Source organism: Hemitrygon akajei, chromosome 27 (assembly GCF_048418815.1).
Source record: "Hemitrygon akajei chromosome 27, sHemAka1.3, whole genome shotgun sequence".
In the NCBI taxonomy this organism is placed as follows: domain Eukaryota; kingdom Metazoa; phylum Chordata; class Chondrichthyes; order Myliobatiformes; family Dasyatidae; genus Hemitrygon; species Hemitrygon akajei.
Window position 1 is genome coordinate 15,266,046 of NC_133150.1, and position 259,541 is coordinate 15,525,586.

The window sequence follows — 259,541 nt, forward strand, 5'->3', positions numbered from 1 at the left end:
GATGCCCCAGAAAGCGACATTCATCATTAAGGACCCCCAACACCAGGACGTGCCCTCTTCTCATTGTTACAGAAGCCTGAAAGCACACATTCAGTGATACAGGAACAGCTTCTTCCCTTCTGCCATCCAATTCCTCATGGTCATTGAATCCATAAACATTACCTCACTTCTTTTTATTTATATATTATTTCTGTTTGCTCTATTTCTAATCTAACTACTTAATATACATATACCTACTTACTGTAATTGATTTACTTATTTATATTTTTCTTCCTTTATGATCATATGTTGTACTGCTGCTGCTAAGTTAACGTATTTCACGACACATGGTGGTGATAATAAACCTAATTCTGATACCTATATGTATGTTGATAAGAAAACTCACTTTTAAACTTTGAACTTTAGAACCCATGGAAGTGGACTAGAGGTTATCCTCAATCCCAAGGAACTGCCTAAAACAAAGAAAGCGTGTGCAGTGGTGCAGCTGGTAGACCTGTGCTCATGCAGCTCCAGTGAATTGGATTCAATCATTGTCTTTGGGCTATCTATGTGGAGTTTGCATGCTCTCTGTGCGACCACGTGACTTTCTTCAGGATGCTCTGGTTCCCCTCAGACTTTCCAATAATATGTGTAGATGTATAGTAGAATCTGTAGAAAATTGAAGGATAATTAAATGGTTATTGTAGGTTTTTATAAATGTATGGTTGACTTGATGGTTGACGATATTTTTCTTCAGTGGTGTAGACAGTTGTGGTAAACTATGTGTATACCTGTCTGGACACACCCCTCTGCTGACTGCTCCTGTGGCTCCTCCCACAGACCCCTGTATAAAGGCGATTGGAGGCACTGCTCCTCCCTCAGTCTCCAAGATGTTGTGGTCACGTTTGCAGCTAATAAAAGCCTATCTTTTGCCTCCCGTCTCCGAGAGTTATTGATGGTGCATCAACAGTTAAAGGTGCCACAGCAGACTGAGGCTTTAGCCTGAGACAACTATTGTGCGTAGACTTCATTTATTTATAACATATGAAATCTAATTCTTTGCAAAAACAAAATGGTTGCTAATGCAGTAGAACAGATCTGAAATGGAGGAACATACAGGAGCTAAATATCTTTGAAACTAATGGAGAAACTACCCTGTTCATTTTGTATCGTGGGAATAGGAGATTATTTCATTATTCTGACTGCTTCTGCTGTGTCTTGTTGGAGAGTATAGTTTTCACAGGATATTATGTGCATAAAACAATAAAGTGCTGGGTGGTGAGGCAGCCACAATGAGCAAGTCTTAGCAGATCTATTTCATACTAACTGATCTATGGAAACAGTGGAAGAATAGAAGAATGAAGGTAACTTCCCTGCCAAGCATTCTGACATCAGCCTCTGGCACATGTCCATCAATTACTGGAACACAATTTCATCCGGTACACACACTGGACAAACAATGGGATGGGCAACTTCTATTCCTGCCTGATCATGTTCTTAAAGGAAATCTTCACTCTTAAGATAATTGTGGAACTCCTGTTGGTGTTGGCTAACAGACTACATGTCTCCAGTAGCAGAAAGACGGTCAGGGCATACCAATTTTCAGTCATCTCCATATTAAAGTTGGGAAGAAAGATGGGAATATATATTTTGAAAGGAAACAGCAATTAACTTTGTGTCAATGTCAAATTGAAAACATAGTGACATTGCTTACGACAATGTGACATTTTAGCTGCAGAGAAGGTAAACTAGAGGATAGAGTGCGAGGGAGAGAACAAAGGAAATGTATGTAGAAGCTCAGGAAGATGAAATAAAACAAATGTTTGTACCACTGTGCATAGAATGTAAACTTATCAAACTTTTGCTGCCAATTTCATCTTTGTTCTTAGCTCCATGCTACTAATTCCTGACATTCTTCTTCCTTTTCTCAAATTCTCTATTTCAGAAGAACCTTGGGAGTCAATATATTGACTAGACAAGATTACCCACAATGCATCTTTTACTGGCCCTCCAAAGCAATCTATTGACAAACTTCAACACATTCAAAACACCGCTGCTAGACTTTTAACTAAAACCAGGATGAGGGAACATATCACGTCCATCCTAACTACTCTGCATTGGCTTCCTGTATCTTTCAGAATTGATTTTAAAGTTCTGTAACATGTTTTTAAAACTCTCAATGGCCTGGGCCAGGAATGCATCACAGAATCCCTTTTATTTTATAATCCTGCTCAAACTCTCATGTCTTCTCCACTGCTCTCTTAAATCTAAATAATCTCCCTCAAAAGAAAACTGACAGGGCAGGTCAACCTTTTTTTTAAACTATGCCCCTAAACTGTGGAAATAATTCCGAAAAATATAAGGGATGCAGAATCAGTTAACACTTTTAAATGCCTATTTATTTAATCTTGCTTTTAACTAATATCACTTTGACTTTCATTTTTATGTTTGCACTTTATCCCATTGTAAAGTACTTTGGACTACATTGTTTGTATGAAAAGTACTCTATAAATAAGTTATTAATAATAATAATAATAATAATAATAAGATCTATTACAAGCCTGCAATCTCTCACAGATGTCTTGACAACACCCCCATTCCCCTTGGTGCTGTCAGACCAGTTTTGATGGTGACGCTGTGGTGAACTACATATACTTGTCTGGACACGCCCCCTGCTGACTGCTCCTGTGACTCCTTCCACAGACCCCGGTATAAAGGCGATTGAGGCCTGAGCCCGGCCCTCAGTCTCCAGGATGTAGTATGGTGGTCAACTACTGCTTGTTCCTTCTTCCAGTCAATAAAAGCCGATATCTCACCTCACGTCTCAGAGAGTTATTGATGGTGCATCAGACGCCTTCCACACCAATGTTTCTAAGATGCTTTCCTTTGCCATTAGCTGCGGTTTTCCAACTGTTGATGCTCACAGGGCTCTCATCTATGGTTGCTGCACTTCCCACATTTCTCTCACTCCCACTCATAGTAAGGATAAGATCTGACTAATTATTGTCTGGTCAGGGAGAGTGAGGAGGTGATAGAGAGGAGCTATAGGCAGGTAGTCACCGCGGGACTACAGGAGACAGAGAAGTGGGTTACAGTCAGCAGAGGGAAAGACAAGAAGCAGATTCTAGAGAGGACCCCAGTGGCTGTCCCCCTTAACAATCAGTATTCCTGTTTGAGTACTGTTGGGGGCGACGGCCTACTTGGGGGGAAGCAACAGTGGTCACGTCTCCGGCACAGATTCTAGCCCTGTGGCTCAGAAGGGTAGGGGAAGGAAGAAGGCAGGAGTGATAGGGGACACTATAGTCAGGGGGTCAGACAGGCGATTCTGTGAATGCAGGAAAGAAATGCGGATGGTAGTTTGCCTCACAGGTGCCAGGGTCCGATATATTTCTGATCGTGTCCATGATATCTTGAAGTGGGAAGGAGAACAATCAGGGGTCGTTGTACATATTGGTACCAATGACATAGGTAGGAAAAGGGAGGAGGTCCTGAAAAAAGACTATAGGGAGTTAGGAAAGAAGTTGAGACAACAACACACACAAAATGCTGGTGGAACACAGCAGGCCAGTCAGCATCTATAGGGAGAAACGCTGTTGACGTTTCGGACTGAGACCCTTTGTCAGGACTAACTGAAAGGAAAGAGATTTTCTGAAAGGAAAGGAAAGAAAGGAAAGTAAGAGATTTGAAAGTAGTGGGGGGAGGGGGAAATGCGAAATGATAGGAGAAGACTGGAAGGGGGTGGGATGAAGCTAAGAGCTAGAAAGGTGATTGGCGAAAGTGATACAGAGCTGGAGAAAGGAAAGGATCATGGGACGGGAGGCCTTGGGAGAAAGAAAGGAGGGGGGGAACACCAGAGGGAGATGGAGAACTGGCAAACAACTAAATATGTCAGGGATGGGGTAAGAAGGGGAGGAGGGGCATTAACGGAAGTTAGAGAAGTCAATGTTCATGCCATCAGGTTGGAGGCTACTCAGCCGGTATATAAGGTGTTGTTCCTCCAACCTGAGTTTGGATTCATTTTGACAGTAGAGGAGGCCATGGATAGACATATCAGAATGGGAATGGGACGTGGAATTAAAATGTGTGGCCACTGGGAGATCCTGCTTTTTCTGGCAGACTGAGCGTAGGTGTTCAGCGAAATGGTCTCCCAGTCTGCGTTGGGTCTCACCAATATATAAAAGGCCACACCAGGAGCACCGGACGCAGTATACCACACCAGCCAACTCACAGATGAAGTGTCGCCTCACCTGGAAGGATTGTCTGGGGCCCTGAATGGTGGTGAGAGAGGAAGTGTAAGGGCAGGTGTAGCACTTGTTCCGTTTACAAGGATAAGTGCCGGGGGGAGATCGGTGGGAAGGGATGGGGGGGACAAGTGGACAAGGGAGTCACGTAGGGAGTGATCCCTGTGAAAAGCAGAAAGAGGTTGGGAGGGAAAAATGTGCTTGGTAGTGGGATCCCGTTGGAGGTGGTGGAAGTTATGGAGAATTATACGTTGGACCTGGAGGCTGGTGGGGTGGTAGGTGAGGACAAGGGGAACCCTATCCTGAGTGGGGTGGCGGGCGGATGGGGTGAGGGCAGATGTGTGGGAAATGGGAGAGATGCGTTTGACAGCAGAGTTGATGGTGGATGAAGGGAAGCCCCTTTGTTTAAAAAAGGAAGACATCTCCTTTGTCCTGGAATGAAAAGCATCATCCTGAGAGCAGATGCGGCAGAGACAGAGGAATTGTGAGAAGAGGATAGCCTTTTTGCAAGAGACAGGGTGGGAAGAGGAATAGTTCAGGTAGCTGTGAGAGTCTGTAGGCTTATAGTAGATATCAGTAGATAGGCCGTCTCAGAGATCAAGAAAGGGGAAGGAGGTGTCGGAAATGGACCAGGTAAATTTGAGGGCAGGATGAAAGTTGGAGGCAAAGTTAATGAAGTCGATGAGCTCAGCATGCGTGCAGGAGGCAGCGCCAATGCAGTCATCGATGTAGCGAAGGAAAAGAGGGGGATGGATACCCGTATAGACTTGGAACATGGACTGTTCCACAAAGCCAACAAAAAGGCAGGCATAGCTGGGACACATACGGGTGCCCATGGCCACACCCTTGGTTTGGAGGAAGGCATAACTGGGACCCATACCGGTGCCCATGGCCACACCCTTGGTTTGGAGGAAGAGCATAACTGGGACCCATACGGGTATGAGAAGTTGAGAAGCAGGACCTGAAAGGTAGTAATCTTGGGATTACTGCCTGTGCCACATGATAGTGAGTATAGGGGAAGAATGAGGTGGAGGATAAATGCGTGGCTGAGGGATTGGAGCAGGGGGAAGGGATTCAGATTTCTGGCTTGCCGGGTCCTCTTCTAGGGAGGGAGTGACCTGTACATAAAGCATGGGTTGCACTTGAATCCGAGGGGGACAAATACCTTGGTGGGGAGGTTTGCTAAGGCTATTGGGGAGAGCTTAAACTAGAATTTCTGTGGGGGGGGGAACCGAACTGAAGTGACAGAGGAAAGGGAGGTTGACTGACAAATAGAGAAAGCTTAGAGACAGTGTGAGAGGGAGGATAGGCAGGTGATAGAGAAAGGATGCACTCAGTACGATGGTTTGAGATGTGTCTATTTTAAGGCGAGGAGTATCATGAATAAAGCGGATGAGCTTAGAGCGTGGTTCAGCACTTGGAGCTATGATGTTGTGGCCATTACAGAGACTTGGATGGTGCAAGGACAGGAATGGCTACAAGTGCCAGGTTTTAGATGTTTCAGAAAGGACAGGAAAGGAGGCAAAAGAGGTGGGGGCGTGGCACTGTTGATCAGAGATAGTGTCATGGCTGCAGAAAAGGAGGAAGTCATGGATGGGTTGTCCCTGCGGGTGGAAGGTAGGAATAGGAAGGGATCAATAATTCTACTGGGTATTTTTTATAGACCACCCAATAGTAACAGGGACATCGAGGAGCAGGTAGGGAGACAGATTCTGAAAAGGAGTAATAATAATGGAGTTGTTGTGGTGGGAGATTATAATTTTCCAAATATTGGTTGGTATCTCCTTGGTGTGAGGGGATTAGATGGGGCAGAGTTTGTTAGGTGTGTTCAGGAAGGTTTCTTGACACAATATGTAGATAAGCCTACAAGAGGGGAGGCTGTATTTGATCTGGTATAGGGAAATGAACCTGGTCAGGTGTCAGGTCTCTCAATGGGAGAGCATTTTGGAGATAGTGATCACAATCCTATCTCCTTTATCACAGCAATGGAGAGGGTTAGAAACAGACAAGTTATGGAAACATTTAATTGGAGTAAGGGGAAATATGAGGCTATCAGGCAGGAACTTAGAAGCATAAATTGGAAACAGATGTTCGCAGGGAAACGTATGGAAGAAATCTGGCAAATGTTCAGGGGATATTTGCGTGAGGTTCTGAGTAGGTACGTTCCAATGAGACACGGAAAGGATGGTAGGGTACAAGATCCGTGGTGTACAAAGACTGTTGTCTAGTCAAGAAGAAAAGAAGAGCTTACAAAAGGTTCAAAAAACTAGATAACGATAGAAATCTAGAAGATTATAAGGCTAGCAGGAAGGAGCTTAAGAATGAAATTAGGAGAGCCAGAAGGGGCCATCAGAAGGCATTGGTGAACAGGATTAAGGAAAACCCCAAGGCATTCTACAAGTACGTGAAGAGCAAGAGGATACGACATGAGAGACTAGGACCAATCAAGTGTGACAGTGGAAAAGTGTGTATGAAATCGGAGGAAATAGCAGAGGTACTTAATGAATACTTTATTTCAGTATTCACTACAGAAAAGGATCTCAGCGATTGTAGGGATGACTTGCAGTGGATTGAAAAGCTTGAGAATGTAGCTATTAAGAAAGAGGATGGGCTGAAGCTTTTGGAAAGCATCAAGTTGGATAAATCACTGGGACCGAACGGGATGTACCCCAGGCTACTGTGGGAAGCAAGGGAGGAGATTGCTGAGCCTCTGGCGATGATGTTTGCATCATCAAAGGACGGGAGAGGTTCCAGAGGATTGGATGGTTGTGGATGTTGTTCCCTTATTCAAGAATGGCAGTAGGGATAGCCCAGGAAATTATAGGCCAGTGAGTCTTACTTCATTGGTTGATAAGTTGATGGAGAAGATCCTGAGAGGCAGGATTTATGAACATTTGGAGAGGCATAATATGAATAGGAATAATCAACATGGCTTTGTTAAAGGTAGGTTGTGCCTTATGATCCTGACTGAATTTTTTGAGGATGTGACTAAACACATTGATGAAGGTAGAGCAGTAGATGTAGTGTATATGGATTTTAGCAAGGCATTTGATAAGTTACTCCATGCAAGACTTATTGAGAAAGTAAGGAGGCATGGGATCCAAGGGTACATTGCTTTGTGGATCCAGAATTGGCTTGCCCACGGAAGGCAAATAGTGGTTGTAAATGGGTCATATTCCACATGGAGGCTGGTGACCAGTGGTGTGCTTCAGGGATCTGTTCTGGGACCCCTACTCTTTGTGGTTTTTATCAATGACCTGGATGAGGAAGTGGAGGGATGGGTTAGTAAGTTTGTTGATGACACAAAGGTTGAGGGTGTTGTGGATAGTGCGGAGGGCTGCCAAAGGTTACAACGGGACATTGACAGGATGCAAAACTGGGCTGAGAAGTGGCAGATGGAGTTCAACCCAGATAAGTGTGAGGTGGTTCATTTTGGTAGGTCAAATATGATGGCAGAATATAGCATTAATGGTAAGACTCTTGGCTGTGTGGAGGATCAGAGGTATCTTGGGGTCCAAGTCCATAGGACACTCAAAGCTGCTACGCAGGTTGACTCTGTGGTTAAGAAGGCATACGGAGCATTGGCCTTCATCAATCATGGGATTGGGTTTAAGAGCCGAGAGGTAATGTTGCAACTATATAGGACCCTGGTCAGATCTCCAAGTGCTCAGTTCTGGTCACCTCACTACAGGAAGGATGTGGAAACCATAAAAAGTGCACAGAGGAGATTTACAAGGATGTTGCCTGGATTGGGGAGCATGTCTTATGAGAATAGGTTGAGTGAACTCAGCCTTTTCTCTTTGGAGTGACGGAGGATAAGAGGTGACCTGACAGAGGTGTACAAGATAATGAGAGGCATTGATCCTTAGAGGCTTTTCCCAGGGCTGAAATGGCTAGCATGAGAGGGCATAGTTTTAAGGTGCTTGGAAGAAGGTACAGAGGAGATGTCAGGGATAAGATTTTTACCCAGAGAGTGGTGAGTGCGTGGAATGGGCTGTCAGCGTCGGTGGTGGAGGCGGAAACAATAGTGTCTTTTAAGAGACTCCTGGATGGCTACATGGAGCTTAGAAAAATAGAGGGCTATGGGTAAAGCCTTGGTAGTTCCAAGGTAGGGACATGTTCGGCACAGCTTTGTGGGCTGAAGGGCCTGTATTGTGCTGTATGTTTTCTATGTTTCTATCACTTTTCATCCCAGTAGCCTTCACACTCAACAGATTGTCTTACCATAATTCCTGGCAGTTAAAACATGTTTCATTTTTTACCTTTCCTCATTCTGATGAAAGGCTATCGATCTGAATATTATTTTTCTCCACAATTTTTTTTTTGTTTTCTGAGAAAATTGAACTATTCTCTACAAAGTGACAAATTTCTCAAGTATTTCTGTGACTAAAACTTTATGATTTTGAAGAACTTCTGCAGGGTATTTTTTGCCAAATCCGATAAGATAACTCAGATGGTGTCTGCTTGTGTGTAGTGGACATTGTGACTGATGCACGCAACTGATTTCTAGTGAACAGCGATGGACACCAGAATCAGAATGAAGATGGACTTAGTCCACAATCAGTTGGTTGACTCACCTGCACGAAGTGGGATTGTACCTTTATTCGAGTACATGGACTGTGCACCAGCCAAAGTTTAATGGCTTGCAAGACAAGACCTCATCCAAACTTTTCCTGTGTGTGAAGGTAACTGCTTCACTACAAAGACAAGCAGTTATTTTGAAGAAGTTATATTGAGGACATCAAATATTTTTCACTTGAAGCAAGTTGCCATAAGTTTTAACTGATGGCCATACAGATGATAAGACCATAAAACATGGAGAAGAATTAGGCTTTTTGGCCCATCAAGTTTGCTCTGCCATTCCATCCTTACTGATTCATTAGCCCTCTCAAACTCATTCTCTTGCCTTCGTCCTGTAACCTTTGATGCCCTTATTTATCGACAATCTATCAAGCTCCTCTTTAAATACACTCAATGACTTGGCTGTCCATGGCAATGATTCCACCAACCTCCAGCTAAAGGAATTCCTCCTCATCTCTGTTCTAAAGAGACTTACTTCTTTTCAGAGGCTGTGCCCTCTACTCCTAGACTCCCCCACTATAGGAAGCATCTTCTCCACATCCATCTAGGCCTTTCAATATTCAATAGGTTTCGGTGAGATCCCCCTCATTCTTCTAAACTCCAGTGAGTACAGGCCCACAGCCATCAAACGCAGCTCATACATTAACCCTTTCAACCTCCCCTGGACCCTCTCCAGTTCTGCACATTCTTTCTGAGATAAGTGGTCTAAAAGTGCGCACAATTCCTTAAATGCATTCTGATCAATGCCTTCGCATTACATCCTTGCTTTCATTTTCTGTTTCTCTCGAAATGAATGATAACATTCATGTTCATGTTCAACTTCAAGTTTATTGCCATCTGACTGTACATATATACAACCAAACGAAACAACTTTCCTCTGGATGACAGGGCACCCACAAAACATATATGACAACATAGCAGCATAAGTTAATAAAATATAATTTCAAAAATGCATGTAGTGCTCAGCACAGATAAACAGTAAGCAGCTTGCTGTCCTAGAGATGAGGGATCGGTGGTGGCAGGGTATTCATTAGTCTCACAGCCTGAGAGTAGAAGCTGTTACCCCATCTGGCAGTCCTAGTCCTTATGCTCCTGTACCTCCTTCCCGATAGTAGTAGGTCAAAGAGATTGTGAAATGAGTGCTGGGCATTCTCAACAATGTTTCAAGTCCTTTGTTAAATGCTCCGAGTTAAACAGCAAGTTAACTCTTAAGGAATCCTACATGAAGACTCCCAATTCCCTTTGCACCTCTGATTTCTGAAATCTCTCACCATTTAGAAAATAGTCTACACTGTTAGTCCTTCAATCATTGTGTATGACCATACACTTCCTAACACTGTATTCCATCTGCCACTTCTTTGCCAATTCTCCTAATCTAAGTTCTTCTGCAGACTCCCTGCTTCCTCAACATGACCTGCCACAACAACTAGCTTTGTATTGTCCACAAACTTGGCCACAAAGCCATCAATCCCATCATCCAAATAATTGACATAATGTGAAAAGGAGCAGGTCCAACACCAAACCCCATGGAACATCATTAGTCATCGGCAGCCAACCTGAAAAGGGGACCTCTATTCCCACTCTTTGCCTCCTGCCAATCAGCCAATCTTCAATTCATGCTAGTATAATTTCTGTAATACCAATGACCCTTATTTTGTTTAGCAGCTTCATGTGCAGCATCTTGTCAAAGGCCTTCTGAAAATCATCCACTGGCTCTTCTTTGTCTATCCTGCCTGTTATTTCCACAAAGAATTCCAACAGATTTGTCAGGCAAACTTTTTTCTTAAGGAAAACCCTGCCGACTTTGACCAATTTTATCCTGTGCCCCCAAGTTCCCTGTAAACTCATCCTTAGTAACAGACTCCAACAACTTCCCAACTGTTGATGTCAGGTGAAATGGCCTATTATTTCCTTTTTTACTGCCTCCTTCCTTTCTTAAGGAGTAAGTTACATTTAAATGTCCCAGTCTTCTGAAGCCATTCCAGAATCTAGTGATTCTTGAATGATCCCTACTAATACATCCATAATCTCTTCAGCTGTCTCTTTCAGAACCCTGGGTTGTAGTACATCTTGTCCAGGTGACTTATCTAACTACAGACCTTTCAGCTTCCCAAGCACCTTCTACTTAGTAATGGCAACTACACTCACATCTGCCCCCCGACCCTCTCAAATTTCTGGCATACTGCTAGCATCTTCCACGGTGAAGACTGACGTAAAATTCTGATTAAGGTTTTCCACCATTTCTACTTCTCCAGCATCATTTTACAGTGTTTTATTCTTTATATGTATGAAAAAAAATTTTGGTATACTTTTTACTATTGGCTAGCCTACATTCGTATTTCAACTTCTCTCTCCTTTTGGCTTTTTTACTTGATTTCTGGTGGTTTCTAACAAGCTATCTCATAGCAATTCTACAAATTCCCTCTCTCAGGATCCAGCACTAGCCTTATTTTCCCAATCTACTTGCATATTGAAATCCCCCAAGATTATGGTAGCATTGCCATTTTTACATACCTTTCCTATCTCGTAATTTGTACCATATATCTTGTATATAGTTTCCATCAGAATTATTTGACCCTTGCCGTTTTTTAACTCTATCCACAAGGATTCTACATCTTCTATCATATGCCACCTCTTTTTTCGGATTTGATTTAATTTTTACCAACAGAGCCAGCCAACCTCCTCTGCCGACTACCCTATGTGGTACAGGATAGCTTCCTGCTGAGTTACTGATGAGCAAGTACATCAGAATACACATGGATTTGATGAAGCCTGAGGTTGGCATTGGTGCGTATTGTAACCAAACAAAACATAGGGAATATAACGACAATGGATCTGTAGTTGAAAGTGAGTGACACCTTGTTCGTAGAAGATGTATATGTTTAGCACAGCATTGTGGGCTGAAGGGCCTGTGTGGTGCTGTAGGTTTTCTATGTTTCTATGCTAAGAGGACCCATGAGGAAGCTCTTACTCTGATAGCACTTAGATTTCTTTGTACTTACATGAAGATGTTTCATCAACACCTCATAAGGTACTGTACATTACAATCATCATGGACTGGATGAGGTTTTGTCGAACCGAAACTACTAATTATTTTGATGCACCAAAGGGTCAGCTACCTCAGTGGGTCCACTGGTGATGTTTCAGTGCAATATTCATAACGAGTGAGCAAGTAATGATACAGGTTGAGTTTGCAAGTACACAAACTCTGGTTATATAGTTTGGTTGAGTTCTTGAAATTTTTTGGATATATTTTATACATGTATATTTTCATGGGGATAGGGTAATCTGTGTTGGGAATAGTTTCCCTGTGAGATATTGTGATTCCATTGTTATCACTCCCTTTTACTGTCGGATGACAACACAAAATAGAAGAACTTCCACGGCGAGAGGCACGGGGTAAACTGCTGAACTGCGGGTGTTTGTTAACGCACTAATGCTGAGGGGCGCTGTAATAATTGACCTTGCTAAGTTTTCCAAGCTACGGCCATAATATACTCTTTTCTTACTCTAAATATATAATTATAGCTCTACACTTTTTTTACCCTTGCTACTGCACAATGGAATACTGCAGCAACTGTGGAAGTTGCAGCACGATAAGGGTTAAGATGAAGTCCAGGCAAGGGCAGTTTACAAATGGTGTGCAGTTAGGCATTTGAAGGGTATAGCTTCCCTTTGCAGAACAGGAGACTGGAGTCACTTGGCAAACCAGAGGATGAAAACAAAGGATTCTAGGGTGACACTCAATAATGGCCAGTTTGTTTACTGATTCCGAAGCATTATGACGATTCTATTGGACATTAATACCTATGTTATCACAGTATGATTGGCGATTGACTATGCAAATAAGAAATTTGAACATCCACAAGGTTATTAATGAATCAATTTTTGTATCTAGTAGTCTATTTCTGTACACTGTAAATATGACATTTCTTTGTTCAACCTTCAGAACAGTGTGGTGACGGGGCCACGATATTCTCGTTGTGCACATGTAAATAAACTGAGATTGAGGAACAAATATGAGTTTTCAGGGTCCATTTAATCGGCGACAACACAACAAACAATCTCCTGGTGGATCTCATCGGACTGAGCAGCACCTGTGGGAGGAGAAAGGATTATTAATGTTTCCAGTTGATACCCTACACCAGGACAATGGAAATTTTTTCTCTGTTCGCAAGTATACTGAACATTCACGGCATTCAGTCTTTTACTAGATAATCTTATTTTCCAGCTTATCCTCATGCTCCCCCTAGTTTTACTGCGTTAGAAATCAAATGGGGTACCACGGAACAAAGTGGTTAACATGATACTATTACAGCTTGGGGAAATGGGGCTTGAAGCCCAATCATCTCTTAATTTGTGGATGATACAACTACTGTTGGCAGAAATCAGATGGTGACAAGGAGGCATACAGGAGTCAGAGAGATCTGCTGGTTGAGTGGTATTACAACACCAACCTTTTACTCAATGTCAGTAAGACCGACAAATTGATTAAGGACTTCAGAAAGGGAAAGGCAAGGGAACGCACATCAGTCCTTCTTGAGTTTTTTCAAGTTTCTGGGGGTCGACATCTCTAAAGTCTATCCTGGGCCCAACATATTGATGTAATTACAGAAAAGGGGCAACAGTGGCTATAATTCATTAGAAGTTTGAGGAGACTTAGTACCTAAGACTCTCACAAATTTCTACAGATATACTGTGGAGAGAATTCTAACTGGTTGCATCACAGTCTGGTTCGGAGGAGCCACTGCGCAGGATCGGAAATAGCTGCAGGAAGTTGTGAACTCTAACAGCTCCATCTTGTCACGCCAGCATCCAGGACAGCTTCCGAACGTGATAGCTCAAAAAAAGTGGCAATATTAGACGCTAATATTAAGTTTAATCAATCTGTTTGTTAAGAGGCCACAGACAGGTAGATTAAACCTAATATTAGCTTCTGTGGCCTCCCTCGGTGCTCCAATGAAGCTCAACATAACCTTGAGGAATTGCACCTTATCTTTCTGGGTACATTGTAGCCTTGGGAACTCAGTATGCAATTCAATAATTTCAGGTTACTCACTTTTCCTATCTGCATCAGAACAGGACAGCAGCAGCTCTAAGGCTATCCATCTGCAATATTCATTCCGTTTTTCTCTTTCCACAGACACTGTCTGACCCAATGGACATTTCTATCGCTGTTGTTTGAAACTGAGGTTTCAGCAAAAGCTCTGATCTGCACTTCAATTTTAATACATCCCTTTCTTTGCTCTCTGATCCGCACTTTCATCCATCTATCAACCAGACAGCTTCATGAATGATTTCATTATCTTTGCATTCTAAATGATTCTAGAAAAGTAAAAAGTTTTGACAACAAAAGCAGGGCTTGGTCATACTACCAGCTTTGACAACGAGGGGCAAGACCAAGTGTCCTGCAAACACTTACAGGTCTGCATTCCTTAGACTTAAGGGAACAGAGTAAAAGGTATATCAGGTGGTAATTGGAGGATGGTGGGTGAGTAAAGTGTAGGGTGTTGCTGGCCATGGTAAGGGCGAGCAATTATTTTAATATGGTGGGGCCATTACACAGGATCAGAAAAAGCTGTATAAAGTTGTAAATGTACCTATCTCCATCATGGGCACTAGTCTCCCCCGCATTGAGGACACCTTCAAAAGGCAATGCCTCAGAAACTCATCATTCATCACAAAGGACATGCCCTCTTCTCAACGCTACAATCAAGAAGGAGGTACAGGAGCCAGAAGACACACACATAACGCTTCAGGAGCAGCTTCTTCCCCTCCACCATCAGATTTCTGAATATACATATACTTTTTATTGTAATTTATAGTTTTTATTGTTATGTACTGCAAGGTAGACCTGCCACAAAACAACAAATTTCATGGCATGTTCCAGTGGTATTTAACTTGATTCTGATCTTGGCATCCTCTGTAAGGAGTTTGTATGTCCTTTCCATGGAATGTGTGGGTTTCCTCTGGGTGCTCTGGTTTCCTCCCACAATCCAGAGATGTACCAGATAGTACGATAATTGGTCATTGTAAATTGTCCCATGATTAGCCTAGGGTTAAATTGGGGATATCTGGTGGCATGGCTTGAATAGTTCGGAATGGTTTATTCTCTAAATAAATAAATACAATTAACGTACCCCCTGCTCTTTCTCTCATAGGCATCATAATGTCTACAGCAGGCACTGCTATGTTGCAGGACATTTTCAGAAGCAGATATTATCTGACTAGGTTAAGATTCAAGATGAAAATTGCATTATAATTAGAATATTTATTTGATGGTGCACATTCGTAATACACAATTTACAAGTTTTGCCATTTATATGATATTGGCATATTCCCTAAAGTGGGGAATAATAATGGCTTTTGACAACAAAGGCAACAGGTTTACTTCAAATTTGGAATAATAACATAGCTGAACTGAAATTGGTATGACATTTACACTGGCAATATTCAAGTAATTAATAAGACGTTATACTCACAAGGAGATGGACGATTGAGAGATTAGCATTTACACAATGCTATGCAGCATGGAATGGAGTTATTGGGCTCCTGTTTAATGTTATACTCCATGTGCAATAGCAAGAAAGGTCACTTCTGAGAATGGACACTGGCATCAAAGCAAGATTAACCAGTCCTCAGTGAGTTAAATGAAGGCAATTGTTACAAGCCTGATGTTAGCATCCAGATGGTGCTTGTGTGCTGTTACCTTTACAAGTACCTCGGCAAATAGAGTTACTCTGTGAGTGACCATCGCCTTTGATTTAAGGTCAGACGGCAGAGCTTTGGGTTAACCTGCAACGTTAAAGGTGAGTGGTGCATTTCTGGCAGGAGTGACAGTGACGGAAAGCAGGGCTTGGTCAGTTAGGACATAACATGAGCTTTATGTTTTTCCAATGTTATGTCAGAGGCCTTTACGAAGGAGGCAAAGGGAGGAAAAATAGCATTGATTCACCAAGAAGAGCCTCAGGAAGCTCTCCAAACAAACTAGACGAGCAGGATGAAGATAGCTGCTGATTTGAGCTATTATGCACAATCCCTTCAAATAACCTCACAACTCAGCGCACCTCATTGCTCAATTACCAAAAGTCTCAATCAACTGGAGTTCATGGAGAACACTCTAATGAAATGCCATTACCTCAAATACCTGGTACAGAAAGGACTTTACTTTTTCTGCCAACCATTGTGCGTTAATCAGAACCATATAACAATTACAGCATGGAAACAGGCCATCTCAGCCCTTCTAGTCCATGCCGAACACTTACTCTCACCTAGTCCCACCGACCTGCGCTCAGCCCATAACCTTCCATTCCTTTCCTGTCCATATACCTACCCAATTTTTTTATAAAATGACAATATCGAACCCCCCTCTACCACTTCTACTGGAAGCTCGGTCAGACTCTTCTTCCAGCTCCATCTTTAGGTAGGCCTCAGCTAACTCCACTTTGCTGAAGTGTTTCCCTCCAGAAAGGTTTGCAAAGATATCCTCCATCCTGGGCCATGGGTATTGATCTACTTTCAGTACTGGGTTGATGGTGACCTTAAAGTCACCACAGATCCTGACAGACCCACTCTTCATGGCCATTGTGTGTACTGGCATCGGCCATGGGCTCCACTCAATCTTGGGAAGAATTCCTTCAGCCTCCATGCGATCTAGCTCACTGACTACTTTTACACAGATGGTATAAGGTTGTTAAGCTGAGGAGTGGTAGTGGGGACAAGCTCCCACTACCTAAAAGTGCTCCTCATGTTATCTTTTCTCCAATATAATTTCTGCAGATACCCAACTAAGTTTTCTGTTTAGTATCTCTGAAATGCCATTCACTTCTTCCACAAAATGAGTTTGAAACAGCCAAGCCAGTGTCCAATTCCATTTTAATTACTTTGCCATTCACCTTTGGTGCAAGACATAGTACTTGCCTATTGTCCCACGCAGCTACCACTCTCTGAGTAAAGAAGCTCCCCCTCATGTTACCCCTAAACTTTTGCCCCCTAACTCTCAACTCGTGCCCTCTTGTTTGAATCTCCCCTACTCTCAATGGAAAAAACCTATCCACGCATAGTACTTGCCTATTGTTAGTTTTCACATTGTAAACCTCAATCCGTCCTGTGTCACTTTCATCATCAGATTTTTAAAAAAATCAGTAACATGCAGTTTAATGCTCTTTTTGAAACTGCAATTTGACTTTTTAGCTTTATCCATTTACTTTGTCTGCCTGACATGCATGTGTCATATATGTGTCCTACCTAACAGTACCCTCTTACTCACACACACAAAACTCATGGCAACGTGCTGAAGTAGTTTCACTTGTTTCATTATGTGGAGAAGACAGTGCTTTCTCTAACTGAAGTGACCACTATTGACTGAAGCAATAGTGTTGATGTACATATTTTTCATGGCATCCTCAATTAACAAAGTAAATGTACTGTCAGGATCTTTCACCTTTGGTTTGTGAGATACTTTACCCAGCGCATCCAATTTTATCTCTTCAACTAGCAACATATGTCAGTGGTATCTCAGTGGGACTGCTCCTCAACTTTGCTCCATTGCGCCTGAAGCAGTTGGGGACCGATGTCCTTGTCAGCAGTTACTTTCTTTTGGGATATGTGACCCTGATCAATGTGCCCTATTTTTTTTGACAAACATGGCACCAACTTCAATAGAAGTTCAAAGGCTTGAGTGGCTGCAAAATATTTGTTGTAACAGCTCCAAACATTTACTCCCACAGGACCTACAACCTTCCCATCTCTGACATTCATGTGACCTACTGCTGTCCTGTTGAGTCAAAGTGTCAATGTGATTGGCTGTGAAGGAGTACACACTATCCCTACTACATCAATGGGTTGTTTTTCTACCTGCACCACATAATCATATCAAGTTTTATATGTTTCCCTGATGTTTCCAAATTGCTGGTTATCCTGCATACTCTTTCAAATGCTCTGTCCGCCACATTAATAGTTTTTCTTGTATTCTTTGATTTTGTTTAGCCTCCATAGCCCCCGGACCATAGTACCTGAATTAAAAAGATCTGAAAATTACATCATTTAGCCAGTGCTTTTAGGCTGACCACATATTTGCCATTCAGTTCTCAGTTTGCACATGCTGCTATTACAACTTTCTCTGTACTGCTCGGTTAAAATACTCCTCACAACTTGTACAACTTTTTTTGGTCCTTAGTGCTAGTAATCTCGTGAATGTTGCACAAACCATAGGTCTATTACCAGAAAGAATATCATCTTAATTTTTCCACATATTGCTGTAATTCTACACTCTTTATCCTCCCTTGGACCTCAAAAATCTTTAACATTCCCAGGAATATTTCTATTTTTCAATGCCTCCAGAAAATAGCAAAGCTTCTGTTATCCTTCAAGTGAATCCAATAGCATATGCCTTACTTGTCACAACTATGGCTTTACCTAGAGAAACTTGTTCTATTTTACTTCACATACTTGGTTACTATTCTGCAAAACTCTCAAGCAACGATGTGCCAAACTCATCAACAATATGGCATTAGATTACTTTGTGATGCTATTCACCAAGACCAGAACTACCAACAGAGTATTTTTTATTAGAGTCAGCAATCGTAAGTGATGGTATCACACATAGAAACGTCTTTTTTAAGATAAACTCACCTTCATGTGTTTTTGATGTTTGTCGGATAACATCCAGTGGTCAAACCCCAATCAGACTATTCCAATAAACCCCTTTCTAATGTTGGCTAGAGCATTCCACCCTCACTGATTGCTAAAGGCCATTTACACAGGATCAAAGCTCCCTACAGGTAACCCCCTAAACAAGCATGAAAACTTATTTCAAGCCACTTACTTCCATTGCTCAGTCAAAATCAAGCTAGACATAATTCCAAATAATTCAAATTTATGAGGAAATGGTCTTGCTTTTAACATTTTGATCTGACGGTAATGAGTGTTGGCAGTTATTACATTTCATCTTTAGATGTTTTGTTGAATTAGTCACTACTTTAAATTAATCCATACAGCAGGTGAAAGACGACAGTTGATAACTACATCCTCTAAGAATAATTGTTAAACAGGAACCTACTGTAAATATAATGCCCTTTGTATTTAACACCGGAATATCCAGTGACTGTAATAAAGAAGAGCAGAAATAGGCAATTCCACCCATTGAGACTGCACTGTCATTCAATTATGGCTGATATTTTCTCCACCTTATTCTCCTGCCATCTTTCTGCAACCCTCTAACAATCAAGAACCAATCAATCTCTGCCTTCAATACACTTAACAAATTGGTCTCCACAACCTTCTGTTGCAACAAATTCCACAGATTCATCACTCTCAGAAGTATTTCCTCCTCATCTCAGTTTTAAAGGGATAATTCCTTTATTCTAAGGCCATTTCCTTTAATCCTAGACTTCCCTACTAATGGAAAACATCCCTCTCCATGTCCCCGCTATCCATGACATTTGGTATCTAGATTTTCTCCTCACCGTTATGAACTCCACTGAGTACAGGGTCAATGGATTGAGAAGTACCTTTCAGTAGAAATCGGGTGGGCAAGTTGAAGTTGAATTAATATTAATAAGTGTTTGTGATGTTAGATCCATTCTAGTTTAATTGAGAATCAATCTTTTACAATGAATAAACATTGCTGGATGTCTGGATTTGCCTTGATGGTATGCAATGTGTAAATTGAACTGTGAAGCTGCCAAAGTAGCTCAATTCATGAAAATGTCAAAGTAACTGCCAACCTACTTTGTTGTCTTCACTAGGCTGGCTGTTGAATTTATGAGCATCTAATTCTATGCCCAGCAGAAGGATCCACTGCCATAGAATTGAGGGTAGTGGCTATTGCTATTGGTGGAATACCTCCACCAGTCCCTGCTCTAGAAGTCTGAAACTACATGCAGTGAAAGCTTCCTCATCTACACCTCCTAAAGTTGCACATCTTCCTTCTGTCTGTCCTTAATTGATCCAGAACTAAGATAAGAATCGACCACATTAGTCTAGAGAATAACAGAAGGACATTGATGAAGCAAGTATTTTTTTATATATTGCATTACAGAGACCATTAAAAGTAAGGGTTAGGTCCTTGGAAATAATGTCTGCCCCTCTGAACGTGTTTTTTGACACTCAGTCAGACAATGGAGCAAAACAACTGAAGTCACATGACATTCATCAAGCAAGCCATGTGCTTGCTGGAGATGCCCTTCAATGTAGAGATACCCTGCAGTACAGCGCACTCTGTCTCCAGACTGACAGTACTTGACTGCAACCTCCATCAAGAAGGACTGGAATTACAGGCCAGAGATCTCTGATTTATCCATTACAGGCAAGTTAAAGAGTGTCAGAAATCTTTCAGACTAGAAAAGAGGCATAAAAATATCTGTATATGAGTCAAAGAATTAAAATTTACCATTCTAATGAATCCCTGTGTTACAGTAACTAATATGGACCTCCCCTCTTCCTCATCGCAGAGCTCCACGAGGCAACCCCTGTGACCACACATGAGGTAGAACTAGACGTCCTATCCACAGTTTGATGGAAGATGATCTTGAGAGGCTGGGATGGAGCTTTCTACCTCCACGTGTGTAAAGGTAGGCTGGGTCATTGGGTTACCAGGCAGGTAACCTTATATGTGTATTGACTGAAGTGGGAGAGGCCACTAGCTGTGAAGAGAAATGGAATCAGTGTTCCTTCATCCATCTCCCTCTTCAGCTTCATACCCCACTCTCCATTTCCTGCTTGCAGGATGCTAGTCACTTTGCTGTAGATTACTGGGTAGTCAGTGGATAACTCCAGGGATTCATACTGCCAAAAGCTTTTGTGAGGGACTTCATTCACCAGTACAAAAAGTGCTCCGTGATTCCTCATGCAGATGGTGACTTTTTCAAGGACAAAGGCATCATCAGAAAAGCCCACAATATCACCATGCCATTCATGAAAGTGTACAGTACATCTGTAAAGCCTGGCTTACTTTGTTACTGCTTCAGGGGTTTCCTGTTTGTCTCTGGCTTCCCAGGGGCTGAATTTGCATTCACGGAATAGGTCAGTGTGGTCAATAACACAGGTGTTTCACTGCTGCCGCTGTAAGAGGTTGCATGACGGTTAGGGTCATGGGGTGGGACTTGGGAGTAGGACAAAAGAAGGCCTCATTACCATACATTATTATGCAAAGAAAACATGAGATAATGAATGTTTATATGCACACTTTCCTCTTAACAACTTTCTGAGCAAACCTCTGTGAAACTGCCTCCTTCATCCATTCTTGCTGGCTTTGAATGAAATAAGTAAGTCACCAAGTGAAAAATCAATTTCTGAACTTTAGTCGGCAGGGATTCCCAGAAATAATAGGCTATTCCCTTGCCCCAACCATTGATGTTCCATTGCATTTAAATGATTCTCTCCAAGTTCTTGTTCACTCTAGACAATACTTCCTGTAAGAACTCAGAAACTTTGCCAAACCAGTGGCTATTTTTAGAGAAAGATTAGCTCTTACCCAGAAAAGCAACGAATTTCAAGGAAACACACAAATATAAACATGCATACAGTGTGCAGCCCGTATGTTGTCACTTTACCAACAGAATGCAAATTATCCTTAATGTGGAACAATAGTTGTCAAATCACATCTATCAACAGATAGTTCACCATTGATTTGCAAAACATTTTATTGTTTGCAGAAGGCATTCATCAGAATTGTGCAGCAGGTATTTTTTCCTTATGCTGATACAGGATTCCGGCTATAGAGACTGTTCCAATGGCTGGGATAATCACCCTGTTCAAAAGTTTGAAGTATTGCAATTACTTTCAATCATTTCTGGATTTATATTTGGTAAATTCCATCACAATAATTGACACCAAAATTAAACAATACTCCTTAATTCATTACAGGAACTGCCACCCTTTCTGGTTGAGTAGCACTATAACACCCCTTCTTTTGCAAAATGGATCAGCCCCTGTTGAGCCTGGCGTGTGTGGTGTTGGTGAGCCAACTCATTTCTGGCATTCACCATTGTACTCTTGGATATACAGATGCTCATTGGTAGCTGAAGAAATAGAACAGATTAACCAGGGAGATGAGGAAAACATTCAAACTAAAGTATGTAGTGATTTGGAATATAATTTCATCAAACTATGTTTACTTTTGAGTTGTATTACACGACAAGATATGTGATCCTTCCAGGTTAAAGAGTGACTGCAATGGAACTATGGAGGGAAATACTTTGCTAGCACATCACATAACAGGGGATATTATTGTATCCCCTCAAGGTAATTGCTGAAATATTGCAGTGAACAACTTTTTCCTAGTTAGTTTTTACCAATGTGGTAATATCTACATCTAGGATGTAAAGTTCAACACATCAAGGTATGTTACTGAACTTATTTCCTGTTATACAAACCGATGCTCATTCAACAAGAGGAAGAAACATTCTAGTGCTTTCAAAGATGTAGAAATAAGTCTTTAACTTGCAAACTTGTATCCTAATGTATGAAATGTAATTGAAATGGCTTACGATATTTGGAATCAGGCACTGTTACCAAAGTTGATAAAATATTGAAACTTCTAAATCTAACTTAAAGGTTACATATTTGATAAAACTGTTTACAACATTAGGTCATTAACATTTGCAAAAATGTCAACCATGGATTAAACATTTGGAGCTTTGAATAGAAGTTTTTCACTGTATACTGGTACATGTGACATTGTATTCATAACAGGAACTGATGAATTCCAATTTACAGTGCATATATTGAGAAAATAATGCAAGATTTATATGGGGTAAAGTGGTATCTCCCAATCCTTCACTTAACATGTTCCCTTTTTAAACAATAGAATTTTGTGCCCTTGGCAACACAGATAACATTTAGATAAAAGCAACCATTAAATCAGTTGTCCTATCAAGTGAAAATATTACCTCATTCACAAACATCTTCACAAGCATCTTCACAAACCTATTTGTAATCTTGATGATCCTGTATTGGTAAATGTATTATTAGACATAGGAGTAAACACTTCCCTTTTGAAAATTTTGCATAAAGTTGGTGTAAATACAGAATGTGTGATTTCTTTTCTCAAAATGTCTCTGGCAGGAGAAACTCCACAAGGATAAAGATTTTTCTATGGTTTCTTTTTTTCACCAGCTATATTTGAACCAGTGGTATAAAAGACTTTTATTTGAAGAAGACAATTGATGAGATCTATGATAACCTTTAGCTAAATATAAGCAGTGACTCACTAGGTACAAGACTGAAAACGGTCAGCAAGATAAATGTCAAGGAAATTGAACTGGAGTTTTGTTACTCTATTCTTGCTGGTTACCCAGAATGCTTTTGAGGGAAGTATAACACATGCTGTCATGGATGAGGCCTAAGGTATCAAGACTACTTAAGTTTCACATTTGAGGTGTTGAGATTCTGAATTCCAGTTTATAAATTGTATTAGCTTTCACAGGAGTGCCATTGCATGCATCTTCAGGCCCAGAATATGTCTTTTACTCTAATTCCATATGGCAGTTCATATTCTGATCCTGAATGGACATCTGTGCCTACTTGGAATATTGTCACAGTTTGCATCAATTGTTTAGATCAGAGGCTCCCAAACTTCTTCTATGCCACGGACCTCTACCACTAACCAAGGGGTCCCTGGACCACAGGCTGGGAACAGCTGGTTTAGATGCTCAACATATACATAAATAGCTTGTGAGGAACCTTGCAAAGTATATCTTTGCTTCTTTGGATACATATATGTTGGGTTCCAATGCAATAGTTCCAAAATTATACATTGACATTAAAGATGATGGTTTTCCTTGGGGTTTGTGGACTTTTGGTTGGCAAGATTTCAATGAGTTTATTGCAACTATTCAACTTAATAGATGCTTTCATGATGAATCTCAAGGAATATCTCAAAGTATAATTTAGGCCAGCCTTTGTGTGCACTGATAACCATATTGTGGTAGGGGGTGTTGACTTACCATCAGATTATTTTTAGAAATTGCAAAATTACTGTGATCCATAACAGTTAGAATGGCTGGACTCTATAAATATGAGATGAGAGCTAGTAGGTAATTAGTCAGCTTTTTTTTGGTAAAGAACTTTGAATTTCTATTCTTGGTGTCTTATTTGTGTCTTGACTGTTCCATAAGTAAATTCATCCAATGATTTTAAACATAGGAAACATAATGCTTTGGACTTGTACAAACAGGTTGTATGTTAGCCTTCAACGTCAATGGAAGTAAGAACTGAAGAACGTTAGTAAATTTAATTTGACATAAGCATCTGGTGTAGCTGCAGTCCACAGTCAGAGAATTGTAGCAAAGTCTAAGACGCTAATGTTTACTAAAGAGACTAATTCAACTGGTGGGAAGGTCACACTCAAAGCATCTTTCTCAGTTTGGAGCAACCAAATATTCCAGGTACCAAAGATTCTTTCATAAGAATGGTACTCCAAGTAACAACAGAAAAAGTTAGTGGATATTCTAAATTACTAAAGAAAGAAGGAATTAATAGCCTGGAACTTCACACAATGAGGTTCTGAAGTTGTATAATGTTTATCTCATAAGCAGTAACAATGACTAGTGGACAGATTTTTGAGCGAAGGTGTTAATTACCATCTCGTGCATTTTTGTATGTATTGTTATTGCCATGGGCTATTTAATTATCAGTTGGAACACTTAGTTTAGCAAGGACATCTGAATATTGTCAATGGAAGACACCATCAGACTGAAACTTGCTCTGTCAACATCTTCAAAGATCCGAGGGAAAAGGGAGCGATAAGTGTTACAAAATGGGCAGGGACTACATCTAGCCATTGTTATGGGGAGCTATAAAAATGAGCAGTTTTAATGGATAAGTGCTGGTTGAGATAACTCAGGTTAGAATGGAAGAAAATTTCTGCAACTGCTGCTTCGAAGTCGACACAGTGTAAAGAAGGTCATAGAGATGGACAACAATGGAAACAAGCCCTTTGATCATATGTCTGCCCCAATCATCGAACATCCATGCACAATAATCCTAATGTTCTTGCATCCTCATCAACTTTCCATCCTCCATTCTCCTACCACTCCACTATACAGTCAGTGGCCACTTTATTAGGTGCACCTGTACACCTGCTTGTTAACGCAGATATATAATCGGCTAATCATATGGCAGAAATGCATGAAAGCATGCAGACGTGGTCAGGAGGTTCAGTCGTTGTTTAGACCAAACATCAGAATGGGAAGAAATGTGATCTCAAAGTGACTTTGACAGTAGAATGATGATGCCAGAGAGAGTGGTTTGAGTATCTCCGAAACTACTGATCTTCTGGGATTTTCATAGTCTCTAGAGCTTATAGAAAACGGTACAAAAACAATCAAGAAGTGAGTGGCAGTTCTGTGGGTGAGAAAGGTCAGAGGAGAATAGTCAAATTGGTTCAAGCTGACTAGAAGGCAACAGTACCTCAAGTAACAACATTGCAACAGTGGTGTGAGCACTGAAGGCACAGCATGTCAAACCTTGAAGTGGATGGACTACAGCAGCAGAAGACTACAAATGTGCATGCAGTGGCCACTTTATTAGGTATAGTAGCTAAGAAAGCAGCTACTGAGTGTATAAGGTTGTAATTTACAGGAGATAATTAACCAGCAGCTAGCATGTCTCTGGAATGTGTGGAGAAACCCGAGCATCTAGGGAAACCCACACAGTCACTAAAAAAGTGCAGAAATTTCACAGGAACGGTGCCTAAGTTCAGAATGGAACATGGCTCTCTGAAGCCTTGAAGAAACAGGGATCCCCACCATTAACTGAGGCACTATTCTGCTGCCAGATATATTGAGGACACCTTGATAGTGCCTATTCACAAATGCCCAGTGAAAACTGTGGGATCAGTAAGTGTCGAAAGAATATCTATTTTCCAGAGACAAGGAGGTTGAGTAACGATCACAGTGAAAGCAGCACAGAGTAAAATGTGAATTTTCAAAGCTGCATTGGAAGCACAAAAATATGAATCTCTAGTGGTGAGTAAACTTTCACTCATCATTTAGATACACTTCCTCAAACACTTTGTTCCGTTTAAAGATATTGTTCTTCCGTATGTGCAGCCTGTTTTGTGTGAAGCTATTTAATGGAATTGATTCTAGATTCCGTTCCTGTATTTCATCTCGTAGTTTATTACTCCTTATTTAACCCAGGTGAGTCATGTGAAAGAATTGGAGTATCAGACAGCTATCATATCAGAGCACAAGATGAATAACAACATAACTGTATGGAACTAATTTTGAGAAGATAAAACCTCTTACTTGTGTGATGCTTGTTATTTCCGTGGATAACCACATTATCAATTAAATTCTGACTACTTAAAGGCAATCCAGAGTTTAGCCATTCATAGCGTTAATATAAGTTTACAATAATTGATTGTATTATATTGACTAAAGTTTTTATTTGAGATAATGTAGCTGCTAAATTACTCTGCAATTGTGTGTGGGAGTGTTTTCATGGTGGTTCTGCTTACTATATAGGCAGAGCTTCCTATAAAATAGCGTTGTCATACAGATTGACACCATGACCAACTTGGACAGAGGCGGAAGGTGGTAAACTGAGATTGTCATGGTGTGTTGCTGGCAATGACTAAACCCAGGTGCAGAGGAACAACAGACTTCCGTGTAGAAATGGAAACGAGTTTATACATTGAAATTCCAACAGAATATCAGTGACTCAACCAAGTGATGCTCTAAGGCGAATCATTCTCAGAACAAGGACCTCACAATAAATGCTAATTGGGAGTCCACTTTAAATAATCATATTATGCTGAAAACCCATGCCAGTCAAAATAAACTTGACGAGGTTAAGCAGAAAACACAAGGGCTTAACAACTCTAGTTAAGACAATAATTAACAAATACAGGTGTTCCAGAAGCCTCATAACCTAATGCTCTATGTTCCCCCACACAGGTCCACAGGGTTCATGACAGAGATGAAGAATCACAGAAATTTAGAGGTTAATATTCCAGAATTCCATGTTGTCTGTGATTTCACAAACTTAAAACTAAACTTGGCCATCTTATATTGGATGTCAGTATACTCCTCTAACTGGCCAAAGTGTTTGTTGGGTGTGAGCAGAACAAGAGCTAAAGTAGAGTAGGATCTTGTTTTCCTAACTGTTATTGTCTCTATTATTACATATATTTAAGCAAGATGACCATGACCACAAGCCCGAACCATTGATTCTTCCTGCTCAGTTTGTTGACTAGACCTGTATCACCCCTAGTTTCACTTCACTTCACTTCAGGTCAGACCCATCTGAAATGGTAGGACTTGTCCAGTGTTGGACTCAAATGGAAGCTTTGGAGAGATGGAGTCAGGAGGGAAAGAGAGGATGGGGATATGGAGGACAATGAAATGACGGAGTTGGGAGAAGTGGGAACTGTTAGGGGGAGGGTTAATATATGGAAGGCTGGCAGAGAATGTAGCACAGGAAAGTTAGTGAAAAAACTGGAACTCAGGAGAGCTGGGTAGACATGAGCACAAGGACCCAGATCGAAGACTGGCTCTGGGGATGGCTGGGAGTGACTGGAAATTGAGAGATCAGGGAGAGACTGTAGCTCAGAAGAGAAGGAGAGAGATTGGTTTGTGAGAATGTTGGAGAAAGGTGAAAGATATTGATTTGTAGGACAAGACTGGAGACCAGTGTGACTGAAATTTGAATTATTGCAGGAGACCGGAGCCTGGGAGAGCAGGAGAGATATTAGCTAGTGGGAGACATGGGGGTCAGGTTAGAGATCAGTATTGGTAAATATCCACTGCAGGTCAATGTGGCAATGGAGAAACTGGATATTTGGAAGGCTGCAGTGCGACAGGACATTGAGAATGATGGGGAGTGACTAGAATTCAGGAGTGGTAGGGAAAGGCTTAAAGATGGAAGGGCTAGTGAGAGACTGGAGATCAGGGAGATGATGGTAATACCTGAAATAAGCAGAAGAGGTGAAAATGAATTATTGTTAGGAACACGTGTTGCAAGAGCAGACGATTGTTTAAACACATTGAAATCAATATTGAGTCCAGTAGACTCCAGTCCAAGTCAGAAGATGAGATATTGTTGCTTGTTCATTGGAACAATTTGCTTGAGCTTACGTTGAACCTTGTTGGCTTCTTATGCTAAAGTACTGTAATGTTAGGCTGAGACCCAACAATTCAGGAACTCAATGATTCTTCCTCAATGATCCAGGAACAAATTCTTCCTCTGTTATCATATTTTTGAATGTTGCATAAACACACCCTTATTATCTACAACCCGAGGGCACAGCCTCAGAATAGAAGGATGTCCCTTTAAATGAGAGATGAAGAGGAATTTATTTAGGCAGAGGGTAGTGAATCTGTGCAACATTGCCACAGCTGGCTGTGGAGGCCAAGACATTGGGTATATTTAATATGGGGGCTGGTAGGTTCTTAATTTGTAAGGGTGTCAAAGGTTACGAAGGCATGAGAATGGGTTTGATAGGGTTAATAAATCTGCTGTGTTGGAATGCTGGTGCAAATGTCCTTATTCTACTCCTATGTCTTATAGTTTTATTCCTTTATTTTGTATTACTCATTTATTTTGTGTTATAGTATTCTTATGGCTTTGCCCAGTACTGCTGCTACAAAACTTTGAATTTCACATAATAATAAATCTGATTCTGAGAACTGAAATAATAGTTTCATCCTGCTACCTATTGGCGAGAAAGACAAACAACTTCCTGGAAATCATTTATGGTTATTGAGTAGCTGCAGTAATTGATGGCATTACATTGACTGATTACTGCTCATGTGATTCTGTTGAGGCTTAAATTACCATACCAGTGTGTGAGCCATTTTATTGCGAGTCTACAGCAGGAGCTGGGTGTAATGGAGCTTATCAAAGTCATTTCAGAATCAAGCGCTGCTTCACCACATGTTCAGAAAAGTGTACTTAGAGTAATCATGGTACAGAGGTCCTGAATTCGAGGAACTGGACTGAGTATCTCTTCACATCTATTCTACCTTCCCCCATTTTTTCTGAGCATTCTGATGCTGTTCTTCACTCTGGTGCTCCATGACCTTACCCTGACTCCATTTCAGCATTCAATGGCTGAACTCACCTGATGAACAAATTACAATGTGCAGAGCAGTTTGAGAGACCCTGGATGCACAGTGCCACCAGAGTGGTGCCGACATTGACACTACATGTTCGCCATCCTGATGTGGCTGCCACTAGCTCCACACAGTAGGATGGCTGCTGTGAAAGCATCGCTCAGTTGGGTAAGTTCAGAGCTCTGATCTGAATGAACAGGGTGTGGGCCTTGTTCCCTGTGGCCTCTGAAATATGAGGCAGCTGGGGATGGCCTTGGAGGAATGGATTGTGGAGGCTGCTAGCTCTAACCAAAGTGAAATTACATTTATTACCAAAGGACATGTATATCACTATATACGACTTTGAGATTTTTTCCTTGCAAGTATTTCCAGGAAAATGAAGAAATACAATAGAATTTATGAAAAGCTATATTTACTGCCCTCTCAGTGGGTATGTACAATGAGTTAAACACCTTCTCAAAAATCACCCAAGGTGAAAGCTTCCTTCATTGTTTTTAATCAGATCTTACTTGTGAAAGATACCGTAATTTCTGGTGCTAATAAAGAGAGGATGGAGGTGGATGTTTTTACACCATGCACTTCAGATTGAATCCAAACTAACCTACACAGGAAATGATATAACAAAAAAAAAACAGCTTTCGTTCAGGAAGTATTGTCCATACAAAACAAACTGCGCCTCCAGAGGCCAGAATACTCTCCGCCCGGCCTACTGAAACTAAAAGTCAAATGATTGTTTCATTAAGTCTTTGGCAAATAATGGTAGTCTTTGAGACTAGTCTTGAAAACAGTCTTACTACACGATCTTTAACCATTCGGGCTTTGAAAACGCTAGTCTTGTCACGGTCCCTGCCGTTTATTCCTCATATTCTCCTAATTCCCTTTTCCCGGTGTTCTCCCGGGCCTCCTGGTTGCAGCACACCTGACTCTCATCTACCTGCTGCATAAATACCCTGGCTTTGCTTCCACTCATCGCCAGATCGTTGTTTCAGCCAGTGTGGTAGTTCATGTTCCCGGCCGCTTAGAATTGTGTATTCTATGTTTTGATTCACCGTTGTTGTTTGCCTGTGTTAACTCTGTCTCTCCGTGTCAAGAGAAGCATTGCCTGCCACCTGCCTTTCCATTCATCCTCCTGTTTGCCGTTCAGCTCCACGCCCTTGTCTGCATCCCAGCTCTACCTCCATGTCAGTGTTCTGCGTTTGGGTTCACCAGTTCTCCCTAACAGAACGATCTGGCGAACGTGGACCCAAGCGGACACAAGCACCAACCAACAAACCCTCGCCAGCCAGGGTTCCCTGCTGGGACGGCACGACCAACTCCTCCGGGAGGTCACGGAGAACCTCCGTTCCCTGTCTGTGCACGTCACACAGATCGGTAACTGGGTGGACCGAGTCTCCACTCCTATCACTCTACCCACACCTGGAACCCCGCCCAGACAGCCCGTAGCGGTAACCCTCCACCCCCCAAGCTTCATCAACACTCATTCCTCCAAGGGAGCCTCACGTACCGGAGCTGGAGCACTACGCCGGAGACCTGTGGAAGTGCCGGGGTTTCCTCCTTCAGTGCTCCCTGGTGTTTGAGCAGCAGCCGTTGACCTACTCCACAGATAAGGCTAAAGTTGCTTATGTCATGGGGTTGCTAAGCGTGGGCCATACCGATTTGGGACAACCAACTGGATATCTGCTCCTCTTTCGCCAGTTTCATTGCAGAGATGTGAAAAGTCTTCGATCACCCTGTCCGAGGTAAAGACGCCGCCAAGCGTCCACTCATTCTCTGCCAGGGCTTCCCCCAGTGTTGCTGAATATTTAGTGGAGTTCCGGACGTTAGTGGCCGACTCGGGGTGGAACGATGAGTCGCTCCAGGGGGTTTTTCGGAATGGACTCAGCGTCCTGGTGAAGGATGAGCTGGCGGTGAGAGACGAGTCCGACAGCCTGGATTCCCTGATCTCCCTGGTCACCAGGTTGGACAATCGCCTCCAAGAATGCCATGGAGAGACAACTGGTCGTCCACCACCTTTGGACACTTCTCGGCTCTCTTTACCACCTCCCACCAGAACAAGCCTCTCTCCTCTTTCAGCACCCCGAGTAGCTCCCAGCCCTGCCGTTTCTACCACCCCAGGAGAGGAACTCATGCCCTGGGGTGGAACCACTTTTCTCCCACCGAACGTCTCTGGAGAATGAGAGCGGGCAAGTGTTTATATTGCAGTCAGTCCGGCCACTTCCATGCCATCTGTCCCCTTTGGCCAAAAGCGGGGGGAGGCTCACCAGTTGCAGTGGGACCCTGGAGAGCCAGACAGCCTTCCCTTTCGTCCCCCGACACCGAATGCCCCTTCAAGCCACTCTATGTCATAATCATCAGTCTTTGCCTCTGCTAGTGCTAGTGGACTCTGGCACAGAGAGAAACTTCCTGGACAAAAACCTAGCCCTCCAAGCCAGTATTTCTTGTGAGCCTCTGAGGTGCCCCACAGGATGCCACTGTGCTAGACGATAGACTCCCGGCCCGTGTCACGCACTGCACGGAATCCCTGCTTCTCCTTCTCTCCAGAAACCATTGGGAACAGATACGGTTCAATCTAATCTGCTCTCCTCGGGCCTCTTTATTCCTAGGCCACCTGTGGCTAAGCTGTCATAACCCCCTCATCGACTGGCCCACTGGGACAATAGTCAGCTGAAGCTCGTTCTGCCATTCCTCTTGCCTGCAATCAGCCTTTCCCCCAGTGGAGGTCACCACTACCTCATCCGCCTCTGAACCCCCTGACTGGTCCACCGTTCCCGTAGAATATCACGATCTGGGAGAGATGTTTAGCAAGCAACGGGCCCTTTCTCTGCCTCCACATCGCCCTTACGATTGAGCGATTGACCTTCTCCCCGCAGTCTCACTACCCGCCAGTCGGCTATATAACCTGTCCCGTCCAGAAAGTGAAGCTATGGAGGTGTATATAAATGACTCCCTCCTGGCTGGCATCACCTGACCCTCATCTTCCACCGAAGCACCGGAATCTTCTTTGTGGCGAAAAAAGATGGCTCGCTATGCCCATGCATTGACCACTGTGTCCTGAACAATATTACCATAAAAAATAAGTATACCCTGCCCCTGACCAACTCAGCATTCGAACCCCTTCACGGAGCCACTGCATTCACCAAATTGGACTTGTGGTACACCTATCACCTGGGCAGGATACGGGAGGGAGATGAATGGAAGATAGTCTCCAACACCTCCCTTGGTCATTTTGAATACTTGGTGATGCCCTTTGGCCTGACCAATGCTCCCGCGGAGTTCCAGGCTCTGGTCAACGATGTCCTTAGGGACTTTATCAACCAATTTGTCTTCTTTCCTCTGGACGATATCTTAATCTTCTACCGTAACCTCCAGGAGCACACCCTCCAGGTCCGCCAGTTTCTTCAGAGGCTCTTAGAGAACAAGCTATTTGTTAAGGCCAAGAAGTGCGATTTCCATGCCTGTTCCTGGGGTACATCATTGAGAGTGGGCAGGTGAGGGCGGATCCCGAAAGGGTCCGGGCGGTGGCAGAGTGGCCCAAACCTACGTCACTTAAGCAACTCCAGTGATTTCTGGAATTCACTAATTTCTATCGTCGCTTCATTAGGGACTACAGCCGGGTGGCAGCGCCCCTTACTCAACTCACCCCTCCTGTGAACCCCCTTCCACTGGACTCCTGAAGTGGACTCAGCCTTCTCAGAGCTGAAGAGGTGTTTCACCTCCGCTCCCATCCTGGTCCAACCTGACCCATCTCACCAGTTCATAGCGGAGGTGGACGCCTCCGACACTGGGGTGGAGGCATCCTCTCTCAACGCTCCGTCCCATACCAAAAGCTCCATCTCTGTGCCTTCTTCTCTCGCCGTCTATCCCCTGCCAAACGTAATTACGACGTTGGGAACCGTGAGTTGCTGGCCGTCAAACTCACCTTGGAGGAGTGGAGGCACTGGCTGGAGGGAGCAGAACACCCATTCATTGTTAACTTGTGTTTGGACGAATTCTTTAGTAAAATACATTGGCTGTTGTGACTGATTCTGCTTATAGACTCACTACTGTCTAAGTCAGCTGCTGCTTTCCACATCTTTGTCCTTGCTCCAGCAGTCTTAGCTTCATGCCCTTCCTTGAGTCCACTTAATGTAGCCTCTACACATCTTCTCTCCATGTATATACAAGCTTTCTCCATTTACATCTTAGCTTCGGGTTTAGCAAAAGCTGCTCTCATTCTTGCAGCTTCACCTCTGGTGCTGATCTTGTGCTGCAGCTACGCTAATCATGGATTTGTTTGAGCATCATGAAGATACGATAGATGTGCCACACCCTGACCTTGCTTCCAGGTCTTGGCATTCAACACTGCTTGGGTCGGCAGCTGACATTGTCATCTACAGCATTCAGACACATCTCCAGTCTGCAGGTGATGCCTTTGAAGACAAGTTATCTTTCCTCTCTGCTGTCCTCTCAAAGCTATGCAGTGAGTTAAGCACCTTCTCAAATGTCACCCAAGACGGAATCGTTCTTTGAGGTGTTTAATGAGATCTTACTTGTGAAAGGATATTGCTGTTTCAAGGGCAAATAAAGAGAGGATAGAGGTGGATGTTTTCCCACTGTGTGCTTCAGATCAAATTCAAATTAACGTGCTGGAAACAATATAAAAAAAACAACTTACCTACTGGAAGTGATGTCCATTCAAGAAGAACTATGTTTCTAGAGACCAGAATGCTGTACATGGACATACACTGACAAACAACCAATGTGCAAAAGAAGACAAATAGTGCATATAGTAATTTTTTTAAAAATACACTGAGAACATGAGTTCTGGAGGCTTTTGAGGCAGTTCAGCTTTGAGGTGAGTGAACTTATCCATGCTGGTTCAGGAGCCTGATGGCTGTTGGGTGATTACTGTTGCTGAACCTGACGATGTGGAACATAAGACATATGTACTGCCTGATCAGTGAGGTCCTCTAATAGTCCACAGCTAACTGGAGGTTGAGAAAATGAACCCCCTTTTTATTACTAAGTGATTGTGGATTGAGAATGACTGCATGTACACAATGGGAGGGTGCCTGCACTTTGGAGAAGCTTGCAATGGCAGCGACCGTCCATACCCAACCTAGCAGCTACAGAGCACTGAAGGGAAATCAGATGGAGTCCACTTCTGCAGAGGAGCAAGACAATGAACTCCCTCTTGCAGTGGTGAGCACCAAACTGTGATGTGGGCTTTATCAGCAAATGCAGATTGGAATGATCCTGAGACTAAGTTGAATGTGGGGGTCTCCTTGGTCTCCTTGGCTGTGACAGATGTCCACTTACTTATAAGAGCTAGCACTTGCGGGTTTGCTCTGACCATCAATTAGAAGTATGCTACAAGTAGAGCTTCTTTGCCAAGCTTGACTCTCTGTAAATGAAAATCTCTCTGCAGATTCTGTTATTTATTTCTGGCTTTCTATGAAGTTTCACAGAAAAGATCTTTAATACTGAGCCCATCTATGCTCCTGCAGATCACCTAGATGATTGCAGTACCTGGGAAGTGACTTTTTCAGCCGTGTCAACAATGAAGTGGAGTGGCGGTTCTAGACATGTACCCTTGTAAGATAGTTGAGTTAGTTGCCCGTTGCTTCCTCTGCAGGGGGAGTTTTATAGTGAAAAAGCCATTGCAGTGGGGCAGTTCCACTCTCTCAGCCTCACGTCTTGGTCCAAAGGTACAAAAATCATCACAACTGGAGACTTTCTTGGCTGTTGTGGAGGGCCATGGCCTTCTGTGCCTCGTCAGGCCCTTCGTTCTGCACGAAGTGTCGCAGCACCGACCTCTTGGCTGTTGGATCTTGTATTTGACCTCACCCACCCATTCCACTGGAACTGGCTTCGCAAGCTGGGGTGGGCATATCCCTATCTCACCAGGGCTGGAGGTTCCCGGCTGCCCTCACCTGGTTTAGTCCGCCTGTTGAAGCGATGTACTGAGGTGTGGTCACTGTCGCAGGCAAACAGTTACTTGGAGCCACAGGTGTGTGCTGGGTGGCAGGTGGGGACCACAAGTGGACGAGCTGCCCCTGGGCGGAATATGACAAGCACCATCAGAGGTGCTACCCCTCCCTGGACACCCCATACACCCCACAAGTTAGTTGTACTTGCATCAAAATTGCAAGGATACATTCTGTGTGAGCAACATACTCAAGGATCAACTTTATTCTCTACAGTCACCTGCATGCATTAGAAATTTGCTGTGGTGTATTGGTCAGAGCATGACATGCAACAAAATACAACAACATTTAACAATTATAAAGAATAGAAAGTTACATAAAATTAAAGTTAAAGGTTATAGTGCAGAAAGGAGTAAATGTATTTACAATTTAAGCAGCATTATTAAATGGGGCTTAAAGTGTTTACAATGCAATGCAGACCCCAGACATTTCAGATTGGCAACAGCATCTCCTCCACAATCTCCATCAGCACAGGTGCACCACAAGTCTGTGTGCTTAGCCCCCTGCTCTACTTGCATTACACTTATGACTGTGAGGCTAAGCGCAGCTCTAAAGCCGTATTTACATTTGTTGACAGCATCACCTTTTCTGGCTGAATCAAAGGGGGGAGATTGAAAATCTGGCCGAGTGGTGCAAGAAACAACAATTCCTAAATCAATATCAGCAAGTCAAGGAGCTGATCATTGACTCCAGGAGGAGGAAACCAGAGATCCATGACCCATTTCTCACATGGGGGCGATCGGAGATGGAGTGGATCAGCAACTTTAAATTCCTCTTCGGTGTTTTCATTTCAGAGCATCTTTCCTGGATCCCGCACGTATGTGCCACAATGAAGAAAGTACAGCAGTGCCTCGACTTCCTTAGAAGTTTGTCAAGATTTGGCATGTCATCTAAAACTTTGACAAACTTCTATTCATGTGTGGTGGGGAGTATATTGACCAGTTGGATAATGGCTTAGTATGAAAACACCAATGCATTTGAATAGAAAAGCCTACAAAAATACTGGATACGGCCCAGTCTATCACGGGTAAAGCCCTCCACATCATTGAGCACATCTATATAAAGTGCTGTCGTAGGAAAGTATCATCCATCATTAGAGATCTCCACCATCCAAGCCATGCTCTCTTCTTGCTGCAACCGTCAGGAATAAGGTACAGGAGCATCAGGACCCACACCACCAGGTTTAGGAACAGTTATCACCCCTCAACCATCAGGCTCTTAAACCAGAGAGGACAACTTCAGTCAAATTCACTTGCCCCATCACCGATCAGTTCCCACAACTTAAGGACTCACTTCGAAGGCCTTTTCATCTCATGTTCTTGATTGAAAATGGACGTGGGAGCACGGAGGAACATCTGGAAATCTCCAGGAAGACCTTCTTCATTGCTGCTGCTGCTGTGAGGTCTGGGACTCTGCTGGGAAGAACATTGCCGATGACCGTTGGCGGAGCCGTCTTAATACGCTCGGCAGAGGATGGTGCTCTGAGAAGCTGTGCCGGAGGGGATGTTCGTCGGCTTGGAGGTACGACAGACTCGGAGTCCGCTGCGGTCAGGTCGCTGTTGGTTTGTGCTGCATCTGCGAGGCTGGTTTCGATGGAGCTCTCATTGTCTGCTGCATCTGCGAGGCTGAGTCGGGCGGCGCCATAGAAGTCCATAGCGGTGGTATTCCCTTCTGCCGCCGGTGTGGCATGGCGAGTCTGTCGGGACCCTGGGGACTTGTGGAACTGTGTGGTGATTTCCTTTGAACTTACAGTCCTTTAACATCTTTGGACTATTTTTACTGTACCCATGGTCTGTTTTTTTTATCAATTATGCTATTGTTTGCACTGTTGTAAATATATGTTGTAACTATGTGGTTTTGTGCAGGTTTTGTAGCTTTAGTTTAGCGGTAGTGCGATATTAATATGCAGCAGCCTCTCCGGATTCTGGATTGGGGATTGCCAAACGTTACGTAGATTTTCTGGTGTAGTCTGTTTTGTCATATGCTTTTGTGATATCATTCTGGAGGAACGTTGTCTCAGAATCTGAATCTGAATATGAATCTGTTGCTTATTTATTTATATGATGATTATTATTATTCTTTTTGTATTTGCACGGTTTGTTGTCTTTTTCACATTGATTGTTTGTCTGTCCTAGGATGGTCGATCAGATTAACTGCCTGGAGGAATAAACTTTTAAGATGCTGTGAAACTTTTCTGATTTTTTTCCCCCTGTCCACTTTCTTTTGTCTTGGATACATACAAGTCCTAAAAATAAGCTATCAGCAATTGGAGTTGTGTATAATGATTTAGTGATGGACACAGGTATAATGTTTTGGCTCCCTGTTTCAGAATTCTCGGTGTTACTCAAAGCTGGTTGTTCTTAAGTGAATTGCAACTGATCCCTATCAGGCAGATTTGGTCAAAAATTCTGCTGGAGATAAACTTCAAGAACTGAAAAACAGAGTAGGCAAGCATGAATTCTTTGCCCAAAACTGAACACAACATGTTACTGACAGTCACTAGAGGTGTCCATAAAATTGCTCTGCATCATGTGATATTCAACTTTCAACAACTGTTTTGATCAGTGTTGCAAAGAAGAATTTTAAAGCAGCTGTGTTTTGAAGCATTTATGAAAAATTACATTTAGTAAACTGGAATACAATTGAACATTTTTTTCCCCAGAGTTAAGAAAGTTGTTTCTGAATGTTGCTTTCCAATCAAGGCAAAACTATGTTCCAGCAAAACAACATGACAGCACTATTGAAACTTGCTGACTGAATTTTTAAAAATGTGTGATTCCTCAAGTGGAAAAGTTAAAACCCATTAAAGTAATAAAATGTGAGTTCTTATGAATGGACATGAGTACACCATTTGACCCTTTGCATTTGCTCTGCCATTCAACACATTGTGTACCTCAGTCCCACTTTACTGCGGTGGCCTATTTCCCTTGATCCTGTTAATACCTAAAAACCTTGATTCATTTATAAAATTCTATCTGGCTATTCCCTTGAAAATTCTCAAGGCCACAATACCTCTTCATCCTGAACTTTATTTCTTTCCAAACATTCTCCTTAGAGAGAAATGCTACTCACAAATCAATTATAAGTACACTTTAATAATCAAAGCAGAGAAGCCATTGACTCTGCATTCACTGCAATAACCTGCTGTCCTGACCAGCTTAACAAACCACTCTCCAGAATAAAAAACAAACCTTCAATATCCCTGAAGACCCATCTCCAGAACAGAGAAAGAGAGAAAGTCTGCGGAAGCATCTCCAGGCTTATCTACATAAAGAATGCTTTTCTGAACTTGTGCACCCTCATTTAGCTTTCTGTTTGAACATTTCACTCATCCATTTTTTATTTCACTTTGCTTGTTTAATTACTTCTTTCGTTTTCATTTATTTGCCAAGGTGATCTCTGAAATAAAAAAAGTATACACTAAACTGAAATAGGATATGCAGGGTATTTCCAAGCAACCGGTATTCCTGTAGTTACCCGCCTCTGAACTTCTTCTTTTGAAGAAGCCGGAGAAGTGATACTGTGACTGATGTACAATCATTCTGATCACAAACTTACAGCAGATTTTTTAATGGCATGTTTTTATTTTGGGAGTATACTGTATAAAGCATGTTTTATTTTAAATTTAACCAAAACTTTATTCTGTTTGTGTACTTGGTAACATAGATGGATTCTTAGATTTTTGCTAAGAAATTAATTTTAAAAACTACATATCATGAAATACTGAAATAAAAACACAAAATGCTGGTAACAGTCGGTAGCATCTGTTAAAAGGGTAAGTGCATTGACCTGAAAGGATAACTTAGTTTCATTTTTACACCACTTCACTGTCATTGGATGGGAGATGAGATAGTGGTATAACCATTTTCTTTAACCTCCCGGTTTTATTAGCTATATCAGAGGTGCCCTGAAAGAACGGTTGCTTTGATTGTTCCTTCAACTACTTCAGTGATATTGCTGAATGACTCATTGGCCGTGCCCTGATTGCTGATTACTTTGCTGGTGTTCGTTGGTGAATGCAAATCAGGTGACATAGCATTTAGGTTCACATATTAACTCGTCGTTCTGTTTGATTTCACTTACAAATACTAAATTTCTGAACCTCAGTCATTATAAATTCCAAATAAAAAGGATACATGCAAATTGGAAGTACAGTATGTGCAGGTTTGGCTTTTCAACACTGTCTAGTTAGCCAGGGAAAGACTATCACTGAACCTTGTCTTGAGAAAACTAACTAGTCGTGTAGAGGGAATGTCAGCAGAGAGCATTATGGAGACAGTTCCTATATATTTCAATGTGATTGTAGAGAAGGATTGGGGTAGACCGGGAATAAAGTTTAGGTTAGGGGAGAACCAGTTTCATTAAAATTTGATGGGAACTGGCAGAGGAGGACTGGAAGCATTCAAAGGACAGAGAGCAAAAGTTCAAGACTACCATGTTTCTGTTAGAGTGAAAACCAAGGGTACCAAAGATGTAGGGGAATCCTGGATGATGAAGACTTTTGAGGATTGGATAAAATGAGAAAAGAAAGCATTTAGCAGAGATGAGAGAGACCTATCAAGTGTATTAAAAGTGTAGGGAGGTGATTAAAACTGAAATAAAAAGAAAGAGGGGTCATGAAATGTAACTGTCAGGCAAGATTAAGTTACATCTGAAAGTGCTTTATAAGTTTATTAAGGATCCAAGAACACCAGAGAAAGAGTAGGCTAATAAAGCACAATAGGAATGATCTGTACTAGAGTCAAAAGATACAGGTGTGAAGTACAGAATGAATACTTCTCATCGCTATTCTCAGAGGAAGCTTACTTTGTAATTAGAGTACTCAGTGAAGGAGAAGGTGAAATCCATGTGCACATCTCCTTAAAGAAAGAGGAGGAACTCAAACGTCTTAGTGGGCTTAAAGGTGGATATACCCCCAGACAGGGATGAGTTTCAACCTTACCGCTATGGGAGGCAAGGGAAAAGATTACTGGGAGCTTAGCTGAGTTTTTAAGTCTTTACTGGACCCATATTAGATACCAGAAGGAAAAGCCTGGCTATTATAAACCTATGAGCCTAATATCAGTAGCTGGGAAGTTATTAGAGAAACAATAATGTTCTGAGGAACAGGATTAATAATTATTTGGGAAGGGATTAACTATGGATTGCCATCTTAGCTTTGTCAAGGGCAGATCTTGTCTGAGATCCCAGGCAATTTGGCAAATAGGATCTGAATTTGGCTTTGCATCGGGAGAGAGAGGCTGGTGGAAGAGGGTAGTTGTTCTGTTTGGATGCCTGTGACTAGTGATATTGGTTTTGGGACATTGACTGTGATGTGTGTGAATAATTTAGATGTTAATGTTGGTGACATGAGCAGTAGTTTCAGAATGACACCATGAATGGTGGAGTAGTTGACAGTGTAGCAATTGAGATGATATCAATGTGTTGTTAAAATAGGCACAGAAAGGGAATTTTTTTAAATAAAGGTAAGAGTGAGGTCATAAATTTTGGGAGTGCTATAACTTGATCATGTTCTTTGGAAGACTGAGAGAATTGCTATTTGAACAACTCCAAAGATCTTTGAGGTGTCAGTACAGGTCTTTTGGCTTTTATTAGTCAAGAGAAGGAAGGAAATGCTGCAACTCTGTAAAACATTGTTCAAACCTCAGTTGGAGTATTGTGTTCATCTCTGGTTACTAGGCAATAAGGAGGATGTGACATCACTGCATACGGATCGTGGACCTCCAGAAAGTGTCCACAGCAGGGGTGATTGATAAGTTCGTAGCCTAAGATAGAAGGCGATGAATTAGTTACATGCGCATGCAGTTGAACTCTTTGAGTGATAATGCAGAAAGTTTGAAGTTAATAACTCATCTCCTTCTACCTTAGGCCATGAACTCATTAATCACCCCTGGTGTGGACACTTTCTGGAGGTCCAAGATCCATGCGCTCCACGACCGCTGGACTAAGTGTGTAATTGTAGGAGGGGACTATGTTGAAAAATAAATGTGCTAGGTTTTCTAGAATTGACTCCTTCTACCTTAGGCCACAAACTTATCAATCACCCCTCGTAATTATGATATATAATATCTTGGTGATCAAATTTTACAGTGATTGTTAAGGCTAAATTATGGTATTCTACCATTCTGAATGTGGGTTAATATTGACAGGTTTATCATCATCATTTTATTTCTTTATATTAAACATCGAAATGAAAAGCAAAATCTTAAAGTTAGCTGGTTTTATGAAGAAGTGCTTTTAATGAATCACAGACTTCCAAATTTCAAAACCTATTTGTACTTCGATACTGCAGGACAAATGTCATGAAACATTTTAAAACTGTCTGTAGTGTACTTTAAATAGTGCAAAGTAAGCACATTTATGAACCCATATTTCAATAAGGATTTCCTTTTGATCGACTATCCAAGGGACCGCTCACCAGCCTAGAAATTATTGGCCAAGATTGTTTTATTAGAAAATCATTGATGCTCTTTGTTATTTATTCTCAAACTTACTGAAAACATGCTATTATCTTACCATTTTTATCTTAAAAAATGCAACAACAATTAAAATTGGAAGGCACAGATTTTCACTTTTGTAAAAACTGATTTTCAGTGTCAAAGAGATAGTAAAAAATACACTCAGTGGCCACTTTATTAGGTACAATTGTACCCCTGTTCATTGCAGCAGATATCATGTTACAGCAGCTCAATGCACAAAAGCATGCAGGCATGGTCAAGGGGTTCTGTTCTTGATCAGAATGGGGAAGAAATGTGATCAAAGTAACTTGGACTGTGGAATGATTGTTGGTGCCATATGGGGGAGCTTGAGTGTCTCAGAAACTGCTAGTCTTCTGGGATTTCCTCTCTAGAGCTTACAGAGAGTGGTGTGAAAAACAAATTTAAAAACATCCAGCGATCAACAGTTCTGTGGAGGAGAACACCTTGATGGTGAGGGAGGCCACAGGAGAATGGTCAGACTGATTTAAGTTGGCAGGAAGACGACAGTCCTCAAGTAGCCATGCATTACAATAGGTGGTGTGAAAGCATGACACATCGAGGCTTGAAATAGAGGGGCTACAGGAGTAGAAGACATGAACAAAAGGAAAGCCTATTTGATTAACTTGCATTTATTTCAAGTGAATGAAGAGGCGTAATGGGTAAGACAGATGAACTTAAGGTTTGGATGGCTGGGTAGGACTGGAATATTACAGCCACTTTATAAACATGACTATGGGAGGGACAGGACTGGCAGCTTAGTGGTCTGGGGTTCAGGTGCTATAGGTGAGAGAGAGGTGAAGGAAACTGAGGAGGGTGAGCTGCATTTTTAATTTAGGAGACTGTCACAGCAGTAGTCAGAGATGAAATTCCAGAAAGATATTCCAGTGAGGCTTTCTGGGAAGATCTGAGAAATAAGAAGGGTTAGGTTACATTGTTGGGATTGCACTTAGGCCCCCACAAGTCAATGGGAATTTGAAGAACAAATGCAGAGAGATTTTGGAAGAGTTGTAAGAATAATAGGATTTTCATAGTAAGGTTTTTTTTTAATTTTCCTAACATAGACAGGGACTGCCATAGTATTAGGGCTTAGATGGGTTTGAATTCGTTGAGAGCATTCAGGAGACTTTCCTTAGTCAACATATAGAGAGCACTACTAAGAAGAAGGAGAAATCTGATCTACTCTTGCTTAATAGAGCAGGGCATGTGACTGACGTGATAGTGGAAGAACACTTTGGGATCAGTGCTCTTTTAGTTTCAAGATAGCTAAGGAAAGGAACCAAACTGGTCCAGAGATTCAAGTTCTGAACAGGGTCAAGGCAAAGTTTGATGGAGTGAGGCTTGGACCTGCAAAGGTTGACTGAATTAGATTGTTTGAGAGCAAAGTGACTGCAGGCAAGTGAGAGGCTTTTAAGAGTGAGTTAGTGAGAGCTCAAAATCCTCATGTTCCTGTCAGACTGAAGGGCAAGCCTTGTAGGAGCTGTGAACTATGCATGATGAGAGATATTGAAGCCGAAGCCAGGAACAAGAAGGACATATGGGTCAGGTACAGGCTGGTATTATCAAGTGAATCACTGAGCAATATAGGGGATGCAGAACAGTATTCAAGAAGGACATAAAGAGGACACAAGATAACTGTTGCAGAGAAGATTAGATAGATAGATAGATAGATAGATAGATAGATACTTTATTCATCCCCATGGGGAAATTCAACTTTTTTTCCAATGTCCCATACACTTGTTGTAGCAAAACTAATTACATACAATACTTAACTCAGTAAAAAATATGATATGCATCTAAATCACTATCTCAAAAAGCATTAATAATAGCTTTTAAAAAGTTCTTAAGTCCTGGCGGTTGAATTGTAAAGCCTAATGGCATTGGGGAGTATTGACCTCTTCATCCTGTCTGAGGAGCATTGCATCGATAGTAACCTGTCGCTGAAACTGCTTCTCTGTCTCTGGATGGTGCTATGTAGAGGATGTTCAGAGTTTTCCATAATTGACCATAGCTTACTCAGCGCCCTTCGCTCAGCTACCGATGTTAAACTCTCCAGTACTTTGCCCACGACAGAGCCCGCCTTCCTTACCAGCTTATTAAGACGTGAGGCGTCCCTCTTCTTAATGCTTCCTCCCCAACACGCCACCACAAAGAAGAGGGCGCTCTCCACAACTGACCTATAGAACATCTTCAGCATCTCACTACAGACATTGAATGACGCCAACCTTCTAAGGAAGTACAGTCGACTCTGTGCCTTCCTGCACAAGGCATCTGTGTTGGCAGTCCAGTCTAGCTTCTCGTCTAACTGTACTCCCAGATACTTGTAGGTCTTAACCTGCTCCACACATTCTCCATTAATGATCACTGGCTCCATATGAGGCCTAGATCTCCTAAAGTCCACCACCATCTCCTTGGTCTTGGTGATATTGAGACGCAGGTAGTTTGAGTTGCACCATATCACAAAGTCCTGTATCAGTTTCCTATACTCCTCCTCCTGTCCATTCCTGACACACCCCACTATGGCCGTGTCATCAGCGAACTTCTGCACATGGCAGGACTCCGAGTTATATTGGAAGTCTGATGTGTACAGGGTGAACAGGACCGGAGAGAGTACGGTTCCCTGCGGCGCTCCTGTGCTGCTGACCACCGTGTCAGACCTACAGTCTCCCAACCGCACATACTGAGGTCTATCTGTCAAGTAGTCCACTATCCAATCCACCATGTGAGAGTCTACTCCCATCTCCGTTAGTTTGTGCCTTAAGATCTTGGGCTGGATGGTGTTAAAGGCACTAGAGAAGTCAAGGAATGTAATCCTCACAGCACAACTGACCCCATCTAGGTGAGAGAGTGATTTGTGCAGCAAATACGTGATAGCATCCTCCACTCCCACCTTCTCCTTATACGCAAACTGAAGAGGATCCTGGGCGTGCCTGGTTTGTAGCCTCAGATTCTGTATTATCAGCCGCTCTATGGTCTTCATCACGTGCGATGTCAAGGCAACAGGTCTGAAGTCATTCAACTCCTTTGGTTGTGGTTTCTTCGGTACCGGGACAATACAGGATGTTTTCCACTGTCTGGGTACTCTTCTCTGCTCCAGGCTCATGTTGAAGATGCGCTGTAGTGGTTCTCCCAGCTCAGTCGCACAGGCCCTCAGTAATCGTGGGGAAACTCCATCCGGTCCAGCCGCCTTGCTGGTACAGATCTTCCTCAGTTGACCTTCCACCTGTGCAGCCGTAAACCTGGGCGTGGGCAAGGTCTCCTGTGAGTGGCTATTTTCCTGTGAGGGAAGTAAGCCTGGTGTGGATTTCTGCGGTGAGGATGAGATTGTGCTGTCGAACCTGTTGAAGAAGTTGTTCAGCTGGTTCGCTTTCTCCACATCTCCACTTATGTTTGCCCCCCGCTTTGCACCGCATCCGGTGATGATCTTCATCCCATCCCACACCTCCTTCATGCTTTTTTTCTGCAGCTTTTGTTCTAGCTTCCTCCTATACTGCTCCTTTGCCCCCCTTATCTGTACTCTGAGTTCCTTCTGAACTCTTTTAAGCTCCAACCAATCACCATCTTTAAAGGCCCTCTTCTTCTGGTTTAGGAGGCCTTTGATGTGACTAGTGATCCAGGGCTTATTATTGGGATAGCAGCGAACAGTTCTAACAGGGACAACGGCATCCACACAAAAGTTAATATAGTCCGTTGTGCATTCAGTGACCTCCTCAACGCCCCCACAGAGCCCCCCTTGCAGTACATCCCAGTTAGTAGTACTGAAGCAGTCTCTCAGGGCCTGTTCAGCTTCAGGAGTCCATTTCCTAAAAGAGCGTGTGGTAGTGGGATGCCTCATCACAATTGATTTATATCTGGGCTGTAACAAAACCAGGTTGTGATCAGCTTTCCCCAATGAAGGCAGTGGGGATGCACTATATGCCTCCTCTACGTTTGCATACAGTAGGTCAATAGTCCTATTACCCCTGGTGTAGCAATCCACGTACTGGGAGAAAGCAGGTAGTGTCTTGTCCAAAGTCACATGGTTGAAGTCCCCTGTAATTATCACCAGTGCCTCAGGGTGCTGTGTCTGAAAATCTATTAAAGAAAATCTATAGAGATTTCATAAGTATATTAAGGGAAAAGAGGACCAGGAGAGAGAATAGGGGTCATCAAACACCAAAGTTTTGATGAAGGCCTGATGAAGAGTCCTAGCCAGAAACACCAGCTTTTTATTCCTCTCCATATATGGTGCCTGGCCTGCTGAGTTCCTCTAACATTTTTTTGATTGTTAGTCATAGGTAGGCAAATCAGAGAAAAAGGCTTTAGTTATGCTGGCTTTCATATCTCAATGCATTAAGTATAACAGTTGGGAGAACAGGGTGCAACTGTAAGGCCACACTTAGAAAATTGTGTTAAGGTCATTCCTGCTGTGGGAAAGGTGTTACTAAACTTGACAGTGTCCAGAAAAATTTTACCGGGATGCTGCCAGGACTTGAGGGAGCAAGGTATGGAGAGAGGTTTGTCAAGCCTTTATTTCTTAAAGTTTTTGAAACTGTTCTTGTAGAGGGTCATGAAATAATGGTCAGCATAGATAGGGAGACTGCACACGGTCTTCTTCCTGGATTTGGGGTATTAAGAACAAGAGGGCATAGATTTAAGGTGAGATTGGAAACTTTTAAGAGGAACTTGAGGGGCAACTGTTTTTCCCAACAAAGGGCGGTGTCTGTGTGGAATCAACTGTCAGAAGAAATGGTTAAGGTAAGGTACAAGGAAAGACAGTTAGATAGGTACATAGATTGGAAATGTTAAAAGGTAAGAGGGCAAGCAGTGGCAAATAAGAAGAGCTTTAATGAGGAATCATGATTGACATGGACCAATTGGAACCAAGGGCCTCTTTCCATTCTGTAGGATTCTATGATTCTAAAAGTGATCATGGAAAATTAACTGCTGAGTTAGTCCATCAATTCTGATTAAAATCTTATAAATCCATATGGTGCACTTTGAAATCACATTCTGCTTCAGATGCCCATTAGTTGCCTTCATTGCAAAACTGTTCCTGCCCACCTGCTATTTTGATAGAGAGAACCATCTTTGCTGCACCTCTTTCACATTTCATTGCTATCAAATATTGGACAGGAATATTTGATTGGTGGTTATTGGTTGCTAACTTCGAATATCCACAGTAATTTCCATTGCTGTTGTTTATGAATCCCCGAGGAAAACTCCGGAGTCAGAATCCCGAAGGCGGCACTCAGCACTGGCACGGCAACTCCTTCGATGCTGCTGCCATCAAACTGTATCGACTTTCATCGTTTCTTTGGACCTGTCATCAGCATGGAGAGGGGAGTCCCACTACATGGGAAACAGACGGATCTCCATAATCACTCTGCCCTGGCTTGCACCCGGGAGAAGCCATTCTCAGTGACCATCAGAGGCGCAGTACCCATGGTTGACCACGACCGACGGAGGCCACGGATATTTCTGAATCTACATTAAAATGTTCTCTCATTTTTCCATGTCTGATGATTGCATCCATTAGTCTCGCGAGACCATGGATCTGTGCCTGGAAAGTCTTGCTTCAGTCTGTGTTGGTAGAGCAGCGTCTGTTGTGCCTGTAGAGGCCCACACGGGAGTGACAGTCTCGGCCGCAGTGACTGCACTTGAAGGCGCTGTCCTCCGGTGTTGCCTTGGTGCTGTTTTCTCGGCGAGTGCACTTTCCTTCAACAGCGAGCCTCAGCTTGCTCTTCTCCTCTTTTTAGACCTCTGCGTAGTTCCAGCCTCCAGCAAGAGCGATCGCTCGCAATGTCCTCCCACCTCTCGATGTTCATGTTCAGTGACTTCATGTCTCTCTTGCAGACATCTTTGAAATGAAGATGGGGCTGCCCTAGTGCTCTAATGGAATACAAACCTAGTTGATGCAATCTCTCCTCATTTGACAGTCCTGCTATTCCGGAGCTCAGTCTAGTGCGCTTTTGTTGCACTCCCTCAAGAGTAAGTACAACATTAGGAATTTGTACCAAATGCATTTGCCTCTGTGCCCACTACTTCCCCTCTCTTGCTCCTGCACCTTCTGTAAGTTTGTTCTGTTTTGATCCACCTCTCACTAATCTCCCACGTGTACTTAATTCTCAGAAGAAATTCTAGAGTTCTGCTGGCTCTCTTCTCTCCCCACCCAAATGCAGGGCACAACTTCCTTCAACGTTGTATTTCTTATGGCATTTTTCGGTCAACTTAATCTGTTCCAAACGGCAACTGATGAAAAGCATTTACAGCCACCCAATCAGGTGCTTTGTCATGCCTGTAAGTGGTGCTAATGGGAACTGAGCATTCTGATCTGCAACAGGTTCAGATATACAAAGTCATGACAGAGCATTGACTGAAGGTTGATGCTGGAAATCAGAAATGGTGGTTTCAAATCCGAAGAGCAAATATTTAATAAAAGTAGGTTTTACTCAATACAGGTGTCACCCGGAGCTTTTAGACTAGGGATATTTCATCAGCCTTAACAATGGCAGGTGTAATTTAATCTATACAAGTAACTTCATTCCAGCAAACCACAGAGGGGCTCACAATCACTTTACACCTAACTATATGTTTGGTTGAACGTTAAATTCTTTAACTTACTTCAATGCAAAGTGAAATCACCTGCATTGTGAATTATGAAAAGTAGAAATATTCTGAGATATTTATTACATACACAAGAAATTTTGCAGATGCTGTAGCAACATGCACAATCGGCCGGAGGAACGCAGCATGTCAGGCAGCAGCTATGGAAAGAAATGTGCAGTTGACGTTTTGGGTCATGACTTTTCATCCGGACTGGTCTTGGCCTGAAATTTTGACCGTTCATTTCCCTCCATGGGTGTTGTCGGACCTGCCGAGTTCTTGCAGCTTTTTGCATGTGTGTTGCTTCTTCTATGCAGATGTGAATGCGTAAAGGAGACTGTACCTGGTTGGGCAATGTTTGCCACCATTTGGACTACATTAAATCGGTTTGTGCGAGGTTATGCATGGGTATGGGATTACCCAATGATGCAATACAGCTCATTTGCTGCTGATGTCCCACAGTGCTTCACGGATGCCTAATTCTGAACTGCCAGGTCTTGTCTGATGATTGAACAGTACATTACATGGTGGCCAAGGTATCCCAGGAATGTGCAACAGCCTTCATTACATGAACAGCTCACTGCCTGCACAGTAGTCCAAGATTGGGGGTGAAAGAATGCTTTCAAGAGCACTGTGGTAGGGGATTAGAGTAAATATCAAAGAATTGTCGTAGTTTGCTGCAGCTTTCCAGTCTTATCATTAGGGTGGAATATATTTATAACAACCTGACAGAGAGGATTGAGGAGGAGGAAAGAAGGTAGTACCTTGAGCAGTCCCTTTTTGGATAGATATCCCATTAGCAACTGTGATGCCAGTAGATACAACTTTTATTCAAAAAGTGTCCCACACCTTGATATCTCTCTTTTGCTGATTAACAAAACCTCTTCCAGAACTCAGTGTAAAAATAAAAGTGATCCTGGTCCAAGTTATTTTCTCTGGATCTTTTCAATGGCTTCAAGTTCTGTGGCTCCGATCATCTTGATGGATGTTCAGTCCCTATACACTTCCATCCCCAGCTCTTTTCTTTTTTCTGGATAACAGACCCCACCAGTTCCCCTCCACCACCACTGTCCTCTGTCTAGCAGAACTGGTCCTCATCCTCGATAATTTCTCCTTCTGCTCCTCTCACTTCCTTCAAACCAAAGGTGTAGCCATGGGTACTCGCATGGATCCCAGCTATGCCTGCTTTTTAGTCAGCTTGGTAGAATAGTCCATGTTTCAAGCCTACACTGGAATCTTTCCCCAACTCTTCCTATGCTACATCAACGACTGCATTGGTGCTGTTTCCTGTACCCATGCTGAGTGCATCAATTTCATCAACTTTTCCAACTACCAGTCTGCCCTCAGATTCACCTGGTCCATTTCCGACACCTCCCTCCCCTTTCTCGATCTCTAGGTCTCCATCTCTGGAGACAGATTATCTACTGATATCTTCTATAATCCCACCAATTCTCACAGATACCTAGACTATACCTCCTCCCACCCTGTCACTTGTAAAAATGCCATCTACTTCTCTCAGTTCTTCCATGTCCACTGCTTCTGCTCTCAAGATGGGGCTTGTCATTCCAGAACTACTGAGATATCTTCCTTCTTCAAAGAAAGGGGCTTCCCTTCCTCTACCATCAATGCTGCCCTCACCCGCATCTTTTCCATTTAGCACATGCCTGCCCTCACCGCCTTCCACACCAGGGATAGGATTTCCTTTGTCCTCACCTGCTACCCCACTAGTATTAACGTCCAGCACATAATTCTCCACAGCTTCCATCGTCTCCATCAATCACATCTTTCCCTCCCTCCACTTATTGCTTTCCACAGGGATTGCTCCCTATGCGACTCCTTTGTCCGCTTGTCCCTCCCACCAATCTCCTTCACGGTACTTATCTTTGCAAGTGGAATATGTACCACACCTGCCCCTATACCTCCTCCCTCACTACCATTCAGGGCCCCAAACAGTTTTTCCAGGTGAAGTGACACTTCAAGTATGAGTCTGTTGTGGGTCAGCTACTGTATCTTGTGGTCCCGCTGTGGCCTCCTGTATATTAGTGAGACCCGACGTAGATTGGGAGACAGCTTCATCTACCAGGAAAAGCAGGGTCTCCCAGCAGCTGCCCACTTCAATTATATTTCCCATTTTCATTCCAACATGTCAGTCCATGGCCTACTCTACTGCTGTGATGAGGCCACATTCAGATTGGAGAAACAACCCCCTATATTCCATCTGGATAGCCCCCAACCTGATGAACATCATCTCTCTAACTTCTGGTAGTTGCAGCCACCCCCTCCCCTTCACCATTCCCCATTCCTGTTACCCTCTCTCACCTTATCTCCTTACCTGTCCCTCACCTCCTTCTGGTGCTCTTCCTCCTTCCTTTACTTCTATAGTCTTCTATCCAGTCCTATCAGATTTCCCCTTTCTCCAGCCCTTTACCTCCTTCATCAATCAACTTCCCAGCTCTTTACTTCACCCTCTCCCCTCTCCTGATTTCACCTATCACCTACCACCTTGTACTTCTTCCTCCTCTCCACCCGACCTTCTTTCTTTGACCTCGTTTTTTCCAGACCTGATGACAGGTCTTGGCCCAAAACATTGACTGTTTACTCCTTTCCATCAATGCTGCCCGGCCTGTTGAGTTCCTCCAGCATTTTGTGTGTGTCGCTTTGGACTTCCAGCATCTGCAGAATTTCTTGTGCCAGCTGTACTGTTAGTCTGGTTGGGGGAGAAAGCTGTGCTGATGCCTTACCACATCCTTTGCGCATTGTAGCCATGGTGGTAGTAGTATATTTTGTCCTCCACCCTGCAGTGGCATTAGTATGTTCATTGGCTACCATTTCTGCTCTGGAACAAACCAACGAGTGTATATATACACACACATATACGCAGCTTATACACATGGGGCTGAGGAGAAGAGTGGCTGATGTGGTAGGGTGGGTCAATGGGGGGAGGTGTTGACCAGCCTAATGGCTGGAGGGGAAGTAACTGTTTTTGAGTATAGTGGTTGTGGCATGGATCTTCCCTTATGGGAGTGGGACACACAATTTGTAAACTGGGTAGATGAGAAGTTGCAAAACATTTCTATCCTGTAAAGAATGCTATTGAAACAATGCAAAAAGCTTTGTGTTATGCTAAAGGTCCAGTACTCCTTTACACTGGGCTGGTTGTGAGTGTGATTGAAGTCACCAGAGAGACACTGAAGCTGGTGATACGGAAAACTTGATTCACAACAGGCAGGAATCATTCTGGAGACACTGTCGGTGGAGGCTCACATACCCAAAAGTACATCACATTTCATACTCTTAAGATCAAAGGTAAAAGTAGGTGATTCATTACAATTTTACTAGTTACAATAGCACTTCAATATTTTGGGTTGACAACACTTCCTTTGAATTACATTTCTGCAGTTGGGACACGTCTGAATGTTCAAACACCTTTGTCACAAAGCAATTCCCAGAAATAGTCTAAAAGCTTCTGAATACATAGAACCAGACACCCAAAATTAATAAACGCAACAAAGTCTGCAGATGCTGGAAATCCAGAGCAACACATAAAAAATGCAGGAGGAACTCAGCAGGCCAGGCAGCATCTATGGAAATGAATTAACTGTTGACGTTTCAGACTAAGACCTTTCTTCTGGACTGGAAAAGAAGGGGGAAGATGCCAGAATGAAAAAAGGGGTGGGCGGGGAAGGAGGCGAGCTAGAAGGTGGTAGATGAAGCCAGGTGGGTCGGAAAGATAAAGGGCTGGAGAGGAAGATAGGAGAGGAGAGTGGACCATGGAAGGCAGGGAAGGAGCAGGTGATGGGCAGGTGAGTAGAGGTATGAAGCCAGAGTGCAGAATAGAAGAAGAGGGCAAGAGGAGAGAATTTTTTTTTTACCAGAAGGAGAAATCGATATTCATGCCATCAGGTTGGAGGCTACCCAGATGGAGTATAAGGTGTTGCTCCTCCACCCTGAGGGTGGCCTCATCTTGGCACAAGATGGACCGGCATCTCGGAATGGGAATTAAAATGTTTGGCCAGGGAGTGTAGGTGCTCAATAAATTGGTCCGCTAATTTATGATGCATCTCACTAATGTAGAAGAGACCACATTAGAAGCACCGGACACAATAGACGACCGTAGCAGATTTGCAGGAGTAGTGTTGCCTCACCTGAAAGGACACTTTGAGCCCAAATCAATGTTGTCAGGGCTCTCTCTGAGTACATAGAAAACATTTCCTGTATTATGATCATATTTAATATGATAAGTAGCAACATCAGTCCAGTCTACTAGCTTGAGTTCAAGTCATAATGGTCCAATAACTTGGGCAATGTTTCTTGGTTTGATGCAGACCAATTAACACCACTCCTTTTTGTCAGTGTTTTACTTGTGCGAATGCAGACACCTCAGTCACCATTCTACAAACCATATCTCTTAATCTGTGGGCTTTTAACTTTAGTTTACTGCTTGCAATTTACAATAAAAATTGAAGACTAATTCTGAACTTATTTACTCCCTGAACTTATTTACATTTACAATAAGAAATGAAGACTTGCGCTTGTTTGAATTAATATCTGCTATTTTCACATGACTCCAGAGTACTTCCTAACAGCCTTAGTAATTTTTTTCAGTGTTTTTTCCCTATGAAAATCTCACCTGCATGCTCAGTAGTAGAACTTGTATGTGACCTTGCTGTCTGGTGAATTGGAACCAGTGTTATCATTTACCCTGGTTGCAGCCCACACATAATGTGCTCCATTAACCTTTAAGTTACATGCAACACTTTTATCTAAATTGATGTCAGCAAGTCATAAAGTAATACATTGTGGAAACCAGTCCCACCTGCCATTGAGCACCTACCCATACTACTTTCCAGCACGTCATGCATGTCCTGGCATTTTTAATGTTCATGTAAATTCTCCTTAAATGTTGTGGGAGCATCTGCATCATTGACCCTTTCAGGAAGTTTTTTCCAGATTGTAGCCACTGTTTGGAATTGTGAAATTGGGTTATGGGTTGTCTTCATTGTTACCTGTTTTTCTCCTCCCTTCTAGCCAGAATACAGTACACTGTGTTGTGTTGCCTAGTGGTAGAAGGTGGGGTTAGTTGGTGGTACTTGTTCATACTCTCTATAACTGGATGTGGATTGAGGAAGTCACATTCAATAGTTTCAGGTTTGTTCCAGACCTACACTCAGCAGTGCTTGTCTTATTGATGACATGTATTCAGCACACACAACAAAGGCCACATCCGCTTCTTTTTGGATTCCAGACCTAACTAATTCCCCTCTGCCACCACTCTCCTCCGTCTAGCGGAATTAGTTCTTACTCTCAATAATTTCTCATCTGGCTCCCCCCACTTCCTCCAAACCGAAAATGTATCTATGGGCACCTGCATGGGTCCTAGTTATGCCAGCCTTTTTGTTGGCTTTGTGGAACAATCCATGTTCCACGCCTATATGGGTATCTGTCCCCCTCTTTTCCTTTGCTATATCGACGACTGCATTGGCGCTGCCTCCTGCATGCATGCTGAGCTCATTGACTTCATTAACTTTGCCTCCAACTTCCACCCTGCCTTCAAATTTACCTGGTCCATTTCGGACACCTCCCTCCCCTTTCTTGATCTTTCTGTCTCCATCTCTGGAGTTGGCTGATCTACTGATATCTACTATAAGCCTACAGACTCTCACAGCTACCTGGACTATTCCTCTTCCCACCCTGTCTCTTGTAAAAATGCCATCCCCTTCTTGCAATTCCTCTGTCTCCGCCGCATCTGCTCTCAGGATGAAGCTTTTCATTCCAGGACGAAGGAGATGTCTTCTCTTTTTAAACAACGGGGCTTCCCTTCCTCCACCATCAACTCTGCTCTCAAACGCATCTCGCCCATTTCCCACACATCTGCTCTCACCCCATCCACCCACCACCCCACTCGGGATAGGGTTCCCCTTGTCCTTACCTACCACCCCACCAACCTCCAGGTCCAACGTATAATTCTCCGTAACTTCCGCTACCTCCAATGGGATCCCACTACCAAGCACATCTTTCCCTCCCCCCCACTCCCTTTGCGACTCCCTTGTCCATTCATCCCCCCCTCCCCCATCCCTTCCCACTGATCTCCCTTCTGGCACTTACCCTTGTAAGCGGAACAAGTGCTACACCTGCCCTTACACTTCCTCCCTCACCACCATTCAGGGCCCCAGACAGCCCTTCCAGGTGAGGCGATACTTCACCTGTGAGTCGGCTGGTGTGGTATACTGCGTCCGGTGCTCCCGGTGTGGCCTTTTATATATTGGCGAGACCCGACGCAGACTGGGAGACCGTTTCACTGAACACCTACGCTCTATCCGCCAGAGAAAGCAGGATCTCCCAGTGGCCACACATTTTAATTCCACGTCCCATTCCCATTCTGATATGTCTATCCATGGCCTCCTCTACTGTCAAGGTGAAGCCACACTCAGGTTGGAGGAACAACACCTTATATACCGTTTGGGTAGCCTCCAACCTGATGACATGAACATTGACTTCTCTAACTTCCTTTAATGCACCTCCTTCCCTTCTTACCCCATCCCTGATTTATTTATTCCCCCTTCTTTTTTTTCTCTCTCTGCCCATCACTTTTGGCCTGTTCTCCATCTCCCTCTGGTGCTCCTCTCCCCCGTACTTTCTCCCTAGGCTTCCCTTCCCATGATCCTTTCCCTTCTCCAGCTCTGTATCCCTTTTGCTAATCACCTTTCCAGCTCTTGGCTTCACCCCACCCCTTCCGACCTTCTCCTATCATTTCGGATTTCCCCCTCCCCCTCCTACTTTCAAATCTCTTACTATCTCTTCTTTCAGTTAGTCCTGATGAAGGGTCTCGGCCTGAAACGTCGACAGTACTTCTCCTTATAGATGCTGCCTGCCCTGCTGTGTTCCACCAACATTTTGTCTGTGTTGCTTGAATTTCCAGCATCTGCAAAAATCCAATGGTAGCACATCCATTTTTAGATAAGATGTGCAAAACTGCTCGCAATACTCCAAGTGAGGCCTCTCCACTACTTTATAAAGTCTCAACATTAAATCCTTGCTTTTACATTCTCCACCTGTTCAGATAATTCCTAACATTGCATTTGCCTTCCTCAAAACTGACTCAACCTGCAAATCAATCCTTAGGGGATCCTGCACAAGGACTCCCAAGGGCCTTTGCACTTCAGATTTTTGATTTTTCTCTCCATTTAAAAAATAGTTTAGGTTTTTACTTCTGCCAAAGTGCATGACTACTCATTTCTCAACACCGTATTCCATTTGCCTCTTCTTTGCCCATTCTCCTAATCTGTCTAAGTCCTTTTGTAGCCTCTCTGCATCCTCAACACTACCTGCCCCTCCACCTATTTTCTTATCATCCACAAAGCCATCAATTGTCCAATTTATTGACATATAATGTAAAAAGCCATTCCAACACAACCCCTGTGGAACACCACAAGTCACCGGCAGCCAACCAGAAATGCCGCCTTTATTCCCACCCTTTGCCTCCGACCAATCAGCCAACACCCTATCTATTCTAGTGTCTTTCCTGTAATACCATGGGCTCTTAACATGTTAAGCAGCCTCATGTGAGGCACTTCGTCAAAGATCTGCTGAAAATCCAAGTACACAACATTCGCCAATTCTCCTTTGTCTATTCTGCTTGTTATTTCTTCAAAGAATTCCAACAGATTTTTCAGGCAAGATTTTCCCTTAAGGAAACTATGTCAAATATGGTCTATTTAATGATGGCCTGCCAAGTACCCTGAAACCACATCCTTAACAATCGACTCCAAAGTATTTACAACCACTGAAGTCAGATTCAATGCCCTATAATTTCCTTTCTTCTGCCTCATTCCCTTCTTGAAGTGTGCAATTTCCAGTCCTCTGGGACCATGCCAGAATCTACTGATTCTTAAAAGATCATTACTAATGTCTCAACAATCTCTACACCCACCCCTTTAAGAACTTTGGGATGTAAACCATCTGGTCCAGGAGATTCATCTAACTTCAGCTCCCTGACACCTTTGAACTCTCAGCATACTGCTGGTGTCTTCCCCAGTGAAGAATAATGCAAAATACTTAAACAATTAGTCTGCCATCTCCTTGTCCTCAAATACTACATCTCCGACATTATTTTCCAGCAGTCCAATATCTACTCTCACCTCTCTTTTACACGTCATATATCTGAAGAAGGATTTGATATCCTCTTTAACATTATTGGCAAGCTTACCTTTTGTATTCCATCTTTCCCCTCTTTATGACTTTTTAATTGCCCCCTGTTGACTTTTAAAAGCTTCCAAATTCTCCAACTTCCCGCCAGGGAATACAGCCCAAGAGCTGCCAGAAATTCTTCTTATGGTAACCCTTTCATTCCTGGAATCATTTCTGTGAATCTTCTCCGAAACCTCTCCAATGTCAGTATATCCTTTCTAAAATAATGAGCCCAAAATTACACACAATACTCCAAGCGTGATCTCATGAGTGCCTTATAGAGCCTCAACATCACATCCCTGCTCTTATATTCTATACCTCTAGAAATGAATGCCAACATTGCATTTGCCTTCTTCACCACTGACTCAACCTGGAGGTTAACCTTTAGGATATCTTGCACAAGGACTCACAACTCTCTTTGCATCTCTCCATTTTGAATTCTATCCCATTGAAATAATAGTCTGCCCATTTATTTCTTCCACCAAAGTGCATGACTATACACTTTCCAACACTATGTTTCATTTGCCACTTCTTTGCCCATTCCCCTAAACTATCTAAGTCTCTCTGCAGGCTCTCTGTTTCCTCAACACTACCCGCTCCTCCACCCATCTTTGTATCATCGGCAAATTTAGCCACAAGTTCATTAATCCCATGGTCCAAATCATTAACATACATCATAAAAAGCACCGGTCCCAACACCAACCCCTGTGGGTCTCCACTGGTAACCGACAGCCAGCCAGAAAAGGATCCCTTTATTCCCACTCAGTTTTCTGCCAATCAGCCACTGCTCCACCCATGCTAGTAAACATCCCTGTAATTCCATGGGCTCTTATCTTGCTAAGAAGCCTCATGAGCGGCACCTTATCAAAGGCCTTCTGAAAATCCAAGTACACCACATCTACTGCATCTCCTTTGTCTATCCTGCTTGTAATTTCTTCAAAATGTTGCAGTAGGTTTGTCAGGCAGGATTCTCCATGTGCCTCCAGGTACGCTGTAATCTCATTCCTAACAATTGATTCCAACAACTTCCCAACCACTGACATCAGACTAACAAGTCTATAGTTTCCTTTCTGCTGCCTCCCACCCTTCTTAAGTAGCGGAGTAACATTTGCAATTTTCCAGTCATCTGGTACAATGCCAGAATCTATCGATTCTTGAAAGGTCATTTTTAATGCCTCCACAATCTCTCCAGCTACCTCCTTCAGAATCCAAGGGTGCATTCCATCAGGTCCGGGAGCTTTATCCACCCTCAGACCATTAAGCTTCCTGAGCACCTTCTCAGTCGTAATTTTCACTGCACAAACTTCACTTCCCTGACACTCTTGAATGTCCGGTATACTGCAGATGTCTTCCACTGTGAAGTACACATTCATTTCCTCTGCTATCTCTGTGTCTCTCATTACAATATCTCCAGCATCATTTTCTATTAGTCCTATATCTACCCTCAACTCTCTTTTATCCTTTATATACTTAAAAAAGCGTTTAGTAAAGCTTTTACTTCTTCATATAACATTTGGCACCTATACTAATCAAGAACCTATCAAACTCTGTTTTAAATATACCCAAAGACGTAGCCTCCACAACCAACTGTCACGGTTATTTCCACAGGTTCTCCACCCTCTGGCTAAAGAAATTCCTCTTCATCTCTCTTCTAAGTGGATAGCCTCTGTCTCTGTGGCTGTGTCTCTGGTTCAAAACTCTCCCACTTTTGGAAACATTCTCTCAACGTCCACTCTATCTAGGCCTTTGAATGTTCGGTAACTTTCCATAAGTAACCCCCTCCCTACTCATTCTTTTAAACTCCAGCAAGTTCAGGCTCAGAGACATCAAACACTCTTCATATGTTAACTCTTTCATTTCCGGGATCATTCTCCTCTGGATCCTAGGCTAATCATAGGCTAAAAGTGTTTTCCTCACGTGCCTGTCATCTCCCCCAGGTGCCCTCCCTCCTTCCCTTTCTCCCATGATCCCCTCTACTCTCCTATCAGATTCCTTCTTCTCTAGGCCTTTGCCATTTCCATTAATCACCTCCCAGCGTTTTGCTTCATATCTCTTACCCCACCCACTTGCCTTCACCTATCACCTTCCAAGCTCATCCTCTTTCCTCACGTCCCACCTTCCCATTCTGGCATCTTCCCCTTCCTATTCAATCCTGATGAAGTGTCCTGACCCTACACGTCAACTGTTTATTCCCACAGATGCTGCATGATCTTCTGAGATCCTCCAGCATTCTGTGTGTACAGCGATGAAAATAATAAGCCAGTTTACCAATTTAATTAGATTCTAATTCTGATTGGATATTTTTGATGGCATGCAGAATGAAGTTTATCACTGTACTTCTGCACCTGGACAATAATAAAATGATTTACTAATTTATGTCGGCAGCTGTGAGAAATGGCACAGGAGTGTCCCACTGAAAAAGGCATTATCACTTTCAGTGCAGCAGGGAATGCAGGCAGTGCTCAATTGAAGATATAAGTCTATGTAACTATCACAAATGGCATGGCAGAAATCTTCACTGAAGTTTTAACACAACTTAAAAATAATAACTCAGCTTTGGGCCCCGAGATCAGAATTGAGTCTTTTCCACAATGTCTTTTTTAACCAACGATATTGGTTGTGAAAGAAGCAAGACAGCCCAGCTCTGTGTATGAATTGAAATGATTGCACACTATCATTTTACAGAATTCTGCTGTGGAATGCATTTTATGGAATAACCTGTTCCTCTTGATTATTCTGTTCAATGGTTAGACGAAACTTGCCCTTCAGAAAGCTATGCTCAGCCCCTCTGATATGTCGTGCTATCACTCTGCTCAGTCTGGTGCCCTCATTTTTGTAAATGTTCTAAACCACAGATGTCTGTATTTTCTATACCATTTTCCTTTGTGATACAACGGTATCACCTTCAATTTGGTGTAGGACTTGGATCTACAGCCAATCTAGTTTAAATGTTGGTCTGATAAACTACAACCCATGGGATGTCTTCAAGGACAATTGTACTGGGATAAATTGGTGGCTGAAATGAAGTGTCCATTGATATTTAAAAGGGAGTTCCATACACTAGGTTACAAGGCCATGAATCAGGGCTGTCATGGAAGCAAACCCTGCATGCCTTCTGAAGGCCTGCTGCTCTGTGAATGACCTTTGCAGTTTAAAGGCCACATCCACTCAGTGACCACTTTATTACATAGGTGCACTTCTACTCCTGCTAGTTGATGCAAGTACCTAATCAGCCAGTCATCTGGCAGCAACTCAGTGCATCAAAGGATGCAGACATAGTCAAGAGGTTCAATTATTGTTCAGACCAAATAGCAGAATGGGGAAGAAAAGTGGCTTTGGTCATGGAATGACTGTTGGTGCCAGATGAGTGGCTTCAGTGTCTCAGAAACTGCTGACTCCTGAGATTTTCACACACACAGACTCTCGAGTTTAGAGAATGGTGTGGAAAACAAGAAAAAGAATCCATTGAGCAGCAGTTTGGTGGGCAAAAGCACCTTATTAATGAGAGAGGTCACAGGAGAATGGCCAGACTGTTTCAAGGGGTCGGGAAGGTGTAGGTAACTCAAATAACCATGCAAACAACAGTGATGTGCAGAAAAACATCTCTGAATGAACAACATGTCAAACCTTGAAGTGGATGGGCTATAGCAGAGAAAGACCATGAGCATACACTCAGTGACCACTTTATTAGGTACAGGAGGCCACAGACAGTATGCCCAAATATGCATTGAATATCATCAGATACTAGTGTGTGTTTCTTGATACTTTCTTGCATGATTACATCATAGATTTCTTGCAAGATATTTGGATAAAATTAATTTGTGTAGCATACAAAACTTTGTGGGAATTTGTACTTTGTCGCTAAGAAGCAACAAAGGCAGAAGGCTAATTATGTCACACTTGATACAAAGCTCAAACTAAAACAGAAAATGATGAGGGTACCCAAATGGTCAGGAAACATTTGTAGGGAGTAAAGGAGAGTTATTATTTTAAACCGGTAACTCTCATCATGTTGAAAACTTATTTTATGGTCAAGTATGACACTGAGTTTGCCAACACTCTCGTTCGTCTTTAGAAAATTGACAGAGAGAATAATTGCTGAAGTAGCTCAGGAATGGAATTGCGGTGACAATCGATGACAACTGCTTTAATCCTGCCAGTATTTAGTTGAAGGTAATTTCTGCTTGTCAGTACAGTGTCAGAAGAGTGTTTGTTAATTTAAAGACAGTGGGAAGTCAAGTGGGGTGAGCATGATGTAGAGCTGGATGTTGTTAGTATTTATGTGGAAATTGATGTTGCCAATACAATTTTGAAGGGGTTCTTGGTGGGCACCGATATTAAAGCCCATCAGATATGAAGGGCCATGCAAACATATTAAATGGCAGTAGCTAGACATTATTAAAAGAAGACATTTTGATAATAAATTGAAAGAAAGAGAGCTCAATAAATCAGAATAAGGTTTAATATCATCGGCATATGTTGTGAAATTTGTTAACTTACCAGCAGAAGTACAATGATAAATTTAGAAAATAAACTGAATTACAGTAAAGTATATATTTAAAATAGTTAAATTAAATAAATAGTGCTAAAACGGAAATAAATAGAAGTAGTGCGGCAGTGTTCATGGGTTCAGTGTCCATTTAAAAATCGGATGTCAGAGGGGAAAGATCTCTTCCTGAATAGCTGAGTGTGTGCCTTTAGGTTTCTATACCTCCTTCCTCTGGTAACAGAGAAAAGAGGACACGTCCTGGGTGATGGGGGGTCCTTAATAATGGATGCCCCCTGTCTGAGGCACCACTCCTTGAAATTGTCTTGGATACCATGGAGAACAGTAGCCAGGATGGAGCTGACTAAGTTTACAACTTTCTGCAACTTACTTCAATGCTATGCTGTAGCACCCCCACCCCCATACCAGACAGTGATGCAGCCAGTCAGAATAATCTCCACAGTACATCTGCAGAAGCTCTCGGGTGTTTTAGATGACAAACCAAATCTTCGTGAACTCCTTATAAAATACAGCCACTGACTTGCCCTCTTTATAGCTACATCAATATGTAGTGGCCAGGTTGATGTATCCTCGGAGATATTGGCACTGAGGAACTTGAAATTGCTCACTCTTTCCACTTCTGAGCCCTCTATGAGGACTGGTTTGTGTTCCCTTTCTGAAATTTCTGGATATGTTGTGGCAGTAGTTTTGTCAGTTCAATGTGTAAAGAGATATTGTCTTTTGCTATTCATTCAGTGGCTGCTTTATTAGGAACGGGAGTGGAATCTGTTGTGGTTCGCTGCAGCTATCATCCATTCATTTCAAGCTCCGACTTGTGTGTTTAGTGATGACCTTCTGCACACTACTGACGTAACGAGTGGTTATTTGAGTTACTGTCAGCTTGTATGAGAGGGATCCCTCTCATTGACAAGACATTCTCACCCACAGGACTGTTGCTAGCTGGATGATTTTTTCTGACTGAAAGAAAAACACAGGTGCCCGGAGAAGGGTCTATGGAGTTTTACTTTCCTTTTCTTTTGTGAAACAGTCACATATGACGCGGTGGCGTAATCATACCTGCCGTTTATGTACTTCTCAGATATAATCCCTAATGTCTTATGTAAACAAAGAATGATTAATGAAGCAATATATTTACAATATTACTCATATATTACAGAAACATTAAATACAACACACTCCTCCCTACTTAGCTATAAATTCCAATTCAATACAGAATGCACCTCAGCTCAAAATTGTGGCTGTGAAACAATCTCAGGCTCTGGGACCTCCTCTGTGGTGGCTGTAGGAGTTGACTCTGGGACAGTAGGAAGTTGTTCTGACAACTCTGAACACCTTTCTTCCCTAACAATTGACTCTACTTTTCTGAACTACATATACCTGTCTGGACACACCCCTCTGCTGACTGCTCCTGTGGCTCTTCCCACAGACCCCTGTATAAAGGCGATTGGAGGCACTGCTCCTCCCTCAGTCTCCAGGATGTCGTATGGTGGTCTCTTGCAGCTAATAAAAGCCTATCGTTCGCCTCCCATCTCTGAGAGTTATTGATGGTGCATCACTCTCCTCAACTGATTAATATGTCATCTTCAGATTACATCAGATACAATCTGCACTGTGTAGAAGAATGGACCAGTTCTGTCCTTATTCTTTGCAAGTGCCCAGTTTTCATCCCTCGCCAGAACTGCTTGTCCAAGAGTGAAACATCGAACCTGCCTGTTTGAGGAGCCCTCAATTTGTCTCAGCTGTCTGTCCTGCCTACTCCTTCAGAGACTGGGCTTGAGGAGATCCAAAAGTGAAAACAGGGGCTAACCCACGAACACCATAGCTGGTGAGTTGTTGGTAGTGGAGTGAGTTGCACTGCAATATGCAAGGAGCAAAGTCCCGAGTTTCTGATTCAGTGTCAGTGCAGTGTGTCCTGCAGACAATTTTTGCAGTGCGTACTTCAGATTCTGAACAATCCTTTCCACCAAGCTACTTGTAGCTGGATGGTATAGTACGGATGTAATATGTCTTATTGCATTCATTTTCAGCAATGTCTGAAACTGTTCCACAACAAGCTGTAGGCCATTGTCATTGACTAAGTGTTCTGGAACACCAGTCCTGGCAAGGAGGCTTCTCAACACATCAACAGTGCATGAGGCTCTTGTGGAGGCTATTGGGAATGCTTTATAGCTGCTGCAACTACTACCAAGAAATCTGTGCTCATGAATTGTCAGGCAAAATCCACATGAATCCTTTGCCAAGGACACCACTAGTTACTGGCAGACAACCAGAAAAGTCTCCTTTTATTTCCACTCTTTGCTTCCTGCCAATCAGCCACTGCTAGTACCTTTTCTGCAATACCATGGGTTCTTACCTTGTTAAGCAGCCTCATGTGTGACACCTTGCCAAAGTAAACAACATCAACCAATTCGCCTTTGACTATCCTGTTTGCTATTTCTTGAAAAAATTCCAATAGGTTTGTTAGGCGTGATTTTCCGGTGAGGAAACCATGTCGACTGTGACCGATTTCAGCTTGAACCTCTGTGACAGAACAGGTTAGCAATGCTAGTTCTCCCTCTATCCTTGCCCCTTTGCCTGGTAAGTTACTCCTCCTCATTCTGACCCTGGTCTAGTTTCCCCAGTAGTTCACACCCTTTGCCCTCCCATTCTGTAGTTCTTGGAAGTTCACCGTTTACACACCAAAAAAAGTAAAACAAACACTAGCTTGGCTGATCAAAACAATCCCTTCAGTTAATGTGCTCTACTGGTTTATAATTCATAAAAATAAGGATTCTAGACACAGGCCTTCCAAACAGTTTCAGTTATTTTCACTCACACTCTGTAGACAGCAGAACGACCCCAAAAGACCCAATGGACAGTATGGGGTGTCCTGAAATAATGCCTGGGTTAGTGGGAGCATGTGCACTACACCATACACAGGTAACACCATGGGGGAGGGGGAGGCATTATTCTTTAATAGTCATCTGAGCATGTAGGCACTGATCTGTGAGTTTAACTAAGGCATTTGCTGTGGAATAAAGAATAAAATTGTAGGATGTTAGAATCCCTGTTTAAAGTGTTCCAATTCTGCATCTGAAATAATTATTATGGTCTGGATATGTGACCCACCTCAGTCTAATAGTAGTATTTCCTGGTCCTTCTAGGCAGATTTTAACTCACAGTCTAGCTTTGCTAGAAAGGTGTGGAGGTTGGAGTGAAGGTTGGTGAATTGTTATATTGGAAAGTTAAAGACTAAGTGTGTCATGGAGAAAGCTTCTCTATATTTGTAAAGTTTTGTACATGCATGTTTGTTTCTTGTTTGTCTATTCATAAATACTTCTTTGCTTCACAACTTTTGAGCAGCATTTGCATTTTTTTTCCTCCTGGCAATAACTAAAATCCGTGCTGTTGAGTCTTACCATCTTATTTTCTCCAAATGGTGACCCACACCAGATAGCTACGTGCTGAAAAATGACATCTTTTATCTGGCAGCTACCCCTGACAACAGATTGGTCACACCCTGGAGTTGCAGCCCCCGGGGTTGGCCGTTTGGTTCAGCAGAAAGCCTACCTGAGAATAAGCTACGGACTCTATTGGCCATCTACGTATGCTGAAGTCCAGCAATATTGTACTTCCTGATTTGAGTGCCAATTGACCAGCCATATCTGACACACTACAGCCTTTCCCCATCATAACCAGCCCATTCAAATGTATTGCAGGACCTTTAGAGAAAAGTAGCTCTGGCTTCCTTTGTATTTTGAATTGGTGACTATGTGACCCCGTTCCCTGAGGCCTTCTCCCTACGCTCCATCACCACCCCTAAAATCATTGCTGCCCTAGTACAACTCTTCTTCCATGTTGGTTTCCCTGAAGAAATTTTAACTGACCAAGGCAACAATTTCACCTCATGCCTCATGTCTCAATTACATCATCAGCTGGCTATTTCAGGTATCCACACCACACCTGATCACCCCCGAAATGATGGCCTTGCAAAAGGTTTAATCAAACTCTCAAGAACATGCTGAGGAAGTTAGTCTGACGCAGGAAGAGACTGGGATAAGTGGCTCTCTTTCCTCCTTTTTGTATATCGGGAGGTTCCCCCAGGCATTGACTGGCTTCCCCCGTTTAAGCTTCTGTATGAGTGGTATGTCCAGGGATGCCTCCATTTGCTCCACCACCAGTGGGAGGGCAAGCCCCAATGCAGCACAGGTGAGGGCTTTGTCTCTTATGTCTTACAAATGAGGGATCAGCTGGAGGCCTGGTGCAATCTGCAGAGGGTCCAGCAGAACTATAAGCGTTGGTATGATCGTAAGTCATGGCTATGTGAGTTCACTCATGGTCAGAAGGTCCTTCTGCTGCTTCCAACCTCCACCAACAGACCCTTGGCCAAGTGACAGGAGCCTTCAGTAGTCCTGAGGAAGCCAGGCCCAGTCACCTATGAAATGCTCCATCCGGGGAAAGGAACGGCTTCTCAAACATGTCATGTCAACCTGCTGACGGAGTGGAAGGAAAGAGAAGGCCTGACGATTTCCTTGATGGTCTAAAAGGTGGATGAAGTTGGGGGAGACCTGCAGTCTTGAAGTGCTTCTCCAAAGCCCAACCTGGGCCATCTGACCCCTCAACAACAGGAGGGGCTGAAACAAGTCTTCAGGCACTACCCCTCTCTCTTCCAGTCCCACCATGGACAAACAACAATAACAACTCACACCATTCACTTGAAGGACAACGCGCTCATCCAGCAGTGACCTTATCGGGTCCCAGAGAGGTTGGCGGAACAACTCAATCCACACCATGTTGGACGTAGGAGTGAATGAGCTCTGTGAGAGGGAGTGGTGCAGCCCACTGGTGAGTGTACCAAATGTTGAGTCCCTGAGGGTTTTCATTGACTTCTGAAAAATCAATGCATTCTCTAAGTTTGATGCCTACCCTATGCCATGGATGGATGAGCAGCTGGAAAGTTTGGGCCATGCCAAGGTTATATCAACCCTGACCTCTGCAAGGGTTATTGTAGATCCCGCTGGGAAAGGACTCTCGTGAGTACACAGCATTAGGCACTCCCCTTGGCCTCTTTCCTTTCAATGTCCTGCCATTCGGGTTGCATGAAGCCCTTGGGACCTTCCAACGGCTGATGACCGTGTGCTGAGAGGATGCGAGAAGCATTGTGCGGCCTACCTGGATGATGTGGTCATCCTCAGCACCAGCTGGGAGGACCACCTGAAGCATCTTGAGGATGCCCTGAAGAAGACTGCACCCGCTGGCTTGACACTGAACATCCAGAAGTGCGAGTGGGCCCGTGCTGAGATACGGTACCCAGGCTACCAGCTAGAGCGAGGACTAGTTCAGCCTATGGTCGACAAGATTGAGACCATCAGAAATAGTCCCCAGCCCTGCACAAAGAAATGGGTTTGGCCATTCCTGGGGTTAATTGGGTAGTATTGCCGTTTTATACCTCAGTTTGGCACCTTGGCAGCCCCACTAACAGAACTGATGCTGAATTCTGCAAAGAATCCAGACTAAAGAACGTGAGGACGCCCTTGTGATTCTGAAGCAGGTTTTGTGTTTTGATCAGCCCAGACTTCACCAAACCATTCACTATCCAAGTCGATGCCTCAGCAGTGGGGATTGGAGCAGTCCTGGCCCAGGGGAAAGGGGGAGAAGAATATTTTACCTTGGTTGGAAGTTGCTACCACAGAAATAAGGTATTCCACTGTTGAGAAGGAAGCTCTTGCCTTAAAATGGGCCTTGGAGGGCCTATGGTATTACCTGCTAGGCAGGGAATTCATTCTGGAGACCGACCACGAAGCAGTCACCTAGATCCTCTCCATGATAGACAACAAGACATGCATTGTGAGATGGTACCTGGCTCTACAACTGTTTCATTTCAACATCCGTCATTAGGCAGGTCAGTACAACGTCATGGCAGATAATCTCTCCCAATTATCTACCTTGTGCAATCTAGAGGAGGTGGGGGTGATGTGACAGAAGAGGTTGGCACTGCTAATCCTCCCACTAAGCTCGCCCCTTTGCCCGGTTAGTCACTCCTCCTCGTTCTGTCCCTGATCTAGTTTCCCCAGTAGCTCACACACTTTGCCCTCCTGCTCTGCTGTACTTGGGAGTTCACCATTGACACACCCCAACAGTAAAGCAATCACTAGCTCGCTAATCAAAACAATCCCTTCAATTAACAAGCTCAAACACGAGGAAATCTGCAGATGCTGGAAGTTCAAACAACAACACACACAAAATGCTGGTGGAACACAGCAGGCCAGGCAGCAACTATAGGGAGAAGCGCTGTCGACGTTTCGGGCCGAGACCCTTCGTAACAAGCTCTACTGGTTTATAGCTCATATAAATAAGGATTCTAGACAGGCGCATTTCAAACAGTTTCATTTATTTTCACTCACACTCCTACATCGGTTTGTAAACAGCAGAACGACCCGAGGAACAGTTTGGGGCGTCCTGAAATAATACCTGAGTAGTGGGAGCAGGCGCACTACACCCTAGGCAGGCAACTCCACCGGTGGGGAGGTATTACTTGTTTATATTCATCTGAGCCTGTGAACACTGATTTATGGGTTGAACCTAAGTATTTGTTGTGGAATAAAACTGTAGGATGCTAGAATCCCTGCTTAAAATGTTTCAATTCTGCATCTAAAATAATTATTATCTTCTGGTCATGTGATTGTCCACCTCCCCATCCCCCACCGCAGACCAACAGTAGAATTTCCTGGTCCTTCTAGGCCAGATGGAGGCAGATTTCAACCCTCAGTCTGGCTTTCTGAGAAAGGTGTGGAAGCTGGATTTGAAGGTGGTGAATACATATATTGGAAAGTTAAAGAATAATTGTGTCATGAAGAAAGACTCTTTATATGGAAGTTTTCATGCATACATGTTTACTTTCATTTGTCTATTTGTAAATACTTTTTCTTCACAACATTGGGCAGCTTTTGCACTTCTTTCACCTGGCAGTAAATAAAATCTCTTTGCACTAAATGTTATGATGTACCACCTGTAAGGGCATGCTTACACACAACTGATCATGGCATGTGACAACGTCCAAGTACCCTGAAAGCACATCCTTAACAATAGTCTCCAACATCTTCACCACCACTGAGGGCAGGCCTGGCCTGTAACTTCCTTTCTTCTGCCTCTCTCCTCTCCCTTCATGAACAGTGGAGTGACATTTGTAATTCTGGAACCATTCCAGAATCTAGTGATTCTGGGAGGGTCATTACTAATGCCTCCACAGTCACTTTAGCCACCTCTTTCAGAACCCTGGCATGTACATCATCTAGTCAAGGTGGCTTATCTACCTTCAGACCTTTCAGTTTTCCAAGAACCTGCTCCCTAGTAATGGTAACTTCACAAGCTTCTGACCCCTGACATTCTGGGACTTCCACCATATTGCTAGTGTCTTCCTCATTGAAGAATGATACGAAGTACCTATTCAGTTCATCTGCCATTTCCTCGTCCCCTAATACTACCTCTCCAGCATCATTTTTCTCCAGTGGACCAGCATCCACTCTTGCCTCTCTTTTACCCTTCATGTATTTGAAGAAACATTAAACTTATTGACTAGCTTAATTTAATATTCCATCTTTTCTTTAATGACTTCTTTAGTTGTCTTTTGTCAGTTTTTAAAAGCTTCCCAATCCTCTAACTTGCCACTAATTTTTGCTCTATTATGTGCCCTCTCTTTGGCTTTTATGTTGGCTTTGACTTCTCTTGTTAGCCATGGTTGCCTTTAGAATACTTCTTCTTCTTCGTAATGTATATATTCCGAGCCTTTCGGATTGCTTCCAGAAATTCCAGCCATTCCTTGCTCTGCCATCCTCCCTGCCAGTGTCCTTTTCCAATTAATTCTTGCCAACTCCTCTTTCATGCCTCTGTAATTCCCTTTACTCCACTGTAATACTGATAGATCTGACCTCAGCTTCTCCTTTTCAAATTTCAGGGTGAATTCGATCATATAATGACAACCTGCCCCTAAGGGTTCTTTTACCTCACCAATCAATTCTGGTTCAATGCACAACACCTAATCCAGAATAGCTGATGTCCTAGTGGACTCAACCATCAGCTGGCCTAAAAAGCCATCTCATAAGCATTCTAGAAATTCTCTCTCTTGGAATCCAGCACCAACCTGATTTTCCCAATCTTTCTGCATATTGAAATTCCCCGTGACTATTGTAATATTGCCCTTTTGGCATGCATTTTTTAATCTCTTGTTGTAATTTGTAGACCACAACCTTACTACTGTTTGGGGGTCTGAATATAACTCCCATCAGGGTCTTGCAGTTTTCCTAAGCTATACGCATGATGCAAAACCTTCCAACCCAATGTCACCAATTTGTAATAATTTTATTTCATTTTTTACCAACAGAGCAGTTCCACACCCTCTCCCTTTCTGCCTATCCTTTTAATATAATGTGAATCCTTGGACATTGAGCTCCCAGCTATAATCTTCTTTCGGCCATGATTCAATGATGTCTACAACATCATACATGTCAATCTGCAACTGTGTTACAAGTGCATCTACCTTATTCCGTATACTACATGCAATATAATCTAATTTTTTTAAAGTTCAATGTAAATTATTATCCAAGTATGTTTATGTCACCATATATGACCATGAGATTCATTTTGTTGCAGATATATTCATTAAATCCATAATAGAATAATAACTATAATAGAATTATAGAACTATAAAGGACTAATAGAACTATAAAAGACCATACCAACTTGGGCATTCAACCAGTGTGCAAAAGACCATACCAGGCTGTGACACAGCCAGTTGCTATACTCTTCACCTCACATTTATGGAAGTTTGTCAAAGTTTTAGATGCCATACCAAATCTTTGCAAACTTCTAAAGTAGTTGACGTGCTGCCATGCTTTCTTTATAATTGTACTTGCTTGTTGGGTCCAGGACAGGTTCTACAAAATGATAACACCAAGGAATTTAAAATTGCTGACTTTCTCCACCTCTGATCCCTCTGGTTTCCTCTTCCTGAAGTCAATAATCTGCTCTTTTGTCTTACTGACATTGAGTAAGGTTGTTGTTGTGGCACCACTCAGCCAGATTCTCAATCTCCTTCCTATATGCTAGTTTTTCACCACCTTTGATTTGGCCTGTGAAGGTAGTGTCATCAGTAAACATGAATATAGCATTAGAGCTATGGTTAGCCCCACAGTCATAGTGTAATGCAAGTAGTGCAGGGAGCTAAACACACAGTCCGATGGGTGTACCTGTGCTTATGGAGATTGTGGAAGAGATGCTGTTGACAACCCCAACTGACTGGGAAGTGAGGAAATTGAGGATCCAATTGAACAAGGGGGTATTAAAGCCAAGGTCTTTAAGCTTACTGATTAGAATTGAGGGGATGATAGTGTTGAATGCTGAGCTGTAGTTGATAAAGACCATCCTGATGTGTGCACCTTTTCTGTCCAGATGTTCCAGTATTGAATGAGAACTAATAAGTTGTCATTTGCTGTGGACCTGTTGCGCTGGTAGGCAAATTGGAGCAGATCCAATTCCAATCTCAGGCAGGAGTTGATATGCTTCATCACCAACTTCCAAAAAAAAAAATTCATCACTGAGGATGTAAGTGTTACTGGACAATAGTTATTGAGACAGATTACCACATTCTTCTTAGGCACCGGTATCAGTGAAGCCTGCTTGAAGCAGGTTGGTACTTCAGACTGCTGAAGCAAGAGGTTAAAAATCTCAGTGAACCCTCCAGCCAGTTGATTAGCACAGTTCTAGAGTACTTGGCCAGGTACCCTATCTAAGTCGGATGCTTTTGGTATGTTAACCCTCCTGAATCTGCTTGTATGTCAGTGTTAGAGACTGAATTTGGGGACTGTGGGAGTTTCTGATGGTTCCTCTATGTTTTGACGGTCAAAGCAAGCATAGAAGCTCATTTAGAAGCTAAGAATTCTTGTCGCCTAGGTCATTTGATGTTACTTTGTAAGGAGTGATCGCATCGAAGCCCTGCCACAAGTGTCGAGATGGCTTTCTGGAGGTCATATTTGTCGCTTTCTTGGTCACCAGATTTGATTGCCTCTGATTTGTCCCTCAGCAGACTGTAGATCTCAAGGCGCATCTGGGGCTTCTGGTTGGGAAAGTCTGTGAATTATTTTGTGGGGTCACAGTCGTCTACAACTGTTTCCATAAAGTCCATGACACCCGTGGTGTATTCATTCAGATCCACAGTCGAGACCTTGAACATGGCCCAGTCCACCGACTTGAAGCGATCCTGTAGCCACTCCTCTGCCTCCCACAACCACCTCTTTATTGCCCTCATCTCTGGAGATTTGCTCCTTTAGCCATTGTCTGCATGCAGGTAGAAGGACAGCCAAGTGATCAGATTTCCTGAAATGTGTCTGGTCATGGAATGGTATTGGGACCTCTGGTGCTGCAGGTTATATGCTGATGGTAATTGGGCAGGGATTTCTTCAAATAAGCCTGGGTGAAGTCCCTGACTCTGATTTGGAAGGTGTCGAGATAGACTGTTTCTTGTCTGGAGACGGCATCATTCAGATGCTCAAGCACTTGATTATAGTCGGCATTGGTGATATGTAAACTCCAGTGAATATCATGGAGGAGAACTCCCTGGGTAAATAGAACAAAGATCATTAGATCATGTGGTGCTCAAGGTCAGGGGAACATGAGTTCGACAAAACTACCACATCTGAGCACCACTGAGAGCTTATCATGAAAAACGTACTTCCACTTTTTTGCCTTCGCTGCATCCGCAGTTCAATCTGTCCTGTAAGTCGAGAAGCCTTCGGGTCTGATCGCTGTATCTAGCTTACTGAGAGTAAGCCATGTCTCAGTCAAACATAGAACACAACAATCTCTCATTTCCCTCCGAAACCGCAATCTTGCCCTCGCGTCCTCAAGTTTGTTCTCCAACGACTGCACATTTGCTAAAAAGATGCTGTCTTGAGATTTTGGAGATTTTCCTTGTCATCCTCACTGGTGATAATGAAGTCCTTCTGCCATCATGAGTGCTTGGGCAGCCCTGCAGCACCTGTTCCATAGCTTTCTGCCAAAGTGCAAGTGCAGATACTGCTCCAAAAATAAGTCTATTATGGCGATAAAGCCCTATGTGAGTGTTAATGGTGAGAAACACTTTGACCTCTTCCTCCATCTCCATCTGTAGGTAGATTTCAGCTAAAGCCATTTTGCTGAAGTGTTTCCCTCCAGAAAGGTTTGTAAAGATATCCTCCATCTTGGGCAGAAGGTATTGATCTAGCTTCAGTACTGGGATGATGGTTACCTTAAAATCACCACAGATCCTACCAGACCCATCCTTTTTGTGAATGGGATCTATTCACCCCTAGAAAGATTTCCTTCAGCCTCCACACACTCTCACTGAGTTGCTATTTCATTCTGGATGGTATTTAAGGAAGCAGATGAGCTTTGTAAAACTTGGGTGTGGCATTTTCATTTAACACTATTTTACCCTTAACATGTCAAGTTTTACAATGCTACCCTTAAACACTGCTGTAGCATTACTTTCTTTGAAGTAATTATTTTGTATGAAATAACTGTAATGAATCAGTAGCATTGCAGCTTTCTTAGTTGAGTTTCAGTTGACTCTGTTGAAGAAGATGTGGCATGTAGATGATGGATGGATCTCCCATCAAGTTGTAGTCGTCTCAGCCAATCACATATCCACAATGCTGACCCTCCTGTTTTTACCACGTACAAGTTCAATGTGGCTTGTTTGTTGTGTTTCACTGTTATGAATGTCTTTCCCACAGTAGTTATCTCTTCTCCAGTATAAATTTCTAGTTGTATATCTGCAGGCTTCAGTTTGGTACCTTTGCAATGTCCTTCAAACTTACTTTGTGGAATGACTGAAAAAGCTGAGCCAGTGTCCAAATCTATTCTAATTAATTTGCCATTCATTTCTGGTGTAAGCCATATTGCTTGTCTTGTTAGTTTTCACATTGTATATTTTAAAGCTACTTAGTCCTGGACCACTCATTATTATCAAGTTTTTCGCCAATGGCATGTAGATTAGTGCTCCTTTTGAAAATGCAATTTGACTTTTTATCCTTAACTCTTTCCTGTGCAATCCATTTCTTCCTTTCGTCCCAGCATGTTCTTTATATGTGTCCTACTTGGTTGCATTTTCTGCAAATTTCACCTTTAAATCTGTGTATATGAGCCCCTGCCACAACAGTAACACAAATTGTTGGGCCAAGCAGGTTTCTGTTTAGATGCTGCAATTCGGTTCATGCTCACTTTCATTCCTGACTGCAACTCACTTGCGTCTCTGGCTGCTGTTTCTATTGATACAGTGATTTCAACTGCTCTTGTAAATGTGAATTCCACTTCAGTTAGGAGCCTTTTTTGAATGTGATCATGTAAGATTCCACAAACTAAACAATCCCTCAGTGTATCAATAAGCCCTTCCCTGAACTAACAATGCTCAGACAACTTCTTCAATTCAGCCACATACATTGTAGTGGACTCCCCTTCCTTTTGATTCAGCTTATGAAATTATGAAATTTAAAGCATTCTGCAATCAACAAAGGTTTTTGTTCTAACTGTTCCTGCATTACCTTCAAGATATCAGCAATGCTGATTTCAGCTGGAATGGTTGGAGCAGTTAAAATGTTAAGCAAGCTGTCCATTTTTCCATCTATTTCATTCAGTAACACTGGCACTTGCTTTTCATTGGCTATTTCATATGCTTACAAGTACTGCTCAATTTGTTCACTGTGCATCATCCAGTTATCTGTTATTTATTTATCATTATTATCACCCTGTACTCACTGCTTATGAACCCGTGGTCGTACCCATTGCTTGTTAACTTCTTTTCACCTGTCTTGCTGAAAGGCCTCAGCCCAAAACATCGACTATACTCTTTTGAATAGATGCTGCCTGGCCTGCTGAGTCCGTCCAGCATTTTGTGTGTGTTGCTTGTTAACTTCATCCATTTTCTGTCATTTGTGTTAACTCAACCATCACTCTCCCCTTTGGTTGAAACGTGTGCTGCATTTCTTTTTAACTCAATTGTCTCTCTCTCCCCCGTGAAGAAAAACATGCTGCACTTCAACAGGTAGCTAGATATCTTGGGGCTGTTTTAAAACTTATTCATTGCCACTGTTATGTGGTTTAATTCTAGAAACTAATCAAAAGAAAGTCACTGGAGCCAGGAAGCAGGTCTACTTAACTTTGATTTCCTTTTCCTTAGTGAGGCACTCACCTATGACATGGTGAAGGAATGATGTATACTATTCATGTACTTCTTATATATAACCCGTAAAAATTATGTAAACAAACAAAAAATGCTTAAACAATATATTTACAATATTACTCAAATGTTGCTGAATTATTAAACAGACCACAGTGCCATTCTCTGCGAACCATAGAGACTGTTGTGTGTGAAAATACCAGGTGATCAGTAGTTTCTGATTTATTCCTCTGCGCCAACAAATATTTCACGGTCAAAGCCTCTTTGATCACATTTCCTCCCCAATCTGATTTTTCCTCTGAATCTCTTGACAAGAGAGTCACAGAAATCCACAGCACAAAAACAGGTACTTCAGCTGATCCAGTACATGCAACCAGACCTGTGTCCACCCTACCCTTCTCATCCATGTACCTATCCAAACTTCTGTAATCTCAGTGGAAAAAGCCTACTATACCCCTTAAAATGTTGTATACCTTTATCAAATCTCCCATCAATCTTTTATGTTCCAGGGAATAAAGTTCTAAGCTATTCAATCGTTCCTTATAACTCGGGTCCTTCAGTCCCACCAATATCCTCGTAAATTTTTTTCTGTACTCTTTCAATCTTATTTACATCTTTCCTGTAGGTAGGTGACCAAAACTGCACACAATATTCCAAATTAGGCCTCAACAACGTCTTGTACAACTTCAACTTAACACCCGCCTAGGTAGCCTCCTTCTTGCCGGCATGAACATCCAACTCACTGACCTCTGTTGATACCCCTGCCCCCCACCCTTACCCCCATCCCTATCTATTATTTTAGTCTGGTTCTCTTTCTCTCTCTTTTCCCCCCTCACTATAATCTCTCCCCCCAGCCCTACCTGTCTTTCTCTTTTATTTCCCATAATTCTCCACCTTCCCCCTAGCCCATTTCCCTCCAGCCTATCACTTCCCAGCTCTCTACTTTATCCCTCCCCCCACTTCTTATCCCCACTCGACTATCCCATGTTACTTCACTCCTGATGAAGGGTTTTGGCCCGAAACGTCGTTATTACCTCCTCCCATAGATGCTGTCTGGCCTGCTGAATTCTGCCAGCATTTCGTGTTTTTTTATTTTGCACTCAATTGCTTTCTTAATGACCTTATCAACCTGTGATGCCACTTTCAGTGAATTATGGACCTGTATTCCCAGATCCCATTGCTCTACTGCACTCTCCAGTGCCTGAATGCTCACTTTTTAAGAAGTACCCTGGATGGCTCTCCCAAAATGCAACAGCTCCCACTTGTCTACATTACATTCTGTCTGCCATTTTAGCCCATTTTTCCAGCTTGTCCAGATCCCACTGCAAGCTTTGATAGTCTTCCTAGCTATCAACCACACAGACTATCCTGGTTTCATCCGCATATTTGCTGATCCAGTTACTCAGCACCGATCCCTGTGGCACACCACTAGTCACAGGCCTCCAGTCAGACAGGCAACCATCCACCAGCACTTTCTGCCTTCTCCTGCAAAGACAATGTCTAATCCAGTTTACTACCACATCTTGAATGCCAAGTAAGTGAACCTTCTTGACCAACCTCCCATTCAGAACCTTACCGAAGTCCACTACTTTGCCTTCATCAACTTTCCTGAAAAAAAACCTCAAAAAACTCTATGATTAGTTAGACTTGACCTACCGTGCATTTCAGTCCCTTATGATACCTTCCATTAACTTTCCCAGTACTGATGTCAGAATCACGGGCCTAGAGTTTCCTGGGTTTATTCTTAAAGTCTTTCTTAAACAGCAGAACAATATTCGCCATCATCCAATCCTCCAGTTCCTCACCTGTCGTTAAGGAGGATTTAAATATCTCAGCTAGTGCCTCTGCAGTTTCTGCACTTGCCTCCTGCAGAACCTGGAGGAACACCTTGTCAGACCCTGGGGATTTGTCCACCCTAATTTTCCATAAGACAGCAAACACCTCCTCTGTAAGTGTATCATGGATTTGCCTCATTCTGTAGACTCTGTCTATATAGATGCAAAAAATCTGATGAAGATTTCTCCCACCTCTTTGGCTCCATGCATTGATAGCCATTCTGATATTCCAGAGAATCAATTTTGTTCCTTGAAATTCTCTTCCTCTTGATATATCTACAGAAGCCCTTAGGAATCTCCATCACCTTATCTGCTAGAGAAACCTCATGCCTTCTTTTAGCCCTCCTGATTTATTTCTTTAATGTTCTGTTGCATTTCTTATACTCCTCAAGTACCTCATTTGTTCTTACCTGCCTATACCTGCCATGCACCTCCTTTTTCTCTTAACCAGGCCCTCAATATCTCTTGAAACCCAGGGTTTCCTGAATCTGTTAGCCTTGTTTTTATTCCAGAAGGCACACACAAGCTTTGTACTCTCAAAATTTCACTTTTGAAGGTCACACACATACAAAGTACAGCCTGGCTGGGAAACAGCCTATCCCAACCTACACTTGTCAGATCCTTTCTGATGCCATCAAAAATGGTCTTTCTCAATTTAGAATCTCAACATGAGGACTAGGCCTATCATTTTCCATAAATACCTTGAAACTAATGGCATTATGATTATTAGATGTGAGGTATGCTCCTACACAAACTTCTGTCATCTGCCCTGTCTCATTCCCTGACAGGAGATAAAGTATTGCACATTCTCATTGGGACTTCTATGTATTGATTACAGAAACTTTCCTGAACACATTTGACAAACTCTATCCCATCTAGTCCTTTTACAGTGTGGGATTCCCAGTCAACATGTGGAAAGTTAAAATCACCCACTAACACAACCTTTTGTTTCTTGTAGCAGTCGGCAATCTGTCTATAAATTTGTTCCTCTAAATCCGGCGGATAATTGGGTAGTTTATAATATAGCCCCATTATTATGGTCATAACTTTCTTATTCCTCAATTACAGTCATAAAGCCCCAATGGATGAGTTCTCCAGTTTGTCCTGACTGAGCACTGCTGACTAGTAAAGCTATGCCTCCCCCTTTAATCCCCTCTGCTCTGTCATGTCTAAAACAACTGAACCCCGGAATAATAAGCAGCAGTTTCTGCCCCTCCTGCAACCAGGTCTCAGTAATGGCTAGAATTTCATAATTCCATGTGTTGATCCATGCCCTGAGCTCATCTGCCTTTGCTGTAATACTTCCTGTATTGAAATATGCACAACTCGGTCCATCAGTCCCACCACGCTCAACCTTTTGCATCCTGACTTTGTCTGAGGTCTCAACAACATCTATCTCCACAACCACTCTACCATCTGGCCTGGCACTCTGGTTCCCACCCCATGCAGCTCTAGTTTAATCCCCACCACCCCGTCCTGATGCAGTACTAGCAAACCTTCCCACTACGATATTGGTCTCCCTCCAGTTTAGGTGCAAACCATCTCTTCTGCACAGGTCCTACATTCTCTGGAAGAAAGTCCAATGATCAAAAAATCTGAAGCCCACCCTCCTACACCAACTCCTTAGCCATGTGTTAAACTGCATTATCTTCCTGTGTCTGGCCTCACTAGAACATGGCATGGGTAGCATTCTTGAAAACACAACCCTGGAGGTCCTGTCTTTTAACTTAGCACCTTACTCCCTCAACGCACTGTACAAAGCCTCGTTATTCTTCCTACCTATGTATTGGTACTGACATGAACCACGACCCCTGGCTGCTCACCCTCCCACTTGAGACCACTGAGGACTTGATCAGAGATGTCCCAGACCTGGGCAACCGGGACGTAACTTAGCATCTGTGAATCTCATTCTTGTCTACAGAACTTCCTTTCTGTTCCCCTAAGTAATGAATCCCCATTACCACAGCTTGCCTCTTCTCTGCCCCCCCACTGCCCCTCCACCATTCTGAGCAACAGAGCTGGACTCAGTGCCAGAGACCTGACTGCTGTGACTTCCCTCTCCTAGTCCATTCCCCCGACAGTCCCCAAAGTAATATCCCTGTTGTTGAAGGGGAGGTCACAGGGGTACTCTACTCTGGCTGTTTAACCCCTTTCTCCCTCCTGTCACTCAGTTTTTTCTGTGTCCTGCACTTTGGGTGTACACCTTGTCACCCCCTCATCATCCTGAATGACCCAGAGTTCATCCAGTTCCAGCTCCAGCTCCTGAACATGGTCTGCTAGAAGCTGCAGCTGGATGCACTTCTTGCAGGTGAAGTCACCAAGGACACTGGAGGCCTCTGTGCCTTCCTACATCCACAATGTGAGCAGTCAACTTTCCTGGCTGGCATCCGTACTGGTTAAACTGCTATTATAAAGAAGGACACTGGAAAAAAACAACTACCTACAGTTTTTCACTTTCTCTCGCTCAAGCCTCTCCTCGCTGAACCCTCACAGATCTAAAACCTCAAAAGTCCCACTCTAGCACTGTCCATTCCAAGAAAGCTCTACCTGCCCCTGCCTTATTTTAATTTGCACTTGCTAATGACTCCTGATCTCTGATTGGCTGCTGTTCAAACTCAAAAACTCCCGCAAACCATTGCTTTTTAATCCTGATGAAGAGTCTCGGCCCGAAACGTTGACTGTTCGTTTCCACGGATGCCGCCCGACCTGCTGGGTTCCTCCAGTGTGTTGCTTTGACCCCAGCATCTGCAGAGTATTTTGTGTTTGCTGCTTTTTATGCTCTCTCGCCGACCTGATTGAGTCACCTCTTTCAATAGGTACATTTAATGTCAGGGGAATGTATACAATATACATCCTGAAATTCTTTTACTTCGTGAACATCCACGAAAACAGAGGAGTGCCCCAAAGAATGAATGACAGTTAAATGTTAGAACCCCAAAGCCCCCCTCCCATGCACAAGCAGCAGCAAAGCAATGCCCCCCACCCCCACCAGCAAAAAAAACATCAATGCCCCCCACCCAGCACTCAAGCATGCAGCAAAGCATCAATAAAGACACAGGTTTGCCGTATCCCAAAGACTACTCGTTCACCCGGTATTTGACATACCAAATGCTCTCTCTCTCTCCCTAATAAGGGAAAAGGAGGTGACCCTGTTTCACAGCGAGAGGGGAGACGTAACAAAACAACTTGCTGAGTTATGGTATTTAAAGTCTGTTGTGTTGCTTTTACCGAGCTCTGGCCTCTGGGCTCTGCTTCCGATCTTCTTTGTTCTCCCGCGACGCACCATTTGGCGGCGCCCACCTCCAGGGCCACGAAAATGCAGCACCCTGAAGGCGCTCTAGTCTTCTAGGCAACATCCTGGGCATATCGAAAAGCAGCCGGTCGTAAGGCCCTGAGAGTGGGTCCCATTCCCGTAAAGAACTGAAGTCAGAGTGTAACTCCAGGTCAGGGTCTTCAAAGGAACCTTGAAAGGGAAAAGAAGAGATGTGAAAGATAGAAATAAAGCTGCTTCCGAAGATGCAAGAAGTGGCCGTTTAGCGCCATCATTACTAAGCTCCGCCCTTCTCTCACTCTTGATCTCTGATTCACCATTGTTCAACTGTCATGTCTGCACGTATTTATGCTTTGACTGGCTGCCACTTGATAGGCTGACAAATATTTGCATTATTGAGCAGCTGTGTAGGTGTACAGAATGAAGTGGCCACTGAGTGTTTAAAATGTAACTGATGTTTAATTTCAACATAGTTATTTGCATGCCAGTTTGAATGGCTGTGGAAGGAAAATTGTGTTTTTGTAATCAGGAGTAACCAGCCTACATACACTCTAATAGTGTTGCATCTTTAACCCATTAATTTCATTTTGTGTAAGAATAGGTGTGTTATCTAAGTGAGATAAATTTTATGAGGCTCTTGGGAGCTTCTTCATAACCTTCAGTGCAGGTGGATTTTGAAAACTAAACAAAGGTAACTTCATACCTCCTGCAGCCCATTAACACGAAAACAAAATTGTTCTCAATCATTGGTGACTTCCTTTAAAGGATCTAACATAATGGACTCAAATAAGCTCAGTGTCAGTTATTTTGGTATATTGACAATTAACCCACTATTTTAATACAAAAGAAAGGATAGAGTTTTTACAGAGTTGAGGTCTTTGCAATAAATGACATAGTTCAGTATGCTTAGTAATAAATAATAATGTTAGTGCTGCCATTTTTCTATGCCACTTCAAAATTATTTTAAATACAATAATTTAAAAAATTTAAAAACAGGACAATAACAAGTGATCTAAATAGTTTACATCATCTAATAATTCATATTATTGAGTCAGCCTTTGTGGGCATTGGGTTTAGTTTAACACATTGGCAAATTCAGATTTTATAGGGTGCAGCTAATAGGTAAATTACAGTATGCAACACAACCAATAAGAAAGCACGTGATCCACAGCAGGGGAGTACTAACTAGCGAGGGTGAAGGTGCACTTCACTAACTGGGTAAATACTATGTAGCTGCTGAGAAACAGTGAAGAAAGTTTATTTACTCATTGTTTGTACATTTCTTAAACTATATGGAACAATATAAAAGCTAGCGCTGGAGATTCTTTTTACACGAAATTAACAAAGCTCAGGGTGTAAAATGTCACTTAATAGGAAAAATTGGAGTGCTCTCTCCAGGTAGGTGTCTTTTAATATTTAACACTTTGACTGCTTCCGTATTAGTGCTTACATTTACACTTGCTCTGTATAGGACAGCTTTTATGAGAAGTAAAAAATGAAACAAAATAAGTCTAGCAGCATGTAGTTTGATACATTGTAAAGGAAATGAAACTTGAATACTTTATATTAAGTCTCACCTGCCTTTTAAAGTGTACCAATTGGTGGAATATCAGGCAGGTACGGTAAGAATGTAGAAACAATATACACGCAAGTAAACTAATGTCAAAATAAGCTTGAAGAGCTTACCTGCATGATCTCTTTAGCACCTGAACCTATGAATTACCAGCCTAATGAGTATTCTACAATAGCTATTCTGTATATGATGAGCACAAACACACCAATTCATCCACAGAATTATTTTTCATGGAATAATGGTGATCATCTCTAAAGTGTGTTTATTTAGTGGTGCTCATAATCAAGTAAATGTGAATTCAATAACATACAGATTGTAAATTCTGTATATAATTCTGCATTTCAGCTTGCAAGAATCTTTATTAGGTCAGTGAATTGGTAGATCAACTTTATAAATTTATTTTGTATATTTCCTTTGTAACAAGTCAGAAGCCGATAAAGTTACTGTGAAATTTGGTCAGTAGATGAGAGTAGACAGCACAGTTCTTCGTGGCAGATAGGATTGGCTTTGTGTATGAGTGATATGGCAAAAGGTTTCCTGTTTTCAGGAAATGGGATTTTTTCTTCCTCAGTCGAAGTTGACTCTAGCAAGATCTATATGGAATCTCATTTAAGACTAATATTCATGATCTGGTTTTGTATTATACATGTTGCTTGCTTATCTTTATACATTTAAATCCAAGTTCTGAAAGAGGGCATTGATCCAGATCTGTAGTGGTTTAGAGTCATGCAACACAAAAGCAGGCCCTTCAACCCATCATGTCTATGCTGATCATCAACCACCTATTCATAGTATTCCCCTTTACTAGTACTTTGTCTATAGACTTCTATGCCTTGGTAAGACAAACACTCATCCAGTTTATAAATGTAGTCAGAATACCTGGCTCCACCATCTTTTCAGGCAGTGAGTTCCAGATTGCAACTAGCTTCTGAGTGCAAGAAATGAGAGTGTATCTATTTAGAAATATTAAAGTATGCTGAGTATACTGGGGCTTCTACGTGGCCAATAAAAGCGAATCCAAAGGTACGTAAGAAGCCATATGAATAGGGTCATGGAATAATGGGCTGACCTACTCAATGTAGACAAATTCAGTTCAGATATATCAAGGATCAGTTTTATTTGCCATATACGTACACTTACAAGTATTATGAATTTGCTGTGTTGTGTTGGCACAGCATACAACAACAACAACATTCTACAATTATAAACAATAAAGAATTGTATAAAAGATGTTCGAGGTTAATCTAAGCTCTAAGGTCAGAGGTTATAGGTAAAGTTATGGAGATGGAATCATCTTTTTGTAATGAATCTCTCTTTTAAAATCTAATCTCACTGCAGGCATAGTGTCTATGGGCTTCTTTTGCTAACTTGCAGCCACTAATAATAAACCAAATAGCTGATTACTCAAGCTAACAAAACTAAACTTAATTGATTTAACTATGTTAAATCAGGTAGAGTCAATAATTGTTTTCATTTTTGTCCGTTCATATTGGTGTTCAACAATCCTATTAGAGTTAATGTAATTTTAACATAATAAAGGTAAATAAAGTAACAAATCCAAAACAAAGTAATAAAGAACATGGCAAATCATTCAAAATCATGTCTACATGATAGTCAATGGACATGAAAGACACTGCACATCTATATTTAAGAGTTAGCCATTTATACACCAACAGTTTGCCATGTAAGCAGTCACCTCTTCTGGAGGAGGGCCAGAGGAGAGTGCTACCCTCCCTATAGAATGCAAACAGAAAGTTTAAAAAAATAAGGCTGTTGTAGTATTGTTATCTGATGACTATATTTGCAAAATGGGTGAAGAACTTAACAGCTAAAAATCTTGCAGCCAAACTTAAGTTTTTAACTTTTGATATTAAACAAAGTACTATGTTAAGTATATTGGAAGATGTATGTGTATGTATAACTGTGATGAACATGTTACTTCAGTGAGCAAAATGTTCCTTGACAACAGCCTTCATTGATATTTTTTTAACTTCAAGAATTGACCAGGTAATTGCTGATATGATAACACAAGCCCTTTGAACAGGTACAGTCAACCCCACCCTGCACTATGACATGTTACCAGTCAAATTGAAAAGTAATGATGAGCATAAGGAGGTGGATAATTTTGTAACTTCTGAAAGGATGCTTTCGTGTTCAAATCTAAACTTTTTTCTCCACAAATCAGAATGAAGCATCCTTAAACAAAAATATTGAGTAGTTGTAGTTTCAGAAGAAACATTATGGATTCTAAAGATCCAGGTAAATATAATCTTACAGCAGTTATGTAAATAGATGTTTGAAATGTAGTTTCCAGTTTCATTAGTGACATGAAGGATTTGATATATATTTCTCAATCGAAAGGATGTTTTGAAAACATAGTTTGGTTACTGTGAAATGAATGACTTGCATAATCTAGGAAGAAACAGGTTTTAGATGTATAATTCCCAGAAATCCAAGAGAAACCAGTAATGAAAAAAAGGGACATTAAAGTTAATCTCTTAAATGCAGCAGTATTAGGCCAATTTTAAATTGGATTGAGCAGTTGAGCATATTTATTTAACAAAAAACAACTTATTCAAAGGCTAAAAGCAATTGAGTTACAACATACAGTTGTGTAACATGTGATTTGGGGCACTAGGAGTGCCAAATCAATTTCAAATACACCTATTGCGTTTGGGAGTCTTGGGTCAGATATGTTGGTGTAGTCATTAGCAAATGCACAGCTAGAACAGGTCAGAATTGTGCAGAAGAGGAATGAATGACCAATTAGCATGCAGTGCTTCTCTTAACCTTGCATGACTGAATGCATGTTTGGCCACAGAAAGGACTCCCTGTTGGTGTTGTTTGAAAAATTAATCATGTACACAGTAGATGCTGGTTGATTGCTTCTGAGTGCTATATAATTTTGTAAATAAATGCCAGAGTTCTTCAATGTCATTCAAGTCGACAGAATGATATAAGTGGTGGTGAACAGGTTTGGCCTCACCAAGGATTCTAGATCAACCTGTTAGTTCTGGATATGATATTCTAGAAAGGGTTCTCTTTGAGAATCAGATTGAGCAAAAAGTATGCAAGTAAGGGCAAGGTGCTAGAACAGAGGAAAGGAAGAGCGAATGAAGGACTCTCAACTGACGGACATAGAGCATCTTTCAAAGAGTAATCCTACTTATGCTGAACAGCATTTGCTGAGGTATCTGTACCTTAGCAAGGTTATGCATGTTGAAAACTGCCCAATGTTCCAAATATATGTACAAACTAGGAGAAAGATAAGAACTGCCTTCTCATTAGCTGGGACTTGGTATGACACACCAATATTTGCAGCACCTCGCAGTTGTATACAGGGGGTCATTTATGATCATTTGAACTAACTACATCTCATGCTCGCCTGCCAAAATGAAAACTTCTTTTTGTGAGTATTGTGGGTGAGAAATAGAGTAAAATGTCATAGACTAGTAGCATCATGTCTTGCAGTTAATTTAAGTCAAGTTTGTGATTACCCTCTCTGAAAGGGCTGGAAGGGACCTCTGTCCCTCAGTTTCCAGGTCATGAACATGGAAATCAGTTCTTGCTAAGTTGGCAGCAAGCATGGAAGCCCATTCTTTAGCAGGTCAGCTGCCATTTGTATTTGAGAAGCATGACAAACCAATGAATTATTCCTGGTTGACAAAGCCAATGGGCTGATGAAATAGCCCATGTGAACATGGGCAGTATGTTTACAATAAAAACATGCTTTTATTGTACTATTAGAACTTCTAAATCACTCTCCCACTGCCTGAGCTGCTCAGGTGGAGCCAAAATGTGAGGTGACTTGATATCTGCTGCACTATCTTGTCAACCCTTGTAATCAATCACAATGGAATAGAATGGAGAAATGTTGTGAAGAAATGGAATTAGTCCCTAAAGAGTCAGGCTGTCCATCTATTAATATAAATATATAAGAGTTCCTCATTTGTGAATGGTTCCACACTCTACCTGATCTTGTTTGCAAAACATAGGTTGGTCCAAATCAAAAATAAAAACATCATGAAACATACAATCCAAATGATATTTTAAGGAGTAGGCATGCCATATTCCATAGAAATGATCCTATGGTTGTTTCAATTGTTGGAACTTCCATTTGCTTTTGTTTCTCTTGGTGTTCCTTCACTCTCTTTTACCCCTTTGGCTTCAACAGAGTTGGTGGATGAGTTCTGTCTTTCACAGAACGTCTGCACAAGACCTAGAACATTTTGGGGCATAGCCCTGCATCATGCTGCACCATCTTAATGAGAGCATCAAAGAGTAAATCTATGATTATCAGGCATGAAATCACATTTGGCAAAAACATTGATAGGGGAACAAAGGTGTTTTTGTGTACTGAATGCCTGAAGCTAGAGGTACATTGGTGTTTGAACTAAATGGATCTTTTGCCATCTCCCCTTCGACATTTATTATTTGCTGATGCAGCTCGCCATGGGAGTCCAATGATTTTTTCTCACAGAAGTTTGGCTGGCTTTCTAAATTGTATTCTTTAAGCCATTGACTTTCAGTCAATTCCCCTATCCGAGTACATTGTTAAGAAGTAGTTAAATGATCAGTAAAAACTGATGCTATACTGTTTTGTTTTTATCTCTGGAGAATTGTTACAGTATATAGCCATGAAAAAGATATGGTTACTCAGATCTCATTCAGAATGCACAACTTTCAGTTTTGGGTGTAGTACTGATGAGAAAACATAATAGCTCAATAAGGGTATAAAATATATGGTGCTAAATTAGGAGGATAGGTTTCATAATATCTTCTCGTATTCTCCTGATTCCAGAATGGGGAGTGATGCAATGAATTGATAGAAAAGAATTGGCTGGTGGCAGTTTCAAGGGAAATGGAATGTAATTCTTCGACAGACTTGAGCCATAGCCATTAACATGTTCAGAGTAATGTCTGCAAAAACAAACAATGAGCCAAGTGGTCAGATGAATTACTTCTGATGCCATTAGTGCAGATTTGTTGGTCATGATATCCCTATATTCCTCCTTAAAATGTACTGTAGAATTACTTTTTTTTAAACACAGTGGATTCCGGTTAATCGAGGCAGCCACTTGTTTCGGACAACTCTTAAAGAAGAAAAATAAATTGAGATAATAGCCAGGATTTCCTTCATGTACTTGGGATACTGCTACCTCATTGGGGCAGGAGACTTGTTAAACAGGCTCTAACTCATGTCAGTCACTCGCACTGTGTGGCCGTTAGACGCTTTCCCATGCTTAATGAAAATAGTTTTTAAACAGTTTTAGTTGTGTGTGTTTGTGTTCAAAACCAGTGATTTTTATCACTGAATTATAGGAAGGATATTAATAAGGTTGAAAGAGTGCAGGGAAGGTTTTCAAGGATGTTGCCGGGACTTGAGAAACGGAGTTACAGAAAAAGGTTGAATAGGTTAGGACTTTATTCCCTGGAGTGTAGAAGAATGAGGTGAGACTTGATAGAGGTATATAAAATTATGATGGGTATAGATAGAGTGAATGTAAGCAAGCTTTTTCCACTGAGGCTAGGGGAGAAAAAAAAACCAGAGGACATGGGTTAAGGGTGAAGGGGGAAAAGTTTAAAGGGAAATTTGGGGGGGTGCGGCTTCACAGAGGGAGTGGTGGGAGTGTGGAATGAGCTGCCAGATGAAGTGGTAAATGTGGTTCACTTTTAACATTTAAGAAAAACTTGGGCGGGTACATGGATGAGAGGTGTATGGAGGGATATGGTCTAGGTGCAGGTCAGTGGGACTAGGCAGAAAAATGGTTCGTCACAGCCAAGAAGGGCCAAAAGGCCTGTTTCTGTGCTGTAATGTTCTATGGTTCTATAGTTGGTAAGAAATAAACAATCAGGCAATTCAGAACTTTTGCTCACTGCAGTTTCAAGCATTCAGGCTTGGAGATTGAAGGAATTGCAGGTATCTATCGACAATCATCTTGAGGGTTAAAAAGAAAATGAAGATTTGGAGGTTGCACTCATCGATACCATCAGTCCATTATCTACACTAAATGTCTGTGCTGATTTTGTTCAATGCATACATTGGATACATTCCTCCATTGATAAATATAGGGAACTAATACACAGTTTATAGTATTAGTTTCTTCTGTAATTTTTAAATATATAGTTGGTTATTCAGTTTGTTTATTTTACACCTTTTTACTTATTTTCATGAATCTGGCGAATTAGGGTAGCTGCTTAATTGGGCCTAAAATGTGCCATCCCTATGTATCCAAATTAACCTGAATCCACTGTATATGACCATAGGAACCAGCAGGTAGGACATCCATGCACCCTTTCAGCTGAAAGATGAGAAACCTGACAATTCATCCCCCCTATGGTATTACACTTGAAATACCAGGTGGGAGTATGTCAAAGTTCCATAATTTGACTTAACCTTCGGCCAGAGATATTGTTGAGCTAAACTAACACTTAGGTTGTATGGCTTTCTCTCCTTGAGATACAAGTCTTTAAAAGGATGTTGGTCCTGGATTAGTCTATAGAGCTGTTTAATCAGTTTGAAAGTTATGACCTTTAAACCATTTATTCACAGCTATATATGCATTTATCTCATGAGTAATTAAATTCCATTTTTCTTTTCTTTCTCCTCCTGACAAAATGCAACTATTCTGCAAAACTTACTTTTCAGCATGACAGCTGTTCAGACATTCATTCCCTTCATTATCAGCATGATGTGTTCCACCCACACTGCAGCAATTTGCATTGGCTACTTTGACAGCACCTCCCAAACCCATGACCCTAATATCTATGAAGTCAGCACAGCAAAGACGGGCACTGTGCAAGTTTCCTTGAAGGTCACGCACCTCCAAGAAATACCCTGGAACTAAGCCCTGAAAGCCAGGAACACTGTGCAAATACATTTCCCAGAGGAATAACACCGATTTAAGCAAGAAGTTCTCATGTTCAGTTTAGATGAGATATGAGATGCTGGTGTTGCCAACAGTGTCTTGTCCCATGCATTCAGTTCTGTTCAGTTTCAGTTTATTGTCAGTTAGAAACCACAAATGCAATGCATTTAAAAAATGAAATAATGCTCTCTAGAATGATATCACAAAAGCACACGACAAAACAGACTACACCAGAAGATCCACATAACGTTTGGTAATCCCCAGATCCAGAGTCCTGAGAGGCTGCTGCGTATTAATATCTCACTACCATCTTAGCGCGTTCCCTGGAAAGGAGCTCCAAACTCACCAGACAAAACAAGACTACCCAGACACACCAAATCAGGAGACCAACTCTGCCACCCAAAAAACCAAAAACTAAAGCTACAAGACCTACACAAAAACCACATAGTTACATATAGTTATAGTTAACATATAGTTACAGTTAACATATAGTTACAACTGTTACGTACCCCGTAACTGGGTGTCTGACCAGCAGAGAAAGAAGAATCCGTTGGAGTCTGGTGGTACCAAACTAAAGGTGTTTATTAGTAAACTACACACTACAATATCAAAAATGCAAATATACATATAAAACAAGTTAGCAGTAATAAACCTAAAAGTGTAGGAATAATAATAATCAATAATAAACAAGCTCTATCGATGTCTAGGGGTAAATGAATTGTCATAGAAATGTATAAAGTTCATTTCATAAATACTGAAGTAGTTATGGTTGTTGTGTTGAAATCGTTGGAGAGAGAGGGAGCGAGCGAGATGTAACAGCAACTGCTGCGGCAGGCAAACCTTTTGTGGCTTTCTTAATCCATCGTGTCGTTGTGGCCATTCAGTTATGACCCCTCTGGTCTTCAGCTAGACCGTTCTTCTGTGGTGGACTCGTCACTCTGGCATGAGTGGACACACACACAAGTCCCCACCGGCCCTGCTGTAACACTGTGAGCTCTACTGACCGATCTCCTGGTTCGGTCTCCGAATCTCCCCACCTTTCTGTGGGTTCACAACACTCAGTGTCCACTGGTGTGTCTGAAGGGTGTCTCTCCAGACCTGTCTTTTATCCCCACTCACGGGATCTCAGCTATCCATCACCTCTGAATGACTGTGTCCATCAAATCAGGCCACTCCTGCTATCTCCTGAGGAATGTTAACGAGCAAAGTAAAGTCCTTGTAGTAGAAGGTAAATAATCCAGGAAGAGTCATAATACAGTAAATCAGCAGTCTCTCTCTCCCCTCTTATCTGTAGCAAATGTTCTTACCTGGGCTTTATCTCTCTCTCATGAGCAGCATAACAACAGCAACAGTTCGTAGTTCTCCAGAGGGGGGGTTGGGAATGGTTAACTCTGCACCCAATTGTCCATCAGGTCTGTTCATCACTCATAACACAACAGTGCAGACAATACTATAATTAATTAAAAAACAGACCATGGGCACAGTAAAAATAGTCCAAAGATGTTAAAAGACTGTAAGTTCATTCACTAGTGAATAAATCAGCCAATAGAAACTGACAAAAATTCTAATTCAATTTCTGTCTTAGTTTTTATTTTGTTCTTCATGTCATTTTCTACTTAATGTCATGAAAAGTTGAAGATTTTTGCTGCTATTGAGTTCCAAACATTCTCCACTTTTTAGTTTACCTAGAAACTGTTGGCAGGCTATGTACACATACAGGCACAGACATGTCAATGTATGGCAATGTAGAAACAGAAATTTTCTTACATTTCTGAAGGAGCCGAGGCCTCTATTTTAACTTTGTCAAGGATCAATAGTTAAAAATTTGGTCAAGATTGTGCCAGCACACAGCGCTCCCTCAGTTGATATCTTCCAGCTAGCTCACGGACATGTCTACTTTACTTCTTTTACTTCTGTTTTTCATCTTAAGTGTCTTTCTGGTGCTGTTAGAGCCTACAATTTACAAATTGGAGATCGTCTGAGTGATCCAGTGCTTTGCTGTCTCTGAGAAAATTCCAGGAAGAGAGCAGGTTCTCAGATGGTCTCAATATAAAGAAACTTTGAGCCAGGGTGAGAGCCAAATGTTTAACTCTATTTCACTGGTTAAAGTATCCATTATTCACCGATTAAAGTGTTGAGGAAGATTGAGACATTGAAGCAAATGTGGAAGCCGAGCGAGGATTTAGCGCCCACTGCGGCTGCTGGAGAAGGAATCAATAATTGACCCAACACAGTATGGCTTGCTGTGGTCAGACAGATAGGTCTCTCTGCCTCATGTGGTGTCCCGCTCTTTTGATGAATGTCAGTGATATCGTAGGATGGTATCATGGTTCTGTGTTTATGGATTGGACTATTGTGTTTTTGGACTGTGGACTTTTTCCAGATTTATGATTTTTATATTTTGTGTTTTTTATCGCCATTCCTTTTCAGTTTTGTTGTGCAAGGAAAGATATTTAGGGTTTGAAGTTTTGTTTGTTTTCTTTGTGCAGGGAAGGGTTTGTTTTTGGGGCTGGTCGATGTTCCTGTTCCATTTTGTGTGGAAGGAGACGGGTTTTGGGGGTCGATGATCGGGATGCCGTTCTTTTTTGTGTGGGGGAGGGGTACACTTGTTGTTTCTATTTGGATGACTTTCATGTTCTTCCTTTGTTTTGTGGCTATCTGGAGAAGACAAATTTCAATGTTGTATATCCTTTGATAACAAATGAGCATTTGAATCTCTGAATTTCTGGAAGATGCATGAAACAACATTGTGCCTTTCTGAAAAAGATTTGTTGGATATTATCAGTGTTGTAAGACACCATATTTCTACTTTTCTAACTAATCTGTGGCTGATGGTAATCATTTTTACAAGTATGGTTAATGATCTACAGATCATCACTGCTTGACATGAAAACATGCCCTTCCTGCAGAAACAAAACACCTTTGTATCTTGTCAATAGTGTTTTAAATGTTGAGAACCACTCAGTGATAAGATATGAATGGTAGGAGAGGATCTGATAAAGAGATTGATTCGCTTTAAATTCAAGATACTGCTCAGTGGCATCATAGCCACCAGGCCAAAGGAACATGTGTGCAGATTCCTGATGCCTGCTCGGGGGGGGGTTAGTAATGGAACCAGAGGATACAAGCACCGACAACCTGGTTACCAGAAAGCACATGACTCAATGCCCCACACATGGATCCTGGAATGCCTGTCCCTGTGCAAGGTCAACAAGACACTCAGGACCTTCATCAAGAACTCAATGGCCCGTTGGAGGACAATGCTAGAAGTTAATTCAAAGCCAATAGCACAAGTGACCATCAGATGTGGAATAGACTAGGGTGATGCACTACTCCTTCTGCTGTTCTGCTTAGGCTTGAACCCCCTCAGCCCAGTCATCTCAAAGAGTGGATATGGGTACAGGATCACGAGTGCAGTGACCATCAGCCACCTCCTGTACATGGATAACATTAAGCTGTATGCCAGAAATGAAACAGACATTGACTCACTAGTCCACCTGACGAGGGTGTACAGCAGAGGCATTGGGAAGTCATCTGGACTGGAAAACCGCAGTCAGATGGTTGTGAAAAGAGGAAAACTGATCAATAGTGGGAGTCAAGATACCTGAAGGCCACATACCAGATGTACAGGATAGCTACAAATACCTGGGGATCCTTCTGGTTCATGGAAGCCACGATGTGGACACAAGGAAGGCTGCATCATCCGAGTACCTCCAAAGAGTGAGATAGGTGCTAAAAAGCCAGCTGAATGGGAAGAACCAGATCAGTGTCATCAACACATTTGACCTACCAGTCATCGGATACCCATCCGCGATAGTGTGTTGGCCAAGGAACAAACTGGAAGCTGCTGACGTCAAGCCCCGGAAAATGCTAACAATGCGTGAGGATTCATGTTGAGTGACTGTACAACCGCTAGAATAAAGGAGGACGGGGACTTGGAAGTGTCAAGGCCACAGAACCGGAAGAAATGTGAAACGTCCATGAGTTGTCAGGAAGATGGCCCCTAAGGATGACCCGTGAGGAGAATACCTCAGGTAGCAGGCAGGGGACATGAAAATGGAAGCGGGTGAAGCAGAGCCAGAGGACCAGAGGCCATGGCAGGACAAGCCACTGCAGGAGATGTACTATCGCCAGATATCAGAGGTGGCTGACATACGAAAGTCCTACCAATGGCTGGAAATGGCAAGGCTGGAGGACAGCAGAGAGGGGCTGCTCATGGCTGCACAAGAACAGGTGTTGAACATAAGAAGCAGGGGTCGATCACACCAGACAAGACCCAAGATGCAGATTGTGCAAGGAATCTGCTGAAACCATCCAGCACATAGAAGCAGAGTGCAAGATGGAGGCAGGGACAGCAGACACTGAACAGCACAACCAATTTGCAGGAATTGTGTACTGAAAATTTGCACAGAGTATGGATTGGACACTCCCAAGTCCAAATGGGAAACACCCGAGAAGGTTATGGAGAATGACAGAACTAAGATCCTGTAGAACTTTCTGATAATCAGAACAGACTGATAATCAGGTACTGGCCAACCCAACAGACATAATAATACTAGACAAGGAACAGAAGAAAGCAATTGTAATAGATGTGGCAATCCCAAATGACAGAAACATTGGAAAGAAAGAATATGAGAAGTGGGAGAGAGCTTGGAGAACAGATAGAAAAGATGTGGAAGGATAAAGCCAGTGTAATCCCCATGGTGTGATAGGAACACTTGGAGCTGTGACAGCTGGATTGGGAGAGTGGCTCCGACAAATAAATGTGTGTGTGTATACGTATATATATTTGCACACAATACTGTGCAAGAGACTTAAGCACACACACACACATATATATATATATATATATATATATATATATATATATATATATATATGGCTATGCTAACATACACAAAATGACGGAGGAACTCAGCAGGACAGACAGCATCTATGGAAGGGTCTCGGCCAAAAACCTCAGCTATACTCTTTTCCATAGACACTGCCTGGCCTGCTGTGTTTTTCCAGCATTTTGTTTGTGTTGCTTGGATTTCCAGCATCTGCAGATTTTCTTTTGTTTGTATATAGCTATGGTGCCTAGACTTTGACACAGTACGTGAGTGATTTTAATACACTGTCTGCTGCCAAAAAAAAAACCAGATTTTGTGATAGATGTGAGTGATTCTGATATGGGTCCCTGTTGTGGACTGAGAGTGGGGAGGGTTCAGGGAGGGGAGAATCATGGTTGGGAAAAGGCGATGGGAGCGGGAAGCAACAGAGAGACATTTTGTAATGATCAGTAAATCAATTGTTTGGAGTCAAATGACCTTGCCTTGTGTCTCAGAGCTGGGTGTGACTGCACCTGTGCCAACCCCCCCCCACCCCTGGCACTCCTTCTCTGCCACTTGTCCCACACTCCTCCTGCACAGCTCCACTCTTGCACTTCTTCCAGATTTACAAAATTGCTCTCCATTCCACATGGACAAATACAGCACTATGCAAAATTCTTAAGCACTCTAGCTATGCACATGCCCCTAAGAATTTTTGCACCATACTGTATATATAATAGCTCGTGTTATAACAGTTGAGGCTAGCCTGATTTTGGAGCTTGTGAGAACATCCATGGGAAGCTGTAGGGCAAATTAAATCAAACCTCTGGTTTCCAAAAAGAAAATTAAATACCAACTGCAGTGAGATTTTGTAACCTACACACCTTTTGTTCCCTGAAAATTCATGGAAGTTGTTCGACCTGTTTTGTTTTTAAGCTTTCCCTATTCAATTTTGATATTGTGATCATCTGATAAAAATAGATAGCTTTCTGAGGCATTTGCAGACAATATTATTTCATTTTTTCAATGATTTTTGACTGAAACAAACAAAACCTTGGAATGTGTATTGGGTAATAAAGACAACTTAAAACTTCAAGAAAAGGAAACTGAATGCAGTCAATTTTGCTGAAATAAACAAAAGTTTAGCTTCTATTACTAAGCTGCAGGATGACAGTTCTTGTCGCTGTTGAAAAATGTAAAAGTATTTCAATCATCATTCTGTTCATCTTACTGAATGCCCTGGCATGGATTTTCTGGGGTTTCTCTGCTCACCAAGTATAGCCATCTTCTGTTGAGCATTTCATCTACTGGTGTCAGGAGCTATTGTACCATATTTCCATTGTTGTTCTGGTACAAATGTATAAAATATGCTTTCTGCTATTTTTCAGTTGTTTGCTTAGTCTCGCAGAAGAGCTAAGGCATATTAAATTTCAAGGAAAAGCGAATGAAGCTCAGAGGCATTTTTATTTTTAAACTGATTGAGCTGCAGCAAATAAGGGGATTGAATCACTGGAAAAATTTAGCATAGATTTATAGAGAAAAAAATGACATCTGATTCACTTGTGCAGGGGCAACTTTCACGTGTAAAAGATTGAATTCTGTGGAACTGTTGATCCCCTCTTCATATAACCCTTTGACGCAAAAGGAAACTATTTGACCAATTTTTGACCGACCGTTGGGCAAGCCAGTCAGCCCCAATCCTACATTCAATCCCAAACTTGCTGCAGATTTATTTCCTACAGATATACATGCAATGGCCACTTTATTAGGTACAGCAGTTCTAGGCCTGCTGCTGTAGTCCATCCACTTCAAGATTCAATGAGTTGTGCATTCAGAGATGGTGTTCAGGATGCCACTGTTGTAAAGCATGGTTATTTAAATTACTGTTGTCCTCCCATCAGCTTAAATCAGTCTGGCTATTCTCCTCTGACCTCACTCATCAAAGAGGGGTTTTCACCTACAGAACTGCCGCTCTCTGGATACTTGTTTGTTTTTTTTTACATCATTCTGTGAAGATTCTAGTGATTGTTACATGTGAAAATCCCAGGTGACCAGGTGAGAGACTCAAACCAGTCTGTCTGGCAGCAACAATAATTCGACAGTATAAGTCACTTAGATCACGTTTCTTCCCCATTCTGATGTTTGGCCTGAACTACAACAGAATCTCTTGACCATGTCTGCATGCTTTTAGGCATTGAGTTGCTGTCACATGATCGGCTGATTAGATATTTGTATAAACAAGCAGGTGTACAGGGTTGCCTAAGAAAGTGGCTGCAGAGTGTATATCCAATTTCCTTTTACAAACTTCGGTTGTTTCAGCCAGCAGCTGATTCCAGTTCATCAACACTCACTCCAGAGCGGAGTTCTTCTTCATATCCTATGTATCCAATGCACCAGAGTTAAATTTGTACCTCTTTGTACCACCGGCTAATGGGAACAGCTTTCCTTTGTCTACCGTCTCCAAACCTGTCATTTTGAAGCATGTCTTCGCATGTGTAAAAACAGAGAGCCTCATGAATTTATTATGAGTCTCAGTTTCTTGTTGAGCTCTTCTCACAATCTTATTTTTTTTTCATTTTTCACTGCTTGAGATGTAAACTGATCATCTTCCATTCAAAACACCTACTCAATTTTCATTCTATAAATTTCAATAAAATAAGCAGAAAGTGAATTCAATAACAGTCAGACAATTTACCTTGCCAGAATACTGTCCAAACAGAGAAAATGAAAATGTACACTTTTTTTACTGAATGAGTTAGCAAAGGATCCACTGGGATCCTGCACATTTATACGAACCCCGGCCAAACTAATAGTCTTGAATGTGTTTCTCATTTATAAATTGTGGTGAATATATAACCATTTCAGATTTGAAAAAAGTTGTCTTTAAATTGTCAATTTTACTACCTTCACTCTTTCTCAACAAGTAGGACTTCCCAGTGGCCAAACATTTTAATTCCAATTCCCAATCCCATTCTGACATGTCTGTCCATGGCTTTCTCCACTGCCACAATCAGGCACTCTCAAATTTGAGGAGCAACACCTCATATTCCATCTAATCTGATGGTATGAACAACACTTTCTTTAACTTTCAGTAATTTCTCCCATTTCTTTTTTGATTATTCATTGTGACCCCACTCTTACCTCTTCTCTTCTCCTTACCTGCCTATCACCTCCCTCAGCTGCCTTTCCTCTTTCCTTTTCTCCCATGGTCCTTTCTCCTCTACTATCAGATTCCTCCTTCTTCTGCCCTTTACCTTTTCAACTATCACCTCACAGCTTCTCACTTCATCCCGCTTCCCCCACACACCTACCTTCCCCCTCACCTGGCTTTAGCGATCGCCTTCCAGATTGTACTCCTTCCCCTCCTCCCAGCTTCTTATTCTGGCTTTTTTCCCCTCTCCTTTCCGGTCATGATGAACGATTTCAGTCCAAAACATCAGCTCTTTATTCCTTTCCATAGTTGCTGCCTGAACTGCTGAGTTCCTCCAACATTTTGTGTGTGTATTACTTTGGATTTCCAACATCTGCTGAATTTCTTGTGTTTAATATTATTAAATTCTTTAATGGAAGTAGGGGGATGTTGTGAATTAATTGGTATTCATGGAGCTTGCTAAATCTGCATTTTGGCAGCACAGTTGATAATTGGAAATTTTAGTGGAACTACAAATAGGCCTGTTGTGACAATCATAAGAGTAGATAAACATCTCCAGTTTGTTATTGATTCACAAGCAAAGAAAAGTTGCACATTACTGAATGTGGAGATTAACAGCTTGACTTAATGACATCTGATGCTAAGAATGTAAAGCTGGTAACAAACTACTATAAATATATTTTCATTGATCTTCCTCTCTCCAGTTGTTTAGGAATTTTGGGGGGTATTTCTCAAAGGGGAGAACCCCGTCAATCATAGCATATGCTTCTTGCTTCATGCCCGACTGGAATTAGTAAAAATAATGGAAAAATTAACCTTTATTCATCTTGGCATTACCATTGGATTGTCTAAAGTTTATAATTAGTGAACCACTCTTTACTTAGGTGGCTTTTCTGAGACCCAGAACTTTTTTCAACCTTTCCCATCATGATAATCTTTTGCTACATGAATAATTCTTGTATCTAGTTCTTCACATTATAAGTTAATCATGTATGAGGTCCATGATCCCTGTATAAATGACTTTCAGAGATGTCATGGGATTAATAAGGTATGCAACTAAGGATCCATGATGCAAGCAATTTGAGCATCCACAAGGACAGTAGACTATTCTGGTGCCTAAATACAATGGCGACATGTAATAAGAATGACTTAACCTGAATGAATTCCTGTTGATTTTTAAGCAAATCTAACTTCTCCAGCTGCATGAATTCCTTCCATTGCTGACTAATTCCAACTTTGATAATTATCTATAATCTAAACCATCCTTACAGGCACCAGCTCATTACAATTCAGACCTTACACTTCAAAACATCAGGAGTGACAGAGAACAATACAGTCATTTCCTGCTGATATTACTTGATCTGCAAAGCAGCTCATGATTTACAAGCTACCGATATTCTGTAGCATTTAAAATAACTATATTCCCAATTGGTCATAAAATGTATCAATTTGCATTTTAAACAAGTGAAATCTAGCTCACTACATTAGAAATAACTTCACATATCTACCATCACCTCAGAGGATGCTGTATTTGCATAATTGCTCTGGGATCTCTCTGCTATTACAGTGAGGTTATGCCAGGCAAGACTTAACCAATAAAGGACTGCATCTACTTCAAGTTAACTCGATCCACATCAAGAGCACTTCTTATGTCATTGTCTGTATATAATGCCAAGAACATGCAGTTCCAGCATTTTTAATAGGGATGCAAAGTGAGACAAAGAGAACGAATTACATGCAAACCCTGCATTATGGGGAGGGTGCATTCCTGGAAGATGCTCCATATCACAATTTTCTGCAAGGCAAATCACCGTCACCTGAGCATGCATCAAAAAACTCAAGCTGAAAAAAGACTTTATGCTTATTTACTTTCTTCTCATAAACTCAGTAAGAATGAATTTTATCCAATACATACCTCAAATCTTTGGGTAGTTATTTGAGAATAGGGGCAAATTCCCATTCCCCAAACATCCACAAGTCAGTGCTCGTCTCTATTTTTAGTTGTTTTCTCTCTATATCACGAAATAATCTTCTTTCCTAAAAGAATTTGGTAGCAAGAGAAATAAAAGGTCACAGTAAAAAAGGACACTTAATTAATTAAAACAATACATACCAACCATTACACAACATATGGGTAAGCCTAGGTAGTTGTAGGGTAAATACATGTTTGGCACAGCTTTGTGGGCCAAAGGGCCTGTGTTGTGCTGTAGGTTTTCTATGTTCTATGTTCTATTTCCGACCACTCACAACGTGGTGAATAACTATTGTGTTTGCCATTTTACCAACATTTTTAAAACTCAATTTTTATGCTTTTCTATATTCTTCTTGATTTTATGTATGAAACCATTCTTTGTTGGGGAACTTTACTTAGAAAGATAGATAACAACTTCATTTTATCTTTCAAATTTCTGTATGCTCTGAAATTATACAGATTGGAGGGTAGGAAGAGTAACTACTTATGGTAGGAGGGAGAAAGAAATCAAATAGCCTCAAATAACTAGAATTGAAAATTTTGGAAACCATAATGAAGGGCATAATGAAACCATGATAGCAGGGCACTTAAAAATTATTGACGCTGAGCAGGTTCCACATGGATTTATAAAGCATTTCACCAACAGTTGGAATGTTTTGAGGTTGTAGTTAGGAGAATAGATGTGGGAGAAATAACAGTTAACAAGAAATATTAAAAATATCCAATTAACTGGATTCCACTGCACTTGAATGTGAACCACTTGTAACAATGCAGCAAGCACAACTTCACAAGAAAATAAAAATAATATTTTGATGGAAACATTTGCTCCACCCATAGGAAAATGCCCCCAGTTCAACTTTTCAAGCCACAATGAAATATCACAGGTCACTGCAGCAGTTAAATAGAACACATACACTAGTTCAACAACAAATATATAAAAGAAAAAAATGCTGAACAAGTACCTACTTATGTAACCCCCCTGAGCAATTTATTTCCATAGCAACATTCTCTGGTAATACTGCTTGTTACGGTTGGTTTAGTTCCTAGATTTTAAATGTGATAAGGTGAACCTCACAATCAAGATTTACTTCTCAAACCTGATTGAGCAGTAGTTACCTCAAGTCACAATGTTACACTTGTGAAGTTGTGCTTGCTGCGGATGTACAAATACATTCAGATAGAGTGGATTCCTGTTAATTGGGCCATTGGTTGATCTGGGCAGCCACTTATATGGGACAGCTATTAAAGAGCAAAAATGGGTCAAGAAAATAGCTGAGATTCACTTTGTTTACTTGGGACAATATGCCACTTAATTGGAGCAGTAGACTGTTGCCGAACATTTTCTAACTAGCATCAGTTGCATGTGTTTGTGTTCAAAGAGCGGTGATCTTGTCACTGATAGTTGGTGAGAAAGAAACAGTAAGGCAATTCAGAACTGTTTTGCTCGCTGTCAGGCTTGAGGATGCCAGAAGCAGCCGGGAATGATAATCAAATGATTGTACTACTTCAGTAAGCTAGGAGCTATGAACTGAAGGTATCTGTCGACAATCATTTTGAATGTTACAGTGACAATGAAGAGTTGGAGGATGTAATTGTTGATAACAGTCCATTATCCATGCTAGGTGTCTGCATGGATTGTGTTTATTGAGTACACTGGATTTATTCCTCTGTCGATAACTATTAGGAACTAATACACAGTTTTATAGTATTGTAGTACTATTGGTAGTGTTCTGGTTTTTTCTGTATTTTATTTAAATGCATAAATAGTTATTCAGTTTGTTTATTTTATACCTTTTTAGCTATTTTCATGAAAGTTCAGTGAGTTGGGGCAGACACTTAACTGGGCCAAGATGTACGGATCCCAATGCATCCCAAATCCACTGTAGTTAGAGTGCTACAAGGAAGAGTTGGATTTGTGTCCTTGCAAAGAGTTCAAACCACTTATCAGAATCAGATTTACTATCACCGGCATAGGCTGTGAAACTTGTTAACTTCGCAGCTGCATTAAATTGCAATACATGATAAACAGAGAAAAAAACAGAGTTACAGTAACTGTGTATATATGTACACATAATAAAAGGTTACCCGGTAAGTTAAAATAAGTAACGCAAAAACAGAAATTTAAAATAAAAGTAGTGAGGTTAATGTTCATATGTTCAACGTCCATTTAAAAATCAGATGGCAGAAGGCTGTTCCTGAATTGCTGAGTGTGTGCCGTTAGGCTTCTGTTCTTCCTTCCTGATGATAAGTTTAAGAGGCCATGTCCTGGGAGGTGGGGATCCTTAATAACAGACGCAGCCTTCCTAAGTCACTGCTCCTTGAAGACGTCTTGGATACCACGGAGGTTGGTACCCATAGCAGACAGACAAATTTTACGAGTTTTTGTAACTTATTTCGATCTGGTGCAGTCACGCCACCCCCCCAATACCAGACGGTGCTGCAGCTGCCCAGACTGCTCTCCACAGTACATCTGTAGAAGTTTTCAAGTGTTTTAGTTGACAACCAAATCTCCTCAAACTCCTAATGAAATATAGCCACTGTCTTGCCTTCTTTATAGCTGCATCACAATGTTGCAACCACATTAGGTCCTCCGAGATATTGACACCCTGGAACTTGAAATTGCTCACTCTCTCCACTTCTGATCCCTCTATGAGGGATTAGTTTGTGTTCCCTCACCTTACCCTTCCTGAAGTCCACAATCAGCTCTTTGTTTTTTTGCTGATGTTGAATGCAAGGTTATTGCTGTGACACCATTCAACTAACTGGTATATCTCATCCTGTACGCCCTTTCGTCAGCATCAGAGATTCTGCCAACAATATCGTCAGCAAATTTAACAATGGTAGTTGAATTATGCCTCGCCACACAGTCATGGCGGTAGAGAGCGTAGAGCAGTGAGCTAAGTACACATCCCTGTGGTGCACCAGTGTTGATTGTCAGTGAGGTGCAGATGTTATTTCCAATCTGCACAGATTCAGTATTCTGGTTAGGAAACCAAGGATCCAGTTGAAGAAGGAGGTACAGAGGTCCTGCAGCTTTTTGATCAGGACTGCAGGAATGATGGTGTTAAATGCTGAGCTATTGTCAATAAGCAGCATCCTAGCATAGGTATTTGCATTGCCCAGGTGATCCAAGGCTGCGTGGAGAGCCATTGAGATCACGTCTGCTGTAGACTTATTGTGGCGATAGGCAAATTGCAGTGGGCCCAGGTCCTCCCTGAGACAGGTGTTGTTTCTACCAGTGACCAGCCTCTCAACACATGCAAACCACTTCTGACACTTCTCGTTCAAATCCACCTGTGAAAGTTAAAACGGTATTCTTAAATTGATGAAAACAGACAAGATCAATCTTTTGCTATGCATATTTTGAAACAAACCTGATGCTGTAGAACAAGGGGGAACATTTATAAGGAAGATAGGGGGAAGCTTAAATGTTGTAAATTATGTTCAAGTTTGTTCAAATTGAATGCAGTTGTACATCCATGTAAGATTAGATATGATTTTGATGTTTTATCTTTTCCACTATCAAACTGCATTTTACCATTTGGTAAAGTTTCTTGTGTTAATTACATATATAGACATCCATTACTCTTGAGAGACCACGGATTTGCGCCTTGGAAAGTTTCCAGGGCGCAGGCCTGGGCAGGGTTGTATGGAAGACCAGCAGTTGCCCAAGCTGCAAGTCTCCCCTCTCCACGCCACTGATGTTGTCCAAGGGAAGGGCAAGGGCTGATACAGCTTGGCACTGGTGTCATCGCAGAGCAATGTGTGGTTAAGTGCCTTGCTCAAGGACACAACATGCTGCCTTAGTTGAAGCTCGAACTAGCGACCTTCAGATCACTGGACCAATGCCTTAACCACTTGGCCATGCACCAACACAATATTAATTTTAATATTGAGCTACAGACTCTTTTGACTGATAAACACTTGCTGGTGTTCCCTCTGTGGGTTTCTACAGTTCCATGTAAATCAACAATCTGCAAAGTAAAACAAGTGAATTTATTAATTGAATGTTAGCAATTTTTCTGACCTATAGGGAAAGGATTGTTGTACTTCTAAGATATCCCTCAATGGAATCTCTAGGCTAACATTCTGAAGTATTAATTGTAGAATGTTGATCAAAGATAGGAGCTTTAGATAATTTTTTTCTTCCTTGACCAGAAATGGAAACAACACTTGTATTGTCTTCACTAGAAAGCATGGAGGAGTGGGATTAAACCGGCTTTCAATGACTCATAACCACACCTTACACTGCATTTGCCAAATCTGGGTGTTTTGAACAGTTCTATGTTACATAGTTTAAAATGTTAGCACAATAACATGCTTACATTGCACTCCTAATGTGGTTTTAAAAAAACCCAAGTGTTTCACAGGAACCATTTTAAACAGAATTTCCAGAGCTACATAAGCACAATTGACACCGAAAAGTGGTAAGTTAGAGGAAGCATCATAAAGAAGGAAAGAGAAGCAGAGAGATTTACATGGAGATTTACTGCATGGGGTCTTGGCAGATGATGCAAGCACCATCAATAGTGAATGGATTGAAATCGAGGTAACTGAGAGAATAAAATTGGAGTGGTGATGAGAAAGCATACAGGACTGAGATAGTTCAGCTGTTTGAGTTGTGTCGCAGCAACAGCCTTGCACTCAACTTCAGTTAAACCAAAGAGTTGATTGTTGACTTTAGAAAGGGTAAAATGAGGGCAAGCACACCAGTCCTCTTCCAGAGATCAGTTGTGGAAAGGGTGAGCAATTTCAGGCTCCTGGGTGTCAACATCCCTGAGGATCTATGCTGGGGTGACAAAGAAGGCAAGGCAGTGGCTATGTTTCATTAGGAGTTTGAGGAAATCTTGCATGCCATAAAAGGCACTTGCAAATTCCTACAGATATACCGTGAAGAGCATTTGAACTGGCTGCATCATTTTCTGGTAAGGGGGAGGGCACTGCACAGGATCGAAATATGCTGCAGAAGGTTGCAAACTCAGCCATCTCCATCATGGGCACTAGCCTCCTCAGCATCTAGGACATCTTTAAGTAGAGATGCTGCAAAAATGTGGCATCTATCATTAAGGACCCCCAGCACCCAGAACATGCCTTCTTCTCATTGCTACCATTAGGAAGAAGGTACAGGAGCCTGAAGGCACACACTCAATGATTCAGGAACAGCTTCTTCCCCTCTACCATCAGTTTTCTGAATGGACATTGAACTCATGAACACTACCTCATAACTTTCTTTTTCTCTCTTTGCACTGTTTATTTAATTTTGCATAGAGAGAGATACAGAGAGAGAGAGAGTGATAGACACACACGTATATATAGATATATAGGTATGATATACTTACTATAATTTACTGTTTTTAATATTATCTATTGTGAAGTACTGCTGCTGCATAACAACAAATTTCACGATATATGCTGATGATATTAAGCCTGATTCTGACTCTGAAACCTTGAAGACTGTAGATTTGGAGAAGGTAAACAAAGTAGGGGTTTGTGAGCCTCTTCTGACAGTGTTTCCACAATGATGCATATTTGTTGTGATGAATAAAGAGCTATATACTGAGGTTACAATGGCTCTGCAGTAACCTCATTCACAGTCGCAACATCAGTCATAGAACTGGTTTGGATTTGCGGTCAGTGGAGTTATCAGGAAGATGCAGGAAATGTGAACTGAAAAGAGAAAATACTAAAACACGCAGCAGGGCAGGTAGCATCTGCGTAGCTGGATCCTGACTAACTTGCTGGGTGTTTCAGTATCTTCAGTTTTTGTTTCTGTTAATTGAAAGGAGTTGACTTCAATTTCATGAATCAAACTATTCTAAACATGCATTCTAAAAAGTACAGTGAGGAATTAAATAAAAGAAGCTGCTGGTATTGTGATTCAGCATCAGTGAGTCGTTAACAGTTTTGAAAAAAATTCAACTAATTTAAGATTTTCATAAAGTGTGTGTGAGTGATCATCTATTTTTCCGCTCCTAGTGGGACGTGGATGAACGCTTCTCAAAGATGCGTCATGCCCTGATATAGATTGATGAGTTTCTCCGCTATTCTGACTGGCTTACGACTTTCATCCATAAGGCAAAGTGCTCAACTGATTTTAAAGTGCCTCCACACTCCAAAGGCTTAATTAGATAAAATGGTTATTGCCTGTTTTCTAGTCTGGCAAGGCAAAGATCAATGGAGGATGATGAAGAATTTGAGAAAGCTCGTCGGCGCCGAACTCGAATGAACAGTTCATTAACAGATAATGAAGGTATTCCTGAAGAGCAATATACATCTGAAAACAGGTACAAATATTGTAATTATATCTGTTCTCTAAAAGAGTAGTCTCCAATAGACTGGGGAGTAGTCTACTGTCAAAAAAGGTGGTATTTAACAAATAACTATTCCAGCATTTAATAAAATAGAGACAATCAAAAGTCGCTTTCCAACACAGTTCAACAGATTTCAATAGGCACTTTTAATGCCAGAGAAATGTATACAATATGCATCCTGAAATAGTTTTCTTTGCAAGCATCCACGAAAACGGAGGAGCATCTAAAAGAATGAACGACAGTTAAATTTCAGAACCCCAAAGCCCCCGCAGCTCCCCCCCGCATAAGTAGCAGCAAAGCAATGACCCCCCCCCACCAGCAGAAAGCATCAGCATTCTCCGCCGAACACTCAAGCGTGCAGCAAAGTATCAATACAAACACAGACTTGCAGTACCCAAAGACTACTCGTTCACCTGGTAATTCGACATACCACAGGCTCTCTCTCTCCCTAATAATGGAAAAAGAGATGTCTCCATTTCACAGTGGGAGGGAAGAAGTAACAAAACAACTCTCTGACTTATGGTGTTATTCCCTCTTGAGAGACAAAGACAATTGTCTTGTTTTTGGTTCTGAATGTTCTTAGCAGTTACACATTCATAGCCCACCATCTAGAGATACCCGAGACTGCACTACATGGGGAGAAGAAATTGTTTATCATCTTAGTTCGAAATTGCCCACTAGTGCTATTCAAATTTCTTAGAAAGGAAAATAAGATATTCCCTAGCAACCACTCCCACAACCTCATGTTCCAGTATAGCTGCCTTTCATTCTGAACACTAAGAAGTTCTGGCTCATTCTACTTCACCAGATGGAAGTTAACAACAATGACCACATCCAAAGCAAACAATCAGACTTGCCGTGGGGTAGCACAGTTGGTTTAATGGAATGGTGTGGAGGACTGTGAAGGAAAAACAGGAACGGGGGAAGGGGTTTTTGAAAATAAGATGCAGTTGAAGGAAAGGTAAAGGAGAAAATAAATCAAGATATAATATTATTGGAAAAAAATAAAAAAATAAAAATTCTTGTCAGTAAATTTTTCAGTGGGAATGAAGGCATAATAAAAAAAACAACATTGAACAAGGGTGCTATTGCAGAAATGAAACAAAAGGAAAACATTGCTTGACTAGTAACTAGAAGGCAGACCGACCGGTTGGAACCATAAGTTCAAATCCTAATGTAATAAATGGAAAATTTTAATTCAGGTGATTAAGCAAGTCCGGAATAAAAAGCTGATATTGATTTTTTTCATAAAAAATCCAATTGGCTCATATTAGCTTTCAAGGAAGGAATCAGCAATCCAATACCCAGTTTGGCCTGTATGTGATTGTAGTTGCTGACTCATAATTGTTCTTTAAAATAACTTGATAGACCTGTCAGTTAAGGGACAATTAGGAAGAGCAATAAACTTTGGCCCAGCAGCAAGGCTCTCATAATGACAAATAATATACAGAACAATTCAATTGTTATTGGATTTATAGAAAGTGCACGTTCTGTCAGCGATATCTCCTCACAGTTTTTCTTTATTTGACCAGCAGGTTAAAAATAAATGCGCACACACAGCTTACATTAGGATTGATTGCAATGCCATGGAGGAGAGATTTATTCAGGATGCCAGGGGTTAAAAAGCTTTAGGACTGAAACATACTCTGCCAAGAAATCGATGCCAGTTTAAGTGAGTTAGTAAGACAGTATGTAACAAGCCAATGAAAGTTTTGACCAAAGAAATGACACACCAATATTTGGCAGTGGTTGAGGGCCAAAGTTCTGTGTTCTGTTGAAATGCTCTTGTACTTTGAAAGGCTTTTCCTTTATGTGCTTCATGATAACAAAGTCTTCAGCAGCATCAGCCTCATGCACCGTGTTGTACTACATGGGCAATCATTGTCTCAATGAATGTTCATCCCGGCAGGTAGGAGGCTACCTAGGCGGGAGATAAGGTATTGCTCCATCGACCTGCGTGTGGCCTCATCCTGACGGTAGAGGAGGCCATGGACAGACATGTCGGAGTGGGAGTTCTCTGTGGAATTTAAGTGTGTGGCCACAGGGAGATCTCGCCACTGCTGGAGGACTGAGCGCCGGTGTTCGGCAAAACGGTCTCCCAGTCTGCGGCGGGTCTGATAAGGTATTGCTCCATCGACCTGCATGTGAGGTCGATGGAGCAATACCTTATCTCCCGCCTAGGTAGCCTCCTACCTGCTGGCATGAACATTCAACTCACAAACTTCCGTTGATACCCCGGGCCCCCACCCTTACCCCCATCCCTATCTATTATTTTAGTCTGGTTCTCTTCCTCTCTCTTTTTTCCCCCCTCACTATAATCTCCCCCCAGCCCTACCTTTCTTTCTCTTTTGTTTCCCATAATTCTCCACCTTCCCCCTAGCCCATTTCCCTCCAGCCTATCACTTCCTAGCTCTCTACTTTATCCTTCCCCCCTTGACCATCCCATGTTACTTCACTCCTGATGAAGGGTTTCGACCCGAAACGTCATCACTACCTCCTCCCATAGATGCTGTCTGGCCTGCTGAGTTCTGCCAGCATTTTGTGTTTTTATTTATTTCCAGCATCTGCAGATTCACTCGTTTTCCCTCTCTTAGATGGACTGCCTTCCCAGGCTGACTAGCTCCATCTACCTGAAGCACTAAGGTGCCAAGACCCATCTTCACCCCTTCTCCTGTCAGTAGAAATGGTTCTGTCGGGCTATGAGGCTAATCCACATGAGAAGGCCAGGAGTTGGATTTGGTTGTTAGAAGCTATTTGAGGCGCATGCCATGAGGAAAACTTTTAGGTAGTGTGAGCTTGTCCCCACTACCAATCCTTGGCTTGACAACATTGGAACAAGGGCATATAATAGAGCAAAAATTAGTGGGAAGTTCGAGGATTTGGAAGCTTTTGAAAACTGACAGAAGACAACTAAAACAGTCATTAAAAAGGTAATGATGAAATACAAAAGTAAGCTAGCCAATAATATTAAAGAGGATACCAAAAATTTCTTCTGATACATAAGGTATAAGAGTTGCGAGAGGACACCGGAATGCTGGAAACCAGTGCCGGAGAGGTAGTAATGGTGGACAAGGAAATGGATGAACTGAATATGTATTTTGCATCACTCATCACTGAGGAAGACATTAACAGCATGGTGGAAGTTTCTGGTGTCAGGGGCCATGAAGTATGTGGAGCTACCATTAATAGAGAGATGTTTCTTGGGAAACTGAAAGGTCTGAAGGTAGATAAGTCACCTGGACCAGATGGTGTACACCCCAGGTTCTGAAAGAGGAGGCTGAAGAGACTGTGAAGGCATTAATAATGATCCTTCAAGTATCACTAGATTCTGGAATGGTTCTGGAAGAATGGAAAATTGAAAATGTCTTTCCACTCTTCAGAAGGGAGAGAAGGCAGAAGAAAGGAAATTATAGGCCAGTAAGTCTGATCTCAGTGGTTGGGAAGATGTTGGAGTCGATTGCTAAGGATGTGGCTTTGGGGTACTGAGAGGCACATGATAAATTAGATCATCGTCAGCGTGGTTTTCTCAAGGGAAAAGCTTGCCTGACAAATCTGTTAGAATTTTTGAAGAAATAACAAGCAGGATAGACAAAGGAGAATCTGTTGATGTTGTGTACTTGGATTTGCAGAAGGTCTTTTACAAGGTGCCACACATGAGGCTGATTAATAAGCTACAAGCCCATGATATCACAGGAAAGATTTGAACATGGATAAAGCAGTGGCCGATTAGCAGGAGGCAAAGAGTGGGTGTAAAGGGAGACTTTTCTGATTGGCTGCCGGTGACTAGTAGTGTTCCACCTGAATCTGTTTTGAGACCAATCCTGTTTTATGTTATATGTTATTTATTTGGATGATAGAATAGATGGCTTTGTTGCAAAGTTCACAGGTGATACGAAGATAGCTGGAGGGGCTGGTGGTTTTGACGAAGGACACAGAAGGACTGAGACAGATCGGGAGAATGGGCAAGGAAGTGGCAGATGGAATACAGTGTCGTGAAGTGTATGGTCATACACTTTGGTAGAAAAAATGAAAGGGTTGACTGTTTTCTAAATAGGGAGGAAATACAAAATTATGAGGCATAAAGGGATTTGGGAGTCCCTGTTCAGTATTCCCTGAGGGTTGAGTTGCAGGTTGAGTATATGATGAGAAAGGCAAATGTGATGTTAGTATTCATTTCAAGAGGATTAGAATGTAATTAGAATATAAAGCCAGGATGTAATGTTGAGACTTTACAAAGCACTGGTGAGGACTCACGTTGATTATTGTGAGCAGTTTTGGGCCTCTTATCTCAGAAAGGATGTGCTGAAACTGGAGAGGATTCAAAGGAGATTCACATAAATGATTGAATGGATTGTCATATGAAGAGCATTTGATGGCCCTGGGCCTGTGTTCACTGGAATTCAGAAGAATGAGGGAGACCTCATTGAAACCAATAGAATGGTAAAAGGGTTTCATAGAGTGGTTGTGGAGAGGATGTTTCCTATGGTGGGACTGTCTAAGACTGGAAGACACAGCCTCAGAATAGAGAGGTGTCCTTTTTACAGTGGAGATGAGGAAGAATTTCTTTAGCCAAAGGGTGGTGATTCTGTGGTTTTCGTTGCCACAGGCAGCTGTGGATGCCAAGTCTTTATATTTAAGATATAGGTTGATAGATTCTTGATTGGTCAGGGCATGAAGGGATACAGGAAGAAGGCAGGAGATTGGGGACTAAGAGGAAAATTGAATCAGCCATGATGAAATGATGGAGCAGACTCGATGCGCCAAATTGTCTAATTCCTGCTCCTGTATCTTATGGTCTTATGGCTATTGTTAGATTGTATTATCTGTCTAATGTTCTTTGTAGCTGGTATTTCTTTGCTGTCCCCTGCATTTCAGTTAACATTGTGTCTTCATGTTCTCTCCATAGAAAATGGCCAGGCCTTGTCTAGTCTTGGTATCTCTAGATGCACAAAGTACCTTTGGAGCTATACTGAAAAAGCACTCTTGAACTGTACAGTTGCAGAATACTGCCTCTCTATCCTTTTATTTCTTTTTCCCCTGTGTTTTCTCTCCTTAGCCACAAAACCTTGACTCATTAATATTTTCCTGCACTGAATAGCTCAGCCTATTTACCAACCAACCCACACCTGTAACTTTTAGCATATCAATGATGCTATAGCAAAATCTCTATAGAACCCAGCAACGACTCTTTAACTAATAATGAAGTAATATTAGAAGCATTGTGAAGGCCTGTTTCTGCATGTGTGACCATCCAGCCATGTACAATCTAAAATTCAGGATATAATGTCTGCTGGCATCAGTGTGATTATCCTGACTCCTTCATGCATTGGTAGGTTGACAAATGGAAAGCCTGAAGGAAAATGGTAGTCTCTGTAGAACTTAGTGCCCACAATATTTTATCTTGACTTTTTTTTTGAGATTGAATCACATCACTCAAAAATCACTTCTTTCTAGGCAGAGTTGCTTTCTTTGGAATAGAAAAACTAGGATGTGAGTATTGAGTTTTTGAAAGTTAGTGAGTGGTTTTACTAAGGACAAAGATAAGAGAAATGTATTCATACATTAGAAAGCAAAAATCATAAATCATTGCAGAAAGATGGTGAAATGTTTTGTTCAGAAATGTACAACCAACTGTAAGGTGTTGATTGGCAACGAAAAATGGTATGAAAGGAATCATTCTGGAGCCAAAATCATTTAAGACCAAATGGTCTGATATTAGTTCAAAAAGCAAAATCCTATGCAAGTCTGAAATAAAAATAGAAAATACTGGAAATACTCAAGAGGTTAGCTAGTATCTGCAGGGCAGGAGTTTTTTTAATGCCTATTTCCCAAGAATACTTCATCAGGCTGTCTCAGCGAAACATGGTTTAACACTGTGCTTAAGGTGGAAAATGCCAAAAGATGGTTGAATCAGAATAAGTAGTTAAGGCTCTTACTGAAACATTTTATTTTGTATCTGAGGCTTTTGAGCACCTTTCCAGATTTGGAGGTAGTTTTCAGGTGTTGGGTAAACTCAGATTTTAAGGAATATTAAAGAATCCTTTTAATTATAGTTTTTTTTTGTTGGATGTTAACTTTTTTTATGCTTCTACTCCCAAAGCCAATCTAATATACTGTAGCACAAAAAAAATGAAGTGTAAATTTAACAAAACCTCCAGAAATGACTATCTTAATCTTTGTAATAAAATTACACATGCAGGAAATGACTTGAATCTTTAATGGGTTCCGTGTTTTGCTGTACCTACAGTTTGTTAATTAGTTTCACAGTGGAGTTGTTAGAATGGCCTCCCACAGACTGAAGGCCAAAGCAGAGCCACTAAAATACACCGTTCCTCCTTCGGCTCAAGGTAAAAGTAAAAATCTGGCTCATCTCCAAATTTATACTTAGCTGCTAAAAGGATGATGTGAACTTTGGATTAGGCTGAGATTATCATACTCAATTACATAAAGCCTGGGCATTTACCCCTCCCTATTGGAAGTATGTATTTACCAAGGTTGCAGCTATTCTGTGGAACTGATATGACAGCACCTGACACAGTCAACAGTTTGCACTTCACAAGTTTGATTGATAACCATGTGCCTCAAATCCTACCCTCTGAACCTTGCATTCATAAAGCAGTAATCTGCGGTGCCAGCTGCTGAATTTTTTAAATATTCTGGGGGGGACTCACTGAGGAATTTGCTCTTTGAAATGCATTTTCAAACCCCTACTTTGAGTTATAACCTGCCAAATGTTCCCTGACTCTAGATCTGCAGGTCTCAGGCACTAATCATTGCAGAATAGTGGGAATGCAACCATTTATTTATTAATTTTATATATCACAGCTATGTTTCTCATCAATGTCAGAGATTTCAGATTTTTTTATGAAGATGCAAATTTGTCCACTAGTCTCGGGTTTAAAGATATTCCCTCTAGCTAGTGCATCGGCTCAGTAAATCTAGTATTTAATGATTACTATAGATGGCATTTTGCAGAACAAGTTAAACAATGAACAATTGTAGAACAAGGTTATTGCAAGGTACTGTGGGACAGGAAATTACTTTATTCTTGACTATATGAATTCCTCAAAGGATTACGGTCAAGTCGGGGATTGATACACATAGTATGTTACAGCACATCATAAATATCTTTAAGCCAATAGAATTGTTTTAAACCATTTGCTTCTATCCATAATTAAGCTCTGAGTTAAATGAACAAGAAGTGATGACTACACATGCAGAAGATGAACCCGTTGAATTTGCTGAAATGCTGAAGAGGAGAGAAGAGGATAAAAGGCGCTACCAGCGTGAGACGTTGCAAAGTTTGAAATTAGCCAAGTTCGGCTCTGAATCAGAAGTTGAAGGAGGAAGTACGAGTGAGCAAGAGAATGAAAACAAGAAGCCAGAAATGAAGGAGGTGCCCACCAAAACACTGGAGAAACAAACAGAAGACTATTATAGTAGGAGACCTAGTGCAAGCAGTTTGAAGGTGAGTGTCGTGCTAACAATAAAAAAACCAAAAGTTGTGCGAGGGTTGCTATTTGCTTAATATCAAACCTAGTTATTTTGCAATAAGTTGGTTAGCATGTTGTTTTGGGATTGTAGTGTTATATCATGCAATTAAGATATTGTGTTCTGCTAAGTTTGACATATGTCAGCAAGAGTGAGTGGGAACGCAGCAAAGAAGTAAAAGTCCTTAAGGACTTGAAGCTGAAAATGAACATTAAGTAAAGGCAATTAGTTCTGAAATTGGGAAACACTCTATTCACTCAAAAACCAATGGAAAATTCTGAGCACTCTTTTGTAAAAGGCTATAGCTGCTGGCTGAATTAATATTTTGAACAAATAATATTTTACAAAGTAAACATTTTTTAGGGTGAAGATTTTGCACTTTTGTAACATGCATTCTGCATTGTTACATCTTGTTCTACCTCAATGCACTGGGTATTAATCTTATTTAATACAGAGAGTGTTCAGGACAAACTTTTCACTGTACCTCCATACATATGACAATAATCCAATTCCAGTTCCAATTTTGGATGACGTGTATCAGGGGCTAGTAAGTGGAAAAGGTTTGGATTAATCACAGACTGACTGGTTGGTGTAACTGGATCAAGAAGATGATTTTTCAAAGTTCAAAAATTCAAAGTTCAAAGTACATATATTATCAAAGTATATATGCAGTATACAGCCCCGAGATTTATCTGCCCCACAGACAGCCATGAAACAAAGAAAATCATGGCACCCACTTAAAGACTGAAGATCAACTCTCCCCCATGTGCAAAAAAGAAAACAAGTTGCACAAATTGCAACAAAAAAAGAGCAATATCTCCAAATTATAAAACACAAAATTGAAAGATTCCAGGCATTTTCAGATTTGTTATCTGTAGGCTACCCTGATGCAAAATCACCCAAAATAGCAACGAAAAAGGTAGCGATCAGAAAGCAGAAACACGTCATAACGTGAACTACAAAATCCAATCGACAAACCACGTCGATTAAACCTTGCCTCAGACATAGGACTCTGCGCCATTCCCCGACAGCATCGAGGGAGAGGAAGATCATTCTTATGCAGGGACACTCCTGCAGGAGCAGCAAGTGAGAGGGAGAGAGAGAGACTGTCACACGCAGACACCTTCCCCCGGCCGTAGCGAGCGAGAAGCTGGTAGACGGCGCTGAACACTCACTTGCCTTCTGCATTCGCCTTGATGACTCCAATCGACTTCGACGCTTTAATTGGTGAGATGGCGAGGAGTGGAGTCGATCATAGGCTCGTGCTCCGTCTCCAGGCTTCGTGGCCTCGAGGCAGCTTTCTTCGTTTGAAACACCTTCAGAGACAGCAAAGCGCCACATCACTCAACCAGTCTGAAAAACACACCACCATAATGTCGATCACAGGCTCCAACAGTAGCAGAAGCACATTTGAAAGAGAAAGAAGACATAAAAGAAGTGAAAGAAGTAGTTTCGTGAAAAGTGTGGAGGATGCCGCCCTTGGTCAGGTTGTTTCCAGGCCCAATCTTTTTCCGGAGATTTTTCTACTTCTAATCACATGGAGCTAGGTTAGTTTTATTCATTGAATAAAAAATAATGGAGTGTTATCTGGAATAAAATTGTAGAATATCTATATAACGAATAAACGGGAAGTTACACAGGCTTATTGGATTCTTGCTTGCCAGACCTTGACATTATCAGGGACATCTGGGAGAGACTCACAGGTTCATGTATCTGAACTTCCAAAGGGAATAAGGGAAAGGCCCTTTCCCCTTGAAAGGGCAAATACTCAGTGGCAATGTTATTAAGTACATTAATGCAAATATCTAATCAGCCAATCATGTTGCAGCAAGTCAATGCAAAAAAGCATGCTGACATGGTCAAGAGGCTCAGTGGTTCAGACCAAACGTCAGAATGAGAAAGAAATTTGATCTGAGTGACTTTGTCCGTGGAATGATTGTTGGTGCAAGACTGGGTTGTTTGAGTATCTCAGAAACTGCCAGTCTCCTGGGATTTTCATGCACAACAATGGTAGGAAAAACTAAAAAAATTCCGGGTAGGGGCAGTTCTGTGGCCTTCTTGATGAGAATGGCAAGACTGTTTCAGGTGACAGGAAGGTAACAGTATCTCAAATAACTACACATTACCAAAGTGAAGTGCAGAAGAGAACCTCTGGATGCACAATATGCGAAACGTTGAAGTGGATAGACCACAGCAGCAGAAGTCCATGAATATATGCTGCAGCAAAATCAACCTCATTATCCAGTTCCACAATCAGTCAGTTTGTGATCAATCCAAACCTTTTCCATATACGCAGACCATGAATACCTCCTGTACCTAAGAAAGTGGCCACTGAGTACATGCAGTTCCACGCCTGAGGCTAAAAATTCAATGCAGAGCTGTTGGGAATGTATAGTATATCATGGTAGTAGCTATGAAGATGGGAAAGTTCAAAGCAAATTTATTGTCGAAGCGCATATATGTCACCATATACAACCCTGAGATTCATTTTCTTGTGAGCATACTCAGTAACTCCACAACAGAGTAAAAACTGTAACAGAATCAATGGAAGACGGCACCAACTTGGGTAAATGTGCAAAAGGAACAACTGTGCAACTAAAAAAGAAAGAAATAACAATAATAAATAAATAAGCAACAAATATCGAGAACAAGAGATGAAGAGTCCTTGAAAGTGAGTCCATAAGTTTTGGGAACATTTCAATGATGGGGCAGGTGAAGTTGCCACTTTGGTTCAAAAGGCTGATGGATGAGGGGTAGTAACTGTTCCTGAGACTGGTGATGTGAGTCCTGAGGCTACTGTACCTTCTTCCCTATGGCAGCAGCAAGAAGCGAGCATGACCTGGGTGGTGGTGTTCTGTGATGATGCTTTCCTGCAACAGTGTTTCATGTAGATGTGCTCAGTGCTGTGGAAGGCTTTACCCATGATGGGTTGGGACGTTTCCACTACTTTCTGTAGGATTTTCCATTCAAGGGCATTGGTGTTTCCATACCAGGCTGTGATGCAGCCAGTTAACATACTCTCTCCAAAACAGCATACAAACATAAAAGGTCAGACTGGGGAATGATAATGAGTGTTGTGGAAGATTTCCAGCAATCGTTACTAGAACTTCATTGCCTTTGCTTTGCATAAGCAATGTGAACTAATAAACTCAAAGTGACCAAATTTGCAGATGATCCCAAAGCAGTGATTTACTGGAAACAGCACAGAAAAAGGGAAGAACAAAAGCATCTTAGCATTTGTTTAAAAGTAACATTTCCATTGCTTGCAGGGCCTAGGTTATTAATTGCAAGTCCTGATGAAGGGTCTCAGGCTAAAGTATCAACTGTTCATTTCCCTCCTGTGGTGAACTAGATATACCTGTCTGACTGCTCCTGTGGCTCCTCCCACAGACCCCTGTATAAAGGCGACTGTGGGCTGCTGCTCTCCCTCATTTTCCCCAGGATGTAGTGTTGTTTATTCTTCCAGTCAATAAAAGCCGATATCTCGCTTCCTAAGTCTCAGCGTGAGTTATTGATGGTGCATCACCTCCATAGATTCTGCCTGACCTGCTAATTTTCTCCAGCATTTTGGGTGTGCTTTTCTATTAATTGCAAGAGAGTCATTCATAGAGTGACATGAACTTTACAGCCCATAAAAAAAGCCATTTATTCCAGTTTGTCTATGCTAGCAAGTACATTCCTAATGAGTCTCCTCCTGTCACCTTATTTGATGTAAGCCCAATGTTCTCTGTCCCTTGAACTAATGCAAACATCTAGTTTATCCATAAATGTATCATTGTTATTTATTCATCCTAAGATGTTTCACTTATTAGATGAAAGAAGTAATTGTACAAGAATTGATTAAGAGGAGATTTACAAGCATGTTGTCAGGAATAGAGAATTAAGTTTATTAGGTCATGTTGTCCAGGCAAGTAGGAGATTTAGATGAGATGTTTAAAATTAATGGAGACTTGGAGAGGGTAATGAAAAAGGAGATATTTCCCTAAACAGAGACATCATTATTAAGGCTGAGGTTTCAGGGTAATTGGAGGCACAGGATAAAATAGGCTGCAGTTGGCATGGTTTCCTGATGGGGAAATTTTGACTGACAAATCTGTTGGAATTCTTTGAGGAAGTAACGGACATGAAATTCAAAGGAAAGTCCGTGCACGTTGTTTACTTGGATTTTTAGAAGGCCTTTGTCAAGGAGCAGCACATAAGGCTGCTAAACAAGATAAAAGTCCATGGTATTAGAGGAAAGATACTAGTATGGATCGAAAATTGGCTGACTGACAAGAGGCAAAGAGTGGGAATAAAAGAGGCTGTTTCTGATTGGCTGTTTAGAAACTGGATTGGACCATTCCCAAGTATGTTCAGTAATGAACATGCAAAATGAGATTTTTTAAAAATGGACAAAATGATGTCTGGAAAATAAAATACGTTTTCCATCTAAAATTTGCAATGAAGCAAGGCTTGAATATTTCCTGTTGGCATTTGAACAGGGATCTCATCATTTAGCTGTGTGCCATTTCATAAAAGACTTATGTCCAACTTCAAGTCCTCTGCTCTACCATGAGCCCTTGTCACTTTGTATACCCTGCTTTTCAATTTAATATTTTATGGATTGAATAAACTTGGGTTGTATTCTATGCACTGGCAGAAGGTGAGCAGAGACCCGATAGAAGTTTAAAAGATTATGGGAGGCAGAGTGGAGAACCAGTATCTTTTTTCCCCACGGTCGGTATGTCTAATACTAGAGGCTGTGTATTTAAAGTGAGGAAATATAGTATGTTTAAAGGAGGCGAGCAGGGTAAGCTTTTCAAGCAGAGTTTGGTGGATGCTGGAAAGTGTTGCAAGGGAAGTAATGCGGCTAAGTAAGTTAGACATGTTTAAGAGGCTCTTAGGCATATGAATGTGCGGTGGATGGAGAAATATGGAGATTGTGAGTCATAAGGGATTAGTTTACTTAGACATATAATCACTAGTTTAGTTTGATTGGCACAATATCATGAGTTGAAGGCCCAATTCTTGTGTTGTGTTCTTTCCTGTCCTAATATTATCCCTTGCCTTCTTTGTTAACCAGGCATTGTGCTTCTTTCTAATGGAATCCCTCTTTTTGAATAGGATAAACTCTTGGTGAGCACTACAAACCAGCAACTTGAATATCTACCACTATTCATTTATCAACCTGACTCAAGGCTTGTTTATCCAGTGCACCTTAGACAATTCCTCTCTATTCCATTATAACTGAATTTCTTCTGATTAAAGATACTGATCATGGACTTAAGGTGCTCATCCTCAAATTGCCTCAATCATATTGTGTTCACCACCCCTAGGCCTAGAGGATTATTAATAAGATCCTTTATTATTTTTGTTGCATTAGACTAAATAAATTACTTGGGTTGTTAAATGGAATATATTATGGACATTGATGTCAAATGCCAATAATACAGGCTTCTAATATCCAAGATATTGCCTGTTCCTCTCTGAAATCAAAGTGAAAGAAATCATCCCTTCACTAATGCTGTGCGTAGGTGATCCAACATCAAGCAACATTTGAGAACAATTTTTCCGCAACTTGGCAAAACTTGCAGCAATCAATGGTAGCTCACATTGATTGGCCTGAAATGGTGAGCTACCATTGATAGACCTGTTACAAGGATGTCTCAGCAGTGAAACTCAGGAAAAGAACTGGGGAATTAGTTGTTAAGCACCGTGGGTTTTGTAACAGGCTGGAGGGTCCATTAGTCTGTTCCAAGTTGTTTGACCTTCCAGTGATTGCACTATATCCCTGAGAAGTCATGAGAAGCGACATCTGAGCAAGGTGTGTTCCAAGTTAAGGCAGACTATTCCACAACAGCTGTGTTCTGAGCTCCTATTGATGGACTGAAGTTTGTGATATGCAGATAGTATTGACATTGGTGCATGTCTGATGCCAGGAAATTTTAAATGTGCTTGCATGGTTTGCCACCTGAACTGCCCAGTCCAATTTGTCAGTAGGCATGATTTTCACACAGACAAGATCCCAAGGACAAGCTGGATCACACAGTACTGATCTTTTTTTTCTGCTTGATACAAGTCCGTTTCTATATGCTCTCTTGAAGTGTTATGAGTTGCACCTTAAATTGAGAATCATTGAATTATACAGTACAAAAAAAGGCATCTTTGGCCCATGTCATCCATGCTAACTGTCCTGTCTATCTGCATTAATCCAATTTGCCTTCATTAGGCCTGTGTCTCTCTCTGCCTTTGCTATCTAAGCACCTGTCCAAATGCACCTTAAATGTTGTACATTATCGGCCTCTACACCTCATGGGACTGCTCATTCCAGGCAGCTACCACACTCAGTATAGGAATAATCTTATCCTCTAAGTTTCTCCTCTCTTAACTGAAACCTGTGCCTTCTAGCTCAAGATTCCCCTGCCCTGAGGAGCAATTCTGAATACAGATCCTGTCCATTCATCTCATAATTAAATAATCCCCTTTATGATCACTCGAGTAAAAATCAGAATCAGGTTGTTTATCACCAGCATGTGACATGAGATTTTTTAACTTAGCAGCAGCAATTCAATGCAATATATAATCTAGAAGAGAAAGAGAAAAAAATAAAATGATAATAATAAAATAAACATAATAATAAATAAACAAGTAAATCAATTACATATATTGAATAGATCATTAAAAATATGCAAAAACAGGAATACTGTATATTAAAAAAAGTAAGGTACTGTCCAAAGCCTCAAAGTCTGTCACGAGCGGGGGCAGGATTGGACCTAAATGCAGGATGCAGACACTGAAGTACTAGGGGTAGGACAGGATGGGGATGCCATGGCATGTGAAGGGTAAGGCAGGTGGGGCTGGATCCCAGAGTTCAGACGAGGCAGGAGGATCCCTCGTGGCGGGCCGCATGGATCACGGGCAGGGCCGCCTCCCAGGCGGAAACACAGAGGCCTGGGCAGTCGCAGACACCTGGGCAGGTGCAGGGCACAACCCATAGGGATCAATAGGTGGAAAGGGCAGAAACCCCCAACGGCCAGCGGCAATCCGGCCAGACCAGCCCGACAGAGGTAACAGATAGGTAGGGGCAGAACCCCCGCTGGGCAGCAGCAGTCCAGCCAGACCTGCCCGACAGAGGCAACAGGTAGGAAGTGGCAGAACCCCCGCCGGGCAGCAGCAGTCCAGCCAGACCTGCCCAACGAAGGCAACGGGTAGGAAGGGGTAGAACCCCTGCCGGGCAGCGGCAGTCCAGCCGGATCTGCCCGACAGAGGCAAGGGATCAGAAGGAAGCTGGGTCCAGGGTGAACAGCAGGACTACCGTGATACACAGGTAATTTGGGAAAGGCAACCGACAGCATGGCAGCACCTTTTCAGCAAATTGTCCTCACGGTGCTTCACTGGGCTGCTTATAGGACAGATTCCGGTAGTAACTTTTGCCTTCATCATATGTTTAAACCGAAAATGACATGAATTTAAATGCTTTATCCTTGGACTAATCAGGAACTTGAGTACCTCTTTGAAGTCTGCAGTGTTAACATTTCTGGTTTATTAGCCTATTCATTTTTTATTACAGTATGTAGATGAGTCTCTTGAGGTTCTTCTGCATTTCTGGAATTTCTCATTTAATAGATTCCAGTATCAAAGCATGAAAGCCACGAGGAAGCTATGTGAAAATTGAAAACTGGAACATTTTCTGATGCACGCTGTATTCAACATGACAGAACTGTTCAGAATTAATCTGCTGGTGAATAGTGATAGAGTCATTATTGCTCCAGCTGTACAAAATACTGGTCAGGCCACACCTCCACACAGCTTTGGTCTTCTGGTGCAAAAAACGATATACTTGCATTGGATGCAGTTCAGAGGAGGTTTGCTCAGAAGTACCTTGGGGTGAAAGCTTGAGCTATGAGGAGAAAGTGAGGGTCCTGAGCTTCCCTATCGGAGTTCAGAGGAATGGGATACGATCTGATGAAAACCAATATGATTCTGGGGATATTTACAGGATAGGTGCTTAGAGGTTGCTCGTCCCTTGAGGAATACCTGGAAGTAGAGGGCAGAGTTGGAGAATATGGGGTATTTGTTCAGAATCCCCAAGGTTTAATTATTGAATATATTTGAGACTGAAGCGGCCAGTTATATAGGTATGTCGGGGAGTGAAAGACAAACCGGAATGCACAGGATAGTGGAAATGAGATTCACCATGAACTTCTTGAATAGTGTGGTAGGCTCAAATGACCTGGTAGCATAATACTCTTCCTATTCCAAGTGTTCATATGAAAGAGTAGGAAATAGGACTAATTGGATATCTTTGTCGAAGAACTGGTAGAAGCACAATGGAGTTGCATGGTCTTTATGCCATCCCCGTTATTCACTGACATAGTTAAACTCAAAATCATCAAGAATAACTATTTGTAGACACTTCTATCAATCCATTCTTATAATACAGAGATAAAACTACTGCTTTATTGACTTGTAAGGGAAATAAAATGTTTACCAGACCAATGAGATACCTATTGTATCTCAATCGCACTGCACATAATTCCACTGAGATTTTGTAACATGCGCTTGATACCATAGTCCCACAATTCTTCTTTGAACTTTAGAGCAGGGATTCCCAACCAGGGGCCCATGGGCCCCTTGGTTAGTGGTAGGGGTCCATGGGATAAAAATGGTTGAGAACCCCTGTTCTAGAGGAATATTCTTGTTAGCTATGTGTGGAACAATTCTCCTTTTATCTACCCGGAAGAAATTATTTCAATTATTTGGAAATCCAGTTGGGGTTCAGTTCCTGCCGCTGTCTGTAAGGAGTTTGTACATTCTCCCCGTGACAGCATGGGCTTCCTCTGGGTGCTCCGGTTTCCTCCCACACTCCAAAGACCTATGGGTTAGGAGGTTAATTGGTCACATGTGTGTAATTGGGGTCATTAGGCTGGAAGGGCCTGTTACCATGTTATCAATAAATAAAATTTTAAAAATTGTTGCTTCTATCACTTCTTCAGGCTGCACGTTATAAGCATCTGCCAATAAAAAAACTTCCCTTATAAATTTCCTTTAAATGTCACCCTTTCACTGAAAAGCTGTGTCCTTTAGTATTTGACATTTTTACACTGGAAAGAGACTATCTACCAGATCCATGCCTTTCATAACATTATATATTTCTGTTAGGCAAACCTTCAACCTCCGATGCTCCAAGGAAAACAATCCATGTTTGCTAACCTTTATTTTTATTTATTATTCTTTTATTGAGGCTACGTCTTGGTGAACATCTTCTACACCCTCTTCAATTCCTCCACATCCTTGCTGTAGTTCAGCAACCAGAACTGCACATGGTACTCCAAATAAGGCCAAACCAACTTACAGTTACAGCTGCAATATAACTTTCAGACTTTTATATTCTATACGCCAGTAATGAAGGCAAGTGTGCTGCAAGCATATCATAACCATGTCTAGTAATGATGACACTTTCAAGGAGCAGTTGACTTGTACTACAATGTCCCCCTCTATGGCAATGAGCCCAAAGATCCAGCATGTACCGTATATTTTCCTCTGACATTTGACCTCAAATGTACAACAACCTGCACTTGTCTGGGGTTAAGCTCCATCTTCCATTTTTCTGCAGATGCATATTAGCTTAATGTCATATACACTAGGGTGCAATGAAAATTTGCCTGTGTGAATCTAACTGTTACTGATTCAGGCAACAATAAATATATGTGAGTTAGGCAAGGATTTTTAAAACAAATAACACTTTTATTAAACACTGAAAACAAACCCCCCAAAAGTAAACAAACACTAACGTAACCGGAAATCAGCTGCTGTGCGGCAGCTTGAACAGTTCTTAAAGCGATGCAGCTCAAACAGTTCTTAAAGCGATGTTGCAAAAACAGTTCTTTAAAGTAGTATCGCCAAAAGTTCAAAATGCTCACAGTCCATTTAAGAAGGAGAGACTTTTTAAGACGATTTAAATTCTCTTTCACGTCGTTTTTCTTCAGTTTCCAAATTCGAACTCTTCCCACGAAGAATTTTATGAAACATAACGGCTTAAAGGCACTGACCTTTCCTTTATCACCATTCTCAAATACTTTCTGGTCATCCCAGGGATTAACACGAGAATAGTCAACGAAAACCTTCCGAATAATGATCAAACAAGGTCGAACCTGTTTCACCGTCGAAATTCAATTCTCCTCGATCTTTAACTCCCGAACTCCGATCTTCACTCTCCACTGATTCTTAACCAACAGTATTGTAAAGAAACTGCTGGCAATGACCTTTTAAACATTAGGCATTAGATAAAACTTCATCTTTCAACTAAACTGCGTCATCACATTAAATCACGCAGTGGCATGAAGTCAACATGGCAAATCCAGCCACGAACTGCCCCACCTCACAGGGAGGGGTCCTCCTCTTATACCCTGTAAAAAAAACCTGTCACATGATCTCTACTGGTGGGAAAATGACGTCACTCCACCATCACAAGACCATTACCTCAAGTCCAGTATAGCTTCAACCCCAGTCACGTGACAAGGGTACCACTGTCATGTGTCACGAGTGCGTAACACTAACAGAAAGAAAGTGCATATAGTAATAAAAAATACAACAATAAATATAGAAATAAGTGAAAAACAACAGAATGGTAGAAGGATTGCTAAAAGTGGCCACTCACCTTCCTATATGTCCAACTCGTCTGCATCCTGCTAAATCCTTTGATAACCTTCCTCGCTATCCTTTTTTTTGTAGTTGTTTGCAAACTTATTAATCATAAGACCATAAGACATAGGAGCAGAATAAGGCCATCTGGCCCATTGAGTCTGCTCTGTCATTCAATCATAACTGATCCTTTTTTAAATCTCCTCCTCAACCCCACTTCCTGGCCTTCTCCCCGTAACCTTTGATGCCATGTCCAATGAAGAACCTATCAACCTCTGCCTTAGATACACCCAATAACCTGGCCTCCACAGCTGCACGTTGCAACAAATTCCACAAATTCACCACCCTTTGACTAAAGAATTTCTCCGCATCTCTGTTTTGAAAGGGCGTCCCTCTATCCTGAGGCTGTGCTCTCTTGTCCTAGACTCTCCCACCCGGGAAACATCCTTTCTACATCTACTCTGTCCAGGCCTTTCAACATTTGAAAGGTTTCAATGAGATTCCTCCACATCCTTCTGAATTCCAGCGAGTACAGACCCAGAGCCATCAAACGTTCCTCGTATGATAACCCTTTCATTCCTAGAATCATACTTGTGAACCTCCTCTGGACCCTCTCCAATGCCAGCACATCTTTTCTAAGATGAGGGGCCCAAAACTGTTCACAATACTCAAGGTGAGGCCTCACTGGTGCCTTATAAAGCCTCAGCATCACATCCTTGCTCTTGTATTCTAGACCTCTTGAAATGAATGCTAACATGGCATTAGCCTTCCTCACCACCGACTCAACCTGCAAGTTTACCTTTAGAGTGTTCTACACAAGGACTCCCAAGTCCCTCTGCATCTCAGATTCCTGGATTTTCTCCCCGTTTAGAAAATAGTACGCACATTTATTTCTACTACCAAAGTGCATGACTGTGCATTTTCCAACATTGTATTTCATTTGCCACTTCCTCGCCCATTCTCCAAATCTGTCTAAGTCCTACTGCATCCTACCTATTTCCTCAACACTACCTCCCCCTCCACCAATAATCAGCCCACCTACACCTTTGTCCAGTTCATTTGCTTGTATATCGTCTCAGGTGTGTCTATCATCAGGCAGTGCTGGAATAACCTCGTTTTCTTTTTCTCTGGTATACTGCCAGCATTGGGTGCTTGCTGCTTAAATGAATGACCTACTTTCATTTTCTAGGGAGCACCCTGTGTACCTCATTCACCCCAGACCCGAGGGAATGTCTTGATCTGAAATGTCGACTATCCCTCTCCCTCCACAGAGGGTGCCTAACCTGCTGAGTTACACTGGCAACTCATTTTCTGCTCCAGGTTACAGCATAAGCAATTCTGTGATGCCATTGTACCACACTGACAACCCCCACTACCAACCAAGCATACTCCCCACCTCCAGATGTGATAATACTCCGTTTCAGGCCTCCTTTCCTCCACCATCTGATAGCAAGTTTGCCCCAGGCTCGAAACATTGCACGTTGGTCATTTGTCAGTCTTTGTCTCTGTGCAGTTTCCATTTATTCTGTTGTATTTCTCTGCTTACAGTGAATGCCTGCAAGAAAATGAATCTTAGTGTGGTGACTTATACTTACTTAGATAATAAATTTACTTTGAATTTTGAACTTTGAAGCCTGCTTATTTTCCAGGTTCCTGGAGGTAAATTCCATTCATTTGGACCCAATTGCCCCAATTACGAAGTCCGATGCCCCCACTTGCACTACAAAATCCCCATCACCATTCATATTCCTGGTGTCCAGTCAAACTGCTTCTCCAACAGCACTCAACGTGGCTTCCTCTCTTTATCATTCAAGCTGTCAATCCAAAATTCTGCTCCCTTCCCTCAAGCTCACAGCCATGATGGAGGTTCATGGAACCTACCTATCCCGATTCCACTTTCTAGAGAGGCACTTACTAAGTGGTGTACTTCTGATGCTGAAATACACAGGGCCTGGCAATTGATACAAGAGGTCTTGTGACCTGAGTTGGTCATTTGATCAGCCACTATAAATTGCCTCTACTGTGTAGGTGAATGGTAGAGTCTGGAGAGGGGGAGGGAGATGATGAGAATCTGAGGAGAATTATTTGGGATTATTGTAAATAAGTGCTTCATGATCAACAGAGAATCAATGGGTCAAAGGGCTTAGTTACAAGCTGTATGATGTATGACAGTGGTGTAACTGTAGTTTGCAGCTGTCCCCATTTGTTCACGTTTATTGCAGCTATAAATTATCTTAAGTACAGTACATCTGTATGCAATGATGAATGATCACTTCCTTTCGCAGTTAAACTGGATATTTAAATTGACCATGAAATCAAAGGCTGGGTCACCATACTACAGAGAGTGCCGTGTTCTATGGCTATGAGTCTGCATATCACAATAATATTTTAGAGGCCATGTAACTACATCTCTGTTAACTGTATTTAAGATTCCAGTCCAAAGGTGTAAGTTCAGAATACTTTACAATGTCAGTTACCTGAAGTGTAATCTCAAAGAAAGTTTTATGAATTTACGCCCTTATTCACGAGTTAGATATCCATACAACAAAATGTCTTTTCACATTCTAAAGCCACAACAGTTATTGATTTTATTGATCATTAAACTTATATTTTTATTTAGTACCTTTCCTAATTTCAGGTGTATTCCTGTTTATTTAATAATAATAATAACAACTTATTTATGGAGAATTTTTCATACAGGAGATGTGATTCTAAGTGATTTACAATAAGATAAAGTGCAAACATAAATATAAAATAAAAACTGAAGATAAACATGAAAATAAAAGAAGAAAAGATATTAGTTAAAACCAAAATTAAATAAATAGGTTTTGAGCTGGCATTTAAAAGTGTCAACTGAGTATGTATCCCTTGTAGTTTTAGGTACTGAGTTCCATAGTTTCAGAGTGTATTTCAAAAAAGCTGACCTGCCAATTATCTTTTGATTGTTTAAATTTCAGTGACCAGCGGATGAAGATCTGAGAGTTTGAGCGGGATTATAAACCAAAAATGATGCTGTGATGTATTCTAGTCTCAGACTATGAAGTAAAATTCTAAACGATATAGGAAGGAAGTGCAGAATAGTTAGGATGGGAGTGATATGTTCCCTCATCCTGATTTTTGTTAAAAGTCTAGCAGCGGTGTTCTAAATGCATTGGAATTTGTCAATTAATTGCTTTGGAAGGCCTGTAGAAAGTGCATAGCAGTATTAAGACCATAAGACAAAGGAGCAAAATTAGGGCATTCAAACCATCGAGCCTACTCCGCCATTCCATCATGGCTGATCCCAGATCCCACTCAAACCCATACAGCTGTCTTATCACCATATCCTTTGATGCCCTGACTGATCAGGAATGATCAACTTCTGCCTTAAATGTACGCATGGACTTGGCCTCCACAGCTGTCTCTGGCAGAGCCTTCCACAGATTTACTAATCTCTGACTAAAACAATTCCTTCATACCTCTGTTCTAAAGGGTTGCCCCTCAATTTTGAGGCTGTGCCCTCTAGTTCTGGATATGCCTGCCATAGGAAACATTCTCTTCACATCCACCTTATCTAGTCCTTCCAACATTCGGTAGATTTCAATGGGATTCCCCTGCATTCTTATAATCTAATCTATTTGACATAACACAGCAAAGTAGTTTTTCAGCAACATTTCATGACAGAAATGACATACCTTTCAAATATTTCTTAAGTTTAAAAATGCTGTTCTGGTCACTTTCTTTAAGTGGGATATAAGATTTGAATATGTGTCAAGGATAACACCCAAGATGTTACTTCTGATTTTCCCAAATTTATCAAGAAGCCTATCTCTTTTGTCCTTGGGACCAACCAAAAGTATTTCAATTTTATCTTCATTTAGTTTTAGGAAATTACTGTTCATCCACTTGTTCATTGCAGCCAAACCAGAAATCAGAGAAGACAGGGTGCTACCATCATAAGGCTCACCCGAGTTATACAATGGCGTGTCAACTTCAAAACTGTGGAAAGCCAGTTTGTGCTCTGTAATGGTGTCTCCTAAGGGATGCATGTTTAAGAAGAAGAGTAGGGGTTAACAGAATAGCTGATAATTCATTAAAGCAATAGCTTTCAACAACAAGTCAACACTTAAAATCTAATGTTATGGTGACACTAAGGTCAAGTACTGCAAGCAGAGGGAGGTACAGAGGCCCAGGATTTTAGGCTTGTTGATTAGTACTGAGGGTATGATGGTGTTGAATATGGAGCTGTAGTCAATAAACAGCAACCTGGCATGTTGCAGGTATTGCTGCTGTCCAGCTGATCTTAGGACAGGAAAATAGCCAGAAAGGTATTGTCTACTGTCGACCTATTGTGGTGATAGACAAATTGCAGTGTGCCCAGGTTCTTGCTTAGGCAGGAGTTGAATCTAACCAACCCCTCGCAGTACATGTGAGTGCCACTGAGTGATAGTCATTGAGACAGATCACCCTGCTCTTCTCAGGTACAAGTATGATTATTGCCCTGGGAGCCTCTGAATGTGGCAGGGAAAGCTTGAGCACGTCCTTGAACACTCCAGTCAGTTGGTTGGCATAGCTTTTCATGAAGGCCTGACATCCTCTTGAAAGATGTTCTGATGCAGCCTCTGAGACAGGGATCACAGGGTCACCAGATGCTGCAGGGATTCACACAAGTGTAGTTTTATTCTCCCTTTCAAAGCATGCATAAAAGGCATTGAGCTGATCTGGGAGTACAACATCACAAACATTCATATTGATAGGTTTTGCTTTGTAGGAAGTAACGGCCTACAAACCCTGCCAGAGCTGACGTGTATCTGATTCTAACTCTAACCTCAATCGGAGTTGTTTTCTCGCCCTTTGATGCAGCCTTCTGACTTGTATATTTCTGGATCAATGATCTTGAATGCCACAGATCTATTCCTCGGCAGATTAGGAATCTCCTGATTCATCCACCACTTTTGTTTGGGTATGTTGGGAATGAGCTGGAAGGTGCACAGAGTCATCAACATAGGTCTTGATGAAGGGTGACGATGGTGGCATATTCATTCTGATTTGAAGATGAATCCCTGAATATTGTCCAATCCACTGACTCAAAGTAGTCCTGTAAGGATTCCTTGATCATACCCTCTTGGTCCTCACTACAGATTGTGCAGTTTTTAGTCTCTGCCTCTGCCTATATGCTGCGAAAAAGGACCTGCAGCCTAATCAGGAAATTTGAAAGTGAAAACCAGCTAATTGTGGTACAACAATTTCACTTGTTTGTACAAGAAGTTCTTTTGGTCCTCTAGGGATTGATACAGCAGTTCGAACCACTGCCCGGCCGTTACTGGGACCTGGGTTCAGTGCTCCCCTCAGTTGATGTCTGTGTGAAGTTTACACTTTCTTCCTCTGACTGTATGGGTTTCAGCCAGGTGCTCTGGTTTATTCCCACATCATAAAGGCATTTTGGTACGTTAAGTGTCTACCGTAAATCATCCTGTAATGTAGGTATGTAGCAAAATAATCAAAAGTGGAGTTAATAGGCATGTGAGAGAGAATACATTCCAGATTTCTAAGGAAATAAGAGAGTATGACTGATGGGGTTGCGTTTTGTTTACTTGTAAGGAACAAATGGTCTCATCTGTGTTGTAATAAGTAAGTGGCAGAAGGAAAAATAAGTTAGGTACTTCAAACAATTACAAAGTAAACTTGAATAAAATTGTGGGACTGGGTTGTGATGTCACAGCCTGAATGAAATAAAATAAATCATCGTAACTCTGAAATAAATACTCGTAATGAGGCGAAATCTTTTCCTCTGAAAACAAATGTAATGTCCTTGCTATCTTTAATTAGTTTTAGCTCTATGATGCACAAGGGTGTTTGCTTTAATTAGCGACAAATTGGAATTTTGTACAAAACATCATTAATAGTCTGATTGGGTTTTCATAACTTAATAAATCAGGAGAAATATGTCAGCATGCATTTTAATTAAAAAATAATGAAGTATTGGGGTTCTGTGAAAGAGCACACTGCTCCATTCATTGTGAAGTGAGATACAAAAACAAGCTTGAAGGTCTAATCTTAACATAAGGAGCTGATTGCTGATAATGGAAAAACAAAGAGGAAGATATTTGTGATGCACTTTTAGCAACCTATATCAAAAAGTGGGAGGAGAGACACAAAACTAGTTTACCTGACCACTCAACCTATTGAACAAGAATCTCAGCCTCTTGCACAAACACAAAATGCTGGTAGAACACAGCAGGCTAGGCAGCATCTATAGGGAGAAGCGCTGTCAACGTTTCGGGCCGAGACCTTCCTGACCAACGGTCTCAGCCCGAAACGTCGACAGCGCTTCTCCCTATAGATGCTGCCTAGCCTGCTGTGTTCTACCAGCATTTTGTGTGTGTTGTTTGAATTTCCATCATCTGCAGATTTCTTCATGTTTGCTCTTGCACAAAACTGTGTTTGCACTGTACAAAATAAAGTACAATACCTAAAACTTGTTAAATGAGGTATAACTATTTTTAAGAGTATACCAGGTAATTGTTATTTCTGAACAACCTTTCTAGTCTTGATAAATTTATCTATTGTATTATTAATTTTACAGAGTCTCCATTCAATAATATTTATAATAATAATTTATTGTTTCTGTGACATTTCATCTTTCACTGGAAATCTGGGTGTATTTTCCAATGACGTTAATCCAAATGCCCATCATCCAATCATAGGCAATATTCAATATCAGTATCAATATTCACGGATGCCGCAGATGGTGTCAACATAAAAGTTAGGTCAAAATGGGAATTGGTGGGAAAGGAAGCAGTGGGAAATTGGCTGGTCATTGACAACAATTTATTGTGGACAATTTTCAAGCTGAGTTTATTGTCTGTGCACAAGTACATGGATACAAAGGGTGTAATAAAAATTTATTTCAGTAGCTTTATAGGCACATAGCATCATATAGGCAGCAGTCAGAGGAAAAACAAACATAACTTGTGCATAATTTTTCTGAGAACAGGAAAGCATAATAGAACAGAAAGCTAATTTTATTGCTGAGAGATCAGAGTGGTCACGGTGTTGCTAATCTGTGGTGGAGGTTAGGCTTTTACCAGTTGATTTGAGAAAGTACTGTTTGAAGAAAAGTAGCCGTTCTTGAACCTGGTGCTGCGGGACTTCAGGCTCTTGTATCTCCAGCCTGATGCTGACTATGAAAAGATGGCATCGCCTGGATTGGGAGATCACCATGCTCTTCACGGGCACAGGTGAATTTGATGACTTCTTGTAGCAGGTTTGGCTATGTTGTTGTAGATTGTTGCATTGCTGCAAGCTAAATAATCTAGACCAATATTCTCATGTATATAGTGGCTATAAAAGCAGGTAGGTAAGACTGTTAACTAGGCTTAAGCTGGCCTCAGAATTACAGAATTGGACCTGTTGAATCCATAAGCACCAGTCTCTCTCTATAGGCCTTCCAATTGCCTTCAACCACAGGTCAAACTTTGCTACAGTATCCATGGGCTTCCCAGAGGTTGTGAGGATGGGTAGTGAAAAATGATTGTAATCTGTCGGCTTTGGAAAGCAAGTAAATGTTTTTGCCATCTGCCCTTTATCTGACTCCAGGATTCCTACTATCTTTTCAAAAACATGGCACAGATTTCCCTCTCTCTCTCTCTCTCAACTCTCGTCCATGGCTTGTATTCTCCCTTTCCTCTTCTCGTGTCCTTCTTCCTTACTCTTAGAGTGGTGTTTAAAGGACGGCATCTGACACCTTTGGCAGCCAGGGAACTGAGGATATGACAGCAGTTGTTGGTGGACTTTACTGGTGGGGCTTGTTCTGCTGCATACAGAATTATTTCTATGGGAGAAACATTTGCATTCATTTTAGAAGTCAGGAGCCAGCTGCTTCCGAATGCAAAAATTTGACTAAATGTCGACGGCAGAAATACTGTCCCAGTTTCTTTTATTCCTGGTCCAGCTCAAATCATGGTCTTTCTGTTCAAGACAGGAAACTAGAGCATAAGAACATAAAAAAACAATAGGAATAGGAGTAGGCCATTTGGTCCATTGAGCCTGCTCCACCCTCCAATAAGATCATGGCTGGTCTGACTGTGGACTCATCTCTACCTACCAGCTTTTTTACCCCCATAACCCTTACTTCCATGGCTTTGCAAAAACATGGTTAAATGGCATCTCAGTGATTTGGTACAGTACAGCCAATTGTACATTTAAATATGGAGTTGATAGCATCCCTTTCACAATCCCACCCACTCCTATCCTCTCCAACTTATCACTGACATCTTCAGCTTTACTCTTCCTCCTCCCCCTCACCTTCACCTATCTTCACTGCACCTCCCTGCTGTGATGGACTCTCCTCAACCACACCCCATCTGTGACCTCCAATCTCTGGTTGATTTTTACACAGACCATTGGCAAATCATCACTTTGGCTGACCGCCATCTATGAAACTAAATTGTCTTAAGATGGAGATCCTGTGTTACCAGGTTCTTTGGTCGATTCCATTCTCTCCCGCACACTCTTTACACCCCTGTTAAAATTGAGACTGGAGATTTTAATTAATTTTACTTCTATATTGGTTTAGCTGCCCAACTTGTAGGCAGAAGACCTACAGTTTCTTTGAGCTTTCCAAAGGGTGAGAAGGTGGGGAGTGAAAAATGTTTGGAACCTTCCAGCTCCAGAAAGCAAATAGTATGAAGCTGCGTGAATCCTTTTGCGATTTGAGGCCAGTATAGTGTTCTTATCAATTTAAAAACTACATCCAATGAAATTGTTTGGAAGATAAAGAAAGCCAGACAGAGCTGTGTGCAGGAGCAGTATATTTACTGTGCCACACCATGTTAAATCATTATTATCTGTTACCAAGTTGATGGACTTTGGCACCTGAAAATTCTATATTCATGTATATTTTGCCACATGAGTTACCATCTTCCTCATACTTTAATACAATGCATTCTCCTGTGTATCCTCCTGTGGAAAGAATTTTTGCATTCTGAAGAATAATCCATTCTTCTCAATGATTTAACTTCCTCAGGAGATGTATAACTATTGTCAATCAAAGAAAACATTTATCACTCATCCATCATAAAAAAAAATTCTCTTACACCATCTGGCTGTTGCATCATTTCCCATTGAACATCAAAAGACTGAAATTTGCTGATTGATCCAATTCAACCATCAGCTTTTTGCCCCTCCATACACCTTGGACTTTGGTGTGTGAGGGGTTAATGGCTGATGTCAGCTCCAGTGCTGAATTCACTGCTGAACCTGATGGTGGAGCACTGACTTGCCGCACAGAGTCTGCAGGCACTTTGCGTCTGGCTCCCAACTTTGCATCAGGGAGGGGTGGCATTTGAATGGGATATCAAGCTGGGAAAAAAGGCATTTCAGTCTTTTATTTTAGTGTTTTGAAATGTTTTTGTTAAAGGTTGAATATGCTCTAATTATAATAAAACATTTTTCAAATTATTTAAGTCAACAAGAATACTTCTTAAAGATCTTTGCCCCCGTGTGGCAGTGTGAAGTAATTAAGAGGTACTCGACAATGTGTGAATGGTCAGATGCTCTCAGGGAATTCTAAGAGCACTCATTTCTTTGTTTTTGGAATGCCTGTAAAGTAAAGAGGGAGGATCAGTTTATTCAATCCTCACTTCTGGGACCATTAAAGGAAAGTTTGCATTAGGAAAATGCCCTTCATGGAAGAAGTCCGCCATCTTCATCCATATTGGCCTGTACATGACTCAAAAGTCAACTGCATCTTACGTGTTTGAAGTGCCGAAATGGCCTAACAGGTCATTCAGTTAAAACCAGAGTTTGTGTCATTGAGGGGATATGCTATAAGTTGGAATGGATGGGTGACAGAGTTGGGATAAACAGTTCATTTTTGGGTTGGTAATCTGAAATAGATTGAGAGCAGGTTCAAGGAGATAATGAGTCTCCTCCTAACGTTTTCTTATGTTCAGCTGTGCCATAAATAATCCATCAAAAAGAAAGAATAAAATGGGGTGAACCACCTGGCATTGTCCTCAGCAGCAATTTGCTCATGATGTGGTCACTCTCAGCCAAGTCAGTCTTTTAGTGTGACTGCTGTCCAAATTGATATGAGCGTCCCATAGATTAATAACTAAGTAGATCACACTGACAGCATTTCTCAACTCTACCATCAAGAAAAATAAGCACGGTGGGTGCATGAGACTTACAGGTGTAGCACCTTCGAGTTCCCCTCCCAGTCTTATGATAGTTCTCCTGTCTTGAAACAACATCAAAGTTCCTTCATCACCAAGTCTAAATCCAGAATACTCCTCTTCCCAACAGCACTGTGGGCGTATCTTCATCAGAAGGTGTATAGTGGTACAAGAAGGTAGCTTGGCATCTCCTTCAATTAAGGATGTGCTGGCTTTGTCAATGATACCTAGATTCTGAATAATGAATAGCTAAAAGAATTCAGGTCTTAGAAATACTTTAAAAAATAATTTAATAGGTGCCATTGTCATAGATATTCACTGTCTAGGGCCAGAGGGTCTTTTTGTCAAGATCAGTCTTCTAACACAGCAGATGACACCTCTAGACATCAAAGAGATGTTTTTGAGCATGTTAAAATTCAAACCAATATTCTTTGTTCAGCTTCTTTCAAACACAAGCCATTCTTCAGTTCTTAATGTAATTGGCAAGCAATAGGCAGTCTGAATTTAAAAGGACAGGTTTCCAAACTGATAACATTGTCAGTAGAGCACAGACTGCTGGCCCACAGCATAGGGCTGACTGCACAGGAGATGCACTGTGAGACAGTGAGGTTATGCTAACTGGCCTGCATTGAACCGGACAACAAACAGCAAAGTTATTTAGTTCAAGGAGATATGCAGATCAAATTGATAGTATCACTTTGCACATCAATTAGATCATCTATCAATGGTTGGAAGATTTGTTCAAAGTTCGAACTACAAAGTAAATTTATTATCAAAGCACATAGAATATTGCATCATGATATACAACCCTGAGATTCATTTTCTTGCAGGCAATCACAGTAAATTCATGAAATACAATAAAACCAATGAAAAACCACACCCAACAGGACAGACAACAACCAATGTGCAAAAACAAAACACAACAAACTGAGCAAATACAAAAAGAAAGAGAAAAAAATAATAAGAAGAACTAAATAAGCAATGAATATCAAGATGACAAGACCTTGAAAGTGAGTGCATGGGTTGTGGAAAGAGTTCAGTGATGGGGTGAGTGAAGTTGAGTTATCCCTTTTCATTCAAGAGCTGTATGATTGAGGGATAATGCCTGTTTCTGAACCTGGAGGTGTAGGTTCTGAGGCTCCCACAGGCAGCAGTAAGAAGAGATCATGTTCTGGATGGTGGAGTCCTTGATGATGGATGTAGATTTACTGTGGCAGTACTTAGTGGTTGGGAGGGCTATACCTGTGATGGATTAGGCCATATCCACTACATTTTTAGGCTTTCCTATACCTGGGCATTGGTGTTGCCATAACAGGCCATGATGCAACTAGTCAATATATTCTCCACCTGACATTGATAGAACTTCCCAAGATGATTGCCAAATCTTCGCAAACTTCTTGGATAGTAGGGTGCTGCTGTGCTTTCTTCGTAATGGCACTGACATGGTGGATCCAGGACAAGACCACTGAAACGATAACACTGAGGATTTTGAAGTTGCTGGTCCTCTCCAACTCTGATCCTCCATGAGCAATGATTCATGGACCTTTAGTTTCCTCTTCTTGAAGTCAATAATCATCTCCTTGATCTTGCTGACTTTCAGTGCAAAGGTGTTGTGGATCCACTGAGCCAGATTTTCAGTCTCCCTCCTATACGCTGATTCATCACCACCCTTGATTCAGCCAACAGCACAAGTGTTGTCAGGACACTTAAATATGGGATTGGAGCTACACTTAGCCCCACAGTCATAAGTATAAAGCAAGTAGGGCAGGGGGCTAAGCATACAGTCTTGTGGTCTCCTTTGCTGAAGGAGACTGTGGATCTCACATGTATGTGAAGTCACCCAAGTGGCATAAAACAGTACAAATGTAAGAGAGCAGTCGGCTTCTCAGGAACGGTCAAGGAACGATCAGAAGACTGACAGGAAGACTAGAATCCATTCCTCTGCCTTTGATTTCTGCGATGGATGCTCGTTCATCTGTAACTCCTTGGAACTGTATGTCTTTAGTTTATAGGAATTGTACCGCTGTTTTGGAAATCCTTTGTATTTTAAAAACAGTTTGTAATTTGGAAATGCTTCATAAGATAGAAAACCTCTGTGAGTTTTAAGAATCATATCTAAATTTAAATGTGCATCTCTAAAAATAACTGAACTGTGTTTGAACTACTTTGTTAACTGGACGTATCTGCTCCATGGTGGGGAGGGGAGGAGTAACCTGCCACTCAAATAGTGGGTATTAGCAGCTAAACTCACCATGGAGGATATAGCCTGTGAAGAGTTGGTGGCTAACAGTATAACCTCCCTTTAGTGGGGGTACCCATAGCTATCTGTATTGAATAGGGCTTAAGATCTTTATGTGAGTTTAGAGCTTTGCAGTCAGCAAACCCAATACCGTACACCATCTTTTGTGAAAATGCATCTTGGTCCACAATACTACAAGCTGTACTGTTTTCATTTCGACTGATTCTAATTAGCATGTCAAATTGGAGCCTATTTATGTTTATATAGCAAATAGCACAGTAACACACTCCAAATGCTGGAGGGACTCAACAAGTCAGAGAGGATCTCTGGAGAGGAATAAGGACCTGATATAGGGTATCAGCCTGAAAAGTCGACTATCTATCCATTTCCATAGATGCTGCCTGACCTGTTGGGTTCCTCCAGCATTGTGTGTGTTACTCTGGATTCCCAGCATCTGCAGAATCTCTTGTTTTTATTATTTTAGCATAGTAATGGAAATGTCTTTTTAATAATACAGGTCTACCCAATGTCACACTTTATGCATGTTGAACACTGTCAAAGTGATCAGTGAACGTGCCATTATTTTTACTGATCGCTAAATATGTATTCTCTTCCAACTGTTCACACTGATGCTGAATTGCTTATCGACAAGGAACTGTGAGTTCTCAATGCCTGTTATTAGTCAGCATCTTTAATTTGTAGATTGTAAGATGTGACAAAGGTGGGCAAAGTTCCTAAATGAAGTTGGGACCCAGTGAATTTGGGCATTTCCTGGGCCACCATGATGGAGCCCTTATCAGCACGTCAGAAATTAAGAGGAACATCATTGAAAATGTTGCCAGTGTTTATTTGTAAACTTTACTTAATGGGCATTGAGATATAAAGGATTCCTGTAGCAATAGGTTGTATAAGATGATTAAAAATATTCAGTATTTTCTTCAGTCAGTCAATAAATTTCTTACTTTTGAGCAGGAAAAGGAGACCAACAGCAGAGCAGCCAGCATGCAGAATCATTCTGACATAGGCAATACCGGCCATCAATCACCTCTCAGTCCTTTACACACTACACGGGCCTTTATCAGGTAAGAATGCCTTTTCAATATAAATTATGCAGTGCTTTATTTTTCCTTCCACACTTTATACTGCAGGCCTCCTATCATCTGCATCTGATTGGAAAAAGTAAGATCCTTTGACTTCAATGAGAAAACTCTCATCCATTCCTTTAAAGATCTAAATATTCAAAATGACTTATTTTAATGTAATTCATCATATTAAATAAGAAATTATTCATGCCTATAAATCTCCCCTGAACAGTTTACAGGTATATCATATAAAGCATGAAAATCAGTTTAATCAGTGTTGTCTGGAAATTTAATGGCTTGATGTTTTATTTTTAAAAATGAAGGGTTTTTTTAGTTCTCCAAGACTGAAGCAAAATTATAAACATTTCTGGTTTGTTTTGGGTACTTCCTGTTGTGACCCACAAGTCAATTTCTTCTGCAAAGGAGCACTGAATGATGCCATTTTTCATGCAATTCTTCTTTTAAATAGAACACGGAATGTGTTAGAGATGGGGGGGGGGGGGGGGGTGAGAGAGCAGCAGCCAGATAGGAGAAGTTGTGGTAGTGTTCATCAATGGGCTCTCCCAGGACAAAGTCACCTGACTGCTGCAGTGAAGGTTGGGATACCTGAAAGCAAGTAAAATACATACTGGAATCCTCAGAGAAGAACCCTATAAAATCACAAACCAAATTACAACACTCCAATGTCCTTCAGACAGATTCCAACATTCCCACGCAATAACAACCCACAATCCAAACTCCTCACTGCTGATACCCCAGACCTCCTCCAATTCTCTCTCTGCTCTCCTCCTCTGTACAACAATGACGGTATAGTTCCTGACATTCAGTCTTACCCACTGCATTGTGGTTGTGACTTTGTGCGTGCCTGCTGCTCCCTGCAATACCAGAGCCCTCGTGCCCTACTCCCTCTGTTGTGACAGATGGAGACCAAAGCTAGATCAAGATGGTCCTTATTCAGTACTAGCAGACATTCAGAGGGACCCTGGTGGAAGGACCTTCCTGAACTTAGCTTAGCTGTTAGTGCACCACTTTACAGTGCCCGTGATCTCTGACAGGGGATCATTTCCTGCTGCTGCCTACATGGATTTGGTACATTCTCCCCATGACCATATGGGTCTCCTCCCACTCGACAACGATGTGCGGTTAGCTTGAGTGCGTTGTCGGCATGTTATTGTTAGCGCTGGAAGCACAGCCTAGCACAACCTTTACTGATTTGATTTGATTTGACACAAGCAAAGCATTTTACTGTATGTTTTGAAATACATGTGATAAATAAAAGTTAATCTTTTATAACCAATCTTTTGAAGACAAATATAACAGCTGAAGTCTAATTTTAAATATTTTAAATCTAATTTCAAAGTTTACAGTTGCTGAGTTCACTCCAATATTGGGTCATAGACAAATGGTTTCTTTGAATCACATAATTACAATGCGGGCATATCTTAATTCTTAAGACAACTCTGAACATTTAATCACACCTTTTGGGAGAGGATAGTACATATAGTCTAAAAGTTTTGAGTACAACCATCCTCCTTTATCACAATGTTATACGGTGTTGTTTTTGGATACGCAAACACCCTAAATGCAAATATAACTATGACAATGTTTGATCGTGCGAAGTGACAAGGTAGCCAGTGTGGAACCTCCCTTGCTCTCACTTTGGGGTTTTTGATTTGAAATCACCTAACCTGCAGTCTGTATGTTTGGCCAGTGCAAATGAGAATGTTTTAGGGGTCATGTCAGTTTACAAATCAGTCCTACTACCCCTCCCTTTCCCCTACACACTATGGGCCAATAGTCTGCACCCTTCACAAAAAGCAGTGATTATTCATGCTGATGTGGTCACTTCAAAGACATTTACTGCCTATAGCTTGTCGTTGAAGGCTTCCGCTTGTTCTCGGATTATGGCTGCTATTCTCTAATGCCCCCTCTCTCCAGTGCAATCAAAGCTGCACCATCTCTAATTCATTTTCATTCCCATCCACCATAGCCTCCCTGCGCTACCCTACTTCAGCCACATAACACGACTGGACTGTCTCATCTCCTCACCACAGACCAGTGCCAGAGAATGCCAAATCTACTCCCCATCCTCCCCACCTCCAAAACCCCACCACATAACCAGAACCAGATGGTCCCCTGAATGCTTCTCCACATCCACACAACACTGGTAACACCTCCTGTCCTTGCCCTATGGTTTATTTCTCCTCCACCCACAGTACAATCTAAGGATCCCACCCTCCCTTCTCCCTTCCCATCAGCACACAAGTAATACCTGCATCACACCCATGCAGATTTATTTCTTGTCTGCAATCGCATCTGCCCCAGTGGAGGAAGGCCGTTCTTTGACACCTAAGCACGCCAAAGATGAATGGCAGAAAATCCCCAATCATTGCTTGGAATTACTAACGACAGGTTCAGTGGTGGGATTGGGTGGGACATATGTGTGTGAACAGACCGTGTATTACACACGGCCTGAAGTAGTCACTACCCCGTAGTCTTCACATCCTTCTAGGCAATCAGAATATGGGTCAGTACAGCCCAAGAACAGGCCCTTTGACCCACAATGTGAATTTCAAACACAATTATGTAACAACAATCAATAGATTAGGATTACACAGGAGTCCACATTGTTGGATTGATGTACAATGTTGAATATTTGCTCGGGTCTTCCACCTGATGGTGTTTATCTGTAAAACTGCTTTAAGGAGTTTTGTCTCAACCAGTGGAACTGTGCACAGTGGCTCGAGTCTTTACCAATGGACGGCAGTTTCTATGCACAGTGCCACTGGTATAAAACAGCTGTATACCATGTTCTTGACTTTGCCACTACTTTATCAGGAAATAGAGGACTGTGATTCCATACTTTATCTCCTTAAATTCTTACCTCAGCCTGCTGTCTACAAAATGTATGGCAGTGCTGTACAATACTAAGCTTTGGTTTAAATTAGGGAAACCAGCTAGCAGATGTTCTCACTGACATCTTCAACATCTCCCTGAGCAGCGCCACCGTTCCAACGTGCTTCAAGGCCGCCACCATCGTCCCCGTGCCGAAGAAGTCTTCAGTGTCCTGCCTAAATGACTACCGTTCCATTGCACTCACATCCATCATCATGAAGTGTTTCGAGAGGCTCGTCATGAGGCACATCAAGACCCTGCTGCCCCCCTCACTGGACCCCCTGCAGTTTGCGTACCGTCCCAACCGCTCAACAGATGATGCCATTGCCATCACCCTCCACCTGGCCCTAACCCACCTGGACAAAAAAGACACATATGTTCGAATGCAGTTCATAGACTTCAGTTCAGCATTCAACACAATCGTCCCTCAGAAACTGATTGGAAAGCTGAGCCTATTGGGCCTGAACACCTCCCTCTGCAACTGGATCCTAGACTTCCTGACTGGGAGACCTCAGTCATCCGGATCGGGAGCAGCATCTCCAACACCATCACACTGAGCACGGGGGCTCCCCAGGGTTGCATGCTCAGTCCACTGCTGTTCCCTCTGGTGACCCACGACTGTGCTGCAACACACAGCTCAAACGACATCATCAAGTTCACCGATGACACGACCGTGGTAGGTCTCATCAGCAAGAACGACGAGTCAGCTTACAGAGAGGAGGAGCAGCGGCTAACGGACAGGTGCAGAGCCAACAACCTGTCTCTTAATGTGAACAAAAAAAAGAGATGGTTGTTGACTTCAGGACGGCACGGAGCGACCACTTCCCGCTGAACATCGACAGCTCCTCGGTAGAGATCATAAAGAGCACCAAATTTCTTGGTGTTCACCTGACAGAGAATCTCACCTGGTCCCTCAACACCAGCTCCATAGCTAAGAAAGCCCAGCAGCGTCTCTACATCTTGCGAAGGCTGAGGAAAGTCCATCTCCCACCCCCCATCCTCATCACATTCTACAGGGGTTGTATTGAGAGCATCCTGAGCAGCTGCATCACTGCCTGGCATGGAAATTGCACCGTCTTGGATCACAAGACCCTGCAGCGGATAGTGAGGTCAGCTGAGAAGATCATCGGGGTCTCTCTTCCCACTATCACGGACGTTTACACTACCACACTGCTTTCGCAAAGGAAACAGCATTATGAAGGACCCCATGCACCCCTCATGCAATCTCTTCCCCCTCCTGCTATCTGGGAAAAGGCTCCGAAGCATTCGGGCTCTCACGACCAGACTATGTAACAGTTTCTTCCCCCAAGCTATCAGACTCCTCAATACCCGAAGCCTGGACTGACACCTTGCCCTATTGTCCTGTTTATTATTTATTGTAATAACTGCACTGTTTTTGTGCACTTTATGCAGTCCAGTGTTGTGTTGTGTTTTTTTTTTATTACATAGTTCAGTCTAGTTTTTTGTACTGTGTTATGTAACTCCATGGTCCTGAAAAACATTGTCTCATTTTCACTATGCACTGTAACAGGAGTTATGGTCAAAATGACAATAAAAGTTGACTTGACCTGACTTGACTTGAAATTACGTATTTACTTATTTAGAGAGCACGATAACAAGATTTTAGCAAAAAAAAACACAGAATTTGGTTTTATTGAATATCAGTTTAAAATTGTTATGGCATCACATTCCTCACTGTTGCTCTGTGGAACCATTAAACTGTAGTCTATCCAGCACACAGCAGTAAGTCAGCCATTTTTGGGGCCTAAGTTGGATGCTGTGTTTTGATTTAATACCAAACTGAGCATCAACAAAAAAAGAATTACTTAACTGGCACACCTCTTAATTGCTGTTGTGGGGTGATTAAGTGAAATTAAATCTGGTGTTCCATTGGGGAGCCTTTAAATTACATGCAGTTCCCAACTTGTGTGATTGTATCCATGTTTTCATTAACTGTGAGTGCACAACAAAAGTAATTGACTACAACCGTTTGATCTTACTTCCTTGTATGAAAATCTGCAGTTTCCCACGCAATCACATAAGATGCAACGCCTGTCCTTTTACATCTTCCCTTCCCATGATTCAGAGAACCCAAGCAAAAGTTCTGTCTACCTCCTCCACCCTCGACTCATTCTTGTTACCTGTTTTGCAGATTCCTAATTCCTTCATTGCAACACTTCTAGCTGAGTCTTACAATCGGGTGTACTCTGCTCAGTCGTCACAACATGGCCTCCTTTACACAGAAGAAGCCAAATGCAGATAGGGTGGTGGCTTTGTGGACCATCAGTGTTCAGCCCACAGGAATGGCCCTGGGCTTCTGGATGCCTGTCACTGTAACTACCATCTCACTCCCATGTTGCCTGATCCCTTTCACTGTCCCAATGAGGCACAACGGAAGCTGCAGAGGCAACAATTTCACCTCACTCTCGTGCTGAGGGTTTCACTATGGTCTCCTGTTCTGTCCCAATGAGGCACAGTGGAAACAAAGCTTTTCTGTGTGGGCACATTGCAGCCGGCAGGATTGAATAACTAATTCATGAACTGTAGAGGACTTTCTTCCTTTATGCTGCCTTGGAACCTTTGCTTGCCATCATTTTAGCTCATTATTTCTTTTTTTTTCCCTTTGTTTATTTTGTCCAGCCTCGGGGTATGTTTTAGCATTAGCTAAAACAGCCTTTCACAAACCATATAACCATATAACAATCACAGCATGGAAACAGGCCATTCCGGCCCTCCTAGTCCGTGCCGAACTCTTAATCTCACCTAGTCCCACCTACCCGCACTCAGCCCATAACCCTCCACTCCTTTCCTGTCCATATACCTATCCAATTTTACCTTAAATGACACAACTGAACTGGCCTCTACTACTTCTACAGGAAGCTCATTCCACACAGCTATCACTCTCTGAGTAAAGAAATACCCCCTCGTGTTTCCCTTAAACTTTTGCCCCCTAACTCTCAAATCATGTCCTCTCGTTTGAATCTCCCCTACTCTCAATGGAAACAGCCTATTCACGTCAACTCTATCTATCCCTCTCAACATTTTAAATACCTCGATCAAATCCCCCCTCAACCTTCTACGCTCCAATGAATAAAGACCTAACTTGTTCAACCTTTCTCTGTAACTTAAGTGCTGAAACCCAGGTAACATCCTAGTAAATCATCTCTGCACTCTCTCTAATTTATTGATATCTTTCCTATAATTCGGTGACCAGAACTGTACACAATATTCCAAATTTGGCCTTACCAATGTCTTGTACAATTTTAACATTACATCCCAACTTCTGTACTCAATGCTCTGATTTATAAAGGCCAGCGTTCCAAAAGCCTTCTTCACCACCACATGAGACTCCACCTTCAGGGAACTATGCACTGTTATTCCTAGATCTCTCTGTTCCACTGCATTCCTCAATGCCCTACCATTTACCCTGTATGTTCTATTTGGATTATTCCTGCCAAAATGTAGAACCTCACACTTCTCAGCATTAAACTCCATCTGCCAACGTTCAGCCCATTCTTCTAACCGGCATAAATCTCCCTGCAAGCTTTGAAAACCCACCTCATTATCCACAACACCTCCTACCTTAGTATCATCAGCATACTTACTAATCCAATTTACCACCCCATCATCCAGATCATTTATGTATATTACAAACAACATTGGGCCCAAAACAGATCCCTGAGGCACCCCGCTAGTCACCGGCCTCCATCCCGATAAACAATTATCCACCACTACTCTCTGGCATCTCCCATCTAGCCACTGTTGAATCCATTTTATTACTCCAGCATTAATACCTAACGACTGAACCTTCTTAACTAACCTTCCATGTGGAACTTTGTCAAAGGCCTTGCTGAAGTCCATATAGACTACATCCACTGCCTTACCCTCGTCAACATTCCTCGTAACTACTTCAAAAAATTCAATAAGGTTTGTCAAACATGACCTTCCACGCACAAATCCATGCTGGCTACTCCTAATCAGATCCTGTCTATCCAGATAATTATAAATACTATCTCTAAGAATACTTTCCATTAATTTACCCACCACTGATGTCAAACTGACAGGTCTATAATTGCCAGGCTTACTTCTAGAACCCTTTTTAAACAATGGAACCACATGAGCAATACGCCAATCCTCCGGCACAATCCCCGTTTCTAATGACATCTGAAAGATCTCCATCAGAGCTCCTGCTATCTCTACACAAACTTCCCTCAAGGTCCTGGGGAATATCCGGTCAGGATCCGGAGATTTATCCACTTTTAAATTTCTTAAAAGCACCAGTACTTGCACCTCTTTAATTGTCATAGGTTCCATAACTTCCTTACTTGTTTCCCATACCTTACACCATTCAATATCCTTCTCCTTAGTGAATACCGAAGAGAAGAAATCGTTCAAAATCTCTCCCATCTCCCTTGGCTCCACACATAGCTGACCACCCTGATTCTCTAAGGGACCAATTTTATCCCTCACTATCCTCTTGCTTTTAATATAACTGTAGAAGCCTTTCGGATTTAATTCCACCTTATTTGCCAAACCAAACTCGTAACTTCTTTTAGCTTTTCTAATCTCTTTCTTAAGTTTCCTTTTACATTCTTTATAGTCCTAATATAAAAGGATCCTGTTATAATCCTTAAAGAAGCCTGTTCTGATTTTAACTGCCTCTCATTTCCTATCAATGACATTCTTTTTGTTCTATCACTTCCCCTCTCCACCTTCCCCTCTCCACCTTTCATTTCTCTCTTTCCCCACTGTCCTTGCGAAGGCCCAAGGCAGAAGCATTTACTGTTCCACTTTTCACAAATGCTCTTATCTGCAGAGAGTATTTGCTGTCCGTGGAAATGGAGTGATTACATGCAGAAAATATAATGTAATGTATCGACAACTCTGTAAGAATGAATCATGACTGTCCTGTGGAAACCACTAGACCACTGTCTTGTCAGTGGATCAAATATTTCAAAAGAAGCACAGAGATCTTTTTTCCCAACTTGACTTATGCATTAGAAAAACATCTTAAATATTTTAATTCAATATTTAATTCAAGATGTGAACTTCCCACTTTTCAGGACATTTACAGGTGTGTAAAAAGAGCCTAAAGGATCATAGGGACCCGAGTCACCCCAACCACAAACTGTTCCAGCTGCTGACATCTGGGAAATAAAAGCCAGGACCAACAGGCTCCGGGACAGCTTCTTCTACCAGGCCATCAGACTGATTAATATGCACTGATACAATTGTGTATCTATGCTATATTGACTGTCCTGTTGTAGATACTATTTATTACAAATTATTATAAAATGCACATTGCACATTTAGACAGAGACATAACATAAATATTTTTATTCCTCATGTATGTGAAGAATGTAAGTAATAAAATCAATTCAATCCAATTTAATTTAGGCTTCCTTTCCCCATGCACTATCAGTGTGGAGCTCCATCTTGTGGTCACTTTAAGAACAGCTGAAGCTCCTCCCTATCTGTGATGGACAGGTGTCGGAGCGGATTTTCCTGGGGAAAAGCATGGTAATAGACAGTGCTATGAAGCGTTACTCTCTGCTAGTCTTTGTATCTAAAATGTTTTCTTCAATTGCCCACACACAGTTTAGGAAAGCCCAAAGAAGAAAAAAGCCCAACAAAGCTGAAAAAGCAGCCCAGCCTGGAAAGTAATGCAAGCCCTCGGGTGGAGTATAGCAGTACAAAGGCTGAAAGTGATTGCCACAGATCTCAAACAAAATCAACAGAGACCAAGGGAAAAGAAAGAGAAGGATATGCAAAACTTCAGGAAGATGCATCCAAGCAAGAAATCAAGAACAATGCAAGGCTACAGGTATGACAATGAAATCGAACCCACAACACTGCATTCTGCACAATCACAAAGAGGTTCTGCAGATGCTGCAGGGAAGCACACAGAAAATGCTGGAGGTCAGGCAGCATCTATGGAAATGAATAAACAGTCCACATTGATGACGTGATCAATACTTCCCTTGGGTTTTGGGTTTGGTCAGTGAACGCAAGTTTCCCCCTGTAGCCCAAAGACATCAGGGTTTTATAGGTCAATAGGCTGCTGTAAATTGTCTGTAATGTGCACGTGAGTTGTAGAATCTGGAGGGAGCTGAGGAAAGGTTTATCAGAGTGAAAGTAAGCGACTTTTTAGAGGTGTATAAAATCACGAGTGCCATAGATATGGTGAATGAACTCAGTCTTATACACACAGATTGGGTATCAAGAAATGGAGCCAAAAGTTTAAGGTGAGGGGAAAGATTAAAGGGGAGGTTGGGGGCAACTTTTTTTTTAATCTACAAGAAGAGTGGTATCTATATGTGGAATCAGCCACCAGAGGAAATAGTGGAGGCAGGTACAGTAACAACTTCTAGAGGACATTTGGACAGGTGCATGGCTTGGAGAGGTTTCGAAGTTTATGGGTCAAATCCTGGCAAATGGGACCATTTTGGATAGGGCATGGTCCATTTGTGCCAAAGGGCCTATTTCCATGCTCATTGACTCTAAAGGCAAGCTCTTTCTTAGAGCTTTTGACTTCTCAGTGTCCAGACATTATCTATTTCCCCATTTAGACATGTGACCAAGGCTCCACTCCCATCAGAAACAGAACTACAATGTTTGTAATTTTATTTTGTCAATTCTTAAATACGAACTCTCTTAACTGAGAAGCATACTGAATGGCTGTGGACTTTGTGTAGACTCAGGGCAGCCGGGTGCCGCATTTCAGGCCAATATGTCAGCATAATGGCTAATGGAATTGCTTTACAGCCCACCAGCGATCATTAATTGGGGTTCAGTTCTTGCTGTTATCTGTAAGGAGTTAGTTTGCTCTCCTGAAGACTTTGTATGTTTCCTTTGGGTGCTCTGCTTTCCTTTCATACAAACAAGCAACAAAAGTTCATTTATTATCAAAATGTACAACTCTGAAATCCTTCTTCTCCAGATAGCCACGAAGCCAAGAAATAAAAGAACAGAAGCACAATCTTCAAACCCCAAATCACTCCTCCTTGCATGAAAAATTAACAAAACTGGAACAGGCATATCAACCCACAAAGACCCCTTGTCTGCACACAAAAAATGAGAGAGATTGGGCAAAAAAACACGGAATATAAAAAACTATGAACATGTGAAAAATAGTCCATAGTCCAAGCCCAAATCCAAAACACAGAAAATCTGGGTAACGTTCTCCAGGCACAGCAGCAGGCCTTTTCCTCTGTGCTAGCAGAGCGATCCCCCGGTGATCAAAAGGTAATCTCCCCTCTCCTGCAGCACAGCAATCACCACTTGCAATCAAACAGCAAGCAGCCGGTGCTCACCTTCGACATTCGTCTCTTTTTTAAAAAAATCTCCCTCGTCACTTTAATCGGCAAACAATAAAAGGTTTAATTGGTGAAATGGAATCGAACATCAGCTCGTGCCCCATCCCGCAGCCTTATCACAGCTAGTTTCGCGTATGCTGTCTCTACACCTGGAACGCTCTTGGAGACTGCAGTGTGCCCAAACGATCTCCAACCTGCAATTTACAGGCTCCAATAGTTCCACAATCACATTCAAGACAAAGACAAATGTAAAAAAACTTAAAAGATGTTGACCAAAGACAGCGACTGAAGGAGTGTTGTACGTAGCCACCATCTTGACCAATATATTCCAAGGATGTGCAGTGCTGTGCAAAAGTCATAGGTACATATATTTAAAAATCTGTAAAGCAAAGATGCTTTCAAAAATAAAGAAATAAAAAGTTTTTAAATATCAAACTAGTTGCTATAAAGAGCATTAAACATAAAAATCTAAATCAAATCAACTTGCTGTGACTACCCTTTGCCTTTAAAGCTGCTTCAATTATCTTAAGTACATTGTCGGTGTATTGTAAATACATTGAAGGATTTATAAGAAAACCTTCTGGTGGGTTTTACCAAGCATCTTGGAGAACTTGCCACAGTTCCTCTGCAGTCTTTGGCTGTTTTGCATGCCTTTGACCCTCCAGGTGATCCCAGAAAGCCTCAATGGCGTTACACGGTAACGCCACAGTTAGCACAACGGGTTACAGTACAGATGCCTGGGGTTCAATTTCCTCCGCTACCTGTTCTTCCTGTGACTGCACGGTTTTCCTTCAGTTGCTACTGTTTCCTTCCACAGTCCAAAGACTTACTGCTTGGTAGGGTAATTGGTCATTATAGTTTGTCAGTGATTCGGCTAGGACTGAACCGGGAATTGCTGGGCAACATGGCTCAAAGGTCTGGAAAGGTCTTTTCTGCAGTGCAGCTCAATAAATAAAAAAAAACAAATGACATTGAGATCAGGGCTCTGTGGATGTCATACCATTTGGAACCATATAACAAATGCAGGGTGCCTAAGACTTCTGCACAGTGCTGTATGGTTAGGGCTGGTGAGTTGTGGGCCAGCTATACTGGTGGCTGAGGAGTAGTGACACCTACAGGCTGTCCCCAGCACAATCCTTGGACTTTCGGTCATTGATGCAAAAAAAAACAATACAGTTCACAGACGCAAGAAATTCTGCAGATGCTGGGTAAGCAAAGCAACACACATAAAATGCTGGAGGAACTCAGCAGGTCAGGCAGCATCTGTGGAAAAGAGAAAGCAGTCAGTGATTCTGGTTGACTGTTTAGTCTTTTCCATAGATGCTGCCGGACCTGCTGAGTTCCTCTATCATTTGTGTGTGTGTTGAGATGCATTTCACTCTACATGTGACAAATTTCAACATCTTTCCACTCTCTTTCTCTTCTATCCAAGTAAACAATTTTTTGGAAAGAGACTGTTGACACTGATCATTGCTGGTTCGGCTGAACTGAATTACATTACCTTCACTTGGGATGTGCCTAGCTGCAATAGGCTGATTATTGGATAAACAAGAAAGAATATGATAATTTAAATAGTTGTTAAATATTATTTCAGGACGAGAAATCAGGAGTGCAACAGGAGAAAAAGGAAAATATCCCTGATTGTTCCAGCACAAACAGCAGCCCCTTCCGTCGTTTCTCTCCAAGAGCTGCATCATTCAGAGTGAGTGTGACTTACACTGATGCTTTTATAGTGATATGATCATCTAGGATTTCATGCCTACTGATACCAGCTTTGTTAAAGTCCTGCTTCCCTGATTCCATAAACTCAAAAATTCTCTTACATGAATGGAGTAAGGCTATCATATCATACTTATCTACTCTGCCATAAATAAGCATAAGAAGATCAAGGACCTATTGTAAAAGATTTATATTTTTGAAGTATATCAACAAAGCAAAGCAATTCACATTTAAGGGATTATACACCTTTGATCAATTAATCTAATATTAGGAAATAAGGTGCAATAAAGACAATAGTCACTGTAATGCTAAGCTTTGGAAAATATGTATTAAATGTTTGTTCTTTTTATGATTTAACAATAAAAGATAATTTAGTATAGTTTGGAGTTCAAAGTAAAATTTACTATCAGAGTACACACATGTCTCCACAAACAACCCTGAGACCCTTTTACTGTGGGTGTACTTGGCAAATCTATAGAACAATAACAGTAAAGAATCAATGAAAAACAAACTGTGCCAACATAAATATAAATAATTAGCAACAAATAACGAGAGCATGAAATAATAAGATAAAGAGTCCTTAAAGTGAGATCATTGGTTGTGGGAACACCAGAAATAGAATGAGAGTCCTTTTTTGTTGGTTGAGGGGTAGTAATTGTTCTTGAACCTGAGGCACCTGTACCTTCCACCTGATGGCAGCAACGAGGAAAGACTATGGCCTGGGTAGTGAGGATTTTTGATGATGGATGCTGCTTTTCTACAACACCATTTCGTGCAGATGTGCTCAATAGTTGGGTGGGCTTTACCCATGATATACTGGGCTGAATCCACTAAGTTTCGGAGGATTTTCTTCTCAAAGGTATTGGTGTTCCCATACCAGGCCAGAATGCAGCCAGTCAATACAGTTCCCACCACACATGTAGAGAAATTTTTGATGATGCTTTGGTACATGGAGCTTAGAAAAATAGAGGGCGATGGGTAACCCTAGGTAATTTCTAAAGTAAGTACATGTTCAGCACAGCATTGTGGGCCGAAGGGCCTGTATTGTGCTGTAGGTTTTCTATGTTTCGAAATCTCTTCATCAACTAAGCAAGTTGAGGCACTGCTGTGCTTTCTTTGCAATTACATTTATATGATGAGCCCAAGATAGGTCTTCTGATATAGTACCACCCAGGAATTTAAAATGACTGACCCTCTCCACCTCTGATCCTCCAGTGAGTACTAGCTCGTGGACCTCTGGTTTCCCTCTCATGAAGTCTACAATCAGTTCCTTGGTTTTGCTGACATTGAGTGAGGGGTTGTTGTTATGACACCGCTCAGACAAATTTTCAGTCTCCCTCCTGTATGCTGATTCATCACCCCCTTCAATACTGCCCACTACAGAGGTGTCATCGGCAAACTTGTATAAGATACTGGAGCTGAATTTAGCCACCCAGTCATAAGTGTAAAGCCTGTGGAGCAGGGGATTAGGTACACATCCCTGTGCCAAACTACCTGAAGAATTTAACCAAATTGATCTGCAGAAAATGCTTCCTTTTTGCCAATTCAGACAGTATGGTTTTGTTTTGTAATTTGTAGGTTTGTTTAATAGAGAAGTAAGCAGCTAAGTAGCACGTTTTTTTCTGTGAATAAGGGAGTAAAACTCAATATTCTTTCAGGAATTCATCCAGTGAATTTTTCTCCTTTTCTCATGTTTATTTTCCACTTCAAACTTTAACACCGAGGGAGAAGTTCTTCCAGTTCTGAAGCAATAACTTAGTTGAGATAGAGGAGCCCCATCCTTTGTTACTGGGGATTTATGACTAATTTTGGCATGAAATGCAGAGAATCAAGTTATTTAATGAATTCAAAGTGTTACTAAGCATTACAGAAAAAAATATAGGTACTTAAAAGCAAGAACAGCATGCATTGTCTGTTCTTGCTTCCAATTTCCTCCAAGTAGTCATCTGTTCTTTCTGTGTCTATTGGCCATGGTGTATCTTCCTTCTTCAGATGTGCTGATGATGTCTTGCAGCCCTTCTTTTATCCTCAGGAGAGTAGTGCTTCGCCATTGAGGGTCATGGATTGTCTTGGATGAAAGTGATTAGCTTATGGGCATCTTTTGCTCATCCATATGTTCCTGATGGCTCAGTGAGGAGACTTCTTTGAGGTGATTTCTGCATCTGATCTTAAAAGAGCATCAGAATTAACACTTGCTTTGTCATGACTTACTTGTGTCGTCTGCAGTTTCCCAAATGTTTACTTTGACCTTCTCCCCTTGAATCTTGCACAGACATCACCAATTAAAACACATCCCATCTGTCTCAAACTTATCATGTATTGATAACATTTCCTATCATGCTTTGTGGTTTGCAACTTACCAAAATGACCAATAGTGATACCAAATTCAGATTTAAATACATTGTTTGTTATTAATCTAACACATTTGATTCTGTCATACTGCTGGTGGAAATGGGGGGAGAGCAGAATGGGGGAACATTATATAGAAAATGTATAACTGATGCATTGATTTTTTTTTTAGGCAACGAATCCCGAGGTGAAAAGCCAATCACTCCGAAGAAGGTTTGTAATTTAAATATTTTTATTTATGTTCCGTCATGGAATGGGAACTCTGCTGCAAAACTTGCATTTAATGCCAATTACTAACTGCTTCCGTGAAGCTTCAGCTCAGTAGCCTTCTTGGACAAGACGGTCCCTATGGTAACCGTATATCCATTGTGTCCTTGAATAAGGAATTCCAGGATTTGGTTTCAACAACTTACTTTTAATTCAGAGGTGTTTGACATGGAGGGATTCTGCTGGCAGTGGTCTTCTTAAGTACTTGGTTGTTCTTGTTTTGCCATAAGATAGAAATAAAGGATTTGGGTGACACTTAGGATGAAGCTTTAATATTTAATTCAGAGGTACAGCTTGGTAACAGGCCCTTTACGGCTCAATGAGCCTGCTCTGCCCATTTGCACCTACGTGACCAATTAACCTACCAACCCGTATGTTTTTGGAATGTGGGAGGACACCAGAGCGCCTGGAGGAAGCCCAGCCAGTCAAGAGCAGAACGTAAAATTCCTTACAGACAGTGGCAGGGATTGACCTCGGGTCGCTGACTCTGTGATAACGTTATGCTAACCATTCACTGCTGTGCTGCCCCAAATACTTCCTGCAGGACACGGACCCATACTGGTGGACAGCTTGAATGTTCTTTGAGGTAGACTGTTTGGCAATCAAGTAGCAAAAAGGGCTGGAGGAACTTAATAGGTCATGGGAGGTGGGAGTAGACTCTCACATGGTGGATTGGATAGTGGACTACTTGACAGATAGACTTCAGTATGTGCGGTTGGGAGACTGTAGGTCTGACACGGTGGTCAGCAGCACAGGAGCGCCGCAGGGAACCGTACTCTCTCCGGTCCTGTTCACCCTGTACACATCAGACTTCCAATATAACTCGGAGTCCTGCCATGTGCAGAAGTTCGCTGATGACACGGCCATAGTGGGGTGTGTCAGGAATGGAGAGGAGGAGGAGTATAGGAAACTGATACAGGACTTTGTGATATGGTGCAACTCAAACTACCTGCGTCTCAATATCACCAAGACCAAGGAGATGGTGGTGGACTTTAGGAGATCTAGGCCTCATATGGAGCCAGTGATCATTAATGGAGAATGTGTGGAGCAGGTTAAGACCTACAAGTATCTGGGAGTACAGTTAGACGAGAAGTTAGACTGGACTGCCAACACAGATGCCTTGTGCAGGAAGGCACAGAGTCGACTGTACTTCCTTAGAAGGTTGGCGTCATTCAATGTCTGTAGTGAGATGCTGAAGATGTTCTATAGGTCAGTTGTGGAGAGCGCCCTCTTCTTTGTGGTGGCGTGTTGGGGAGGAAGCATTAAGAAGAGGGACGCCTCACGTCTTAATAAGCTGGTAAGGAAGGTGGGCTCTGTCGTGGGCAAAGTACTGGAGAGTTTAACATCGGTAGCTGAGCGAAGGGCGCTGAGTAGGCTACGGTCAATTATGGAAAACTCTGAACATCCTCTACATAGCACCATCCAGAGACAGAGAAGCAGTTTCAGCGACAGGTTACTGTCGATGCAATGCTCCTCAGACAGGATGAAGAGGTCAATACTCCCCAATGCCATTAGGCTTTACAATTCAACCGCCAGGACTTAAGAACTTTTTAAAAGCTATTATTAATGCTTTTTGAGATAGGGATTTAGATGCATATCATATTTTTTTACTGAGTTAAGTATTGTATGTTATTAGTTTTGCTACAACAAGTGTATGGGACATTGGAAAAAAAGTTGAATTTCCCCATGGGGATGAATAAAGTATCTATCTATCTATCTATCTATCTATCTATCTATCTATCTATCTATCTATCTATCTATCTATCTATCTATCTATCTATCTATCTATCTATCTATCTATGCGGCAACTATAGAGGGAAATGGACAGCTGATGTTTCAGGTAGAGATCCTTCATCTGGAATAGTGATCTGTTAACAAAGTATTTTGTCATAAGCACAAGAGATTCTGCAGATGCCGGGAATCCAGAATAGCACACAGAAAATGCTTCAGGAACTCAGCAGGTCAGGCAGCGTCTATAGAAAGGAATAAAGAGTCGATCTTTCTGGCAGAAACCCATTTGCCAGGACTCATAAATCTGATGAAGTATTTCATCAGATGTGGTAATAAAGCAGGTTTCTTTATCTTGGACTGGGTTGACTGTTGGAGCTTAGTGTGTGATTTTCAATAAAACTCCTCCAGCCAAGTGCAGGGAAGGCAATCAGAATTTGATATACCTTGTAAATGACAGAAAGGCTTTAGTGAATAAATAGGTGAGTCACTTATCACAAAATGCCCAGCTGCTGATCTCCTTTATTAGTCAGATGTTTCACATTACAGGGCTTGGTGAGTCATTCATTCATTCATGGCTTGGCTTCGCGAACGAAGATTTAGGAAGGGGGCTGCCCACGTCTGCTGCAGGCTCGCTGGTAGCTGACGAGGTCAATACAGGACAGGCAGACCCGGCCACGGCGGCTGGTGGATGGTTGTAGACGTGGGCGTGTCCTTCGGAATGGTTTTTTAGGTGGAGCGCAGTGAGCACAATACTGGCCCCACCCTTTACACCCAGGGTTCATCTGCCATAGCCTAGCAAGCTGGGACGGTGACAGTGCAGTCCTCAGGGCATAGGAGTTATATAGGAGTGTCTTTCTCCTAGGTGGATGGCTTGACAAGGCTGACGGGCCCCACCTGCCCGGGTTTGGAGTCAGAGTTGTCCTTCCCTTAGGCTGGTTGCCAACCAAGGCTAACGAGCCCAGCCTACCCATTCAGTTATACTGATGGACACTCGGTCGTGCCATGACGTAGCAAGCCCGGTGGAAACGGGGGGGGCACCGACGAGAAGGTGTTGCTACGGACGCAGTAGTGTAGGAGAGGCCATTTGCAGTGGCCTCCTGCCTAGCAAGCCAGACAGTGACCACGCGGCGATCACTACACTGGGAAAAGAGAGGCGATGTATTGCGCTTCCACTTTCCCTGGGTGAGCGGGACGTCAGGCCCTGACCTCACCCCCCCCCCCCACCCCAAGGGCTTGGTGATATTATTAGATGATACTACTATTAAGGAAAAATGTTTCTCTTTCTTCAACATTGATGCTACCCTCACCCGCAACTCAACCATTTCCCAGATGTCCACACTCACCCATCCCCCGCCGCCTTGATGGGGATGGAGTTCCTCTACCACCCCATCAGGCTCCACTTCCAACGCATCATTCTCTGCAACTTCTGTCATCCTCAACAGGGTTCTACCACCAAACATATCCTTAACTTCCATCTCACTCTCCGCTTATTCAGGGATTCCTTGCTCTATGATTCCCTTGTCAATTCGACCCTCCCTGCTAATCTCCCTCTTGGCTCATATCCCTGCAAACGAGAGAAATGCTACACCTGCCCATTCACCTCTTCCCTCACCTCAATCCTCCATGAATCCCTTGTCCATTCCACTCTCCCCACTAAACTCCTTCCTGACACCTACCCCAGCAAGCAAGAGAAATGCTACAGCTGCCCATTCCCTCACCTCCAATCATGGCCCCAAAAAATCCTTTCAATGTTCAAAGTGAATTTATTGTCAAAGTATATATATGTCACCTTATACAACTCTGTGATCCCTTTTCTTGCGGGCAATCCCAGTCAATAAAGAGGCCACACCCACCAGGACAGAAAAACAACCTATGTGGAAAGAAACAACAAACTGTACAATTACAAAAAGAAAGAGAGCAAAATAAATAATAATAATGATAAATGAATAAGCAATAAGTGTTGAGAACATGAGATGAAAACTTCTTGAAAGTGCACCCAGTTCAGTGGGAAAAGCACAGTGATAAGGTATGTGAAATTATACCCTCTGGTTCAAGATCTCCACCACACATCAATAGAAGTTTGTCGTCAATTTAGGTGATGTTGAATCTACGCAAACTTCTAAGAAATTAGAGGCACTGCCATGCTTTTTTCATAATGGCACTTACTCGTTGTACCCAGGATAGAAACTCTGAAGAGAAACTCTGAACACCGTGGAATTTCAAGTTGCTGACCCTCTCCACCTCTGATCCCCCATTGAGGACTGGCTCATGGATCTTCGGTTTCCTCCTCCTCAAGTCAATAGTCAGCTCTTTGGTCTTGCTGACATTGAGTGAGAAGTTGTTGTGGCACCACTCAGCCAGATTTTCAATCTTCTTCTTATATGCTGATCTATCACTACACCCTATTGTTGTTAGATGTGTCTTCAGACAATGCGGATTCACAGTTATGCGTCAAACCTATTTCTACCAACTTCTCCTTATATGCGTCCAAAACTCACAGTTAACTGAGGCTGTTGGGATGAGAAGCACCACTTTCCCACCAATACAAGTCCCGTGCACATGCCTCACAATCTCACTCCCGCCAGTCTCGCATTGGTAGTGGCAGCGTGTGGATGTGCAAACTTGCGCTCTTAACCTTTTGTTGTTATTACCTACGGTGCAGTGACTTTCTGCTTGAAATATTTAACCATGCCTCCTAAGCATCCCATGTCAAGCCCTGGGCCATCAGCCAAGTGGCAGACTACCGCTTTAACACTTGAAAAAAAGTTGGAAATTATAAACAGGGCCACGTCAGGTGAAGGTAGCACAGCCCTGGGATGCTACTTCAGCCTGGGTAAGTCCACGATCAGAAACATAAATAAAAATGCTGAGAAAATAAAAAGTGCAGTGATTGATTCATCACAAGTGTCTTCAAAGGTTGTTACCAAAGTGCGTAACCCGACAATGACAAACATGGAGAAAATGTTGAGTTTGTACATTGAGCATGAAACAAAGAAAAAAAACAACATTCCGTTCCAATCATCTTCATGTGAAAGCTTTGGAAATTTATGGTCGCCTTTGATCAGAGGCTAGTGGGGAAGTGTCAAGTGATATTGTTAGCTTTAATGCAAGTAAGGGATGGTTTTCTCAGTTTGTTAATCGTCACAGGCTTCACAACTTAGCTGTGCATGCTAAGCAAGCTAGTGCTGACCACGAAGTTGCTGAACACTACCCTTTGCAGTTACATGCTATGATAGCTGAGTTAGGCATCACACCAAAGCAGGTGTTTAATGCAGATGAGACCGGGCTTTTCTGGAAGTGTATGTCAAAATGCACTTACATAAGTAAGGATGAAAAGACTGCGTTAACTTCCTATAATTTATTATGTTGAATATTACCTTAAATTGATTAAATATAATACGAATGTTGCCTTGTGGTACTGCTTTTGTGTCATATTGGTATGAAAATGTGAATAATTTACAGATAAAACATATTTAGGAAGCCCTCCAGAACACATCCCTATTTTCTCCATTTAAATAATTATTCACATTATGTGCTTTCCATACTATGTGTCGACTGCGAGGAACGTATCCCCCGCATATAACGAGGATAGGGTGTATGTTTGATTCGGCCAGTGACAGTGGTGTGATAAGCAAACTTAAATATGGCAGTGGAGCTGTTGTTAGCCACATGGTCAGAAGTGAGAGCGAGTAGAGCAGGGGACTAAGCACACAACCTTGTGGTGCACCTGTGCTGATGGAGATTGTGGAGGATGTTGTTGCCAATCTGAAATGATTGGAGCCTACAAGTGAGGAAATCAAAGATCCAGTTGCACAGAGAGGTATTGCGGTCAAGGACTTGAAGCTTTTTGATTAGTTTTGAGGGGATGCTAGTATTGAATGTCAAGCTGTAGTCAATGGAAATCATTGCTATCTATGCATGTTCACTGTCCAGATGTTCCAGCATTGATTGAAGAGCCAATGAAATGGCATCTGCAGTTGACCTGTTGTGATGGTAGACAATTTAGCGTGGATGTAAGTCACTTCTCAGGCGGGAGTTGATATGTTCCATCACCAACCTCTCAAAGCACTTCATCCCAGTGAATGTAAGTGCTTTTGGACGATAGACATTGAGTAAGATCTTCTTAGGCATCAGTATGATTTAAGCCTGCTTGAAGCAGGTGGGCACCTCAGACCGATAAAGTGAGAGGTTAAAGATATCAGGAGATGCAACAATTCATCTGTGAAACTGTTGGGGTTGTCTATTGCATCCAGCACTCCCAATGTGGCCTCTTCTACACTGGTCAGACCCAATATAAATTGAGGCTCCGCTTTGTTGAGAACGTCCACTCCATCTGCCAGAAGTGGAATTTCTCAAAAACTAATCATTTTAATTCCTATCCCAATTCCCATTCCAACATGTTGGGCCTTAAGACTATAAGACATAGGAGCAGAATTAGGCCATTTGGCCCATCAAGTCTGCTCTGCCATTCCACCATGGCTGATTTTTTATCCCTCTCAATCACATTCTTCTATAAGCATAAAGAAGTCCATGACCTCCCCTTCTGCCATGATGAGACCACTCTTACGCGGACGAGCAACATCGCATAATCTGTCTAGATAGCCTTCAATCTGATGGTATGAACATTGATTTCTCCTTCTGGTATTTTTCCCCATTCCCCCTTACCTTTTCTTCTATTCTCCACTGTGGCCTCTGACCTCTGCCTGTCATTTCCCCAGTGCCCCTTATCCTTTACTTTCTTCCATGGCCCACCCTCCTCTCCCATTAGATTCCTTCTTCTCTGGCCCTTGACCTTTTCCACCCACCTGGCTTCACCTATTACCTTCCATCTTGTTCTCCTTCCCCTCCACCCCCCACCTTTTTATTCTCACACCTGCCCCCCTTCCTTTCCAGTCCTGATGAAACGTCTCAGCCTGAAATGTCAACTGTTTATTCATTTCCATAGATGTTACCTGACCTACTGAGTTTCCCCAGCATTTTGTGTGTGTTGCTCTGGATTTCCAGCATCTGCAGAATTGTGTGTGTTTAAAGCTTAAAATACACTTGTTGGTGATTACATCTTATGCCTTTGCTGCACTCAAATGTATCTTGCTGGTGGTGTTTGGCATGGAGGGGTACTGATTCTGAGGGAGCTGCTGAAAGAAGTTGGATGCCAGCCCATCTGTGTTCATAGATTCACTGCAATGCAACTGACTCTTAAATGGTCCTCTTTATTGATCCCTCAACTGTGCTGATCCATGGTGGTAATGTAATACAAGAATAGATTCAGAAGGAACATTTGGCATTGGTTCTGATTCTGGTCAAGGTACACTCTGTCTAGTTAGTCCTGCATAAGTTCCTTATGAGAGTCAAAGAACTAACCAAAAAGAAAGGTATATCAGAACGGAGGCGTGCAACATTAAAGAGAGATCATATGCACAGATTCATGCCTTTCAGACTCCAGAATCACCATTCTTGGTTACTTCCTGAATAATTGTCAGGTTAGTTTCAAATAAGATGTATGTTCTGTGGTAGACTATCAAGAGCATGTCTCTGCGGTATTCTTACCATTAGTTCCACACTCCAAAAATGTCTCATGGCATCAGGTTGTATCACCTGGGAATTATATTAATGAATTATAATTGGCTCTTTATGCTTAGTAATGAATAGGGGTTAATTGATTGATGTTGATCTCTCCTAACAGTGCCAGTTTAAGGATTCCAGCCCGATCGTCATCAGGAAAAATTGATGGCATACTTGAGAAGTATGCAAAGGCAATTGAGGTGAGCAGCTGTGTGGTCGGGTAAATTGCATGACGTGTGTGAGAATATGATACCTGCTGTTGGCATTATTTTGTGGAACATTGAAGTCCAACTTTTGTTTTTCACTAAATGCCATTTTCCTTTGGGCTCACTGAACTACTGCCTAACGAGCAGAATTTGTAGCGGTGCCCAACAGTGTGTAGTGAATCCCAGGAAGGCAGCTCTGTGATTTTGCTTACTCATGCTATAATCACAAGCCTTCATCAGTGAGCCCCTCCCTGCATTGGTCTCCTAACTCAGCTAGACTCAATCCACTCCTGACTTGGACCATTTGGCTCAAACCACGTACCCCACTATTAATTTGTGTAATAGTTCATTCTTCTCCAATTTCTGTAAGCTGACCCTTACCAAACCCCTCAATTAATCTCCAGCCCAACCTCTACACTTTCAAGAACAGGGCCTGAAGTTGCCCCCATAATCTTAAACCTACAATCACCCTTCTGATCTGCAGCCCTCCCCTCTTAAATTGGGCCACAGATTTTTCCTACCAGGAAGTCTTCAGGTAAAATGCTATCATCATATACCAACAGTTTAGTATGTGTAAAACTTGATACTAGATTTCTAGTCAGGAATGTTGCATTTCAAACTTAAGGCAATTTAATTGATTTCATTTAATATTTCATTACAGAGAAGTGACAGCATCAAATCAAAGTCATCCCCTTCAGATTACCTGTCCCGGCCACTGGAAGGTGTTGCAAGCAAGCGCTGTGTGTTTGAAAAAGAAGACACACAAAATAGCAGTTCTCGATTTCTTATGACCAAAAAGGTACTGTGGGTAATTTGTGAGTTAAGGTTTACATGAAATGACTCATGTTCACACACTATGTACAGCAGGAATGGCTATAGTAGCACTGAAAATGCAATGAATTGACACAGAGATACCAATTACCTGGAAGTAGATACAATTGCATATTAAATATGCTTGAAGATAAACTTTCTATTTCTGTTTCACACTACGAAACAGCATAGGGCAAAGCAGACTGTGAGAGGAAAAGAAAAGTTTGCAAGCAATATTTTGGACTTCTAACCACGTTTCTTTTTAGGATTCTTCCACTAAGCTTTGTTGTAACTCTGCAGATGTTTGCTCAAAAATGATCTACCTCCTACAATCACCATCAGTAAAATTATCAGGTAATAGTACAAACTTGCAGTCTCAAAAGTGAACTGGGCTAATTTATGGAATTGATTCTATTTCCCTTTGAGGTTTTGTCCCATTTAGTCTGTGTGTAATGATCATGAACTGGTATTTGAGATCTTTTTAACATAATTAAACATCCAAAAATACTCAATAGAAAATGGCACTTTTCATAGTAGAAAAAGTGTTAATGAGCAAGCTGAAGACCAAAACATTAGAGCTGAGTAAAGATTTAGTCAGAATTTGTTTTCAGGATTTTAAAGATTGAGCATTAACATGAAAAAGCCATTCATTCATTCATTCAGGCCTACACTGATGCTCAGTTTATTGACTTCTTGTCTGTTTTTCCTATCTTTTCCTAATGAAACTTGATAGCTTCTAAAATATCTAACATTTACCCACCTCAGTCTTTGTGCCATTGTTCAGTGCATGTCAAAGGAGGAGGTTAGAAAGGTTTATCAGCTTTTATGTCAATATAGTGTTTCCAAGATACACAACACTACATTTAAAATTATATTCCCTTGCCCTTGAGTTTTTCATCAAAATGTGGTTGATTCTCCATGTCTAACCTCAGTCAGGACATCTAGCACCCTCTACTGAAGACAATACAGGCCAAGTCAAAGAAACTTTTCCTAGAATCTAACCACTCACTTGCTGGCAGCATTCTGCTGAATGTATGGTGAAATCCAATACTGCATGTCCGTCTTTTGATAGAGTGTCCAAATGGACTCTGATATTATGATGGACTTGTCTGCCTTCACGTGTTGAGACTCATTCGGGTCCCAACTCGGGTGCGTGATTCGGTTTGTGTTTTGTTACGGATGGCTGAGAACGATTTAAATAAACACCATTTGGGGTATCCTCAGCGGTCGGTGGGTGGGATTGCCGCGCTAATCATTGAACCGACCAGCATTGTCAGTCTGTCTTACGACCTATAAGCCCTGTCTCGCGATCCCTGAGCCCGTACAGTTGGCCGAGCGCTTCACTGATATTGAGATCAAACGCTGATTCAATGCCCACACCATCGGGCAGCCACCGTTCCCCCGCTAGGGGTGGTAGAGGGGTGTCCATACTATTTGTGGACATGACACGTAAAACCACAGTTATTCCAGATGGGATTTGATTAAGGCTGGATACAATTGCTTATTCCCCTTTCTCCCACAGTATGCTCCCAATTCTTACCTTCTCTAGCTTCTGTTTCTTATGCCTGAATTCTGTCTGTCACATCTCCTTTATTAGTCAATGTCCCTTGGCAATCCTTTGTTCCAATCCATACTATTTGTTTCTCCACATGCAGCGCCAGTCAGATACGTTGCAGGGCTGGACAGGAATCCAGAGATTATGAAAGTATTGAACATCAGGGATTATTGTGAGATCACAGCATTGAAACCTGCCATTCAGGCAAACAAATTGATGACACATACTTCTTCTTGGAATTTTATTTTATCCAACCTAGTAGTGCTATTCACTTCAGCCTTATGTACTTATTTAGAATGTGAAACATTCATTTAAATTTATGTATCATTGCACGTGCGGAATAAGAGACCCAGATGGAGCAGTAAAACCTTAATAAAGTCCGCATAATAAAAAAGTGAATAGGTTAACATAGTCTGTGAATAAGTTGGCATGTTTATGGTTGTTTTTGCAGATCACACACCTGCCTGCCTCAAGCTTCTTGCAAGTTACTTAACATGTCTTATTGTTTTGGGAAATATGACTGTCTTAATTGGCTTTCCACTTGATTGGGCTGCCACTTGATGACAAACCATTTGGGGGAGAGTTGTAAAGCTTGTTTTTGTAACAGACTGTATTGTAGTTGGCAGATCATGTGTGGTGTGAAATCAGGTCCAGACGTAAAATGCATTTGGGGCATTTGTTCATAGTATTGACTACTTATGCTCAATTTAAAAAAAGCCAAAATGATCGTAGCTCATGGGATAGCTGACATATTAAGCTTTCATGTAGGAAACAGAGATGTTGAGGGCACTTTCACAGGCATACCAAGAGGAGCTGACATTTCAGCCTACTACATGGAGTGTGAAAGTGACAGCATTGATTTACAATTGGATTTTGGTTTGATGCTGCCAGGGAAATTGAAGACTTGCAATTCTCTCTTACTGTTTGTGTGCAATTGGGATACCCATGACCACTAAACTGGCAATTACGCACTCTTGTGGAGTTGTAAGCCAGGGACTTCCAATGGTATTTAAGAAGCCTCCTATATTGGGGGTGACATACTCTTTCAATGATTTTTGTAAGGCCTATTTCTACCTCCATGACAAAAAGGAACTTTGCAGGTAAGGCCATTTGGTACTTCAAACATAAAAGGGTACAGGACCTGAGCAGACCCTTCTGAACTCCATGTCAGCACCATTTATGGTACTAGTCCAACTAAACCCATCTGGCCTCTCATGACCTGTATTCCTCTATTCCCTACATTTCATGTTTCTGTATAAATACCCCTTAAACATCCGTTTGTTTCTGCTTTTATCACTTACCCTGGCAGAATGTTCTCGACACTCTATGTGAAAAATAAACAAACTTGTCTTGCACATCTCTGTAGTGCCAGTTCACTGAGGGGCTTAATGATGCACTGAGAGATTGTTTAGCTTGTGGAATCTTACATAAAGCATTCAAAAAGGGCTCTGAACTGAAGCCCAACTCACATTTATAAGAGCAGTTGAAATCACTGTATCAGTGGAAATGGCAGCCAGAGAAGCAATTGAGTTGCAGTCAGGAATTAATGTGAGCAGGAACAATATTGCACCATCTAAGCAGAAACCTGCCTGGCTGAACAAATTGTGTTACCATTGTGGCAGGGGCTCACGTACAGCAGACCAATGCAAATTTAAAGGTGAAACTTGCAGAAAAAAGCAACAAAGTTGGACATATACTAAGAGCATGTTTGGCAGACAAAAATAAATGACTGCATAGGGAAGAGGAAAAAGATAAAAGTCAAGTTGCAGTTTCAACAAGAGCATTAATCTGGATACTGTAGATGAAAAATCTGATAATGCTAAGATTTATTTTGTGAAAACTAACAGGAGACGAGCAATATGGCTTACACCAGAAGTGAAAACCAAATTAATTAGAATGGAATTTGACACTGACTTGGTTGTTTTAGTCATTGCACAAAATAAGTGTGAACGTCATTTCAAGGATGCTGAACTGAAGCCTACAGAGATCCAACGAAGAACTTAAACTGGAGAAAACATAACTCCTGTGGGAATGACATTCATAACAGTGAAATCACCAACAAGCCACATTGAGCTTGTATGTGGCAAAATCAGGAGGACCAGCATTGTGGAGCCGTGACTGGCTGAGACAATTACAACTTGATTGGAGGTCCATTAACCAATTAGATGTCACATCCCCTGCAAGAGAGTCCACCGAAACCAAATTAAGAAAGGTACTGATGGTTGTTGACTTCAGGAGGGCACTGAGTGACCACTCTCTGCTGAACATTGATGGCTCCCCATTGAGATCGTTAAGAGCACCAAATTTCTTGGTGTTCACCTGGCGGAGAATCTCACCTGGTCCCTCAACACCAGCTCCATAGCAAAGAAAGCCCAGCAGCGTCTCTACTTTCTGCGAAGGCTGAGGAAAGTCCCATCCTCATCACATTCTACAGAGGATGTATCGAGAGCATCCTGAGCAGCTGCATCACTGTCTGGTTCGGAAATTGCACCATCTTGGATCGCAAGACCCTGCAGCGGATAGTGAGGTCAGCTGAGAAGATCATCGGGGTCTGTCTTCCCACTATTACAGACGTTTACACCACACACTGCACCCACAAAGCTATCAGTATTGTGAAGGACCCGACGCACCCCTCACACAAACTCTTCGCCCTCCTGCCATCTGGCAAAAGGTACCGAAGCATTCAGGCTCTCATGACCAGACTGTGCAATAGTTTCTTCCCCCAAGCCATCAGACTTCTCAATACTCAGAGTCTAGACTGACATCTGCATCATTTATTACTATATTGTAACTTGTCCTCTACTGTGCCTATTGTCTTGTTTATTAATTATTGTACTGCCCTGCACTGTCTTGTGCACTTTATGTAGTCCTGTGCCGGTCTGTAGTCTAATGCAGTTTTTATGTTGTTTTGCACAGTCTAGTGTAGCCTTGTGCTGTCTCACATAGTCTAGCGTAGTTTTGTGTTGTTTCATGTAGCACCATGGTCCTGGAGGAACGTTGTTTCATTTTTACTGTGGGCCGTACCAGCAGTTTTTGGTTGAATTGATAATAAACTTGACTTGACTTGACTTGGTACTGGATAATGCCTCCATGGTGTTCAAGGATGGACTGGAAAACTCAAATAGTGTTAATTGAAAGCATTACACCCAAGTTGGGTGGATCCCATGGGTACCATAAGTGGTCCCAGTCGCCAAGAAGGATGGGTCGGTCAGGATCTGTGGTGATTTTAAGGTCACCATAAACGCAGTACTGGAAGTAAATCAATATCCTCTACCCAGGACAAAGAATATCTTTGTAAACCATTCTGGGGAGAAACACATCAGAAAAGAGGACTTAGTTGAAGCTTGCAGATGGATTTGAAAGAAGGTAAAAGTGTTTCTCACCATAAATACTCACAAAGAGCTTTATTGGTATAATAGGCTTATTGTTGGAGTAGCATCTGCACCTGCTCTCTGGGAGAAAGCTATGGACCAGGTGCTGCAAGGCTGCCCAGGCACTCAGTGTCACCTGGATGACATCATCATTGCCAGCAAGGCTGACAAGGAGCATCTCCAAAATCTCAAGATAGTATTAAAAATATTAGAAGGCTATTTGGCCAGAGAATGATGCACCATGTGTGAACTCTTTAAACCAAGTATCACTTGCATGGTCACACCATTGACACACAAGGTTTACACAAGTGTGCTGAGAAAGTCAAGCAGTTGTGAATGCCCCAAGGCATGTGTCACAGTTGTGGGTCTTTTTTTTAGGATTTGTCAATTACTATAGCAGGTTCCTGCCAAACCTGATAATGTGCTCCACCCCTTGAACTCATCACTACAGATCAGGAGAAATGGCAATGGAAGTGGTTTTCCAAAAGGCAAATGAAATGGTGATATCAGACACTGTACTCACACCTTATAATCCATACCGTCCGGTGAATCTTGCCTATGACAGCTCACCTTATGTTATTGGTGTAGACATGTCACATTACATCAAGGAATGAAAGAGTTACCATCCAGGAATGAAAGGGTTACCCTATGAGAAACGTCTGGCAGCTCTCGGACTGTACTCCCTGGAGTTCAGGAGAATGAGGGGGGATCTTATAGAAACATTCTGAATGTTAGAAGGCCTGAACAGATTAGATATGGCAAAGTTATTTCCCATGATAGGGGATTCTCGGATGAGAGGGCACAACTTCAGCAATGAAGGATGTCCTTTTAGAACTGAGGGGTGGAGAAATTACTTTAGTCAGAGGGTGGTAACTCTGCAGAATTTGTTGCCATGAGTGGCTGTGGAGGCCAAGTCATTGGGTGTACTAAGGCAGAGATAGAAGGGTTATTGATTAGCCAGGGCATCAAAGGGTATGGGGTGAATGCAGGGGAGTGGGGATGACTGGAAGAATTGGATCAGTCCATGATTGAATGGTAGAGCAGACTCGATGGGCTGAATGGCTTACTTCTGCTCCTATATCTTATGGTCTTATGTGATGAGTGATAGAAGTGAATGCCCCACAGCCATTGCATCACGTCCCCTTACTGCTGCCGAGAAAAATTACACACATATTGACAGAGAGGCCATGATTCTTGTTTGGGGTATAAAACATTTCAATTGGTATTTGTATGTGAGAGAGTTTACCCTCATTACTGAATAGCAGCCACTGGTCCATTTTCAATCCACAGAAGGGTGTTTCACCAACAGCAGTGGCATGAATGCAGAGATGGGTTCTGTTTCTTAGAGGATACAATTTTATGATTGTATTCGAGAGGATAACTTCAAGAGGGTAACTAAGCATAGAAATGCTAATGAATTGTTCTGTTTAGCCCTGGAGAAAGAAATACCTGAAATATACACAAAAGATAACACTTCTTTTGACATATTGTCCCAAATTCAAATTGAAAGTTTCCCTATTACAGCAGAGATAAGACCATAAGACATAGAAGCAGAATTATTTCTTTCGACCCATCGAGTCCGCTCCACCATTTCATCGTGGCTGATCCATTTCCCTCTCAATGCCATTCTCCTGCTTTCCCTCTGTAAGCTTTCACGCCCTAACTAATCAAGAACCTTTGAACCTCTGCCTTAAGTGCACCCAATGACCAGACCTCCAAGGACAACTGTGGCAACAAATTCCACAGACTCACCAGCCTCTGGCTAAAGAAATTTCTTCTCATCTCCATTCTAAATCGATGCCTCTTCATTCTGTGCCCTCTGATCCTAGACTCACCCAATACAGGAAACCTTCTTTCCACATCCTCGCTATCTAGACCTTTCAACATTTGATAGGTTTCAATGAGACTTCCCCCTCATCCTTCTGTAAGTTCCAATGAATAAAGGCCCAGAGACATCAATTGCTTCTCATACGATAAACCTTTCATTCCTGGAATCATTCTCGTGAGCCTCCTCTGAACCTACTCCAATGTCAGCACATTCTTTCTTAAATAAGGGGCCCAGAACTGCTCACAATACTCCAACTGTGGCCTCACTAGTGTTGTATAAAGCCACAGCATTACATCCTTGCTTTTATAGTCTAGTCATCTCAAAATGAATGCATCATTTACCTTCCTTACCATTGACTCAATCTGCAAATTAACCTTTAAGAAATGCTGCACAAGAACTCCCAAGTCCCTTTGCAGCACAGATTTTTGAATTTTCTCCCCATTTAGAAGAGTCTACGCTTTTATTTCTTCTACCAAAGTGCATGACTATACGCTTCCTTATACTGTGTACCATCTGTAACTTTTTTTCCGACCCTCCCAATCTCTCTTAGTCCCTCTATACCCTCTCTGCTTCCTCAACACTACCTGCCCCTCCACTATCTTTGTATCATCTACAAACATGGCCATAAAACCATTAATTCCTTCATTAAAATCAGTGATATACTGTGTAAAAGAAGAGATCCAAACACCGATCTCTGGAACACCACTAGTCACTAGCAGTCAATTAGAAAAGGCTCCCCTATTCCCACTCTTTGACAGCTGTCAATCAGGTAATGCTCTATTCATGCTAGTATTTTTCCTGTAACAACATGGGCTTTTACATTGTTAAACAATCCTATCTGTGGCATCTTGTCAAAGACTTTCAGAAAAAAACAAATAAACAACAACCACCGGTTCTCCTTTGTCTATCCTCCTTGTTATTTCCTCACAGAATTCCAACAGATTTTTCCAGTAAGTTTTTCCCTTAAGGAAACCATGTTGACTTTGGCTTATCTTATTATGTGCCTCCAAGAAACCCAAACCCAAATCCTTAAGAATCAACTCTACAATCTTTCCAACTGCTGAGATCAAGCTAACAGGCCTATAATTTCCTCTTTTCTGCCTCCCTCCTTTAGAAGCATAGAACATAGAAAATCTACAGCACAATACAGGACCTTCAGCCCACAATGCTGTGCTAAACGTGTCTTTACCTTAGAAATTTCCTAGGGTTACCCATAGCCTCTATTTTCTTCTCCTTTCTTAAAGAGTGGAGTGACATTTTCAAATTTCCAGTCCTCTGGAACAATACCAGAATCTATTGATTTTTGAGAGGTCATTACTTGACAAAGGGAAACCAGAAAAGAACCCACACTGTCTCAGGTCTACATGACCACTCAAAATGGCTGGAATGTGCAGCAGAAATTCCAGTTCCCCCATTTGCCCTTGCCCTTAATGTGGGTTGGCTTATTTGGGAATTGAGAATTGTTGTACTATCTAGGCTGAGAGCTAAAGTGTTGGAGGAGCTACAGAACACATCAGGCATGGTCCAAATGAATGTTGGCTCAAAGCTTTCTCTGGAAGCCTGGAATAGATTAGCTGAAAAAGCACTTTTATATTAACAGATAACTCCTTCAACCACAAAGCCACCTAGATCTCATCCTTCCTGTTAGTCTGTTACCTAGCCTTTTATCTCACCCACAGCCTCAGGCTTTATTCTTCCCAGCCCGACCCAAGACTTTACAGGTACAAACCAGATTCTGCTCAAAACGTCAGGCTACATCTGTGAGAAGAGAAGCAGTGTTGAGATTTCATGTCAGCGAACATTAGCCATGGCCCTCCTGGGGAAAGCAGAAGTTTTCATTCGCAAGACAGAAATCACTTTATTCTGTTTCTGTAGCACAAAACCTTTACTATTATCCTGCTGTTATCAAATTCTCTCAAACTGTTTAAGATAATTGAGTGTACCTGTTGTACAATAAGATAAACCCTTAACCTGAGAGTCTACCTTGTCATGGTTTTGCATTTCATTGTCTTACCTGCACTGCACTTTCTGTAGCACAATACTCTGCATTGATACTGTTTTTCCCTTGTACTACCAAAGATTTTACGATACCTCGGTACATATGACAATGATTAAAAAATTTACTATTGCTTATGAAAGATGCATAAATATAGACATTTTCAAATTCAAGATTCTTTGGGCTGCATTGTCAGGTTTGCAGGTATCAGTTTTAACAGGGCTTTTTTTCTATTGATCTATTACAAGTTCTTACAGCTTCTGTCATTCAACTCTATGAGCGTGATCTCTGCATTCAGCTTTTAAAGGAATTTATCAAAATTTCATTGATTAAATGACATCTTTTCCAGATACAGGGAGTGTTGCAGCTTAAGGGATGGGAGGAGGGCTGGAGACTGCTCCCAGAGGTGGGAGAGTGGCCACGTGAACTAACATTGTAAAAGTCACACCTTGCTGTCTGGTGTGGGTAAGCGTGCCTGAAGAAGGTCACCAGTTGATCAAAAACAGATAGTAAGCTGCGAAGGGGTTTTATTTGGTGCCAGGTGAAAAAAAGACATAAGCTGCCCAAACATTGTGAAGAAAAAAATATTTACAAGTAGACAAGTGATAACAAACATGTATGTACAAAGATTTACAAATATACAAAGGCTTTCTCCATGAAACAATTTGTTGTTAACTTTCCAATATAACTGCTCACGGAACATCAGCTCCAACCTCCACACCTCTCCAGCAAAGCCAGACTGAGAGTTTAAACCTGCCCGTGTAGGGTGTAGTGCGCCTGCTCCCACTACCCCAGGCGGTATTTTAGAATGGTACAAACAGTCCCTCAGGTCTTTCGAGGCTGCTCTGCTGTCTACAAACCGATGTAAGGGTGGAGTGAAAATAAATTAAACTGCTTGGAACGTCAGTGTCTAGAATCCTTAATTTGTGTGTTATAAACCAGTAGAGCACATTATCTGAAGAGATTGTTTTGATCAGCCAAGTTAGCGATTGTTTTATTGTTGGGGTGTGTAAACAGTGAACTCCCAAGAACTGCAGAAGGGGAGGGCGAAGTGTGTGAACTTCTGGGGAAACTAGACTAGGGGACAGGACAAGGAGGAGTGACTAACTAGGCAAAGGGCAAGTTTAGATTGCCATCCTGTTCTGCCACAGCAAACGTGTACCCAAGTTCTCTTGCCAGGAAGGGCTTTGAAAGGGCATGAGTCTGTTGTGCAGGCAAATTTCTACAGTTTTCCACACTGTTTGAACTTGGAAAAATAAATGGAGTACTTTCTGCCTTTGTACGGATTTTGTGTGACATTCCAATGTAGATGACTATAACCTGGAGTTCAGCATATAATACTGCAGTCTAGCCACATGAAAGATTTTATTTGAGGTTGTGGGGGGGTCACAGAAAGAAGTGAGGAGAACGACAGCAGTTTGAGCGATGACCCTCAATGTAACACGGTTCAATGGGAATAGATTTAGCACAATCTGGTTGGTTTTGAGTGAATTGAGGCTATTGTTTTTCAGCCTAGTTGAATTAATCTCACTGTGATTAATTTTTGCATATTCTACTACTATTTGCATTCACTGTTAGAGAATTATAATGGAAACACAAAGCCAGGTGTCAAATTCCCTGACAAGCAGCAGCTACTCAAAAATAGGAAATGTATCAACCTAGCTTTTTAACCACAGAGCCATATTTACTTTTGGATCTGTATCAAGGAATTTTGAGGTTAGTGCTGCTACCAATGGATACTACACTGAGGCATCAGTGTAAGTTTTATGGTACTTCTAATTTTGATTTAAGGGTACAAACACAATACTGTCTAATCAAAATATTAGTAGTCATAAATTCTATATGCAGGATAGGGCTGATACCAGAGTGATAGGGCTTAGGAAGGGGAAAACTGGGGTGATAGGGCTGAGGAAAGGGAAAACAGAAAACAGCATGCAACAGAGATAATAGAAAGGACAGGCAGGAGAAGAGGCATAATCACAGCCAGTGGGATGATTTACAGGGCAATAGAGGTGTTGTGCATTTAAAACAGAAAGCAACAAATACTGGATTGAAAGTGTTATATTTGAATGCATGCAGCATAAGAAATAAAATGGATGATCTTGAAATTCAGCTATAGATTGGCAAGTATGACGTTGTGGCCATTTCTGAAACCTGGCTAAAGGATGGCTGCCATTGGGAGCTGAATGTCCAGGGATATACGGTGTATTGGAAAGATAGGTTAGTAGGCAAAGGGGTTGGTGTGGCCCTGTGTATAAGAAATAAAATTAAATCATTAGAAGGAATGACATAGGATTGGAAGGTGTAGATTCTCTATGGGTTGAGCTACGAAATAGCAAGGGTAAAAGAATCCTAATGGCATTTGTCTACAGGCCTCCAAACAGCAGCCGGGATGTGCATTACAAATTACAGCAGGAGATAGAAAAAGCCTGTCAGAAGGGCAATGTCATGAAAATCATTGGGGATTTCAACATGAAAGTGGATTGGGAAAACAAGGCCAGTACTGGACTTCAAGATGAACTTGTCTCATAGAAACATTCTGAATGTTAAACGGCCTGAACAGGTTAGATATGGCAAAGTTATTTCCCATGGTTGGGGAGTCTATGACAGGAGCGCATGACTTCAGGATTGAAGGACGCCCATTTAGAAGAGAAATGTGGAGAAATTACTTTAGTCAGAGGGTGGTAAATCTGTGAAATTTGTTGTCACGAGTGGCTGTGGAGGCCAAGTCATTGGATGTGTTTAAGGCAGAGATAGATAGATTCTTGATTAGCCAGGGCATCAAAAGGTATGGGGAGAGGCAGGGGAGTGGGGATGACTGGAAGAATTGGATAAGCCCATGATTGAATGGTGGAGCAGACTTGATGGGCTGAATGGCCTACTTCTGCTCCTATATCTTATGGTCTAGGTTTCCCTAAAGGTTTATTTGCAAGCTGAGTCAGGGATAAGGGAGGCAAAAGCAATGTTAGCATTTTGAGAGGACTAGAATATAAAAGCAAGGATGTAATGTGGCATCTTTATAAGGTATTAGTCAGACAGCACTTGGAGTAATGTGAGTAAATTTTGATCCCTTATCTAAGAAAGGATGTGCTGGGATTGGAGAAGGTCCAGAGGAAGTTCATGCAAAGGATCCCAGGAATGAAAGGTTAAAGAATGAGGAGTGTTTGATGGCTCTGGGCTTGTACTTGCTGAAGTTTAGTAGATTGAGGGGAGATCTACTTGAAATCTATTGAATATTGAAAGGCCTAGATTGTGTGGTTGTGGGGATCATATTTCCTGTAGTGAGGGAATCTAGGACCAGAGAGCACTACCTCAAAATAGAAGAACGTCCCTTTAGAACAGAAATGAGGAAGAATTTCTTTAGCAAGAGGGTGGTGAAGCTGTGAAATTCATCGCCACAGATGGTTGTGAAGGCCAAGTCACTGGGTGTGCTTAATGTGGAAGATGATAGGTTCTTAGTTAGTCAGGGGATCAAAGGTTATAGGGAAAAGGCAAGAGAATGGGATTGAGAAGGATAATAAATTGGCCATGATGGAATGGTGGAGCAGACACGATAGGCCAAGTGGCCTAATTCTGCTCCTATGGGGTTGTAGTTTTGCTCCCCATAGGGTCAAGACAAGTGATTTTCTCCCCCACATTATGGGCATCAATGAATTACCTTTGACTGGGTAACTTGTAAAACAAGTACCCTATTTCTCAAGTGTTTACTAATGCCCAGGATAATCTTTTCCCCATGAGTTTTATGAAAAGAATATTTCCGATGGCACAAGAATAGTGCTACTGCCTGTGTGGAGAGTCCACCTTCTCCTTGTGATTACATGGTTTCTTCCAGATGCTCTGATATCTCTACATATGCCACAAACATGCTCACTGGTAGGTTATAGCCACCCACCCTCATCTGGTGTAGGTGGTTGCAGGAGAATCCAGGGTAGATTATGGGGTAGTGTGGCAAATGGGATTATTATAAATAGGTTCTTAATAGCGGCATGAAGGTCCTGTTCCCATATTGTGATAAGGAATGAAAGAGTTAAAACATATGTAATACATGATTACTGGAAGCTTTGCTACTGACATAATGCAAGGGAAACTGTGTTCAAGCAGTCCTGAATTGTTCATCTTTACTGTGGTGGAGATTTTGATCCAGCCACAATGATAACCTAAACTAAACATATATGATGACACTTCTGCATGCTTTTCCTCACACAGCATTCAGCAAACACACAACAATTGCTGTTTACTCTTTGAAATGAAGAATATCACGGCACGTTGTACTTTACGTTGCACAACCTGTCACAGATCTATATCATTGGAATAGGATTTCATGCAAATCAAAGAGCATAATGATTAACTGAAGGACAGTCTCAGAAATGGAATGATCGTTACAGCTATTTGGTGTGATGGCCCATAGGAAAGTTTGTCCTTCTCTCATTGCTGAACCAAATTAACGGCTCCACATAGCACCATTTTATTTCATCACATTCCAAAAAATTTTTCAATTGAGACCACAATATGGAAGTTTGTTTACAAGTCCAGTTTTCCAGTAATTCCAGGTCGTTGACTGAATTGCTCCATGTTGACTTCCATTTCTTGCAAGAGGGCGTGAACATCATTTGTATTCAACTTTCTTGTACAATTATATATGCTACATACAGCTGCAACTCTGCATTTTGATGGCATTACGTTTTAAGATTCATTATGAATGGGATGGTGAAGTTTATATTACTAACTGACATTTATTTATCTCATGTACTTTGAAACATACAGTGGAATACATTGTTTGCGTTAACAGCCCGCATGCCAATGATGTTCTGGGACAGCTCACAAGAGTTGCCACACTTTCTGGAGCCAACAAAGCATGCCCATACTGTTCCACAGAACAACAACAAATAACATCAACAGTAACAGCAAAACAAGCCTTTTTCCCATACCTCCCACACACACACACAGCTGGGTCTCAAACCCTAGGACAGTCTGCCTCCAGTTCTCACCCCCAGATTCTCAGACTTGCAGATATCAGGCCTCCAAATCTGGACCACCCCAGGACAGCAATTGTAGGTTTGACCTTTTCCCTTCGACTTCTAGACTGACCAAACCACTGACCTCGGTGACCTGGACCCTCATGGCTCTTTTGGGCCATGGTGTCATCCATGCAGAACACAACACACCATGAACTGCGTATGGCCTGGGAAGAGCAAGACATAGTCCTGGACCAAGGTGGTGGGAAGTGTGCTGAAAAGAGCAATAGACAGCACTGAGTTTGCTTCAGTCATTGCACGTTTCAGTGAGAAAAAACTGACCAGAATCTGAAACTACGGAATGAAACATCTGCCTGCAACCACAAATTTTCACATGATAAGTCTCCTGGAAAAGTTTAAAAGGCAGCTCAATAAATAAGGAAAGATTTAAAAAATAGAACTGCAGATGAGGGAAATGTAAATCAAATGCTGGAAATACTCAGCAGGTCAGGCCAATATCGATGAACGAAAGAGTCAGTGTTCCAGGTCAGAGACATACTGGCAAAACTAAAAATGAAATGAAATCAGTGTGTGAGGCTTGCAACCCCACAGATCGACAAACTTCTACTGCCTTCTGTTCAGCTGTAATGGGAGGTCTTGGACCTTGAAATGATAAGTCTGCATCACTTTCCACAGATGCAACAGAACATCAAATGTGAATTCTAATGAGGCTTTATAAGGCATTGGTCAGTCTACACTTGGAATATTGTGAGTGTTTTTGGGCCCCTTTTCTAAGAAAGGATGTAATGGCATTGGAGAGGGTCCAGAGGAGGATCACGAGAATTATCCCAGGAATTAAAGGGTTAATGTATAAGGAGCATTTGATGGTTTTGGGCCTGTGCTTGCTGGATCTTAGAAGAATTGGGGGTCAGGGTGGTTCTCATTGAAATCTACTGAACAATGAAAGGCCTACAAGAAGTGGATGTGGGTATGATGTTCCCTATAGTGGAGGAGCCTAGAATCAGAGGGCATAGAACAGAAAAACATCCTCCTAGAACAGAGATGAGAATGAATTCCTTTAGCCAGAGATTGGTGAATATGTGGAATTCATTGCTATGGATAGCTGTGGAGGCCATGTCATTGAGTATACTTAAAGTGGAGGTTGATAGTTTGGTGATTAATAAGGACATCAAAGGTTGCAGGGCGAAGGCAAGAGAACAAGATTGAGAGGAATAACATCCAACCATGACGGAATTGTGGAGAAGATTCAATGGGCTGAATGGCCTAATTTTTTTTCCTATGTCTTATGGTTTTATTTATTAATAATGATTAATTTTGCTCTCCCAATAATAATAAAGCAAAGTCTTTGTGCACTGGTACCACAAGATAAAAAAGGTATTATTTTTGGTTTTAGGATATTCGACCAGGTGATGTAGCCAGTAAACGGAGCCTCTGGGAGAACAAAGCTGATTCCGTAGAAAAGGTAATGAAATCAAAATTCCATTGAAGTACCACATGCATCTATGTTTCAGATATCCATTGTTGGTGAAGTAATAGTGAACACTTCTACAGTAGATCATTACATCCTGATATTTAAAACCTCTGTCAATATTCTTTGGCCTGCAGTCATTGAAAAGGTAAACTGGTTTCATAAATTTACTCCCAAGAAATATATTTCATAATATCCATTGTATGTTATAATTCAAATGAAGGATTGTTGATGAGAAATACGATAAAAAGCAACTTCGGAAATACAGGAGCAAGTTTAATTGTGTGTAATTAAGATACAGGGAATATAGAATAAATACTTTGAATGCTTTGCTTATGAATATTTGTGGAAGTGAAATGTGTAGGACAGAATATATAGGAGAAAAGTGTAAAAACGGAATTATTCTAAAAAAATCTGGAAAATGTACAGAATGATGTAAAGAAATAAATAAGGGAGAGAATATAACGGTGCCACATCAATGTTCTTCCCTACGCTCTTTTAATATGCAGAATTTCTAACTGGAGTTGGATAATTGATGTTCTGATACTTTCATTCATGCAATATATTTATAGTACAGTTAAATTTGATTGTAATAATGAAATAAAAATCATTTAAATTGCATCATCATTGATTATTGCAATATAGCCAGAGATTTTAGTGGTGGTATTTGCAACAAGCCATGATTACATGAAAAGGTAACAGTATTATGCAGATATTTTGTAAATAGATTGTGTGAAAACTGTTTGATGAGAAAGGCTTGTTGGAGGAGTATGTATAGCACAGCAGAAGGGATAGAAAACAAGTTTCTCCAATAAGATCATGAAGTTAAAACAGGTGGGAACAATACAGAACAAGTAAAAAGTAGCATGGATCTGCCATTCATTGTTAATACTTTGTAAAATTAAACAGAACAATTGAAAGCTTCCAGTAGTGTCTTTATGCCTGTGCTAATTTCTACAGGTTTAAACTGGAATGGCAAAAAGAAATGACCACAATGTTTAAGTTCCCATAGAGAATGCTTCTAACTAATGATATACTACTTCTGGAGCCATGCTAGCTTTCAAATTGTGCAGATATAAATACAAGTAACCTGAAGCAATTTGTCAGTGATTAAGTTGGGATGGAACGGGCAGGTACTTGTTTAAGTTCTTCCTTTCTCTAGCATTTTCATTGCTTTTAGGGGTGGCAAGGAGTGGAACTATTTTTCTGTAATGTAGGTAATGCGCCTACCAGCTAAAAACTGGACCCAAATAAGGCAAGGCAAGCGTATTTTTATAGCACTTTAACAAACACGAGGCAATTCAAAGTGCTTTACGTCGAGCAAAATATAAAAATCAAACATCAGACAATATAAAAAAGAATAAAATCACACAAAAATAGATACGATAACTAGATTTAAAATGGAATGAAAGTTACAGTGCAGGAGGTTCTAATTAAAAGCAACTGTGAAAAGTTTTAAACTTTGATTTAAAAATTAGATCATAGAGCAGTACAGCAAACTATCAGGCCCTTTGGCCTACGATGTTGTGTCAAACTGACTAAATTGGTCAGCAAGTGCCTAACTGAGCTAAGCCGTTTTGACTAAATGATGTCCGTATCCTTCCATTTCCAGCAAATTCACGTGCCTGTCCAAGAGCCTCTTGAATATCTTTATTGTATTTGCCACCACTGCCACACCTGACAGCACATCCCAACCATCCACCACTCTGCGTGAAGAAACTTGCCCCGGACATTTCCTTTGAAGTCCATCGCCTCCTTTACTGCCAGGATGAGGCCACACTCAGATTGGAGGAGCAACACCTCACATTCTGTCTGGGTAGCCTCTAACATCTGGTCATTTCACCAACATGCACTTCCCTTTTTTTTCCCCATTCCCCATCTGGTTCCCCTCCCTCCATTTCTCTTCTCCTCACCTTGCGATCACCTCCACTTGTTGCCCCCCCCCATTCCCTTTCTCTCATGCCATAACTGTCCTCTCCTATCATATGTCTCCTTCTTCATCTTTTTACCTCAGCTACTTATCATTTCCCAGCTTATTACTTCATCCCCCTCCTCCATCCATTCATCTACCCCCTCATCTAGTTTCAGATATCACCTGCCTACTTGTATTCCTTTCCACCCCACTCCACTGCCACCACCTTATTCCCCCTTCCTTTCCAATCCTAATGAAGGGTCTCGGCCCAAAATGTCAATGGTTTAATCCCCTCCATAGATGTTGCCTGACCTGCTGAGATCCTCGTATTCCGTGTCTGTTCTTCGAGATTTTTCAACATCTTGGCAGTGTGGAGGATCAGAGGGATCTTGGGGTCTGAGTCCATAGGACATTCAAAGCTGCTACTGTGCTCAGTTCTGGTCGCCTCACTATAGGAAGGATGTGGAAACCATAGAAAGGGTGCAGAGGAGATTTACAAGGATGTTGCCTGGATTGGGGAGCATGCCTTATGAGAATAGGTTGAGTGAACTCGCCTTTTTTTCTTGGAGTGACAGAGGATGAGGGGTGACCTGATAGAGGTGTATAAGATGTTGAGAGGCATGGACCATGTGGATAGTCAGAGGCTTTTTTCCTAGGACTGAAATGGCTAGCACAAGAGAACATAGTTTCAAGGTGCTTGGAAGTAGGTATAGAGGAGATGTCAGGGGTAAGATTTTTACGCAGAGAGTGGTGAGTGCATGGAATGGGCTTTTGGCAACAGTGTGGAGGCAGATACGATAGGATCTTTTAAGAGACACCTGGACAGGTATATGGAGCTCAAACAGCTATGGGTAACCCTAGGTCATTTCTCAGGTAAGGGTATGTTTGGCACAGCTTTGTGGGCCGAAGGGTTTGTATTGTGCTGTAGGCTTTCTATGTTTCTACCTTTCTATCTGCAGAATCTCTTACATTTATAACTAGTCAATGTTTCAGGTTGGGCACCAGGACCCTGGTAAAGAATCATTGACCCAAACTTTTGGTTAATTTTCTCTTTACATGAAATCTACTGGATCAGGAGAGATCTTCTATTATTTGGGTTTGTTAAAGAAATTCTTTGCTAATGTCACCTACTTTGGTGGTGGTGGTGGTTATTGAATGTGCTATATTCTGCATCTGAACTTTGGTTCCAGTGGTTTGGATTTCACATGCAGATCACAGTCATTCCATATGGATTGTGTGAATGTCCATTTACAGATTTTATATATTACAAATTAAGTTAATGTTCGGTAATGGTAGGTCATCTAACTCAGCTTCCTAAGTACTGTATACTGAAATAATTTTCCCATTGTTTCTGGATTCTAGTGGAAAATGACTTTCAGATTGTATACTGTATACATTCTCTGATATTAAGTTGAACTACTGAATACTGAATGGGACCCTGGCCCCATTTTCTGAAGCACGATTCCTGGAGCTCTTGTTAATCTGATATTGTCCACTCAGGTAGGCTGGTTTTGTCAAGCACCCTACCTGAGTGGTGACTCCCTCCAGATGATTTTGATAAACACTTGTTAGATTCCTTGTCAAATTGAAGCTAATTGCTTTTATGATCCATAACATGTTTTCCAATTATTTTTGAGCAGAAAATTGTCTGCTTATTTACACATTTTATATAATATGTATTCTTTGTACATTATGTACAGCTTTTCTTCAGCAACACAGCATGTATCCCAAGGCTTGGGTGGACCTTAGCCTGATTGGCTATTGCTAAAATCTGATCCCATGGGAATGCATAATGCTTGGCTCAACTTCAAGGGTACATGACATTACACTGTTGGATGCCAAACGTGAGATTAGACAATAACAAGTAGTAACAGTGCAAGTTATTTCTAAAAAAACAAGGTTTTTTTCCCCCCAGTGACTCATCTTTATAAATAGTATGTAATGTGAAGGCTTTCATGTGAATAATATTAATATTTACTCTTTGGTAGTTAAGCACAAATCTGTTAATGCCAAATGCACAGTTCATTGAACATTATTTCAAAACATTACAAAATAACAAATTAATAGCAACAGTAGGCTTTACGGATGGCTTTTAATTTGTTACCACCTTGACTGATCCCAGGTTTCAAGTCCACCTTCCCACCGATTCTTCAACATTCTGACTTGACAATTTTTGAGTTATACTAACAAAACTTGAACAAAAATATGCATATCATAGTTTAATTCACTCTTATCACTTCGCTTGCTGAAGGTTACCGTAAAGAGTTTCCCAAGAAAACAGACAACCAACAAGACCTTTAGGCAAGTTGATACATTCGCCTGGATTTGAGCTTAGTGCTGAAGTCACAATGCTAATAGTGATTGTGAAAAAAAAAACTATCCATCATGATCCAGCAACCATTATGCATGAACTTGTATTTTTCTGACGTAATTTGCTGTCAGGTGTCAACCTGTCTGGCAGTCTTAGCATGAGCCGCCATATACATCTTATCGGAGCACAGTGTTATAGTTACTAAAAGGAAACATGAGAGATGTTTAAAGATAGCTTTTTTTCACATTGGCTTGTGTAAAACAAACTGTTCAGTACAGGAGTTGAAATGTTATGTGCAAGTTGTATGAAACATTGCTGAGGCCTAATTTGGAGTATTGTGTGCAGAGCTAGTCATCTACCTAGATATCAATAAGATTGAAAAGGTACAGAGAAATCTTACAATTTGGCAGGACTTGATGACCTAAGTTAAAGGGAAATGTTGAATAGGTCAGGACTTTATTCCCTGGAGGGTAGAAGAATGAGGGGAGATTTGACAAAAGTGAACAAAATTATGAGGGGAATATGCAAGCAGGCCTTTCCACTGAGGTTGGATGAGACTAGAACAAGAGGTCATGGATTAAAGGTGAAAGTGGAAATGTTTAAGGGGAACTTAAAGGGAAACTTCTTCATTCAGAGTGTTGTGACAGTGTGGAATGGGCTGTCAGCAAATGTGGTGGATTATAACAATAAAGAGGTTTGGATAGATACATTGATGGGAGGAGTATGGAGGGTTGTTGTCTAGGTTCAGATCAATGGAACTAGACAGAATAATAATTTGGAAAGTACTAGATGGGCTGAAGAGTTGATTCTGTGCTGTAATGCTTTAAGACTCTGTGAAATGCAACTGACAAGCAAGAGAATATCTACAGATGTTGGAAATCCAAGCAACACACTCAAAATATTGCAGGAACTCAGCAGGCCAGGCAGTGTCTATGGAAAAAAAGTACAGATGACATTTTGGCCCAGCATTTTGTGTGATCTGCTTGGTTGCAAATGTATTAAACCTACTGCATTTCAAAATGGTGATTAGAACAAAGGTACGGTTTGTGGAGGAAGCCAAATTATCAAACTATTGAAATAAAAAGTACAACCCCAAGTACAAAATTATTTATAATCTTATGATTTGTTATCACTGTAAAACTTCATATACTATAAATTACAAAATAACTAGTACAAAAAGGAATAATGAGACTGTTAATGTGTTTGTCAGACCATTCAGAAACCTGATGGTGGAGGAGGACGAAGATATTTCTGAATCATTGACTATGAGTCATCAAGCTCCTGTGCTTCCTCCCTGATGAAAGTAATGAGAAAAGGACATGTACTGAGTGATTGGGTTCTTAATGATGGATACCACATCTTGAGGTATTGCCTCTTGAAGATATCCTCTGGTGGGGAGGGCTGTACCCATGATGGTGCTGACTGAGCCTACAACCCTCAGTATCCTCTTACGATTCTGTGCATTGACACCTCCATATCAGACTGTAACAAACCAGTCCGAATGCCCTCTACTGTACACCTGTAGAAATGTGTTAAAGTTTTTGGTGACATACTTAATCTTTTCAAACTCCTAACGAAGTAGAGCCTGTCACAGTTGTGAGTAGTTCTGTGCCTAAGAAAGGATATGTTGGCATTGGAGAGGGTCAAGAGGAAGTTCATAAGAATTATCCTGAGAATGAAAGGGTTAATGGGTGAGGACCATTTGATGGCTCTGGGCCTATACTTGCTGGAGTTTAGAAGGATGGGCGGGGGGGGGGGGCAGAATCTCATTGAAACCTATGAAAATTTGAAAGGCCTAGATAGAGCAGACATGAAGAGGATGTTTCCTATAGTAGGGGAGTCTAGGACCATAAGGCACAACCTAGGAATAGAAGAATGTTCCTTTAAAACAGAGATGAGGAGGAATTTCTTTAACCAGAGGGTGGTGGATCTGTGGAATCTATTGCCACAGATGGCTGTGAAGAGGTGAAAGAGCTGCAAAGTCGATAGGTGAAAGAGATAAAGGGCTGGAGAAGTGAGAATCTGCCCTGTATCTTCTTCATCCAGCTCCCTCCTTCTCCAGCCCTTCATCTTTTTCACCTATCAACTTCCTAGATCTTTACTTCATCCCTCCCCCTCTCACGGTTTTACTTATCACCTGCCACATTGTATTTCTTCCTCTCTTGCTTTAACTTCTCATCTTTTTTTCCCAGTCCTGATGAAGGATCTCAGCCTGAAACGTTGACTGTTTACTCTTTTCCATTGATGTTGCCCAGCCTGCTGAGTTCCTCCAGCATTTAGTATTGCTTAGATTTCCAGCATCTGCAGATTTTCTCGTCTCTCTCATTAACAAGCCGTTTTTGCCCGCAGAACTGCCACTCACTGGATCTTGTTTTTTGTTTCTCACACCATTCCCTGTAAACTCCAGAGACTGTTACATGTGAAAATCCTAGGAGATAAGCGGTTTCTGAGATACCCAAATCACCCCCTCTGTCATCAACAATAATTCCACACTCAAAGTCACTTAGATCACATTTCTTCCCCATTCTGATTTTTGGTCTGAACACAACTAAACCTCTTGACCAAGTCAGCATGCTTTCATGCATTGAGCTACTGCCACATGATGGGCTGACTAGACTTTGGCATTACTGTGCAGGTTTACAAGTGTATCTGATAAAGAAGCCACTGATTGCAGCCAAGAAGGTCCATGAGAAGATAACTGAACACTGATAGCTTGATTATGAGCAGCTGCTGCAGTTTGCACGTGTGCATATCCTGATCAGCAGGGTACTTGGCCCAAGTCATACAAGAACAGCCTATAGAACTGTGCCAGAATTTGAACTGCTGCCTCAGAACTCCACTGACCCAGAATTAAAACAGATCTCCCATACCATCTGGACGGCGTCTTCACATTCCCCTGTTATCAAGCAGCTTTCCTTCCCTCATTCCAAAGCAAATGCACACATTAAACCAGGTATTTGTATAAGTGTTATGTAAATATCTAACACTTATAACGAGGCACTGATTTAAATTAAACATGCATCAATATCATTGTATGTGATATGTTAAACACACAGCACTTTACCCATGTTTTAATTTTGTGTTCATTGATCAATTATTTATTAGCTGCCTAAAGCAATAGAAGTTAATGAAGTGAAAAAAAGATGTATTCCAATAATGAAAGGGGCACATGCAAAGCACAGAATTTGAATTGAATTGACTTTATTTCTTACATCCTTCACATACATGAGGAGTAAAAATCTTTAAGTTATGTCTCCATCTAAATGTGCAATCATAGTAATTTATAATAAATAGAACAGTCAATGTAACAGAAATACACTCAAATCAGCGTGCGTTAATCAGTCTGATGGCCTGGTGGAAGAAGCTGTCCTGAATCCTGTTGGCCCGTTTCCTGGGCAGTAGCAGCTGGAACAGTTTGTGGTTGGGGTGACTCAGGTCCCCAATGATTCTTCCTGCCCTTTTCCACACCTGTCTTCGTAAATGTCCTGAATCATGGGAAGTTCACAACTACAGATACGCAGTGCTGTCTGCACCACTCTCTGTAGAGTCCTGCGATAAAGGGGGGGGGGTACAGTTTCCATACTAGGCAATGATGCAGCCAGTCAGGATGCTCTCAATTGGGCTCCTGTAGAAAGTTCTTGGGATTTGGGGGCCTATACCAAACTTTCTCAACCATCTGAGGTGAAAGAGGCCCTGTTGTGCCTTTTTCACCACACGGCCGTTGTGTACAGACCACGTGAGGTCCTCGGTGATGTGAATGCTGAGGAACTTAAAGCTGTTTACCCTCTCATCCCCAGATCCATTGATGTCAATAGGGGTTAGCCAGTCTCCATTATGATATAATAACATAATTCTGTTCCAGCTTTGTATTCTGCTAACATTTTCTCCATTGTAATTGAAAGCTAATTACTTAGACAAAGATTTGACACTCATAGGGCTATGACCTTGTCTCAATTTTTTTGATTTTGAGCGTAGAGAACTTCAACATCTTTGGATGCTCTGGAATATTGAAGTTAAAAGGCTAGTTGAACAAAATCTCTTCTTTATGTTGTAGTGTTTATTCCTAAAGACAATATTGCAATCAAATAATGAACAAAAATGCATGGTAAAGGTTTTTTATTATTTTCCTGCAAAGGACTAAGCTACACCCAAGTTTAAGCATTCATTTCAAAAGGACTAGAATACGAAAGCTTGGATGTAATGCTGAGGCACAACCTCATAATTAAAGGATGTCCATTTAGAACAGAGATGAGGAAAAATTTCCTAAGCCTGATGGTAGTGAATCTGTGGAATTCATTGCCACAGACAGCTCTGAAGGCCAAAGCACTGGGTATATTTAAAGTGGATTTTGATAGGTTCCTGATTAATCAAGGTGTTAAAGGAAATGGGGAGAAGATAAGAGAATGGGGTTAAGAGGGATAATAAGTCAGCCATGATGGAATGGTAGAGAAGACTCATTGGGCTGTATGGCCTAATTCTGCTCCTATGTCTTGTGACGTTATGGTTAATGCATTGGCTGAATGTCAGGAGTCAGAAATAATGTGGGGGCATGGCAGTGTTTGTGACCTTTGCTTATTTTAGGTAATGACACTCCATAATTTTGGCTGCACTACTGTGCACAGTGGCAATGCACATTGTAGTCAATTGGCTGATTTGTTATGAGTCACTGTCTTCAGCCATCATGTGCAACTTTGCTAGTTAATGATATATAACATGTGCAGTAAGGAACCAGGAAGAATGCCAACTGTTCCATCTGTCAATAACCATGAGGCAAATGTTAAAACCTTTGATGCCTGTGGTCATTCCAAAGACCACATCAAAAAACACATAACAAACTGGTATACAAGGGCACAAACCTTTTCTATAATCTGAAAAGTAACAACAAAATTTACATCATTCTGCTGATAACTTTTAAAGAAATGTTTAACGCACTTACTTGCTGTTCCTTCATCTGCTCCCTTAAAACAAGTGCTAACACATTTAATTTAACTTTAGATTCTGATGAAGGGTCTCAGCCTAAAACATTGACTGTTTAATGCTTTCTATAGCCTGACATGCTAAGTTCCTCCAGCATTTTGTATGTGTCATTTTAACTTGTCTAGAAACCTGTATAGTAATTTAAAGGTTATATTATATCTCTGATTTTCCCAGAAGACATCAGGTTTTGATGAAAGGAAGAACAATTTATAATTTAATGGCCATTTTGTGGTATTTTGGATCAAAATAATGGCTTGCATATTAAATTCTGAGCATTCTAGAGACTAGTAAAGCATGAACCTCCAAGGAGCTCGATGTTTAGCAGTACAATTTCAATATCGGTCTAACCTAGATATTCAATCAAACTAAATTTCCAAATTGAGTACACTGGACAGTCACTGTTAAATTGTAGTGATAATTTTGTGCCCCGGGTATCCCCTACATTGAAGTTCCAGTTGCTTAAGCCATCAGCATTTAGCACCGGATACCATTCCCATGAATTCCTCATGCTTGTTTCTGAAAGCACAGCTTGAGCAGCTGGAAAGATGCCTGCTCATGTTTTTGTAACAATTTTAACCTGAAGGTCAGAGAACAGGAGGCAGCGGTTAGAAAAATTGCATCTACCTTCTGTCAATTTAGACAAGCATAATGTTATCTCTGCAGCTCTCATCAGCAGGTAAAATTGCTAGCCAAGGTTTTTGCCTACCATCCATAGCTGTTGAAGAAAAAATGACTGAGCATATATAAATGCAGTAAAATATTAAATGTTTTAAAGTAACTACCTCAGATATCTTTTAATATGCACTTTCTAGAATATTTTGTAGCTAACTCATGTCATTTCAACCCATCTCCTTTGGCAAATAAAGTGATTAAATACACAACCAGTCAGTCTGATGTACTGCTAGAACCATACGTAATGATGAGATGTAATTGGACACAGTGTCGATGGTTCTATATATGTTGCTGATTAGACCACACAGTCAGACATTAGCAGGCAATTCCTGTCTGCCTTAGTTCAGTTTCCAGACTGGGATTCTTGTCACCAACTTTCAACCTGTCACTGTAGCACAATACCTAATAAGGAGGCATCCCTTCAAAGCCCCGAGGTTGATAGATAGGAACTGAGAAGGCAAAGAAACAAAAAAGATGCAAAAATACTTCCAACATTGTCCCAAAAGCCACTGTCATGGGTTTTTAACTTGCTTTTCTCTCATGTTACAATACTCTTTATATAATTAATCAATATTGAACAACCCCATTGATCTGATGGTTCCCAATCAAACATTAAATGGCTGCTTTAAAACATTGAGGGCAATCCCAAAATGCAATTCAGTTAATACCACATATTGTTCTAGGTCCATACTGGTTGCTAGAAAAACAGAAACTTTGATAATAAGGATTTTATCCCTGTAAATATCCCTTGTGCATTTCAGTATCATAAAATGCTAGTTTTGTCTTACATCCCACAACACACCATCCATCTTAAATTTAGAGAATAAAAACACAAAATGCTGGCAGAACTCAGCAGGCCAGACAGCATCTATGGGAGGAGGTCATGTCAGTACCTCCTCCCATAGATGCTGTCTGACCTACTGAGTTCTGCCAGCATTTTGTGTTTTTATTTATTTCCAGCATCTGCAGATTCACTCGTGTTGCCTTTAATTTTAGAGAATGTGGCTGAATAATTTCAGACTTCTTCCAAAAATATTAGGTAGTATGATCATTCATTTTCAAATTAAAGTAAAAATAATCCTTGGACTAACAATCTTGTTTGAAGGATTATTTTCTCTTGAATTTGTCATCTGAAGAAACATAGTAATATGCATTTCATCATAAAACAATATCAGTTAACAATTCTAAAGATAGTAGCTTGTTTTACTCATCCCTACAAACTGAAACAAGGTAGTTGAATTTCTGTGCTTTATTTTGTGGAGTAGAATATCTACCATTTGCAACATAACTGACATGAGAATGAAAATGGTAAGTATTGCACCAAAAAGTTAACTTAATCCTTTTTGTTGCGAATTAGAAAAAGTTGCAGGATCACCAGTCTTTCAGCAAGAACAACAATCAAAGTAAGACAAAGGCCTCTTTCATTTATATATGGCCTGCCTTACCATCTGGCTGTTTAGAGCTTTGTGACTAACGGATGTCTGGCCTGGGGATTTCTTGTGGCTGCATACAATATTATGACATGTGTTTAAGAATTTAATATTTGTATGTGACCTGGTGCACACAATGTTTTGGCTTCTCCTCTTTGCAAGTTCTCAATCAAAAATGCTAGAAAATAACAAATCAAGCAGGCCTGTAGAGAGATAAACAATGACCTTTCATCAAAACAAGGAAACATTAAATGAAGACATAGGGGCAGAATTTGACCTCTCGGCTCATTGATCCTGCTCCACCATTCTATCAAGGCTAATTTATTATTCCCACAATCCCATCTCTTGCCTTCTTCCCGTAACTTTTGACACCCTGGTTAAGTTTTAAGTCACATCTCTGTCCCCAGTTCTGATGAAAGGTTATTGATCAAAGGCACACATTTCATCTCTGTTGCCAAAGTTGCTGCTAGGTCTGTTAATTTCCAGCATTTCTGATTTGTAGAATGTGCAAGGTTTCTTTTTTAGGTGATGCGAAATTCTCTGGTGGCACATCAACTTATCAAATGGAACATTAACCAGACATCTTGTATTCAATTAGTGGAGGCTAACAAAATGAAAAGGAAGAATCTCTCTGCTGGTAAAGAATCTTATGTGAGATATTCGTGCAATCCCATCTCAGTTTTTTGAGGATTTACAACATGAAATTCTAGCATATCAAGCAGTCTCACTGGATGAGGCTGCTATAACTACTGACCAGTGAAACAACTGCTCTTTTCAATAAACATTTCATTGACGCAGTTGAACTTCCTATAAACATATGCCAAAAATTGCTTGATAAACTTGTCCAAAGTGCAACGGAAATAAGAAAATGGTCCCTCCTTCATCTCAAATGAGCACCAAAACATGCTTTGTTCAATGTTTAATGCAACCCAAAAATCAATAGCAAATATAAATAAAACAGGGATTTATTTTTTCTTTTCTATAGCAGTACTGTACCAAATTTAAGGTTTCAAACTTCACCAAGTGCTAAGTGAATTACAAGCTCCAAAATTTTGCACCAGAGTTTCACATAAGACCATTTACCAGAATGGTGTAAATTGCATAAAGTGGGATTGCTGTACTTTTAAACTGCTGTTTGAGTTTACTTTGGCACCAGGATTTAGTCCTATGAGATTACTGTGCAGTTGTTGAGTGTTTAGTGTGTATATTAAGCTATTTTCTTGGTCGCTTTTGGAATTAACAATCAAAGGCACAGATAAGAGTTTGAAAGCCTTCAGAAGCAATCTGTTAAAGAATTCATGTCTAGAGTCCACTAAATTCTCAGGGTGTTTTTTGTAACCTGGGAGGAAGCAGTTTATTTTTTTTCTTCTTCTTCCTCCAACCCTCCCCCCCGGCCCCCAAATTATCTTTACCTCATTAGGGGAAAATTTAGGTTTCTCTTGTGAAGAAATCAAAGCAATATCCAGCTGGGATAAATTGTGAAAGCTCCTGACTGGCATCTAGAAATGCTGTTGTTTTTCAAATGTGAGATGCAAGCATTCTCCTTTGAAGACTTGATTGTTGAAAACCAAGAAGGCATGTGCCTGAAATTAAAGCAATTTTAGGAAAGGGAACCCAATAGCAAATTATATTTCCTTACAGCTCCCACTAAAATTGTGTGTTACTGTCTGATGTTCTCAAGCTATGGGAGAGTGTTCAAATTTATATGAAACAGGAAGCCTCTTCGTAATATGGTCATTATACATCCTACCCACATTTCCAAGAACCCATACATAAGTATGCATGATAAAGCCGTGATTTGTCTTGTGAATATGGAGCTTTCATATATATTTTCTGTTTCCATGACATGGTGTGCTATTGTACAACAGTACCATCATGAGCAATATGGGTTTCTCATTGTTAAAATATGCTAAAGTTCATCACTGTAGCTTTAAGAGGAGCACACTGTAAGCAGATTGCTTCTGGTTGGATGAGGGATTTAATAATGTTCCTTTAGAATGCATTTTCATTTTAAGTACAAATTCCTAGGAATCTTCCCACATTTGTCCATATATAAAGAATGGAAGAGAACAAATCCATTAATAAGAGATGTCATTTCACAACGAAGTGAAGATTGCACCATTTTAAAAGAGACTCTATTTCCATATTTACACATTTATCAGCTGTAGAAAATTGTCATTAAAGGCACTTGTTTCAACGTTTTGACCTTTTTAATTTTTTATTTATATTTTTACTAGGTGTAACACATCAAACTGAAAAAAGCTACAGAAATGGAGTCAAGCTAAAGCAGCAAATATAATTCACTTGAAGATGATAAATGTCTTAACACAAGCTTGATTAATTGAGCTAACTTCAATAGGAATGATTTCACAGCAAAACAATAATGTTTTAATAAAGGGTATTCAGCTACTTTTAAAACTGTTGTGTCACAGAAAAAAATGTAATTTGTTAATTAATTAAAATCAAGTTCCTGTTTAAACCATTAAGAGAGTAAATTAGGTTCAAACTTTGTAAAGTAAGATGCTTTAAATTTTGCAATTTTTATGGTTGAGAATACAATATCATGTACACTCCATTTCAATTATTTTTCTTGAAAATAAATGTTTAAATGGTAATATGTTTATTAGATTGTGGTTATTTGCTTTGCATTTAGTTTGCAAGAATCATGATTTACCAATAAGTTACATCTTAGGAACAAAATTCCTCAAGATAATTTTGCAGCACAAATTACTTCCAAACCGATAACAACTGAACGCTCGTGATTCACGTTATCCATCACATAGTGGGGTATAACTGGATTTATGGAGTCCCGCTGGAAATGTTACAAAATGTACAGTGCAGTAAGAAACAAGTGCTGCTTTTGGACTGACCTAACCTTCACAAAACAAAGACCTAAACATACTCATCGATTGGCTGAGGCATGCTGCTAATGTTAGCACTACAGAAAACCAACTGAAGAACATTGAGGTTAAGTCATATCAGTTGGAGAAGGAGAGGCATGTGCCTCCTTCTTTGTTAAACCTGCCAAAGTGTGTCTTATTTATTCCACAATGTTAGAAGTTTTTGAAATACGTTTCAAGATTTCGGCTTCATCCAAGGTTATACAGTGCAAGGTAATGAAGAAGGAGTATTATGTTGTTAGAGGTATCAAAGATAAGCTGGGACTCTTGTTTCTTTTGCAGTCCACATGCCACTATTTTAAGATCTAGTTTCATTTCCCAGTAATGACATCCCACATTATGATGAGCACAAAAAGAAACAAAAGGATTTGTATAGAAGATTCAGTTCCCTTAGTTAATTTTAAGCTCTGGCATCAATGGTTGTTATTAATTCAATGAACATGGCTCAGTACAGAATCTAATGCTTCCTCTCCAGTAATAGAAGAATGTTATTTTTGCCTTTTCAAGACACAAAACTGAGTTCTTTTGAAAGGTGAAACAAAAGGAATGGGAGCTTCTGATAAAAATAAAAGCAGCTGTTCGGCTTTTGACAATGCTTGCTTTCCAGATAGTTATAGCATTCCCCTTGTACTCACTCTACTTCTTGACAAACTAAATTTAGCCCTGTCTTGCCAAATGCACATTTTAATTATGCAGTAATTACCTTCTGCTAAAAAAGCAGTTAATTATTAAGTACACAATTATCTTATTTAGATTGGAGATACAGTAAGGTGTGCAACAGGATGAGCATTTGGACATGAGTATAGCCTAACTCAATTAACATAGAAGTGAAGAGCTAAAATAATACAGTGAGCTGTTACCCTGGGATCTTAACCATTACATTTCAAAGCTATGAGGCATTAAGAAGGGACATCAATTATTCCCCATCTATCCATGGATCCAGTAAAGTGGCATCCTGAGATTATCTCTAGTCAATGACAGAACACCTGATTCATTGCAAACTCCTCCGCCTTTCCCAGTGTGCTGACATATTTCAGCTACTACAGTTGGACCCCAATGGCAGGACTTCTCCAGATTCTTGGCAGTCCTGTAATTATATTTATAATGCCACAGTGACACTGTCAAATGTCCAGATAAAGGAGACAGGCACATTAAAAGCCACTTTCCATTTGGTTCCATAACAAAAGCAATTAGTTACAGACATTTAACCACAATATTCCACAAACTGCAGTTTCCAGACAATAACCTCAACTGATGTTAATTGAGAAAGTAAATAGTGATCAGCGCCTGCTAGGAAATCCTGAGACTGCAGTTAATCTACCATGGGTGACTATCTTTGCAACATCAGACATTATCTGTTCTTTGTCAAGGTTGTAAACATACTTGTTCAGATGCCCCACACACCTTCACATTCTTGCTAAAAGGATAGCCCAAACAATGAAGAATCTTGCCAGCATCTAAAACAAGGTTGTTCACTTGATTAAAACAATATTGATCATCTAAAATATTTAATTTCTCCACTATAAGCATGTCCTAGTTACAGTTTGTACAATCTACAAAATGCTTAAGAGTGTTTGGCTAGGTGCTCCAAATGGCCCCTCCCAAATGTCTGACCATTTATCACTAATAAAGAGAACAGTAGCCACATAGGAAATTGCAGTGAAGACACAATAAAGTGCAAGGCTACAACAGCATCAAGAGTCAGTCTTATCCTACTAGGATCCAGTTCAGTAGTTTCATTACTACAGAATAGAAGCTGTCCTTGAGTATGTGCTTTTGTATCCTCTTCCTAATGGAAGAAAGGAGAAGGGAGACTGCCTGGGGAGTTTGAATATGCATTCCTAAGACAGTAAGAAGTGTAGATAGACTCCAAAGAGGAGAGGCTGGTTTCTGTGATTTAAGGTGGAAGTGAATCATACAGCACCAAAAATATTTTGTAACATCATAGAATTTCTAGCCTTTTCCCTCATCAAATATAGAGAAAAATGTACAGGATTTTGCATTGGAATTTTTCTGCAATTAGAAAAGCATTTTAACTAATGTTCTCAACAGGCTGGTTGGGCAACACATCCATTTTACAATCATCAATGGTGCATTGCTGCGTGAAAGAAAAGCAAGCCAGAAACGTCTGATGGCTCTGGGTCTGTACTCAGTGGAATTTAGAAGGATGAGGGGGATCTCAGTGAAATCTTTCAAACAATGGAAGGCCTAGACAGAGTAGATGCAGAAAGGATGTTTCCCATGGTGGGGGAGTCTAGGACAAGAGGGTACAGCCTCAGGATAAAGGGGCATCCATTTAAAACAGAGATGCGGAGAAATTTCTTTAGCCAGAGGGTAGTGAATTTGTGGAATTTATTACCACAAGCAGCTGTGGAGGCCAGGTCATTGGGGTTAATGCATATTTAAAGAGGAGCTTGATGGGTTCTTGATTGTACATGGCATCAAAGGTTACAGGGAGAAAGTCAGGGAGTTGGGCTGAGGAGGGAAAGAAAGGATCAGCCATGATTGAATGTCAGAGCAGACTTGATGGCCCAAATGGCCTAAATCTGCTCTTATGGCTTTATGGTCTTATGAAAATGGATCTATCATTCACTTTATGTTAACAGCCTCATGACCAGAAAATTTTAAAAGGAAGACATTTCAGTAGGCTATTTTGAGAAAGAAAATAAATACAAAATACTTGAGGAAGTTTTTTTCATTAATATGTTGGTATTATTAATTGGACTTTTTCAGCCTTCTGTAAAAGATGTGCACATTCTGATCATGTAAAAAAATGGAACATGTTCCATTTAATTGTGATCAAATTGATGTGGTCCATGCATAATTTAAAAGGTTAAATACTAGATTAACTTGTTTGTTTATTTAGTGACACTATCCCTCATTTGGCCTTGTTTCAAATTTCAAAGGAACACCATTTATTTTTGACACTAATGTTCTCAGAGACTATTAGTGGAAACATCTCCCGTCATATTCTCATGTCACCAGTTATTTCCACCTGACCTGAATAAATTATAAGTAGAAAGTTCTTTTTAAATTTTGATAGCTGTAAATTCAAAGTTATTGTACTATAGGTATAATTTTGTAATGTATGCCTGTTTTATTCCATTTTGATGTAGCCAAATTTCAAAAATCAGTATACAACAAAGCAAAGTACATTTAGTAAATATGATCTCAAATGATGCTAATTAATTGAGAAAGACCAGCTGGTCAGAGAAACATTTATTCCATCATTCACTAAATATACTTACAATTTGGTGAAAGAGGTAAACCACCAAGGTCTCTATGACGTACACTTGTGCCTATATTTGTCTACATTTGTTAAACTTCAAAAGGAGTGCAAATTGGAAGAAAATTCAACTGACCTTATAATGGGCATGTACTGTACAGTTAATCATCTTCTAATGTTTTGATGTACTGTGTGTTATGTTTTGTAACTTTGGGCACTAATTGAAAGGAATGCATAGGAGCTGTGATACTTAGATTTCTTTTGCTCCTTTTAATGAGGCACTCACATATGATATGATGGTATAATGACTTCTGCTATTCACATGCTTTCTGAATCATGTAAACAAATAAAGGATCTTAATCAAACACTAGCTATTACTCAAATATTACTGCAATATTAAATACACTACACTGGGCATGCAAGTTTTGCCCACTCTTAAACACCTTGCTCATTTCAACAGGAGTCCAGCATCTTGAGATGGTAACAACCTGGAATACTCAGTGCCAGCATGCATCTCAAAAGTTGAGGCAATTCAACGGCAGCAGATGATATCTAAATATCATCTAAAGATATCAATCTAAAAACATGTCTCAGGTTGCTCAGAATGGAATAAAGTGATCTCTGTGGTTTTTGAATGCCATGTGGAACCTTTGATGCAGAAAATATTAAAAAAAAATATTTTCTGAAAATTTGGCGCCCTTATTTACAAAAAATAGGATTAAGTATATAGGTGCTCCGAAGATAAAATTATTGCTTATCTGAGGAAAGAAATAAATATACATATTAAAGCTATTATGAACTCCATGGAGCATGTGGGGATCTTCCGATATCCAGGCATTCTTTCTTTCTTTCTTTTTTCTTTCTGTCTTTCTTTTTTCTTCTTTTTTTTTCTATAGGGATATGTTAGGAGGGAGGGGTTAAAGGGAGGGGGGAAGGGTTGATATTTTTTTTCTTTCTGTAACCTATTTGAAAATTCAATAAAAAAATTTAAAAAAACATAATATTTTCTTTCAGTAGAGGGCAAGATTCCAAACAAACCTGCAAAGGCAGCTGGCTAAACATCAGAATTGAGTATCTGGCACAGACCTTCAAAATTTTCAAATAGCTTCACGTGTTATTGACTGAAACTTTGAATGACTTATCACACCAACTGCAGCAGAAGCCTCTGACTCTGATTTGTGCACCACATAGCTATTAACTAGCTACCAACAATCCCCATGAATACCCAACTTTCAAGAGATTATATACCCGGCCACCTGATGCAAACCTCCTCGCCTATCTCACAGCTTTTCTGGGCTACAATCCCTTCAGCTCTATCTGGCAAACCATCCAAACACGTTGCACAAAACTCACTGGCTCACATCATTCTGACTTTGCAGAACAGCGGGACAATGCTTGGAGGCACACATTAACTGAATGAAAGTTACAGTGCTCATCATTATCGGTTCTGTGACTTTTAGTGAAATGATAGAAGATGCTAATACAAATACAAAATGCTTTGAATATTGGGAGTTGGAATGAAAACCAAAATTCCAGAAAATCAATAGAAACAACACTAATGCCTTAGGTTAATCATCTTTCATCAGAACCATCAGAGGATTGCCTTCCGCTGCATCCTCAATCATTAAGCACATTAACAAGATGCATGCAAGTAATGAACAACTCATTCTGCACCCTTGAAAACAGAGCTGTAGTTCCCTATCAAAGACCAAGGTCTCAGTTTCATGGTATACCAAGAGGAGACCACCCTATACCAACCATGGAAGTGCAGGCTGCCAATCTGCAGAGTATTTCAGATTTATTCCAGAGATGCTTCCTCTAACATTTACTGGTCAATAGGGTGGTTAATAAGGAGTATGGAATGCTTGATTTTATTAGTCAAGTCATTTAGTTCAAAAGTCAAAAGGTTATGTTGAAACTTTATAAAACTCTGGTTAGGCCACGTCTAAAGTCTTGCACACAGTTCTGGTCGCCCCACTACAAGATGGATGTCAAGTATTTGGAGAGGGTGCAGAAGAGGTTTACCAAGATACTGCCTAGTTTAGGGGGCATGTGCTAACATGAGAGGCTGGACAAACTTAGGTTGTTTTCTCTAGAGCACGGAGGTTGAGGGTAAATCTGATAGAGGTTTATAAGATTATGAGAGGCACAGATAGAGTTGACGGGGAGTATCTTTTTCCCAGGGTCTTGTACAAGAAAGCAGGCATTGAAGGTGAGAGGGGGTAGGTTCAAAGGGGATGTGAGGGGTAAATTTTTGACTCAGAGAATTGTAGATGCCTGGAAAGCGCTGCCTGGTAATGGTGGTAGATGCAAAACACATTCGAGGCTTTTAAGAAATTTTAGATAGGCACATGAATATGAAGAAAATGGAGGATATGAATATTGTGTAGGTAGGTGGGATTAGCTTTGGGGGGTTGCTAGATTTACTCTTTAGTTGGTTCTGCACAACGCTGAGGGCTGAAGGGCCTGTTCCTGTGCTGTGCTGGTCTATGTTCTATGTTTGTAAAGATGCTGCTCTTGTGGAGTGGTGATGGGTCCATGGACATAGATTGGTTGTTTTATCTCAATACAACAGCATTCATGACACCACCAATGTCGGTGTTGCTTCCTGACAGACTCTACAAAGAAAAGACTGGTGCTGTTTATGTTGAGATGGTGCATCCAAGTACCAGATCTAGGCTCAGATATTTAAAATTCATTAGAACATTTAAAATATTAAAATGCAATTCCCCAAATCACTTTAAAAAGCATCTGAGTAAAATCAATTGGAAACATTTTAAGTTACCTCATATCTTTCCATATGAGCTCAGAACAGCACTTCCTCTCCATTCACATGAATAGGTTCATTGTTTCTGCACGTGTTTAGCTAGGCACAGAATTGCTGGGCAGGTGTTCCAAAATATTTACTGGCATATTGCAGCACCTCCTACATCAGAACACACATGAACAATCACAGACAAAGCCAACAATCTCAAGACTTCCTGAATCAGGAAAATCTCAAGTTTGGTGGCACAAACGCAGAGAAAAATCTGCAGTTTCACATTTCTTCCGTCTCCATGCCCTGAGTTTCAAGCATTTTCGACTTCTGCTGAGTTCTAATGCTTTTCTTGCTTTTCCTCAAATTCTTCAGTCATTGATGTTTAAGCAGTGTAGCTGCTTTGTTGCTATAATCAGAAATAAGCAAGTTATACTTGGATGTATTCGGGCAGGTGGGGCTCGTCAGCCCCCCCCGCCTAGAAGGAAAACTCTGATTTTAAACCATCGCTACCTTGTGGCAATGGGAAAAGCTTCGGGAGTAAACCCCGAGGAAGAAATCTGGAGCCCGGATCCCCAAGGCAGTTTGATGTTTTTTACAACTTCACTCTGGCAATCTCTGCGAAGACACTGGTGCCAAGCTGTATCGGTGTTTGCCCTTCCTTTGGACTACATCAGTGGTGTGGAAAGGGAACCTGCTACATGGGCAACAGCCGGTTCTTCAAATCCTCCCGCCCAAGCTTGCACCCTGGAGAGGACATGGTCCACCAGAGGCGCAAACCCATGATCCCCTGGGATCGACGGCTGCCAACTGTATTTATGTGTAGCAAAACTTGTTACAAGGTCATTTATTTTGGCTCACAGATGTTTGAAGAAAGTTCTAAGATAACAATGGAAAATAAAAGATAGGCTTTATGTGTACATCAATGCATCAAAACACAGTGAAATGCAACGTTTGCATCAAAGCAAAGCGAGCAATGTGCTGGGCAGTTCCAAAGTGTCGCTGCGTTTCTGGCACCAACATTGCATTGGAATAGTGAGCGAACATATTACTTCGAAGCACTGCCTTATTTCCCCCTTGGGAAAACGTGATGCACATTTCAGAAATGATGTTCCTTTATAAACTAACATAGACCATCGCAGATCTAAGGATAGGTATGGATAACAACAAAAAGACAGTTGTTACGATATATTTAAGAATAAAACAATCATAAAGATCACGCCAATATACTTAATGTTTCAGTCTTTTTTTTTCTTTTGGCTTTTGCATTCCACTCTCTCCTCTCTATCCTCTATCCCTCACCCTGTAAAATCCATTTGTGCCTTTGTCGTGACACTCACCAAAGTGACTTCTAAGAATAGCCAGATGCACCGACGATGATGGACTTTTATGGGTTAGTGAATAGTGTTCAGGGCAGACAAGACAACACCCTTCCAAAATCGTGTAACATTTTATGCACGTTATCAGCTCTGTCTCACCAATCAGGAAATCCACTGGTCATTGGGGCTGGACTTTGTTTTAAGCACAAAACTTTAAAAATAACCTTTCCGATCTTTAGACGGTAGCTGGGTTAAGCCTTGCTCTCTTTTTCTTCTACGTGTTTTTTTTTTCTCATTCCAGGTAAGAAATTTGAATTTTTCAATTCCACTTTATTACAGAATATTTCTCTTTTTGGATTATTAATTGTTATCCATATGGAATGTTAAAAACATTCTACTGAATAAGGCAGTTTAAATAATTCTACAGAAAAATTTACTATTTATCTTTTAGGAGTAAACATCAAATAACTATAGGGTTAGCAGCAATGAACAAGACAAGACAATTCAGTAACATTTGTGGTTCAAACTATATATTAATGGAAAAGATACGGTGCATAATGTATAATTGTTCGTTTTATTGCAGGCATCACAATAATACTGGTTTTAAAACTCACCAGCTGATATTGCTTTATGTTTTTTATTCAGAATTTTGTAATGCAAATAGAGTAAAATTTTGCATGTTGCAAAAAATGAAAGCTCAGTACTTTTCTTAGGAGCAAACTGACTAATGAATTACCAGAAGTATGTGAATGAAATACATGTGGGAATAGGGAGTTGAGGGAGAGAAGGGAATGTGGAGTGGAGGAGGAATGAAAAAAATGCTTTTCACTAAAGAGACTTTATAAATCCTAAGCACATTCTAATTTCTTATGCACTTAAGGCCATGAAAGAGGTTAGAACCTATTATTAGGTAGTTCTTATCTAAAATGATTCCATTCTTTAATAAATGCTTCTTTAAAAGGACAGAGAATTGGAGTAATTTCAGCTATGCAGGAGGATAAGTGTGCCACATGATGTGAGCCTCACAGTGGTCATTTAGAAACATTTGAAGACTCCATTTAAACATGCTTTTGTAATTCCCTATCCCAATGGGATCAATCTCTGAATAAGATCTGAATGGATTTGAAAAGCAATCTTTACATTATCTCTAATACTTCCTTTTCAAATGGTAAAAGTAGTATCCATGTTGACAAATAAAAGCAACTAATATTTGGAAATGTTAGGATGTTCTAAAATGATAACAATAAATGTGAAATATCATTAAAATTAGAAAATAAAATTATCCTGGAATAAATTGAAGAATTTAGCTTTTCGTGCTTCTTAAATAGGTAGTTCACCTGAATAACTACTGAAAATAGTGTGGGGTTGATTGAATTTTTGTTTTATAAATTGAATTGTACTTGGCGATGGAACATTTCCACCAGATCTCTGGAGAAAAATAGATCATAATTTTGGAATTTTGCACTGGCAACTGTACAACAGTGGCAATGGAAACTGGCTGATGCCGAAACTGATCTGAAATGCTTTCTACTTTTACATTGATTTTGTGCAAGCTCACTCATTATGATTAGCGCAGATTAAAAGATATTGTAAAAAGCAACTTAATAATTTTATGTAGTTGAATAGATTTTTGATGTTTCGATTAATAAACAATATATTACTAACATAGCCCCTTAGAAAATAGGCCATTCTGCCAGTGCTGTGCCCATATACAAATAAACATATTAGAGTTCGACCGTAATACCATACTTTAGATATTGATGTCACTCCTAAGAATCAACGGCAGCAATGCAGCTGGTCATCTACGTATCTGCATGCAATGAGTAACTAAGGTAATTCAATACATTTTAAAACCGGAAAAGTTCTTAAATAGCCTAACATCTTTTTTCAAACTGCAATTTGAATCCAGGCTTTAACCAACTTCTCATTTCTTCTCTCTATTCATTAAGATGGTCAGATGATTAGTGCGACTTGGTCTTCCAACATATTTTCATACAGTAAGTTTGTCAGTAGCAATTCCCCTTGGATTAAGAAAAGGGCATCCATGAAGGATGAGTTAAGTGTAACATGCCATTAGATGCAATTCTTATCTGCCAGTATTCATTCACTCTGGTTGGATGGCTGAGTTACATTAGCACTGCTAGGACAATTATGTCCATACATGTGTTTATGCTTTTCTCTCCACTCACTGCAAGCAAGGTATGCTGCTGTCTTTAGGAGTAAACAAGATTCACTACTTTCAATTAATTCATTCTGCACATCTCTTTTCCAGAGATATATCTGCAGGCTTGTTTTACAATTCCATTGCCTAGTCAAGGATTTACATCCAGCCATTCACTTATAGTGAGAGATATTAGGCTATGCTAACCAATATTCTTATTCAAATATTGTTTACTAAGGATGATGCTGGAAGTATGAAGCATCAGGACTAGGACTGCCAGACAGGGTAACAGCTTCTTCCCCTAGGCTGTAAAACTAATGAATACCCTGCCACCACTGAGGTCTTGTCACTAGAACAGCAAGCTTGTACTGGTTACTGTACTGTTTACCTGTACTGTGCACTTCACATGCATTTTTAATTATATTTTATTGATAGATTTGTGGTAATATTTTGTTTCATGTGCTGTATGTATTGTGAGTGCAGCCTGGTGCAGGGGAGTGTTGTTTTGTTTGGTTGCATATGCACACAGTCAGATGACAATAAACTTGAACTTTTCATTTTGTCCTCCTTTACACTCATGTACTGAAAAAATGACAATAAACAATCTTCAATCTTTCTAAATGATTTTGTTAAGCTTATCTCCAGGTCCATCACTGACTTGCTTCAATGTGTTACATCTCTTTAAATTAACCTGGAGTTGCCAGTAAAAATTAACCTGGAGTTGCCAGTAAAACAATTTCTAAAGCTAAACACGATGTACTTAACACACTATGGTGCCTTTAGGATTCTTTTTCAAAATAACAATTTCAGATAAACCCCCTTTTCTTTTTTGTATCCAAATTGTGTTAGTTCTGATGTCTAGGTGTCCATTTGCAATATTGATTCAGATGTTCTCTCACAAAGTGCACTGTCTGATCTATTGTGCATTTTTGGCATGGCCCATCAGCTTCTAGTGTCAGCCACAGCTATGACCGACATTTCACAGCTTTAATTTGTCCCTTTGTTTATTCTCTCTCTCTCTTTTTCTCAAATTACCTTTACAAATTTATTGAACAAGTAGCTCCATAAATGTTAACATCACCCCATCGACAGTATTCCCCTCCCCTAATCTCAATTTACTGTCACATTTTCAAATTCCTAATGAAGGACTTCTGATCTGAAACTTTGCCTTCATTTCTCTTCCCACAGGTACTGTCTAACCTGCTGACTATTTTCAGTATTTTCCTGTTTTATTTCAAAAATACAGCATCTATTTTTGTTTTAAATACAAGTAATTCAAGGAGTTCTGTAGAATAATTTTTTAAAATTTCTGGACCACAGATAAATTTAGGTTTTTATCTTTTTAACTTCAAGAACTTATTTTGAACATGTCAGACACTGAAGAGGTTGTAGAAGAATTTGAGGAAGTTGAGTAAGTATCGTATTTATTACAATACATATCTTTAATTATTTTTTCAGTCTGACTTCAGAAGTGGTCTATGTGAGTCTTGCAATATTCTCCCCGTGAATGTGTAAGCTTCCTCCAGTAGTTCTGTTTTCATCCCACATAACAAAGACAATGTGGTAGGTTAATTGGTCACTAGCCTACTGTGAACGTGACTGATTGCATCTGGGAGCCAATTTTCTTTTTGCTTTGAATCCATGCATTGAATCCATTTCATAAGAATAGTCATCAAAAATAGGAAAATTGATCTAACCTTTCCTCCCTAATTTAAAGATTTGTGTAATCACCTAACTCGACATAAACCATATTATGAATGTTAGACTCAGCCATTTTGTAGAGATCAGCTATTTTGAAGATGTGCTGAGCCTTTGCCAAACTTGATGATTATTATGCTTTATCCTCCAGGGAGCAGGAAGGTAAGACAATGGAAAATATCACCTTGCAGTTCCATTTTTTGTCGAAGGAACATTCACTGACCTGTATAAAATATTTTTTCTTGTGTTTTGTTTGCCTGCTATAACAGAAGAAGCTGTTGAAGGTTTGTAATATTCTTTCTGATCATTCTTATAAATTAAGATTAGTTATGTCTCCTTTGGCAATTTTTTGATAAATAGAAAGGGAAAATGCTGTTTTATGCTTTCAGATAAACTTTACATGGATAATTATGGCTAGCAACATGACAATTAATTAACTCTTGATTGAAGAATATTGCTACTCCACCTTAAAGATGTGCCAAATATTCTTTATAAGTAAACGTCAGTTGTTAACACAAACAGGTTCAGAAATTATGCTTTGTTCTGTACTGCCATCTTGATGATTTATCATTTGTATGTTGACCGGGTCAAGATGTGTTACATGAATAGATGTCCTGAGTTTACAATTCTCAAATGTTAAAAAACTAAATTGTTTTTATGACAATTTGTTAATTTCATACTTATTATTACTGATATTAGGCTTTTAAAATAAATTTAGATGATTAAATACTCTAAGTTACTGCCAAGACAGATTTGAACTCATGTCTCCAATATTTATTAAGATGATCTGCTCAGTAACACAACTATCGTGCTGATAGTTTGTGTCATTTTATTATACAGCTGAAGCTAAAAGAATAAATCTAGTCAAAATTGGATTAAGTTTGTCTGCGTACTTAATCCAGTACCTTTGGTATCACTCTTTGATGCCCATGTTCAATTTGTCTTCTCAACAACCTTATAAATAGCTTCCAAAATATTTGAATTCCCTTCCAGAGAGAATATTATTGGAGCTATTTCTACCATCCCTTAGTGCATTCACTTCCTTAGATTTTGACCTGCTGTGAATTTTAGAGCTCACACAATTTATATTTTAAATTATTTTCGGTTATTGAAGTAAACATACTGTTGCTAGATATTCGATCAAGTGTAAAATATATGAATAGAGAATTACATGACCTGGCATAGGGACTTGCAGTTACAATTGTGGCCTGCTCCAACACATCTTGAGGTGTGTTGCTGTTAATGTAAATGATGCATTTCACTTTACGTTTCAATGTGCACGTGATAAATAAATTGGAACCTGATCTGAATCAGAAATGAGATAGCATAATAATAATAATAACAATAAGAAGAAGAAGAAGAAGTACTTTATTGATCCTGAGGGGAAATTCTTTCATTACAGCAGCAACATTTAAAACCACACTTAGAAGTGTGCAGACTTAACTAATAATAAAGTACAGAATAATAATACACACAATAATAATGTGCAATAAAATGTATGAAATAGTAAAGCAGAGACTATTGTGTTATGTTGTGCGTTCTCCTGTATCATAGAGAAGAACTGTTGTATATGCCTATTGCATTTGGTTGGAACGATTTTCTGTATCGATCCTTATGACGGCAGAGCTGATTAGGTCTGTTCGAAAGGGTGCTCCACTGCTTATTCAGTAGGTCATGGAGAGGATGTGTCAGACTGTCCATAATGGATAAAGGTTTGTTTAATGATCTCCTCTCCACCAATAACTCAAAAGTGTCCGTGTTGTAGTTCCAGATGAATCCAACCTGTTTTAGAGATACGGAATCATGCAATTTCCACAAAGCTTAAAGTATCAATTAAAAAAGATCATGGAGTATATGCAAATTCCTTCAAGCAGCCACTTATCCTGTTCTTTATACCTACCAATGCATTTAGTAATGCATTCCACAGCTTGGTTCAAACATGTCCTTTTGCCTTTGTCAAGCTTCTTATGTGAAATTTATGATTTCGTGCACTAATTGCTTCAGTCATTAGAGAAATAAATTTGGCATGGTGTAATACCTGGCAGTGCTCTTGTTCTCGTTTATTGTTAGTGTCTACTTGCTCTGTCTCTATATTGTATAATTTTAGACAGCTCCCTGACAGCACCTGGTAATCTTGTTTGTTCAAATATATGACACCATTGTGAGAAACTACTCTTATGCTGTCTTTAATTAACAATAATAATGTTGAATATTTAATAATACAAGATATCAATTAGTATTACATAAAAGTTCATAAAAATAAAAAAGGAAGATTACAGATAGATAGGTGCAGGTCAATGGGACTAGGCAGAAAAATGGTTCGGCACAGCCAAGAAGGGCCAAAAGGCCTGTTTCTGTGCTGTAATGTTCTATGGTTCTGTGGTTCTATAAACTGCCCTAATGCCAGTGTAACCACATCAATATCAGCCCGAACCGGAATTAATTTTCTATTAAAACTGTTCGGACAGATATTCTTCCATCCTTTGTCTATAGATTACACAGCTGCAAGGGTTACTCTTAAACACCATTTTCCAGAAAAGTATTCCAATCCATAGCAGGAAGGTGCTGCAAAGTACTGGGATCACATCTGACAGCCTTACAAAATTCTTTTCAATGGAAATTAATTTTGGAAATAACCAATATCTCAAACATTATTGTTCAGTTAGAAATTGTATATTGATGTTTCTTAAAAGGGAAAACAAATAGTGCTTCATGCTAAATATTTGTTTTAATATAAGGAAGACAGGCACTAATTACCTTATGGAGGCAAACTATTTCCAAATTTTTGTGAAGTATTGGCAAATTTTAAAATTATAATATAGTAATTTGTTTTTAAACTTTTACTGTTTCTTTTACTTTTGTGTGGGTATGATTCTAATTTATGAAAGTTTTGTTGCTTAACTATATTGATTTATTTTTAAAAAAATTACAACAATACTTCTATTACAGAAGATGTACCAGAAGAAAATGGTAAATAGAATTTTAATTCTTATTCACTCAAATTTCTTAATACTTAAAATTGAGTAGAGGTCATGTGAGAATTATCATTGTTTAGATGCACATCCACTGTATTACTCTGAAGCCCTCCATTGGCCAGGATCAAGCATGGATGTTGCATGCCAGCTGACTATGTGACCTGCAAACCAGTACGCAGACCAACCAGGGTGGTACGATATGGAGAGTAAGCTGTTGCCTGCGCAGCACAGCTGATGAATCCAAAGGAATGGCAGGTGCACTCAGTCATTGTTGAAATCAATGTAGGTCTTCAGCACCAGATTTTTCCTCGAGGTTTACTCCCAAAGACTTCCCCATGAGCTTTCCTTCTGCTAGATGAGCTTCCAACCACGGCTGATCAGCCCCTTCTGCCCGAAGCAACTGGTCTTAAGGCACCAGTAACCTGCCTTCGCCCCTTCTCCTGTCAGTAGAAACAGTTCTGCCGGGCTTAGTAGCTAAACCACACGAAGACCAGGAGTTGGATATGGTTGTCAGAGGCTATCTGAGGCACACACCATTGGGAGCATTTAATAGAATGGAAGTTTATGCCACCACCTCCCCCAGCTATGACAACCTTAAAGAACTGACAACTGTATTAACTCAACTGGTTAAACCAAGAATTAATTGATACATGTAGACTTGGAATATTTTTGTTCTCTATTCCTGGTTTGTAATAGTTCATTTTAGGGTGATAAAAGGTGAAATTACAACTAACCATCTAAGGCCAGAAATAAGGGAAAAAATAACATTGTTACTTAATCTGGTGAAGATAACCTGCAAAAATGAACAATAAAGCTTTTAAATTAAGTGAATAATCTTATTGTAATATATTGATAAATTCACTTAATTGTGAAGAGAAAATTGGCCCTTTCATTAAAGAGTGCAATGGTCAATTTACGCTCTTGAATGATCTTTTGCTTTGTAGATAGATAGATAGATACTTTATTCATCCCCATGGGGAAATTCAACTTTTTTTCCAATGTCCCATACACTTGTTGTAGCAAAACTAATTACATACAATACTTAACTCAGAAGAAAATATGATATGCATCTAAATCACTATCTCAAAAAGCATTAATAATAGCTTTTAAAAAGTTCTTAAGTCCTGGCGGTAGAATTGTAAAGCCTAATGGCATTGGGGAGTATTGACCTCTTCATCCTGTCTGAGGAGCATTGCATCGATAGTAACCTGTCGCTGAAACTGCTTCTCTGTCTCTGGATGGTGCTATGTAGAGGATGTTCAGAGTTATCCATAATTGACCGTAGCCTACTCAGCGCCCTTCGCTCAGCTACCGATGTTAAACTCTCCAGTACTTTGCCCACGACAGAGCCCGCCTTCCTTACCAGCTTATTAAGACGTGAGGCGTCCCTCTTCTTAATGCTTCCTCCCCAACACGCCACCACAAAGAAGAGGGCGCTCTCCACAACTGACCTATAGAACATCTTCAGCATCTCACTACAGACATTGAATGACGCCAACCTTCTTAGGAAGTACAGTCGACTCTGTGCCTTCCTGCACAAGGCATCTGTGTTGGCAGTCCAGTATACACCAGCCTTTCTCAACCTTTTTGTCCTGGAGGAACCCTTGAACTATTTTTTCAGGTCTCAAGGATCCCCTACATAAAATTATTATATCTACAGCTCATGATACATTAGCATGATCAGTAATTTTTAAATGTCCAAAAATAATGGTCAATGCTCTTTTGAGTAGAGATTAAATTTTTAGCTTACCTTTTTTGAAATTATTTTCTTTCTTTCCCTTTCATAAATTTTAAAAACTCATAAGGTAAACATAATAAATTCCTCAATTCTGGGTTGAACTTGAGTTAAACACGCACAGATTTCACCTTCAACTGAAATGAGTTAATTCCTATCCTTGCTCTTGATGCTTGTTAAACAAGAAAAAGCTTGCTCACACGTGTAAGAAATTGAAAACTGCAGCAAAATGTTCAGTGCTTTCCTATGAATGTCAAGGTATTCTTCATTCACAGGGGCAGGTCAGTAAATCTCATCTTGAGTGCATGATCAAAGTGCAGCTCACAAAGTTCTTCCTCTCCTCTCAAAGTCAATTTCTCAGGCTGAGCAGAATATTCAGAGAAAGGGTCCCGCACCCACTTATGTTGAAAGGAAAATACGCTTCAATTTTGCTCAGCCATTCTTCCACATGGTTTTCAATAATACTTCAGACTTTCTGATATCCTTCCTCACTCTCAAGCCCAACCAGCAGAGGAAACATTTCTAGATTTCCTTTTGCAACATGATTTTTTCAACAATTCAGTTTCCTTTTAAGTCCAAGAATCTTATCACTTGAAGCCAGACCATTCTCTCCAGGGCCTTGCAGAGAATTGTTCAACTGGAAAAATGTCTGTTAAGAAGGCTAGTTTCTGCCACCACTCTTAATCTTCAAAACACTCTGCAAAATCTGGCCTACTATTTTCTTGAAAGTACTCCTGCAATTCAATTTCAGCTCAAACACCCTGTTGAGAACTCTTCCTTTGCTAAGCCACCAGATTTGTATATGGAGCAGGAGGTTGGTGGGCTCTTTGTCCAGGTTTTCACATAGTTTTTGAAATATTCTCTAATGAACTGGTCTTAAGGCTATTAAATAATATGCTTCCTATACCTTCTTACAACTGTGACTTTATTTTCAAAAGCTTTAGTCTGTTTGCTTTGAGATTCCAATAATCATTTAAAATAATCAATACTTGTATGTGTCATTTGGCTGTGATTTGCAGTTAAGTGTCTTTTCAATTTTTTTTGGAGCCATTGCTACTTTTGTAAGTTGTTCGCACAATGGAATAGGACTCCTTGGATCACCAGTCCATATGTAACCTGTCCATATATAAGCAACATTTTGTGTCCATTGTTGCACTAGTGCAGTGAAGTGACTCAGAAGATTGTAATACTTCATCATTAACCTTATCAGAATTGTCCTTAGGCATAGGCCTAGAAAACTCCTCTTCCATTTCACACCTCCTCTTCAAAAATCACCACATTGGACTGTCTTTAGAATGAAAATTTCCCTCCAGTTTTCTATTACATTGGTAGATTGCTACTGAAACTGCACAGAACCTTGCAGTAGAATTTAGGATCCCCATAGTGCTGATTAGCCAATAACCAGAGTAGAATTCATTCCAACATTTGCAATTGACACCTGCAAGCAAAGCTGAAGTGCTAATCCTCCTGACAAATTCTTCATTCAGCATAACGAGGTTAAAGTCTCAATAAAAACAAACACACAATGTTGAAAATAAAATGTTGAAGTGCTTGATTACAAATAACTTACAGCAAAACATTTTACATTACAGTAAAGCAGAATTTTGAAATAATAGTCTTGAAAGGCCAAGATCATAACTGAGTTTTTTTTAGTTTCAGAGAGATTCCTCCAGGAATTATACTTTATTGTACTGTTTATGCGTTTAGGTAAATGCAAATTCATATACTCTGAGTTACAGAAACCACCCTTTCAGGCCAATTCATCCAGGCCAACTGAAGTGTCCATCAATCAGCACTACTCCCATTAAACCTTTCCTTTACACCTGCAAATCCAGATGTTTTTTATTACATGCAGCACAACATTTTATATTCAATGATGTTGCGTTTTATAGTGAAATTAGTGCAATGCACGATAAGATTTTATTATTTTAGTGAATTCAAAAAGTATTTCAGTTTGAGGATTCCAACAGCTGTGAAGCAGATATCACTCTGAGATGCTTCTAAAAATTTGCTTTCAATTGAATTTACATTTTAGAACTTCAGTCTAATATTTACTGACAGCTTTAGAAGCAGTACAATTGTAAATTACATGCCATTAAATACAGAGTACATTTCCGTCACTGTGGCTTGGAAGTTATTGAGAAAGGATAATAAACTATTTCCATGCCAGCCTGTCTTTCCCTCCAAATCTATCAGATGGCTATTTTCAGATCTTTAGTTGTTCTGAAACACAACGGGATATTATTGTCAATTGCTATCATTGTAAATGCCAACCGCAGTCAACAATCCACATAATCTTTGAGGCCCAGGTTTGTTATCTAGAATTTGGATTTAGCTCTTTTTGTGATGAGGCAGTTTTGTTAGTCATAAGAAAAGGGAGAGAAATTAGGTAATAATACATTTCTTTCTCATTGATGACTGAATTAAATCGTATGCCACTGGATTAGTTTCAGTTCACTAATCATTGTGTTTTCTACTCTCAATGTTGTAGAAGAAGTGGAAAAGGAACAAGGTAAATTATTTCAAATCTGCCATTTTATTTATATATATATTTGATGTCTGTAAACAAAAACCGTAAAAGAATGAATTGTTTAAGCTTTGCACTCATTTGGCTGGAAATTTGGGAGTCCTTGATTGTCAAATTATGATTAATAACTTTGTTTTGGCATCCTGAAGTTAAACAATTTACCATTTACTTTTGGTGGAGGAATTTGCTGTTGAAGCATTTGGTAATATATTTTAAATATTACCTTGGACTACAAACACTGAAAATTCAAAATCCGAGAGAGTGAGAGGGAAGCATTGAAACTGTGACTTTGCCTGTCAGAGATGAGATTTTACAAGTTCATTGAGGCATCTAAAATGGAGGGGAATACATGACATTGTAAATAGTTTCATTCTGTTCAATAATATATTTTAGCTTACTTATTATGTGACATCTCACTATGATTTTCTGAACTAATATAGTTCCTTTGTTGACTGATTTAATTTAACACTTCCACTGTCAGTAGAATAGAAATAGTGCTTTGTTACTGTATTAAGTATATTGTTGCACTGACTTTCCAAAATTTGTTTCAACAACCTGTGATCTTGAATGCTCATTTCAGCTGAGGAAAATGAAGATGATGAAGAAGGTAAGATTTGTAAACCATACCTAGCACTCTTTATTGAAAATATTTCTCTGCATGTGCCAAATTTTGCATTCCAAATGTTTAAATAAAAGTAATTAAGGTGACAAAAACATTACTCCATTCCTCTCCCCCTCTTTCTGCCATACTGTAGCATATTACAACTCTCAAAGTTCAAAATAAACTTATCAAAGGACATAAATTTCACTAAATACAACCCTGAGGTTCATTTTCTTGCTGGCATTCACAGTAAACACAAGGAATACAAAAGAAATCAATGGAAGACCACACCTAACAGGACGGACGAACAGCCATGTGCAAAAGACAATGAACAGTGCAAAAAAATAGAATTAATTAATTAATAAGCGACACATATTGAGTACATGAGATGAAGTATCCTTGAAACTTAGTTCATAGGTTGTGGGAACAGTTTAGTGGTGGGGCAAGTGAAGTTGAGTGAATTTATCCCCTCTGGTTCAAAAGCCTGAAGTTTGAGGGGTTTTGTTTTAGATTAAGTTTTAGCTGACTTGTCAAACCTTTACAAACTTCTTAGGAAGAAGAAGCACCACTGTGCTTTCGTCTAAATTGCACTCATGTGCTGGACCCAGAGCAGATCCTCTGAAACGATGACACCAAGGAATTTCAAGTTGCTGACCCTCTCCACCTCTGATCCCCCGATGAGGACTGGCTCATGGACCTCTGGCCTCCTCCTCCTGAAGTTAATAATGAGCTCTTTTGTCTTGCTGAGTGAGCGGTTGTTTTATGGCACCAATCAGCCGGATTTTCAATCTCCCTCCAAAATGCTGAGCTGTTATCAGCATTGATTTGGCCAATTTAAGTATGGCACGGGAGCTGTGCTTAGCCTGACAGTCATAAATATAAAGCAAGTATAACAGGATGCTAAGCACACAGCCTTGTGGTTTACCTGTGCTGACGGTGTTTGTGGAGGAGGTGTTACCAATCCAAACCGACTGGCCTCTGCAAGAGAGAAAATCAGGGATCCAGTTGCACAAGGAGGTATTGAAGCCAAGGTCTTGAAGCTTATTGATTAGTTTCGAGGAGAACAAGTCTTAATAAATATTTAGCTGTAAAATTACTCACCAGAGAATAAATATTGAGCTGTAAAATTACTCACTGGAGAATCCTGCCAAAGAATTGATCTAGATAAAGGATCAACTGTATTCGCCATATGGATTTACATGTATTAGGATATTGTTGTGGTGTGTTGGTGCTACATCCAACAAAAATTACAATATCCAGTAGTTAAATTACAATATTCAAGAATTACATGAAAATAAAGTTAGAAGTACTGCTATTTTTGGAATAAAATGTGTGTTAATAGGAGCATGCAACAATCTACCTCAAGTGATTGACTTACCAATATCAAATGGTCAAAGTTAAATAGAAATGGTATCAATTAGCTTATGAAGTGTCGATGAGTCAGTCTTCAAATAACTTGTCAAAGTATGAAGGGAAACCAATTAGGATTTGGTGAAGCAGGAAGGTGTAATAAACATCCTGCATCATCTTTGGTTAAGAAATTATGAAGAGAAAAATGTAGCCAAATATTTACATTCAAATATTTATACTGCCAGTGCCAAATATTCCCTTTCATTTTCATCCTTCCCATCAGTCAGGGACCCAGAAGCTCCAAGTAATAACTTATCTGTACTACTTTCAATTTAGTGAGCTGCATTCAGAGTTCATTATGTTGTCTCCTATACACAGGGGAAATCGAACATGGTTTGCTTGGTCACACCTCCATATAATAACTAGGGTGAACCAGAAATTCCAGTTACTAATCACTTTAATTCTCCATCTGACCTGCACTCAGAACTCTGTCTTCCACCTCTTTTAAAATTTCAATGAAGCTTAGTATAATCTTGAGGAACAGCTCCTCACCTCCCGTTTTAGCACAGAGCAGCCTTTTGTACTCAACATTAAATTGACCAATTTTAGAAGCTTGCCTGTTCCAGTCACATTTCCAAAATTTATTTTATTTCTTTCTCCTTTCTGATATCTTCCAATGTCCTTAATTATCTCCTATTTATTAACAACTGCAGAGATATATTGAACATCCTTTTTCAGTTGACGAGTACCTGTCTCTGCTGGTTTCTTTATCTTATCATGGACCTTCTCTTCATTCTATCTACCTCTTCCCCCTCTCTCTGAAACCCAAAACAGGTTCCATTTCTAACTTTTCCCAATTTAGATGAAACATCAGCTGTTTCTCTCTCTGCAGATACTACCTGACCTGTTGAGTGTTTCCTGCTTTTTCTATTTTCACTTCACTTCAGTTTCAATTTTGTAGCAGTTATGAAAAATGTTTTTCTTTTTATATCATTGGGGTTGTTTCCTTTTCATTATCAATGTTAGGCAATCTATTTCTAGCTGTTGATGTTGAGAGATAAAGAGAACCAAAAAAGTACTCTCAGATTCAATAAAGTGAGAAAATTCAATTAACAAAAAATTTAGAAACTTGAAACAATTCTGTTATGCATATCATAGAGGTGATCCACATTTCACTTTTTAAACTACAACACATTTAATTATGAAAATTACTGAATATTATTTAAAATAATCATAAAATATCATTTATCATTTTAAATCCTAGAAGATAAAACTACTGAAGATGCTCAAGGTAGGAAATATATAAGCATTCATATTTTTCTCAGTAATTAGCTATTTTTCTAATCTCTTCTGATTTTGTTTGTAAACTGAAAATGTCCATTGGCTCTCAAGCTACATATGGATGATAATATTCACTCATCATCCCAAATATAATGCATTCCCTAAGCTATTCTCTCATTAATACGTGCTTTTGGTAGCCCTTCTGTTGAGGCATTCCCCCAAAGGCCTTCAAGCAGCAAATTGGCCTCAGGACATACAGTAGATCCCAAAATCTGACATGCAATACACTCTGATGATTGAAACATTTGTACAAAATAAGGAATAAAAGTTTAAAGAAAGGAAATTAACTTAGAATTGGTTTAAAGACACCATTTCACGATTATATTGTAAGGACAAATTGGATAGGCTAAGTCTGTATTTTCAATGACAACGGAGATTGAGAGGTGACATGACAGAGGCATGGAAAATTATAAGGATAGATAGAGTAGAGACAGTGTCTGTTTCCCATGGTAGGGTAAAGTTGAAGGCATAGGTTTAAGGTGAGAGGAAAGAGATTTAATTTGAGTTCATTGGATAAGTTTCTCCAGAAAAAGAGCAATTAGGATCTGAAATGAACAGCCATAAGTGGTGGTGGAGCAGGAAAATAACATTTAGGAAGAATCTGAATGGGTAATTTAATGATTCTGGCCAAGTGGGATATGAAAGGAATCCAGGTAAAGGTGATTAGTCTAGACATGCACAATGATCAGCAAAAGGATCTGATTTATACTGCCTAGCTCTATGGTAAAAGTTCATTAAAAAGAATTGAATGAAGACTTAATTTAATAAAAATGATGTAAACAGCCACTTTTCAGGGCTACATTACACATCCACACCTCCCTGGAGTAAAGCTGAAGGGCCTGATGTAAAATGCATTAGCCTTTCGATTCAGGGTATTCATCCTTTGTCTCTGGATAGTAAGTGTTATATTTCTGCGGTATCATTCAGCCAATCAAAGTATACAAGTGAAACTAAAACCATGTTTGATAAATTCAATCCAGAGAAGTAAAACACTCTCAGATGAAGAGCCATACTTTACAAAGTTTTTCTTTCAGAAGATGAACATTTAGTGAAAAGGTTAATCAAACACTGACTGCCTGATAGCTTCTGAATTAAATAGAATTAATGCAGTTAATACATTACAGCTAGAATATTTTTAATAATTAACAATGAGAGAGGGAAAAAAAGGAAAACTCAAGAGAAGGAGGTGTAATGTGGAATTGTGTTTTTTTCCCCCTTGTTCCTGCAAAGACTAATTTGGGCCAAGTATCTTATCATTGCTTCTGATCATGAAACAGTGTATAATGGCCTTAAAATTTAGATTCATATCAATGATTATTTTTTCAGTGATTCACATTTGAAAATTACTTCTTGGAAGGGTACGCCATTAACATCAGTTCTGGGTCAAACTTCACCACTCTGGCTTGATAGTTCCAGAGACAATATTTTCACATTGAGGAAGAGCATGTAAGAAATCAGAACATTTTATTGCAATGAATGACCATTGTTCAATATTCCTGAGTGTCCATTCATAGCACTTAAAAAGAAAGAAGAAGAATCTTGGAGTTGCAACACAGAGAACCCAACCCAGGAAGACCTTTTCATAAGCAAGAGAAATTCTGAAGCGACTGGAAATCCAGGCAACACACGCAAAATACTGGAGCAACTCAGCAGGCAACTCAGAGCAGCATCTGTGGAAAAGAGTAAGCAGTTGACATTTCGGGCCAAGACCCTTCATGATTCCTGCTTGCTCTTTTCCATTGTTGCTGCCTGGCCTGGTGAGATCTTTCATGTTTCATCAGCCTTTAATTCCTCCACAATTACTAAGCCAACGGTGCAAAGTTCTAATTTGTCCTGGCCACGTGTATTCCAACTCCAGTGTAGAAACTCTCACCTATACCTGCCACTAAGACCCATTCACTAGATGACACTTCCTAACAAGCAGCACTATATTACCACCCACCCAGGTTTTTGTTTCTAGCAGTCACCTTTATCCCTAGGCTCCATTTAGGTTATCAATTCCCTTCACTGCTCCCTCAGTCCAGATCTGAGCCGGTGTGAGGTTTCTACACAGAACTTTCACTGCTGAACTATACTACTAATCTGCATAAGAAACATCACCTTTGGTACTGCAATAATAGGAAAGTAAGAAAGGTTATTCTGGTTGCTCACTGACTTTATTATCCTGTAACCCAAGTCAAAACGTGCAACGGCAGAAAAAGTGACTGAAATTGGCAAATTTTTGATTGTCACTGCAAGGATACAAGTTGTTGCTTGTATATGTTTACAAGTGTATTTTAATAAAATAATAACTTTTATTAAATAGTGTATTTTTATAGTTTACAGACCCTGGTGCAAAAGATGGAGGTTAAGAAAATAGTCACTTACACTTTTAAAATTTCCCAAGAGTTATTGTGTCCAATCCCACAATTAAGAAAAAAAACAACCAGCTTTTGTTTTACTGCCAGTGTACCATTTGGCCTAATCTAATTTGCAAAATGAGACAAATGGCTAATGTCACATTCTGTACTTCCACCTTCACCCAATCACTTCAGTAACACAGATGTAAACTGATACTTCAATAATCACTACTTAATTTATTGAATTATGATTAGCACTTAAGGCCCAGTACCTGAATTTGGGCATTGAGGGAGAGAGGAAGAGGAGGGCCATCCGCAGTACACCGATGCGGCAGAGAGGGCCTCAAGGTGGCTGTGGTTCAAGAGAGGGGAGCCATGGAGTCATGTGTAGCTAGCCATCTGGACACAAGCTCGGGTCTGATCAGCCCCGGCTGGGTCACCTGGAGAAGGGTGTATGATGCTGAAAGACCCGAAACACCCGATGATTCCAGGTACATCACTGATGATGTGTCCAGAAGCATCAGTAGATGTATGCACACAGCAATTGATTGTCAAAAAGCCATTTGAATAAAAATCTATTCTAATACTTTACTATCCAAATGGCTACAGATTTATCATGGATAGCCAACACTAACTTTGGCATTTTCGTCATACCTCTCTGTATAAATACCGTATATCACAAACATTTCTTTTAAATGCCTTTGTCATTTTTAAATAATTCTAACCTGAGGAATATTGGACTTGGAATTGCTGGCACCTTACCTGCAATGGAACAGATTTTCTTTAGAGATGGTTATCAACAGAAAGTGATTGAACAGTTGGTTAGGCCAACAAGCCTACACTTTAATGCAATATGGGTAAATCATAAACATTTCAATGTAGCTGCTGAGTTGTTTTTCACAATGAAACCTAAGCGCTTTTCCATGTTGGTTGGGCATAGCATTTAAGGCCCAGTACCTGAAGAGATGAAGTAAGTATCTAAAAAGCTGTGCTAGCTTGCCAGTAGTTTTCACAGCAAGATGTGTTATTGATGAAAAAAGATATTAACAAGTCAATTAACAAAAATAGCTTCATGGACTGGCCCAAGTGATTAAATCCAGAGTTTTGCAATTTGATTATTTAATTCATTGAACAGATTTTCCTCACTACTTGACAATGAAAATTAATTATTTACTTTAAAATCTTTGAACAACAAACATTTCATTTCTTTTTCTATTCCATATCAAAGAAGAAAAACCCAAACCAAGGTAAGTACAACTTGTATGATTAATCTCTTTCATTATTTTGAATCATCTTTTTTATTCAAGTATTTATGAAGCTCAGTAAATAACATACCAGTATGAGTTGTGATCTTTCTTGTGACATGTATTTCAGTTCAGCAATGGAGGAATGTTCTGGAATAAAACAGAGACCTTATAAAAGATCTCACAATCCTATTCTGAGAAGAGGAAGAAAGTTCTTTCTGACTGCCACTCCAATGCTTACCCACACCCAGCAATCCTCTTCTTAAACAAAAACCTAATCAATAAATCTTTGCCATTTATGAGCCCCTATTATGCACAACTATACTGCTGAATTTTGAAGTTAAAAAAAAAACCTGCTGGAGAAATTCAGCAGGCCAGACAGCATCTGTGGTAGGAAATAGAAAGTGAATATCTTGTGTTGAGGCCCTTCACATGACCTGAAGGGTAGGGGGAGATAGCAAGTATTAAGTGGGGTAAGGGGAATGGGTGGAGAAAGATCTGACAAATGGTAGGTGGATCCAGGTGAGGTGAGTGATGTGCTGTTTAATGCATAAGTGCGGCCAACTAAGGTTGATGGCTGAATTTCTCTCTATTACAAATGAAATGACACTTCATGACATGTAGGCTCGGATGTCAGATTGGAGTCTCTTACCATGGTCCGGGCATGCAACTTAGATCAGAAATGGTGAGTCCCAGCAAACAGGAATGAGGGAAATCAGGGACAAGAGAAAATCTGAAGATGTTGGAAATCCAAGTGACGCACAGAAAATGCTGAAGGAACTCAGCAGACCAGGCAGCATCTGTGGAAAGGAGTACATTTGACGTTTTGGGCTGAGACCCTTCAGCAGCACTGGAAGAAAAAATATGGGGTATCAGAGTTAAAGGGTGGGTAGGGGGAGGGATTGAGAAGCACAACATGATAGGTGAAACCAGGAGCGAGGGAGGGAGGAGTGAAGTAAAGGAGTTGGGAAGTTGATTAATGAAGGAGACACTGGGCTGGATTGGGAATATAATGAGAGGACAGAAGGCCATGGAAGAAAGAGAAAGGGGGAGGAGCACCAGAGGAAGGCAATGGACAGGCAAGGAGACAAGGGGATGGGGAATAGAGAAGGGGGGCATTATTGGAAGCTCAATAAATCAATGTTCATGCCAGCAGAATACCCGATGGAATATGAAGTGTTGCTCCTCTAACTTGAGTGTGGCCTCATCGAAACAGTAGGAGGTTGGAGGAGCAACACCTCGTATTCCGTCAGATGGCATGAACATTGATTTGTCAGACTTCTGATAATGCGCCCCCCCCTTCTCTATTCCCCACCCCCTTTTCCCTCTCTCATCTTGTTTCCTTGCCTGCCCATCAACTCCCTCTGCTGCTCCTCCTTATTTCTCTTTCTTCCATGGCCTTCTGTCCTCTCCTATTAGATTTCCCCTTCTCCAGCCACGTAGCTCTTTTAACAATCAGCTTCGCAGCTCTTTACCTGACCCCTCCCTCCTTCCCGGTTTCACCTATCACCTTGTGTTTCTCTCTGCCTTCACCCCTCCACCCCCCAGCTTTGACTCCTCATAGTTTTTTCTCCAGTTCTGCTGAAGGGTCTTAGCCCGATACATGATGCTGCCTGGTCGGCTGAGTTCTTCCAGCATTTTGTGTGTGTTTCTTATGTGAAATCAGGGATCAAATATCGTTGTCCTTTTTCTGCCACAATTACAGAAGGAAATGAGAAACAAAGCTTGCTACCTCATCCCACTGTCTGATGAAGTGAAGGAAGATGATCTGCTTTTTCTAGTCGCTAAAACACAACTTTTAACCTTATTGTTGCTACATATTATTATGTATTTGTTCGATGCCAACATCACTGAAAAGCCCACATTTATTGTACAAGCTTTTTACCCTTAGAATAGTTTGGAAATTACTTCAAGGGATAGTTGTGATTCAAGCACACTGCTGTAACTGTGGGATCAAAGTAACATATAGTTCAGACTGGGAAAGTGTTATAGATATCCTTCCCCAAGCAGTTCCACTAATTTCACAGTCATCAATTAGTTTTAGTGCCATGGTGAGACTGGAACATGTGGATTAATGGTCCAGGCCTCCAATTGTTTGCCCAGTTATAAATCCATAATGCTGCCATACCCAACAAAATTACTTTTGGGCTGGTGAAATCAATTAAATTGAAGATCCCTGAAAGTAATCTGTGATACAAAGAAAATACCTGGATTAGTGTCTTAGAAGCATAACAGATAATTTATTCCTTTCAAAGTGTGACGTGCCAAGTGAGCTTGGGAGCAACAAACATGATGTAACACAGTTTAATTATTTTTTTGATTCTGTAGGCTCTTTTTGCCCAACCTTGTGCCACCCAAGATTCCAGATGGAGAAAGGGTCGACTTCGATGTAAGCATGTTTTGTTTATTGCTCATTGAGCAGTTTTTTTTCTTGTCACTTATTTCATATTCTGTCATTTGCTCCCATGCTCCTAGAAGACTTTCACTGCTCTTTATGTGGGAACAATCTTCCCGATTACACTTCCTTCTGGTTTTAAGAATATGATCTTTACTCCAGTTCCCATGCTAAAGCAAATGGTCCCTTGTGTCTATCATATCATCTATAATGTTTTGATATGTTTGAAGTAGACACAAAGCCAAAATTCTGCATTTCCAGTAGATCTATGCAAAACCTCCTGCAGTCTGTTGGTCTTGCACTCACAGTGCTCTAACGCCCATTATGCTCAATATGGTCATAGCTGAGATTAGATGCATCAACAATTTATCCTGGATCTACCTATTTTTTTCCCCTAAGGATAAATCATGAAACTATGCTGACCTCTTGCTATTAAGGATTTGGGAGACGGTTGAATGAGATGGAGCTCGTGCGTATGGTTTCTGTTTTGCAGGACATCCACCGTAAACGGATGGAGAAGGATCTCTTAGAGCTGCAGACTTTAATTGAAGTTCATTTTGAGAACAGGAAGAAAGATGAAGAGGAAATAATTGCTTTGAAGGAAAGAATTGTGAGTTGTAGTTTTTTTGGGGGTTGACTCTGCATGACATCTTGAGGAAGCTCTGCGATCTGCCATCTGGTCACTTGCAGTGTTTGGAGAGAAGGGTGGGCGTTGCAGTTCGATGTGCTTATGGCAGAAACTGGTATCACCAAGGACATACTATACCTAGAGTTCACAATCATCAAGAGCAGTCTGAGTTCATCTGCCAATGGCTTTTACGGAATTGACATGGTCATTGTGCCATGAACTATGGTCAGCTGTGCCAGAGCCTTGGACTGAAATACAGGCTTTACAGTGTACTCCTGACAGTGTTATTTTACAGAACCGGGATTTGGTCCCTCATTGTTTAAAGACATAAACAACTGACCAGAGTTTAAGGTCATTTGGCCCATTATTGTCTTGCTTAGACCAGTGCAAGAGGAATTAAAAATTAAAATAACTGAATGCACTCCACTAAGTTTGCATTTTGCCCAATTTAAATATTTCAAATTGCAAGATAATCCTTATTAAGATTAATGACTAAATCAATTGGGGGTTAAACAATAATTTATAAGATAACAAGGAAATGAGAAGGCTTCAAAGAGAAGGATAGTAGCAATTGTTCCCAACCTGAGGACTACAGACCCCTTGTTTAATGGTATTGGTCCATGGTATAAAGTGGGCTGGAACCTCTGTGTTAGAGGATGCAGGCTATCTGTGAGGAACGTCACCTACATGTAGCAGGTGAATGCACAATTCAAACTGTTGTCAGTTCTATCATGTTGCAAGTTCAGGTACCCACCTGGCACCTGCTAAAGGTACTGCTGCAATGGCATCATTGAGAGCTTACCAATACAACCAATGATCGATAAATGCACAAAACAATAATGGCTCTGAACTGCCTCCAGGTCTTTGGTGGTAATATACACGTCATGCTGGAGGAGCTCAGTGGAGAGCCGCCATCAATGGAAAGGAATAAACTGTCAATTCAGTATGCTGCTGAAGTTTCTTAGCCTGAAAGGTTGACTGTTTATTCTTTTCCACAAATGCTGCCTGACCTACTGTGTTCCTCCAGCATTTTGTACGTGTTACTCTGGATTTCCACCGTCTGTAGAATCACTTGTGTCCATGTCTTCTGTCCTTCCCAAAAGGGGGCAACTTTCATTTCTCTTCAATCCCATTTGACTGAATCATCACATAATAGTCAGAATTAGTTTTAAAATCATTCGCAAAACCAAGCAGGCTTAGTGATGGCTAAAGTCTCTGAAGTGTTCTAAAATCAATGATTACCGTTAGCTGAAATATTTACTAAGATTGTATTTTACTTGTACCATAGTTCAAATGGTGGATTCTCTCCAAAAAGACACGTATTAACTTAACTGATGAAATGCACGTGAATTTCCAATGTAGGAGAATCGTAGAGCAGAAAGAGCAGAGCAGCATAGGATTCATGCTGAGAGGGAGAGGGAACGCCAGTCAAGGATTGCTGTAAGTAATGATGCTTGAGCTACCTTTCATTGCACAATTAGAGAAAAGCAAGCAGACGGCTAATTGTCTATTTATTTTATAATAGGAGGAAAGAGCCAGGAAGGAAGAGGAAGAGTTCAGAAAGAGAGCAGAGGAAGAAGAAAAGAAGAAAAAAACCATGTCGCATATGTCCTTGCACTTTGGAGGCTACATACAAAAGGTAACCATTAATACAACATCATTATTTGGAACACTGATTCAAAATGCCTTACTTCCTTTATTACTGGCTCTAGTTAGACAAATACAGATGAGAATTTTTTAAAATTATCTACACTGCCCATTCCTTATTTTAACAGTTATTGCTGGATAATTATTTGCACTAGTAAAATGGAAAATTTGTGTAAAATATTTGCCCAATAATAAAAATCCTCTAAATAACACACACAAAATGCTGGTGGAACACAGCAGGCCAGGCAACATCCACAGGGAGAAGCACTGTCGACGTTTCGGGCCGAGACCCTTCATCAGATGCTGCCTGGCCTGCTGTGTTCCACCAGCATTTTGTGTGTGTTGCTTGAATTTCCAGCATCTGCAGATTTCCTCGTGTTTGCCTTTCAAAATCCTCTAAAAGTAAGTTTGTAGAATTGAACTGCACTATTTTAAACTGATAGAGATTAATTCTCAGATTTCTTCAATTTATCTATTATATTTTCAATCCACAGAAGGAAGAGCATTGAAATTTGCTTTTGCTTCATAGATAAATCTATAGCTCTGACTTTTGTCACCTTAGGCTAGTAACCTTCATGGTAATTATACAAGGAGTTTATCACAGCCAATTCCTTTTAACCATTTAAACCTTTTATGTTAGCATTCCTGCAGGACAATTTGATGCATGCATATACAGGTTGACCACGTATTTTCCGGAAACTGATGGTTCAGCACCTTTTTTAATTCAGATGAAGTTACAAGGCCAAGTAGTGCTCACTTTGCATGAAGTAGTTCGATGAGGTGGATGCTGGCAATTCTGTGTAGGCGTTTATAAAGAATTTATCACTAAGGACGTTCTTTGGTTCATCGCTCGAGAGTGGGAGAAGGTAGAACCTTCAGCACTAAAGAATGGCTGGCGTAAGTTGTGGCCTGCCTTGATGTTCGATAATGAGCCTGAAGAAAAGCTTGATGATTTTACAGGATTTTGTGTACCAAAGGAGAAAGTAGTTGTTCCTGATCTGCTTGCATATGCACGGTGTTACCAGATCTGCCTTCAAAGATATAGCAAATAGTCTTAATGAAGAAAATCTACCTGAGTGAATGATTGTTAATGACGAAACACCTGTTGTGCATCACCTTACAGACTCGGAAATTATAGACAGTGTTCTGAATACTGATAGAAACACACTAAATGATAAAGATGGCAGCAATGATTATGAAATGGGAAGATTTACTATTGACAAGTTAACTGAATTGTTGGATGATTTAATCAAAGGGTTAGAGAAACGTACCTTCGTGACGGACAAGGGCTAATGAATTTTTATTTGATACAAGAAAAATTATACAGGGAGAAATCAAAACACATGAAACAACCTCACCTGAATGAAATGTTTAAAGATGACTGAGAAGCAACATTCTTTGTAAGCACAGTAATTAATAAAATTACATTTTATTTTTGTTTAATTAATAATCCTTTTTAAGCTTCTCCAGTCCATTTATGCTGTTATTATGGTGAGACCTCTTTTAATCCAGCAAAAACATTAATCTGACAAGGTTGAGGAACCAAGGGTGCCGGAAAAATCAGTGGTCAACCTGTACTTGCACGAATACAGCAGACAAAGTTGCAGTTTCCTCTCTTAGATCATTTAAATCAGCAGACTCCAGGATCAAATGGTGACTTTCTTAATAGTATGTGTCACTTCCATCTTGTGAATGTTACTTCCAACACCACCAAGAAAAGCTTTACCTTTATTTCTTTCCAGAACTAGATAGCAAATGATTTGGTTCCCCTGTAACTTAGGCCTCCCCTACCATCATAACCACCAAAAAAGCACATCAAATTCCATTTCTCCATTGATATCTCCAGTTTAATTGCATTACACAATGAATTGTGGAGTGTTGTCACATTGTTTCCATCAGACTGACAGCCGGAGAGGTGGAAAGAAGCAAACTGAAAGGGAAAAGAAAAAGAAGATCCTGGCGGAAAGACGCAAATCTTTGGACATTGATAATCTGGATGAAAATGAACTGAAGTAAGGATAAACATTCTTCTTGTCTACTTGCCTATTAGTAGTTTACATTCATTCTCCTGAGAGTGCATCCATCTCATTGAGCAGGGGATATGGCACCCAATGTTTTTGTAATGTTATGCCACCAAGAGGAATGCTTCGAATATGCAGGAACATATCATTTTTCCTTAATTACTTTGATGAACAGGTGAATCCAACTTCTGGAAAGCCCAGGTATGAAGCACCAACTGACTGGACACAGAAGCAGTTTGCTAAAGGACATGACCCTGAAATTTCATGAGAATTCAATTGATCTCCTTGCTGTAACTCCAAAAGGAGACTGGCAAAAGTCTTGAGTGCTAATAGCATTTTCGGTTTTGCCGACTATTTATCCAGAGGCCCAGTAGAGTTGGAATGGAAGAACACAGGAGTGTTTAAGATCAAAGCCTAAACCAGTCATAGTTACAACTATATAATGTTACACTCATGAATGCTCCATATGACTTAATTTAGAATTGTTTTCAAACCATCGCTGCCAGACTTTGGATCCATATTTCAACCAATTCAGCAAACATTTTCTTGTATGAACAGGGAGAAGAGCAAAGAGCTGTGGCAATGGATGTACCAACTAGAAGCAGAAAAATTTGACCTACAGGAAAAAATGAAACAGCAGAAATATGAAGTAGGTAGAAATGTGAATATTAGTGTGTGTTTTTATAATTCCCTTGCTACGTATATCATATTTCATCGTTTTGGCAAATCTGCCATATACCATGATGCTGGATTCATTGGTGAAGAATTGAGAAAATTTTCTCTGCTGGCTTTCATTCAATGAATCTGCTCTTCATACTATTGTGCTCATGCCCAGATCAGAGAGCCATTATGTTTAGTGAGCCCTTTTGTCTGGTAGATAATCAAATGCCATGCATGAAATATTTCCATCAATGACTCCTCCTTTAGCCTGCTCATCTAGTCTGCTAAAAACAAAAGTAGTTTTGTTTAAACACAATCTCCCTTTCATACAACTATTATAAACTTGTCTAACAGGGCTATTGTTTTCTAGGTGCTCTGTTGCCAATTCTTCTGTGTTAAATTCCCAACACTTTCCAGACAACTGACAGCAGTAAATGCTCACCATTTCCTTACTTTCATTCTTTGCTTTGCCATTATCTCTTTAAGAAGTTCACAAAATTCTTGTATGTCCCTCTTATTCCATAAATATTTTGTCATTTTGCTATCCTTTGCAAATTTTCATTCTTAACTCATTTATGCAGATTAACCGTCTGGTGATCATTATCAATATTTGTTTCTCCCAAGTTAGTTCTGTTCTATTATTTGTCTTTAAAGCTATCTTTAATGGCATGTTGCTTTCTGATGCCAGATAAATAATATGCCCTAAATCTTGTTTTTCAGACACACTAAATTCATTTTAAAAAGCTCCTTCTAATTTATCCTCAAAAATGAGCCTGACATTTGCCACATTTGTGGGTTTGTCTTTTCATTGGCATCGTGGAGAAAACTTGGAATTACTTACTTATATTCCCTTACCTGTTTTTATATTATTTATGCTATGTTATTGATACTGTCTGTTTACTCTATCTATGTTCTCATAATCTTATAAAGCTCTATCAGATCTCCTCAAATGTGACCAACCTATCATTATAGCCCATGCCCTTTAATCCAGGCAGCATCCTGGTAAACACCTTCTGCATCCTCTCTTGATCCTCGACATTCTTCCTATAATAAGGTAACCAGAACTGTATGCAATACTCAATATGATGTCTAACTGGTGTTCTATAAAACAACAACTTAACATACTGACTTTTGAACTCAACGCCTTGACTAATAAACGCAAGAATGCCATATATTCCTTTCTGACCACCTATCAACCTTCATAGTCACTTTCTGGGAGCTCTGAACTTGGACCCTACGATTCCTTGATTATGCTGCTTGGTAGCGTAGAGGTTAGCGGCGACCCGGGGTTCAATTCCCGCTGCTGTCTGTAAAGAGTTGGTATGTTCCCCACATGAACACTTTGGTTTCCTCCAGGTGCTCCAGTTTCCTCCTACAGTCCAAAGATGTACCCGATGTACCAGTTGGCAGGTTAATTGGTCATTGTAAATTGTTCCGTGATTAGGGCTGGGCAGTGTGGCTCGAAAGGCTCGAAAGGCCTATTCTACACTGTATCTGAATAAATAAATAAAAATAAATAAACAATGTCCATCTCCTTTCATTCTCCTCACATTCGAGTGCCTACCTAAACATCTCTTAATATATAGTGTTGCCGCTACACAGTAAATGCAGTGCAGAGAGACAAATAAGGTACAGGGGTCCTGATGAGATAGATCAGATCAAGAGCTTGTCTTTTGGCATATGAAAGGTTCATTTAAGAATCTGGTGGGATAGAAACTGTCCTTGAGCCTGGTGGAATGTGCACTCAAGCTATTGTATCTTCTGCCCACTGAAGGAGAGGAGAAGAAGGAATGAGCAGGGATAGAATGGTTGGGATACTGAGGCCCTTGCCAAGGCTATATTTAAAAAGTAATTTCAGTAGTTTTCTTTCAATTATCAATAATGTTCATGCATTTCATTGAGCACATGACTCAACAGTGATTTCCATGTTAAAAAAGCTTGCATTTCAAGAAGTCTAAGATTTATTATCAAATTATGTATGCAGTACACAACTCTGAAATTTGTCTTCTCCACAGACAGCCACAAAACAAAAGAAAGCCATGGAGCCCATTTAAAGAAAATAAAACATTAAACCACTCTTCGCCCAACAATGCTCGCTCTAATTTTTAGTAGTCAGCGTGCACAGAAGTTTTATGTTGTGCAGATTTTTTTCCTGTGACAAATGTATGTGCACACTGAATGCACACATAGCACAGTTTATGTAGGTTTACAGAATATTTGACATAAAACTGCACAGAATAACAACAAAATAACATACATATTTAAGTCACTCAGTTATTTTTTCTCTCTCCCGTTTTTGACATTTACCCGTTCTTTGTAAACTCTATCTATTTATTTATTATTTGCACAATTTGTCCTCTTTTGCATATTGGATGTTTGTCAGTCTTTGTTATGTTTAGATTTTTAATAGATTCTATTGTATTTCATTATTTTCCCGTAAATGCCTGCAAGAAAAAAATCTCAAGGTGGTATATGGTGGTATATGCTGTACTTATTTTGATAATAAATTTAATTTTAACTTCATTCCGAGCCCTGCATCAGGATGGAGAGGAAAGGGGAGATGGTCAGTATAAAGAGGAGATGGGGAGTGGTGAGGCAGGAGTCTGAGGTGGACTGAGGAGGGGTAAAAGATGATAAACACATTTTGATAATTCCTTTACCGTCGCAGATGTTGTCCGACCCGTTAAGCTCCTCCAATTGACTGATTGTTCCTCCAAATTCCAATGTCTGCAGCCTTTTGTCTCTGCCTTCACAGAAGGAATGAATTTCTTTTCAAAAATATTTTCCAAGTTCTAGACTGTTAATTTCTGATGATCAACCTTGATACAGGGAGCTTTGTGTGAGAGTTTTAAAGGAGAGTTGAGGGGTAAGTATATATTTACAGAGTGAAAGGAGGTTATCTGGAACTCACTGTCAGAGGAGGAGGTTGGATCAGAAACAATTGCTACATTTTCAGAGCTGTATGGGCAGGTTCTTAAATAAGTGAGCCTGCAAACAGAAACCGGCCCAATGGGATTACTGAGGAGGATCAAAATGCAGTGTGGATGTGGTGGCCCAAAGGATCCATTTATGTACTACAAAACTTCGATTCTATGATTTATTTTTATTCTATTTATCCCAAACAGTAATACTACAGCCAGTCAAGGGAACTTCCTTATTGCAGTCTTGGGGTCTAAGTTCTCTTTTACTGTTTTTCAGATAAACATACTGCGAAATCGAGTCAGTGATCATCAGAAAATGTACGTATCTAAACCTAACATAACTACTGAAGTCATGTACCAATCTATTGCAGTTATGACAATCTACTACTTTGCTTTTGTATGCTACTTTAAATTATGCTAATTGGCTTCATAGCTTATCTGCTTGTCAAAGCATTTTGGTTCATTAAGGTGTCATAGCTGGGGGAAGGGGTATAGTGGGGATAAGAGCCTACTAACTAATAAATGCTCCCAGTGATGTGTGTCTCAAATAGCTTCTGAAAACAAAGTCCGGCTCCGTGCCTCCCACTACTTTGCCCATTCCCACTGAAAGGGTAAAGGCAGGTTACTGGTGCCTTAAAACTTCATCAACCATGAATGGCAGCTCATCTAGGAGAAGGAAAACTTTTATCTCAAACCCCCCGCTGCCTTGCGGCTATACCCACTGATGGTTAAGGGGTAGGGATTAAACCTTGAGGAAAAATCCAGAGCAGGAGTCCCTGAGGCAGTCCTACGTTCGAGTTCAATGCTGATTGACAACTCTTGGTGCCAAACTGTGTCAATCGCTGCCGTTCCTTTGGATTCATCAGCTGTGTGGAGAAGGAGGCCTGCTGCATTGGCAACAGCTTACTCTCTGAGTCGTACTGCCCTGGCTTGCAGATCAAAACCACATACATGATCAACTGTGACCAGTGGAGGGCCTCATAAAGCATACTTCAAAATAGTAGTAATTAATTCATGTTTGTTGAATGAAGTCCAGGATGACATGATAGTACAGTATCGTGTGCGGTTAGAGATTTTGTTTTTAAATAACATTTTACACTGAAGCCCTGACTGCTGCTCAGGTGACATTACATATCCCAACAGAACATTTCAAAGCTTTGCAGTGTTTTCCTAATTGTCTTGGCTAATATTTATTCCTCATTCCACATCACAGAGATGAAATACTTGTTTATTACCTCATGTTGTTTGTGGGCCCGCGCTATGTGTAATTTGACTGCAAAGTTTTCTACAACTGCACTCACGCTCAAAATGCTTTTACGTAACTAGAAATCTGTTATATAACTGTTCCTTTCTTTCCATGTGATTTCATGTTTTATAACATGATTGCTTTATAAATTATGTTAAATCATTAACACTCATGTACTATTTTTCCCAAATTTATTATTGGTTATCTCCCCCTCTTCCATCATCCTCTTAACTTTCTTTCTATGAATATCTTATTGAATGATTGAAATCCGAACACTAACAGGAAAATTGGACGAATGCATTTAAGGGGAAGAAGGATAAAGAGGAAGTAGACTGAAAGCAAGTTCTTGCAGAGAATAATTACAGACATAGACTGGTTGGCCAAATTGTCTGTTTGCTATTTTAAGTGAGAAAAATTTGAACAATAACCTGTTATGATTTCCCCACTTTAGTTCTAAGGGTCTCCGTGGCAAGGGGAAGGTCTCAGGCAGATGGAAGTAGGCGAAGCATTAAAACACCATGGACTGGTGAAACGAGGAGAGCATGAGTCATCTGTCTGATAAACCATCTTATAATTTTACAATCTACTGTAATATCATCAGTTAACCTGTTAATCTCTCATTTTCTCGCTTATGTCTAAACTCTACTAAAGACTATTCTGCTGCTTTTTGTATTTATCATAACTTCTGATGCTTTAGTGTACTTGTAACAATAAAAGCTTTTATTCAGGAAGTTTATCTTGGTTATAAGAAAAGAACATTTTACAAATGTGCTGCTTCTCTGTCGTAAATATAATTGGGTGGGAATTGCAAAGTTTTTCAGAGAAAGATGTATTACATTAGGGCTACACTTGGGGAAGCTGTTTCACAACTACATTATGTTGTGATGAAGGGGGAGTTAATGGCTAAAAATTAATATTGCTTCCTAATTTGAAACGAGCTTATATATATTTAAGACACAGTTAGAGAGTTTTTGTAAAGCAGGGGAATTAAAGGTTATGGGGCAAAGACAGGGAGATGGAACTGAATCCACAATCAGCCTTGATCTTATCGAATGACAAAGCAGGTTCAATGAGCCAAATGGCTTACTCCTGCTTTTTTTCATATGTTGTTATGTACTTCTATAGGAAAGTGTAATATTTGCCAAAAAAATACACAGTTGAACTGTTGTCAAAACCTGAATTCAAGTTTACCAGATTTAGTGGAGATAATGGTTCAGTCTTCCATTTTGCAAAAAAACAAATTCAAGCCAGGTAAACATTCAAGTTGCTTAGCTGATCAGCCCAGATCCCGTCACGTCAAGTTTATTGTCACTGAACTATATATGCATGCATGAGTGTTCACCCTTAACTCCTGGTGGAGTCATCGGGTTGCCGTCATGACAAGCTTTTTGCACTGATCTTTTTGGTGATTGGTCATCGCATGGTGTGTCTTGGGCACCTGAAACCTGGCAGAGCCCATCTCTAGGTCAAGTTGCTAGCTCAACACTCAACCCAGACACAAATAGAGAGCGTGCAAGGGAGCCAGCCGGATTCAAACTGAATTCAAACCGGATTGAAACCCTGAAATCCAGTGCCGATGCCACTGCACCACCAGCCGGTGGAACTATATGCATGTATACCTTCAAATGAGACAATGCCTCTCAGGATCAGCGTGTAAAGCACGTGAACACCTACACATATAGGTTTTCTCAAAGAAAATAATAGCGGAGGCATTTTATGTTTCAGAAGAGCTGCAGCAACTCATTTATTGAACACTAAAAAATTCTTTACATAATTACACCATCACGTCAGACCAGCCTCTTAAACTGAAACCCCAACTCAATGTTGGTGGTTCTGAATTATGTACACTTCCACCAATTATGTTACCCTACACAGCCCCCCCCCCCTCAGAATTCACTAAAACGGGCACTGTGAGCTTGTCCAGAGCTTGGAGGAGCTGCCCGGCTTGGGTTCTCTGTTCCATGGGTGGAGGAGCCGCAGGAATTGAGCACGGTGTGACTAGTATCCTAAGCTGCCTAAGTTTCGTTGCAAGAAGCATCGTAGGAAAGGCAGGTAACAGTCCTGAGGATGAGGTTGCTGGTTTAGAAACAGAGGCAATGTGTAGGAAGGAGATGCTGTAGATAGGGCAAAATTGAAGCCAACAGGATGGATTGCTACGTAAAAGGTGGACAAAATAATGAAAGGTGATTACAGGACTGAAGGTGTTGTATCTGAATGGATGCAGCAAAAGGAATAAGGTCGATGAATTTGTAGCGCAGTTGCAGATTGGCAGGTATGATGCCTGTAGGCATCACTGAATCATGCCTGAAAGACTATAGCTGGGGGCTTGATGTCCAAGGATAAACATTGTATCAAAAGAATAGGTAGAAGGCAGAAGGAACTGCGTTGTTCTGTTGGTAAGAAATTAAATCAAATCATTAGAAAGAGGTGACATAGGGTCAGAAGGTGTTGAATCATTGTGGGTAGAGCTAAGGAACTGCAAGGGTAAAAAGATCCCAATGGGAGTTGTGTACAGACTCCCAAACAGTAGTAGGGATGTGGCCTACAAATTACAATGGAAAACAGAAAATGGATGTGAAAAGGACAATGTTGCAATAGTCATGGATTTCAATATACAGGTAGATTTAGAAAATCAGGTTGATGCCAGATTACAGGAGGGGGAACTTCTAGAATGCCTTCAAGGTGGCTTTTTAGAGCAGCTTGTGGTTGAACCCATTAGAGTTTCAGCTATTTTGGGTTGGGTGTTGTGTAATGAACCAGAATTGATTGGAGAGCTTAAGGTAAAGGAACCCTTAGGGGTGTTATCATAATATGATTGAATTCACCCAGAAATTTGAGAAGGAGAAGCTAAAGTCAGATATATCAGTGTTACAGTGGAGTAAATGGAATTACAGAGGCATGAGAGGGGTTTTTGTCAGAATTGATTGGAAAAGAACACTGGCAGGGATGACGGCAGAGCAGAAATGGCTGGAATTTCTGGAAGCAATTCAGCAGACACAGGATATACCTCCCAAAGAGGAAGAAGTGTTCTAAAGGCAAGATGACACAACTGCAGCTAAGAAGAAAAGTCAAAGCCAACATAAAAGCCAAAGCAAGGGCATATAATAGAGCAAAAATTAAGGGGAAGTTAGAGGATTGGGACTCTTTCAAGTACCACCAGAAGGTGACCAAAAAGTCATTAGGAATGTGAAAAGGAAACACGAAAATAAGCTAGCCAGTAATATTAAACAGGATACCAAAAGTTTCTTTAGACACATAAAATGTAAAAGAGAGTCGAGAGTGAATATCAAACAGCTGGAAAATGATGCTGTAGAGGTAGCAATGTGGGACAAGGAAATGGCAGATGAACTGAATAAGTATTTTGCATCAGTCTTCACTATGGAGACACTAGCAGCATGGTCAAAGTTCCATCCATCAGGGGGCATGAAGTGTATGAAGTTACCATAACTAGAGAGAAGGTTCTTTGGAAACTGAAAGCTCTGGAGGTAGATAAGTCACTTGGACCAGATGGTGTACACCCCAGAGTCCCAGGGTGACTGGACAAAATGGGATCTGCCCAAGCACAAGATCTCATGGGCAGAGTTATGGAGACTGGAGCCCTTCCCTATCTCCTTCCTCTTGCAATCCGTGTATGACACCGTTCCTTCGCCATTACATCTGTACACATGGGGGATGAGAGAGGATCCGAACTGTAAGATCTGGGGTCAAAAGGGGACACTGGCTCATATACTGTTTGGGTGTAAAACAGCTCTTATTCAAGGACGGTATAGGTGGCACCATGATAAGGTGCTGCTGGCTCTTGCTGATGCACTATAGCGAGAGAGATGCAAGAAGAGGACGGCTGGCACAGATTTGAGGAAGGTCATCACCTTCATCAAAAAGGATAACCTAGGCCTATCGTAACCAAACAACCAAAGCCAAATTGCTGCTAACGACCAGGTCCTGGGAGAAAAGGGTTGATGTGGGAAGAAGGCTGCAGTTCCCGGAGGTAGTGCACACAACCCTCCGCCCGGACATTGTATTGTGGTCAACTGAAGACCGGAAAATAATTCTGGTTGAGCTGACAGTGCCATGGGAGGAGGGATGGGAAGAGGCCCACGAGATAAAGGCCTTGAAGTACCAGCCCTTAGTAAAGGAGTGCAAAAACAAGGGATGGCAGGCACGGTTGTTCCCTGTGGAGATCGGCTGCAGAGGTTTCCCAGCCAAATCAGCATGGTGGTTGTTGTCAGCTCTGGGCCTGGTCGAAAGGAGCAAAAACAAACAGCTCGTAGGATGGGGGAAGAGGCAGAACGAGCCTCTTGCTGGATTTGGAGTAGACGAGAGGGGGAAGCTGGAAGCCAGGAGCAGATGAGCGGTGATTTGGCTACCACTGCTGTCCCACCAACTGGAGAGTGTCGTGGTTAAGGGTCGAAGCACTCTGTGAAGTTGGGAACCACCTGATGACATCTGCTCCTGGCTGAAGGCTACGGTTACCTCATAATGAATCTGGAGAATGCACCCTAACAGGTGTATGTAACAACATTCTGGAATGGTTTCGGAAGACTGGAAAATTGCAAATGCCAATTCCACTCTTCAAGAAGGGAGGGAGGCAGAAGAAAGAAAATTATAGGCCAGTTAGTCTGAACTCAGTGCTTGGGAAGATGTTGGAGTCGATTATTAAAGATGAAGTCTCAGGGCATTTGAAGGCACATGATAAAACAGACCACAGTCAGCATGGTTTCCTCAAAGAAAATCTCGCCTGACAAATCTATTGGAATTCTTTGAACAAATAACAAGCAGGATAGACAAAGGAGAATCAGTTGATGTTGTGTACTTGGATTTTGATAAGGTGCCACACATGAGACTGCTTAACCAGCTATCCTAGCATAGATAAAGTAGTGGCTGATTGGCAGGAGGCCAAGAGTGGAAATAAAGGGCATCCTTCTGGCTGGTTACTGGTGACTAGTGGTGCTCCACAGAGATCTGTGTTGGGACCAATTCTTATTACATTATGTGTCAATGATTTAGATGATGGAATTGATGGTTTGTTGAAAAGTCTGCAGATGACATGAAGATAGGTAGAAAAGCAAATAGTTTTGAGGAAGTAGAGAGGCTACAGAAGGACTGAGACAAATTGGGGGAAAGGGCAAAGAAATGGCAGATGGAATACTGTGTTGGGAAGTGTATGGTCATGAACTTTGGTCGAAGAAATGAAAGGGTCAACTATTTGCTAAATGGAGAGAAAATACTGAAAACTGAGATGCAAAGGGACATGGGAGTATTAGTGAAGGATTCCTTAAAGATTAACTTGCAGGTTGAATCTGTGGTGAGGAAACATAGAAACATAGAAAATAGGTGCAGGAGTAGGCCATTTGGCCCTTTGAGCCTGCATCGCCATTCAGTATGATCATGGCTGATCATCTAACTCAGAACCCTGTACCTGCTTTCTCTCCATACCCCTGATCCCTTTAGCCACAAGGGCCATATCTAACTTCCTCTTATATATAGCCAATTAACCGGCCTCAACTGTTTCCTGTGGCAGAGAATTCCACAGATTCACCACTCTCTGTGTGAAGAAGTTTTTCCTCATCTCGGTCCTAAAAGGCTTCCCCTTTATCCTTAAACTGTGACCCCTCGTTCTGGACTTCCCCAACATTGGAAACAATCTTTCTGTATCTAGCCTGTCCAATCTCTTTAGAATCTTATACGTTTCAATAAGTTCCCCCCTCAATCTTCTAAATTCCAGTGAGTATAAGCCTAGTCGATCCAGTCTTTCTTCATATGAAAGTCCTGCCATCCCAGGAATCAATCTGGTGAACCTTCTTTGTACTCCCTCTATGGCAAGAATGTCTTTCCTCAGATTAGGGGACCAAAACTGCACACAATATTCTAGGTGCGCTCTCACCAAGGCCTTGTACAACTGCAGTAGAACCTGTTTCAATTCACCTGTTTCTGACTGTAAAGGACCTACATTTGTCTTGACCAATCTTTTTCTTTTCACGTATCTATAAAAGCCTTTACAGTCAGTTTTTATGTTCCCTGCCAGCTTTCTCTCATAATCTTTTTTCCCTTTCCTAATTAAGCTCTTTCTCCTCCTCTGCTGGTCTCTGAATTTCTCCCAGTCCTCAGGTGTGCCGCTTTTTTTTGCTAATTTATATGGAATATAAATATAATTTATAGGAAGGCAAATGCAATGTTAGCATTCATTTAAGGAGGCCTAGAGCAAAGATGTAATGTTGAGACTTTATGTCTAAAGCACTGGTGAGGCCTCACTTGGAGTATTGTGAGCAGGTTTGGGCCCCTTATCTTAGAAACGATGTTTTGAAACTGGAGAGGGTTCAATGAAGGTTCACAAAAGTGATTCCAGGATTGAATGGCTTGTGAAATGAAGACTGTTTATCGCTGGTCCTGGCCTGTATTCACTAGAATTCAGAAGAATGAGGGGTGACCTCATTGAAACCTATTAAATAATGAAAGGCCTTGTTAGAGTGGATATGGACAGGATTTCCTATGGTGGGAGAGTCTAAGACTAGAGAACACAACTTCTGAATGGGGGGGGGGGCATCCTTTTAGAACAGAGATGAGGAGAAATTTCTTTAGCCAGAGAGTTGTGAATCTGCTGGAATCTTCACCGCAGGCAGCGGTAGAGGTCGTCTTTATGTATATTTAAGGCAGACATTGATAGAACCTTGATTTGTCAGGGCAGGAAGGGATATGGGGAGAAGGCAGGAGATTGGTGCTGAGTGGAAAATTGGACTAGCCATGATGAAATATCGGAGCAGACTCAATGAACCAAAATGGCCTAATTCTGCTCCTGTATCTTAGGTCATCCCTGAAGTGAACTCCCAGGAACTTGGTGCAATTAACTCTTTCTATGGAGATGCCACTGTTTGTAAAGTTCTATACAAAATCTCTGCATAAGGAAGCTTATTGAATAACGTCAAAAGCAAATAATTTATCTCAAGAAATTCCTTCAGAGGGCATTTATGAAGCGGATATTAAATTTATCCCAAAATTTCTTCTCAATGCATTTCTTTTGAAGTCCCAGAGAGACAGAGTTGCATAATTCCACTGCTCTTAATATAAAGCCTTGACAGTGGAGCATAATAGATTGCTAAGGTATATAATTACGGTTTCTTTTATATTTCGTATCATTTAAATTAATCAAGTTTTTTACTTGTTTTCTTAAATCGCTTGAATTTAATTACAATCTGTGAGAATTAATTAATGTGATCTTTACTTCATTGCTTATAACAGTAAAATTTTTCAAGCAGGTATTCGTGCTGTGAAATAAACAAATTTAATATATGTAATTAACTGTAAGAAATGAGCCACAAAAAAAAAACCCAACAGGAGTCTATAATGACAGCACTGAAAGTGAGAAATAAGACCTTAGTTCTCATTTCATTGAACACAGTAATGCTCTGTCCCATTAAGCTGCAGGGAGAGGAAGACCTTCAAAGTTCAAAGTAAATTTTATGAACAAAGTGCATATATATCACCATACACAACCCTTGAATTCATTTTCTTGTGGGCATACTCAGCAAATATATAGAATGGTAACTCAACAGAATTGAAGAAGGATCACCCAGAGTGCAGAAAACAACAAACTATGCAAAGACAAATATAAATAAATAGCAATAAATAATGAAAACATGAGATAATGAGTTATCAAATGAGATTGGGTTGTAGGAACATTTCAATGATGGGTCATGTGAGTATAGCTACCCCCTTTTATCTAAGACTCTGTTGGTTGAAGGGGTCGAAACTGTCTTGAGCCCGGTGGTGCGAGTCCTGAGATTCTTGTACCTTCTACCTGATGGCAGCAGCGAGAAGAGAGTATGGCCTGGGTGGTGGGGATCTTCCTACGACAGTGTTTCACGTAGATGTGCTCAATGGTTGGGAGGGCTTTACCTGTGATGTGCTGGGCTGAATCCACAACCTTTTGCAAGATTTCCCATTCAGAGGTTTTGGTGTTTCCTTACAGGTAGTGAGTACACTCCCCACTGCACACCTACAGAGGATTGTCAAAGTCTTAGATGTCATGCCAAATCTCTGCAGACTCCTAAGGAAGCACAGGTGTGGCCATGCATTCTTCATAGTTGCACTTACATGCTGGATCCAGGATATATCTTCTGAACTAGTAACACCCAGGAATTTGAAGTTGCCAACCCTCTCTACCACTGATCCTCCAGTGATTACTGGCTCATGGACCTCTGGTTTCCCTCTCCTGAAGTCCACAATCAGTTCCCTTGGTCTTTCAGACATCGTGAGAGGTTATTGTTTTGACACTAATCAGCCAGATTTGCAAATTCCCTTCTGTATGCTGATTCGTCACCACCTTTGATTCAGCCCACGACAGGTTTGATTATTGCCTTGCTGACAGTGACCTCTGGCCAATGGAGGGAGCAGAACTGGGGAATGAGGTTGATTATAAGTGGTGGTCAAAGCCGCAGCGCAGTAGCCCACAGTTATGCTCTGCCTCAGGGGATCACCCAGGCCTGCTGGACGTTTTGTGCTACTACCCCATTCACAGCAGAGTTGGGATTCGAGTCTGGTGCCGTTCTCACCAAGGTGTATCTGTGGAATGCTTGGAATTTTTTTCTGGGTCCTCTGCTTCCCTGGCACGGTGCAAAGACGTAAAAATTTAATTGGCCATTCTAAATCATCCGGTTATTAGGTTTAGGGTTAGTTGGGTTTGTTGAGGTTCGTTATGGTGGAGTACCTCAAAGGCTGGTTGGGCCTATTCCATGATGTATCTCTAAATAAATGAATAAATACCTCTGATATAGCTGCCATTATGTTCACCCGACCATAATATTCTGTATAATCATTGTAATAAGCTGGAAGTATTGAGACAAATATAGGATATCTACCCTGCAGTATATTTCTTTTGAAAATTTAGGTAGTCTGAATTTCTTCTGCTTCAGAATCAGGCTTAAAACCACCCATATATGTTGTGACAACAACACACACAAAATGCTGGTAGAACACAGCAGGCTAGGCAGCATCTGTAGGGAGAAGCGATGTCAACGTTTCGATCCGAGACCCAATGTTGTGTTGTGAGTAGCTGTGCTGTGCAGTACATAAAAATACTATAAATTACAATATGAAATATAGTTTAATTTATTTAAATAAATGGTGCAAAAGGAGAACAAATATCGTAAGGTTGCGTTCGTGGGTTGGTTCATCTTCCATTAAAAAGTATGACGGCAGAGCGGAATACGCCGTTCAGATAGCTCTGCTTTTGTTTGTTCCTCCTCCCAGCTGATCACCCAATACCATGAGGGACCTGTCATGAGAAGGCGTGAGAAGAACTGCTAGAATGCAGTTTGGATGTGCTGAGAGGGCCACATCAGCAAGTGGTGAAGGAGACTGCACAGTGAAGTCAGTGCCAAGTGGATTTTGGTAGCTGACTCATGCTCAATGATAGAAAGAATATACAAAGAAGGAAGGATATTATCCCGCCATTAATGCTATAATCTGGTTCACTAAACAATTTAGTTAGCGAACGCCTGGCTTTGTGAACTTAACTTTATAACAAGGAAAATAACTATTGTTAGCTAAAATCTTCTGGGTACCATGTCAAAACTGCTTTGTTTATTTATCAGAATGGCTGGAATAAGTATGAATTGTTCTGCCAATAAATGCAATATGATGAGTTAAAGGTAATACTTCACATCAGTTGTAACAAAAATGCATTTCTATGACATTTGGAATCATTGCATTATTTACCAATCCAGACTTCCCAAAACAAATCTTTTTTTTTTGCTGTACAAACCTATCAGATTGGAACCATCTCCTTGAAGTTCACAGATCATGGTCCAAAACCAACATTTCCAAGAATCCATTTGTTGATGAATCAGGTTTACACGTTGGCGCGCAGCCCTTTTATGGACTGCTACTCTTTAAGCAAGATCTCCCCGCTGTGAGTGTGAGATCACTGTATTTCATCACATATTAGTCTCACCCTTTGGCTAGTGTCACTCAGAACTATAAACCTGAGGATGGATTGTATCAGTCATTAAGACCTGAAGGGAAATGAAGGAAAAGGGATAAACCAAACCCAGATGAACAAAGACCTCTTGAATCTCAATCAAATTATATTTTAATACAGTAAGCCCTAATGTATGCAAAATAAAGCCACGTCTAGCACTACTTACCAGCCAATCAATAAAGGCTCAAAACCACCAGAGATTCTGCAGATGTTGGACTTCTAGTGTAACAAGTAAAAATGTTTAGTAAAGCTGAAAACGGCCAAGCAAAGGCAACAAGGGTATCTTCTTGTGAATATAATTCTGGGACATGAAATATCCATGAAGCAGGCTGCCTAGAGTTTAACACAGTGCTTTATAGTACCAGTGACCTGATTGGTATGCTATTGCAGGTTTCTGGTCATTGTAAGTTGTTCCATGATGAATCTAGGGTTACTCAGGTAACTCAGTAGTCCAGTTACACCTGATGAGTTCTTCCAGCATTTTGTGTATATTACAGTAAACATTCATCCATGCTTGATAGCTCCTCTGAGCTCTTGACACTGAGGAACTTGAAGCTGCTCGCCACTTCCACTGCTCATCTCTTAAATTTGACTAGTGAGTGCATTCCCAAATTCTCCTTCCTGAAGTCCACAATCAGAACCCTGGTCTTGCTGTCATTGAGAATAGGGTTCTCATCGCCACTTGTGATGACTATCACTATTACCATCAGTGGCATGTTTCCATTTCCGGTTAAGTAAAATTCCCTGTTTTGGTCATTGGGGAATGCTTTGGGATTCATGCCAATTGGCAGCCAACGTCACTGAATGGGAATGACTGGGACGTCAATGCTGGGTGAGTTGTCATGGGGCAGGGGCAGGATGCTGACACAAGTTTGTTTATTCTTCCAGTGGACTTGGAGGGTTTTGTAGAGGCAACATTTATTGATTGAATTAATATACCCGCTATATGGGTAATTCAGGTCCCAGAAATATATTCGCAAGAAGAAATCCGTGTTGCCCTTGCTTGGTCATCTTCAGCTTTACTAATGCTGATGAACTCCCTCCTCAATTTTGACTGCCCACAGAAATCCATCTCTATCATACATTTACTTCACAGTAGCGTACATGTCATGTTACTAACCATTCCCGGTGAAAGCTGGCGTCAAACAAAACTGCGTCTTTGTTACAACATTTCTCACAGCAATGCTGATCTCACCTGAAAAGAACCTTACATAGTAGTGAATCTAATCTTCAGAACTATTGGGAAAGTGCTCAACCTATAGTGAATCAGAATCAGGTTTATTATCACCGGCATGTGACGTCAAATTTGTTAACTTAGCAGCAGCAGTTCAATGCAATACGAAATATTGCATTGAAATTTTTTAAAAAAAATAATAATAAATAAATAAATCAATGTCTGTATATGTATATTGAACAGATTAAAAAACATGCAAAGACAGAAATACTGTATATTATAAAAAGTGAGGTAGTGTCCAAAGATTCAATCTCCATTTAGGAATCGGATGGCAGAGGGGAATAAGCTGTTCCTGAATCACTGAGTGTGTGCCTTCAGGCTTCTGTACCTCCTACCTGATGGTAACAGTGAGAAAAGGGCATGCCCTGGGTGCTGGAGATCCTTAGCAATAGAATCAGTCTTTCTGAGACACCACTCCCTGAAGATGTCCTGGGTACTTTGTAGGCTAGTGCCCAAGGTGGAGCTGACTAGATTTACAACCTTCTGCAGCTTCTTTCAGACCTGTGCAGTAGTTACCCACCCCCATACCAGATAGTGATGCAGCCCGTCAGAATGCTCTCCACTGTACAACTATAGAAGCTTTTGAGTGTATTTGTTGACATGCCAAATCTTTTCAAACTCCTAATAGAGTATAGCTGCTGTCTTGCCTTCTTTAATACTACATCAATATGCTGGGACCAGGTTAGATCCTCAGAGATCTTGGACACCCAGGAACTTGAAACTGCTCACTCTCTCCACTTCTGATCCCTCTACCTGGATTGGTATGTGTTCCTTGGTGTTACCCTTCCTGAAGTCCACAATCAGCTCTTTCATCTTACTGATGCTGAGTGCCAGGTTGTTGCTGCGGCACCACTCCACTAGTTGGCATATCCCACTCCTGTACGCCCTCTCGTCACCACCTGAGATTCTACCAACAATGGTTGTATCATCAGCAAATTTATAGATGGTATTTGAGCTATGCCTAGCCACACAGTCATGTGTATATAGAGAGTAGAGCAGTAGGCTAAGCACTCACTTCTGAGGTGCGCCAGTGTTGATCGTCAGCGAGGAGGATACATTATCACCAATCCACACAAATTGTGGTCTTCTGGTTAGGAAGTCGAGGATCCAATTGCAGAGGGAGGTACAGATGCCCAGGTTCTGCAACTTCTCAATCAGGATTGTGGGAATGATGGTATTAAATGCTGAGCTATAGTCAATGAACAGCATCCTGACATAGGTGTTTGTGTTGTCCAGGTGGTCTAAAGCCATGTGGAGAGCCATTGAGATTGTGTCTGCCGTTGACCTATTGTGGCAATAAGCAAATTGCAATGGTCCAGGTCCTTGCTGAGGCAGGAGGTCAGTCTAGTAATGACCAACCTCTCAAAGCATTTCATCACTGTCGATGTGAGTGCTAACAGAAAATAGTCATTAAGGCAACCCGCATTATTCTTCTTAGGCTCTGGTATAATTGCTGCCTTTTTGAAGCAAGTGGGAACTTCTGCCCATAGCAGTGTGAGGTTGAAAATGTCCTTGAGTACTCTCGCTAGTAGGTTGGCACATGTTTTCAGAGCCTTACCAGATACTCCATCAGCACCTTCTGCCTTGCGAGGGTTCGCACTCTTTAAAGACAGTCTAACATCAGCCTCTGAGATTGCGATCACAGGGTCATCAGGTGCGGGAGGGATTTTCACAGCTGTACTTGCATTCTCTCTTTCAAAGTGTGCACAGAAGGTGTTGAGTTCATCTGGTAGTGAAGCATCACTGCCATTCATGCTATTGGGTTTTGCTTTGTAGGAAGTAATACACTTTAGAATCAAGATCACACAAATCTCAGTGGGCACCTGTCCTATACTGGCTGCAGGCAGCTTGCAGATAGTACCTGATCTTACACATATCCCATGAGATACACACAAGACAGGTACAATGCCAATTACTGAGCTGGTGATTACAAGTGGGCTGCATTACCGGTTGGAGCCAGAAGACAACTGAATTAAGACTGAAGTTCATCTAAGATCATGTTCCAGGGAAAAGGGAAAGAGATACATGCTTACTTCATCTACAAATTATAAAGAGTGTTGGTTATAGGGAAGATTAAAATTAGCCATAAGAAAACTATCATCATCATCAGATTTAGTATCACTGACTTACATGATGTGAAATTTGCTCTTTGATGGCAGCAGTATAGTACAAAGACACAAAAGAACTAAAATGCAAAAATAAGTAATGTAAAAAAAGAGATATTGAGATCATGTTCATGGGTTCAGTGACTGTTCAGAAGCTTGTTGGTGGAGGGGAAGAAGCTGATTCTGAATTTTCAGGTTCTTGTACTTCTTCCTCAATGGTAGTAACAAGAACAGGTCATATCGTGGATGGCGAGATCTTTAATGCCGGATGGTCCCTTCTTGAGGGATGGTCTCATGAGGATGTCCTCAATGGTAGTGAGGGCTGTGCTCGTTATGGAGCTGGTTGATTCTACAACCCTCTGCAGCCTCCTGTGTATTGGAGGATCCACACTAGCCACAATAAACCAGTCACAATGGTCTCCCCTACAGTGGGTCACCAATGTTGTCTCCAAATAGCTGGTATTGTCATGGAGATTGGAAAATAAGTGCACATTCTGTCAACTGATCGTCCCACTGCCTTCATTCAGAGAGTAAGGGGAGAAGCTGATTGTGAGATTCAATGAATTAAACCTTGAAGACTTGAACACTGTTCTACATGTTCTAGTATTCCATATAAGTGTTCAAAGTAAGGGAATGTAGTATCTAATATAACATTCAATACGTGTTCAAGATCAGGGAATGCAGCATCCAAATATAACTAATGCCAGCTGCATAACCAGCCCCAGGAGCTTCTTTTATTCACTACAATCCTGTCAATAACTTATGACTCATTTGCTGTGGAACACCCTCATCCACCTACTTACACTACAAGCCGTGTACGCACATCTCACATTCTGCATTCAATGCCAGCTCTTTAAACATGATATCTCAGTAAATTTGCTGCTGCTGACAGAATCTCAGACGGCAAAAATGAGGTGTACAGGAGTGAGACAGAGCAAATATCATAACATTTGCCAGTGATAGCAAAGCTGATACTTAGTCTGATTTTGATTCAGACGTACTACCCGTGCACATTGTATGGTGCTGACGTTCTTTCCTCTTTCTCAATGTTCATCTGGAGCCCTGCAAGCAAAGTCATTGATTAAATGAACAGTGAGAACCTTTGCTCAACACAGAGGTCTTTTTCACAACTGCATGCCATTCCCCATTCAAAGAAACACAATCCCAGCATAATTAGTGGGCTCACCAAGAAGCATAAAAATGCATCTATTAAAAACACAAAATGTTGGCAGAACTCAGCAGGCCAGACAGCATCTATGGGAGGAGGTAGTGACGACGTTTCGGGCCGAAACCCTTCATCAGGAGTGAAGTAACATGGGATGGTCGAGGGGGGATAAGAAGTGGGGGGAGGGATGAAGTAGAGTTCTGGGAATTGATAGGCTGAAGGGAAATGGGCTAGGGGGAAGGTGGAGAATAATGGGAAATAAAAGAGAAAGAAAGGTAGGGCTGGGGGGAGATTATAGTGAGGGGGGAAAAAGAGAGAGAAAGAGAACCAGACCAAAATTATAGATAGGGATGGGGTTGGGGGGGGGGGGGGCAGGGGTATCAACGGAGGTCTGTGAGTTGGATGTTCATGCCGGCAGGTAGGAGGCTACCTAGGAAGGAGATAAGGTGTTGCTCCATCAACCTGCGTGTGGCCTCATCTTGATGGTAGAGGAGGCCATGGACAGACATATCGGAGTGGGAGTGGTCTGTGGAATTGAAGTGTGTGGCCACAGGGAGATCCCGCCACTGCTGGAGGACTGAGCGCCGGGGTTCGGCGAAACGGTCTCCCAGTCTGCGGCGGGTCTCCCCAATGTATAAATGTTAGATCTCTGAGGATCTAACCTGGTCCCAGCATGTCGATGTAGAATAATCCCATGCTCACTATAATCTCCCCCTAGCCCTACCTTTCTTTCTCTTTTATTCTCCACCTTCCCCCTAGCCCATTTCCCTTCAGCCTATCACTTCCCAGCTCTCTACTTCATCCCTCCCCCCACTTCTTATCCCCCCTCGACCATCCCATGTTACTTCACTCCTGATGAAGGGTTTTGGCCCGAAACATCGTCACGACCTCCTCCCATAGATGCTGTCTGGCCTGCTGAGTTCTGCCAGCATTTTGTGTTTTTATTTATTTCCAGCATCTGCAGATTCACTCGTGTTGCCATAAAAATGCATCTGTTCATCAGTGTCCCCTGTATCTCGTCCTTAACAAGAGCAATAGTGCCATAATTGCTTGCCTGTAGATTTTGCTGTGATACAGATCTGCAGCAAAATGTAAACCAAGAGAAATTCTGCAGATGCTGGAAATCCGAGTAACACACACAAAATGCTGGAGGAACTCAGCAGGCCAGGCAGCATCTATGGGGGAAAAAGTACAGTCGATGTTTTGGGCCAAAACCCCTTGACAGGACTGGAGAAGATATTGCCTGACCTGCTGAGTTCCTCCAGTACTTTGTGTGTGTTGTAACAAAATGTGCCTTGTTTGCAACGACACCCACAGCAACAACATCTGTATGATTAACCGTTGTTGCCATGGGAGTTGATTCAAACACAGCGCTTTTCATCTCAGATCTGGTTTCAAGAAATTCCATATTCCATTTTAAATTAAAAGTATTGCATTTTAAATTACTATTTAAAATAATACATATACTTACAATAATACATGTTTATGATACTGTCAACAGTAGCATAGAAATGCATTAATTCTCCAAACAATAAGTTCAGAATCAGAGTCAGGTTCAATATCATTGACATATGTCATGAAATTTGTTGTTTTGCGGCAGCAGTACATGGCAATACATGATAATAATAATAAAAACTGTGAACTACAATAAGAAGAATACATAAAAAAGAAATTAAATTAAATAAGTAGTGAAATTAGAGAGGAAAAATGACTGAGTTCCTGGGTTTGTTATCCATTCAGATTTCTGATAGCAAAGAGGAAGAAACTGTTCTGGAAACTTTGTGTGTGTGCCTTCAGGCTCCGGTACCTCCTCTTTGATGGCAGAAATGAGAAGAGGCATATCCTGGGCGATGGAGGTCCGTTAGGGTTGATGCCGCCTTTCTGAGGCAATGAAATTTCAAATTGACTGAAAGGCTGCTTTTCATAATGACACTAGCAATTACTGATCAATCTAGTTAAACTAAAGGAGCTCTTTCAGATAAAATATTCTGCTGTACTGGCAGACAAAGTGTAAAATAAGCTCGTTTTTTACACGGAATAACGTTCTTGAGAGCAGAGACTCGGAGTACTTTTGCTCAGACGTCTCACATAGCATCCCTAACACTAGATCCCAATAATAATAAAATAATAATAAAATTCTTAAAGATTCTGTATTTTTATTTATAATATCTATTTGTGGTTTCTCCACTCACTCTTGCAGTATGCATGTATCAAGGGTCGGCACAACATTGTGGACTGAAGGGCCTGCACTGTGCTGTACTATTCTATTCTATGTTCTATGTCTGCTTAAACTAAATGATGGCAACAAATCAAACAAGAAACTGTATCCACTCATGAGCAGATGGGTGCAATGAGTACAAAGCCTTACTTTCCCTAATTCCTTGTGCTGCTCCCAAAGCAACCAAAAGTTAACTATGTCCGAGCCATGGCCTCGATAGACTTGACCTCAAAGAGGTACTTGTAAATTTTTCAAGGTTTATTTCTCCGTTCTCACCCTTGGCTGGTGGAAACATACAACATAGAATATTACGGCACAGCACGGTAGTGTAGCGTAGTGGTTAGCACAGCACTTTACGGTACACGTGAACCCAGGGTAATTCCCTCCGCTGCCTGTCAGGAATTTGCATGTTCTCCCCAAGACCGCCTGGGCTTTCTCCAGGTGCTCCGGTTTCTTCCTACAGTCAGAAGATGTACTGGTTGGCAGGGTAATTAGTCATTGTAAATCTACCTGTGATTAGGCTAGGGTTAAATCGTGGGATTGCTGTGCGGTGTGGCTCGAAGGGCCAAAAGTGCCTATTCCACACTGTGCCTCAATAAGTAAATAAATTCAGTCCAATCTCTAGGATTAGTCTAACCCTTCCCTTCTAAATAACTATCCATTTTTCTATCATCCACATGCCTAACTAAGAGTTTCTTAAATGCCCATAATGTGTCTGTCCCCACCATCATCCCTGGCACTTTCCCCACACACCCACCACACTCTGTGTAAAGAACTTACCTCAGACACCCTCCTATAATTTCCTGCAATCACCTTAAAGTTATGCCCACTTGTATAAGCCACCACTGCCCTGGGAAAAAGTCTCCTACTGTCCACTGTATCTATGCCTCTTATCATCTTATACAGCTCTCTCAAGTCACCAAAGAAGAGAGAAATCTAAAAGGGATCATTAAGGCTGCATTGCCAAGCCTTCTGAGGGTTTTCTGTTTGTCTGGCTTGGAATGGTTTCCAGCATGAATTCTACAGCTCAGAACCTGCTCAGACAAGATCTCTTTGAATTATAATATAGCAGGCATCGGGTGAGCTCAGAAGCTTTGCTTCTACATGAATTGGCCTTATTATCAATAGAGAAGAAAACCATGGAAATAACTTGCAGGTCGTAAGTGTGTTGCCATTCAATGCTGCCTTGCATGTTTGTCGTTTTCTAGGATTACTGACTCAGAAACACAGCCAGACCCAAAAGAAAAGTCTTGGACTTTCCGGAATTTGTGATGTAGTTCAAATTGTGTCAAATGACATCGAAATGTTGCAGTGCACATTTGTCCACTTCTGTCTCTGTCCACTCTATTTTGATTTTCTTCCTCTCTTCTCTGCCTTTTAAGTTCACACTACTATTGTTTTTTTCTGTCCTTTTAATAAACACTCTTTCATGTTTGTTAATATGCTTCACACCTGATTTTTTTCCCTCCCACAGTCAAAAGACATGCTGGTTGGCAAGTTAATTAGTCATTGTAATTTAACCTGTCAACCAGTACGTCTTTTGACTGTGGGAAGAAAAAAATACTCAACCATTCATCTATGAACCTAACAACATAACATTAATGCTTAAGGGCATGTAAATAATAATGAAGTTTCACAAAATATAACTGAATAAAAATGGGGAAGGTCTGAAAATTTTTTGATATAATATACTGACAGTTAGGATTTGGAATGGATTAATGGTAATATTATCTAAACATCTAAAATAATTGCATTTGACGATTTATCTTGGGTTATACTTTTGAGATAAGAATGGCGCGCTAGCAGGTGGCAACTGCAGCCATCTAATTTTGAATGATTTGTCAGCTAAATAAAGCGCTCAAAGATCCTCTACTGGTATCCATTGTCAATAACCATACAAAAAATATTATTAAACCTATCCCTGATTTGTAAGAGTTTAAAGAATGGTCCAATGGAGACTCTACAGATGAAAACTGTAAAAACAGTCAAGTCCTGTTGAAAGGTCTTGGCCTGAAACGTCAACAACTTTCTCTTTTCCATAGATGCTGCCTGGCCTGCTGAGATCCTCCAGCATTTTGTGTGTGTTCCAAATATTTAGTCTATCATATCCTTGCCTTGTCTTTGGAAATGACTTTACGTTGGTCTTCTTGCCAAACTCTTGCTCCATAATCCAGTAATTTTTAGCACTTCCCTGCTGAACATCACTATTGAATCTGTTTCCTCCCCTCTCTCAGGCAGTGTGGATCACATCATTTCATTCAGTAAAACTCATTCTGATCTTCTCATTAAACCAATCTCTCGCTCATTAGATTGCTTTCCTATATGACAGTTGATGAGCCAAATCTTCTTTCTCACCTTAATGTCACATTGAGTTTGTTAATGTTTGATTCCCATGCCTCAGCTACTGGCCCATCTCAATCCAGTCCTTTATTATCATAGAGTTCTTCAAAAACCGGAATCAGAATCAGAGATAGAATCACTGCTCTTTGTTATGAAATATATTGCTTTGAGGCAGCAGTGCAGTGCAGTGAATAAAATATACTATAAATTACGATAATAATAAATATAAATTAAATTAGTAGTGCACAAAGAGAGCAAAAGTAGTGAAGTAGTCTTCATTGACCATTCAGAAATCTGACGGCAAAGGGGAAGAAGCTGTTCCTAAAACCCATTCTTGAATTCAGCCTTTTTCCAATGTGCTATTGCATCTTTAGTCACTCATTGCTCCGCTGAGTCTCTTCCCAAAGCCAAGCCTCTGTTTCCGGCAAGTGCGTGACTGATGTACACCTACCATAGGTTTCCATCCTACCTCTCATCCAATGCCTCTCAGCTGTCATACTAAAACAGTCCTTATCAAATTCTCAAATAATATTCTGTGTGACAATAATCATAAGTTATTCCCTTTTGTATTTTGACAGGTCTGATATCCTAGTTATTTGTAAATAGCCTTTATCTCAGGCATGATAATTGTAGGGAGATTTATATTAATTCTTGCTTGACATTTTTATTACATTTTGAGGTATATTTTGCCCAATTTCTCTGCTTTACTTAATTTGAAATACATTGTGTTAGCATAATCTCATATTATATAAAATTACTTTATAGAGCAAGCCACAATATCAGAAGGGTTACCTATGCCCATATAAAAACATATTATCCGGTTCTTAAAGAAGGGCAACACATGATTATATGAACTGAGTAATCATTTCAAATTATATTATCCTATAATACTCTTATCTCATCCAATATTTAATTAATTACTGAAATGATTCAATTTTGTGACTATGGACAGTCCCAAGCCCAGCTGCAAAAGGTGCAAGATTGGACATGGGGCTAACAACCCCATCCCATAAAAACTCAGTGCTATAGAAACGCCAGCAGAGGCTCCAGGGATCTCGTCCTTGTAAGACAAAGGACACACCAAGAAGCTGGGCTACTGCTGGGGACAGTCTGAAGAACTGGCCCGGGACGGAGGGCTCTGGCGAGCTACTGTTCGTGACCTATGCCCCAGTAGATGTGATGGGCTAAACAAGTAAGTACGTGGCCGTAGCACAAAGTAGGAGAGCAGTATGTTTTTGACAGTGAAAGCAACTAGACTGTGAAATAATGTTCTACATAGATCAAGGGCTGGCCCAGTAGTGATTCAGAAATCTGTTTAACATTGCATCCATTATAGTCAACAGGTTTAGTGTAAGATGCATGTGGCTCAGCTTAAGTTCAATTTCACTACATTAACATTTACCAATTTAAGCTCTTTGTCATAAATCTATGTGTTTCCAGCTTGAATCACTCTTGCAGCCACAATTATTTTTACATCTATCTTGTTAAAATAGCAGGGCAGTTTCAGATAACCTCGGTTGTTATTTTACCTCAGAGTGTCATTTTTAAATTAGAAAATGTATTCAAATAATACTTTGCAAATTAAAATACACAGTTTTGACACTGTGCATAATTGTTAATAATTTTAATTAATAATTGTTAATAATAGTAATAGTCCTGCGGAAGGGTCCCGGCCCGAAGTGTCAACTGTACTCTTTTCTATGGATGTTGCCTGGCCTGCTGAGTTCCTCCAGCGTTTTGTGTGCGATAAAGAGAGAAAATGGAGAGTGATTGCATCTGGATCTGTGCCTCAGCGAAATGATGCAAAGCCATTAGGAGCCCACCCACTTCATTTTTACTTTGATCTTGACAAAAATATGAACTATTTGTAAATGGCCTGTAGCTGAGCTGTGGTAATCGTGATACATCCCTTTTCCAGTACCAGTTTCACTGAGGTGATCTCAGATTATGGTAAACCACTAATAACCTGCTCAATCAAGATGCTAAGCTCTTTTACAGGTCATCAGCTACAAATTTTACACATGAACACAAGGAAAAAGGAGCAGTAGTAGGTCACTTGGCTCTCTTGCCTTGCCATTCAGTATCGTTATAGGTAATCTATTCGCGATCTTAACTCCTCCTAGTGCTCGATCCAATATATCTCAATTTTGATTTATGAATGATTTTGAATGATTATCTCAATATCTCTATTTTGACTGGAATGAAAGGACTGTATCATAGATCAGAACCAGATCTTTATATTGTTGTTGAAGACATTTTCCAACCATGTTCAATTTCTTCTCCAGGTAAAGGCAGAAGATTTCAAGATCCAGGTTCATTCCTCTGTCTGCAGTGCCAAGGCTGTAAAGTGTTTGTCTCTCTGAGTTTCAAAGTGTTTTTGCCCTGCTAACATGATGAACTGAGGTCAAGGCTTGGGCGTACTCCATTGCTCCAGGGAGCAATCGAAGGACTCCATCTGGTTTGGAATGCTGTCGTTTGCTCCTATTGTTTTTGCATGATGTGTATGTCGTTTTTTTCCCCTCTTTCTTAGCCCAGTGGTTATGGTCTTTCTTTTTGTTTAATTGGGTTGTTCAGGTTTCTTGCTTTGTGGCCGCATGTAAGCGAAGAAATCTCAGGGTCGTATAACTTATATGTTCTTTGATAATAAGTGTACTTCGAATCTTTGAAACTTCGAAAATCTTTTCTACACTCCCCTGAAATGTGACACTCACAATGGGAAATAATTCTTTAGTTGTAGCCAAACGAGTATTTCTTTATCTTTTTGTTATTCATGAAGTCCCGCATCTCACATGATTTTATAAATTCTTCCCGTCTTCTCTGACACTTTGAATGTAAACATATAGTTTTATCCTCAGATCTCTCAGTTCCTTTAGAAGGGTTTTTGTTTTACATTCTTCAGCAGTATGTTTCCATTTATCAACTGGTTTTTTTCCACTTAGCTTATATTTCCTTGAGATCTATTTTATTTATCATTGTTCACTGTGCTACTAAGTTTTCTACTGCTTCTGCCACAAAGAAATGTTTAAGGCAACATTTCCATGAAGTTACCCCTGGAATCCAAGTAAATGTTATGATAACCACTAACAATCTTTGGAATGTAGTATGAATCGCATACAAATATACTTGTTTCTTAGCATGTGTTGCTGCTACCACATCCTATTCACCTGTAAATTAATATTATATCAGCTTTACATCAGTTTTTCTGGTCTTGTGCAATGCTTCTAGATAAATATTTGTCAGAATCAGAATCAGATTTATTATCACTGATGTATGTTGTAAAATTTGTTGATTTGCGGCAGCAGTACAGTGCAATACACAAATATATTGTAAAATACATTAAGAAATTTATATTAAAAATACACAATCAGTGCATCAAGAGAGCAAACTTATTTTGTGATTTATGACAGGGAGGTGACCTACGAGATCTCTTTTTTTTGTAAGTATTCTGAACATACTTTCTCAGAGAGGGAAGGAGAGCTGATAACCCAGTGATAGCAATTCGCACAATTACTTGTACATCAGAATCCAAATATGGACAACTAGAAGAAGAAGGCTAGGAATGCATACAAAGTCTGTGATCACGTCTCTTTGCACCCACCCTACAAGTACAAATAAAATTCTGCTCCATGGCCCTTATCAATACTGATCAATCATTGCCCACATATGGGGAATCAGTAAAAATCAAAGCTGATTCCACATATGTTTCCTGTTTAAAACTTTTCATTTGGGATAAAAGACATATTATTTCTTCAAGGTGGAACCACAAAGTTACAGTCAAGAGGTACTTCCTCTATTGATGGTGAAGAGAAACAGATCTCAAAATCTCTCCCTGTAATAGACTTCAGCTAGCCAAGTGATGCACCATCAATAACTCTCAGAGATGGGGGGCAAACGATAGGCTTTTATTAGCTGCAAGAAACCACCACACAACATCCTGGAGACTGAGGGAGGAGCAGTGCCTCCAACCACCTTTATACAGGGGTCTGTGGGAGGAGCCACAGGAGCAGTCAGCAGAGGGGCTTGTCCAGACAGGTATACGCATAGTTTACCACACCAAGCAAGCCCAAAGGGACAAAACTCTGTTTCAGGTTTCAGTCATATCAGGTTTACATTCTGACAAAGCATACACATTGCACATGTTTTAAACATTGCTTTCATATGTATATATATTGTGTTTTTTTTATTGTGTTAAAATAAAAATAATAGAAATCTGATCGCTTTGTTCTCCTTTGCACTTCCGTATGGAAAAACGACAGTAAAAAATCTTGAATCTTGAATGTCAAATCTTATATAGAGCTGGTTTGGCTTGGACCATTATTTTATTTGTGGTCAAGATTATTTGTTTAATACTATTAGTAAATTAATTACTGTACATTTTTAAGATTGGTATAGTTATGGTGGAGACAGATGTGGAAAAAAAGAACAAATGTTCAGATTTCGGTTGGCTTCGAATTGCCCTTTGGGTTCATGTCAGGGTTCAAATCTAACCCAGACATCTACTCAGCCTGTCTGTCTGCCACACCCTGAAAAGCTGGATAAGTCACAGTTTAAGTTGAAAGCATTGAAAAGTTGACTTTGAAGCCAAACTCATGACACAGCATGTACTCATGCATAAAGCAATAAATAAACTACAGTATATAATGTAGAAGCAGCGTCAGGCTGGAGAAAACTATGTAAGCTGATAAACAGTGGGACCAAGAAAAGAACCCTTGACTGGAACAAGCAATTTGTATTAACAATTCAGATGTTTTACACTCCCATCATATGGGTTCATCTATCAGTGTCCTTGAACTATGTTTAAATATTTTTAAGCTAATACATATCTGTTCAAAATGGCAACAATCCCCACAGCACTATCTTTATGAAAATCAACCAGAAGCCACAAATGCTGGAAATTTGAAGTGAATAAAGAGAAAGTGCTGGAAAAACTCAGCAGTCAGTCAGCACCTGTAGAACAAACAAAGAAGCCTAATCTTATCTAAGCTTCCCCACTATTTCATCCTTAACAGTGAAATCCCCTTTGTTCAACCCATCACCATTCCCCATCTTATCTGCTGCCTTGGCCTAATGTCTTCTCTATATGTCCGTTCTGAGCCCAGGTTGCTAGTATGGTAAGTGGGTTAGGTCAGTCCTCCAGTCAGATAGGCAATCATCTACAATTAAAGTACATTTATGTCACTATGCGATTCATTTTCTTGCAGGCATTCACAATAAATACAAAGAAACAGAATAGAATCAATGAAAAACCACATTCAATAAAGACAAAGGACCAACATGCAAAAGGCAACAAACTGCAAATACAAAAAGATAATAAAAACATAAAATGACAATAGCACGTGACTAAGCAATAAATATTGAGAACATGAACCCTTGAAAGTAAGTCCATAGGTTGTGGAATCAGTTCAGTGATGGGGTGAGTGAAGTAGAGTGAAGTTATCCCCTCTAGATCAAGAGCCTGATGGCTGAGGTGTAAGAAATGTTCCTAAAACTGGTGGTATTGGAAATCAGGCTCCTGAACCTTCTTCTTGACAGCAGCAGCGAGAGGAGACCACGGCTAGGTGGTGGGGGTTCTTGTTGATAGATGCTGTTTCACTGCCTCAGCTCTTCATGTAGATGTGCTCAGATGCAGTGAGGGTTTTACCTGTGATGGACTGAGCTGTATGCACTACTTGGCGTGGGCTTTTCCATTCAAGGGCATTATGTTTCCATACCAGGTCGTGATGCAACAAGTCAGTATACTATCCACTGCTTAGCTATAGAAGTTTGTCAAAGTTTTAGATGTCACGTACCCCATGACGGGTTAAAGAACCAGCAGAAATAGAAAACACTGTGGAGTCTGGTATTGCTGTAAACTAATGCAATACAGTAATATAAATGCAGATATATCAAACAGGTTAGCAATGATTATATATATATGTGGAAATAGGAAAACCAAGCTTCTTCAAGCCTAGGGGTAAATGGATACAGTCTTACGATGATGAGTGAAGTTCAGTTCATTGAGTCGAGTAGTGATGGAGAGAGAGAGAGGGGGGGAGAGTTTTGAGTCTTCAGGTAAGCTGACGTCGTCGATCGTCCCGTTGTCCTCTGAAATCCTTTGGAAGTCACCGACTGTGACCACAACAAAGGGGACCGTTCTTCTGCAGTGGAATTATTAACCAAGGTGAGGGTTGGACACATGAGTAACTCCCCACCGGTCGCACCCTTTTCACACTGCGAGAGCCACTGATCGATCCTCCAAAACCCACCTTTTCTGTGGGCACAACAAAGCTGATTCAGGGTCCAAAAGCATGTGTCTGTAGGTCCATCAGCAGACCTCCTATTTATCTCACCGTGCTGAACACCAGCTGTCCATCAAACAGTTCCTCCCTTCTCTCTCTGTAAGAATACAGAAGCTGACAGTGTCCTTGTAAAAGTGTAAACATCCTTGCAGAGAAACCATAACACCATCTGCAAGCAGTCCTTGTCTCTCTCTCTCTCTTAATAGCAAGGTGTCCGGGGTTGAACAACTCCCTCTCTCTTTTCAAAAACACAGTTCATAGGGGTAATTCAGGACCCCGTCACACCCCCTCCCTTTTAGGAAAAATTTTGACGAAAATTTTTAGTTTAAGTGTAAATTACAGAGTTTGAAACAATACATATATAATCATCAGATAACAGAGCAAAAACGTGTACCATTTCTAACTTAATATCTGGATAAACAATCAGCTATAATGTTGTCAGTACCTTTCACATGTTTGATTTTTAAGTCATCTTCTTGCAATATCAGACTCCAGTTTAATAACCTTCTATTCTTATCCTTCATTTTAGTTATAAACACCAACAGATTGTGATCCGTGTAAATCACAAGTGCTCTCTGGGCAGGACAGACATAGACTTCAAAATGTTGTAAAGCCAGAATAAGTGATAGCAACTCCTTTTCAACAGTGGAATAATTTTTCTGGTGCACATTATGTTTCTTTGAGAAATAAGCTACTGGGTGTTCAATATCGTTCTCGCCCCTCTGTAACAGTACTGCCCCAGCAGCTTCATCACTAGCGTCTGTTGCTATAGAGAATGGTTTGGAGAAATCAGATGTTTTGAGCACAGGATGATAACACAGGATGGTTTTCAGACGTTCAAATGCCTCCTGGTAAAGGTTATTCCATACAAATCTTTCACTCTTCCCTAGGAGTTTTGTTAGGGGAAGAGCGATATCTGCAAAGTTCTCACAAAACTTTCAGTAATATCCAACCATTCCCAAAAACCTTCTCAAAGCTTTCTTGCCAGTCGGAACAGGAACCTCAGCAATAGCTTGAACGTTGGCCTGTGCAGGAGCCAGTTGGCCCTAGCCTACTACATAGCCCAGATATGTAACTGTGGCATGGCAAAACTCACTTTTAGCGAGGTTCACAGTAAGATTGGCCTTGAACAGCCTTTCAAACAGTTTTTCTACAGCTGCAATATGCTCTTCCCACATGTCATTGCAGACCACTAAATCATCGATATAAGCTCCTGTGTTTTCCAAACCTTTAATCACAGAATTGATCATTCTTTGAAATGTCCCTGGAGAATTTTTCATCCCGAAGGGTAAAACATTATATTCATACAGCTCTGAAGGTGTGACAAACATTGAGATTTCTCTGGCCCTGTCGGTCAAAGGAACACACCAACTTCACTTTAGCAAGTCAATTTTAGTGAGGTACTTAGCCTTTCCCACTTTATCAATACAGTCATCCACTCTCAGAATAGGATAAGCATCTGTCTTGGTTATTGCATTGTTTTTCCTGTAGTCGGTACAGAATCTCATGTTACAGTCTAATTTGGGCACAAAAATGCAGGGCAACGCCCAGTCTGAGGTAGATTGCCTAGCAATACCGGTTGCCAGCATGTAGCCAATTTCATTTTCAACTCCTTTGCTTTTCTCCAAGTTCATAAGGATGCTAATTAATGGGCTGGGCTGAATTTACAGTGACTTCATGCACCACAACAGTGCACCGCCTTGGAATGTCAGGAAATATATCTTTATGCTTGCTGTTTAGTTCTTGCAATTGTTCTCTCTGTGCAGGCTTTAAATGGCAGACTTTATCAGTAAGGTCCTTCAAAATAGTGGAATTCTCCAGTCTTGTTGATACAATATTCAGTTTGGAAAAATGATCTTGCACCTCATTATTAACTTCCACAGCCCCATTTGTTTTCCTAACAGTACTCACTGGTACCGCCTCAGAGCCATAATAAGGCTTCAGCATGTTTACATGAACTAATTGGGTCACCTTCTTCCTATCGGAAGTTTCAATAACATAATTCAAGGAATCAATTTTCTTAATTATGTGGTATGGTCCATGAAATTCTGCTTGGAGGGGGTTGGTCACAAGGGGGAACAGAACCAGAACTTTATCTCCAACCTCGAACACCGGTTTCCTCGCACTTTTATCATACCAATGTTTCATTTTAATTTGGGAGTTTTGCAAATTCTGCTTTGCAAGGTCACACGCCTTGTTAAGTCTCTCCCAGAATTTCCAAACATAATCTAACACACTGACATACACTTTTGGATTAGATCATTGCTCTCTGCACAAGGTCAAAGGTCCTTTGGGCCTATGGCTGAAAATGAGCTCAAATCGACTAAAACCCAGGGAATCTTGAATGGTGTCTCTCACAGTAAAAAGGAATAAGTGTATCCCTTCATCCCAGACCCTGTCATTCTCATGACAGTAGGTTTTAATCATGGTCTTTAAGGTGGAATGAAACTGCTCCAAAGCCCCTTGAGACTCCGGGTGGTAAGCAGATGATACAATTTGTTTTGCCCCCAGCTCAGAAACTATTTGCTGGAATGTTCGTGAGGTAAAATTACTACCCTGGTCAGATTGTATTTCTTTCGGTAAACCTACCAGTGTGAAAAACTTGCTGAGTGCCTTTACCACAGTCTTGGCCTGGATGTTTCTGAGAGGCACAGCTTCAGGGAACCCAGATGCAGCACACATAATTGTTAACAAGTACTGATGACCAGCTGCAGTCTTTGGCAATGGGCCTACACAATCCACTATGATCCTGGAAAATGGTTCACCCAATGCAGGTATTGGCTGAAGTGGTGCTTTTGAAATTACCTGATTAGGTTTTCCCACCACCTGGCACGTATGACACCCTCTACAGTAATTGACAATATTTTTCCTCACGCTAGGCCAATAAAATTCCCTCATAATCCTGTGCACTGTTTTCTTTACTCTGAAATGTCCACCTAAAGGCATCTTATGAGCCAGGTTTAAAATTTCAGCCCTGTAAACTTTTGGAATGACTACCTGATGCACAATAGCCCAATCCTCACTTGCAGGCACAGTGGCTGGTCTCCACTTCCTCATCAACACCCCAACTTTAAGGTAATATCCCACTGACTCATTCTGAATTTCATCCTCAGAGAGAGCTGTCTCTTTTAAAGCCACAATCTCAGGATCTTTATTTTGTTCTTCTATAAATTCCCTCCTCGATAAAGACAAGTCTTTCTCATCCTCTTTACTTTCCTCAGTCTTACTACCCTCTAAGTCCTGTTGATATAGGGATGGTAGGAAAGTCTTGGATAAATCAACGTTAGCATCAGCAGCCTTTTTCGACATGCTTCTAGTTACTGCGCAGGCGGGATACACGTCAGCATCTATGGGCGGGTCCTCAGCAGCATCAGGTTTACTCATTAGCGGAACTGCTGGATAAACATCTCCACCTGCGAGGTCATTACTGAGCAAGACATCTACATTGTCTATCAGTAGTTCAGATCGTACCCCTATTGTGACTGGTCTGGATACCAAGTCGCATTTCAGAACTATCTTATGCAAGGGTGTGGCCTCAGTACCTTGTCCAATACCTTTGATAACATTCACTTCACCAATCTCCGTCTCAGCACCAAATTCAAAACACTCTTTAATATCTGTGACTGGAAACTCCAATATCTCTCCAGATTCTCACTGGAACAGGAGTTGAACCCTTCTTCACAGCCACAAACCCATTTGAAATAAATCTCTCGAGTCTCTCTTGAACTCGGTCAGACCCCTCCTTCTTCAGCGGTGTTTTAACCATCTGAACGCAGGCATTTGGGGATTTCTGTTTCTCTTTTCCTTTTTCCCTTTTCATAGCAAAACAATTGGATGCCACATGACCAGGCTTCCCACAAAAAGTAACACTTGAAACTGGGAAGTTTTCCTTTTGACTGCTTCCCTTCCTCCTTACTTTTATCACTAGTCCCCGGTTTACTTTCTGGTTTAGCTGGTGGGTTATCTTTGATATCCCTGCTACTCCTTTGGTAGCTCTTGCTCGGGAAAAACTTTACCTTATGGGTTAACGCATACTCGTCTGCTAACTTAGCAGACTCTGAAAAAGTGTCAGCCTCTTTTTTATTCAGGTACATCCTTATATTGTCAGGGACACAATTTTTAAATTCTTCAATCAACATCAACTCTTTCAATTTGTCAATATCCTCATCCGCCTCTTCCGAAGCACACCAACGATCAAAGTATGCACGTTTCTCATGGGGAAACTCCACATACGTTTGGTTCCAGGGCTTCCTCAAATCTCTGAACTTTTGTCTATACACCTCTGGAACCAACTCATAAGCTTTAAGTACAGCACCTTTCACTACATCATAATTATTTGTGCCTGCCACAGACAATGCCAAATATGCTCATTGGGCCTTCCCCTTAAGCACACTTTGTAACAAAATGGCCCACTGATCTCTCAGCCAGTTCTGATTTATGGCCACTTTTTCAAAATGTAGGAAGTACTTATCGATTTCTGTTTCCTCAAATGAAGGTACCAATTTAATTTCTCTACTAACATTAAACCTCTCCCCACAGTCTGCCACGTGGTTCTCACATTGCCATTTCTCTCTCTCTTGAACTGCCTCTGTTTTTCTGCCTCTTCTCTCTCTAACCTAAGTCTACTAGCTTCATTTGTTCCAGTCGCAACCGGAGCTCCTCTTTCCCTATAGGAAACCCCTTTAACATGTCCTCATCAAATTTCATTGCAGAGACATAATATTCAGCTATTTTCCTTTGAATTTCTGCCTTTGTCATACCCTTATTGACCTCTGTGAGTTTCAATGCATTAACAACATCCCACAACTCATCCTTTTTTAGCTTTCTTTAAGCCTGCAGGGACTGGCATTGCCAGAAAATCCACATTTCTACTGTTTTTCCACACAACCAAATCAAAAGGGATTCTCCCCAATCAATTCAAACAAGCCCCCAACCAATTTGTTCATATCCTGGATGAGCCCCCAATTTTGACACTTACCCCGTGACCAGTTAAAGAACTAGCAGAAATAGAAAACACTGTGGAGTCTGGTATTGCTGTAAACTAATGCTATTTATTACTAACTAAGCAGTACAGTAATATAAATGCAGATATAACAAACAGGTTAGCAATGATTATATGTATATATATATAAGTGTGGAAATAGGAAAACCAAGCTTCTTCAAGCCTAGGGGTAAATGGATACAGTCTTATGATAATGAGTGAAGTTCAGTTCAGTTCATGGTATTAAGTCGAGTAGTGATGGAGAGAGAGAGAGAGGGGGAGAGTTTTGAGTCTTCAGGTAAGCTGACACCGTCGATCGTCCCGTTGTCCTCTGAAATCCTTTGGAAGTCACAGACTGTGACCACAACAAAGGGGACCATTCTTCTGCAGTGGAATTATTAACCCAGGTGAGGCTTGGACACATGAATAACTCCCCACCGGTTGCACCCTTTTCACACTGCGAGAGCCACTGATCGATCCTCCAAAACCCACCTTTTCTGTGGGCACAACAAAGCTGATTCAGGGTCCAAAAGCATGTGTCTGTAGGTCCATCAGCGGACCTCCTATTTATCTCACCGTGCTGAACACCAGCTGTCCATCAAACAGTTCCTCCCTTCTCTCTCTGTAAGAATACAGAAGCTGACAGTGTCCTTGTAAAAGTTTAAACATCCTTGCAGAGAAACCATAACATCATCTGCGAGCAGTCCTTGTCGCTCTCTCTCTCTTAATAACAAGGTGTCCGGGGTTGAACAACAACTCCCTCTCTCTTTTCAAAAACACAATTCATAGGGGTAATTCAGGGCCCCGTCACATAGATAACATGTCAAATCTTCACAAACTTCCAAGAAAGTACATATGCTGCTGTGCCTTCTTTGTACTGTCACCTATATGATAGGCCCAGGGCAGATCTGCTGAAATGAGAATGCCAAGGAATTTAGAATTGCTGGCCCTCTCCATTTCTGATTCCCTGATGAAGACTGCTCACAGACCCCCAGTTTCCTTCTCCTGTAGTCAATAATTAGTTCACTGTTTCTAGTGACGGTGAATGAGAGGATATTGGTGTGGCGCCATTCAACCAGAACTCTTGAGGCAGAAATCTGGAGAGCTAAAAGATAACATGAGGTTTTTCTGGCAGACAAGGAGAGGAAGATGATGGGTATATTAGGAACAAAAGACAGCAAGTGTCAAAATTGCACCTCTTGAAGATCAATGTGGTCATGTATGCATGGAGCTGAAAGAGATGGGAGAGTCTTAAATCAATTTTTGCATCAATTTACTCAGGAGACAGACACACAAACTATAGATCCCAGGACCTGACAAGGTGTTCCATTGAACCTTGTGGCAGGCAAGTGCAGAAATTACTGGGGACCCAGCAGAGATATTTAAAACATCTTTAGCCACAAGTGAGGTGTTGGAGGGCAGGAAGATAGCTAATGATATTCTGTTGTTCCAGAGAGGCTCTATGAATAAGCAAGGGAATTATAGACTGGTAAACTTGACATTGGCTGTGGGTAAACTATTGGAAGGTACTTTAAGGGGCAGGATATATAAACATTTGTATAGACAAGGCCTGAACGTGGCTTTGTGCATGGGAGGTATCTTTAACTAATCTTATAGTTTTTCGAGAAGGTTACCAAGAAGGTTGATGAAGGGCAGGCAGAGCATGTTGTCTTCATGGACCTTAGCAAGGCCTTTGACAAAATCCTGCATGGAAGGCTGGTCTAGAAGGTTCAGTCACTTGGCAGTCAGGATGAAGTAGTCAATTGGATCTGACATTGAACAGACAGAGAGTGGTAGTAGCCTGTTCTCTCTTTCACCTCAGGTCTATGACTAATGGAGCATTGCAAGGATCAGTGTTGGTCCCGTTGTTGTTTATAGTTTGTATTAATGATTTAGATGATAATATGGTAAATTAGATCAGCAGATTTGGATGGGGCATAGTGACAGTACATCAGTATTTTAAGTTCTTGATAGTGCAGCAGGGTCTTGTGATTGTAACAAATATGTTTAGAAAAGCTAATAACACCTTTGGATGGCCCTGTAGAAGCCAACGCATCTGAATGTGCTGTCATCTTACAAAAAGGGTTACCTATCTTACACATTAAAGCTTGTAGTGGGATCTAAACCAGCAGGGAAGATGGGCTGAAAAATGGCAGATGGAATTTAATGCAGGCAATTGCGAGATGTTGCGCTTTGGGAGGACAAACCAGGGAAAGACTTGCACAATGAATTAGGTATTCCATAGGTCAAAGGCTCCTGAGAATACAGATCCATTCTTCCTTGAAAATGACATCACAGGTAGAGAGAGCAGTAAAAAAAGCCTTTAACCGGTCTTCATAAATCAGGGCACGGAGTATAGGAGTTAGAATGTTAGGCAGATGAGGGAAAAGATGAAAGTAGAGTATCACATGCAGTTCTGGGCATTGGCCTACAGGAAAGATACCAATAAGGTTGAAAGAGTCCAGAGAAAATTTACAAGGATGTTGCCAGAATTTGAGGACCTGATTTATAGAGAAAGGGTAAATAGGATAGTACCTTATTCTTCAGAGCACAGGAGAATGAGGGGAAATCTTATAGAGGTGTAGACAATTGTGAGGGGTATAGATAGAGGGAATATATACAGGATTTTCCCTTCGGTCTGGGTGAAATTAAAACTAGATGTCAAAGGCTAAGGGTGAAAGGTGAACTATTTATGGGCAAACTTAGGGGAAACTTAATCAATCCAAGGATTGTGAGAGAGGGAAATGTGCTAACAGTGGAAATGGTAGATGCAGCTTCACTTGTAAAATTTAAGGGAAGTCTGGATAGGAACATTAAAATGAGGGGTTTGGAGGGATACGCTCCAGAAGGCAGAAGATTTGGTCAGCATGGACTGGATGGGCTGTAGGACGTGGTTCTGTGCCGTAATACTGAGTGTAAAGCAGTGATCCCTTTGGTGTCTCACGAGTTACAACTTATCAACTTCTGAACAATCCATCCATTTTCACCCTTTGCTTTCTGTTTTATAATTAATTCCCAGTATTCAACTGCTGTAAACTTGTTCACCAACCACCTGTGACACACTACATCAGAACTTATCTAAAAGTCATAATCAATAGCAACATTACCCCTATTAATTCTACTAGTCACATTCTCAATGAATTCCAGCAGAAGAGATTAGCTTCGTTTCATATATCTATTTTGGTTCTCTTTGAGTCCACTGCTCTTTTTTTGGGAATTTTGTTGTTTCTTCCTTCATCATACAGTAAATTCCCTTGCATTTACAATAGGTTACCAGGGAAACAACTCAAAGTTTTTTCCACTCCCTTTTTTCTTAGATAGCTGAATCACATTTGCTGCAAGGAACAAATCTAGAACTTAATGAATCTTGAGAGATGATAACCACTATTTCTAAATTTCTTTAAAACTCTGGTAATATTGATGTTTGCATCTTTCAACACAACATACATTTTCTTTTTTCTAATACTTAGTTCCTTCAATTCCTTGTTCTCACTAGATGGTTTATTCTCTGATATCACTGCTAGGTTTTGTGTGCCTTCTTTAAAGATGGATGCAATGTAATTGTCTAATATCTCTGTTTTCTCCATTATAAATTCAATCTGTCTACAACTTTTCAGTTTTAGTTCCATGGCTGACCAACGAGAAGACTGTGCCCTCTAGCCAACGAGGTTTCCCACCAGTGATGAGCTTGCCTATTAGTTAACAACCAATCCTAGTCAAGTCACTTTTATAGTAATTTTGAACATAACTGCTGGTACAGTACATAGTAAAAATGAGACGTTTTTCATGACCATGGTGTTGCATGACACAGTACAAAAACTAGACTGAACTACGTAAAAAACAACACAGAGGAAGCTACACTAGACTACAGACCTACACAGGACTGCATAAAGTGCACAAAACAGTGCAGGCAGTACAATAAATAATAAACAGGACAATAGGGCAAAGTGTCAGTCCAGGCTCTGGGTATTGAGGAGTCTGATAGCTTGGGGGAAGAAACTGTTACATAATCTGGTCATGAGAGCCCGAATGCTTTGGAGCCTTTTCCCAGATGGTAGGAGGGGGAAGAGATTGCATGAGGGGTGCATGGGGTCCTTCATAATGCTGTTTCCTTTGTGGATGCAGCGTGTAGTGTAAATGTCTGTGATGGCGGGAAGAGAGACCCCGATGATCTTCTCAGCTGACCTCACTATCCGCTGCAGGGTCTTGCGATCTGAGATGTGCTATTTCTGAACCAGGCAGTGATGCAGCTGCTCAGGATGCTCTCAATACAACCCCTGTAGAATGTGATGAATCAACTCCTAGCTCCAGATTCAATGGTCTGCAGTGAAGCAAATGCAACTGGGCAGACCAGTTTGTTCAGATTACTAAAAATATTACTGTTCTATCTAGTCAGAAATCATGTACCTCCCATATAGCATTTAAAACAAAACCAACAATGCTCACTGCATAGCCCCATATTACAAATATCACATAGGCAGCACCAGAAAGAGCACAGAAGTGATTCACCAGGATGTTGTCTGGTATGGAGGGCGTTAGATATGAGAAGGGACTGGCTTGGATAGACTGGTTTTGTTCTGACTGGAGCACAGTAAATTGAAATGTGACATCTAGATTAGGAAGGGCTTAGACAGGGTAGATATTCAGAGTCTCTTTCCTACAGTAAGAAAATTTAAAATTAGAAGGTCTAGCTTAAGGTGATGCAGGAAAGTTTATGAGGTGATCTGAGGGGTAAATTTCCCTCTGACACAGAGGACCGTGGTTATCTGGATCGGGCTCCCCCCGCACCCCCCCCCCCACACAGAAGTGGTGATGGAGGCAGCATATAAAAGTTATTTCTACAGTTTCTTTGTAGGATAGAAGAGAAATATATTCCCAGTGCAGTAAATGGGATCAGCATAGATTGGCATGATGGTCAGCCTGGAGGATTTGGGCTAAAGGTTCTATTTCTAAGCTGTAGACCCCTATCATTTTTATTCATTAAGCACTTGTTGGATTAACAAAACACTTCTAGGGTTTTTTTTAAATTAAGAAAACATTTTTTTGAA

The 259,541-nt window shown here is 40.9% G+C and overlaps 2 protein-coding genes across 7 annotated transcripts; both read left to right on the plus strand.

The window, feature by feature from the left end:
* Positions 1-21,798: 21,798 nt before the first annotated feature.
* On the plus strand, positions 21,799-187,122 carry LOC140717142 (uncharacterized). 3 transcript variants are annotated; one of them, XM_073030404.1, is made up of 12 exons: positions 21,799-21,876; positions 103,409-103,537; positions 110,744-111,032; positions 135,047-135,156; positions 143,650-143,875; positions 146,962-147,069; positions 149,608-149,648; positions 157,117-157,195; positions 157,863-158,000; positions 173,131-173,199; positions 184,435-184,480; positions 186,745-187,122. In XM_073030404.1, exons 1-12 carry the CDS (start codon positions 21,854-21,856, stop codon positions 186,804-186,806), a joined length of 1,320 nt encoding a protein of 439 aa, XP_072886505.1. In that variant the 5' UTR covers positions 21,799-21,853; the 3' UTR covers positions 186,807-187,122. The 3 variants fall into 3 exon arrangements, with proteins under 3 accessions (XP_072886505.1, XP_072886504.1, XP_072886506.1); XM_073030403.1 differs by lacking the exon at positions 21,799-21,876 and adding an exon at positions 80,048-80,275; XM_073030405.1 differs by lacking the exons at positions 21,799-21,876; positions 184,435-184,480 and adding an exon at positions 80,048-80,275.
* An 11,708-nt stretch (positions 187,123-198,830) lies between these two features.
* LOC140717143 (troponin T, cardiac muscle-like) lies at positions 198,831-224,927 on the plus strand. 4 transcript variants are annotated; one of them, XM_073030406.1, is made up of 14 exons: positions 198,831-198,850; positions 201,516-201,536; positions 205,768-205,788; positions 206,384-206,410; positions 209,019-209,045; positions 212,663-212,681; positions 215,007-215,067; positions 215,567-215,683; positions 217,064-217,141; positions 217,227-217,340; positions 219,248-219,360; positions 219,928-220,018; positions 223,228-223,268; positions 224,648-224,927. In XM_073030406.1, exons 8-14 carry the CDS (start codon positions 215,585-215,587, stop codon positions 224,694-224,696), a joined length of 585 nt encoding a protein of 194 aa, XP_072886507.1. In that variant the 5' UTR covers positions 198,831-198,850; positions 201,516-201,536; positions 205,768-205,788; positions 206,384-206,410; positions 209,019-209,045; positions 212,663-212,681; positions 215,007-215,067; positions 215,567-215,584; the 3' UTR covers positions 224,697-224,927. The 4 variants fall into 4 exon arrangements, with proteins under 4 accessions (XP_072886507.1, XP_072886509.1, XP_072886508.1 ...); XM_073030407.1 differs by lacking the exon at positions 198,831-198,850 and having other exon boundaries at positions 201,517-201,536; positions 205,771-205,788; XM_073030408.1 differs by lacking the exons at positions 198,831-198,850; positions 205,768-205,788 and having other exon boundaries at positions 201,513-201,536.
* The last annotated feature ends 34,614 nt before the right edge of the window (positions 224,928-259,541 follow it).

Bases quoted from the DNA above. Each gene is read 5' to 3' on its own strand.
- LOC140717142 (XM_073030403.1), top strand. From the start codon at position 80,238: ATGTCACTTAATAGGAAAAATTGGAGTGCTCTCTCCAG. The intron at 143,876-146,961 runs GTATGACAATGA...ATATTATTTCAG, and splicing joins AGAACAATGCAAGGCTACAG to GACGAGAAATCAGGAGTGCA. The intron at 149,649-157,116 runs GTTTGTAATTTA...CTCTCCTAACAG, and splicing joins AGCCAATCACTCCGAAGAAG to TGCCAGTTTAAGGATTCCAG.
- LOC140717143 (XM_073030406.1), top strand. From the start codon at position 215,585: ATGGAGAAGGATCTCTTAGAGCTGCAGACTTTAATTGAAGTTCATTTT. The intron at 220,019-223,227 runs GTAGGTAGAAAT...ACTGTTTTTCAG, and splicing joins TGAAACAGCAGAAATATGAA to ATAAACATACTGCGAAATCG. The intron at 223,269-224,647 runs GTACGTATCTAA...TCCCCACTTTAG, and splicing joins GTCAGTGATCATCAGAAAAT to TTCTAAGGGTCTCCGTGGCA.